General features: G+C 44.2%; 21 protein-coding genes across 44 annotated transcripts in view; 15 read left to right on the top strand and 6 right to left on the bottom strand.

The window, feature by feature from the left end:
• Positions 1-36,445, top strand: part of ncanb (neurocan b) — a 90,706-nt gene extending 54,261 nt beyond the window's left edge. The window contains exons 9-15 of the mRNA XM_029001414.1: positions 8,018-8,134; positions 19,412-19,525; positions 28,834-28,992; positions 30,139-30,221; positions 31,111-31,255; positions 35,194-35,376; positions 35,760-36,445. Of these exons, the coding sequence (XP_028857247.1) occupies positions 8,018-8,134; positions 19,412-19,525; positions 28,834-28,992; positions 30,139-30,221; positions 31,111-31,255; positions 35,194-35,376; positions 35,760-35,878 (920 nt within the window). The 3' untranslated portion in view covers positions 35,879-36,445. The remainder of the gene's footprint in view (positions 1-8,017; positions 8,135-19,411; positions 19,526-28,833; positions 28,993-30,138; positions 30,222-31,110; positions 31,256-35,193; positions 35,377-35,759) is intronic.
• Positions 36,446-43,238: 6,793 nt separating this feature from the next.
• hapln4 (hyaluronan and proteoglycan link protein 4) lies at positions 43,239-47,550 on the bottom strand. Its single transcript, XM_029001432.1, has 4 exons — positions 47,282-47,550; positions 45,640-46,002; positions 45,251-45,553; positions 43,239-44,422 (listed from the first exon to the last, which is right to left on the bottom strand). Exons 1-4 carry the CDS (start codon positions 47,418-47,420, stop codon positions 44,061-44,063), a joined length of 1,167 nt encoding a protein of 388 aa, XP_028857265.1. The 5' UTR covers positions 47,421-47,550; the 3' UTR covers positions 43,239-44,060.
• Positions 47,551-49,251: 1,701 nt separating this feature from the next.
• Positions 49,252-57,234, bottom strand: tm6sf2b (transmembrane 6 superfamily member 2b). The gene is made up of 11 exons (XM_029001433.1): positions 57,136-57,234; positions 56,844-56,948; positions 56,296-56,399; positions 54,146-54,243; positions 53,961-54,064; positions 53,765-53,847; positions 53,308-53,432; positions 53,121-53,222; positions 52,413-52,505; positions 51,103-51,222; positions 49,252-50,335 (listed from the first exon to the last, which is right to left on the bottom strand). The coding sequence occupies exons 2-11, from the start codon at positions 56,927-56,929 to the stop codon at positions 50,126-50,128; spliced, it is 1,125 nt and encodes a 374-aa protein (XP_028857266.1). The 5' UTR covers positions 56,930-56,948; positions 57,136-57,234; the 3' UTR covers positions 49,252-50,125.
• A 900-nt stretch (positions 57,235-58,134) lies between these two features.
• Positions 58,135-88,307, top strand: sbno2b (strawberry notch homolog 2b). Of its 9 annotated transcripts, none has more exons than XM_029001406.1 (33): positions 58,135-58,301; positions 62,530-62,598; positions 65,280-65,455; positions 66,152-66,234; positions 68,443-68,545; positions 76,553-76,708; positions 76,821-76,892; positions 76,993-77,092; positions 77,193-77,353; positions 77,536-77,669; positions 77,761-77,851; positions 77,940-78,083; positions 78,994-79,111; positions 79,186-79,291; positions 79,372-79,525; positions 79,612-79,788; positions 79,927-80,024; positions 80,258-80,340; positions 80,715-80,897; positions 81,049-81,170; positions 81,278-81,409; positions 81,499-81,634; positions 82,109-82,221; positions 82,416-82,487; positions 82,608-82,716; positions 82,804-82,875; positions 82,949-83,092; positions 83,195-83,289; positions 83,455-83,547; positions 83,706-83,837; positions 84,504-84,580; positions 84,678-84,868; positions 85,094-88,307. In XM_029001406.1, the coding sequence occupies exons 3-33, from the start codon at positions 65,348-65,350 to the stop codon at positions 85,855-85,857; spliced, it is 4,323 nt and encodes a 1,440-aa protein (XP_028857239.1). In that variant the 5' UTR covers positions 58,135-58,301; positions 62,530-62,598; positions 65,280-65,347; the 3' UTR covers positions 85,858-88,307. The 9 variants fall into 9 exon arrangements, with proteins under 9 accessions (XP_028857239.1, XP_028857236.1, XP_028857242.1 ...); XM_029001404.1 differs by lacking the exons at positions 58,135-58,301; positions 62,530-62,598 and adding exons at positions 58,716-58,851; positions 64,439-64,540; XM_029001405.1 differs by lacking the exons at positions 58,135-58,301; positions 62,530-62,598 and adding exons at positions 58,716-58,851; positions 64,439-64,540 and having other exon boundaries at positions 65,277-65,455.
• A 255-nt stretch (positions 88,308-88,562) lies between these two features.
• On the top strand, positions 88,563-100,952 carry tjp3 (tight junction protein 3). Of its 3 annotated transcripts, none has more exons than XM_029001416.1 (31): positions 88,563-88,690; positions 92,406-92,462; positions 92,710-92,834; positions 93,012-93,114; positions 93,195-93,468; positions 93,658-93,761; positions 93,847-94,036; positions 94,132-94,195; positions 94,278-94,354; positions 94,525-94,612; positions 94,738-94,832; positions 94,931-95,000; positions 95,086-95,159; positions 95,239-95,323; positions 95,935-96,014; positions 96,114-96,210; positions 96,496-96,584; positions 96,664-96,736; positions 96,829-96,896; positions 96,990-97,053; positions 97,143-97,299; positions 97,393-97,501; positions 97,592-97,811; positions 98,245-98,444; positions 98,544-98,639; positions 98,732-98,811; positions 99,130-99,340; positions 99,425-99,525; positions 99,630-100,214; positions 100,371-100,417; positions 100,513-100,952. In XM_029001416.1, exons 2-31 carry the CDS (start codon positions 92,415-92,417, stop codon positions 100,631-100,633), a joined length of 3,795 nt encoding a protein of 1,264 aa, XP_028857249.1. In that variant the 5' UTR covers positions 88,563-88,690; positions 92,406-92,414; the 3' UTR covers positions 100,634-100,952. The 3 variants fall into 3 exon arrangements, with proteins under 3 accessions (XP_028857249.1, XP_028857250.1, XP_028857248.1); XM_029001417.1 differs by lacking the exon at positions 88,563-88,690 and adding an exon at positions 89,930-90,164; XM_029001415.1 differs by lacking the exon at positions 88,563-88,690 and adding an exon at positions 92,119-92,293.
• A 2,743-nt stretch (positions 100,953-103,695) lies between these two features.
• On the top strand, positions 103,696-114,629 carry arhgap45b (Rho GTPase activating protein 45b). Of its 3 annotated transcripts, none has more exons than XM_029001418.1 (22): positions 103,696-104,060; positions 104,848-105,214; positions 106,147-106,290; positions 106,490-106,574; positions 107,464-107,536; positions 107,840-108,050; positions 108,145-108,206; positions 108,292-108,402; positions 109,519-109,599; positions 109,802-109,951; positions 110,029-110,166; positions 110,267-110,457; positions 110,537-110,649; positions 110,723-110,821; positions 110,898-110,984; positions 111,165-111,328; positions 111,565-111,753; positions 111,837-111,974; positions 112,096-112,334; positions 112,416-112,650; positions 112,816-112,918; positions 113,026-114,629. In XM_029001418.1, the coding sequence occupies exons 1-22, from the start codon at positions 103,800-103,802 to the stop codon at positions 113,292-113,294; spliced, it is 3,510 nt and encodes a 1,169-aa protein (XP_028857251.1). In that variant the 5' UTR covers positions 103,696-103,799; the 3' UTR covers positions 113,295-114,629. The 3 variants fall into 3 exon arrangements, with proteins under 3 accessions (XP_028857251.1, XP_028857253.1, XP_028857252.1); XM_029001420.1 differs by lacking the exon at positions 103,696-104,060 and adding an exon at positions 104,155-104,458 and having other exon boundaries at positions 104,854-105,214; XM_029001419.1 differs by lacking the exon at positions 103,696-104,060 and adding an exon at positions 104,155-104,458.
• On the top strand, positions 113,677-116,630 carry LOC114802483 (phospholipid hydroperoxide glutathione peroxidase). 2 transcript variants are annotated; one of them, XM_074933661.1, is made up of 7 exons: positions 113,677-113,839; positions 115,091-115,185; positions 115,277-115,421; positions 115,614-115,765; positions 116,039-116,063; positions 116,161-116,220; positions 116,352-116,630. In XM_074933661.1, the coding sequence occupies exons 1-7, from the start codon at positions 113,690-113,692 to the stop codon at positions 116,382-116,384; spliced, it is 660 nt and encodes a 219-aa protein (XP_074789762.1). In that variant the 5' UTR covers positions 113,677-113,689; the 3' UTR covers positions 116,385-116,630. The 2 variants fall into 2 exon arrangements, with proteins under 2 accessions (XP_074789762.1, XP_074789763.1); XM_074933662.1 differs by lacking the exon at positions 113,677-113,839 and adding an exon at positions 114,763-114,966.
• A 959-nt stretch (positions 116,631-117,589) lies between these two features.
• On the top strand, positions 117,590-140,792 carry pip5k1ca (phosphatidylinositol-4-phosphate 5-kinase, type I, gamma a). Of its 3 annotated transcripts, none has more exons than XM_029001424.1 (18): positions 117,590-118,107; positions 127,691-127,719; positions 127,948-128,040; positions 128,120-128,250; positions 128,380-128,497; positions 129,488-129,640; positions 130,516-130,815; positions 131,140-131,345; positions 131,486-131,569; positions 131,666-131,714; positions 132,712-132,796; positions 134,099-134,260; positions 134,438-134,576; positions 134,674-134,706; positions 134,969-135,067; positions 135,597-135,747; positions 138,227-138,316; positions 139,054-140,792. In XM_029001424.1, exons 1-18 carry the CDS (start codon positions 117,978-117,980, stop codon positions 139,057-139,059), a joined length of 2,058 nt encoding a protein of 685 aa, XP_028857257.1. In that variant the 5' UTR covers positions 117,590-117,977; the 3' UTR covers positions 139,060-140,792. The 3 variants fall into 3 exon arrangements, with proteins under 3 accessions (XP_028857257.1, XP_028857256.1, XP_028857258.1); XM_029001423.1 differs by having other exon boundaries at positions 138,224-138,316; XM_029001425.1 differs by lacking the exon at positions 138,227-138,316.
• A 664-nt stretch (positions 140,793-141,456) lies between these two features.
• Positions 141,457-147,906, top strand: LOC114802482 (ras-related protein Rab-11B-like). 2 transcript variants are annotated; one of them, XM_029001440.1, is made up of 5 exons: positions 141,457-141,758; positions 144,360-144,555; positions 146,294-146,487; positions 146,574-146,654; positions 146,741-147,906. In XM_029001440.1, the coding sequence occupies exons 1-5, from the start codon at positions 141,719-141,721 to the stop codon at positions 146,884-146,886; spliced, it is 657 nt and encodes a 218-aa protein (XP_028857273.1). In that variant the 5' UTR covers positions 141,457-141,718; the 3' UTR covers positions 146,887-147,906. The 2 variants fall into 2 exon arrangements, with proteins under 2 accessions (XP_028857273.1, XP_028857272.1); XM_029001439.1 differs by lacking the exon at positions 141,457-141,758 and adding an exon at positions 142,924-143,065.
• Positions 147,907-148,573: 667 nt separating this feature from the next.
• marchf2 (membrane-associated ring finger (C3HC4) 2) lies at positions 148,574-156,299 on the top strand. 4 transcript variants are annotated; one of them, XM_029001437.1, is made up of 5 exons: positions 148,574-149,110; positions 150,128-150,405; positions 150,583-150,787; positions 151,784-151,993; positions 152,620-156,299. In XM_029001437.1, exons 2-5 carry the CDS (start codon positions 150,230-150,232, stop codon positions 152,776-152,778), a joined length of 750 nt encoding a protein of 249 aa, XP_028857270.1. In that variant the 5' UTR covers positions 148,574-149,110; positions 150,128-150,229; the 3' UTR covers positions 152,779-156,299. The 4 variants fall into 4 exon arrangements, with proteins under 4 accessions (XP_028857270.1, XP_028857271.1, XP_028857268.1 ...); XM_029001438.1 differs by having other exon boundaries at positions 148,582-149,110; positions 150,583-150,778; XM_029001435.1 differs by having other exon boundaries at positions 148,584-149,110; positions 150,568-150,787.
• A 923-nt stretch (positions 156,300-157,222) lies between these two features.
• Positions 157,223-160,058, bottom strand: LOC114802485 (ras-related protein Rab-11B). 2 transcript variants are annotated; one of them, XM_029001441.1, is made up of 5 exons: positions 159,691-160,058; positions 158,862-159,057; positions 158,568-158,761; positions 158,409-158,489; positions 157,223-158,159 (listed from the first exon to the last, which is right to left on the bottom strand). In XM_029001441.1, exons 1-5 carry the CDS (start codon positions 159,728-159,730, stop codon positions 158,014-158,016), a joined length of 657 nt encoding a protein of 218 aa, XP_028857274.1. In that variant the 5' UTR covers positions 159,731-160,058; the 3' UTR covers positions 157,223-158,013. The 2 variants fall into 2 exon arrangements, with proteins under 2 accessions (XP_028857274.1, XP_028857275.1); XM_029001442.1 differs by lacking the exon at positions 158,409-158,489 and having other exon boundaries at positions 159,691-160,057.
• Positions 160,059-160,444: 386 nt separating this feature from the next.
• On the top strand, positions 160,445-166,874 carry hnrnpm (heterogeneous nuclear ribonucleoprotein M). Of its 2 annotated transcripts, XM_029001426.1 has the most exons (16): positions 160,445-160,694; positions 161,290-161,459; positions 162,892-162,944; positions 163,500-163,507; positions 163,690-163,783; positions 163,871-164,128; positions 164,227-164,380; positions 164,741-164,790; positions 164,872-164,932; positions 165,024-165,149; positions 165,233-165,274; positions 165,368-165,433; positions 165,504-165,602; positions 165,674-166,254; positions 166,338-166,389; positions 166,468-166,874. In XM_029001426.1, exons 1-16 carry the CDS (start codon positions 160,657-160,659, stop codon positions 166,629-166,631), a joined length of 2,016 nt encoding a protein of 671 aa, XP_028857259.1. In that variant the 5' UTR covers positions 160,445-160,656; the 3' UTR covers positions 166,632-166,874. The 2 variants fall into 2 exon arrangements, with proteins under 2 accessions (XP_028857259.1, XP_028857260.1); XM_029001427.1 differs by lacking the exons at positions 160,445-160,694; positions 162,892-162,944 and having other exon boundaries at positions 161,327-161,459.
• Positions 166,875-170,093: 3,219 nt separating this feature from the next.
• Positions 170,094-175,471, top strand: timm44 (translocase of inner mitochondrial membrane 44 homolog (yeast)). Of its 2 annotated transcripts, none has more exons than XM_029001429.1 (13): positions 170,094-170,152; positions 170,588-170,695; positions 170,957-171,133; positions 171,218-171,298; positions 171,415-171,564; positions 171,687-171,820; positions 171,929-172,014; positions 172,697-172,789; positions 172,998-173,122; positions 173,267-173,317; positions 173,407-173,496; positions 173,585-173,695; positions 174,489-175,471. In XM_029001429.1, the coding sequence occupies exons 1-13, from the start codon at positions 170,123-170,125 to the stop codon at positions 174,606-174,608; spliced, it is 1,356 nt and encodes a 451-aa protein (XP_028857262.1). In that variant the 5' UTR covers positions 170,094-170,122; the 3' UTR covers positions 174,609-175,471. The 2 variants fall into 2 exon arrangements, with proteins under 2 accessions (XP_028857262.1, XP_028857263.1); XM_029001430.1 differs by lacking the exon at positions 170,094-170,152 and adding an exon at positions 170,334-170,428.
• An 11,161-nt stretch (positions 175,472-186,632) lies between these two features.
• Positions 186,633-195,231, top strand: LOC114802488 (cortexin-1-like). The gene is made up of 2 exons (XM_029001446.1): positions 186,633-186,728; positions 192,610-195,231. The coding sequence occupies exon 2, from the start codon at positions 193,356-193,358 to the stop codon at positions 193,617-193,619; it is 264 nt and encodes an 87-aa protein (XP_028857279.1). The 5' UTR covers positions 186,633-186,728; positions 192,610-193,355; the 3' UTR covers positions 193,620-195,231.
• A 120-nt stretch (positions 195,232-195,351) lies between these two features.
• Positions 195,352-238,372, bottom strand: fbn2b (fibrillin 2b). Of its 2 annotated transcripts, XR_003751728.1 has the most exons (66): positions 238,270-238,372; positions 237,036-237,306; positions 233,536-233,618; positions 233,279-233,380; positions 230,869-230,964; positions 230,664-230,759; positions 224,963-225,160; positions 222,921-223,046; positions 219,785-219,910; positions 217,474-217,626; positions 216,106-216,300; positions 215,870-216,007; positions 214,867-214,986; positions 214,589-214,714; positions 214,331-214,453; positions 213,968-214,243; positions 213,750-213,803; positions 213,489-213,614; positions 212,829-212,954; positions 212,535-212,654; positions 211,788-211,925; positions 211,134-211,184; positions 210,920-211,045; positions 210,614-210,841; positions 209,781-209,906; positions 209,502-209,630; positions 209,057-209,182; positions 208,857-208,982; positions 208,596-208,718; positions 208,385-208,510; positions 208,171-208,296; positions 207,824-207,946; positions 207,609-207,731; positions 207,414-207,539; positions 207,214-207,336; positions 206,829-206,951; positions 206,567-206,728; positions 206,275-206,343; positions 205,882-206,007; positions 205,662-205,787; positions 205,417-205,566; positions 205,258-205,329; positions 204,964-205,089; positions 204,626-204,751; positions 204,329-204,454; positions 204,106-204,222; positions 203,756-203,884; positions 203,500-203,619; positions 203,092-203,217; positions 202,836-202,988; positions 202,667-202,729; positions 202,437-202,562; positions 202,121-202,240; positions 201,884-202,006; positions 201,619-201,750; positions 201,241-201,366; positions 200,502-200,708; positions 200,287-200,412; positions 200,070-200,192; positions 199,255-199,371; positions 199,031-199,159; positions 198,759-198,878; positions 198,436-198,667; positions 198,177-198,333; positions 195,745-197,890; positions 195,352-195,561 (listed from the first exon to the last, which is right to left on the bottom strand). XR_003751728.1 is itself a non-coding variant. In XM_029001402.1 (65 exons), the coding sequence occupies exons 2-65, from the start codon at positions 237,212-237,214 to the stop codon at positions 197,516-197,518; spliced, it is 8,610 nt and encodes a 2,869-aa protein (XP_028857235.1). In that variant the 5' UTR covers positions 237,215-237,306; positions 238,270-238,372; the 3' UTR covers positions 195,352-197,515. The 2 variants fall into 2 exon arrangements, 1 of the variants encoding a protein (XP_028857235.1); XM_029001402.1 differs by having other exon boundaries at positions 195,352-197,890.
• Positions 238,373-250,022: 11,650 nt separating this feature from the next.
• cers4a (ceramide synthase 4a) lies at positions 250,023-256,165 on the top strand. The gene is made up of 11 exons (XM_029001431.1): positions 250,023-250,281; positions 250,982-251,149; positions 252,491-252,608; positions 253,129-253,247; positions 253,328-253,385; positions 253,472-253,522; positions 254,006-254,098; positions 254,407-254,535; positions 254,942-255,048; positions 255,145-255,301; positions 255,392-256,165. Exons 1-11 carry the CDS (start codon positions 250,274-250,276, stop codon positions 255,569-255,571), a joined length of 1,188 nt encoding a protein of 395 aa, XP_028857264.1. The 5' UTR covers positions 250,023-250,273; the 3' UTR covers positions 255,572-256,165.
• A 147-nt stretch (positions 256,166-256,312) lies between these two features.
• Positions 256,313-258,916, bottom strand: LOC114802475 (kelch-like protein 24). Its single transcript, XM_029001428.1, has 3 exons — positions 257,939-258,916; positions 257,442-257,853; positions 256,313-256,821 (listed from the first exon to the last, which is right to left on the bottom strand). Exons 1-3 carry the CDS (start codon positions 258,894-258,896, stop codon positions 256,518-256,520), a joined length of 1,674 nt encoding a protein of 557 aa, XP_028857261.1. The 5' UTR covers positions 258,897-258,916; the 3' UTR covers positions 256,313-256,517.
• Positions 258,917-260,030: 1,114 nt separating this feature from the next.
• On the top strand, positions 260,031-261,719 carry lsm7 (LSM7 homolog, U6 small nuclear RNA and mRNA degradation associated). The gene is made up of 4 exons (XM_029001444.1): positions 260,031-260,086; positions 260,352-260,442; positions 260,537-260,608; positions 261,233-261,719. The coding sequence occupies exons 1-4, from the start codon at positions 260,081-260,083 to the stop codon at positions 261,373-261,375; spliced, it is 312 nt and encodes a 103-aa protein (XP_028857277.1). The 5' UTR covers positions 260,031-260,080; the 3' UTR covers positions 261,376-261,719.
• A 2,836-nt stretch (positions 261,720-264,555) lies between these two features.
• Positions 264,556-270,443, top strand: tmprss9 (transmembrane serine protease 9). Its single transcript, XM_029001421.1, has 15 exons — positions 264,556-265,127; positions 265,220-265,347; positions 265,454-265,521; positions 265,597-265,772; positions 265,861-265,902; positions 265,984-266,097; positions 266,183-266,348; positions 266,621-266,895; positions 267,004-267,146; positions 267,303-267,552; positions 267,625-267,741; positions 267,820-267,988; positions 268,345-268,616; positions 269,312-269,448; positions 269,832-270,443. The coding sequence occupies exons 1-15, from the start codon at positions 264,998-265,000 to the stop codon at positions 269,991-269,993; spliced, it is 2,349 nt and encodes a 782-aa protein (XP_028857254.1). The 5' UTR covers positions 264,556-264,997; the 3' UTR covers positions 269,994-270,443.
• On the bottom strand, positions 270,348-272,121 carry timm13 (translocase of inner mitochondrial membrane 13 homolog (yeast)). Its single transcript, XM_029001445.1, has 3 exons — positions 271,913-272,121; positions 271,417-271,485; positions 270,348-271,141 (listed from the first exon to the last, which is right to left on the bottom strand). Exons 1-3 carry the CDS (start codon positions 272,030-272,032, stop codon positions 271,043-271,045), a joined length of 288 nt encoding a protein of 95 aa, XP_028857278.1. The 5' UTR covers positions 272,033-272,121; the 3' UTR covers positions 270,348-271,042.
• Positions 272,122-273,334: 1,213 nt separating this feature from the next.
• Positions 273,335-279,257, top strand: enc3 (ectodermal-neural cortex 3). Its single transcript, XM_029000615.1, has 3 exons — positions 273,335-273,527; positions 274,044-275,828; positions 278,575-279,257. The coding sequence occupies exon 2, from the start codon at positions 274,052-274,054 to the stop codon at positions 275,819-275,821; it is 1,770 nt and encodes a 589-aa protein (XP_028856448.1). The 5' UTR covers positions 273,335-273,527; positions 274,044-274,051; the 3' UTR covers positions 275,822-275,828; positions 278,575-279,257.
• Positions 279,258-280,464: the final 1,207 nt, after the last annotated feature.

Raw genomic sequence — 280,464 nt, 5'->3', positions numbered from 1 at the left:
GCTCATGGACCATGAATTAAACACGATGTCTGAGCGAGGAGCAGGCGCCAGGACTTCCTGTTTATCTCCTGTCCTAACCAATCCTCGCTCTTCCTCGCAGTCACCTGACTCGCTCACCTGACAGGACCCCCCCCTCGACGACCGGCTCCTGACGGTCCCGGACGAGAAGGCTGGCGGCGATGGAAGGCCGAGATGAGGTCCGGGTCCAAGATGAACCGGGAGGGAACCCAGGACCGTTCCTCGGGGCCGTAGCCCTCCCAGTCCACAAGATACTGGAAGCCCCGGCCACGAGGACGAGAGTCCAGGATCCGGCGGACTGTGAAGGCGGGACCACCATCGATGATCCGAGGAGCAGGCGGAGGGGCTGAGGGGGGAACGAGTGGGGAGGAGACATATGGCTTGAGCTGGGAGATGTGGAACACGGGGTGGACCTTGAGAGATGAGGGGAGGCGCAGCCGATAGGCGACCGGGTTGATTTGAGCGGTCACGGGGTAGGGACCGACGAATCGAGGAGTCAGCTTCTTGGAATCGGTGTGCAGACGAAGGTGACGAGTGGAGAGCCAAACTTGATCGCCGGGCTGGAAGGAACGTCCCGGACGGTGCCGACGTCGGTGCTGACGGATGTAGTCAGAGTTGGCTCGAGTGATGGCAGTCCGGGCCTTGATCCAGGCTGAGCGGCACCGCCGAACCAGGTCCTGTGCCGCCGGAACATCGACCTCTGCTTCCTGGTGAGCAAAGAGGGGCGGTGAATAGCCGAAACAGACCTCAAAGGGAGACAAGCCCGTAGCAGAGGAAGAGTGCAGGTTGTGGGAGAGCTCGGCCCAGAGCAGGAACCGAGGCCAGAGACGGGGCTGCGAGGACACAAAGCAGCGCAGGAAGCGGCCGAGTTGCTGATTGGCCCGCTCAGCCTGACCATTGGACTGGGGATGGTATCCAGAAGAGAGACTGCGGGTGGCACCGATCAGACGGCAGAAGGCTTTCCAGAATCCGGCGACGAATTGGGGCCCCCTGTCTGAGACGACATCTGTCGGAAACCCATGCAGCCGGACCACGTGCTCCAGAAGCAACTCCGCAGTGGTTTTGGCGGAGGGGAGTCCGGACAAAGCCACCAGGTGCACTGCCTTGGAGAACCGGTCCACGATGGTGAGGATGGTGTCCTTCCCGTCCACGGGAGGGAGACCGGTGACAAAGTCCAATCCCACATGTGACCAGGGGCGCCGGGGAACCGGGAGAGGACGCAGATCACCGACCGGAGGAGAGGGAGAAGACTTCGACCGAGCACAGGTCTCACAAGCGGAGGTGAATTCTCGGACGTCTCGCCGCATGGAGGGCCACCACAAAGCGCGCTGGAGGAGGCGAAGGGTACGGGCCGGACCAGGATGCCCCGAGAGCGGAGAGGAGTGGGCCCAAAGCAGAGCCTCTTGGCGGCAGCAGGAGGGAACATAAAGACGACCAGGTGGCGTCTCCGGAGGAGCCGGCTCCCCAGGCAGCGCACGCCGGATGGAGTCCTCCAGAGGCCAACGAAGAGGCGCGACGATCCGCTCGGCAGGTATGATGGGGTCCGGATCCGGATCCGGGACAGACGAAGAAAATTGCCGAGAGAGGGCATCTGCCTTAGTGTTCTTGGATCCGGGACGGTAGGCCAGCTGGAAATCGAAAGATTCAAAAAACAATGCCCAACGAGCCTGCCGGGGGTTGAGCTGTTTGGCTGAGCGGATGTGGATCAGGTTCTGGTGGTCGGTCCAGATCAGGAATGGCTCAACAGCGCCCTGGAGCCAGTGCCGCCACTCCTCCAGAGCCCACTTGATGGCCAGCAGCTCACGGTCCCCAACCCCGTAACGCTGCTGAGTGGGAGAGAACTTACGGGAGAAGAAGCAACACGGATGGAGCTTCCTGTCTGGACCACGTTGTGAGAGAACAGCGCCCGCGCCCACATCGGACGCGTCCACCTCGACAACGAACTGCTCAGCCGGGTCCGGGTGGCGAAGAATAGGAGCAGAGGTGAAGAGACTGATGAGGTGATGGAAGGCCCGAAGTGCCTCTGGAGGTAGAAGAAACGGCCGGGGTTGATGAGCTGGTTTAGTGAGAGTCGTCAGCGGTGCTACAACTGAACTGAAACCCCGGATAAAACGCCGATAGAAATTGGCGAACCCCAGGAAGCTTTGCAGCTGCTTAAGACTAGTGGGTTGGGGCCACTTGGTCACAGCTTTGACCTTCTGGGGATCCATGGCCACGCCCTGGGAAGAGATGGTATACCCCAGAAACGCGGTGGAGCGCTGGTGGAAGGCGCACTTTTCCAGTTTACAGTACAGCTGGTGGGCAAGCAGACGTTTCAAGACGGCTCTCACATGAAGGACATGATCCTGTTCGTTCTGGGAGTACACTAGAATGTCGTCCAGGTACGCAAACACCCACCGACCCAGCATGTCCCGGAGGACATCGTTGATGAAATGCTGGAACACGGCGGGCGCATTGCACAACCCGAACGGCATCACTAGGTACTCCCAGTGTCCTGTTGGAGTAATGAAGGCGGTCTTCCACTCATCCCCCTCCCGGACGCGCACGAGGTTGTAGGCGCTGCGCAGATCCAGCTTGGTGAAGATGGAGGCCCGGGAGAGGGAATCCAATGCCGTGGAGAGGAGAGGAAGCGGGTGCCGGTTCTTGACGGTGGCCTTGTTCAGCCCCCGGTAGTCAATGCAGGGGCGGAGACCCCCCTCTTTCTTCTTAACGAAAAAAAAACCTGCGGCCGCTGGGGAGGTGGAGGGCCGGATGAAGCCCTGTTGGAGGGCCTCCGCGATGTAATCCTCCATCGCCCTGTTCTCTGCGGGGGACAGAGAGAACAGCCGACCACGAGGCAGCACTGCCCCAGGTAAGAGGTCGATGGCGACGTCATAAGGACGGTGCGGAGGCAGGGTGGAGGCTCGCTGTTTGCTGAAGACCTCAGCGAGGTCACGATAAGAAGCAGGGATGGATTCGATGTCGGCGGGCGGGGGGGCTGGGGATTCTCTGGAGCACGTGCTTGTCCTGGGAAGCAGACAGTGCTGGCGGCAGGCAGGACCCCAGTCCAGGATGCGGTTTTCAGACCAGAGGACGTGTGGATCGTGGAGCTGGAGCCATGGATAACCCAGGATGAGAGGTGATGAAGGTGCTGAGATGACCAGGAAGTGGATGTGTTCAGAGTGGAGGCCGATGGACATCAGAACTGGCTGGGTCTGAGACTGGACTGGATAAGGTTGGAGAGGGTGTCCATCGACAGAGGTGACGGGAATAAAACGGGTGACTGCCTCCAGGGATATTCCCAGCTGGGAGGCTAACCCTTGGTCGATAAAGTTGTCGGCTGCTCCTGAGTCCAGGAGAGCCTCCAACTCGACCCGCTTGTGTCCCAGCTGGAAAGTTACCCTGAGCGAGAAACGAGAACTAACGATATGAGTGGACGTGCCAGGCAGGGCTCCCCCGACACCTACCTGGCTGTGCCGTTTCCCGGACGGAGAGGGCACTGGGGACGGCGATGTTCCGAAGAGCCGCAGTATGCGCAGAGGCCCTCTCTCCAGCGGCGGTCTCGCTCCCCCTGCGGCAGTCGTCCAAGCTGCATGGGTTCCTCGGCCGCTGGGCTAGCGGCCGCGCCGGGAAATGAAAAACGAGGCGGAGACGGCATATGAGTGGAAGGTGGTCGGGACCAACGTTGAGCAGGTGGAGGCCGTGTCAGAATCCGCTGATCTATACGGAGAGCCAGATCCACCGCCGCATCGAGGGTTTGAGGAGCTTCCTTGCCAGTCATCTCGTCTCGTATGTGATCAGCCAGGCCCTCTATGAAGAGAGCGCGAAGAGCGTCGTCTCCCCAAGAGAGTTTGGCTGAGAGGGTTCGGAACTCTGAAGCGTAGTGGCAGACGGAGAAAGACCCCTGACGCAGATGGAGAAGCTGGGAATCCGGAGCCTTCTCGCCGCTGGCTGGGACGAAAGTCTTCCGGAGCTCCTCGGAGAAGAGAAAATAATCGTTGCAGATGGGTGATTTGGCGTTGTATAGGGCCGCCGCCCACTCCTGTGCACGCCCGGACAGGAGAGATGTTAAGAGAGCCACCTTGGCGCGAGACGTCTCATAATGGGAGGAGTAGCACTCGAAAATCATATCCAAGGTGGCTAATAACCCGTCCGGGCGGCCGTCCACCCCGTTCCATTTATCTGGCAGAGCGATACGAGGACCGGCGGTGGCGCCGGAGAGCTGCCGCTGTAACACTGTCATGGAGGTGGAGAGTTGCAAAATGGAGTCCTTGAGAGTATTAATGGTGGTGGCTTGTGCATCAATAATACCACGTAAATATGTGACTTCCGCCTTCACGCGCTCAAACTCCGCTGGGTCGACTACGGGCTCAGACATCCTGTCAGGCGTGTAACCACACAGACAATCGTGAGAGAGGTACGCCCTTGTAGCGTGCGGGATTGACCCAAACGCGGAGAGAACCGCGGGAGGTTGGAAGACACACGCGATTGTTGTTGTAACGCCCGAGCGCTAAAAGCGGAATCCCACCGGGGAAACGGCGTTACGATAAACCGGCCGATATAAGTAGCTCGCGAGCTGAAGAGATGGAGAAACTCACGGTACCGGAGATGGAGAGGACTGGATACTGGAAACAGGTGAGAGCTCATGGACCATGAATTAAACACGATGTCTGAGCGAGGAGCAGGCGCCAGGACTTCCTGTTTATCTCCTGTCCTAACCAATCCTCGCTCTTCCTCGCAGTCACCTGACTCGCTCACCTGACAATCATGCACGTACCCTAAACATTTCATAGCATTTATTTTTAGATTTTTATAACACCAGCAGATAATGTTTTATTAATAGTCTCAGCACAATAGAGACTTTTTGGTGTTTTTTGATTATGACTGTCAGCAGTCATAATTATGACTGTCAGCATAACTTTTATTGTCCATGCTGAAATGTGAACCTGTCAAGACTGTGTCTTCTTCGACTCCCTCAGAGACTGCCATGCTGTCCTGGTGGAGTTGTAAAAATAGCTTTCCACTGATGCCAGTGCAACAAGACTAATTGTGGAGGAAGGACACAGTTCGACAGGCACAAACAGCCAAATGTGCTTTTAAATAGTAATAATTTAACCCAACTACCCATCATTTTTTATAGTTCTCCCCCACCCTCTCTGTCATCTCCCCAATATGGCATTGGGTACAGAGCTAAAATCTTAAAAGTTCTTAACTCTTCACACTACATTGAGGACAAAAGAAATCTGGAACTCAATACGGAACCTTTATGACACATGGCTGATGGTTGATGTCTTCCCTGTATTTTAATGTAGTTGTACATTGTAACCGATTCTCTGTCAAATTGTTTCCTGGCCTAGATGCTTTGTTATATCATTATTATTCATATTTCTTTTTATTATTATTATTATTATTATTATTGTCTCCCAGTATTAGAGAAACCCAAAGCTGGTCTCCACTCCATGTCCTTGTAAAATCCTTGGCACTTTAAATTGGTCATAATTATGACTTAATCTGTAAAGTTTACCATTCATCTTCTAAAACATTTTTTCCCAAGAGCTCTGGCGTTCCTGCACTCTGGAATAAAATGTGTTTATTACCTTAAAACGACATAATGTGCCATAAAAATAGATTCCAGCGAGCAGCCAGGGTGGGTGATGATCGAATAATTTATGGGGGCCTGTGCTCATCAGTGGGACATGGAGGTTCACATTGTCCTTCCCCGGCAAGCATCTGTCATGATAAACGGGGGGGGTGGCGGCCCGCTCTGCAATCCATCACCGTGCTCAAAGTCAAGCCCGCGAATTTTCCTTTATCTTGCTCAGGGGTTCTGGGAAAGGCCTTCTTTCTGAATCCTTTTGTCAAATCACAGAGTTGAACTCCAGACCCTTGTCATGTGCAGTAACTACACTTAGCTGCACCTAGAATACAAGACATTTCCACAAAGTAGATTACACTAAGGTTGAATTCTTCCTCAGTTCTCTACTTCAGTGGTTCTTGACCCAGTCATCAGGGGCTCCCAGCCAGTCCACTGTTTTGTTCCAGCTACCAATACACATAGACCAAGTAATCAGTGTTCCACAGCCCTGGATTACTTGGCACAGGGGTGTGCAGACCTGGAAAATAACAAAAATGTGCACTTGTTCTGAGGACTAGGTTGGGAATATCAGCTCCTTATTTAACAAATGCTTATCAAATTTACCAAAGAAGTAAAGTGTATGTGTGAGTGTGTGTGTGTTTGTGAGTACTCACAGATGAAATAATATGAAATAATGAGGTCTGTAAAAATAATTGTGTTTATGTGCTAAACATTTATATTTAACATTTTGACTGCAAAATTCCCATAGAGCAAACCATACTGGGAAATAATTCATTTTCACTGTAGATAGTTGATCAAAGGTTTCCATTAGGAATTGTGAAAACTAACATATATATAATAGAATAATTCCAAATGTAGCGCCCCCATGCCACTGGAATAGGTATGCAATAGAATTAACATCACTATGGGGAGCCCTGAGTTCATATTATTATTAACGGTAATCCAGTATTTGTGTTTATCAATCAGATGCCGTGCTGTCTCACTGGACTGGATGTTTTTTAAATGAATTATCTTTATGCAGCACTGAATTAAAAACTGTTAAAAAAAACACAAAATAAAATAATTAGAAGCGAGGATGTGGGGCACACTAGCGGTTGGCGTGGAGGGCTCTCCATGGTATAAGGAAGTCGGGGGGGCTGCAGAGTGGAGGGGGAGTGGTGGAACAGGAAAGCAGCCAGCTATAATCAGGGTTGATGAGCGTGGGTGGTTTAGGGAGTCGTGGACAGAAAAGGCGGTTGGCAACATCGGCAACACCGGCTCAGGGTCGATGAGCATGGGTGGTTTCGGGAGTCATGGACAGAAAAGGGGCAAACAGAAGACAGAAGGGTAATCCAAAAGCATGGTTGGGTCAAAGGAAGTTGGCATGAGGTACATTCATGGCATTTATCAGTTGCCCATATCCAAAGCGAATCAGAAGTTACAGGGACAGTCCCCCGTTCAATCACGTTCAATCACGTTCAGTCACATTCAATGCGTTTTATACTGTCCGTTGCCCTGGGCGTGTAGTCCTTCCAGTTCGGCAAGGTGGAGGTTGCACTGGCAACCTCTGGTGGCCCGGCGGACAAATGAAACCCGGCGGAAAAATGCATCAAATAATATTTCTTTCTTTTACATGAGAATCAGTTATTCTTTGTAACTTCCAACTGAAAACAGGAGACAGAAGGTTAATCCAAAACCGAGGTTGGGGTCAGAAGGCAGTTGGCTTGTTGTAGGGTCAGGCTAGAAAATGGATTACAAGAAAGGTGATGTTAATCAACGAATGAGTTCGCACATGCTGTCTCTCACCTCCGCCCTTTTACACCGGTGGTGGTCCTAGGCGTGGTGGGCTTCTGTTTTAGCAAGGGCGGGGCTGTGGTCAACTTTTATCAGTTTTACTCCCCTTAGATCTAGATGCAGATAAAACATGTATGTTTCTCTTTCATGTTAGCCAGCTTAGATTAACCCATGTTTTTCTCTCTCTGTCTTGTTTTAACCAGTCTGGGTTCAAAACTCACTATACAAGTTCAGACAATAGAAAAACAGAAAGTAAGTCTTTGAAACTCAAATAAAATACAGGCCTTCAGAAAATAATACATGTCAGCATAGAATATTCAGAATTTATATTTCTTAATATTTCAAATGAGAAAAATATGAATATTTAATATATAAATATAGCACAGGGCTACATAAATGATGAAATTAAATGAAGTCAAATTCATAATTTACTTCAGACTTCTGATGATCCCATGTTATTCTTCATTAGTACAGAATGCCCAGCATTCTCCATCTGAGGAGATTAAAACATTGTGTATTGTTCAATGCTGCATCCATTGGTTAAAATAAAAGTCAACAAAATAGTAATGTTATGATTATGAATATGCAAACACTGTACAACACAATTGTAGAATATGAGTCAGTTCTCCTCTTCCTCATCTTTGCCTGCAGCTGAAGATGACCCCTGCCACACCAACCCCTGTCTACATGGAGGGAGCTGCCATTTGAATGGAGAGGGCTACATCTGCTATTGCCCACAAGGCTACACCGGCGAGAGCTGTGAGATCGGTGAGTGGGGTCAAAGGCCAAAGATCAGCAGTCCTTCAGCCACTGGAGAGCGTTGTGATGTCTGGGTGTGCATGACCTCGTACGAGCGTCTCTTTGAGCAGCTGATCCCGGCACTTATAAGAGAACGTGCGCAGCGCTGTGCACCTGAGCTGAATATCCCGGAGGTGTCCAGCTTTAAACTGGATTTTACCGTCGAGATGTAGCTGCACTGCATTTATTAGGGCTGTCACTGCATGACAGCAATATGTATATATAGATGCGTGTGACTGGTGTGATATGAGGGTGTGGGGACGGCTGAGTGACAGTACAGTAGCATGTGTGCCGTTTTGGGAGGCGGATCTGACAGGGAAAGGTGGCGGGTCTCTCTCTCCCTCCCTCTGTCAGTGGTGAAAAGGAGCTATGCAGCAGAATGTCAGGCTGTAGATTTTGCCACGTCTTCAGTGAGGCGGAGGGAGGAAATCACAAGATTACCTGCAAGAGATATGTGAGAAATGCACAGCCAAACTATCTATGCCTTAGTGTTTCAAGGCACATTCAGATCATAGCCCACTAGAAGAGCTCCTTTAGGGCCCTTTGTTGTTTTTTCCATCTTTCCCTTCTCATTCTGGTTAAACAATAGCCCGAACCGTTGAGTGGCCTGAGGGAACAGAAAAACGCATCAGGATTTTGATATGAGTGCCAGATGTGAATTAGGCAGCAGTTCTCACCGGCCGCATTAAGGAGACCATGAGTGCAGATGGAGCAGCAGATCTTTTTAACAGGGTGCACTCATTATGCGTGCACTTTAAGAAGGGAGGGGTGATGGCTGGTCACAAGCCACAGCTCTGTGGGGCTTCTGAGGTCACAGGTCACTGCTGAAGTATTATCACAGGCCTCGTTATCAATCATTCCCACTCACCGCCGGTGGCAGCCAGCGGGTCAATATGTAAATTATGACAGATTAATATGGGCTAATGCTACGGCCAATCAATCAGTATTACACTTCTGCCAATAACTGGCAATATGTGTATGTTAATTAGAAGACTGGGGATTCAGTTGTGGGGCCTTAGAATCTCATTGCCAAAAGGATCACAGTGGTTCCAGTGTTTGTGATACTCTGGTATGTGGCATAGAAATAAAATAATTTTCACCTTTTCATTTGTGCAATTAACATTTAATGAATTGCTGTTTAAAGCAGTCCAAATCAGTGGCAAAAAGAAAAATTAATTCATGTTTTTTTTTTTTATCGCAAAGCCTATTGCAGAGTACACTGTAGACATTTTTCTTTTCTTTCTTTCTTTTCATTCTGTCTTGTTGCTTTGAGATCATATTTTTTTACTGAATCAATAGATTTAGCTTTAAAGCTTTAACAGTACTACAGAGTATAATGCCACAAATGAAGGTCTGTGCAAATTGCTTGGAGGCGATCCACCAGATTTGTGTTCTATTTAGAATTATTTGGGAAGAGGCATTTAGGGCTGCTGCATAATGTATGGTGTGTGTGTGTGTGTGTGTGTGTGTGTGTGTGTGTGTGTGTCTGGATGGCAGCTGAAACATTCATGAGGGGGGGTGGAGGCCTTCCACGGAGGCAGATCCTGTTCTCTTAACCACAGCAGGGATTCCTGCCAATTGAGAGCATGTGGGCCAGTGGCACTGAGGGAGAGGGATGACATAAAGATTTTACGCCTGAAAGCGCATTTAATATTAGGGTGCTCTCATCAGCAGCCAGGCAGGGCTGTGCAACCGTGCAGGTCGCATTACAGTCATGACCACTGTAACAGAGTTACATTTAATAATGCATAAATCATAAAAATATGAGATTAAACCCACACAATCATAACATTTAAGTCAACAACAATGTTGCAATGCTTTTAGAATAAAATTATGAGCCATAACAGTAATAGAAAATTAACCAGTATAAAATAAATACTGGATATTGGGGAATAAACTCAAATGCCTTTATAAGCTCAAGCTTAGAAACTCAAATTTTATGTGCTGTATAATTTTTGTTGGTGGGTGCAGGAATGCAGTGGAGAAATTGTCCCTGGAAAAGTGTCCCATCTGCCCCGGGTCTGGGAATGGGATAATGAAGAAATGATTGGGACCTGAGTGGCGTGTGCTTCCCGAGCAAACTGCCAGCTCAGCGGCTAAATGAGAAAGGATAAAGTGCGCACTGCTGAGAGTCACTGCAGCCCTATCAGGCAGCCCAGCTCTCGGCTCGTTTATAGCTCCACACCAGAGCGGAGCCTTTCAGCCTGGACCCATGTTCCAGGCACAGCACAGGGAAGATGCAGCCCACTGTATCGTGCTGTCGGGACGTGACCCGGAGAACCGTGCAGAACAACTCGGTTTACTGAAGAGCACGTGCACAGAAGAAAAATAATTCAACCTATGTGTGCAGGTGCTCCCCTTATTACGGCATCCCATTTGTTCAGATTTTGATCAAAGCAATCATGTCTTCTGGCAAGCATGTGGTGGTTGTCCATGTTTTTTTAATATGACGTGCGAGCGTCTGTGATTTCATGTTTAATTTAATTCATGACATGACATGGAAATATGTGATACAGCTTCTGTTCTTCAACAACTGGGTTGGATTCACAGGGCTCTGTCCCCATTTCCAAAACTGGGCCAGTCCAATTTTTGACAATAGATAAAACATTATCAGAAATGTTTGTCACAGGTACAGCCACTCATCTGGATTAAAATGTACTGCTCATTTGCAACTCAAATCCAAATTGAATGTCCTTTACCATCATATGGACCTTTAGCAGAACTGAGAACACAGTGTGCTAATACATTAAAGACAAAACAGCATTATATTATATCTCGTTTTAGCCATTTGTCTCACTTACATTCGCTAATTGCAAGCTCAGTCCTGTAATTAGGGATAAGTATGTTATGGAGAAACGATGGAGGACTTGTGACATTCTTTTAGATGCAGAAACCAGCAAGTGAAAAGAAATTCATCACATTTGGTTTCAAAACATTATTCGTTTCAGAGTTGTCAGGTTGGTGAATAATACAAATAAAAAGTCCCATTCTCTTTTACTGTAATGCCTATAGTGGTTTTGTGTCATGGCTGTGCTTGTGTACAGTGTTTCATTTTTCATTTGTTCTGCGTCTCCATTCTCACACGATTGGGTCAGAGCTCTCGCTACCCTTCTGTTTTTTTTTTTTTTTTTGCTCTTGCGCTCTTACTGTACCTCCATCCACCTCTCCCCCTCCAGTTTACATTATTTGGCACAGAGGTTGTATGGAAATTGCAGTGCACTGGAGAGATGGGGATGAAAACAGCTCTGTAGCCCTCTAGCCCTCTGCTCCAGTAATAAATTTCATCTCATTTCTTCCTTCAGACTTCCTGCCCTCATCTCTCTTTTCTTTCTCTCTCTCTCTCTCTCTCTCTCTCTCTCTCACACACACACACACACACACATACATACATAGTCTTCCTGCAACATCCTTCATTATATATAACCGTACTGGTTTTATTATATGTACATTTTTATGTAGTGGTAGAGACCAGCTTCCTCATGCTTCCTATCATACTCTGTGCATGATCCACATCATACAAGTGTCACTGCGTCCTGAGAATTCTCGCTTACCTAAATTATATATGATTAGGTGCGCTAAAGGTGTGCAATCTGAAGAAATGTGTTTGAACTTAGCCGAACTGATCCAATACAGAACCAAATGTATCCTGCAGCATCCCTCTCTGCTAATGAATGCTGCAGCGACCTGCTTTGACTTCAAGGCACCTAATTGTGTTTGAAAGATTCATGAAGCTGAGACCAATAATATCTCTTGGTCGAGGCCTCTGCCTTCCGCTGATGTTGTCCGGGGGGAGCTTGCCTCGGTGTGGAGCAGCGGAAGGACCGCTCTCTGTGGGTTGCCAGTCACACTCGAGCATGCCTGGTGATTGATGGCCAGGTTTGCCGTGGCAATGTCGCTCTTTAAGGGGAATGATGGTCCCTACCTCCTTCCCATGCCTCATTAAGCCCTCCCCGCACTACCTCAACCGCATATGGAGATGTGATACGCCAGTTTGATCCTGATTACTCGCCGTCTTGACGTCTCCGGACACCATGATTGGAGTTTGGCCCGCAATGCCCCGAAACAAAAAAGATGGGACGTCCAAGCTCTCCATCAAAGCTGGACACACCTTCTGCTCTTTAAACCCCTGGCAGCAATGAGAGCGAAAGAACGGAGCACCGTACTGCTGCATGAGAATGAGCGCTGCACCGGTGTAGTAAACAAAGTGGCAGATTAATGAGATCTTACTGGCTCGACTCCCTCATCCCAACATACGTACGCGCTCACACATACACCGATTCCTCACACCTGCTGCCCACGGCGGCGGCTCTTTTACTGCTCCACTCCGTTATTTATCCAGCAACCCAAACTGCACAGACGGAGGTGGGGTAAATATTCGCGCTGGGTTGATATGAATCAGATTTAGGGACATGCCTGCCCGCTCGCCAGATTATTATTGGTGCCGAGAGGTGCAGCAGCACGAGGAAAATGAACTCAGTAAGCGGCTGCTGCATATACGAGGGCCAAATTTATTTCCTACGGAGTCGTGGCTTTGGTTTTTACAGCCACTTATCAGGAGGCCAGGTGTGTTTTTGAGGGGCTGGAGGGAAGTGGCTTTTACCTCCCAAATCACCACTCTTAGCCGGCTTCCAGAGATTTTTCTGTCAAGCGGAGCAATAAATATGTCTTGGTGGATAATCTACTGCAAAAAATTAATTAAAAATGGACACTGCATCTTATCTAAAAGGAAGGAGTACAGTACAAAATCCCTTGCTGTGTGCAGTACCATTTATTTTCTCCACCATTCTTCACAATTATCTGGACCATTGTCCATAGGGACCAGAAGCATCACAGACCAGTTTGATCACATTTTTTTCAGACTATCAAAACAGACAAAGGCAGATACATCCATTGGTATTCTGTGGACATTTTGGCCTTTTCTGTATTTAGAAGCATCTATTTAGAAAAAATAGATTTAAAAAAGAGAACATTGTCCCATGCAATGATTGGGTCCAGGACTGAACTGATATGTGGCTGATCCAAAGAAGTTGTGATAGTGGTTGTACTGAACCACTTTGATATAATTGTTGTCTGCATGTACTTGACAACATGTTATGTACTATGTAGTTGCATTATCCTTTTGATTCTCTTTCCTTTTTATTTATTTTTCCATTTTGTACAATTCTGTTTAAGCAAAAATGAAAATAAATAAAAACTAGACGGCATTGCTAGTTATCTATACCATCTATAATATTAAGGATTGATAGCTCTCAATACTCCCACAGAACCAAATACAAAGGATCACAAGATCCTGTCTCCTCAGGCCTCCTGTGTTTACCTCTGGCTACCGTCCTCGTTATAAAACTTGTCCATGGTGCTGTCACCGGCCATAAATAACATGTTATGATCATCTGAAGACCACGTTCACTACCAAACCAAACATGCAGATAGATCCTGAACCCATGCAATCCACTACATCTTTGATAACTCTTCAGAAATATACCCATAGATTCCGCTATGTTGATAACAACCGCGCATCCCAGAGGTTTTCAAATATTTCTTCACAATGCAGTGCAGTGTCGCTCATTTGACTACTTTGCAAATCTGGCTGCAGATTTGAGTTTGGTACTTAAATGACGAAAACAGCCTTTTTCCTTCATTTATTTATCTAACCTCCCACGCTCTCTTATCGACATGCAGATGATAGTGGAGAGGGGAATTAGGGACGTTGCCATCATAAGTGCATCATTATTAAAGCCGGAAGAGAGAGAGCTACAGGGAGGAAGAGCGACACAGAGGTAGTGAGTACTCCTCAGTCCCCCTCAGGGGATCTGTTCCACATTACCATCAGAGCAACGTCTGCACGCCATATGATCATTCATGAGGCACACCTCACACAGACCCACCATAGTTCAGCAGGTACCTCAGCTCTTTTTTATTTTTTAAGTAGAATTTCCATCATCCCAGTATTAGCAGGCATCGTGCTGTTTCACCATCAGAGTTTGATGACCCCTCCAGCCAACAGGGATTTGGAAAAAGCCCAGAGTTTGACATTGAACTGATGTGAGAGTGGAAGAGAGAAGGGGAGGGAGAGAAAGACATGAACCCCACTGTGGCCTGCCCACTGTCTCCCCACAGCCTCCGAATGGAAAGAGCCAGCTTGACCTCCCCACACCACACCAAGAACAGAAGCCCTGTCAGACGTGAGGGCCTGTGGTTTGAAATGTTGTGACACCTCTCCTCATTAGCTTCTGCAGTTGCTCTGGAGCTGAAGCGCTGGCCCTGTCAGCACCACGCTCAACCTGTCGGCCACACACTGCAGACTCGCAGCCAAACCGAGGCCACACACGCACACATTGAAAAGAAGGGCTTTCATCTTCTCTTGCTAGCCACTGTAAGAGCGGGAAGATGAGGATGAGGTAGACACCTGGTTCCCTTTTCTTTTCTCATGACTCAACTCTGACCACTGAGTCGCTGGACGGATGATAGACCTCCAGCCGGGCCTGTCTTTTGTTATTCTGCAGGGAAAGTTTGAGCCCCGTGGCAGCAGCACTACGGTTCAGAGTAACAAGGGGAACCTCCATCCTCATCTGTCCATCTCTCAAAAACTGCCTCACACAATTACAGAGCCGCGAGACAGAGGGAGCGCAAGAGTGCGAGAGAGGAGGGCTGCGGACCTGTGGTTGGAGGACTTCTAATCAGTCACTTGATCTTTTTTATCAAAAGAAATGTCACATACTATACAGTCATTTTTACATATGAATGGTCCGCACACCACCCACCTCTAGTCTTACCTACATGGCCTTTCTGAGGCTTTTTGATGTGACACACGATCGGGCTCTCATGTGGCGGGCAGTCACTACTGGACAGCCACCATGCCATTTTGGAGTTCACAGACTCTCTTTAATTGATCAGAACAGCATTTGATCTGAGAAGCGCTGGCATTTAGTTCCTGGTCCCAAGTCCTCTGAGCCCGGTGTTATGACATCTTGCTATGTGCGGTTCCTCGTGATGCTGGTAACAGGAGCTCAGTATGGATGCACGTATATCATACGACAGCCTCCTTTCTTCTGTTTTTTTCCTCTGCAATCCTGTTTTAATCGACATTTCCCATACAGAGCAGGGAAGAGCATTCTCCTTTCTGGTGATGTACAACATCCCATCCCATTCCTACAAATTGACACTTACGGAGTCAAGCAAGGCTGTGTGTAAAAAGCATACAGCAAAGACACTTTATCAGATGACAAAACAAGTTATCAGTTGTGTTCTGCTGATGACAGCAAATGGCACACAGAGGTTCCATCATAAATCTTACGAACACAGTGAAATGTTTCTTACTTTCTTACTATTTTAATAACCCACGGTTTATGGTTTCACTTTGACATTTTGAATACTGCCATTTGATTAGTTATCTAAAGTACACCAGTGTCCTTCAAAAAAATTGATAACGCTCAGAGTGACCAATGAAGGTTTTTAATTTAAAAACGGTTCTTAGAAATAATAATGCCCCCTATTGGGGGCAGTGGTGGCCTAGCAGGTAAGGAAGCGGCCCCGTAATCAGAAGGTTGCCGGTTCGAATCCCGATCCGCCAAGGTGCCACTGAGGTGCCACTGAGCAAAGCACCGTCCCCACACACTGCTCCCCGGGCGCCTGTCATGGCTGCCCACTGCTCACTCAGGGTGATGGGTTAAATGCAGAGGACAAATTTCACTGTGTGCACCGTGTGCTGTGCTGCTGTGTATCACACGTGACAATCACTTCACTTTCAAGTGAATGTTTGCAATGAAGTTGTCTGAGGTTAATCACATTAACGTGTCCAAATTGGCCTGTGAAATGATTTGTCTAACTTATAAATTTAGCAGGTAAAAAAAGAAACTATGCGGACACATTACACATATTGCCTTGCCATACCTACCTGACCACTGCCGTCACACTACACAGTACAGAACTGATTAATTTGCACTAATAACTCGGTAACTGTTTCCATTCTCTGCTTCCATTCAGTGCAGTCGCACTTTTTTACTGGCTGCACACCTCTCTTCAGTACATTTGCACATTCTTATAGTGAAGTATTTGTGAACTGATATATTTATAAATATTAACAATATTTACCCTTACTGTTCTTTTGTCTGAGTGCTGCTGCAGGAGGAGGATATATTGTCTCACTGTGTACTATGTATATGGATGGGCTGACAATAAAGCTGTACTTTACAGTATATTTTACAATAATGTTATGGCCAGGGATTATTCCATATAAAACCATGTTAAGGGTGCATGAGGAGAATGCTACATGTTTTTCCGGAGAAGGGAGGCATCACTGCTGTTGATTGAGTCTCTTGTGACATCTTGTGAGTATTGGTGGCTTTCAAAGAAAAAGTGAAGAAGTGTGGGAGATGAAAGGGGAGACGAAAACAATCTATGGAATCAGATTCAATAACAATCATGATGAACAAAAGGCAGAGAGAAAGAGTACCAAACCATTATAATATTTTTTGGTGTGGCACTAAGAAGACCTTCAAATGACATACAAGTACAACCATAATAAGAGCAAATGTCACTCTCATGAGAGCCCTAACTAGCTACATTTTGGCAGGTCTGTCCCAGACAATGATTTGAGTGACTGTCACTTTTTGGCTGAATGCACAGCGATATTACTGTAACTGTAAAGCTAGGGTGTCACGGTGGGGTGCAGCTGGAGATGCACCTGGCGCCAAACTGCCTGACAGCAGGGTGGTTATAAGGGACTTCTGAGCAGCCATTCGGGGCTGTGAGATTTTATGTGGACCCTGTTACTTACCTCATGTATGTTCTTCAGTTCCTGGCAATCGCCACAGACCTGCAGGTTTGTTTCTGTTAGTTCCTTTTGTTTCCCTGTTATTGGCCCTCGTGCCATTTTATTTGTGTTTGTAATTAATAAATCTCATTCCCAGTATATAAAATACCACAAAATACCAAGTGAAGTGCAGATTCTCATCAGCTCTTTGTAACTGCAGCACTCAAGTAATCCTACTTTGTTACTGTCCACCTCTGCAGATGGGAGGGGTAAACAGTTGGTATCAGGGGTGGTGGGGGTCCTCCACAATGCTGGTGGCCTTCAGGCCAGGAAGAGGGCTCATGATGATGCGCTTGGCGGTACACACAATACTAAGAAGTGCTCTGCAGTCAGAGCTGTGGCGTTTTCTATACCAGACTGTGATAGAACTGGTCAGGAAGCTCTCGGTTGTGCCTCTGTAGATGGTGGTGATGGATGGGTTGGGGGATGTGCACTTCCTTCAGCTGACAGAGAAAGTGCAGGTGCTGCTGGTCTTTTTTTTTTTGCTGGTGTTGTTGGTCCAGGTGATATCCTCTGTAATATGAAGGTCTTCCTGAAGTCAGTAATCAGTTCTTTTGTCTTATCAACATTACGAGACAGATGATAGCTCTTTTGTTGTTGTTGATAACGTTTGAGGTCTCATATATAGGAGAAAAAGCTGATTATTTTCCACCCAGAGTTTACAAATGCCCTGGCAGTGGTCTCGAATTCAACTTGTAAATATGAGGAATCTAAGAAGAATAATCTCATGTGGTCCTGCATGGAGAAGAAGAGGATGGCTTCTCCTGGAGCCAGGATTTTCCCCTCATCTGCAGAGTTTGAACAGACCTGGCCTTTTTTGTCTGGGCTGATGAATCATCTGTTGCTCAGGGATCCTGAGACTCCATGCAGTCGTCCTCTGCTGCTGTCCTCCCAAACAGCTGTCCAAACGGGGTTAAGAAGAAACCCGTTGCAGGTGTAGACTTCCCCTGTGTTTCAATATATATCTCTATACAGTATATCTAGATTATCAGCACATTCAGACAAAACCGCTGTCACTCACACCGCAGTCTCTGCATACATCACCTTTATGCAGTGGCAAAATGCCACTTAATGTCAAGTGTCTTTCTAGTCCTATTTAAATCAATTTACCTCTTCGTAGAGTTTAGATTTCCATACAAAATGTTCATTTATTCATTTATTCAGTGCCTGGGCCATAGGAGTATAGAGACTTGGTGCCGTGCACTTACTTCTTACATGGTGCAGCAGACAGGGTTTAAAAGTTCTGCAGCATAGAGAAAAATTGACAAGCTCAGAATGGAGTACAGCAAACAATGGTTTAATAGAAATGTGCATCGTACTCTTGTGTCTATGTTTATGCAACACCATGAAATATACATTAGACTCACTTGTTTTGTTATGCCTGCTGACATTTCACTTGCTTCCTGAGCGAGCATACAGAATACAACCTTATTGATTGAGGCCTTATATGAGGTCAAGAGAAATCCTTTACCCACTGCAAGTTTTACCACTGGGGTTTTGTTGTAGCTGTGAAGAAGATGCACCTTCACGCATCTTTGTGTCTGGTGCAGAACAAGGAGTAATAGAACAGTAGAAAAGCGGAAGTATTAGACAATGATGTAAGTGGTTGGGATATGTAAATTAAATTGAATCTACTGCTGTCTAGTGCAATATTGTAGTCAGAATTCATACCAGTTTACACAAGTTAGAAATTAGATTGAAATATATTCTATATTTGTCTTTCTTGTGATTAAACACAGTGTTGATGATAACATGTTGTAATCCTCCCAAGTAATCCATTGATTCGTTGTCTAGACACTCTAACCCCTTTCGAGGGTTGGAGCTGTTGCTTTTTTGACATCGCACACTTCCCATTCTTTATTCCATTCAAAATGGCTTTGATAAAACAAGGCCTTCTTTTATCTTCAGAGCACTTCTGCTCGCTGGTAAATCTCATTAAGCCAGTCGGGTGAGTTAACTTCCTCCTAACCAGGCAGGATCTGTCGGCGGTAACCTCGGCCCTCTCTCTCGCGCTGCCCCCCCTAGAGATAGTGAAGCGTTTTCTCGTGCACCGGAGGCGGGTGTTGCATTGTACGCCAGCTGGGATTTTAATTGATTTTGCCCTCGAGCCCAGATCAGCATACGAATCAGTAGCAGACAAGAGAAACCCGGTCATAAAGCCTTCACCTGAGTGTGTGTGTGTGTGTGTGTGTGTGTGTGTGTGTATGTGTGTGTCTGAATACATCAGACCCAGTTTTGTCTGTGTGTGGGAAGACATGGTGGGATGCTTTTTTTGCCTTAGAGCATGATGGGAGTTGTAAGTGTCTGTCTGGTGAAGATGGTCCTCTCAGACCCCCTCAATATGCAGACAAATCGGTTGATTGAATCAAACTGCCTTCAAAATGACTTAATCTGAAAATATATGGTGCTGATGATGGAATATTTTCTTTTTACAGATATTGATGACTGCCAGTCAAACCCGTGCCAAAACGGAGGCACTTGCATTGATGAGATCAACTCAATTGTGTGCTTGTGCCTGCCCAGCTACGGTGGAGCCACATGTGAGAAAGGTACGAGCAAAGGTTTCTCAGCGCCCTCCAGGAGGCCTGCTCACAGCTGGCATGTCGGAATGAGGAATCCCCCATGAAAGCAAATGAGTCTTACTGTGAGTCTAAAGGGCTCTGTTACGGCCGATCAAGGAGGAACGCTGCAGCTTTCCCATTGTAACCAGTTAACAGTGGCACAAATTTATGACGGATTTATGGATACTACTGAAAATAGAAGCTGGCCGTCCTACAGTGTTTGGCCCATCTTCTCACTCTCTGCCCGGGCAGAAATGAGCCATGAGCGATCGATAGCGTGCCCCCAGCAGGGACAGGGAGGAAGATGGATGCCCGAGCCCAATCAGATGTGGGCGGAGGCAGAGATCTGAGGGGTGGGGGCATTCCGCACTGGGCCCTGAGAACGCTCCGTTGGAGCATTACTCGAACCCTCCCCTCAAATCAGATATTCCCGCGGCCACAGGAAGCAAATATCGGAGGGGGGCTCTCACCGCTTGCCAGTGAGAAATGCATGGTGGGTAACTACCTTCCTACTTCAGTTGAGTCAGTAGGCCAGAGGCCATTAGTCCAGTAATCTCTGAATAGACAAAGAGGTCAATTAAAATGTGCTATTTCATATTTCCACCCTATGAAGCAGCTTCAGTATGCAACTCAACACTGATGTGTGTTTCTGTGTGCGTGTGTGTGGCAGGGACATATACATGTTGAACATAGTAGCAGATATTCATCTCTGATTGGCCTGATCAAAGAGGAGCTGTTTGGGGTGTCAGATGAATTTGTTTTCTGCTTCGGTGTCCTGGGTAATGTGACTCAAGAGCTGCCTGCGTTCCTTTGAAAGTCATCAGCCCTTTGAAGCCTTCTTCCCTAATCTAGACCTTCCAGTTTCCATGGAGACCAAAACTACAGTCAATAAGTTGCCCCAGCCTGCCAAACTTGTCAAATGACCTCATCACCCTGTTCCAACAATTCAGCTGCAGGGTGACTCCTAGAAAGCCATTTGGCGCGCCAGACATTGCGAGATGAAACAAAAATGTTGAATCAGCCAGCTAACCAGTTAGCACTATAGCAACAATGCTCCTTTTGTGTTCATGTCTTGGACAGCTAGGATTCATATTTTTTGATGCACTTGGCATCTCCCAGCTTCTGGACGTGTTGATTCTGATATTGCCAGTTGACACACTTCAGGAATGATGACTCTTTTACTGTCAGCTTTCTTTTTACCCCTGCTGCTAACTTCAGCACATCCATCCTTCAGCACTATGAAGAGCAGCTGGCAGGCTTGCTCTGGCAGGAATTTTTAAATGGTGCCAGGATGCTTTGGAGACAGACATGGTGCCAAAAACAGCACAACGAACCAAAAAGAAAAAGATCTGTCTCACTTCTCCTTGAACATATAGTTTCCCAATAGTATAAAATGGCAGATGTGGAGTTACGCGGTTAATCAGTGCAGAAGCTTGCAGATGCACAGTGATTATGTGAGAAGAGCGCATTTCATGCTCTTTACGCCACGGTGTGAGAAATGCCACGCCGCCGTTAATGTTTATTCTCGGCTCTCCCGCTCTCGCCGCCTGGCATAAATATTTATTTAGTGGAGAGGGGAAAGGGCCGTGTGATAAAGGTGCTAAATCCCCAGTGTGCTGTTACTCAGCGGGCGCGTGGGGTTATTAATGCAGGTCTTACTGCAGCTTACAGGGCGCAGGAACACTGGTGATGCCTGGGCTTACTGTCTGGCGTCCTCGCAATCCTCCTCTTCTCTCTCGCTCTCTCTCCTCTTTCTCCTTCGCTGTTCAGTACCAGTCAGGGCTGCTCTGTCTATTGGCAAGGGTGAGAAATATTTGTTTTGCCAAATCTGTAAAAGTGATACTTGGAAGCATTTGTCTGTGCTGATGTGCCCGCCGCGTATTGACACGCCAGCGTTTAGTTGATTGCTGGGGCGGCAGAATGAGGCGTTAGAGGGGACTGATGGGAAATGGAGCTTGTGCATCCAGCCAGAGCCATGCCATCTCACTTCGGCTGCACGCACTGTTTGTGTAATTGAGCCCGGTGCAAAATGTTGCTGGGACCTTGGCTTCCCTGAACTATTTGGCCTCAGATGTGGTTCAATAAAGGTCAAGCAAATGTCTAGTCCATCTGGCTTGAGCTGTGGTGACTGTCACTGCAGTGCTGCGTCAATAAGGCCCTTGTCTCTATAGATAGGTGGCTGTGTCAGGTGATTGAAAACAGTGACCCCCTATTTTTGTGCTATAATAGACATGGGCCTTGTTCGCTAGTCAAGTACATTGTCGGAATTTACACACTTCCTGCATATTCATTATGGGCATGTGAAAGTGAAAGTGAAGGGATTGTCATTGTGAAACACTGCAGCACAGCACACGAAATGTGTCCTCCATCAGCCTTAGTGAGCATTGGGCAACCATGATGTGTGGGGATGGTGTTTTGCTCAGTGGTACCTCAGTGGCACCTTGGTGGCTCGGGATTCCAACCGGCAACCTTCTGATTAACCGCTAGGCCACCACTGCAACGTGTCAATCCATCATATGTATGTTAATAGGTTATTTATTACCCAATTAACATACTTAGATGAGGTTTAGGTTAAATTGGGTGCCTATTATCAGCAAGCATTTGGCTTCCTGAGACTTCCTGAGCTATATTATGGATAATTTAGAGTTGCCAATCCACTTCACTTTAGATGCCCAAAAGAAACTGGAGACAAGAGTGCTTTCAAACCCATTACATACAACGCTGGAGCTAGAATTCAAACTTATGACCTTGGAGGCATGAGGTCAATTTGCAATCAATCTCTGTGGCACCAAAACTGTAATATATACTGGAATAGAATGTATCTGTGGCCTCTTCTAGCTACCAGTAAGTCCATTCCCATTGCCATCAGCCCTTAATTCATTTTTGAGCTCCTCTGGGCCTTTAAATGATATTAATCTTAATGAAGATTTATTTACTGTAATGACACATTAAGAGGGACGCTTGTGGAGAACCGGAACAGAAGGCGCAGGATTGAGCTGCGCCCTGGTGCCTGTCATCCTCCTCCCACGGCTGCTTGTGGCTACGTTTCTCCGAGACGGGCCATCATCTCCAGGGATTCCACATCTGCCACGTCTCGCTCCTTTCATGAGACACGCTAGCCGCTGCTTCAAAATAAACGAGTGAACGCTGTCAAAAAAACTGAAAATGCAACAGAGATCTCAGTCCGTATGCCATCGGGAAACAGTTGCCAATTCAAGCTGGCAAAGAAGGAACTTGCACGTCAGAAATCATTTTCTTCCTCCTTATTATTTCTGAAGTCGCTTAATTAGGGAAGTCATCCAGTGACAGTTGTTCTGTTTATTTGCATGATGGGATTGTACACTGGGTGGGCTTGGCTGGTGGAGCAGGGAAATTCATGGGAACCAACAGCGCATAAAAATCCGATCCCTTCTTCCAGCACCGCTAGAGCACATCCTCTCCTCCCACTGGCTCTCTGGGTGACCAGTAGGACCTGACCCCCCTTGTGGACAGCATGCTGAGGTTGGGCCCTGAGTCCAGGCAGGCTGAGATGGGCTCCCCGTGGATGGGCGGTGATTGCCCTTCCCTGTTGCCAACGCACTTCCTGCCAGTGCTGCTGGTGGAGTCCCGGCGACATGAATGGGGCCTAATCAACTACAGCTCATTTCAATCAAGGGTCGTAGCATCCATGGACTCCCTCTGCTCTCTCTCTCTCTCACACACACACACACACAGACATACTTTTTTCCAGAACTAAAACATCAGTCTTTTTTACTGATATTAGTGTGTCTAAAAAAATATGAATATATATATATATATATATGTGGTCAGCCATGACAGGCGTGTGTGTGGGGACGGTACATTGCTCAGTGGCGCCTCAGTGGCTCCTTGGCAGTTCGGGATTCAGGTCTGTTTCCTTACCCGCTAGGCCACCAATGCAACAACTGTTGTTGCAGGATTTAGGTGGTATGACTTGCCAAAATTGTGTAATAAAAAAACTAAATAAGACGGTCAAGATTGTTGATCAACCAGTAAGTGGTGCTTCAACCTGCAGTTGTTCATGGCCAGAGTTCAGTTCGGAGCCCAGTTCACGTTGGTGTGGCTCCTGACCACGTTTTGTGAGAGCTGGAATATGAACTGTATTGATAAAGCAGCTAAACTCACCAGCTCTCAACGTGTTTTCGTGTGTGGCATGTAAGGGTCTTGCTCATTTTACTTCTGTTTGCCCATGTGACGTTTATTTCTACCTTTCAGCCCTACAAATGTCACATCTGCTGATAATTACATGCAACAAGGCCGCCCTTTGCTATTTGCAATCTGCTCTAATGTACCTAGATTAGGCCTTTTTGTTTTCTTTCTTTTTAGAAGGTTCCTGAATACCCACACATCCCCCGCACACTTCCTCCTGTCACACACTGACTGGAGATGAGTCCAACACACAGCACAAGTGCACCTTCTCGCTCTGATGAAGAAAAAAGGAGCCCTGTCTCTGCAGCGGCACTGTCAGTAGCAGAGATGCGATGGAAATCAGCAGTGGATGTTTCATCACTCCTGCTCCCATAACCGCCTTGCAGAAATGTCACATTGTGATGCAGATACATGACCCAGTCGCTCATCTGGAGGCATTCGCCCTTTTTATTTTTAACTGCTGCTTATTCAGAACAAAAAATATTAATCATAGATGCTACACTAGCATCTATGACACAGAAAGGAAGACAAGTTGGCTTTGGTTGATTTTTCATGATCTGCATACTCCCTTTAGGCCTGTAGAAGTATGGGTTAGTTCTCTTTATATAAACTGTGTTTAGAAACTAACCACAACTTTGTTCACTTACTTTGGGGTTGATGTTTAATTTTGCCTGTATAGTTATAGTATCTGGAAAGTATTCACACTGCTATGTTACAGTCTTATTTCAAAACGGAGTAAATACAACAACAACAACAACATTTATTTGTTATATAGCCCAAAATCACATACAGTATATTTCGATGGGCTTTGACAGGCCCTACAGTTGACACCCCCCACACTTGACCCTTCTGCACACAAGGCTCCCCCTCTAGGGTAACCACAGGGGTTCCACAAGGCTCTGTCCTTGGCCCCCTTCTATTCTCAATATACACTCACTCACTAGGTCACATCATCCAATCACATGGCTTCTCCTATCACTCTTATGCTGATGACACCCAGCTCTATCTGTCATTCCCACCAGAAGATGCTACTATAGCAACAAAAATTTCAGCCTACCTCTCAGACATATCGGCATGGATGTCTGAGCGACACCTCCAACTCAACCTATCCAAAACCGAGATTCTGATCTTTCCGGGCAACAATTCCCCTCAGCAAAACCTTTCAATTAAAATTGGATCGCTACTGTTAACACCCACGGCATCTGCAAAAAGCCTTGGAGTTTGGATAGATGACAAACTGACTTTGAACCATCATGTTGCTGCGATCTCCAGATCCTGCAGGTTCACTCTCTACAACATTCGCAAGATTCGGCCTTTTCTCTCACAACAGGCTACGCAGCTCCTCGTCCAGGCAATGGTCATCTCCAAACTCGACGACTGTAACTCTCTCCTGGCTGGAGCCTCTGCAGTCACCATAAAACCACTCCAGATGATCCAAAATATGGCAGCCCGTCTCATTTTCAATCAGCCAAAATACACCCATGTTACACCTCTTCTTACCTCCCTCCACTGGCTCCCGGTAGCTGCTCGCATTGAGTTCAAATCCTTGATGCTTGCCTACAGGGCTGTAAATGGAACTGCACCCTCCTACATCAACACACTACTACCTAGCTACACTCCTACACGCTCTCTCAGATCGGCAAACGAAAGGAGACTAAAAATTCCTTCTTCACGGGGTCTCCGATTCCAATAATCTCTGTTCTCCGTTGTTGTCCCTGGCTGGTGGAACAACCTGCCCTCCTCCACACGACTAGCCGAGACTATCACCACTTTTAAGAAGCAGGTGAAAACCCTCTTGTTCAAAAAATATTACAGACAAATCTAACACTTACACACGCACATGCGTACACATTGCACAAACAATACAAAAATGTATAAATACATTATAATTTTTCTTCGTCTAGCACCTAACAATCTCTGAGCATGCTCTTCACTGACAAGTCTGAGCCTTATCAGGGCTCTTAGTTTGTAAACTCAATATTCTATAGAAATCGAACGAGAATTGCTGGTGTCTTCCTATTGTAAGTCGCTTTGGATAAAAGCGTCTGCTAAATAAAGTAAAGTAAAGTAAAGGAAAAACTCCACACAAAAAAGTCTAGGAGAGAGAAAAAAAGAAAGGAAGAAACGTTGGGAAGGAGTGATACAGCGAGGGACGCCATTCCAGGGTAGAGTGAGCCTGCAAATGGTGTCAGTGCAGGGTTTGTGATGATTTGTCCAAGTAGATGAAAGGTCCTACAGTTGTAGAGGTGGAGAAGTCCAGAGTATAGTCCAGTGTCATGGTGTACATTACGTGTCCATTATGATGTTACTGGTCCATTTGAAAATCCCTGAAGCTTTAGTTGTTATGATGATGGGGGCTGTGGTGACCCTCTGGATTGTTTAGCAGTTTTCAGGAACCAGGAATTATCTGCTGGTCTCTTCACTGGGGTCTGCCAGTAGTCTATGCGCTTGATTCGGTGTCTCAAAGAGAACAAACAGAAGCAGCGGCAGACGGTGGCGTTGTACGGCTGATACTGAAATATGTGGTTATAGTGGTATATTGGTGCTACAGTGGCCTGGTACCCTAACTAGGACACCCAAACTAAGGTGAATTTAACACTGTCTGGGGGACTGTGTGGGGGACTGGGGGGATAGAGTGGACTTAATAATTGACACTGTGTCTGGGACTTTAACAGAAGGCCAGAGAAAACAGATCAGTTCAGATTTAAACACTGAAATACTTGCACACAATACCTGATAATGACAAAGTGAAAAAGTTAGAAATTTGTTTAATTGTTATACACAATAACTAAATAAAACATGTACATGTGTATATATGGGAAACAATGGAAATTACAGATTTGTCATTTCCAAGTTTCAAACATCCCAGATGAAAACAAAAAAACATAGCTGAATGTGAGGATGTGTTTTTGGCTGGTGAGACGATCTAATGAAAATCATATGAAATATTCCAATACCAAACAAATAAACCATCATGGTCAATACCATCAAAAGAAGATGAACTCACCTTCTTATGTTTTACATTTGCAGCAGGCCAGCATGCTCACTGAGCATGCCTATGGTTGGCATAGGGGGGAAATTTTGACTAATTACTTTGAAGCGTCCTATAGTTGTCTGGTGCTTTTTGAGAAGATTGATCCTGTTCCCAAATATTCTCAGTGACAACCTTGACCTGACTATTCAGGCTCAGAGAAAGCACAGATATCTACAGGCATAGATATCTGAGGAATGTCAGATATGGGCATTGACATAGATGGCCTTGCAGACTGACATGTTCATGTGTCTTGCTTGGATTCCCTCTGGCCCTCCGTTCCAGATTTTTTAGAATTATCCCGACTTAATTGCCACTCAACAAATATGGGTGGTGTGACTGGTTTAATGAGGTGCAGATATTACCCCAGATCCTCCAGTGAATCATTCCTACCACTGTGTGCAGGAGTTACACACTCTCTTATTGTGCTATATTGCGATCTGATGTAACTTGGCTCTCTTACGGCTTTTCCTACGTGCCCAGGGGACAGGCGCTGACAGGTATAGTCCCAGCGATGTCCCACTGCTCCCCCATGGTGCCCAGGCACACTCTGCCCAGGCAGTGAGCCAAAGTGAGGCCCACAGGGCCACCAGCATCTCTATACTCTGTGTAACTGGAGATAACCACCCAGTCTGCGGCAGGGTGGGTGGCCAGCCTCCGCCATAACACAATGCAGACAAGTGGCACACGGGCACATCGCTTCCAAGCAAATAATGGAAGCGGCGGGACGTGCCATTACTTTCCTCCTTGTCTTTTTTATATACAGGAGACCGGCCAGTAAAATAGCCGGTCCCACTCTGGCTCTCGCACCACGCTGCATCGGTATGTTAACCAGCTTCCAGAGGTAAACATCTGCTCTGCAAATTTCAAGTCCTCTGCGGTGCCTGTGCGCAGGCCGCCCTCAATGCGCTGGTTTATGAAAGGCGAGTCGACACATCAGTGTCTGTGTTTGTCTTTCCACACTCATGAAGAGTGAAATTGTTGGTGTCGTTCATTGGCAGCAGGACATACTGCCCGTCCTCTTGCTTTCTCCTGGAAAAAAAAGGCACAGCTGTACGTGGTCATGCCGCTACCGTGAAAGCTGTCAATCCGACTGCCCCCCGTTCAGTGCGAGCGGATGTGGGAATTTGGCTAAGGGCAGTGTGGAGAGGGGGGCCTTCACACTGCGAAGGCTGCCGCACAGTGAATGACAGCTCGCCGGGAGTTCCGGTCCTCTCCAGGGGCCGATACCAGCGGGAGGAGGGCATTGTACGCCGCAGCGCAGGTGGGTGGCGATTGAGGCCGGTGGGAGTAATGGCTCGTGAAATGACTGGTACGGAGCGGCTGTATTTACTGGTCCCGTTCCAGTCTCTTCATCTGGACTGTGATGTGTCCTCGGTGGGAGAGCACCATCGCATCATGCACACATTACTCTTTTGAGGGTGGTCAGCGGCTCCATTGACCTGCCAGAAGGGCCGTTTAAGGGCATTTCCAGCATCTACTGGCTCTCTCTTCTTCTTCTTCCTCTTCCTCTTCCTCCTGTTCATACCGGCCTTGCAATTGTCTGAATGCTAAGCAGCCCGTGCTTTGTGCTGCCCAATTTGCTGGTGTCGCTTTAGATTTGTCGGAGAAAATGGGTGCCCCGCTCTGAGCCTCACCCACCGGCCTGGATGTTGAGCCGGGTAGAAAGAGATAAACCCTAACACCCCCCCCGCCCCTCAGTCTTAGAGCAGACTGGAGGGGTGCAGATTACCCCCGCATCTGAGCCCAGGCTCAACGAGCCCCCGAGGTCCCAGCAGGCGCTGCGCTGACAGCGATGTGACAGGGTTTAATTAGTCCGAGCTCTGGGTGCTGGAAGACATTTTCTCTGGACTGTTGTCATTTGAATAGATTAAAACGCTTTTCACGCGGGGCTAAGCCCTTCTCTCGTAATGTTCACTCATGTGGATTAGAGAAAGGCCGGGTGTCGCGGAGCGGTGATAGGAGAAATGAAGGCAGGGGTGTCAGACAAGTTGAGCTTTGCATAGAGCCAGGGTGAAAGATGACGATGCTGACAGTCAGAGAGAGCCGTGTGTGTGTGAGTGTGTCTGCAGCTCATCAATCTCTGTGTTCCCTTTAGACACCGAGGGATGTGACCACAACTGGCGGAAGTTCCATGGCCACTGCTACCGCTACTTCACCCACCGCCACACCTGGGAGGACGCAGAGAAGGACTGTCGCGAGCACAGCGGCCACCTGGCCAGCATCCACTCCCACGAGGAGCAGGAGTTTGTCAACGGTGGGTAACTGCAAAGCAGAGGCCACTCATGCTTGAGTCTTTCTCTGTAGCCGAGACGTATTTAACATCACAATAAATTACAAGAAGGCAACATTTACATAGGTCATTCTACAGCAATACGGTCCTCTAATCTAAATCCTTTTCAGTTTTCTGTCCTTCCACTGAAATCATTAGAAGTTTGAAATTATTTGTTGAAGTACAACCTTGTAAACTTTTGTGAATTTTCAGATAGATTGTATTGAACAATGTGTCCTGTGTCGTCTGTTGAATTACGCAGATGTATGACCTGAGAAGAAGAGCTGTGGGAAAACGTTCAGTTATCACATGTAGATGCCTGAATGGGCATAAGATAAACATTAGATAAAATAAGATTATCGTTTATTCATCCCACAAGTGGGAAATTTGCAACACATTGACTGGTTAATGGAGGGGGGTCAACAGCTTACTCCACAAGCAGCATCTATTAAAGGACACTGTGACTGATCAGAACTCATCACCGGGACTGTACAACACTTTACTTCTACATGGGGCATGTAATTGGTTGTGTCCGACTGTGCCATCAGTGCCGTATTAGTTCTGCAGACATGTTTTTCCATCTCAGAACAGATAAAAATATCAGCATTGCTCGAACCACACTGGGTCGCAGCTTAATCATTCTGTGTTGGAGTCTTAGAACTCCGAGACGTGGAGACAATCCGTCATGAAATCTTATTCATCTACACCACAGCTGCGCATTTACCAAAAAAAGAGTGTGTTTAATTGCCTTGAAAATGGACGTCTCCACCCCTGCAATAATCGGACCGCAGCCATTAGGAAGATTAATGGTGCCCATAATGATGTTAATCAGTAACATGATGATTGAAATTCCATTAAACCAGCACCTAAAATTGTGAATGCATTATGGGGACGATGTGGCAGCTTCTGCTGGGTATTACTATGATAACATCAGAAATGAGACTGCCGGTGGCAGACCTTCCCCACAACATGAGAGGGGCGAGTGGCAATTCAAACTGGCATCCTTTCACCATTTTTATATCTAGATTCATTTCTGGTTCAGTTTTGCTGGTTTTACCACAAACACAAGTAGCAGTGAAGTGAATGACCTTGAATTCTGTTTGTGTTTTCATGCTGCTACTGAATGATCAGCCCTGACTCATGACAACACTTGGATTGGGCTGAATGATCGGACAGTGGAGGATGACTTCCAGTGGACAGACAACATGGATTTGGTAAGGCCTGTTTTACTTGAAATAAACTAAAGTCAATACATACATAGTCATATTTGAGGGGGAGTCATTTTTAGGAAATAATTAGATTATATAGGGTTCTTGTGTTTATTTTAAATAAAAGGTATCATACTATTAGTTTTACAGATCGTAACTTGAAAAATAAGAGAATACCTATAGAATCTGTTTGCTAATATTTTATTCGTGTTGATGCTGATATGACAATTGCCAAATGCAGCATAATAGACGGGACAGTCATTGTTTTTGTCAAAATCAGATCTCATGCATGCCTTGACTGTGACGCTACATTAAGTCCTAAAACTCATGTGCATTAAGATGATGTTTAATTAAGAATTTCAACAATTGTTGCAAAATCAACAGATACCAGCACAGCTGACTTGCTGCATAATGGCAATGTATTTTTTATTCAAGTATTTTACGCAATCCTCTATGTAGTACGGTTTTTATTGGTCAAGTGTTTGCAGTCAAACAGATGGGTGGCAAATTATAGGAAAAACAATTATAGGAAAAAAGTGTCTCGGTAAGGTACTGACTACAATCTGCCAGAACAGCTTGTCACATTTTCTCCAGTCTTTTTTCATAATGATGACGGTGACAATCCTAATTCGTCTGGAATCTGGTTTACATGCACTCACCAGCCAATCAGTGACAGTGTAATAGTGTAATAGCCACTGTACTGAAACGACTCCAAAACCTGGGGGACAGCACGTTGATCAAGTTGGAAATGTTTAACCATATGATGACGAGGATGACCACATGATGAAGTGTAAGGGAATTAGTTGACCTGTAAGGAATACATGTGAAGGAGGCTGCCTATGTTTTTTTTTCCTTTAATGTGCTTGTGTTGATGTCCCTCGCCCAATCTGTGCAGCAATATAAGAACTGGCGGGAGAGGCAGCCGGATAATTTCTTTGCGGGGGGTGAGGACTGCGTGGTGATGATAGGCCACGAGAGCGGCAAGTGGAACGACGTGCCCTGCAACTACAATCTGCCCTACATCTGCAAGAAAGGCACAGGTAATCGTTGGGAGCTGGGCCACAGACTCGGCCGCGCTCCACTATCTACACCAAACACTTCAGCGCTACACACCGCGCGTTGCGTTTTCATTAGAGCTCACCCGGCCTCACCTGTTACGCAAAACCAAAGTGCATCAGGATCATGCTAGGGGAAGGGGAGGATGAAACAGCGCTCTTCCCTTCAACTTTACTTTCATCCTGCCTTATCTTCAAGTGTTTATGCAGGCAGGGGTCAGGGTTGTTGAAAGTGAAGGTTTTCGCATGGGAAGAAGATGGTTTTTCGTGTCTCCTTGATGGTACCTCTGGTCTGGTGGAGATCCCTGCTGCCACCGCCCCTAGAACACGCTCCTCTGTGGGCTCATTAGGCTGCTTTGTCTTCTCATTTGCATACCAAACTGACAGGTGGTGTAAAAATAGCTGGTGGGTTGCGTTGCATATCTGTAATCCGGATGTCACCGCTGACACCGGTGTGTCTTCTGGAAGTGGAAAGGGTGCCGACCACCTCCATAGGCAAACCCACTCAAGTGTTCTTAACAGTCGAGCAACTGCCCCTCGTTACTAACTTCTCTTGCATACTTTTCATTCAAGGCACTTTAACCTACAGTGACGCTGTGCTTGGCCACGCCCCTTTGCTCTCTTTGTCCCTGCAGACAACGTGGATGGTGCTGTTCTGCTGCTGGTCTCATCTGGCAGCAGATCACGACTGAAAGATGGGGGGGGGGGCTCCTGTTCAGAGCATCTGTTCAAATCAGGGAATCACGCCCTGATGAGCCATTCTGCCTCAGAGTACAAAAGACATACGCTGATCAAGGAGACCTGTGTGTGTGTGTGTGTGTGTGTGTGTGTGCCGTTTTCACCTTTTCATCTGTGTAGCATGACCACCTGAGCTGCCACATTCTGGTACATTGTGCAATTTAGTGCACATTACTAAGGGGTGATTGAGATGATGTGCACAAAACCGATATGAATGTGTCACATAATACTGTGATACTCTGATTTAGACTCTGTATGCAGCTGAACAATGTGTCCAGATGCAGATGCATCATGGATATACCACAGGCATGTTGCTCCAGTGTCTGAGTGGCTCGGCAGCCATTTGTCTTCATTCCAAAACCTGAATCAGCCCTAAAAGTCTATCCTCACTCTCTCTGGCTACAATGAATTTCGATTCCATGGCATGTCAGCTCTGTTAATTGTGTTCATTTATTTTAACTGTTTGCATGTGTTCATCGCTGTGATCTATAAGTATGTAATGTCATGCTGGAGTAAATGAAAGAGGCACAAATGCACAACACAGTGACGCTTAGTAAGGACTGGAAATCAAAACACAAGCAGTAAACTCTTACAGAGCAGAGAGACAAAAAATGAGGTATGGCAAGGCATATTTAGGGGGTAATCAGGGTAATCTAGACCATGTGTAGAGGGCTTGTGTGCAGCTGAGACCCCACTCACCTGATTCTTCAGACTATTCTGAAAGTGAACTTCCTTCGCAGGGGATGCTGGGCCCCCACTCTCAGCAGAACAAGCAACAAACTGAGAATGACACATAGAGCCCTGTTCTCAGCCCACCAAACCAAGCCTTGTGCTGTCAACACTGAATCAGCAAGTCAGCAAGCCCACATGGATTTAAATCTAACGTGGAAAAGATGCCACTGTATTACCAGTGATTTTTTTTTACATTTTGACCAAGAAGCATGGCAAGTTCTCAGGTCTCCATGTGGTCAGGTTGTAGTCTACATGCTAAGGAACAGGCCTAGTATTTAACTCTCTGGATGTGGACAGGGTCCCTGCCGGCCAGCCATCCTGGCTCATTTATGCTGTGCCTGCTGAGAGGCCCCGGGGCCCCTGTGGTCTTTGGACAAGAGCCCAGGTGGCTGCAGTGTATATGGGCTCAGTCCCACTTCCTCCACTGGTCCCAGGAGCATGTGTAGCTTTGTGTGTTTATGTTGTTGTGAGATTTGTATATTTTTCTTGTTCTTGTGTATTGTCCTTTTTGATTCAACTGGTTTTGTGCTTGTGAAATTGAAGTGAAAGTGATTAGATGTCATATGTGACAGCACGGCACACAGTGAAATGTGTCCTCTTCATTTTGGCACCTTGGCAACCTTCTGATTACAGATCCACTTCCTTACACCACCGCACTGTGTCATTTCTGTGTTTTTGTATTTCCTTATGTGTGTATTTGTGCTTTTGTGTAACACTGCCATTTTTACATGTGTGATTGTGTTACTACATGCTATGTTTTCTATTTATTTTGCTTTCGAGTGTATTTAATTTGTGTGCGTTGTGTAAAATTGTGTTTCTGTGTGTGAATGGGATCATTGGTACATGCATATCTGCATGTCTCTGAGTTAGAGCCCATCCCCAGGCCCCAGCCCTAACCTGCCCATGTCTCGGAGGGCCATGCGGGTCCAGCTGCCAGCTGTTTCCCAGAAGTCCCCTGGGGCTGCAGGCTCCTGCTCCACCTGCTCCTCCTTTTCACCTCCAGCAGCCCGATAGTCCCGCCTCTCCCCCAGCACTCCCTCTGACTGACGCGCCGCAGCCCTCACCGGGGACTGCGGCCCTGGCTTCGTGAAGGGGAACGCGTCTCCGCTGTGTTTGTGCGGTTTGTACTACCGCGTGTTTGACACGCCTCACCAATTCCGGGCCTAATCACAGATGCGGTTTAGCTGCAGAATACGAAGCAGGAGCCTGCAGGCCACGCAAAGCGCTGAGGCTGAACAGGATGGGGAGTTCTTTCATTGCGTCTCTGCCTCTAAATCACCTTGACTGTTGCCTGGCGGGCATTTACTGTACACACGGAAAATACCAGCCCCTCACACGGCATCATGCAGCATGCCACGAACCCACACAAAGTATAGAAGAATGGTTGCTTTTTCCTCCGTGGAGAATTTAGCGTAAAATTCCTGTGTTTTCATATAGATTCGCAATTACCACATTAGAAGCATAAAAACCAGCTCGTGTAATAAACGTGAGTCTGAATGGGTGTGGAATGTGGGCGGGGCTCTGCTCTCGCCAATATCGACCAAGCTCATTGTGCCTAGTCCAGCGACAGGATCGTTCAGGGTGACACTGGACAGAATTCCTCGCTGAAGGTCACTGAGTCCTCCGGTCACAGCCGTTGGAGCTCCTTGAGGTTGCAGGGCACCAGGGGAGGCTCAAGGGTGGCTAGAGGGGCTAGGCATTCTTGGATCAATTCACCGTCCCATAAATTCCATGATTAGTCCTCCGTGCGGATAACCCTGGGTGTTCTTGGCAGGATTAATTTGATTGCAAATGTGGTGTGAAATCCGTCTTCAGGACAAATGGCATCGGAACCTTGGCCAGACTGATAAAGACGTGCTAATGTGTGAGTGCGAGAGGTTAAGGGAAGGAAGACGGGGGTCTTGCCGACTCTTATCGCAGGCTGCCTGTGGAGACCGCTACAGGTCCTCAACTGGATACTCTCCCGCTGTTCCTGGTGAGTCTCGGATGTGCGCCATCTAAAGAAAGAGGGAGGAAGTGCAGCTTGATGCTTTCTTTTAGTGTAGGGGTCCTAATTCCAGAGCCCCCACCATCAAGAGTAGTTTAATTCCAACCATCTGTTTTTTTCACCTTTTACTCACGCACACACCCGCAAACAATTCACCTGGTCACCTACGTCTTTAGATGATGGGAGAAAACCACACCCCCAGTCCAAGCTTTGTCAGAGGCGCCTTCATGAACGGGATTGGGAGCCGCTGCCCGAGGGATTTTGTAAAGACTCTACTGAGAGTCGATGAGCGTTCATTGAGGTTCCTGTTTGGCCGTGTGCCTGGGGCTTTAAATATCGCTGAGTCCGTCCGTGCTGTGCTGACATTATGAGTGATGTTTTAAACGTGTCAGTGAAAAGCATCGTGAACACAAGGACGTGCTCTGTGAGCTGCATGATAAATATTTGTGTCTTGCCCCTTTGGCAGTGCTGTGTGGGAGCCCTCCTGCCGTGGACAACGCCTTCCAGATCGGCCGCAAGCGCTCCCACTACGACATCCACTCGGTTGCACGTTACCAGTGTGCAGATGGCTTCCTCCAGCGCCACGTGCCCACGGTGAAGTGCCGCGCCAACGGAAAGTGGGACCGACCCAAGATACTCTGCACAAAGTGTGAGTGTCAGAGCCCCATTTTTTCACTCTCTACACCCTCTGGAAAAATTAGGGGACCACTTGAAGAAAAAAAAAAAAGGTGTCTTTTGCCCATCATTTGTCGAATTTCAACACAAACATATCCTTTTCAACAACATCGACACAAACACTGCATTATCTGCGATGCTGATTAGGTGAGTAGCTCAACCAAATCTGACCAAACAATAAAGGTTTGAGAATCACTGGTGGGGTTTACTTAACGCTCGATTTTTCATCTTGTTGTGGCTGTTGAGACAATGAACAGCTTCTGGACAACATCCAAGTCATTAGGGAGGTCCCACACATTATTTACACCTGAAGTGGATTTGGCCTCAGTTTGTTTGTCTCCTCTTCCTCCCCTGCAGCTCGGCGGTCTCATCGCTATCGACGCCACCACCACAAATCCCACCACGAGCACAGGAAGCACAGAAAGCATGGAGGAGGCGGCCATCGGGTCGGGGATCAGGGCCACGGGCATTTCTAAACCAAATACCCTCAGCACCCTCACCGAATCTGCTCCTACCCCCACCTCCCTCCACTCCCTATTCCAGACCCCCCCCTACCAGGCTGTACCTGCTCAACTCTGAGCCCAGGGAGGGGCTAAACTGGACCTCACATGAACTATAACAATCCCTCTCTGAACTCTTTCATTTTGCTCCTCTTTTTGCGTATGAATTCACAGCCTTTGTGTTACTCCACCCACCCTCATACACCTGAAGTATGATGTTAATGTCTAATTTGTTAATTTCTTTATATAAAGGTAGTTCATTCAAACTGTAAATAATTTCCATTTTTCCATAATGTCCATGCCTTCTTCTCCCATGCATACATTGTTTTGAGAGATAGTACATTGCCTTCAAAGCATTTTTCAGCGATACTCAGCTGATTGAACTCAGAGCCACACTTCAGGTTACGCCGTTTGATTGGTCTTTAAAGGATTTAAATCAGGAGATCATCTGAAGACCAGGGCCTGCGTGGAAGTTCGAAACAAAGCCATTGATTACCACACACAGAAAAAGGCCAGGATTTGCACACCCTCTAGTGGCAGACAGCCCCCTGCTGAGGTTAATACTCCACTTTTCTGGTGTTTTTTTTTTTGGTTGTTGTTTCCTTTTTTCCGTGGGCAGTGTGCAGTCATGTATCCACACTCTGTGGTTTTACTGTGTAATTTATAGCCGCCCGTGGTTTTCCTCAATCTCGGAATCGATTGTCTGTACGTCCTGGCCTCTCCCCTCCCGCTCTCTGAGGAGGAGTATCCCTGACATCATTCGGCACTGGAGAGAAGCCGCTGATCTTAATTGCAGCTCGCTGCGTATGTGCCACATCAAGCGGCCCGATGACAAGCCTCTCTCGGCAGCCTGTGGTTACTGCCCTCTGCGCGTAATTAGCTTCCCCGAGCGGAGCGGATAGCTCACGAAGTAAGACGGAGGCACAGATCAGCTGGTATCACTGTAAGAAAATGTGCTGGACACTTGGATAAATATGGGGAAACAGGGGTGACAATGGCTTAACCCGCGCAGCTTATGGGACTGAGAAGGTGAAAGAGCCACCGAGGAGCGGCCCGCATTTTTTTGGGTGGATGTTCGTGCCTGTGCTCACCGTGAATCAGAACTCTGTGTCTGTGTTTTTTTTTTTTTTTTTTTTTTTGTACTAGGTGCGTGTCCTGTTTTACAAAGAGGACTGCGACAGCTGGCTCAAATAGGGTCTGCACCACCTTCCTTACTGGAAAAATAGAACCACGTCTCTCTCTCCCCGGAACATCTTTTTTCTAAAGCCTCACCGAACGCGCTTATCACCGTCCCCCGGTTCCCTCGAGATTACGCCCATCCCCCTTTCCTCTGCCCCCACAGCTCTTTGTTTCTTCCTTCCTTCACTTTGGCCACTTTGACAATGATAAAAACACAAACCAGAACAAGGAAAGAAGGCGACATGTTCCCTCTCTGTACAATTACTCTTCCCTAATGCATGCTTCATTAATTAGGAGGTTATTGCCGCCACCTTTATCCCTTGTTGAGATGGTCCGGACGCTGGAAATCCTTGCGTTCAGGCAAAAATAAAGTACAGATCCTGAGAAGGTTGTGAGACAGTGTGTGTGACATGCATGTGAACACCCCAACATCATAGGTTACTAAGTGTTCCCATTGGTACATGCTAATATGGTTCTGGACATCAGCTTGAGCAATCTAAAAGCCATATTAACATCCGGGGGGGGGGGATCCTTTCATCCTATCGGACACTGAGGTGTCTGGTCGCTATTTAATCCCAGCGGTCTGTTTAAACACACACACACACACACACACACACACACACATGGCATTGGTGTGCTCTAGCACTTTATCGATGCTTCGTTTGTGCACAGCCCCCCAATACCCACCTCAGCTGTGGCTAGCATTTAATTGGGAGGACGGGTTGCCAGATTGGAGGTTGGCGCCACAGCTGTCAGGTTTTCCATTGGCTGGAAAAGCCCTGGGAGACAGCTGTGGCTCCCAGGGGCAAGTTTTCTCACTAATTGCTGTGCGGTGATTGAGACCACAAAAGATTTGCATTATGGTGCGTGATCCGTAAATCTGAGGGAGTGGAACGTTCAGAACATCAGCGCTGAGTGGTGTCTGATTGGCTCCTTACAACGTATAATTACTATTTTCTTTTCTTGTAATGCAATGGCATACATAGCACAATCAAAACAAGGTGATTAAGGGTCTCTCCTTGGAGAACGTTAACCAGAGCTCAGAAGAGCACATTCACCTGTGTGAAGCACAAGTTCTAACAAGGAGTTAACCCTGCCCTTTTATATTTACAGTGCTGTACAAGTTTCAAAAGGAGGACAGCAGCTGACTGGAGCAGTGGGAACGAGGTGCCCTCTATTTAATCTAGGCACCTACGGTACTGCTAAGCATCCATCAATGCCGGCATATTCCACTTTGTATGAGCGCTGAGTGTCTGCATCTAATTTCTAAATGTATTATCTACACAGCCGTGAACGGACGGTGCAGGAGCGCAAGATTAGCATGACAGGGCAGTGAAACCCCCTGCATGGGCCGAGATGGTTGTTACCTTCCAGGCTCGTCCTGTCCTCCCGGTGTAAAATCACGCTGCATCGGTGTCGGCCCTTTACAGGCCGCATTCTGAGACACATGACATCTCTGTGAAGAGGACAGGGACGGGAGCTGCATTGGTTGCGTCCTGGCCTGCGCGGACTGAGAGCGTGTGTGAGCTTTCAGCCACCCAGTTCCCTTTCTGGGCGCCTGTCGCCTTCATCACAGCTCATGTGTGTGTATTAGTGCTAGCGAACCTGCTGTTTTCTCAAGTGTAAAACACACTTGTTTTTCTGTAGTAATTGTTCTAGGCCATTTCGTATATATCCTCCAAATGCGTGTATAGTACTTGCTTCAAAGGCTTGAAGCTGGTGGGTTTGAAGCTCTTCGCTTTTATCAGTGCTCTGGCTGCTCTGTGGGGGCTGGGTGTCGTTGTTATACTCATTGAGGGTTATTACCTTAATATGCACTCTACTTGACAAAGACATGTTTCTCTTTTTTCTTAAAAGGTTTTCACAAACTCTCTATCTGAACAGAGATCGAACCATGTGTCATAAATGTTTTTTGAGTCATGTTTTGACTACCAGAGCTCTCTGTGTGAGTTTAAATGAGACTGGGTGCTTCATAAAACCCCTTGAGTAAGATTAGATTTCACCCATAGGTGTAGTGGATTCATAGAGGAACTTTTCATCCCTGTCAAATGAAAACGACATTTCCATTCCCTAATTCTAGATGTGTTCGTTTCATTGTTGTGTTTTTGGAAAACATACAGTCACTACACCCCGCCTTGGTTCAGTAGGCAAGAAAAGTACATTTCATGTTGCAGCATCAAGGAGGCAACGTTCAGCACTGCCACTGTTTTTTTTTTTTTTTTTATTTCAGCCACAACAAGCACCATCCAATACTGCTGGGCCGAGGCAGGCTCTGTGACTTTAGTCTGTATGTATTAATCAGTATTTATTGATGTTCTTATGAATTATTGTCTTGTCGTTGTGTTACATTCTTTATGAAATGACTGATCATTCAAATTTTGATTGCATTTGTGATATCATTGTACGCCCATGACTTTTATTTACCTTTTAAATACAAATTTCCTACTCATAGCCTTCTTTGATTGATTTTGTAACCATCTTTTTAAATATTTAATGTTAATTTATGTTTTTTCTGCATGTGCATAGATTGTAGATCTTCAGGTTAGTAAAAAATATCTCCAGACACTGTTGCATTCTGCTGTGGGCTGTAATGTTCCTACAGTTTGTAGGCTATGTGTTTCACATTTCTGACTTTCATAATAAATCCATTTTGTTTTAGGGCATTTGGGATTTTTTTTAATCACAGTCTGTGATTATATATGTGTCATGGTTACCTGCAAAGGTGTCATCAGAGAGTATGCAGTTTAAATATATAAATACATATATATGACACACATCTAACAGAATGCAACATATTTATCACATATAGTATTTAAATCAAATGTCATTTACAAGTAAGATTTGAAAAACTGAATGCTCTCTTAGCAGCTTTATTGAATGGCTAGAGCCACACGTGTATAAGGTGTTTAGAAACTATTCTCTGAATTCTTCTCGGAACATTTTGATATAATTATATTTAAAAATGTAGTTATACAACACTGCACTAGGCACTGAATAATAACCTAGGAATCTGCTTATTTATTTTTCTTAACTTCAGCAGCAGAACTCAGAAGATGCCACAAAGACTTTGCATGAGTCAGACAAATCCAAAGGTTAATGCCCATTTTAAAACCATTTATCATTCCGGCCCATGCTCTGATGAAGAGGCTGAGTCCACTAAGCCTCACCAGCGAAGCGGCATGTGAATGGATAATGATGTTTGTGCAGATGGTGAGCCTCCAGTCACTAATAGTTTCTGAGAAAGAGCGAGAAGCATAGCCAGCACCGCGTCTCCCTGAAATGCCCTTTATTGGCTGGCATTTGAAGACGTATGTTCAACCAGCTGTACGTAGACGCTGTACCTTTTTCCTGAACTCGTGACAGATGATGCAGAAACCTGCTTCTATTAATTTGCATCTTTCCTTCAACCTCCTGCAACTTATTCTGTTCTTTTAAGTCTGTTATGGCACAGGGAAGAGATCTTCTGTGCTGTCCTCTGTGTGCATTTGGGATTTAAAATTGTAGACAGAATTTATTATGGAACCTATTATCTGTAGATTAGCTCCACACCCCGCCCCGTCGGCGACTGAAATGATGGCTGGAGCTCTCTCAAGTATTTGCATAAAATAATGACTATTTGTTCCTGCGGACTGAGATCTGAATGTAATAACTGTCAAAATCGCTTTGACCAGTCAGTTACTTTGCTGATCAGCAGCAGTGGTCCTCATCTTGAAGTGCTGCAAGCCTTGCCTTGAAGAGCCTGTAGGACAGGAGAGTGGGTCTTTTCAGGATGTGAGGAGCAGGTCCAGTGGGTCGGGACAATGATCATTGCCCTCTCGGTGCTCAATACTGAGAGGTACATGGCAGCTTATTCTCTTCGGAAAGACCTGGTGCCCCTGGGTCAGTCTGTGTCTGTCTCTGGTCTCCACCTTTGTGCGTTCCCTTCTCCATTCTTCATGTGCCATGTGTCTTATTTCCGAAGCCATATTCCTGGAGAAAAGCTTTAAATTGTTTCATTAACCTCTTGCTCTTCTTTGTTGCCTCACTTCGGGCTCCTAGAAACAGCTCAGTGAGCAGAAGCTATGTATTTACTCGCACCCATGACAGTCTGTGGCCATGGTCTGACCGCTGGACTCAGATTATAAGGAAAGATTCATTATTTTTACAATGCTCCATTAGGTATTTAACACTTGCAATTACATTGAAAGCGATGCTCATTGAAATTCTGGTGCTCTGGGTGATTTTTTTCCCCCACAGGATTCTCACCAATTAGTCTTTTGGACCAGCCAATAATATGAAGGATATTATGTGCACAGATGACCTTGCACAAAAATGGACTGAGCTACAAACTGTGATTAAGCTATAATGAACAATGCATTTCACTTTGTATCTTACTGTTAATATATCATATTATCTGGAATTATTTTCAACCCAGGCAGTGATATGGCGCTGTTTTAGGGATTGGCTTTGTGTTTGGCTTGGACCCAAAGACTGCTGGGCAAGCTTCCACCTACCCTGACATGGGAAAATGGGGTCTGGAAATGAATGGATGATTAGTGGCAAATGAAATTTCCCTTTCATTGTACAGTGAGCATGTAGCATGTTCGCAGATGTGGACAGTTTTGAATAAAAAAAGAGAGCTACATTTTCATAGATTGAATCAAATCTGCTAGATGAAACCTGTTATGCAAACATGTAATGGAAATGTCTTATATTACCTTTCTACCTTTCATTAAGCAGGACACTAACCACCACTATTTCTAAGGGCCTTGTCCATATAAAGATTGAATCCTTTCAGATTCAGAAAGGCCATGTTTTGTTTCTGGTTCAGCTCTGACCTCTGTAATCAGCTGATGAATATGAATTGTGAAAGCCTCTGCTTTTTCATCCAGCTCTTTCTACTCAAGAGGTCACTTGGTTGTTATGAGGTTCTCTCAGTTCATTTTAATCAAACACAAAAAAGCAACAGGCAAAATGAAAATCTGTTCAAGAGCAGGTGTCACATGACCTTACACTTACCTTGGAGGACAACTTTTTCTTCAGAACAACACTTGGATTATTGAAAATGCAGCATTGGTTCTCCCTTGTGGTCTGCTGAGCATGTTTAGAAGTCTTTTGATTGCCTTAAGATCCAACATTAGGGCCAAGTTTGTGAGACATTACTGTTTGCTTATTTATCCCCATTTGCTTTATATAACACTTTTAACAAGTCGTTAATGTATGTTTTTAATAACTTTTCTTATGTGATATAATGATATATAATCATATAATAATATATAATGATATATAACAAATGAACAGACAATTATAGGCTACATGTGAATGTATATAGATGAGATGAAGCAAAGGGCATGGGGGAACAGAGGTGTCACCATTGCCTCATACCCTTAAATTCTACAGTAATAACACCAAAATCAAATCCGGAGCAGGAAGCAATGTCTGAATTTGAACAATAGTTAATGAAATGTTCAGCATTTGGATAATTTCAGATTTATTTCACTAGCTGCCACCACCTCACTTTGAATCTTGGTATATTTCTGGGTGACATTTCATGGAGTCCTCAATTTGAGTGACTTGTCTCACCACTTTAATGCATTCTGTGTTCAAATTAAGCCTTCGTTGAGGCAAGAGTCTTTGCTGTAGAGACAAGAGTCAGTGTCAGCAATGTCTGTTCATTTGGTGGCTTCAGGGATGGCTGTCAGTCATGTAATAACAACCATGTATGATTTGATATATTGTCACTGAAACACAAAGGGATGGACATCACTAAAAACTGCATGAGTCTGCATCCATGTTGTTTACAGTTAGTGCCAGAAGTAAAAAGAACCAAGATCCAAACTGACTCCGACAAAAGGCCAGAACAGCAGGTGGTGGCCACCAGTGACAGGGGGGCAGGGCATGGAACGAACTTTAAGGAGTTCTATTTCTCACTTTGTCTGCTTTTTTAATGAACGTTGCTATGGAAATTGCATTCCAATGGCATAGCAGCTTTTTTTATTTCTGGTTTTGGCCTGAATAGTCTCGACAATCTAAGGTGTTCTTTAAACAGAAATTTGGCCAGATTTCACCTGCAATATAATAACTGGCAACACAACAAAGCCTCACTTTCATCCCTGAATATCAAATGAACTCCTGAAAGAATGAGAAATAAGAATGATTCTGACAATGTTTGGTTCATAAACATTTTAATCTGTCCAAATAGCATTATTTATTGACAAAATTTGTGCTATTCCACAATTCAATGACCAGTGCAATTGCTAACCACTAAGGCAGTGATGAGGTAGATAAGCAGCTACAGGGAAAAGCTGTTCTTCAAGCATTCAGCCTCATTAGGAGAGGGGCGTGGTTTTCAAAACATGCTAACCGTTCTGTTTGCAATTAGGATCGGTTTTGGTTACCATAATCCTTTCAAATCCACCATGAAACATAATTCTATAAGCAAGCTTTTTGTGCATAGTAATTCAGTTCCAAGTCAATCGGATGGAAATGAGTGCAGCAGGAGTGGAGAGCAGGACGTGCCTGGCAAAGCAGAGCCCTTGAAAACATCTACGCATCAGTTGTGCGCTTCAAAGCTTGTTGTTCTTTTAAATATCAGGCCTGAGAGACGAAAACGGAGCCATGCTCGACACGATGCATTCATTACGAGGGCACAAAATGATCTGTTTGTCTTTGTGGTAATTAACAATGCATGGGTCCTGCTTGGTGTCTCGCAAAACCTCCACCTGAGGAGACGAAGCACAAAACGTCAAAGCTAAAGAACAACCCTCTGCTGTTTCCCATGCAAAACTGGGCACGTAATTAATGGGTTTGTCATCTGTTGTGCTGATGCAATGCCGTGGTTTATGAACTTCCACTGAAGACGACTACGTTTTCTTATGTCGTAAGATGCCTGTAAAATTGCAGCCATAATCTAATGCTTTTGTATTTTTAGCTCTCAGCAGATCTAGGCTACCCAGCTCACATAACCTAAAGGAGTGTTTTCTGGGCTCAGCTGACCCCTCTAGATGACCCTGGTACCATTGGTGGCCTTACTGCTCATTTTGAAGGAAGCCTTCATTGGCCGTGTGTCGCCACTCTCGTTTTTGCGAAAGCAGTAGACCCCATATAGACGGAACTTCTTGTCTGGGAAGCCGAGGTTGCGCACGCCGGGGTCGGGACCGCCGCATCGTGCCCGAGGGTTGACGATGGGGTAGCGAATGCTGCCGTCCTCCAGCCAGCCAGCTTCACAGCGGTCCAGCAGCTGGATCTTCCAGGCTGCATAGACTTGACCCACCTTGGCCATCGCCGCTCCATCCCGTTGACACGCCTTCAGGGCCTCCAAGTAGTTCACCTTCTTGAAGCGTTTTAGGAAGTAAACACGCCCTGTTGCAAAAGAGACAATATGACAAGACACATTGCATTCACTCAAAACATGTAAGCAAGATAAATGCAAAGGCCTCAATTCCCATTTTCCCTTATGAATTGTAGTCAATACAACAAAATGATTGTTCAAAAAAGTATTGAAAAGCATGTTTAAGAAATTCTGCTTCTGAGAGGAGGCCACCTCTCTCTGTCTCTCTCTCTCTGCTCATCCATTGATTTTCTGTTTGTGTATGCGACTATTGCCTGCCTGTTAGTGAGAACACTGTACAATATCCCTCCTGGGATCCGCTGTAAATGTCTTCCAGCTGGTCAGTGCTGCATTATCATCCGCAATCCCTCCAGTTGTGCTCCATCCTGGACAGGATGTCATCTTTAATAACTCACCCAGGGAAGCGATGAAAAGCCTGTTAGTTCTCCTCACTGAAGTAGCTTTCTAGTGGGCAAGGGACACTATTTCCCCACCTTCTTAACGGCAAAGTCATCATATTTGCTGAACATTGTTCTTTAAGCCAAGAACATCCATTGAGACCAATTATATCCCACTGGTTTTCATTAATTGGCTGTTTATGACATGGTTGAGACCTTTATGGATGTGGATGTGGAGATCCTGGCTGTGTTTACAGAATGCATGTTGCCTATAAAAATGGAAGCTGTTCATAGTGGCACAATCTGCTCGATTGTGATCAAAGGAAATGAGATAAAAGGAGGAGCAGCAAGTCCTGTGATCCTTTCATGAAGCCCAAGTCAAGAAATACTAATCCAAATCCATGCCCTCAGGCCTGGAAGATCACAGATGGCAGGGAGAGAGCGAGTCGTGGCCATACTCACCATTGAGATTGGAAGTGAAGCAGAACGCGTCATAGCGCTCGTCTTCCTTGTGTCTGTATCCATAGTTCCGGACGCCAGCAGGGGTGTCTTTGCGGCCACACTGGTCCCGAGGGTGGGCAATGGGATACTGCACGGAACCGTCATCCAGCCAGCCGGCGTTGCACCAGTCTAATCCGTCAAGCCAAGCTTTATGCAGCTGGCCGTGAGAGGCCAAGATGGCATCCTGCTGTCGACAAGTCTCCTCAGCCTCGTGGTAGTTTAGCCTGTAGCGGCCTGTTGATGGATAATATGGGAAGACCACCCCTACAGACCAGAGTGCAGAGACTTCATTTAGCCAGACTACATTCATTAAAACACTTACCTTAGGCATACCTCAAACCTGCCCCAACCTTCAAGATCAAGGTTAACGAATCCAGTGTCATCCTCCATGTCGCTGGTGACCTCACACTCATAGCGGCCGTAGTCCTCCAGTGTGACGTTGTGAATGATGATGGAAGCGTCTCCCGGGCCGGCCAGCTCTAGGGACACTCGGCCCCGGTAGGAACCAAACACTCGCTCCTTTCGACCCAGGGCCACGAAGACGTCCTCAAACTGCAGTGTGTCCGAGACCTTGGTCCACTTGATGCGGATGCGGTCGGGGTCGGTGTTCTCAGGCTCGTGGTGATAGCGGCAAGGCAAGGTGATGGAGCCACCACGATGGGTGATCACCTTCCCCGGGGCGGTCTGCACTATCACAGCCCCACTCTCATCCTCTACAACAAGCAGCAGACAACAAAAATTCAAGATGCTGATAATCTTTACAAATTTCTTCAAAAACGTTTTCCCTCCTCTCATCATAAGTTGTTCCAAACTGTGAAGTGAAGTGATTGTCACTTGTGATACACAGCAGCACGGCACATGGTGCACACAGTGAAATTTGTCCTCTGCATTTAACCCATCACCCTGAGTGAGCAGTGGGCAGCCATGACAGGCGCCCGGGGAGCAGTGTGTGGGGACGGTGCTTTGCTCAGTGGCACCTAAGTGGCACCTTGGCGGATCGGGATTCGAACCGGCAACCTTCTGATTACGGGGCCGGTTCCTTACCCACTAGGTCGCCGCTGCCCCAAGAATGAAGGCAACGGGTCGTCAGGATCCTCTAGACTGTGAAAGATGTATTTCTAGTGCAACAGCTGCATGTGTTGTGCGAGCTCAAGCTCCTTATTCATAGGTGTGGCCATATGAGGATTTTTTTTTTTTTTGCTGTAATTTCTTTATAATTTTTACATTTAAGAAGACCTCAGGCGACACGTCGCCATGTGTTTTACACTGTCATGTTTTTGTCATACATCACATCACCTGTAAATAAAAAAAATTATTCAACTTGCAAAATCGCCACATAAGTCACATAAGCATTGTTTAAAATTTCAACTGAGTACAAATATTGAGTATATTTCTGTTGCACAAATGTACCTTTTTGGTGAAACGTGCTGCTAATGTCCTGTTACCAACTTTGTCAAGAGTCCCATCAGAAAGCATTAGAGGTTACACTACAATAAGATATAAGAATGACCATATCACAATGCCTGATGCTGTTTTTCAATCAGAATCTGTTCCAAAAAAAAGCTGGTATTTTCAACTGGGAAATCCCATCAGTCTTTCCAACCTCCAAACAGTGCTGGGTTTTTCTCTCACGCCTTGTCATGTTTAAGTGGGCATGCAGAACATCTTGCCCCAATTCAGTCGGCTCCAGAATGCATAACTGCATTCAAAAACCCATCAACTGATCCTGGTAATATTCCTCGGCCAATAAAGGCACGAGAAAGGTGTTCAGCACACAATTCAATTCCTAAAATGGGGTTGGTCACGATTTCTATAACTCTAATGTCCTTTCGTCGTTTCATCTGGTGTCACATCATAGGAATACTAAGCACTGTACATATGAATGAATGAATGAATGAATGAATGAATGAATGAATGAATGAATGAAGAGATAATTAAGACCCTTTTTGCCTGTTTTATTCTGGTTCGTTGTGTCACCAGAGCGATGCTTACCGAGCACATGCACCACGTTCTTCCTCCCCTTCGCGGGATCAGCCGGGAAGCCCAACACTGGCAGCGTGGAGGTGAGGACCGCATAGCTGATCAGCAGCGCCAAGCCCTGCATCTTCGCAGAGGTCACGGGCGAAATCATGATCGAACTTTTTCCAAACTACGCTGCGTCCTCGCGTGTCGCGTCTATGGCGTCACCGTCGCCCGCGGAGGGACGAGAGCGACCGCGGCGCCCGGGGATGCTGCAGGCTACCGCAGTACCGGCGCTGCGCAGCCACGGGACCCACCGTCATCGCCCGTGCGGTCCGGGTCGGGGGGGCTTTAACCGAGCTGCTCCTCGGACGCCGCGCTGCGGCGATGCTGCGCCTGCACGTCCCGTCCCGTCCCGCGTCCCTGTCCCGCGTCCCGCCAGGCCGATACGAACAAATCATTACAAATCACTGCAGACTTCTTTTCCTTCTGTGAGCTTTTGTCCTATTGCATGTCCTGAAAACGTTCTTGAAAATGCAGGCACCCTTGCAGATCCCGAGTCAGTCTAAATGCAGTCCGAATCCTGCTTTTCCGTGGAAAACCGAGGAACAATGCTGCAGGTTTACATTTACAGCATTTACCAGAGACCCTTATCCAGAGCGACTTACAATCAGTAGTTACAGGGACAGTCCCCCCCCATGGAGACACTCAGGGATAAGTGTCTTGCTCAGGGACACAATGGTAGTAAGCGGGGTTTGAACCTGGGTCTTCTGGTTTCATAGGCGAGGGTGTTACCACTAGGCTACTAACACCCAGTTTCTTCCTAGTTCCTTCCATGAAACCAAATTAGTCTATTCATTAAATGTCCTGGTTATAGACCTACTTGCATCAATATTGAAAACCTGAAAATTCAAAACTTGTTATACCTCTAACTTCCAATCGCAGCCAAGTTTAAGAGAAATTGTTGATAACAACCAAATGCACAAATTTTAATGAAGAATTGGATACATGATCTGTTTTTATGTTTAAATGCACTGTAAAAAATGAGGGACAGAAACAGAATAATACATAATCCACTCATACCTCGCCACCATGCTGGATGTGAAAGTGAAGTGATTGTCATTGTGAAACACTGCAGCACAGCACAAGGTGACACAATGAAATTGAACCTCAGTGGCACCTTGTTCATTTGTTTTATGGGAGACACTAGAAACACTCAGGGTTAAATGTCTTGCTCAGCCACACAATGATAGTAAGTAGGGTTTGAACCTTTCTACCATAATTCACATTAGAGGCTTGTGAATCTCCGAGAAATACAGAGCTGAGCAGACAGACTGGAAATTCCCAGTAGTCTCCATTATTGATGGAACAGGTATTTAAATGACTGGATCGGATTAAGAAAGAGTCACACAGAATGCAGGTTTTGCAGGAATGCAGGTTTTTACGCAAGTACTCCATGCACTGCTTCGGCATGAAAAAAAAACTGCTGAGAAGGTCCTGTGGAAATGTAGAGAATGACTCATTACTTTTTAAAATGTTTCCATGTTAGCAATTGACTTCAGTATCAGACAGTAAAGATAGATTGAGATACACACAAGGCTCCAGGTGTAAGTAAGATGGACAGCTCCTATTTTTTTTAATTCAGGAACTCATTAACACAGTAAATCCTATGAGTGTTTGCAGGTTAGAAGATGTGTTCATGACACACAATAATGGTAAAGGCATGGACCTTGGTTTTGCTGCCATTATTGGAAAAATCTGTAAACTAGGTCTGTCCCAGCCATGTAGGGTGGCTGACTGAATAATTTTGTAATGAAACCAAAGTGTGAATGGAGCGTACTTCATTCAGATGGTGGCCTTTAAAGCACAAGACCAGACACCATCGCACACACCCACACATCAGGTGCAATTTAGCTGGATCACCAACATGTGTCTGTCTTTGAATTGTGAAAAACACGTAGAGGAAACAGAAGATCCTGCTGCTTCCACACAGTGCCCACGGGACATGCTATGCTGTACATCGAGAAGTTCAGGGTCATTTAGAAATTTGACTAGAATAAAATGAATAATAAAAAAGTTAGAAATAATGACGTACCGTGACCAGTTTTATTGCTTCTTTAACCAGTGTTTACAGCTTTACTATCTTTGAAAATGGTTAAGACATGAAGCTTAAAAATGGACACACTTATCATTACGAACACCGCATTCCACTAGAATGATAAAGTTCCACTCTACATGTATGCAGATAGTCCATCATTATCAGACATTTCCAGCGACAGGAGTCATTAACAAGATGAACATTCGACCCACTTGATGTTGTTTTATTGCACCAAACAACTGTTCCCCACCAAAAACAATGTCATTTTAAATGACCCTAAATTTTGGAAAATTTGTGCATATGAGGAAAAATGCTGGGCCTGGTGTATGCTCTGGCTGAACTTATTTAACACCAGTGAGACTGGTCAGTAGCAGAGGAAGATGGTATGATTTGTGGATAATGATTTGTAATGGCAATCATTTGTGCATTGAGAAAGTTAATCTGTAACAATGATGTCTCTGGATTTCAATAGGCAGCTCATTAACCAGCTCATTTTAAACTTTCCTGTAGAAAAGCTTATTTGAAAGCTACCTTCCTTGAGTTCAGACAAAAGATTGCGTGGAATAAAAAATTACTGCCAGATGGCATTATAATTTGTTAACAAAATATGCAGAAGAATAGAAGTGTCCTTACAATTCGTTCATCTAAAACAATGATTTGACAGTTGAATGTTAAAATTGCATATGCAGTAGATTTACATGAAATGCTAATTACCATCTAGGATAACACTGTGGGCCAACTGCCTGAAATTCCACAGGGTCAGGTGTTTGTGCCACAGGCTAGTTGACCTTCTTTTCGTGGTTGGAGTGTCCCGGGGCAGCAGGAGACAGGAAGAAGGCTGGGTTGCGGGCGCAGCGCAGGCTGAGTGCCAGGGGCACCACCACATACATCATGTTTAACAGGAGTACAGCATGCCACGCTGCTGCGGGAATGTGGTAGGCCTGCTCGGTGCGTGGGTGCAGTGAAGCCCCGATGTGGCACCACTGGCACTGCAGAGCAGAAATATGTCTTGTTGACATTTTGAAAACATTTTTGAGACAGAGTTTCCCAGACAGTGCAGTAGAATATGTTTTTTTAGTATGATCTGGATTCGTAGCAATGGTACAGTACATAGACTAAATATATGGAACATATCAAATATAAATAGATGGCCTCTTCCGCTTTGAGTTTCTGCCAGAGTCATTAGAATTGGCAGAGAGTCATATGCTGTACCAGACATGGAAGAGATGTACTACGCTGTTCCTTTGATAAAGAAAGCCAGATCCCCAGCAGCTCAGCCCCCATGTGGGGAAGGGGGTGGTGGATACATTTACAGAGGGCTTTGATCAAGAACTTGTTTGATGGCTATACAGTGACATAAAAAAGGGACTTTTACTACATACCAGATACCAGTGAGCTGTTGGGTGAAGCGGTATATCTCTGTTAGCTAGAAGTGATTATTAATGTCTACGAAAATCCTTTCATGTAGCTGGTGTTAAAATAATGGCTTGAGATACTATACCGTTGCAACATCTACAACTGGCCACACAAAGGGTATGCAAACTGCAAGAATTATTTGGACATCAGGACTGACAAAATATGACAATAGTGACACCAGCAGTAACAGGCTATCAATAAAAATCCAGCCAACAAATGACTGCTGATGAAATATGCTGAACCAAAGTCCACATTAATACATTAAAGCTAACCTATAATGTCCAAATCTGCAAGTCGTGCACTGTGTAGTGCTCTACCAATTCAATTATAATTTTTGTACCTGAGACATGGCCCCAGCAAAGAACACGGTCCAGTCCAGCATCCAAGAGCAACCCGGTGTCCTCAGCCCATATATAAAGGCTCCCAGCAGAGGTGTAGCGTAGAACATCATGAACAGCATCTAAACAGACATAACATCACAAACATCCAATGGGAGACCAATGCAGCATATCCATCCTCAAGGGTATCAGCACCGACAACTGAATATAGAAAAGAGCCATCTGCAGCTCGCCACATTTACCAAAGCCATACTGATCACTGTCAAGCCTGCGAAAAACGAAACCATGGGCCGATGGTTTCTATAATGGAATCACTGTTTACCTTTGGAGAATAGCTTATATACTTGACATTTATTTCACAGGAGTACCTAGAGAACAGGATAGTGAATGGTCCGAGGCCTCACAGCAAGTGCCTTTAGTCTCAAGCGGTTGTCTACTGATGATCGCTTCCGATGGTTTAACATGTTGGTCATGGGCCAACAGAGAAGCCCTTAGTAAACACACATCAGCACACAATGCATTCTGCTTTTAAAGGCAGAAAGCCACGGCTCACATGTGCACACTAAGATGTTTTCCCTCTGTTTTAAGCTGACAGAGGGCTCAGTCAGGACTCAGGGGGGAGATTAGCTTATCTGGTTCCCACAGTGCCACTGCAGCTTGATCGATGTGCCACCATTGTAGATGGACTTGAGCAATAACAAGGACTTTTGATAACCTATTGATGAGAGTAGTAAGTTAAACAAAAACAGTGACCCCTTTCATACATTTGTGGTCACGATTTACATAGACTTACCACAGATGCAGTTCAATAATGTCAGGTTTCAATCAATAAATTCTGTCGATTTATTTGATATGGAGTCTTGACCTTAAACCTTGTTTAAAAGTCAGGTTCACTCTTTTAAAAAATAATAATTTGGCTAAGTGTACAATAAGTGTAATTTGCATGTATATGACATTTTTGGATTGACCAATGCTTAGTGTGCATGTAAGAGTTTGACCGGAACTGTATTCAGAAAGTCCACAGACTTGTTTCCGTCACAGCCATGTTTGCTCACTGTAAAATGAGAGCCACCCAGGGATCTGGGTGCACGGTAATGAAGAATAATGGCTTTCTAATCGCCACTGTAAAGGCTGTGGGACAGTGAAGACAGAGTGGGCTCACAGCCAGCCAGGGGCGATCTGTTGGAATGTGCTGGTGATGATGTGGTTATTTAAATCAGGGAGCTAGATTACTGCCATTGTCATTGTCAAGCCTAGGCGTGCACCGTCAATCATGCTGTTTTCCTTGTTTGCTCTGTGGAAAATCCCTCACCATGACCTTGGGATATCCAACAGGATCTTTTAAATACGGCTCATATTGGTCGATGTAGGTGGCGCAGACCTCCAGGGGACAACCCAGGGTCACCTAAAGAGACACAAGAAGAAAATATGCAGGAAATAATTTTCCAGCAGGATGCCTGTGGAAGAGGAACAGGGCTGACTTACAAACTTGCATTTTTTACATTATGGACCAAAACAATAGACACAGGACTATGAAATAACACATTATTATTAACAATTATGTAATTAACAAAAAAAAGCAGGGAGCTTTTGCTGTGATGGCAGCATTTCACATTCCTGGCTTCTCTCGACCACCTTACGTTAGACAACAGGAATGGTTTCCAGCAGTCCTGAAGGTTGATGTTGAACACTTTCTTATCATTCACTCATGTTAATGAGCATCTCATGAAGCGACTTTTGATGACGATAGTGAACAAAGCATACCAAAAAACGGGCGACTTTGAAAGAACAGATTCATCAAAGATACTTCACTTTCTCTTACAACAAAAAATACTAAATGTGTCTCTTGCATTAGATTCTTCAAAATGGCCTCAATCTTAGTCTGCATTACCACCACAGAGTAGGTGTGTCAAAACGTTTGGCTGGCGGTGTCAATGTAAAGAGAAATTTCAGCCCTGCCATACAGCACTAAACCCTTTTAAACAGAGACAGGCTCTTTCAGCACAGAATCACAACTCACAAAGCCCCTGAAGAGCGTGAACCCCATGGCGGCCAGCAGGCAGAGCACAAGCAGCAGGTCCAGGGGTCGCCAGATTAGAGATTGTTTCTGCGCACGCTCCACCTGACAGATTAAAGAACCAGTCATTATCCACAACTGCGACATGTGCAGAGTCACAGAACCCTTTTAGATGCTGGCCACTCCTCACTTTAAATGCGCCTACTGGAAGCAGCTCCTGCTGTCGCTTGAACAGAACCACCGCACCCCACACAGGCACCAGCAAAAAAGGCATGTTGAGCCAGAATGCCGGACGAATTTCTGAACCATATTTACCTGAGGGGGGTGAGGGTTTAAACAGAACATACACTGGTGTTTACTGTTGTCAGTGACAGGATGATCCACACATAAGCACCCTCATCTGGCTAAGATTATGTTTATTGTACATAGATAAATCCTTGGGCTAGACACACAAGCGTGCCGCACAGAGAAGATAGAGAACAGATGCTTGGTCTTGTTCGGCTGTTGCTCCGATTATGCAATCTCAGATGGTGGGTAGAATGTGACTGAAGCCTACACTGCCGCAACAGAGCTACATCCCTGCGCAGATGTTCCTTCTATTAAGAGCGTCATGCAGGGATGCACCGGGGTGCATGCTGGGGTCTCACCAATGACAATTCCTGTTACAAATACAGTCATGTTAGCAACCAAAGAGCCAGCCCAGAAGATGCCAAGGCTGCGATACGGCTTCCTGCGGGGAAAGAAGGGACAGGAGTAATTATCTCACCGCCTCGACCCACATGCAGCTCGGGAGTACAGTTTACCAAAGCGAAGAGGTCACTGAAGGAGGCGCGCATGATGTACCTCTGAGACATTCTCCTCACCATAGTGAGATACATAATGAAATGGGCGACCCCATCCCAGTAGCACATCATGATGGCGTATGGTGTGCCCAGGTACGGCTCCCCCTGGAACACCCCGGTAAACATCACACGAGTCGAGCACATGAGAGTGGCAGTATGGTAATAAGCTCGTGTTGTTCTGCATACCGTTTTCTGGTAGAACTCCATAAATCCAGAGACGAGGCCGTCATACTCTAGGGCACTTGTCAAGTCAATTATACAAGTGAAGCAAAACTCAGCAAAGACTGGAAAAAATAGATTATATGTTAGATTTATGCGCACTATCAATAATATTTAGCATAACTGTGAAAATATGTCAAATAAATAAATAAACACTCATTTGACATTCATTGATGCAAGTAACAGTTCATGAATAATAACAGTGAAGACCAGGCACACCTGAGAACAGTTCCCGGAAGCTCTGATGGGAAGCCACACCCCCTTGATTCTCGCCCCCCTGACGCCTTCCATATTTCAATGAGCCCACATCAGAGCTCCTGCAGGTTTGTTTGTCCAGCAAAATAAAGTGCTGGACAAACTCCGCACATGGGTCTTCCTCCTTTCTGTGTCGTTACAACTGTAAACCAGCTTCGGTTCAAGAACATTACGAGAGCTTTCAGCAGACAAACCCAAAGCAGAGAACGTCTACGGTATTTTTTTGATTGTCCAGGTTTAGAACAGTCTTTTATTACAGGACCTTAATTTACAAGATATGGGGATTGAGCAGACCTGTGATCCATTTGGCCACATGCTCCATGGTTACAAACCAAGAGTTGTCATAAAAGTCCAGTAATACAAAAAAAAAGACTTCTGCTAAAAACAGGTCTGGTGTGTATTAAGAGCATTAAGAATAACTGTTAAAAATGAAAAAAATCTGAATTTGTTACCGAGTTCCATGATAAATGTTTGTCTATTCTTGGTTTAATAAGGTGCATTCTTATTGCATTCTTTTCTTTTTTTCTTTTCTAATTTATTCGCCCTTTTCAGGATACTCTAGTATCCATCTGCACGTAAATCTTCAATTTAACAGTCCCACATTCTGAAGAAACAGCAATTACCACCACTCAATGCATTCAATTTCCACTCCAGCCCTCCCCGAGAAGGCATCCATCCTCTGTGTAATTACACAATCTGCTTTGTCTGTTCCCTGAGCTGGAGAATCAAAATCATTTTAGAGCTTCTGGATGGAGCAAATTATATTGTCAAAAAAGTGACTGAAGCATTTGCCTATACAGTACAATTTGCTTCACTTACCTCATAACATTTCCTCTTTAACTGCCTGTACGGAATTTCCTTCTTACCACATATTGATTTCTCTTGCTTGTGCGGGGCAAGAGATAATGATGTCTGCTAGCAGGCGGGTTCAGCAAGGATCCATCTGCAAATTTTGTTTTTTCTTGGGCACGGAGTGAGGACATGCCAAAGGGGCACTTTTACTGATAATACCCTGCAGTGCCACTGTCCCGAAGCCAAATACTGAGTGGCAGGGGACACAAGTCACGAGAAAACCTCGGGACAAAGGCACCAATAAATAATGTAGTGCTGGTAATAGCTATGTCCCCCCCAGGGACAAGTGCACTAATTACATTGAACTGATTATGTTTATGAATGTCAGATTACTTTTTTGGAATTTTAAAGTGTAATCTTCATAATGAAGAGGAGGGCACACATTTACTTAATTCAGGAATTAAATGTGTCCTCCGCATTTAACCCATCGCCTTAGTGAGCAGTGGCCCTTGCTCAGTGGCACCTTGGCGGTTCGGGATTCGAACAGGCAAACTTCTGGCTATGGGTACACTTCCTTACCCGCTAGGCCACCACACCGACAATCTCTTTCCCATTAGTCAAGCTTCTGGCCTAGCGGGTAAGTACGCAGACCCATAATTAGAAGGTGGTGGGTTTCTCTACTTCATCTGTGGCATGCATGAGATGGGGATAATAAAAACCCTCCATCACACAGGATGGAGTTTTCTGTTGCCTCTGTTGGCTAAGAAATGTTGCACTTGTGTCTTTCATGAGGAATAATGGGTTACATTTGATTTAATCACAATTTAATCATGAGTGTGAGTCATGTTGGCACTTATGCCAGGAAGTGATATTTTCTTTCCACATTTTCTTACCTGTCAGGGTAAAGGCTTTCAATTGACTGCACTCAACACAATCAACATTTGCTTAAGATTAAATAATATTAATCACGACATATTACCTGTTATGGTAACGTATTATGTGTTATTTAGAGTGAGGAGAACCGTATTGGCAGGCACACATTTTTACCTGCTTGATTCACTGTATCTTACCGTAGAACAGAGGATCTTTTGGTGGGTTCCAGCGGACAGCAATATAGACTAAGAGGAAGACTGCGATCAGGACTGCAATGCCTATTTCCAGGATGACCACTGGCCTGTGGATTTGAACATATAGTGTCAAGCTGATATTTGGGTAAAAAAAAAACAAAAAAAGTTTAAGCATTACTGCTCTTTAAATGAGTTATTTGTCTTAATCAACCTTACACATCATCTCTAATCTTAAATTAATGAGTACTGATGAAAGGCCGTTATGGAGAGTCACAGTCATTAAACCCAAACCCAGATCAACAGGACAAATGATCAACACCGTCAGCTTCACTGTCCTTCTTATTTAACATAATCCCCAACATATATTTACTACAGATTATAATAAGGTAATTTTGGTGTAATTCACGTTTTATAATAAAAGTATTAGCACAGACGCCGCTTAGTGGTTTTACATCAATCAATGAGCGCCATCGTGCGACAGAAGTTGTATTTTAGATGTATTTAAAGACCGAAACAACTTCTAATGCAAGTGGGACTTGAAAAAAACTCACTCCTGAAACGCGGGGACGTTGTTCATGGTATAAAGGACCACGAGGGCCGATAAAGAGAATAAAAAGATGCGCGTCTCCTGCCCCATTCTTCCGGCTGTTCCAATCCTGGCGAGCACAGATTTTTATTAATAATAATAATCATCATCATTATCTCTAAAAAGAATCATTCGGTAAAAACGCTGAACTGATTCATATGGAGACGTTATCACCATCGGCAACGTTCAAACATTATCTTGAAAATATACAATTCGATCACGATCGTATTTGTGTTGCAAAATGATTTTTTACTCACCAAGTTGCCTTTGACTGAGTCGCTCAGATTATTGCCGGTATGGAGTTCGGCTTCGTTTTGTCTACTGCTGCAGTAGACAAAACGAATCAGACAAGTGGCCCTTATTCCAAGTTGCATAAATCGGATTTACATAACTAACATTTCTCCGCGTATTTAACCAACGTGAACTTAGAAATATGTGTTAAGATGCTACAAATAGGCCAGAGCTGAGCTTTATGGATTAGATGTTGCAACTTAACATGTCTTATCCATCTAAATATTCATTTTTTTCGTGTTCGTTTTTTTTTATATATGAATATAAATATAGCGCTATTTTCATTCGTTAGACCCCCACGCAGAATGTGATGTGGGTGGCGTCGTCCATGCACGTCCAGCAGGGGGAGGCAGAGAGCTTCCCATAAATAACCGAGATGTACACGGATTATTACATTCAAGAGGTAAATGTTTATGTCCGCGCTGTTTGTGAGTGCTGGACTGTGGTTTATTTGAAAAGTGCGGTATTTTGAAGATTTATTCTTTTCTTTTTTTGCTGTTGAAGATGTTTTTTGAGTTAAGGTTTATTAAGGTTTATTCGAATCCAGCAGCCAGGGGATGCGGGTTACAGTGTATTTCTTGCTGCCGGTCCCCAGCCCGGGTAAATGGGGAGGGTTGCGTCAGGAAGAGCATCCGCCGTAAAACTTTTGCCAAGTTGATCATGCGGACAAGCAGACCGGTTGAGTTAAGGTTCATTCAGTCTATTGTAAAATATAATATAACATATAAAACAAATAAATTGTCGTTTTTACTTAAGATAATGTGCTTTCTAAACGAACGAGTCTTCTCCTTTCGGATGCTCTGGTTAGGAGACCGCACACCTGACCGGGCAAGGATTCCCTTCCGGCTGGAGACCAGCACCGTGCAGGAAAACACACACACACACACACACACACACACACACACACACACACACACACCGCCACGTGCATCGCCGGTGGAACGAACACGCGGCGGGACGTGAATAAACGTGCGCGAATAAAGCTTGCGCCCGGGCCGGATGGCGGCAGCGCAGAACTTTCAAAATGGCTCCCCATGAGGAAGCGAGTCGGGCGGGTCACGTGGCTCGGCGACGCCGCTCGGACCCCTCGCCCGTCCCGGGAGCGGCGTTTCATCCAGGGACGTTTTCGGCGGTAAGCGTCTGTGTTGTTGTTTTTTTTTATTATTACTTATTTGTATTAATTTGTCTGTAGTCTCCTGTGGTTCCGCGTTTAAAACGCGAATGTCGCCGGATGTCGTGAAGCCCGTCGCCCGGCGCGCTTTAACTTCGACGAGCCGGCAAAGCGTCGCCGCTCAACGTCACTGGACTTCGAAGGACAAACTCGGCAACTTTTTCTTTCTGAACTCGTCTGTCCGGCCACCGTAGCGAGTGTTTCTCGGCCGTAAAGTGGCTACGTGTCGGCGTGAAGTTTCAGTTTTGTTTCCCCGTCAGTCAGTAAATGGCAGACATTGCGCCACCTCATTAAACTGGAACGTTTCTTTCCTGTATTGTGTTAATTCACGGTATTATTATCCTGTAATTACACCTTCTCTCGTTGTTAGGTACACTCTGTGTATGGGTGTGTAAGAAGTGCGCTGTGTCCTGTAATGTCCTGCCATGCTGATGCAGTCTGTGGTTATGAGGCGGGTGACGACGACGCATTTTTGCCCTCAGAGCTCACCGTGACGTCCCGGCTTTTATCGGTACATAAATGCCTCCTGAAGTGAAATGTTATCAACCCATCGGCTGTGTTTAGTGTAGTTATGGGCGACCTGATGTGTTCGGTTTTGTTCGGGACGGTGGCGCCGGCCCTCCATCGCCTCTCGACAGCAGCCGCCTGGGCCCCGCGGGCGCGTCCAGGGGTGAAGCACAGAAAGTCTAACAAATGCCTAATGGTTCATCTATTGAACAAGAAGAGTCGCTTTGAAAGTGGCCCAGCGGTTAAGGAGGCGGCCCCGTAATCTGCCGGTTCGAATCCCGAGCCAGGGTTCGCTCAGCAAGGGCGATGGTTAAATTCAGAGGACCCATTTTGTTGTGTCACCGTGTGCTGTGCTGCAGTGTTTCTCACCGACAATCACTTCACTTTCACTTTGTGTAGATATATGTTGAAATCAGGAGTATCCACAATGACGCCCTTTCGAATCGCTTTCTATTCAGACCAGGGCTGAGACGGAACCTCCCAAAAATAGCCTGTTTAATGTCACAGGTCGGGAAAGGAAGCACAGAAACCAGACCAGACCCCGCAGCTGTAACGCTAAGTAAAATGTGGAGTAAAAGATGCTTTGCAGTCTCTCTGTCAGGCTGGAGACAGGACAGACGAGGAAACCCGGTTTTCTCATGGACCATCGCAGACACCCAGGCGAGTCATTTCCCAGCAACCCTTGGATGCTTCCGTCAAGCGAAAGCGCGTCAGCTTGACGCAAACAGACGGGCACTTACGAAGGAATGATATCAGCATTGCATCTCACAAGCCTGTGGGTCTGTCTTTCCTGGGAAAACAATTATCTTCCCGAGACCTTGGAACCACGAGCAACAGGTTGAGCTACGCACGTCCCAAGACGTCCTGCGTGGGGTCCAAGCGCTGTCACGTACACAGGCTCTTCCGGGAAGGTGGCCTGTGGTTGTTTGGTGCGGCTGCCACACCGGCATCGTCCCCCCTCCTGCCTCCGGGCGAGTGCCGGTGTTGGGAAGGTCGTCGGAGGAGCAAGCGTCGTACTTTACTCCCGAGCAAAAGCGCTTTTTAATCGCAGACATCCCTCTCGTCCGACCACACCGTTACGGCAGATACGCAAGCTGGTGGGCCGTGCTGCTTATATGATGTCTGGTGAGATGCACAGGCAATTTGCATAAATGACACGTGAGTCCCTTATTCACCGTTTCGATTCCGATTTCGCAGATTACGATAATGCCTGACAAGGAAACTTTAAAGTGTGTCACTGTTAAAAACCCTGTTTAATTAATATTTATATTTACATACTTCACAAAGAATCAACTAGTCCTTAAGGAATATGCGCACAATTTGTTGGATTATTTATTATTATTAACAATAATTTTATTGTTATTTTATTGTTATTAACAATAATTTTAAGGATGGTTTCTTTAGAATTTCTGTAAATATAGTAATATGGCATGCTGTAAAAGTTCAGTAAGGGTTCATGTACCAGGATATGGGGCTTTTGTTAAATATCCTTGAATTTCGTGATCTTCCAAACTAGTCTCTTCCGTACTAAATCCATAATTTAAAACAGAGCGATTGGGGATAGCGCTTCGGTGTAGACGACTCGAGCTTTGATCTCACCACACGGATCAGTCAGTCGCTACCAGTGAATTCCGTTTTGTTGTTTTTGAAAGTCAGGCGGCTTTGATCACCTCTGCAGGAGGTTTTGTGGATCCTGTGGAGTCATTAGGAGTGGTTCTCATCTCCGATTCCCTCTATGATAAAAGCAGTCTGTGACTCACCGTTCCATGTCTGAATATGGCGAGGGATTACGTTACATAAAACAGGTCCTTGTATTTTTACATATGGGGTAAGAACATATTTTCTCAAGAACAGCTGAAGTTCTTGTGAAAATATGTGCCAGGACCAGTACACTGTGAGAATCTTTATTGCTCAATTTGTATTTAAATATTACATTTATCTGTGTTTTTTATGAATATGGGATAAGCAAAATTATCAGTACTTTAACACAATTTAAAACAGGCAATACCAAATTACGTCCAATGTGCAGAAACAATAAAATGAGTACATACTGCAGAAAATTATTTTTGGACATAAAAAGAAATTGTGGATGTGTCTCACCTTATTTTTGTAATTTTTCTGGTTTTCTTTGTGGTATTCGAGGTCCCTATATATATTTGAGCGTGGAGTGGAGTGAACACACTCGGTCTCTCTTGCTCACAGATGCTAGCAGAGTTTGGCGCCTCATAGACAGCGCGGAGCAAAAATAAAAAAAAACGAGCGGAGGTAGAGGACAGATACATGGCGGAGGCAGAGAAATCTGCGCGAAAATATGCAAAAGCGATATGGCACGGCACGGGAGCACCACGGCAATGATCCTGCACCTGAAACGCAAACATGTTGGAGTGTTTGAGGAGGAAGAAGGGAGTTCAGCAGCAGGGAAAGTCACTACAGAATCCTACTTTTGTTCCGTTTTGAAGTCATTTACATAATGTCCCTGGTGCTGGTGTTTAACTCGCCGTGGAGGAGAATTGGACGGGGACTTACAGCGGCACCTACAGGTGTGGAGGGGGGATGAAACAGCGTTCGGACTTTTCTCGTTTTCTCTCTCGTTTTGTCTCGTTTCCAGTCCAAATATATAAAATCTTAAATCAAGATTACTAGACAAGAAAAATGGCATGAGAAAATTAAGTGATGCTTAAAACTTCTGTTTGAGATGATATCTCATTAAGATTAGTTTTCTTACCCCATTGGCAGATAATTTTGCTTGTTTTAAACAAACAAAATTTTGAGATGTTTTATCAGAAAACAAGACATAATTTCTTATGCTATTTCATGTGTCTAGTAAATTTTTAGAGATTTTTTAGAGATTTGGACTGAAATCAGGACAAAACTACTAAGTTAGAAAAGCATTTTTTGCAGTGTGTGTGTGTGTGTCAGTGTGAGAGTTTGTGAGTGTGTGCATCTGCGAATCTGCATCTGCAGTGTAGTGTAGAGAACAAGTTCTGACATTCAAACAAATCCTGTTAAATTTTCTGATTTGTATTGTTCTTTATTTTTTTATAAATTATTTATCGTTCTGGCAGCTCAGGTGGCACTTTATTTAAAAAAAAAAGTCTATATTTGGCAGATGTAAAGCATACATGTGTATGTTTTTTGTGTTAGTCAATTTTTATTTTATTTTATTATTATTATAACAGCTCAAGGAGCAACATGTTTGTGCACTTTCTAAAGATTTTGGTTCTGTTTTTGAATAAAGGGTTGGAAATTAATGCTTTTCTTGTTTTTTTTATTTTTTTATCTGATTCTACAATTAATAAAAAAAAAAAAATCGACAGATTAATCGATTATTAAAATAATCGTTAGTTGCAGCCCTACAATAAATAACAATTCATATTATTTTGCCTCCATTTTACGCCAATCATAATGACTGTATTTGAGGAGTTGTTGCAAAGTTTTTTGAGAATCACTATGTTACTAATTGGAAAGCATTTGTGCATAATTAAATACATAATTACATCTTGCTGAATGTTTTGAATTAGGACTGTGTTTGCAGCTTGTGCTCCATCCTTCATGAATATTTCATTTCTCCTTTCAACTGTCTTTCTTTATCAAGTGCGTTCAAGGTAATTCATCTTGGTTGCCTGTAATTAGCCTAACGTGAGCTCTGAACAGAGGCTTCCTAATAAAGATTTGTGCTCAGGTCTGCTGCGGCAGATGCATGCTGCTCACGTGCTTTCACATGCTGCTCATCAAAGGCCTCAGATGGCAGGTAGGACTTACACAGAAGTCGGCACTCATTTAGCCATAATTGTGTTGTATGTTGCTGAATAGAGCTGGACACCAATACGGTGCTGGCAATATTGTTATGTTATTACTGCATGAATTTTATTCTGTGCTAATTTCACGTGAAAATGAATAAGTGTTATGCTGTAAATATTATTATTTGTTTTAATGTGCACCAGAAAATGATGTAAATGAACCAACTACTTGAACGGTGTGGGCACAATCTAGTAAATATAGAAGTGTTTGTTTAAGCCTTGCTACATCCAGTGAACAGTTTATTAATTGCACCACATGGAATGATTTAGTGGGAAGCGAGTAGAAACAATAAATGGATTTTGCTGCCCCGTCTGCTGAGTGAATGAAACAGCGCCAGCGTGGGTGCTCCACCAGCAGATGGGCTTTTTTCAGTTTTCCAGTAATGATAATGGTGTTTTACGGGAAGAGGACATTTGGGAGGCCAATAATGATCAGTATTGATTGTCCTCAGAGACAAGGCGGACACCTCTGGTTGCTAGGATGCGCTGGCCGCAGGTTGTGTGGAAACAGGGGTGACGTAGTGGAGGACTCCCAGCTGCTGGGAACCCCAGAAAGAGCTGAAGTGAGCCCCGGAACATGTTTAATCTCTGAAAATCTACTGTACATGGCTCCAAAATTGTGTAAGCCAAATTTCCTGAGCCACCCTTCTGCTTCCCCAGAAGAAGCCATGGACAATAGTCCATCTAATTAAATTTAGAGCTGAAGAACGATATGAATCTTTCTGGCTGGTCTTTGGCTGCGTGTTCTCAGCAGCTCTCATTTAGATCTTGTGTTCCGCGGCCGTGGGACATCAGGGCTTCACAAGGACTCCATTCATGGCCCTGAGGGAGCCTGCTAACCGGAGATCTTAAGAGCATCGCCACACTTCCAGGCGACAGCAGAGAGCTGCCGGGGTCAGGCCATGGTACAAAGGACTGGTTGTGAGACTTTATGGTTGGAAACATTTTCTTTTAAGAAGAAGAAGAAAAGAAAGTGAATGTCATCGTGAAACACAGCACAGCACGCAGTGCACACAACCAAATGTGTCCTCTGCTTTTAACCCATCGCCAGTGTGAGCAGTGGGCAGCCACATCGCTCTCTGGCACTCTGCTCTCATTGTCCACTCTGCCCTTGCCTCTTTACTCATCTGCTTCACAGAGTCTGACGTAGTACAAGATAAGGACCATTGGTGAGCGGTGTGGGGACGCTACTTTTGCTCAGTGGCACGAACCGGCATCCTTCTGAATACGAGTCTGCAGTGGTGGCCTAGCGGCTAAGTTGAGAACCTTTTCTTGGTCCTTATTTTATACCATGTGCTACGTCAGAGTTCGTGACGCGAATGAGTAAAGGAAGCAAGTGAGTGGAGAGGCATGGCCGAGTGAATAATGAGAGCGCCGCCAGAGTGGGATGTTGCATCCAGTTCTGTTTATTTATTGCTGCAGCAGTCAGGGAATCTGCTGCAGATCTATTTCATAATGCCCATACTGCCTGAAATACATGAAGTGACTTGGGAAGTGACCTTGACAGAAATGTTCTGGAAATCCTTTTTTTGTTTGTTTGTTTGTTAGCTAGATGTGGAAGCGGAGGATAGCTACTATAACGTCTTGTATACAAGCTTTGACAGTCGGCCATCAATTCAGTTGAAGCCAAAGTGCGTAGCTCGCTATTAGGTCGGTAATTAAGCCAGAAGGTGTGTAACTTATTTTGACAAAGTAAACATTTCTTAAAATTATAAGGTGATTCACAGAATGTGGAAATCTGACAAGTGGATAATAATATTATAGTCTCCTTTACCCTCTATGAATATGCAGTGACCCAAGACAGAAATCCATTCTGTCCATGGATGATGGACGGATGATGATTTTCTTTGAGAAAACTAATCAGAATCAAATAATATCTATTGGTTTCGAAATGTAAGTGCAATGAAAGTACTCATATAAAGTAACGCCATGTTTACATATTATTCAGAAGTATAATGGATCGTCTTATGGAATGAGTGCACTATTCCAGCAACTGTCATTTAGACATGGCAAATTGATACCATTTACCCTGACTGAAAAAAGTTAATAATATTAATTTTCTTAAACTAAGATGTTTAATTTATGCTTATGGGTGCATTGTTTTTTTCTTTATTATAATGCTAAAATATTAGGTGTGGCAACTTTTTTAAGTTGAGCCAGTGTTTTTACCAGTGCTGGGTGAATATTTGTACTCAATGGATGACACACTAAAATCTACACCATAAAAATTTAAAAGTTGGAAACTAATAAAAATATTAGGCAACCAGCTGTTTTTAAGTTCTCTTAACTTCACGCTTGTGTAGTTGTGACATTGGCATTGAAGTTGAGAGAACATCACAGCTGGTTGCCTTCAATTTTTATTTATTTATTTATTTATTTTTACAGTGAATTGGAATGGTATTTCCAGTCAAGTTTGTCGTTATGCTTAAATTAACTTACTGAATGAGTAGGTCCCATTTTATTCTGTTAGCGATCAATGTTTTGGCTTGTTGATGGTGGGTTTGTGGGATGACCCACTCTCATGTAGGTTTAAAGGTTGTGTCTTATAGCCCACTCGATTTCAGTATCAGTACAGTATTCTCACACCCCCTCGCTAAACACTTCCCGTGTGCCTGTGTGTCTCTGCCAGCAGGTCATGGAGGGCACATGGTGCTGATCTGATTCACATTTTGAAGGCAGTCAACAACACCCTACCCCCTGATGCTCATCCTCCCCACACGCCCTGCCATGGACGGGGAGAACTACCTGCACCCGGAGGGACCGCAGCTGGACGCTGGAATGTACAGCCTGGTCACCACTACCTTGGGGGTAAGATGTCCTCTGCCTCCACATATCTAGCTGTGGAAAAAAATCCATCTAATCCTTCCATACAAGGGTTTTCCACCCAAGGAGTTCTGTATTCCTGTAACCCATTACCATTCTGTAGTGTTCTCAAAATGACACAGTAATTACAGCGTATGCTTTTTGAAGGAAGCCCCAGACTCTCTAATTCAGGCACAATGTGGACACTCACTTCCTCCCGATCATACCTACCCTTGCCATATGATTCGCTGCTTGTAAATTTGTTTCGGAGATTGGTGAAGTGTTTCACATGATTGTAATTTTGTTTTCACATTTGAACATTTTATTCAGTGTTTGGTAAAATAGTTGTAAATTTGTTTTATAAAATGTTAATTTGATTTGAACTTCTCGGCCACTCTACTATAAGGGCAAACAGCATATAATGTAAATGAGTCAGTGATGCCACTGACGTCTTTGTGGCGTGGTGACAACTGATTAGCTTCAGCTATTAGCAAATATAACATTCTCAGCTTTGAGGAGTAAACCACCAGGACATGCCTGGAAAATGTTTGACTTGATGTGGTTCAGCACTTTTCAGTCTTGTTTTATCAGTATGGTTAAATGGGTCATGGGTACGTGTGGTCACATTTATTTTTCACCCATGCTTCTGAAAATGTGTTTTATGTTCATAGATCCTTTTTTTTCCAATGTTCTCCTTTCTAGGGTCATGTATTTCCCTACGCACCATGGCAACTCCCACTACAGGCCTCATACAGCGCACACTATCCTATGCAGCCCAGCCACCAGTAAGAGGCTTGCCCCATTTCTTGACCTGCTTTCTTTTTCTTTTTGGCCCTCATTTTCATCCGGTTTTATGATTAGTTTATGATTAGTCAGATCGGTTGGGGGGAGGGGGGTGTTCTTGATTCAAGTTATCAAGATCTCCTCTATCAGTCTGACCGACAACTAGTGCCCATTGATGCTCTGAGTCAGGGGGCTGCAGACATAAAGCAGGCAGAACTAATATGAGAACGGTTACAGTTTATATTCAGTTGCTTGATTTAGATTTAGAGTTGCTGTGTAGGTATTTAAGAAGAATACTATATAATAATAATAATAATCAATTAACTTATGTAGTAACTACATATAATAAATACATAGACAATGGATCATTAAAGTGTTAAGGGTTGAAGTCCTCTTGTTTTCCTCCAAACATTCTCACAGACCCTGAATCAATTATTTTTTGTAAGGTTGGTACAATAATCTTTTTAGTTTTTTATTTACTGGTTGTATTTATAGGAGAGCAGGTGTGTTTTGCAACTTTTTACATTTTTCTCATTTCCTGCAGCTGCACCTCATAGTTCTTACACAGACATTCTGCATTTGAATAATTGTCTTATGTATCCAAAGTTTCTGTTTCTTATAAACGCAGAGGATGCTTAGCTGTTAAGAGCTTAGCCGTTGAAAGGCTGATCCTGTATATTGCTCTTAACTGGATTAGTCAGTTTTACACTCCTAAGATCTAACCTTATTTACCCCTTGGGGACAGTTTTCTTTCAAAGTTACAACAGTGTGTTTGTGTGTGTGTGTGTGTGTGTGTGTGTGTGTGTGTGTGTGTGTGTGTGTGTGTGTGTGTATATATATATATATATATATATATATAAATTAATGTGTGTGTATCTAGATAGACAGACAGACAAATTGATTGATAGTGTATATATGTGTAATGCTACAACAAAACAAGATCCACACTTTACATTACATATAAGTTCTAAACATCAGGATATTTAAATCCTCCTGTGCTATGTCGGTGACAGGAATGTAGAGCAGTTTTTTGTGGTTACACTGAACAGACAGGATGTTCCAGGACAAGCTCTATATTCCAGATATTTCTGTGTGTTTTTTTTTAAAGCTGCTCCTGCTTTGTGGCAAGTTTTTTATTAAAGTCACGTCGGACAAGAAGGGGCTTTCCACACCCCAGAGCATATAGAGGGACACGTGGCATGACATGCTCTCCAACCTGTCCCCTAATCCTGATGTGGGGCTGCTAGTGTCACCACAAGAGAAGTCGACTCAGTCACCATCCTCCTGATCTCCCTCTGCCATGTGTTGTTAAACATAGGCCTAAACCTATTAAAAGAGCCATGTACCGTGAGCAGGCCTTTAAAAAGCCTACTAATGTCACCACTGACTTTCCTTATGCATGTCAAATATGTGCATCCCCTTGCAGATTTTTCCTCCTGTGAAGGCAACAGTGACTGTCTTTCTGACTCTTGCCAGCTCATTTCCTTTTTTTCTTTTTTTTTGCACACTGTCCAGGAAGTCAAATAAAGTAAATAAGGTCTTTCATAGGCATCATAGTCACAGTGTAACGCTGAAACTGTGCCTGGAATATTTCCTATTAACAGTGTCCTTGCCTGCTGCTTTAGTTCCTAGTTCAATTGTCAGCTCCTGCACATGAGGCATATTAGTTACTCAAACAGAAAGAGAAACTCTTGTTTCTAAATATTTGAAGTCAGAGCTGCTTGGTTTAATCACAGCTAAACCCTGCTTACTCAAACCAGACCTGGCGATTCTGTGGAAGCAAGTTGTTCAGTTCTAAGGTAAAGAGAAGTGAAACGAAAGAACTGAGGCATTTGCAGAGTGTCACTGCTGCAGGTAGCAAGTGTGAGCACATTGTGTCTTATGGGAGATTCACAAGTGGTTTTAAAAGGGTGAAGATAAGAGAGAGGGTGAAGAAACGTGTTGCTCTTTTGGAATAATGATGTGACGTTTATTATGTGTGGTTTGATTTAGCTTTGATAATGAGTAATGGTGTAATTTACAGTCTCATTTGAGTGTTCCCTCATGTATTCTTGTACATTTGGTGTACATTTGCAGTTAACTTTTCTTTTCTTCCCTGATTTAAAACACTGTGTCTGTACTTTAGTTGAGATGTGTTGTAATTTTTTGGTGGAACTTCCCCTCTGACATCTAAATTCCTAGGTAACCCCTATCTCTCTGGTGTCTTTCAGGCCATACCAGTTGAACGGAGGTTTGGACATGAACATGGACATGTTCATTCTCAATCAGGATATCCCAGACCTTCCCATCCTGCATGAGGACGACTTTCCTCAGGTGACCTGCTATACTGCTTTCCACTTCTGGTTATCGCAGTTATTTCTAACCCTTGGTACACTCTAGACTACAGAATAATTATATATTATACACCCACGCCAAATTCATATGACTGACGATGTTCTTGGTCGACTTGCTGTTGTTCTTGTTACTTTCTGTACATCCAGAACCAGAAGTTGGATAATTTCCTTTTTATTTAACTTAACTGTGTACTCTGTATTTTATGTGATGCATTTTATTATCTTCTTGTATTATAATTTGTGGGACTTTTACTAACTGTGCGGCATTGTTCAGTACTCTTCACTGTGCGTTCTGGTTTAGCAACCTGCTCTGAACCTTGGCAATTTAGAGCCCCTGCTAATGGCAGATTTGTCCTCTTTGAACTCATTTGTTTTGTCTTCTTATTACAAGTAGCAGTAGAAACAGGAATGCCCTTCAGGATCTTGGCATCAGACAGCAGCTGTAGGTTGAGCTGGTCCTTTGCCATGTCACAGCGCCATCTTGCTCACTAGTACACACTATGCAGGCGTGTGAGAGATGCTGTGAAGTGAACAGAACAAAAAGCAGGTCATTAGCGAGCGTCTGCTCTTGCCCCATGAGCAGCTCCTCCCAGCTGGATGGATGCTCTGCAGAAATGGGGTTATGTTTCCTCTGCCCTGCAGACAGCGCCAAGCGCGTGAGCAAGCTTGCTCACGCCCGCCACAACAGTGGGCATTGCGCCTGCTGGGAAAATGGAGAGTGTGAGGCAGGCGGAGAAAACGCCAGTCATGGGGTTGCGACTCACGCAGTCCCACCAAGCTGACCAGCAGCACCATCACAGTGCTCCTCCACTTCCCCCATTCTGTGCTGCACCCGCCGTAATTACCACGAGGTTGCAGACGTTCAGTTATGTGACAAGGCTCTCCGTGTGACTAGCTCTTGACTTGTCATTTCAAGTTAATTATGAACACCAATCATTCAGTCGCTGCTTTCCGTCTGGCAGATAAAGAGTTAAGGAGTGACCTGTTTGCTGTTTGGTTTCCTGCACTGGTTACAAGAAAAAAATCGCTGCCTGTTTTCAGTTTCTCTGTGCCTGTTGATACAAAAGGCTATGGAGATTGTCAGATACAAAGCATCCTGTTGTGTGCAACTTGTTCAGGATATCCTCATTTTGTGATGAGGAGAATGATCTGAAAAGGAAAAATAATGAAAATCCATCCTTCATGCAAACGATCTTTAAACATTAAAAAAATTTATTTGTTACCATGCATTTTGTAGTGAAACTACTTACATCCTCCCACTAACCTAATAATTATTTCATAGATTTGACAGTGAATATGAATTTCAAATTATTTAATCTATTACATACAACCGCAGTAAAAGCAGATGCCATTGAGGCTTTCCTCTGCCACAGTCAGCCAGGTTTTTCATCTGGAAGAATCCAGACTTAGGAGACGCTGACACTCGGCTTTTTAAGATTTTGGGCTGCTTGCATGTGCAGGCTGTGTGGGAGCCAGTCAGATGTGGTTCTGCAGTGGTTCTGAAACCCTGAGTAAAGCCAGACTCTAGAGATCACCTCGGACCTCGAGTCAGGGCTCCGTGAGCGTGGTAATCCACTGGTGGTTTGTGTCCTCTCGGTTGCCAGCTGGTTTTGGTTGTGTTTCCATTCAACACTTTCTTGTCTTTAGCCATGACGTAGACCAGACAGTAGATGTCAACTGACAGAAAGAAAAAAAAAGGCCCTGATGCGAAGGAACGAGTTGGAGGATGCAACTACTATATAACCACAAAGCAACCGCAAGGCAGCTCAAGGTGCCGCTGCGAGAGATCAGCACAGTGTGTCCGCAATACGCCTGTGTGTGGACGCATCTTTTTTTATGGTGGGGAAATCAGGTGCGCCGAGAAGAGAATAATTAGAAACACACAAACACACACACACACACACACAGTACCATGTGACGTGGTTCTCAGCGTTATTGGTCCACCTGAATCTGCCCTGAATCATTTCTAGTTTATTTTACAGCCACATTTTTCATGGTCCTTTATTTATTTTTTTATTTATTTACCAAGTAATCTCCCCATCACTCCCCCTCTTTTTTTCTCACATTTGTGTCTGCCTTAGTATTAAACAGGCATTTAATCATTAGAACGAATTCTGATTAATCATGACTAATCATAACTGTGCGGCAGCCCTATTGTAGACACAATTGCTTTGATTTAAAGCATCAGAACCTTGTCTCACTACCCATACAGCCACCCACATCAATGAAAACAGAAGGATGTTTGGCCCTTTTCAATTTCCTGTTTAAGGGCGGATTTCATGGGGAGACATCTTCCGTTGGTGCATGGCCATTTAGCTTTGCACCTAGGCCCTATGACTATTTGTCAAACATTTTTAGGGATTGTTAAGAAGGGATTTTTCATAATATGAAAAGGAAGAAGATCTAGTTGCACATTTCCATGCATTTCCTGTTCTATTTCCATGAACCCCATTCTTCAACCCCATGCATTCCGTGACAGGCAGAGTAGCATCAAGAATGAAGTGAAGTATCTCCAAGGTAACTGCTGCAGAAAAAGGTCGTGTGTAGAGAATGACCTGAAGGAACATGATATGGTTCGTTACATGAGTGATGTGCAGAATTGTTGGATAAATAATTAGTGAATTGCTGTGTGTATTATTAGAATTCCCACCAGCACATCCCACATAGTTTGATAGAGTGGGTGGGTGAATCCAGTCAAGAAAACATCTATATTAAGGCTGAACGTTGCCCACAGTGCATACTGCTGCAATTCCCACCCCCGGGTGCTTTGGTGAGAACTACCACTGCATACAGCAACATTCCTGCTGTTCTGGAGATTTGTACTTTTCCCCACTATCAACATGACAGGTGCCATGGTAGCAAGATATTCAGTGGTTTTAATGTTCTGGCAGATGTTGCCAGTGAAGGTAGTGGAATGTTTAGTATAAATGTATAGCGGAATGGCTGCAGTGTTTTTTGGTAACGTTTTAAATATGCCGAAGTGAATAGGATAATCTTTATGATGTATGTGCCTGTGTTTTGAGTAAAATTGATATGTTTTTGAATTCCTTGAATAGCTCCTTTTTTCCCCGTGAAAATAAGAGTGAATTTATGGCACGGCTATACAGGACCACACAGACAGCAGTCAGGGGAGTTTTACGGGGTCACATTTAATGTGACTTGAGTAATGAATCAGTATGTGAAATGTAGATATGCCATCTGATTACTGTTTAACCAAGACATTTACCAATTAATTTGCTTTGACACGGCAGCTTCTCGGATGTAATCACAAAGATCGTTTTCAGGTCGTAAGAAGCGCAGTCTGAAAGCGAATACTCGCTTGTCTGGAAGGCAAAGGGCAGGGGCTGAAATAATGTGAGCAGTTCATTAAATAACGCTCCTGGTGCATTACACGGGGCTGCGGCGGCGGCGGCCCGGACAGACTGAACGAGAACCGGCACGCTGCACTGTTTACACTACAAATGCGGTTGAGTTACACCATGTACAGTAAAAAGGGCTTGACTGCCAGTAACTCTAGTCACTTACCAACAAAAGCATCATTTCCTGAAAGCTCCTCCCCTCCCCTCCTCCTCTCCCCTGCCCTCCCCGCGGCTCCCCTCCCCACCACCTTTAGCACTGAGGAACTAACCACAATCAATATGACTAAACCTCCATGCAAATACCTGTCACTCTCGTAGCAGGAAGCCAGCGGGGTCTTTGCTTGGTAGAGTTGGTCTGACCTGTTGTTTGAATGTAGCATGTGTGTCAGGGCGCGTGTGTGTGTGTGTGTGTGTGTGTGAGCGTGAGCTGAGCTCCGGGACCACTGTGTGTTTGAGAATGCCACAGCTGTGAGCTCGCCCGGCTCAGGCACCGGCACATGGGAGGACCCGTCATTCCGTGGAGGTGAACCGCCGCGCGTCTCCGGGAGATTCTGGACTCATGTCTCTCGTGCAGTTTTGGACTAAGTATTACGCACAGCTGGGACAGCCACTTCCCAAGGTAGCACCCATTTTCATTCTTCACTTCTTCTTTATTTTTAGTTTGAAATCAGCCTGGGTTGTGAATTGTGAGGTTTATGGTCGTCGTGGGTTTTTTTTTTTATTCTTTTATTGCTTTCATGCTGTTTCCTCTGTTTCCAGAGTGCAGATATGGCTCATTATATTGTACTTCCAGTAACCTGGCCTCACCTATAGACTTTGATAAGCTTGTGTTACTCCGGCCGTGGTGCGTCTCTGTTGATTTTGTGTGCAGAGCTTTTTTGACAAGTTGTTGCACAAACGTCTCATACTGTCATTTCTTAACAGTAAACAGCGAATGACCTGATCCGTATTCTGCTGGGCTTCCCAAAGTAGCATAGCAGAGCAAAGCCAAGAAGTCATATTATAATTAGAACTCTTTTAACATGGCCAATGCGCTTCGTCCCAGCCCGTTTGTCATTGTGTCACTGGCGATTGTGACACATTGCAGTGATTACTGGAGGCTTCCAGTAAGAGCTGCAGGGGCAATGAGGAATCGAGCATCATGTGCCAGTAAAATGCACACGCACTCTGCAGTTGCTTCACTTACTTCTTCTTAATCTTGCTAGATATCTTTATAATAAACCCTTCTTTTGCATGACATTAGCAACATGCGGGTGCACAACTGCATGCGCTCCTGTTTAATAGACCGTCAGCTCCAGTCAATTACGGCACATGAGAGTTCATAATGGCTTCATTTATCTCCCTAGTAGCCTTAATATAAACCTCTGGTACATGAAGAAGGACTGTGCATTGTCCCCTCCTGCCCATGAACTTGTGGTCTATCTGTCACACAGCAGATGTCAAGGAGTCAGCACTATTTCAGGCCTCAGGCGTAGACAAGGCGTGCGCTTTACTGGAAACGGGTGGTGCAACGGCAGCACTTCAGGGCCAGCCATCGCTTGCATGTATTTGTTTACGGCTCCCGCGTCTGCGGATTTGGCCTAGATTTGGTCCTCGCGCCGGACTGTCAAGGGATTCAGGGAAGACGTAGGGCATTTGTTGCCCTCCAAAACGTCCCCAGCTCCAGCCAGATTTCATTGTTCATGCTCCAAAAGCAGTGTTCCACACTGCCCTGGGGTTCAGTTCAGGTGTGTCATTTGTCCCTCTCGCTGTGTTGACGCGCGGAGTTACGGTAAGATAAGCCCCCCCCGTGTCGTCGGCGCACAGCTGCTTCATGCCCACCTCCCCTCCACCACGCTTCACTTCCCCCCTCACAGCGCCCAGAGCGAGATGGGTCAAAAAGCAGGCAGCCTGCGGTTATTTTGCCCTTTTGCCGTCCCCGTTGTCATCTTCTCCGACGGCGTTTCCATGTTTGCGTAGATGGAAGAGAGTCTCCCTTTCTACTGTCCAAGACAAGCAAAAGCCGCCACGTTCCGTTTCAACGTGAGCATTATGTTCCAGAGGATCTCGTCCAGAAAAAAAAAACGTCTAACCCAGAAAACAAATGTGTATTTGTGCTGGGAGGAAAGTTCCCCCTCTTTCGAGTGGTAGACCAGAAGACAGAGCAGAGAGGGCCCTGTGTTTGGGGGAGGTGGGCAGCTCTCTACTTGACCACATCACAGTGTGAGCAACGTGGCGCTTCCTTCCCTCAGAAGTCTTCAGGGAGGTCCATGATGTTTCCCGGTGTCTTTGACTTGACTATAAGGACTCTAATGTTCCTCAAAACTGCATCCAGCCCTGGCCGTACCAGCCAATTTTTACATGATTTAAACTAAATTCGAATGGGTTGTTGTTTGTCAGAACTGCTCGTCCCCGGACGCTGGAGTGAAGAGTGGTTTCCCGTCAGCCCCGCGTCAGGTGGAAAAAAAATATTCCTGCCTTTCCTGTCGTCATCACAAATTTCTGCTTCTTATGGCTAAGTATGTCGGGTTTTTGTCATGACGCTACAAAAAAATCTACAAAACGCCCTGCCCAAAATGGCAAATAACAAGGCCTTGTGATTCAGCCGTTGTTTTTTGTCAGACGATGATAAATGGCTCCTGGATCCCGTCCTGTTTTAGGAATACTAGGGGAATCCCTGCCTGCTGGCTGAGCCTGTGAGGGGGAAGGAGCAGCAGCTCGTCTTCCAGGAAGCTCTGCGGTCGCCAAGGCCACTGATTCCGAAGGGTTAAAAACTGAAGATAGTCCTTCCTCCTGCTGAACTATAGCCACCCTCATTTTCTTATCACATGTCTAGCCAGGACTATTATCTTTCACTGTATTCGTTTGGGAGAACAAGCTGGGCTTTTATGCAGACTTCTCTACCCCCTCGAAGCTATTTTTTGGCCTGGTTTATCATAGGGTTTGCAGTTAAAATTATTTCTACGTAGCATTTTGTATTCTTGTATAGCCAGCATAATTAATAATCAAATGAATCATGTGTGATACTTTGTGCACAACCCTTTCTGCTTTTCTACTGCATTCCTGCACTGTCAGATGCAGTGGAGGCACAGTGTGTGATGTGGAGACTGTGGAAGTTCATATACAGATTGCATCATGCCACCGATGGATTGTGAAAAAAATCTCTATATATGGGCACGAGCGTGGTTTTCATCAGTGAGCTGGGAAGGAAAAGGTGCTTGTTTAAGCAGTAAATGAGTGGAGAAGATGAATAGAAAGAGGAACACGGGGTGTGAGTGAATGTGTGTGGAGGACAGCAGGTGAGTTAGGGGTCTGGCAAAGCCCAAGCTGAAACAAGAGAAACACACACAAGACACCCACACACAATAAATTCTGTTAGCTCCTATGAGCTGTTGCATTGTAATCCAGAGTTGAATTGAGTCATTAATTACTTATTAGAATTGTGATTTGGAATCAGACACTATAATTAACCGTGAAGTAAATAATGTTTTGCATGACACAATCTGTACATGCTATGGTCTGAAATGTTTGATTGAGATTAGCATCAGTGTTGTTGGAATTCACATCTTATCACTGCTTGCCAGAACATCAATCTAGCTGCAGAACAAGATGCACAGAGAGAGCTCCCTGCTCAGGAGTGCCTCATACCAGCATCTTTACCTCACATCACATCTGCCTCTTCATTTTTTTTGCTATTTAGATACCTAATTTCCAAGTATTTTTCATGTAGTTTAAATGTGTTTTATTTAAATAGTTAAACTCATTTAAGAAAGTTCATTTAAGCTTCCCTTAATCGATTGGAATGGTTTCTGTGGAGGTGTTTATGGGATTGATGTTTTGAAAGTGAACTGATTCTTACTGTGAGACAACGCAGCACACCACGCGGTGACACAACTAAAGGTGTCCTCTGCTTGGTGAGCAGTGGGCAGCCATGACAGCAGTGTGTGGGGATGGTACTTTGCTCAGTGGCACCTCAGTGGTACCTTGGCAACCGGCAACCTTCTGATTAATAGGCCACTTTCCTTAACCACCAGGCCACCACTGGCCCAGTATAATAATCCAGAATAAAAAAATGTATATATATTTTCATGAAAACCACAGGAGTTCAAAATCATTGAATTTGAACACAGTACAAGTCTGTGTGCCAAAGTTTTGGTGCCTACATGTGAAAACACTAGTTTGGGAGTCTTTAAGTAACCCCCATGAGTGGACGCTTCTGATCAGTGCAGTGGAGAGTTTGGTCTGTACTACACCCCAACAGACCCTGATCAGAGCAGACATGTGACTGTGATTCTCCAAAAAATGTTCTGACAGCACAATTCCTGAGGTGGACCTAACTATGTTCAAAAGGCTTAGCAATCATGTAAAAATGCCGGCAGGGTCAAGGGTGAAGCAACAGTGGTGAACAGGTGAAAGGCCAAGCCCAGCTGAGGTGTGTGTTGCAGCGTTTCTGTCAAGAGACTAACATCCTCATGTGCCTCTATTGAGTTTTTGTCAGATCTCATTTATTTTAAAGATAAATGCTATTAAAATAGTGCTTCTTGGCTTAGTTACAATGCCTCTCTGTTATTGATGTTTCTTATTGTGCTTCAAAGCTTCTTCAAGCCCAAGTTTTTACCCAATGTTAAATTGAACATACATTTCCTCAGGACCTCTGCATAGAGGACTTGGCCAACACCTCGCTCTTCTCCTCTCCTGCCGACTCCCTGTCGGAGTACACAGACTCACAGACTCTCTTGAACCCTGGCAGCCTGACAAACGGTCCCACGCTATGGGACGTCACATCAACACAGAACCGGGTGGAGGTGAGGGCTCAGACTCGGTAACACAAAGCAGGAAATTGGAGATGCGATGGAAAAGCCTCAATTTATAAACCATTTTATTTAATCTATTATCGTGTTTCCATTTCTTTCTCAGCCAACTCCCAACAGGTTTAAGGATTTGAGGAGTTTGGATGATTTAAGTGCCATTATCACCACCTCAGCACAGGTAGCTTCCACATTTTTACACGTCTTCTGCCTCTTTCCATGTAAATATTATTGTCATTAGACATTAACGATGTTGGTATCTGCCCACCTTTCTCCTTTAGCCCTTACAGACACAACCAGAGGATGACCTGGAGGCTGAGGACGAAGAGCCAGAGGAGCTGGGACATGTGGACACCTACGCTGACTACAAACCTTTGAAATGTAAGTCCTACATTTAGGCCAAGACACTGACTGTAGAGACAGGCTGAATCATGCTGTCGTTTCTGTTTGTCCACACCTCCTCACCCACTCCTTTATTCAGCCACCATCGGAACAACTCACCCAGACCGAGTGGTCGAGACCAACACCCTGTCCAGCGTCCCACTCCCCGACATCACTTACACCCTGTCCATCCCAGAGTCCACCATTAACAACGGGCTGCTCTCAGCTCTGCAACTGGAGGCTGTTATTTATGCCTGCCAGGTAGGGTCATGCTCATATGAGCACCACCTGTCAGCATAATTCACTAGTTATTGCTGAGTTGCTGGATATAGAATGATCAATCATGAATCTGGGATTTTGATTGACCAAAAACCTCTTAAACACTTGTTTTATTAAGGCTTAATAACTTATTTTGAGATTGTCTCTCTGTTTTTATCGCGCAGCAACATGAGGTGATCCTGCAGAACAACCAGAGAGCCGGCTTCCTGATTGGAGATGGAGCTGGCGTCGGAAAGGGACGCACCGTGGCTGGCATCATTTGCGAGAATTACTTAAAGGGAAAAAGGAAAGCACTGTGGTAAGTCTGCTCTGATTATCACAAACCACCCTGTCACTTGTGTCATAGCTCACATATGACATGTTGAGCAACCTGTTTCTTCTTTCTTTAGGTTTAGTGTTTCAAATGACCTGAAATATGATGCTGAGCGAGATCTCAGAGACATTCAGGCTGCAAATATTCCTGTACACGCCTTAAATAAGGTAAGAACATTGAAAACCAGTGTCAGCGCAACAATGTGTGCCTGGAACCAGTGAGGGAAGATAGAAATCTTTCTGTCTTGATGTGCAGATTAAGTATGGAGACACAGCTACCTCAGAAGGAGTCCTGTTTGCAACATACTCAGCATTGATCGGCGAGAGCCAAGCAGGAGGTCAGCGTCGCACACGACTGAAGCAGATCCTTGACTGGTGCCAGCCTGGCTTTGATGGAGTCGTATCCTTAATTCTCTGTACATCTTTTTTTTTTTGTACAGAAAAAAACACACCAGTCCTTACATCACATTGTAAGAACAGCACACTCATGTTGTGTCATGCCGCATGCCTCAGTCTGAATCTCATATGACTACTGCTTAAAAAGGAAAGCGAGTCCCCTTCCCCTTATTCATTGTGACCAATAACCACAGGCACCGTGGCAATCATATTACCTACAAGCAAGTAATAAAGAAAAAGAATGAAGAGGCAGTTGCTGACAAAATATCTATGAAACTAAATATATAAATGCTTTGCATGTATATAGTGATGTTGGTACTAAAACCTTTAGCTTCAGGTAAAACAGTATTAGTGGAGTGCAGTACTAAACATTAATAAAAACCTAATAAAAAATATTTGTGTAAAATGACCTTTTGTTATCTTTTTCCGTTCTTTTTAAAGTCATATTCTGTTATCATTAAAGACATGGGGCATTTTGTTGTGCTATAGAAGATGTAGAATAAAATTGCTGATAATCTGTCTTCATGTTTGGTTTGGATATAGACATGTCAGACATTTTTGATTAACAAAGGTTAACAGCGGAGGAAGGAAGAACCCAGGACCTTGCGGTCCATGTTGAAAGATTGGATATTGATATTTAGGGGGAAACAAATTCTTGTTGAGGACAGATAGTGAGGAACTATCCATTATATTCTTGTATCTACTACATTCTTATGTAAATATGTTAAGTAGTCTCTAGTTAAATGATTATCGGATTTTGTGTGTGTTTTGACTGTGTATTGACGTAGTTGTGTATCTGACAACAGTGCCTGTGCTATTTTGCGCGTGTGCATGGGTTGAAGGAGGAAGGGTGCGTAACTGATTTTTCTGTCTCTGTATAACAATATTGTGGCCTTGACATGAGCCTTCTTGAGATTATATTTGATGAATGCCACAAAGCCAAAAATGCCACATCTACCAAGATGGGGAAGGCCGTGCTGGACCTGCAGAGCAAGCTGCCAATGGCCAGGGTGGTGTACGCCAGTGCCACAGGTGAGCACTGTTCCCCAGTAGCATCTATACAGAGAGTGTGATGTCCAAAAAAAAAATGTTCCTGTGGCCTTTAGGTGCATCTGAGCCAAAGAACATGATCTACATGAGTCGTCTGGGCATCTGGGGAGACGGCGCCGCCTTCAGGACATTTGATGACTTTCTCCATGCCATAGAGAAGAGGTCGGTGGTTTTTTTTCAAGCAATGTTGAGATTTTAATATGAATATTTAGGATTTAAATTAATTGTCTATTTATTGACAGGGGTGTTGGTGCGATGGAGATTGTTGCTATGGATATGAAGGTCAGTGGGATGTACATTGCCCGGCAGCTGAGCTTTTCTGGAGTCTCTTTCCGCATTGTGGAAACTGGCTTGGAGGAGGACTTTAGACTTGTCTACAACAAATCTGCCAAACTGGTTAGGAACTTCGCTTCCCCTCACTGATATGTGCTTTGTTTTGATCAACCAAATTACAATCTGACTGTTGATTTTTGACCTGCCAGTGGGCAGAAGCACTGGCTGTGTTTTCTCAGGCAGCAGATGAGCTGGGCATCAGCTCCAGGAAGTCATTGTGGGGTCAGTTCTGGTCCTCACACCAGCGCTTCTTCAAGTACCTCTGCATCACTGCCAAGGTGACCAGTCTGGTTGAGTTGGCCAAGAAAGAGCTGGATGCAGGCAAGGTGAGTCTCTACCACATGATTAGGTCCTCAGCAAGAAGGGCCTTGACTTTTTGTCATTCCTTTTATCACCAAATGGAGTGTAGACTGCCCTAGACTGCTCTCACACACAGCTGTGCCATTTCTGTGTCCTCCTCGCAGTGCATTGTGATTGGGCTGCAGTCCACCGGCGAAGCCCGAACCAGAGAGGTCTTGGACGAGAATGACGGACACCTAGACAGATTTGTTTCTGCAGCAGAGTGAGTGGAGAGATCAGTGTATTATTTTTCAGGACTTCATGGCTCCTGCTGCTTAAAAATGGAACATACCTGTCTTCAATGCTGTTTGCTGGCAGATGAAAGAGATTTCCAGACATAATGACCATAATGGGTTGGGTCTCTTCCCAGCAGCCTCTGTTGAGTGGATTTATAATGCTCTTTTGTGTCACTGCCTGTCTGTCTGAATGAAAACAATGGTCTGTATGTCTCCTCAGGGGTGTCTTTCAGTCTCTGGTCCTGAGACATTTTCCTTCTGAGAAGCAGGGGAAGGAGAAGGTGACAGGACTCAAGAGAAAACGTAAGTATTATTTTCTGGAAACAACAACTAATATTATTCCAGAATAGGGCTGGGACCAAAAAAAATTTATGGCAATATAATGATATTTCCTCTGGTGATACATTATCAATGCACAGGTATCTATCAACAATGCATTTGTTTAAATTGAAGACTTAGTTTTCGCCAGATACTGATGTTTAAACACCTGTAAACACTTTATTTTATTTTCTTCTACAGTATTCCTTGATCATATAAATCATGAGTGTTTTGGAGACAGTTGTTCTGTAAAAGATAACATGTGTTGCATTAACAAGTTAAAAAATTAGCATCAATAAAGTTTTTTTCCTTTGTAGAATTACTATTTTAATTACCCCCCCAATTGTCTGGCATTGTAGGAAAGACTAGGGGACGGCAGGCCAAAATTTCAAAGATCACTACAGACACCGGGGTAGTTATCAACATCAGTGATGACAGCAGCATGGACTCAGATGGCCTGGACAGTGACTCCAATTCCTCCCCCGACTCTCTGGACAACAATGATGACGTGATCTTCATCAACCACACCAGCTGCCACACTGGTGCGTCAACAGTGCCACTTCCTATTGTGCTTACGCTAGGCTGCATTGGCTCTTCACTGCCATAACTTATTCTTAAATACCTTCTTTGAATGGAATTGCTTTATGGCATATGTTGGTTCACTTAAATGGACTATTATATTGTTAACAACAGCAAGAATAGAAGAAATGAAGCAAGGCCTCTTGAACAAGATTGCAGAACTGGGGAAGGAACTACCTCTGAATACTCTGGATGAGCTCATAGACAAATTTGGAGGCCCAGAGAAAGTATCTGAGGTACTTAGAATATCCCATCAGCTGCTGCTGTACGTAAGAAGAAAGGCCTGAAGGCCCATAGATCCTGAAGCTCTCCCCTGTGACTTGTCTTCTTTGTTTGTCTGCAGATGACCGGGCGGAAGGGCAGAGTGGTGCGCCGTCCTGATGGCAGCGTGAGGTACGAGTCCCGTGCTGAGCAAGGCCACACTATTGACCACATCAACATCAAGGAGAAAGACCGATTCATGAGTGGAGAGAAGGTCTGTGGAGTGTAAGACCATGACGTACACATCTTTATTCAGAAATACTTGTCACTGACTCATCTCTCTCTCTCCCCTGCTGCCCTCAGCTGGTGGCCATCATCTCCGAAGCAGCCAGCTCCGGTATCTCTCTGCAGGCCGATAAGCGAGTGAGTAATCAGAGGCGGAGGGTCCACATGACCCTGGAGCTGCCATGGAGTGCTGACCGTGCCATTCAGCAGTTTGGTAAGACAATATAACATTAAAGTTTGGCCACTTGTGTCTTTTTTCAATCATTGCTTGGTTCAAACCATATAATGTCTAGGATTGCATTCATTTATTTTATGAAAGACATGAGATAATAAATAAAAAGGCAGTGGTTGTGGTGCCTCTATTAGCACCAACATTGTCATGAATTTTACAGTATTTAAATGTTTTCAGTTTTTTCAGTTATGTTGTGTCTATAGCAAAGGCAAATGGTTCAAAACCAAATGCAACCTGCATGAGCTGTTGGAATTTTTTAGTCACACCACGTTGATGTCATGTCACTTTCTTTTTGGCTCTCACTGCTGAAATATGATACCACTGTGCAGGTTTAAACACATATCTTTAAACAGAAATAAATAATAATCTTTTCATGCTAGAACTAGAATAACAAGGTGCACTTTTCCATCACCACCACACTCACTTCCTGCTCGTCGCTGTGGCTGTGTACAACAGGTCGCACTCATCGCTCAAATCAGGTCACTGCCCCTGAGTACGTCTTCCTCATCTCAGAGCTGGCCGGAGAGAGACGCTTTGCTTCCATTGTGGCCAAGAGGCTGGAAAGCCTGGTATGTTAATACCTCCCGCAGTCTGCACACAGAATGAGGATGGCAGCCCTGTCCAAGTGCTCACACAGCTGTCCCTTGTTCTATTTTCTATGTTTTTTTATGCTTGCAACTGAGCTACAAAATGTATTTTAGGAAATTATTTGTATTTTTTCCTGTTTGCATATGTCTTAGCTTTTTTTATGTACATATTGCAGGGAGCTTTAACCCATGGGGACAGAAGGGCCACAGAATCGAGGGACCTCAGCAAATATAACTTTGAAAACAAGGTGAGCAGCCTAGTTGCTTCAAACTGCATTTCACTTTCACTGAAACTGTGGTTTGTTTGAAGAATTAAACATAAATGGGTGTGAAATGGTCCACTGAGTAACCCCTTCCTGTTTCTTCAGTATGGTACCAAGGCCCTGGATAAGATCACTAAAGCCATCATGGGGCACATAGAAAGCAAAGTGCCCCCTCCCAAAGACTATCCTGGTGGAGATGCCATGTTCTTTAGAGGTGTGTAGTTGTATGTGTATGTTTTATTGTATACTATATATCTTTATTGACGCATATTTTATGATAAACTGTATATTTCAATCACAGATATGAAACAGGGTATGATGGATGTTGGTATCTTATGTAAGGAGCCACGATTTGGTCTTAGCACTGACAAAGGTGAGATTTAATATAATAAAATTTAATTTAATATAATATAATATAACATGTCTGTAAATTCCCTTCATCTCAGATTGCAGCATTTCCAAGTTCCTTAACCGCATCCTGGGTCTGGAGGTGCACAAGCAGAACTCCCTGTTCCAGTATTTCTCAGACAATTTTGACTACTTAATAGAAAAGGACAAGAAAGAGGGAAATTACGACATGGGAATTTTAGGTAGGCAAGGCTTGTTGTCTCTTTTCTTTATGTTGTTTTAGATGAAATCCCCTGCTCCTTCAAGTGTATTAATTCATGAAATGAGTGTTTTGTTTTCGTCAGACCTGGCCCCAGGCAACGATGAGATCTATGAGGAGAAAAAGGAGACATACCTGACTGCTGGAAATCCTCAGGATGGTCAAGTTGTGCTCTATAAGGTAGGAATTATGGAGCTTTCCCAGTACCGGTTAGAGGCAGTATTTGTTGGTTGAACATTTTCATCAAGTAACTCTTATCCTGAGGCAGAATGATCTTACATTATAGTTAAAATCCCAATTTTGGCTTCAAATATTAACAGTAACTAGTGTTGGTTCTCTTTGTAGATCAGTGTGGACAGGGGCATGCCGTGGATCGAAGCTCAAGCCAAAGCCCAAACCCTTAGTGGTCCTGATGAAGGCTTCTACTTCTCAAACAAGGTGAGACAGATATCCAATGCACACTCCACAAAATCAATATATGTAAGGCATTAAACATTTTTGTGTTTTTTGGATCACAGTGACCTTTTTTCAGAGAATTTTCCAGCAAATAAATAACTAGCTACAGAATCATAGTGAAAACATGCTTTTCCGTCTAGCTGATGGGCGGTCAGCCCTGCGTGCTCCTAGCTGAGCAGGGCAGAGGACACAACCTTGTCATCTACAAGCCCAACATTGGTAGGCAGACACAGCCTGAGAGCCTGGACAGCATGAGACTCCGCTACCATAAGGTGAGTCCTAAGCATAGCAGATACAGGGGTGATGTAATTTGTAAAAAGTAGTTAACTCACAGGTACAGCTGATCTGATCACTCATTTTATGCAGCCTTTATAGTAATTAAAAGTAAATGCAGCCTCTCTGTGTGTCCCCTGCCACCAACGTTGTCCCCAGATGAAGCAAACATTTCCTTTTTTACATCTGGCATGTTGCAGACCAGTAGTTTTGAGACCATGGACCCCTTGGGGGAAGAAAATGTTTTAAGGACGCCAATTAAGAGCAATCTTAATTACCGAACCCTTTAAGCCCATGTTCAATCAGAACTGCACACCACAAATATAATATATTACTTTAATAATATAATAGTAATTTTTATTATAATTATTATTATATGTATAAAAATGTGGCTTATCTGCCTTTATGGCCTCAATGGTATGTTGTAAACGATTTTAAAAAAAGATTTTTTTTAATGATAAATTGAATCTCACAAATAGAGTAAGAAATAATAACACTTTTTCTAATATATTATAGTTAGATTATTAGATATACAGTGGATGTTTTTAATCGTTCATATTTTACCTAAGGTTGTACTGACCCCTAGTGGTTATGCATCGTATTGTTCTTCTGACACCTGTTTTACATGCAAACAGGACATACTAATACCATGTTTCTGATCAAAGGTAACACCAGAAGAGGCACAGAAAATCTGGGAAAACAAGTTTGACTTCTCCCTTCACAAATGTAGTCACACAAACTGGTGAGTTTGGTTTGTAAAGTTTGGCCTGGGACACATGTATGTTACTGGAGCAGATGTGTGATGAGCGTCCTGTGTGTGTGTGTTTGTTTGGCAACAGGAATGGTAAGTGTAAGAAAGTGGAGGAGGGCCAGGAGTGCATGCAGGGCATGCGCCGACGGCAGTACCACATGCTGTGTGGAGCGCTGCTGCGTGTGTGGAAGCGCATGGCTGACATTGTGTCTGACATCACCAACTCCAGCATCCTGCAGATTGTCCGTCTCAAAACTAAAGACCTCAACAAACAAGTTGGTGAGTGGCTGCCCTGTACAGCGATGACTTTTATTAATATATTACATATTCATACTGTAATTATGCTATTCTAAAAACTGGCCACTTTAATAGAAATAATTCCTTTTAACTGAAATTAAAACTGTGGTTTCCCGACTCTGCTCCCCAGCCACAGCCCTGCTGTCAAATCTGGAGTATTGGATATTAATTGAGTGATGACTCTTGTTTGTGTGTTTTGTGTCATAGGGATTAAGATCCCTGAGTCGTGTGTTATGCGTGTGCGGGAGGAGCTCCAACATATGGATAAGGAGGTGAAGCAAAGACGGCAGGAGCACGAGCAGCAGCAGGAGCTGGAAAAGAAATGGCAGCAGCAGCAGAACGAAGACTCCCTGCAGCTCTATTGTCAGCCAGAGCTGCCCAGCCTGGCCTCGCTCTTTCAACTACAGTCACAGCTCCTAATGCTGCCCAGCTTCAGTCCCCAAACCAACAACTGTGCGGACCAGATCCTGGACCTGACCAGGCCGACCTCGTCCTCAGACGGCCCCGAGATCAGCCTGGGTCTGGACGGCCTCTCGAGGTCAGCTGGGCATCTGGTTGAAGACCTGAACCTAGATTCTCTAATTAGCCAGACTTCACTGCCCACTCAGTCATCAGGACACCAGCAAGAGCAGCAGGACAAGGTGCCAGCACAGGACTGCACTTCTGCACAAGACTTTTTAAACTGTATAAATTCTCTTGACTTCCGATCCTGCAAACCTTTTAAACCTTTCTCCTCCTCTTCCAACACCTCCAGCTCATCTGTCATAGCCTCCAACAGCTTTTTCTGCTCACCCACCACCACAACCTCCTCAGTCTCCTCTTCCTCGTCTTCTTCTTCCTCCTCAATCTACTCAGAAATACCCACTCTGGACTACCCCAGTCCCCAGTGTGACACAATTGATCAAATTAATGCCCGAGAGGTTCTCAGCAGTATGTTCCACTTTCGTCTGCCAGGCGGCGACAGCACCTAACCCAGCAGCCTTGCAGCCATTCCACTTCCCCAGCCTCTCACTGCACAGGGCCCAGCCTCATCAGCGCCTGCAACGAGCTCAGTCCCACACAATGGGTCCAGAGGTGCAGCAATTACATCCAGCTGCATTCTGGCTGTGCAGTTGGCGCCAAAGGATTAGGCCTAACTGGAAAAACTGGGGCTGTTTCTAAAAGGAGTTCATCGAATTTTCCACCCTCTTGAAAAGATATGTTTGTGGAAACATGTACACGTGACATGCTGCAGATCAGCCAGCATGGCTAGTCTTGCTAATGGCTATAGATACCCAGGTGTCATCATATCTTTTTTTTTTTTTCAGATAATGTTGAACCTGGCCAAAAAAAAGACGAAAAGAATAGATCCGTATTGAGCTTTCGTGCGTACCAGTCTCACGTCTCCCACTCTGACACGCTAGTTTTTGCATCGTTCCACAAAAAAGACGGGAGCCTGCTGTTGAAACAGTGCCTTCAGAGTGCGCTAGGGAATGTAGTATCTTAAGTATAAATTCAGACTAATGTGTATATTTGTATTAAAAAGAGTTTATTTATTATTTTTCTGTCTTTTAAATGTATCAGTCAAAGGGATGGCCGAATGTTCCAGTCAGTCCGACTCCCCAAAATAATCGATTTATTATACTTAATACTTAGCCTTAATCAGATAATGTGAGTCATTTTCTGTATTTACTCTGACCGTGGGCATGACTGCTTTGCCACATAAGCCCTGACATTACAAACATCTTACATACAATTTAGTGCTGAAACCCAACATATGTGGCTATATTCTTTTATTAAGGCACTGTGGTTTTTACCATGAGTCATTTCAGCCAGTCAAAAGCAATAAAGTCTGTATCTTAAACCTGTATGTCAAACTCATATACAGCTCACTTATCAAGATCTGGAATCTGCCTTTGTCAATTCGTTTAGTACTTTTTCTGTTTTCTCTCACTTTTGAAATCAACTTTTAGTACTCATTTTATAGAAATATTGTGAGGGCCAAAGACATTGTTTTCTTGATAATAATATAATTACATCTTTGTTAAATTATTGTTATTTATATTTAAGGGATACAGTTTGGAGCAGTCATCCTAGTGATAAACAAGTTGCGTTTTTTTGTCAGGGACATTTCCGTAAATCAGAACGAAACCAAAAGAATCTGGGATAACCTGCTTACAAATAATATTGCACTGTCCTGTACTGCTGTACAGAGGTTGAACGTTGTTGATGTTCCTTATTGTTTGCTTTAATATGTTGCCTAAGTAGGATTATTCACTGCTGCTTTAAGACATCAAGAGTCCAAAATAAAACCAAAGATGTTACTAGCTATGCCTGACCTATGCGCAATCTCAGGAAAGAAAAATCTCTTTGTGGCATGAAGGCAGTTTCTACTTAAAGCAAAGAAAGTTTTTACCTGTATGTTTTATATGCGATAGCTTTTTATGTTTTGCTATGTTCATTGCTGAAACAATGGAGTCTGTGTTCTGAAAATAAGGGCCGGTTTCCCAAACACACATGAACTCTTGTGTTGTCCACAGTGATATGCAAAGCTATTTTATACATTGCACTCCTCTCACCTTTAAGTCTCTGAAAATTCACTACAATGGAAAATTCGTAACGTGGGTTCCCTTCTCAGTCTGGCAGGTACATGGGTTTAACCCACACTAAACAAGTGAATCTAGTTAATTCTCAGTTCATAGTCATGTCCTAGATTTAAATGGCAAACAAAAATGTTGCATTTCTGTCTTTTTTCATTTGGACTTTCTCCACATCTCCACAATGTTGCATAAATCTATGCAACATTGTTTTATTTGTGCATTTTTGTCCTACGTGTTGTAATGTATGTACACTACATTGCATCATCATGTGTGAATTATTCTGTCTGCCTCTCCTAATCCTGGACATTGGACATTTTACACCATTTGAGGGTACATCAAATGCATAGGCGTGTTGCATCTGAAGAATGTCCACTGCAAAGAAATCATGTAAACATCTCATTTAAACATGTAGTTATTAAAATCACTTTTTACTTTCTTGATACTGATGAAAAGTGCTGAATATACTTGAGACAAGGAGAAGACATTTTTCCTCCTTTAATTTGCACTAAGAAAGTCAGAGATCAGTTACTGTCAGAGATGTGTGTTGTATACCTTTTTTTCTCACCTTTCTTCCATAAATATAATACATTTAAAAAGCAGTAAGATGGAAATGTGCTACTGATTGTATCTTGTTTGACGCAAATGCTGTTTTTACATAAAACATTGGCACTTTTATTCTGGAATTTAGCTTTTGTTCAATATATTTATAATTTAGATCAAATGTATATATTGTACAAATTGTGCCTTTTGACTAATTGTTTCATATTTTGTACTCATAACAGAAAGAACATCACAATGCAATCTTAACTTTGTTAACAAATAAAATTGTGACTTCCCTGTTATTGATTCATTATTTATTATTAACAATTATTAATACTTGTAGAAATAGTAGCATTAAACAACTTTTTATATGTACATTTGTGTCATATCACTACAATTTTTATGTTAAATTTGACAGGAATTCCACTATGTGAACTTTTTACGTCTATACGAATAAAAAAGTCACAAAGAGTGAACGGAATGAATCGCTGAAACCGGAGCTGGGAGTGAAACTCGTGCCGGAAGTGACGTCGGCGCGGAGCGGCGGTCTCACCTGGATACCTTCATAACCCGCGCCGCCGCGTCCTCAGGTGAGACACCTGTCCCAGATCCCCGGACCCACGCCGGGCGCGGGCGACGCCTGACAGCGCCGCGATTCCGCCTCGGACCTGTGCGTGTCGCGCAGGTAGGCTGCTGCTTATCGTGGGCCGGTCGCGGGGACTCGGGGTCGCCACGCTCGGTGACATTTACATTTACGGCATATATCAGACGCCCTTATCCAGAGCGACTTACAATCAGTAGTTACAGTAGTTAGTCAGGGTTAAGTGTCTTGCTCAGGGACACAATGGTAGTAAGTGTGGTTTGAACCTGGGTCGAGTGTATTACCCACTAGGCTACTACCACCCTGATGGCTACTACCGCGTTTAAATGGCCACTAAAGCGCACATATGCTGTTGGAGAGAGCGAACCTGTGGGTTTTAGGTGGTTTTAGTACGTTTGAACTGGTCCTACAGGTCGGTCCACCCTCGCAGGTCTGCACCCGTCGAGCAGCTTCGCCGCGGTTTCGAGCCCACATTCCCGAGCCGGTGGGTCATGGTTCCTTCTCCCTGAAGTGGTCCCTCTACACCAGTACACCTGCGTTACGCCAGTAAAAGTCGCTGCCGTGTTCTGTGGTTCTGGATGAAATCTGGACTGGAAATGGTTTTGGACCGCGAGCTGAGCTCGGTTCTCTGGTTCCGTGGTTCAGAGACGCCGCGGGGAGGCGAGGCGCCGTTTAGTTGCCGGAAGCACATCCTCAAGTGGTGTTTGCTGCTGAGAGAAAGTCAAACTGAAGATCTGAATAAACAAACAAGGGAGGGTTTACGTCGCTGGTATTTAAAAAGTCAGAACTCCGAACCGGACGTTGTAACGGCCCAACGTTGGCACGAGGTCGTGTGCCCGTGGCCGCCCTGACCTCTGCTGTCCGGACGGCGTAGCCCAACCGTACGCCGCCTGCACCCTGTGGCACCCGGCGAGGTGTTAACAGGCCGAAGGAAGTCAGGCCGAGGCGTTTTTATTACGCCGTCCGGTGAACTGGAGGTGCTGAAAGACCCATTGGTTCGGCGCTCCGGCCCGAAGTTCAACCACTTCAGTCGGGTCCAGTGTTCGAACGACAGTATTACAAATGCACTAAAATGTGAGGCCATTGACATTTAAATCAATTGTCTATTGAATAGTTGTGAATTTTTACTACGTTTTTTTTTTTTCCTTTGTAATGAATTCTGTTTATACAGGAATTGAATAACCTATGATGGAATATTAGAAGTTTTAGGACATTTTACATTTAATTTTGTTTACACAGATAAGAATTGGCCACTCCCACTGAAAGCGGGCGTGGTGTATAGCAACCTTGGCCCCTGCCGCAGTGAACTCGGGATTAATTATTAACCAGCCCGTGTAATGATTCCCTCCGTAACCTAGGAGATGAACATTATTTATTCTTTTCTTTGCTGAGTAGACGTTTGGGGGATTTCTTGGTCGGCTCGCCCTCTCGGCAACGATAATTTGATGCTTGGTGAGGTTTGCTGGTGTGCGGGATTCTGGTTCCTGGCCCAGCGATACCGCCGCACTCTTATTATGAAACCGTGGCAGAAACTGAACTAGTCACCCTCCCTAAACTGGTGAGTAGTTAATCGTGGGCTTTAAGTGGATTGACTGGCCATGTTTACTATGCAAATATATTTTCAACATGGAATGTTTTCTGAAATATATGGTTCACTCTTTAACGTCATATTATGAATAATCATTTTTTTGTTTAATTAAGACTTTGTGGTCCTGGTAAGAGGAACCCAGTTACTATATTGTAGTTTGTGTTTAAACGTTAATTTTCTGAGAAGTGGGCGTTTCTTTTCTTCTTTTTTTTTTTTTTTCTCCATTGTATGCGGGTTCTTAAATCCTTGGCAACAATGGGCAATAGAAAGTCCTGAGAGCTGAGATGGCCCACGAGGGTGGAGCTCTGGGGTTTTTTTTTTTTTTTTGTTTTGTTTCTTTTTCTCCAATTTCCACCTGTTGCCTCACCCACACTGGAATACTAAGGACTTTTTACCCCTGTTTGTTGACCAGAATTACAGTTTTTATTTGAATGGGAGGAGCTTGTATGTGTGTGTGTGTGTGTGTGTTTGGCCACAGGTGTGGTTACTAATGGAAGCCAGGTTTTAAAAAACAGGTTAGGGTCTCTTGTGTGTACTGTATCCTGCAAAATGCCATATTTTATTTTTATATTCCGTGTCAGTTTTCAAATTAGACCAGTTGTACAAAAATGACAATGAAAACAATTGCAGACAATAGCTATAAAGTATACAATTTACTGTTATTTTCCTGGTCTCGCTGATGTGCGGGTTTCATATCAGTCGCAGTAGCTTGTGTTTGCGGCGTGAGCCCTGGTGATGATTAATGAAGAAAGGCTGATAAGGTCATCCCGATCTGTGTTCCGTGCAGGTATTTGTTGTATGTTATATGCTCCTGTAAGTTGTAACCCATGTGCGTTGGTCAACTGGAAAAGCCACCGCCAGATTTATGGAGGTTAGAGCAGGAACTGCACATTTGTTTAGTGCTGCTCTTCCTCGTAGGCAGGTGTTCAGGTGTGGCACTGTGTGTGTGTGTGTGTGTGTGTGTGTGTGTGTGTGCACGCACACTAAGGAAGTGTACAGTATGTAAATAACTTCACCTGGGTAGATATTCCTAAAAGCCATTCGCCTTTCCACGATTTCCATGATGTTGCTACACCGCTGTGTCGCTGCATTTTATGCCTGATAGTACAATGCTATATTAAAACATGTATCATAGCTTATAATGGCGTCTGGTTTTATTGCTCAGTTAAGGATGGTTTGAGATTTACTCAGTTATGTAATGCCATTTTACTGTTAATGGGCAAATTTAATGCTTATTCAAAGCTGACTCCAAAATGTGCTGATAATAAGCCATAAAAGGCATCAAATGGGAATTAAGTCATTGTTATGAGATGAGCATGTAATTGTGACCCTTTGACCCTCTTGTCCAACATGACTTCTCCTGAAGCTACATTGGATGTTATCCATTGCGAAACGTGTAATTATAAGTAAGATAAAAGCTGGTTTGACATGCTGCGACCAAACCTTTTGTTTGTGACCATCCTCACCAGTGTCAATGATATTTTTTTCACGTTGTAAGAAAATGAACACTGCTCCATCTGTTCAAAATGTTTCTTGCTTATCAGTGTCCGCAACGATCAGGCAAATCCATTCCATGGTTTAAGAGCATTGTAAAGTTTTAAAGATGTGAACGATTGTTCAGGCGTTGTGGGGGATGCAGTGTTCTGTAGTATTCGTGCAAAGATGATCATGCACTCTGTTACTGACACGGGGTGGTAATGAGTATCTGTTATGATATTAATCTTACGGGGAAAACTACGAACCAAATTGGTGCTGGATATGAACACTAAGTACAGTCCTGACATGCAGAATTTCATATGCTGTTATAAAGGTATTAAGTCGACTTTTTGTTATTTCTTTTTTTTTTTTTTTCTGGTATGCACACAATGCAGAATGACTATTGGCGTCACAGTGTTTTGGTTGGGAGCGCTGGTAGCTTTGCCGGTATCGGGTGTCCGTGCTCTCGCTGCTAGTCTAGCAGCTGTTGCGATGTGACCCGCACGCTCCTCCCCCATTACCTGTCCCGCAGGAATGTCACAGGTGAGGGCACGCTCATGTTGAGTCACTCTTCCTGTTTCTCCTCAGACGGGAACACAGAGGATCGGCGTTTTGAGAAAAATGTGAGGCCTGCGAAATGCGGTTGCTGGTGTGCTGTCCGGTTTGGCTCATCGCGTTTCCTCCTTCCTCACGGCATTTTTTCAAACTCTTCTTTTTCTTGCTCTTTTCTTCCAGAAAACAAACATGGAGGATATGACCATTTGGGAGCAGCACACTATAACACTAAACAAAGTAAGTCTGCTCTTATCGTAGCAAAGCTGTTGGTTAATGTGTAATTTGTTTAAGCAAACAAACTTTGTAAAGTCACCGTGAAATACTACATTAGTCTGCAGATTCAATAGTCGTGGGGACACAGTTTACCCACCAGGATTTCACAGCCTGCCTGCCACACCCTTTTCTCGGTCGTGGGCCATATGATCTAGCTGAATGGTGATGGAATGTTCTTTCACCCTCCCCACTCTCCCATTGCCTCTGGCAGGACCCCAAGATGGGCTTTGGTTTTGCCCTGTCAGGCGGACGAGACAAGCCAAACCCCGACACAGGAGACGTGGCGGTGGTGGTCTCTGACGTGATAAGGAACGGGCCTGCCATGGGGAGGCTACAGTAAGTTCGCTCTCTTTATTGGGGAAGGAAAAAAAAAAAAAAACCCACGTTCCTTTCTCCTTGGTCCTCCCACAAGATTTCAAGTTTAACCTGTCACGTGTTTACTTAGTGATGAAATTGCACGACTGCGAGTGTAACTTGGAGCTGTTTCTCCCCTTTGCCCCTGTTCGGAAACAGGACCAAAGATCTGATTGTTATGGTCAATGGCGTCTCCATGGAAAATGTCACTTCTAACTACACCATCCAACACCTAAAGAGCTGTGGCAAAACAGCCAACGTTGTAAGTTCTGGGTTCCAGTGTTTCCAAAAGTCTTATCGTATTCAAATCGTATTCAATAAAACTGACTTTGTCTCCTACAGACCGTGAAGCGGCCCCGCGTGATCCAGATACCTGTTAGCAACAGGCCAGCGCGCTCTGGCTCCCAGTCCAACTTGCTGTCCGACGAGCCCAACTACCGCAGGCCGCGGCAAGGCTCCGACACCGGCAGCTACGACAGGCTGAATCGCCGAGACCAAACGCCGGATCGCAATGGTCACGACCTGCCCCTCATGTCCGGCTACAAGCGGCTTCCAAACCAGGAGGTTCCATCCAAGCCCATGAAAGCCACGCTGGTCAAAAAGAAGCCTACAGATGGTAGGAGGGGCTGCATCTCTGACACCAAGATAATGAAAATAATCTGTTTTTATTTCAAAAGAATCGTGCAAATTTTATTGCATAAAATTTCAATCAATTATATGTGCATCAGCAGTGAATATTATTAATTTGTCGTTTCTTTCTTGTCTTTATATTGATGATCACGTTGCTGATACGGTTTTCTTGCAGAGTATGGAATGAAATTAGGCAGCCAGATTTTCATCAAACACATGACGGCAACTGGTCTAGCTGCGAAAGAGGGGACACTTCAGGAAGGAGATCTTGTCCTTAAGGTAAAACCACAGCTTCTGCCTCTACTTTGGAGAACACATGTTGGTTTAAGTGTTGCAATTCATAACCATTGAATCTGCTGCCCAGATCAATGGGATGACCACAGAGAACCTGTCACTGCTGGAAACCAAGCACCTTGTGGAGAAGTCCAAAGGCAAATTGACTATGGTGGTGCTAAGGGATGACCGTAAGTTCCTGGTGACCATCCCTGAAGTGGCCGACAGCCCACAGAACAGTGAGGATGAGGGGCGCGAAGACAGCAGCTCGGAACTGGAAGGTCAGGGAGGCTCCATTAGCTCCTAATGCATTCATGGGTTGACTTGTTGTACCCAAAGATGACCGTAACCTGCTTGTTGTCATATGTGTTGTCAGACATTTCAGACCTGGAAGCAGAATTACCAAAGAGAGATCGACAGTCTCGCCGGCGCACCCGCAGGCAAGTATACTTTCAACTCGTATCAGCAGATCAACTTTCACAGGATCTATGGGTTGGCCTTAATGTCTCCTTTGTCTTGTAGAAGTCAAGCTGATGCTCCTATGAAGGCCAAACCTCAAGAATCACCCCCAATCCGTTCAACAGGTACCCCACGCCGAGGTGAGTCTACAACCGTCAGTTCAAGGCCAACTGAACTAGTAGTTACAAAAAAAATCGAAATCCTGTATGCTGTTCATTTTTTACATCTATACCATATAGTGCTACTAGCAGCATGAGCCATTTCCCATTTTTGCAGTTGAGTTAAATTTAGAGTTCTTGTTTTGTCTCAGTCCCGTCAGAGTCTGAATCAGATCACAGCAACTCTCCTCCACCTGCTAGACGACACAGCCCCAGTCCAAGAGACTCCGACAGATACAGGCAAGATGCACCTTGTTTTATATCGAAGCACTGATTTCTTATCTAGTCTTCTGAACATATATCCTTTGAACATTGTAGTTGGCAACCATGGCATTGGTAGGATGACTAGATTTTTCAACTTGCAGAATTCTTACTGGGATTTCCACACTGCCAAATCCTCGAGCTTCCCCCATCCCGCACAAAGTCGCCTACCCCTCTTCATCCTCACAGCCAAGGAAACGTATGTTTTGTAAATTTCACTCAGATTTAATATTTGAAATTAGTCTTCAGTACCACTGCATAGTGAATCCGGTAACACTTACTACTTGTCTTCTCCAGCGGTGTCAGAGTCAGACTCTGACCGAAGCGCATCGCCTCCACCCAGGCGGGACAACCACATGAGATACAAGTATGACCTGTTCCCCAGGACTTTTCCGTTACTGTGACGAACCGCTGCAGAGATCTGACCAGCTTCTCCCTCTGTCTGCTTTCAGAGTTCTCCCTGATCTAACCCCCAATCTCCGCGCCTCCCCCAGAGGCCCCTCCCCATACAGACCTCCAGCTCAAGGTGAGCAACAGCTCCTGTGCTAAAATGAACTATAAACTCATGTTCTATTGAGCAATTAACAGCAATTATTTTTCTTCAGATTCTGAATCTGAGTCAGACAGCAGCTCTGGACCCACCAAACGACAGGTTGTCCCTGCCAACCAGGACTCCGTCAGCAGATACAGGTATTGATGAGGGGAAGCCTAGCCATCAGTCACACCATGCTGGCCACCAGCAAGAGCCCCTGTGGGGGGAACTGGTCAACACATTACCTGGTTTTATTTTTTATTTTTGGCTCATATATTCTGTTTTTATTTGTTTCACGACCCATATTCATATTAAGTTGTTATATCTAATTTTGTTGTATTTTTGTTTTTATTTTTGTATTTTTGATGTTACATGTGAAAACTGTTCTAATAAAAACAAGAAAAAAAATTACCAATCATGTGCTTGTATCATACTTTACCTAATCTTTCATTTAAATACCTGAAGACCAGTTTCACTCTCATTATAATATTACTGCTAATCACTTCCCCTCAAAGATACCCCAAAAGATACTTAAACATAATGGACATTCATGCAATTTTAATCCAGAGCTCGCATAATTTATGAGCACATCAAACATTAAATTTCTTCATTGAGTTCTTATTGATATTTTAAATCTGTCTAAAGCTTCCCTATAACCTTGAGGAGACTATTCCACCCTTATTATATATATAGTTCCAGTGTCTGAGTACTGCACTACTTCTCTATGTGTACTCCCTCATCTGGTACTCACTCCCTCTGTCTCTTCCAGAATGACCCCCGAGGTCACAAAAGCACCACCACTAGAGTCCCCACGACGGATCCCACCTTTACCCCACCCTACAAGTAAGGGTGAGTGTGACTTGATCTTACATCTAGAACAGGCCTGGTGAAAGATAACGGAATTGAATTTGCATTCGGTTTAATTAAAATGTATGTGTATTTTGCCAGTTCACTCAGATTCTGAGTCAGAAGCAAGTTACAAGTCTGATCCGAAACCAGAGTCACCAGTCATCATGGAATTCAAAAACTCCAAGAAAATATATGGGTGAGCTTGATCAAATAATTAGAGGTAGTCAATAGATTCAAAATATTTTTCATTAAAAATCATATAGAAAAACAAATCTCTTCATTTGTTTTAATGTGTAATTATTTATTATTAAATGACTGTCAGTATTAGAAATTGTCTTAGTAGCAAAATAGATTATACATCCTTCCAAAATATGAATCAGTAAATGCAGTTTAAAGCAATTACTTGTTTATTAATATTTGTAATACTTTAACAACAAATAATAAGTGTCAGCCTTAACTGAACTGATTTGCTTGCTGACAGGGCTCCTCCAGAGAAGCCATCTTCCTCACTCGTCTTCACACAGGAATCCTCCCCGAAATTCTCTCCTGCCCAGCCGCCTCCACCAGAAGGTCTGTCCGCACACAAAACCATTTTTAACAATGTTTTCATATAATATCACAAATGTTGTGGTGCTTTTGTGACCCTTAGACTCTTCTGGGTCTGAGCGAGCATTGTCCTCCCCCCGGCGCCATGACAGCATTGATCACGAGAGCGATTACAGGTACAGTGGAGTCTGTTCAGTTTACACCTCATTTATTGACACCAGAGAGACGAGCTATTTGTCCTGGAGCAATGTTTTTTACAATCCTGCAGTTTTCCTCGTGCAGCCAATGGGACTCTTCGATCGGATGTTTCCAGGTCAACCAACGCTAATATACCCTGTGAGTTTAAGTGGATCTTCTTTAAACCCCTCATCCCGTCATTAGTCACTAATGTGACTAATGACCAATTTACCTGATGTTCCATTTCCTCAGTTAAGAATGTAGAAGAGCCTCTTTACTCCATTCCACCTGATGCAGTGCCATCAAACAATGATGGGTGAGATTGTCTTTCTCTTTTAATTTGCCGTTAGTGTTGTGTTAAATTACAGGATTGCTTTACTTTATTCTATTATTCTTTCCTTTCAGCTACAGCTCAGACCAGAACGTGGTGCAGTTTGTGAAGGACGGAAGTGTAGGGTTACGGCTTGTGGGAGGAAATGATGTTGGGATCTTTGTTGGAGGGGTTCAACCCAACAGCCCCGCCCAGAAACAAGGGATGAGGGAGGGAGATCAGATTATAAATGTGAGCTCCTCAAGCTTTTCTTTTTTGAGTGTTCCATCTTTTTTTTTTTTTTTTTTTGAACTACATTTTGGTGACCTTGTTTTGTGTTGGTAGGTGAACGGGAAAGATTTTAATCAGTTCACTCGTGAAGAAGCGGCAATGTTTATGCTGAACGTCCGCAGTGGAGAGACAATAAAGATCTGTACACAGAACAAAATGGACAGTGAGTGTAATCTACTATGCTGGAATATTCATTGAGGATATTTGAGATGTAAACATGTTTTAGTAACCCACTATATTATGATATTGTTAGTTTACAAGAAGATCCTCAAGTCCAGCATCGGCGACGCGTTCTACATCCGCACGCACTTCGACCGTGAAGCCGAAGTTGCTCCTGAACTTGCCTTTACTCGCGGGGAGGTGTTTAGAGTTCTGGACACAATGCACCGTGGGAAGCTGGGTAACTGGCTTGCTGTCCGCATGGGAAATGACCTTCATGAGCTTGACAAGGGCACCATCCCCAATCAGGCCAGGTACAATGAAGCACAGTTTACTCAAGAGATCTTTCATGATGTACTGGTCACTTTATTTGAGAAACATATGTTGAATATACGTAAAGATTGGATAATTTGTTTTAAGTTGGCGGTAGCCTAGTGGGTAAGACACTCGCCTGTGAACCAGGAGACCCAGGTTCAAATCCCACTTACTACCACTGGGTCCCTGAGCAAGACACTTAACCTTAAGTTGCTCCAGGGAAACAGTCCCTGTAACTGATTGTAAGTCGCTCTGGATAAGGGTGTCTGATAAATAATGTAAATGTAAAATGTTAGTAAGTGATCAGTCAATTAATGCATTGTCTTCCTATTTTATTAACATTATAACACCATCATTCCATTACCACATGAGTGTAGCTGCTGTTCTACAGTGCTGCTAAAGTTTTACGAGCTCTCTTTTTTTATGTTACAGAGCAGAGACCATGGCCAGCATTGAGCAGGCCCAGAGAGCAACAACAGGGGAGCGTCAGGGCACTGGCCCTAGGGCAGAGTTTTGGAAGCTAAGGGGTCTGAGAGGGGCCAAGAAAAACACACGGCGAACTCGAGATGACCTTCTTCAGCTGACAATCCAGGGCAAGTTCCCAGCGTACGAGAAGGTCCTATTGAGAGAAGGTGAGGAGATTTTCAGGCACTTGGCTACAGTAATGTTCACTGTCAAAGTTTGTTGGGTTACAGCATGACTGAAATAAATGCCATTCTCTGTTACTTCAGCAAACTTTAAACGGCCAATTGTGATCCTGGGTCCACTAAATGATATTGCCATGGAAAAACTGGCTAGAGAGATGCCAGATGAATTTGAAGTAGCAGGTAAGTTATTATTATTGCTGTTGTAGTTGTTTTTGTCATTATTGTCATACTTTCCTTCTTTTGAATGCACACTCATTTGATTGGTCTTACAGAGATGGTCCCTCGGAGTGGTGGGGACAGCAGCTCTTCTACAGTCATTAAACTGGACACAGTGAGAACGATTGCTGAGCAGGTGAGAGGACAGCAACTATGAAGGGAATCAGCCACCCATGGGAATTTATTTATTTATTTATTAAATATGAAAAATATACATATGTAACATACATGTATAATTAAAAATGCATAATATGTATAAATATGTAAGTATGTATAAAAAAAAAAGCAATTCTAAATGTTTGTAAATATTTTAGTCTCATGTCTCACTACATTATTCCAAAAATAAGGGCTCTCATTTAATTTGTAGCTTAACATCTTTTGTTTAATGTGTATGAAAGGCTGGAACCAGAATGGAGTGCAAGTTTTGCTCAGCATCTGTTGTTGAAATTGTTAGGACAAGCACCCTCTACTGGACATTACACCCACTGCAGTCGAGAGGCTGAACTACATCCAGTACCACCCCATCGTGCTGTTCCTTGACCCGCACAGCCGCAAGGACGTGAAAGTCATGAGGCAGCGGCAAGCTCCCGACTCCAACAAGAGTTCCCGTCGCCTCTATGCTCAAGCCTTAAAAATCAGGAAGCACTACAGCCATCTGTTCTCAGGTATGCAGGCCACCTTTTGATAGTTTAGATTTCCGAGGTTGTGAGGTCTTTTGGTTTCATTTCAATCTTTGTTTATCTACTCAGCACGCATTGATCTGCAACCCAATTCCAACGTGTGGTATGAACTCTTGAAGGAAAGGATCCGACATCAGCAGTCCAAGCCTGTCTGGGTGTCCGAAGTTAACGTAAGGAGTTCAGGCCATGTGTTTATGCTGTAAACGGTGTCCGTGTTCTTTTGTGTGTGTTTTTGATGGTACAAGAAGGTGTGTGTTTCTGTGTGTGTTGACAGCTGGAGAGAGGAGGAGAGGAAGAGCTGGACGCTTTAAGCCGTGACAACGTCTCCGACTACCTGAGCTGTGACAGCCGTGCAGCCAGTGACTATGAGGACACCGATGGCGAGCCTTACACAGATGCAGAGCTTTACACCGACAACGAGGACTTGGAGGAGCCCCTCGGCAACCAGGAAGCAGGCCTGCGCTCCAGGCACAGGGGGAGCGCCTTAGCCCGCTCATCTGAGCCCGCCACTGGGCATGGGAGCCCCGAGCCCCTGTATCATCCGGAGCCACTTCCCGAAGAGGAACCCACTTACAACCTCCCTCCGGAAGTGGAGGCTACCCCTGTCCTTCACCCCGTATACCACTCCGCACGGCCAGCCCCCAAAAGCCCTCCACAGTTTAGGAAGGCACCCTCCACACACAGCTTTAGCGATTCAGACTTCAGCCTCTCCGACCTTCCACCCCCGGACCCCCCCACAGAGGAACCCCCTGATTTCAGGGCTCCAGATCCTAGCTCCCTGGGTACTGGTTCTGCAACCCCACCTCCTGAAAGCCCACCACCAGTAACACTATCGACAATCGAAAAAAAACTGCAGCAGGTGTGTGTTTGCTATCAATCATCAGCAGCTTTTTTAAATTTAGTTTCTTCATTCTTCATGCTACCGTTAAATAAAGAAGCAGTAATTTAACACAATATACACTGTTATGCATTTATAGGTGTATATTTAAATATATTTACAAATCATCTTCTACAGGCACGACAGGCTGGACCACAAGAGAAGCGTAATCCTACATTTCTTGTGTAAGTATATTAATGGAAACTAAACATTTAAAACACGTATAATTCAATTCAACACAAAAGCAGCACCCTGAACACTTCAATGCTGTCGCTGACAGGTTGGCACATCACGAGGCTGTGCAGTGCCGGCGCACTCACATCCAAGGCAGCGATAGCTCTGAAAATAATAATGATGATGAGAATGAAGACATTGAATGGGGTCCAGCCACAGAACTGTAGACGGACCACAGTCCACCATGCGGACCGCCACCCCAAGCAGCTTCTGCAAATCTGCATAGAATTCACTTTTTTTCCAGTGGACACTTCTTTTGCCATGTCTGTTTCTACCTGGACTACTATTTTTTTTTTTTGATTGGGTTTTTATGACTCTGGGATATTTTCATTGGATACTTCACATTAGAACAATATTTTACTTACATTACATTGTATTGTGGTCTGGCATGTTTTAATGGAAATCTGTATATTGTAAGTATAATAAGCTCTGGACTTAACCAAAGTTTATTTGTATATTTTTAATAAAGTTTTGACATGAAAATAATAGTGGTTTCACTTTTGTATAATTGAAATGTATAAAATAAAAACAGTTGTTTGATCTGAAGCTGTAAAATGTTCCAACAAAAAATACAATCACAGAAGAGGGAGCTACTGTACCATCTACTGAGAAGCTGAATAGCTGTTTCTTCTGTGCTCTACTGCTGAATAATAATAATAAAACTAATTCAGACTAGTTACTGAAAACCTGAGAGGCTAATGGACTCCAGATACCTCAAATAACAAAGGAGGCAAAACTTTACCTCACTCATTCACTACCCTTCCCTATTCAGTCCTGTTACTCAGGGTCACAGCTGCTGGAGCCCATCCTGGGCACGGAGCGGGCACCAGATCATCACAATATATCTATATAAAGTGATCTCACAGGATGTGTTTAGCACCCCTTTTTTGACACCCCTGAAACTACTATTACTCATTTGCATGAGTTTTGCCATGCTTCCAGTAGTCTACTATTAGCCGACAAGGCTGCCCTGGAAGGGACAAATCAAAATCATCCATATTTTGAGATGTCCCGGACAATACGGGGCGGTTGGCAGCCCAACATACAAGCACACAGACAAGGTCCGAGGTAAGAACCCAGCTGACTATGTTGGAGGTGTGAGGCCTGGGTCATCCTGTTTAATAAAAACATTTACATTTACATTTACGGCATTTGGCAGACGCCCTTATCCAGAGCGACTTACAACGTGCTTTCAAGTTACCATCGATGAAGAGATCAATTCCGGAAAAAACCTCTGCTCTCACATGTTCATCCCTGATTAATACAAATACCTTAAGGAATTATAGGCACACTTACATATACTATTATATAAGTCTACTTACAACTCACTATTTTATCTTAAGAGACCTTACAGCGTGCTTATGAATATTTAGGTGCAATTGGAGTTAAAATGGATAATGAGAAAATATATATTAAGCACAACTCATACAAAAACATAAAGGATGTTCAAAATTTTATATTAACATATTTTTTGTAGAATCTGTTGTTAGAACCATGCTGAAATTAACCAGATAACATATATAGGGCTTTGACCTTTTCTTGTCCATCTTCCATCTGTGATCATTTTGGACTCCTGTATCAACACTCATCTTCCAACCAGAGAATAACCCCAAAGTAAACAAATAGAGCACCTGTCATTGTCTGATGCACCTTAAATACTCCAGGCTGCAATACTATTTATTTGACATGGAAATGTCCTTATTCAACAAAATGAGCAAAGTTCCCAGGTCATTTTTACAGTAGAAAATGTTTTGGGCCAGAAAAGTGTTAGTTGATACTATTTCTACACATCCAATTTTACCCTTAACAAGTACGTTTTCAGTGACTCAGAGCTTCTAGTCAAGTCAAGCCAACTTTATTTCAGGGGCACTTTAACAGCAGTTCCACTGCACCAAAGTGCAGGACAGGCATAAAAGGACACATGGATGTACATAAGAAGAACACAGTAATATACATGGATGGTAGAAGCAACAAATAGGGATGGATAAATAAAGAGTACAGAGGAGTATTAAGCCTGGATTTAAAAGTAGAGGTTGTAGGGGCAAATATAATGTCAACTGGTAGCTGGTTCCACAGGCGGGGCCCAGCAATTGTGAAGGCTCTGTCACCTTTCTGATTAAGGTGAGATCGGAGGATGTGGAGGAGGGCCTTGAGCCCCATTTTAAGGATCTAGGACTTGGCTAAAAATTAACAAGATCTATTATGTAAGGTGGGGCCATAACCATCAATAAGATTTTCAATAGAATTTGAAAATGAACTGGCAACCAGTGAAGTGACACAAGAACTGCAGTAATGTATCTCTCTGTTTAGTGCCTGCCAGCAAGCGCACTGAAGCATTCGGGACCAGCTGAATCTGTGATAACAGTAAAATAGAGAGCGTTGCAATAGTCAAGCCGCAATGTAATAAAAGCATGTGTGGCCTTCTCAGAACCATTAAAATGTAAAAAGGGCTTAACTTTAGCTAGAAGTCTCAGATAATAAAAACTTGACTTGACTACACACTTCAAAAACCACCATCCATGATTACAACCAGGTTCTGTCCTGAGGACTTAATGTAGGATCCTTTAAACTGTAGTTATTTTTAGAAGAAAATGCCGTTCATCAATCCAATGCACAATTCCCGTGTAAAAAAAACAGTTCAGGGTGTTGAGTGGGCACAGAGATCATCACCATATACACATTTTTTTACTTTATTTAAAACGTTCTTTATTTCTGAAGCTCATTTCCTGGCTGTCAGCCTCGCTGAAGTCCCCCTACCGGCGCAATACGGGTACTGCAGCCTGCTGCTTTAATGTGGAACTGATCATTCGAATAAAGTTCAGCGTCGTGTTTTTGCCGCTCCAGCCAGTCAGAGAATCTCCTGCCCCTCCCAGAAGCAGAAGGGGAATAGAAAATCGATTGGTGGCCATGCAGTCATGATGACAGGACAAGCCAAAAAAAATAAATAAAAATGCCGTGATGCCGTCAAAAACCGCCACAAATGAAACTTGCACAAATGTTAAATCCTTCCTCCTTTTTTTTTTTTTTTCTTATTTCATAACTAATTTCAATGAAAGTCAGCAGTCACTGATACGCTGTTCTGCTAATCCATCACTGGTCTTCCCCGCTACTGAAACATGTGAGGATGATTGTGAGTGGAACGCTCGGTGATTGGCTGAGCCCGTTCTCCTCAGGTGTCGCCCGCGGCTAATTGCGCGCGTCCGTGGATCTGAGCGCTGCCCTGCCAAGCGACAGGAGGGTCACGGCCGTGGACCGCGCAGCCCCCCGACCCGCACGCCCCAATCGCGTGGACGGCAGCGCGTCACATGCGCTCCCCTGCGAGCGGATGCCGCGATGACGGGCGCCCGCGTCGATCAGTCGGAAGGCGCGCCGCGCAGGTGCGACATCCGGGAGGGACCGCGGCGACTCACGTGGCAGAAGCCGACGGCCGGAGCCGGGCTGAACGTGAGGGGCTGGGTGGGGGGGCTGTGTTACAAGTTCCGGGAACTCGGGGGAGGATCGAGGACCAGGCTGAAGATGTTCTCCAAAAAGAAACGGGAACTGATGAAGGCGCCGTCAATCTCAAAGAAAAGTCGAACAGGAAGCCCATCATCAGTAAGTTGCACACCACCATCACCATCATCATCATCATCATCATCATCACCACTGCTCCCTCCCTCCCTCCTGTCACTTCACTCCGCGGACTGTCCCTCGTGGCGTTGTATCTCTGTGAGGACGAGGCGTAGCGTTGTCGATTTTTAATTTAAAAAAGAAAAAAAAGAATTATTATTCTCATCCGGTGACCGCGGCCGACCGACGCGCAGCCGCATGGAAGGTCGCGACTGCGCAGAATCCCCGCCTGCCGATCACGTCGAGACGCAGACATGCTGAGGCGCGGGGCGAGCGCGAAGTCCAGCTACAGCCCCTACTCCACCGGTCACCGCGTAAAGAAAGCGGAGTCCAGGAGCAGGCTGGACATTCTGCCCAACAGGCCGAACATCTGGCAGAAGCAGGTGATCCACATCTGGTTAAAATGGCTTCGTTCTGCGAGGTGTGGCAGTGGTGTGAAGTTTACCGTGATCGTCGGTGTGGGGTCACTCCACCAAATTACCACCAAAGTACATTTATATTCTGTCAAAATGAATGTGGCCACGATTCTTTTTTTGGGCTGCTTTTGCTCGGACTTTTACCGAATTGTCAGTTTAGGGTGTGACTGGCAGGCAGGAAATAGATCTGTTACTCAAGAGACGCGTGTGTAAGAAGTTGTGTGTTGGAGCTGCAGTTTTTCTTTTTTTATTATCCTGGCTCCTCTCCTTTTTATTATCCTGGCTCCTCTCCTTTTTTTGGGGGGGGGGGGTCTTTTTGTCTCCGTGTCTGTGTAACCGAGCTGTCTGTTCTCCAGGAGCAGATTAAAAAAGACGTCCCTGACGGCAGCCCGTCAAATGCTCGGACCTGCGCGTCAGGCCACGACGCCCCGGTCTCCTGCCCAGGGACCCCCACTGCTCAGCACGGGAAGACGGGGTGCCCCTCGCCGGCGGCGACCTTGAAGCGCCCGTCGACGCTGAGTCGCCACGCCAGCGCCGCGGGGTTCCCTCTGCAGTCGTGGGTCTTCAGCAAAGGCTACGCCAAAGGGACGGTGGCCCAGAGTCCCACAACGGAAAGTCCAGAGACTGTGTCCATAGACGTGGAGGACATCCCATTACTGCTGCGGGACGTGGCACGTTTTGCTGATGCTGTTGAGAAGCTGAAGGACGTTGTCCTCGGTGAAGGTGAGATTGAGGATGCTGAGACCTTTCCTCTTGGGTTGCCAGTTTGGAGTTCTTCAGATTTTTTTGGACGATGAATGAAAGCACGACACGTCTTTTTAATGCAAATATAATTACAGCACGTAAACCGACCCGGCGCCGAGCCAGGTCACCGCGTGGCTTCCTGTGGGAGGGGCGAGATGGGACTCGGGTTTGCGCAAGCGTCCTGCTGCTTCCTCTAGTTGTGAACAGCTCGGCTTCTGTGGCTCACCACACTCCAGCAGGAAACGGGCCTGTTGTTTCACAGCAGCTTCCTTGTTCAGTTACTGCGCTCTGTTGCATGGCGGTGAAGTTCACGCGTGGAGGCTGAGGAGCGATGTGAGAGCATCCTGTGTGCACCTTTTTTTCAAGCCATCTGGTTTTATCTCCACGTAGCGCCTCTCTCCATGTTTTAATTTTTTTTTTTGGTATTTTTTTATTTCCGCTCTGTGATTGGTACGTTTTAGCAGGTGCGCGAGAAGCACCGCCACCTGAAAGCCACTTCCTCTGCAGCCACTCTGGTTCGCGCCGGTGCGCTTCCTCGTGCGCACGGTTCTTCAACCTCTGCTCTCCGCATGATTTCTGTACTTTGTATGTCACGGATGGGCCATCTTGTCTTTATTTACACACGAGCCTAAATACATCCGACACCAAAATATGTTAATAAATGGAGCTCAATGTCCAGAGAGGATTTTGTTGCTAAAGGTATTAAAATGAATATTAAAGCCATGACCCTCGCGTACAGGCCTAGAAGGTAAATCAGTTCATGGTGTACGTCGGACTGTGAGGCTAAAGTTTACAGGAAGTGGCTTGTGGTGGTGTCACTGCAGGCTTCATAGATGTGCAGCAAACTTGCTGTGAACGTTTAAACATGCCGACTGAACTAACGTTTTTGGTCCGGCTGTCTGTGCGCTCAGGGAAGGTGGAGAACCGCAGGCCGCTGGCCCATGAGTGCCTGGGGGAGGTGCTGCGAGTCTTTCGGCAGGTCATCAGCATGTACCCTTTACTCAACACCGTGGAGACCCTCACTGCAGCTGGGAAGCTGATCTCCAGAGTCAAAGGTGAACCTAGTTCAGGCGTTCGGCCCTGGTCTGCCTCAAAAGCGTCTTGTGCTGAACAGGCATGTTAAAGCGAAGCTGCGCCAGATGCAAGAGCTTCGAGTCAATGTAGATACACCCAGTTACACCAGATGACACCAAAATGTCTGTAATTCTGCATGTTTTGAGTGCAATGTGGTTAACGTCCAGCCTGCGTTTTAAGGATTTCATTACGAAAGCCCCAGTGAGGTCGAAAAAAAGGACTTTGAGAAGGCCATCGAGACCATCGCAGTGGCTTTCAGCAGCAAGTGAGTCTTTAAAGCTTGTCCTCCAAGATACGTTGACTGCGGCCTACATGTAATTGTCTGTTTATACTGTGTTAGTAAGTAATCATTTTGCACAAATCTGTATGTACTATGTCTGTAGTCTTTTAGGGGGAAAAAAGTCTTGAAAAGTAATTTTGACTGGTGCATATTTAATAAATGCTATTGAATTTATTTAAATTCACACAGACATTCGTGAATTGAAGTTCTTGTACAATAACAGGAAGTGGAGTAGTGCTTTCATCTTTTTCTTTTGAATAAACCCGAAACCGTAAGTCAGCCGTTTGTTTTTGATTCAGCGCATATCACTTTCATGATAATGAAGAGCGTCTAACGCACTAAATATGAAGTTGCTCTGGTTAGACGCAGCTTCTTGAGGGGACGGTCAAATCAATTTGTGTTTGCAACAAAACTGGAGACTTTGTGAAAAGGAAATAGAGTACCTCAGCATGCACGGCCAGTATGGAGGCTTCCTGATGCCACTACCTCGCTTCTTCAGAGCTTTCCAGTCTGGGGACATGAAGCGGCCCCGTAATCAGAAGGCTCGAATCCTGAGCCGCCATGGTGCCACTGAGGTGCGCCTGTCATGGCTGCCCACTGCTCACTAAGAATGATGGTTAAAAGCAGAGGACACATTTCATTGTGTCACCGTGTGCTGTGCTTTCACAGATCTATATGCGGAATATTAAACATAGCTTATCACACCCTTCATTTCACTTTATTCAATATCTAAGAATAAAATTGCAGGAGCAGCTACAGGTAATTTATAAAGATGAACTGTAATTATTTAATGAAATGTTTAAGTTTCTGTTTCATTGGAGTGTACTTGTCTTTGGTTCTTTGTCATATTTTTTTTTCTTGTGTGTGTTCTTAGTGTGTCGGAGCTGCTAATGGGCGAGCTGGACAGTAGCTCACTTTTGTCCGTGCTGCCTACTGAGAAAAGCAGGGTAAGTCTCAGTCTGTCTGTCGAGGTGAACAGTAACCTTGTCTGTCAGAGGACGTTTGAAGAACCAAGCAGACTGCTTCCTATTCTAGATGTACTCAGCGCTTAGTCTAGACTGGATTGTTCCTTCCTATTCTAAATACAGTGTAGCATGTGTGTGAGAGCAAGAAAATACTTGTGCAATATCCATAGACTGAATATGGACACCTGTTAATGTAAAAAAAAAATAATAATAATTTTGTCCTGTTATGAAAATGTGACAGATTCTAGTGGGTTAAACATGTAGGCCTGTAATCTGCTTCCTCAGTCTATGGAGAATCTTTATGGAGCCTCGCCTCACAGCCTGGAAGGATCCCAGATGAGGAGCGATCTGTGTGATAGCGGGATAAGTGCTGAAGAGGTGGACATTATCCTGCAGCGCAGTGAGGGAGGAGTGGACTCTGCCCTCACCTACGCCAAGGCCATCTCTAAGTACATGAAAGACCTGATCAGCTATGTGGAGAAGAGAATGGCTCTGGGTGGGTAAAATCTGATCAGCGGTGAACTGTTGATCTGTGCCCTTAGGCTATTAAAACTTTTTTTTTTTTTTTTTTTTTTTCCTCATCCTCGTAGAACTGGAATTTTCCAAAGGCCTGCATCGCCTCTACCAATCTTCTAAGCAGAGCATCGCTCAGGTAAGCGGTGATGAGCCCCTGGTCCATGTAACCTTCCTGCCGAATCTCGATTCCCACCGTAACTCTCCTCTCACCCTCTCCACAGCCACACATGCCCTTCTTCTGCATCTACTCTCAGGCCCTGGAGCAGGACCTGGAGCAGAGCACCGGTATCCAGCAGTCGACAGGCACCCTCCACAACCAGACCTTCATCCAGGTGACTTTACGGCGCCCACAATCAAATCATAATGATTCGCGCATGCAAATGTGAACTGCCTTGTTGAGAGAGTACTACAGGCGGTTAAAGGGCTGAACTGACTGTGTACTTCACACTTGCTAATAAACCTCTGGTCGGTTATTTCATATTTTCATTTAATTACGAGCATTGTCAAAATATCACAATGAATGTATAAAAAGTATTTTACTTTCTGGCATTTTACTTTCTGACCAAACATTTACATTTTACTTTGTACTTTCTAGAAAGTTACATTTTAAACATTTTTTCAAATCAAAAGCATATTGTGAGTAGTAAGATCACTACTTTTTAATGTATACTGTGTTTTGAGAACATGCAGAAAAGTGTACTCCAATTATGCACATTTTCACTAGCAGCTAATAGATCTGTTCGATAAACCTCTCTTCCACGGCTTCATTGGCAACAGAGTCCCGGTCCTTTTGTGATTGGACACTTTTATTGCAATCACACGCTCTTCTGTGGCCCCATTGTATCTTGAATCACAGCGGTGAATGCAGGAAACCTGGACTGTCACTGCCACCATTTTAATCCGCTATTCCCAAATGATTCTTCTTCTTTTTTTCTTTTTCTTGATCTGCTGCTCTACTATTTTAACACTGTTGTCTGTCAAGATACAAGGAAGTCAAGTTTAATTTTGCGTTGAAAGCAAATATAATAAACCAGTGCCGCTTTAATGCACATGGATTCCAAAGCTACAGGCAAGATGTATATGGATGTATACCCTGACTCGCTTGTTTGGATGGTGAGATGAATGATAACGCTAAAAAAAATATACTTAAAGTGAGAGTAACATGAAGCTAAGCACCCAATCAGTCAGGATGGTTTCAAACCATCATCCTGAATCATCCTTTCACGCTTTCACATGCTTACTTGCAGACACGCAACAGCCTCCCTTGCTTTCCTGGCTTCTGCCATACATATAATCAAATTGCATAACAGCTCATCCCCTCGCATGTATGTACATTTTATTTTGGTTCCATGCTTTGTACCTGTTTATTTTGAATAGATTTGTGGTGAAGGGGTTTGTGACACATCGCTGCATGTAAATGTTGAATTTTTTGCTTTTTTGGTATTTAGCCCCTGATGCAGCGCAAACTTGAGCATGAAAAGAAATGCAAAGAGATCAAGGAGCAGTGGAACAGAGCCAAGAGGAAACTGGTAAATGAGCTGCTTCTGGTTATTTAAGTCATTTATTCTCCAACGGCACTCTTAATACATTGCAGGTGATCATCCATAATACAGTGAATGTGCATGTTGAATGCGATATTAGATTCTGCCGGTGGGGTTCGAATGAAATTATCAATAAATATATTAATATATTTCTTATGAGGAAATTTAAGAAGCATGTGTGTCTTGACAGATGGAATGCGAGACAAACCTGCATAGAGCCAAACAGACGTACATCACCCGCTGTGCAGAATACGACAAGGCAAAAACCGCTGCAAGCAAAGAGGAAGGAAGCAAGTCGCTGGACAAGAAGAAACGGCTGGAGGAGGAGGCCCGGAACAAAGTGCTGCTAATAATTCAGAGATGTCTCATGACTTTTTGTTTATTTCTGTATTTTTAACTCTTTGTTCCCTTAATTAGGCTGAGGAAGCAGAGGCTACCTACAGGACCTGTATTGCAGATGCTACCACTCATCACCAGGAGCTGGAGGACATGAAGGTCACCGTGCTGAGGCACATCCAGGAGATCATTCGACAGAGTGACCAGACCTTACGATCTGTGAGTGTCCTCAGCACCAGCAGCACATGATTAAACAATACCACCAAATAATGGCCCTCTGATAGAAATGTATTTATTTATTTTAAAAACCCGCTGTCAGGCAACTATTTCGTACTACCAGAACATGCACATGCAGACGGTGGCACTGCCTGTGCACTACCAGACGCTGTGTGAGAACAGCAAACTGTACGAGCCGGGTCAGCAGTACGCCACACACGTCAAAGAACTGCAGATGCCAGCAGAGCCTGAAACCAGCTACGAGTTTGAGCTGTACTCTGACTCAATCAGCCAGTGAGTGGCACTCATATCAGGTCACTGAAATGAGTGTGAAAGAAACGTAGTTGTAAATTTTTTTTTCTTTCTTTTAAAGACCGCCCACTAGACCACGCAATGACAGTTCCAGCACGGCCGCTCAAAGCGGAACCGAGGTCGGCGTTGCAGAGAGCGGAGAGATGACATCCAGTCAGAGGGATGGAAAGAAAGGTACATTTACCCTTACCAACCGCCCCCAACTGTGTCCTGTATTGGGGATTGATCAATTAAGCGTTCTTTACAGCGCATGGCCATCGTACCCACAAATCCTGGGGGTCTACCGTGAGTGATACGGACAGTGTGGGAGGGGGGAGTGGTCCAGAATCGCTCCCCACCAGTACAGGTACTGCAATACTTGAATTTAGCAGAGTGACCACAGTGTGGCAAATGTATGATTTTTTTAATTTATTTTTTTAAAGGGGATATCAGTAAAATTTCGAGAACCTCCTCAACAGGAACCATGTCCTCAACTGATGATCCAGAAGAAACCACATTTGAAACCGCAAGTGAGGGTTTTTTTTCACCACATGTATCTTTATTGGTAATGCTCAACTAATATTAGCAGAATTACAATAAAATCCAATTTTCATCTTCTTAAACAGCATTTTCACACCTCAGTGCTTTGGTGTATGTGTCAATGGAAGAGAAATTTGCCAAAACATAATAGCCCCAACATTCTCTTCCAGATGTGAATGGAGTTGAGCCTGAGATTGTTGTACCGACTGGGCCCTTCCGGAATGTGGGCCTTTCTAAAGCGGCACAGACACACAAACTGCGAAAACTTCGATCTCCAGCCAAGTGCCGGGAGTGTGACAGCTATGTGTATTTCCAGGGCGCAGAGTGTGAAGAGGTGAGCTTCTGAAAGGCTCCGCTTTAGATCCTGGTTTCATAGATCCAATAAAACCAATGCACATTGGGTCATAATTAAAAAAAATTACCTTCAAACTTGGGCCTGAATTCAAATTTTAGACCCATAAGGAGCATTTCAGAAAGCCATATAGCTCCTCTTGTAACACAACTAATTTGAATGATCAGAAATGGAGCATATTTATAACCATCTCTGTGATTGATTCCTCTTGTCTTCAGTGCTTCTTAGCTTGCCATAAGAGATGTTTGGAGACCATGACCATTCAGTGTGGGCACAAGAAGCTTCAGGGTCGTCTCCAGCTTTTTGGGAGAGACTTCTCTCAGGTGGTGGGCAAAGGCTCAGATGTAATTCCCTTCATCATTAAGAAGTGCATCTGTGAAATTGAAAGGAGGGCATTACGAATGAAGGTAAAGCAGCAGTTTAGGGTGATTTAAGCAGGGTAGTTATAATCTCTGTTGTACTATAATCTTAACCTCTCTTCCTTTTTTAGGGAATTTACAGGGTGAATGGAGTGAAGACCCGGGTTGAAAAGCTGTGCCAGGCCTTTGAGAATGGAAAAGAGCTGGTGGAGTTGTCTCAGTCTTCCCCTCACGACATCAGCAACGTCCTGAAGCTTTACCTGCGGCAGGTACAACGCTCATGTGTACCTCCTGCCAGAAAGTTTTTATTTCAACCCTCACCTCACGAATACATAACTGGAGTGGGGTCTTGCTGGACCTCTCCTCTCTGACTCATTTAATTTCCCTCAGCTGCCAGAGCCCATCATGCCCTTTCGCCTGTACAACAGCCTGATGGGATTGGCTAAAGAGAGCCTCCACTCTGAGGGCTCAGAGGGAGGAGAGGCAGGGAAGGGAGCAGAACTGGTGGACAGTGGGGCAGATACAGATGCTGAGGTTTTGGCTCAGGTGCAGAGACTCAAAGAACACCTGGTGGACCTTCCCAAAGCGAACATTACCACCTTACGTTACATTGTTCGTCATTTGCACCGGTGAGTCCTTTTTAATGTGTGTTGTTTAGGGGTCATTGATTGATCTTTGATTTAATCAAGATCCTCCCTCCATCCTTGTAGGGTAGCAGATTTTGAGCAGGACAACAAAATGAGCCCCAGTAATCTGGGCATAGTCTTCGGGCCATCACTGATGCGGCCCCGACCCTCTGGAGCTACAGTGTCCCTGTCATCACTGGTGGATTACCCATACCAAGCCCGGATAGTGGAGATGCTTGTTGTCTTCTACATGACCATCTTCCCCTCTGATTCCAGCCAGTTCTGTGCCAGTCAGCCGGTCCTATCTTCATTGCAGCAGGTGAGTTGTTTGTTTAAGATGAAACAATGTTAACATAGTTCAATAAGCATGAAATATAATGCATCAATCATATCTTCAAAAACTAAATATACAGAAACTATACAAAAACTAAAAATTTCCATTTTGTTCATACACAGTTCACAATTTAATTCCTATGCTCTTCAGGACTGCATGGTGTATAGAGAAGAAGAAAACAGGACTGAGGGAGACAGTGAACACAGTGATGAACCAGGAAAATGTGATCTGTATAAGGTCCAGGAGTGCCAAGGTAATTTTCATGCTTTGTATATTAATTTCAAAGTTTTAAATTAATGTATTTTAAGTGTTGTTTTTTTTTTTTTTTGTTTTTGTTTTTTTTAAAACAAATTATTTCAGAATCGGATGACCAAGATCTGGACTCTGATTTAGAGCTTGAAGAGGCTCCTGAGGAGAATCCCTTCCAGCACGACCGCCTTACTAAGCAGGAGAGTGAGTGCAGCACAGATGAAGAGCTGCTGAGTAGTGGGGCTGAATTTGACCCACACTGCCAGTCAAGTCGCCAGACAGAACTGGACACTGTGTTGGATGGCGAGCCACCAGCTCTGCCTGACAGTGAGCCTCCGCACCTTGATGACCCAAATCACGCCACCACTCAAACCGTGTGACTATCATTCCAGCATTGCCTTCACACAGCTTAGTGGTCATACAGTGACCAGTGAAAATGTATTGCTTTACAGCAACATATTCCAGTTTTTACTTACTACCGTTTTGAACTTTTTTTTTTTTTTTTTTCCCCTCTCTCAATATTATTTCATTTTAAAAAGTTGACCATGTTGAAATGTGAAGCAGATTCGGACGTTCCAAAAAGCCTCCAAAGGCTACACTTTTTTTTTTTTTTTTTTTTTTTAATACTAATATAAGTGTTGCATTTTTTAAAAATGCTTATGCATGTGTTTTTTGTTTTTTTTTTAAATATAATAAAGTGTATAAACTATTAATTATTCTAAAACATATGTTGTGTTTTTGATATTGTCTTGTCCAAGGAAAATGCCGGAAATATATGGAAATAAGTATGCAAATTCCAGAACATATTTTTGTTTCCGTACAGCTGTTCGTTATGATTGTCACCCAACTTGCTGTGCATATGCCTAATTTTTTTTGTTCCTGCTTCTGGACTGACATGGCATTCTCTAAAAAGAAGAATAAGAAGGTACTGGGCATTTCAAATGAAGGTTATTGTTTCTGATTTCAATGTTTTAAATGTTTAACAGTAAGGGCTTCCGAGTTAACCTCAGGTAGACCTAGTTCTGTTGTGTATCTGCAACAGGTGGCTTTTACAGTGAATACCTGGATCAGGGCCACTTTGAACATTGGTGGTTTTTGGTTTTGAAACCTCAGGAAAACAAGGATCATTAGAATTAGCCGTACAGTGGTTAGTAAATCCTTCTTGGTATGGATTTATGCATGCTTACTCCTACCCAGTTACTGCCCACTGAATTTTAGTGCAGCGCTGTGTGGGCTTGCAATGGCAGTTTATTCCGTTTAAAGGAAGTGTTTTAATAGGTCATGGATTTGCTTTGGAACAAAGTGCAATTGTCATTAAAAAATGCTGTGCCAATATATTTATGCCACTGTATGTATTCTGGATGTTTTATTCTTCTCTCAGAGATGTCTGTGGTAATAGAACATTTGTGAATCTACAGATGTGTATGCATTTTCCCCCCCTCAAATTGTGGAAGAATCATGTTAAAATTAATGCATATTAAAAAATGGGCAAATCAAAGTTATAAATACAATGTTTCTGCTACACAGCACAGGTCTGGTAATATTGAGGTACTTGGGTAATCTTTCAAGATCAAGACTTCTTACACAAATGTTTTTATATTCTGCCCCACCCATCCAATTTTGGAAACTGATGTTTTACTGTATCATGTTGCACCATGTTTAATATCATTTTAAACTCTGCATTATATAAAATAAAGTCAACAGGGTTGAGTGTATTGTGTAAGGGTGTCACCTATGCCCTAAGTTCATAGTTTTTGTTGTTGCTCAGCAAGAGATAAGCAAATATCCCCTGAAGAATGCAAATGCAGTCTTTTGGTAATCAGCGTATGAACAGCCTATCAGAGGAGAGTAGCTTAACAGGCTGGGTAATGATTAGAGATGTGTTCCAGTTTATGAGGAATCCAGGTCTTTAAAAAGGTCTTGGGCCGAGGACGTTTCTGAGAAGTTGACGGGAAATACACTGTCTGCCATTTCAGTGGATTCCACTGAAAGGCAGCCATGAATTTCTTAGGCTCCACGGTCATTTTCTCACTCCTTCTGCAGCCTCTTCTGGTAAGCTTCTCATGCCATAGTGGGCGTAATCTTTTACAGAACGTACAGCATGTCATATGACATCTAAGTAATTACGTGTTAGTCAACTTTTAGTCGCACTCACATTGTTCTGTGTTTTTTGTAGTCATCTCCTGTAGAAGACTGGCAGAAGGCCACATCAATTTATGATTTTTCAGCCATAGACATCGATGGCAAAGAGGTCTCCCTCGAGAAATACAGGTGGGTTGTAAATGATGGTGCGACTTGGAAAATGTCAGCGTTGCATTTCAGGGTTGTCTTGTAACCAAGTCTGTTTTGCCGGCACACACAGAGGCACGGTTGTCGTCATTACTAACGTGGCCTCCAAATGATCCAAAACCAACGTAAACTACTCACAGTTTGCTGAGATGCACCTCAAGTATGCTGAAAGGGGTTTACGCATCCTGGCTTTCCCGTCCAACCAGTTTGGAAGACAGGTATACCACCAGGATCCTCATTATATGAAAAATAGAAGTTAACAACAATGTATGTGCCAAATGTGAACAATTTAAGATTATTGTTAATATTCACAGCTATGTGTTTAAATGCAATGTAGTTATTATTTTAACATCACTCACTGTGAAAAGTTTGAGAACCATTGATAAAAGAGGTTTCTAATGTTTTAATAGGAGCCTGGGACAAACAGTGTCATCAAAGAATTTGCCAGGTCCTACAATGCCAGGTTTGACATGTTCAGTAAGATTGAAGTGAATGGAGACAATGCACACCCTCTGTGGAAGTGGCTGAAGCAGCAGCCCAATGGCAAAGGATTCCTTGGAAAGTGAGTTGACACCAGAAACCAGCTTGGACTGAAATGGATGTGCATGTGACTGCCTGGTCGCTATGCATGGAAGCAGGTCTCTGGGTCACAGTCCTAGACTAATCAAATAACTCCATGCAAAGACATTAGTCTGGGACTAATCTTAATCCTTGAGCGGGATATGTGCTCAGTATTACAAAAAATAAATACTGTCTGGCAAGCAATTAGCCTTCAATGTAAACTTATGTCACCTGTCTATCACCCATAACTAATAATAATTTTTTCTTTATCTAGTTCCATTAAGTGGAACTTCACCAAGGTAAATGCACTTTTTATTGAATGGATTTTGAATGAATTCTAAACTGTTCGTTTTCTTTTAGTAATAGAAACTCATTAGATTTTTTATTTTTTTTTAGTTCCTCATTAACAGAGAAGGACAAGTTGTAAAGAGGTATTCTCCAATGGACGATCCCCAAGTAAGTTGCTAAAGCTAAACTATATCCATTGCTATCTGCAAGTACATATTCCAGCAAGCTTTGTAAATTGTGGGTATGTATTTTTATTCTTAAAATAGTGGATGAACATATTGATTGCCTTTGTTTTTCAGGTGCTGGAGAAGGATCTCCCACTGTACCTTTAATATACTCCTGACCATTTAAGCCCAACCTCTTTGGCTTGACTTTGGTCCACAGAGTTTCTCATCCAAATTAGTGATGGTCTGTCTGAAAATCCACTTGGTGGGCAAGACAGACCTGATAAAATAAGCGTGCATACTTTATTTTTTTTGGGTGAGAGCATTCATTGTGCCCAGTCTGCTAGAGAGAATCTATGCTGTCATCCATTAACAGTACATTTCAGATCTGTAATAAAATAATTATTTTATAAATACTGTGTGTCATTCTGATGGTGTGAACTTATAGGGGTTTTGGCAGAAAATTTACCAAAGGGTTAAATAATTAAGAATATACATTTAATAATGATTTGTTTAGTGTATAGATATAAATATACTGGATCTCTGAGAAAGATACAAGTAATGTATGTTTCAAAACTCCTTAACCCTATAAAGTACAAATAACACAACACTTTTACAACTGCTCAGAACTAAAAAGACAAACATTGTTAGTGTGGAAAATGACTCTGGTAGCTGGAAATGCCTGTTCATATCTGCATATAGGAGGCCCTGTAATCAGAAGGTTTCTGGTTCGAATCCCGATCCACTGAGGTGCCACTGAGCGAAGCACCGTCCCCACACGCTGCTCCCCGGCTGCCCACTGCTCACTAAGGGTGATGGTTAAAAGCAGAGGACACATTTCGTTGTTTCACTGTGTGCTGGGCTGCAGTGTTTCACAATGACACTTCACTTTCATACATGCAGGAAGGAACTTTATCAACAAACAGTCTTGAATGCTGTGCTTGTTAATCCACATTTGTCATTTTGATTGAGAATAATAAAACTTTTCAATGATTTTAGCTGAAAATGCAAGTCTGACTACATCACTATTTTAAATTATGTCAATGACTATGTGTCACCTTTTGGTGATTTTTTTTCATGTAAAAACAAGGACCTTAAACTGAAGCAAGGTGTACGTTCTTTACCAGACAGGAACTGTAGAAAGTAGAATTTCTCTCGTTTTTGGTTGTTTGATGAAACAGCGTCCTCTGTTGGCCATCGCCGGCAAGCGTTTCGCCATCAGCTGAGAGGCGGAAGAGTCGTTTCCTCACGCGTTCACTTGTTTAAGATCTCCTGCCCTGGGATAATAAACGTGGGCGCATTTCCAGCGCGGCCGTGAGACTGCTGCTCTCGCGAGATTTGCTGTCAGCCAATGACCGCGCCAGGTTCTTTAAGAATAATCCCGACTGGGGTATCGGATGGGACTCAGTGCTGCTGATTGAACACGTTTACACCGAATTACTATAAGAGACCTTAGATATCAAATTGTCCGATTTGATTGAACGATTGATTGGTTAAACAGGTAAAAGTTGCGCGTTTGTGTGAAAAGTCCCAGGTGACCCGTAGGGAGCAGTCGTCAGTCAGCGCAGCCCGCCGCTCTCCTCGGCAGCGGATGGAGGGATGCTGGCGGAGTGGAAGGGCGGGAGCGCGCTTCTCGTGTCCCTAGTCCCCGGAGGAGCAGACCGCGACGCGCACGGCCGGAGTTCGTGACTTCGCGTCGGCGAACGCGCTCGTTTTGGGGGACCGCCGTCGTGTCGCTCTCGTCTGGAGCCGGGAGCGTGGATGGAGGCGGCGGCTGAGGGAGCGGCCAGCCCGGCTGAGCTCGGGGATGTCAGTCCGCTGTCCGGTGCTGCGGCGTCCGACGAGGAAGCAGCCGTCATTGTCGGCTACGGGGCGGACACATGCGACATGGGTAATGTGACGTTTTTGTGCCGTTATTGCTACATTTAAAGCGGGCTAGCTGCGCTCTGGCTAGCGCGGTTGTCGTGTGAATGAAAGTGCTCCGCTGCGTCCAGGATGTCGGGCGGACTGTGTTTACCGAAACGTTCATGCTGGTGCAAAATTCTGCCTAATTTTAGCCCTAAAAAAGGTTCCACTGACACGACCCAGACGCATTACTCGGCTGAACGAACCGAATGAGCGACCATTGGATGAGGGGCATACGCGTCAGCTAGCAAGAAAGCTAACGGTGTTGTTTTAGCTCCGTTTACGGTGTTTTAAAGGAACAGTCCGGATAATCTTTCACCAACTCGCGCACTGTAATGTTTATAACAATCTTCTTTACTGCGCGCCAGCCAGGGCACCCAAAATGATCCAAGTTGCTCAACATAAAACATTATGTGTTCAACATAAAGCATTATGATAAAAAAAAGACTCTGGGCCATCATCAGCATCCTCGTGTCCGCGGATTGGTGCACTGGTGAGTTAAGCATGCATCACGGGTGTCCACATAGCTTCACGTATCTGTTTGAAAGTGAAAAAAGTGAAGTGATTGTCATTGTGATACACTGCAGAACAGCACACGGTGACACAACGAAATGTGTCCTCTGCTTTTAACCATCACCCTTGGTGAGCAGTGGGCAGCCATGACAGGCGACCGGGGAGCAGTGTGTGGGGATGGTGCTTTGCACCTTGGCGTATTGGGATTCAAACTGGCAACCTTCTGATTACGGGGCTGCTTCCTTAACCGATAGGCCACCACTATCCCTGTCCCATCCCTGTCCCATCCCTGTCCCATCCCTGTCCCATCCCTGCCCCATCCCTGTCCCATCACTGTATGCTGTCTATGTCAATTCATGAATCTATAGCCAGGTGGGACAGGCCCATGCAGCAGGACAGTCACTTTTGAGCAGTGCTGAAAAGAGCGCCAGACACAGATTTATATGAATTCTCTGCTATAAAACAGTCAAAGTCTGAGTCCTTAATAAGGTCTCCAGTGGCTGAGTCCTTTTTTGATGATCTGATGCAAAAAGTCGAAAACCGATATGGATGTGTCTAAGTGCATTTTTCTATTTTGATAGCAGAGAAATGTTGCCCTGGCTCTCTTATTTATTCAGAGATTCATTTGTAATAAACCAGTCAAAGAGGCTATGGAGATATATGATTGCTATTACAATAGCCTGTTACTAGGGATGTGCAGATCAATCCTGAATATCGATACTAACGATACCAAGTTGGTATCAGTATTGGATCGATAAAAGCACAATGGTATCAATATTTTTTTTGCTCTTCTATTTCTGTACTACGACCTAACTGAAAGTGCTTTTTGTATATAGTATCAGTATCATCGATACCAATCTGAAATTTGGTGGTGGTTTCACACAACCCTACTGTTTACTGTTTACCAGGCAATATCCATTACCACTGATCCACAGTGAACCATATATGTAATTCTTGTATATTAGGGGATTTTTTTTATTAATATTTGGAACAGAATATTATATATATAGGACAAATTCACCACTTAAATAATGTTTAATTATGCTACCACTGACTGAAGCACATTTGTCATTTTGCTCTATTAAAATAGCAACATGCTGACTGCACCCAGCCACACCTCAGTACAAAAATCAAGGCGTTCAATATGAAATGTGCACAACCTTGTGGGCATACAGTGAACAGTGCACCTCCAGAAATTTGTGCAAGGCGATGTGGGGAAACACCACCTTAGATCGAAATTTGACTATTTTGAAGATGGTTTTCTCCTGTTCTGCTACAACAGGATACAGATGGGTACGTGGCCATCTGCTAGGCAGACTAAGTCTTCCCCCCAGCACAATTTGAGGTCATCTGAGGTCTAAAGTGGGTCAACCATGTAATGAGGACACTGGATTTTTTTTATTTTTTTTATTGAACAACATATTTTTGGTATTGTACGCAATTAAGACTGGTTCATGTAATCTGCTGGAATTGACCAACATAAAATATGACTTTAAGAATAATCCCGACTGGGGTATCGGATGGGATTCAGTGCTGCTGATTGAACACGTTTACACCGAATTACTAAAAGAAACCTTTTTCAGAGACCTTAGATATCAAATTGTAATTTTGTGGTGCTGTACAGTTACGTTGACTTGTTTGTATTTCCTTTTCCGCCTGGAGCAGGTCTGGCCTTTCCCCCCCTGTATCCTTAAACTGCTGAACAGTTCTTTTCTGTTGAAACCGTGGATGTCCACAGGGAAAGTGCATTAACAGTCCTGCACTGTGCGTCGATGTTAGGGCACTTAACGAACACGTGCCTTTTTCAGCTAATTAATTAGTTGTACAGGTCCTGATAATAACTGCACTTTCAAGCTGAAATTTCCATAACGCTGACACTGACTGCAACCAAACACAGAAGGTTAAATGACCGATCCTTGTCGCTGTGTTTGACTATTGCAGCGCTGGCCAGTATTGAAATGCAGTCTTCTTTTCTTCTAAGCAGCGGTTTGTCTGTACACTCCCGCTCTGATGGGTGAAGGGGGAGGACACAGTTGTCAGTGTTCTCAGCGATCACGTGTCCACTCACCTCAGTCTAGCGGCGTATTTTGGAAGGGACAGGAAAAGCGACATGGTTCTATCGCCGCCACGTGAGGGAAGCAGTGCGGTGAGCCATGCAGGTGGGGCACCTTGGTGCATACGCTATTTCCTGATTGTCCTGACACACCTCAAGAGACCCGAGAGGCTGGGGGTTTCAGCGTGTCCGACGGTCAAGGAGAAGGGAGGCTGGCCTCCTGTGCTGCCGACATCTTGTGCAAAGCAGTTTTTAATTTATTTTTCTTTCTCAAAGGTATTTTTATTGGAATTGAACTAGTGCTGCGCGATTAATCTAATCGCAATCGTAATCGCGATGTCGGTCTGTGCGATTACATGAACGCAAAAAGCTGCGATTTAAATGATTAGTACATGGATTGGATCGGCAACATATCCGATCCATTCTCTCATTCTCTCAAAGTTTGCGAGTCTCACTTCAGTCGGATGTGACGTATTTGGTCACATGACTTTCGATTCTGAGACATATGGTTAGACGCGGCATGACGCGCTGCATCGTACGTCAACGTCGCCGCCATATTGCGATAGGCTCTGCTGTGGCGTGAAGCATATACATGTCTATGGAGAGAAGTGCATAAAAATGCCTCACTCTTGTGCTGCTTGGGGCTGTACAAACCGCTGTATGCTCCAAACCAGGGATTACATTTCATAGGTAAGGCTGGACAATTGTTTTGAATATATTTGGCCATTATAAAATCCCTATTTTATAAGTCTTAACCTTAGCTAAAATAGGCTAAGATAGCGAAGCTATGCATTCCTGTGTTCAAGTCAGCCTCCAAACAACATTTTGGCTAAACGTAGGCATTAACTATTTAGACTGTTCTTAGCTGTTTAGTTAACGTTTCTCAAACTTTGAAGGTTTCCTAAAGAAATTCACCTCTGTTTACAAATCTTAACCTTAGCTAAGCTAGTAAAGCTATGCATCCCTGTGTCAGCCTCCAAACAACGTTTTGGTTAAACGTAAGAACTATAATACGGGATTTTATAATGGCCAAATATAATCAAAACAGTTGTTTAGTCTTACCAGGGTTTGTCGTTCGACAGAATGTAAAAGAGTTTTTTGTGATTTTATTTAGTTTTGTAGAATATTGTATTTTGAAAGCACTGGGCATTTCAGGTTATAAGTAGTTTGTATGTTTATCATATCGCTATCGCAATATTGATCTCAATAATCGCAATATGTCTTTTTCCCCAAATCGTGCAGCCCTAAATTGAACTAATTGAAAAAAGTACACACAGAAACATTATAATTATTTATAAATACAATTATTGAACAAATTAATTCCTAAATAAGCTTACAATGAAATGTGGCTGAATAAAGTGTATATTTTTACCAAAACCCCACATATTACCTAACACCCCACCCATAATAAAAACCCAGCCATGATTTGTAACAGTGACTTTACAGCTTTAAGGTGTGTCTGTAAGCTAAATTTACCTAATAAAGTAGACTTCAGAACAATAGCATCTGTCCTTGAAGTTAGAAATAAAGTTCACCCAATAGGATTAAAATGTTAACATTTTTGTTTTATGTTTACTACAATATTATTCTATAATTTATTCAATTCAAATAAAGTTTTACACCATGATAATGAGCACACAAACATATACATACATTGAGATAGGCAGTATATTCAACCCAACTGTGTTACTTAAATAACAATTTTTTTTTTAAATTTAGCGAAGCTTAATATTTTGCAACACATAAATGCACACATAGGCATTAGTTGAACCACAAGTACAAATCGAGTATTCGATAAACAAATCAAAAATTCATCCTGGCAAAAAAATAAATTATAAGCATGCTTTATTCTTTTATTCTTGTCAAAGCATTGCAAAACTTAGTTGTTGTATTTATGGAATCACAGAATATTGTAGAGAGAAAAACGCTCTGAACATCACGACATAAGGGATGGGAACAGGGCAAATTTGTGAAGATCCTTGATTCTGTGATTCTGAGTTTACTCTGATTGCATCAAGTCATGTCAGCAAGACCAGTTTTTTCACAATATCAAGTTGTACTGGGTATTCTTATCCATTGAGGGCAACCAGTTTTAATCATTGCAGCAAATCCCAAAAGAGAATATTCTTGAGGCAGACTGCTTCCTTAATTTATCAATTTAATTAATTTGAAAAATTAATCAGAATACTCTTATCTCTAACCACGCCATCATGAGCTCTTCCAGTCTCAGACCATTGGTGAGGAAATGTCACCTTCTTACCTTCAGTTGGGTAACGACTAATTACTAATATTAACAGACCTACTCTGCATTAGCTGTACTCTGGGGTGCCAGAATCTGTAACATCTACAGACGTGTTTTGCTTAAACAGCTTGGCTTTAATGCATTAATGCCTTTCTTAATTATAGATGTGGACAGACTCTCTGGTTGAGCAGGATTGTGTGAAATCTGACAGCTAACCGCACTGTAGCAGACAGAGGTACTTTCCACTCTGAGCTGGGAGACAGGCCAAAAGTGGAGACAAGCAGCAAGACTAAGACTTGTGGTGATGGAAAAACATTTCATCCGTTCTCTCTGTGGTCCATCTCATGCCTCCATCTCTATGTTTCCAGAATATGAGACATACAACAGCACAGAAGGCACCTTCCTATGAGGCGTATTTATGCAGAAGTGATGTAGCTCATCATCTTTGTCGACCAATGGGAAACAGGAGGTGCATTTTGAAAACTTTGTTGGTCTTCAACTTCCTATTGTGTGTCATACTGCATACCAGCAGTTCTGTATCTGTACTAGACCAGTGTAGTGACTGTATGTACTTGTTATTGGAAAGCTTCGTTGATGCAGGAAGCGTGGTATTGATAATTGTTGGAGGACTGTCTGCTGAGACAAGGGACAATGAACATCATTAATCATCTAGCAGAACACTGGTAGATGAATACTTGGCAAAGAAAGAAGCACACATTGCAGCATTACCTTGACCCAACTGTCCAGCCAGCTGGCGTCTCTTTGTAATGGAAAAAGTGTTAAAAAACGAAACATGGCAACATCTACCGTCCTAATGTTTCCCAATGCAAATGTGCGAATAAATATAGCAAACAGGTGTTGGTAATAATGCTGTTTGACTCGTGTCAGTAGTTCTGCAGGAGGTGGACACATGGCAAGCCCCCCCACGGCAGGCTCCTGTGATGTCGAGCTCTTCCTGCTGCGAGCTTGTGATTTAGTAACTGCTACCTGCGCTGCGGAGAGATCACGTTTGTGTGTCTCTCAAATCGGGGGCTGTGCACGTCTCACCAGAATATTAAAAACCTGACCTACGCTCCTCTATACAAGCACAAGATTTGGTGTGGCTATTTCTTACTGTAACAAGTGAACATGCGGGTGCTCGTCTTGGTATTGTGGTATTGGCATTGGTGAAGTGTTTTACATTTCAGCAAACCCCAGCAGTGTGGTGGAAGCTTTTGAATACGTAATGTGGAACAGCTTGCCTTCTCAACGTGGGGTTGTGCCAGGTTGAAAATGTCTGCGCTTTCTGTCTTCTGTTTTAAATAGGATCACAGGTTAGTTTGGATGCATAAACAGGCATTAATTAGCAACAAAATATTACCAGGACCAATATTAGTGTCTTTCAGTATACATTTTTCTGTCTCGGTGGGGTTTATCAGTGCTGTTTTGGCAGCTCTGTCAATTTGATATGTCACAATAAAGCATAAAATGTGTTTTAAAATGTTTGCATGTTCTCCCGCTGTATTGGTTTCTTCCGGTTCCTCTGTTTTCCACCAACAGTCCATGCAGGTTATGTGAATTCTCTCTGTGATGGACTGGCAGCCTGTGCACTTGATGCTGGGAAAGGCTCCAGTTCCTCAATAAGGGATGAAGAAGAGTGATTGGTGGGTGGCTAAAAGATTTATGACAAAAAAAAAAAAAAAAACATTGCACACAGCATCATGAGAGAGGGTAATACCCCTTAAAATGTGGACGTTTGTCATCAACATATCATTTTATTGCAGAGCCTAATACCAGTGCACCCAATATAGATGTGTGTTGAGCACAGTGCCATTGTTTTGTCTCCTTTTGTTTAGTCCGTGCATCACTCAGATTGCTTCCACGCAGCAGATGCCCCGTTTAGAATGTGGAAGGCAGCATGTGTCTGTTGATTCCGTGCACGTGCAGACTGAGAAAGTCAGCTGACCAGGGAACCATGGAAACCAGGGAAGGGGAAGTGAATGAGAGCAACTGCAGATGCAGCTGGGATGATTATGGTTTGCTTTTAAGGGACTTTGTCTACTCTTCACTGATTATTAGTATTGAAGGTCCCCTGACATGAATATTCTTTTTTGCTTTTATATCTTGGTGGACCCCTAATGCTAATGTCTTTTTTCGAAATACACTCTTGGTTCAGAATTACAGCCACTTCGAGCCAGTCCCACAATGACATGTCCCCAGGACGTGCCGCTTTGGTACATGTAGCTTTAAATGCTAATGAGGAAGAGAGAGGTGGGATGAGGAGGAGAGCGGCCTATAGAAGTTGATTATATCTAGGGACAAATTCCAGATTCAGCCGTCTGAGCTGCTGCACCGTGAACGGCGTTACAGAATGGCCAAAGCACCACTCTTTACACTTATTGCAATTTCTAGCCACTGCAAGACCATAGACAGGGTGGGGGAACTCATATTAATGTTTAAAAAAAATCTCACAAAGGGAAATTTTCATGTCAGGGGACCTTTAAGGATTTAAAGGTAATAATATGTATATATATTTTTTCCATTACTGAGTTTGTTAACTTATTTATGGTCTTGAAGCAGGGTCTCCTGCTCTTATAGGAGGTTAACAGCAGAAAGGTGCTATTGGGGCATAAAGTGCTGTGCCCGCTCACTTTTATTGTAGAAGGGGTACTGCTATATAACATAATGAGGCAATGAAAACGACTAGGAAGAGCTATGTGAACCAAAGGAACTGCACTGCAGGCAAACTGAAGGTGAGAGTGATTTTGTGTGTGTGTGTGTGTGTGTGTGTTTTGTTGCTGGCAGAGGGATTTAACCGACATGATGTGGCTGGTTAATCCTTCTGCGTATCTGAGAGACAGAGCGAGAGTCCTGGTGGTTGGGGCTGTAGGGGAATAAATGGCTTTTTACTTTCTGGGTCACATGGGCCTGCTGAGCAGACAGGTTCCATTGCAGCTCTTTACTGTACTGTGTGGATGGTTGTTTCCGCAAACTGAACTGTCACATTGACTTTCATTTGGGTCATGTCACTGAAACACAAATTCTCTTGAATAATTAACAGTTGCACGTCCCCCCCCCCAGATGACAAAATGTGTTATCATATCAGCAGTTTGCAAAACAATGCACTGACCATCATATTAATTATAACATCTATACCTAGAACAGTGGATATTATTATTAAATATGTACACTTCCACTCAAAAGAATGGACGCACCTGCTCTGTGCCGCTTATAGAGACTGGAGAAGGAGGACATTTTGAAGAATCCACTATTGTCATAATCAACCGGAATCAAATTCCTTTTATGTGTTCACTCACATACTTGGCCAATAAATGCGATTCTGATTCTGAAAAGCGTCTTCATGAGATGCTGATTAACATGAGTGAACACTCCCTGCTTTGAAGAGACACAAGTGTTCAAGCGATTGCTATATTTTTAATTGTCATAACCTCATGTGTTGTTTCATAGTCTTGTTAGTTTTCATAGTTTTGTTCTAGAATTAAACAAATGCAAGACCCATAAATGAGCAGCTGCGTAGAAACATTTTTGTTATTTTAGGTACAGTTCACACCCAGCCATGTTTCAGCCTCTTTGCATATTGTGCCTGGTTAACCAAGTGTGAGGATTGGGACACACACTACTGTGCCTACATCTTCAAGAGTCAAATGTTTATTATAACCTGCAGTCTCCATGAATGAAATGCCCTCTTGTTCTTGTTTGGGAAGATTTTTGGTATGTTTAGTGTTCAGGCATTTAGCTACAGCCATCCTTCAGCCATCCTTCATCCTCAAAGAATGAGTAATTGCCTGTTATTATCCGTTTCTGTTGCAGCATCAGCCGCCATTTATCTCAACGGTTGAGCAAACGCATGTCATTGAATGGCTGGGTCATTGGATTCTACCAACCCCCATGGCCTTTCATATTGACTGTCCTAGCATTCTATTGCATTCTATTACTTCTTCTTATCCATTCACACTGCACTTGTGCAAAATTTATAATTACTAAGTATCTGCTTTCAGCTTTGGAGATATGGGTGTTGGTGACTGTCGTGGTTTTAGATGTCACACTGATATTGTGTTAAAGGTACAAAGTGTACAAACACTTGCAACTCAGGCAATAGTGACACCTGTCTTCAGTCGTGCTTGAGAGAAAGTGACATTTGTTTAGCGATATCTGTTTACGATGAGTAAGATGTTTGTGCGTTGTTCGTATTCCCCGTGCCTGAATACAAAGCAATGCATGCTCACTCAGCATTTGTGGTCCGGTTTAATGTTGTATATTGCAAATAGTGGTCCCTGGTGTTTTTGACATGAGGGTGGTGGTATTTTACCATGCCTTCTGGATCCCCTCGCAACGACTTATGCATAAAGAATAATAAGTTTATTTAATCATTTTTAATTGTTTTAGTTTTTTAAGCAGCTTTGTTCCTATCTTACAAACTATGGACTATAGGGAGATGTTTTGAAATATTGCCCATTTTGGGCTAATTGAATTTGTTGAATAGAATTACATTAGAATAGAATAGAATTACAAAAACAAATATTTTTCACATACTTCTTTCTTAGCTGGAGGAACCCACCTTACACACACACACACACACACACACACACACACACACACACACACATCTTCTTTCCTCAAATCAATCTAAATTTGGAAGAAAAAAAAGTAAATTTTTTAAATAAATGTAAAAATCTGAAAAAATGGTTAAATACTGGATGAATTCTTACCCTTATAATCATAACAATCACATCCCTTTTTTCTTTGCTTTCTGTGTTTTAGATGCTGCCTCTAAAAAGGCCTTCACAGAGGTATGTAGCATCATATACCTGAGTCTTGTCTTCACAGGTTCACAGATGTATGACATATAAGTCTATCTACACATTGAGCTCTATATCCGTTTATTTCATCAGATACTACAGGCATTTCATGCACATTCCTGTTTGGAAGCTTAATGAAGTGATGAATGGAACATACTGGATCATTTTATATCTTAATCTCTGGACAGCATCTAGGGTTCACTTTCCCTTTTTCATCAGATGCCCTCATACTCGGGGCAGACAGCCTATGCACAGGGGAAGAAAATTGGGCACAGGGGAGTGGATGCATCTGGCGAAACCACGTATAAGAAGGTACTCTGTCATCTATGAATTTGACTTCACTGAATCATAAGATATTATCTATATTTTATTCCTCACTTTCTACCCGCAGACCACATCCTCAGCGCTGAAGGATGCCATTCAGCTGGGCATCGGTTACACCGTGGGCAACCTGAGTTCGAAGCCAGAGAGAGATGTGCTCATGCAGGACTTTTATGTGGTGGAAAGCATCTTCTTTCCAAGGTACCTCAGCAGCAAGCAAAGCCTGGAACTGGAATAAACTAAATGATCCTTGCAGCAGGGCAGTGTTTGTCTTTTTACTAGTTAATTCAAGGACATACTTCCAGTTTTTCCTCTATTTTCTTTTTCCAGTGAAGGCAGCAATCTGACGCCAGCCCACCACTTCCCGGACTTTCGATTTAAGACCTATGCACCAGTTGCATTCCGCTATTTCCGAGAGCTCTTTGGGATAAGACCAGATGACTATTTGGTAAGCATCTAGATGCAGCTAACCAGATCCACGGTGTATTCTCTAAACCTGAAGTTTTGCTGAGTGAGAAGATTTCACACGTGTTAACTGAAGCCCTGCAGGGCTCCCACCTGCTCCCTCTGCCAGTCTGCTTACCTCCCACCCCAACCTGTTACCAGCACTGGCTGCCATGTGTTGGCATAATCTAGGGGAAGGGATCCCTCATGGCAAAAATGGGCACTGAATCAGAACTCGAGGGATGTGTCTGTTATGCTGCCGTCTGTTAGCATGAAGATGAAGGGAAAGTCAGAGTCATTGGCCTCAAGATTAAATTTGAAGTGTTTGCCCCTGTTGCTAATCAACACTTTCACTTTGCACATCTCTACACACTTGTGCAGATAGTAAATTAGGGCTAACTAAGTAAATTACCAATTTATTCTTAAAACAAAGTTTTCCAGGACATATTAGAGCCTTGGAATCAGTAACCATTGCATTTTTGTTCAGATATCACATTCGTAAAACGAGACTGCAACTGGTGCTGTTAAGAAATACTAAATACTAGAACTACTAAAAGACCTAAGAGATCCAGAATCCCAAGTCTGTCATTTACCATTTGCACATATAGCTTTAAAAACTTGTCCCGTGAGACACTGTACCGTGTTTTATGAACAGATACTGTTTCTGATTTATAGTACTATAATCATAACACCACCTAAATGATTGTCATGATAATGCAAAATACATTTTAATTTTAACACATGTTCCACAAAAATACAAACCTGATTGTGTATAATAAATCACTTATTCAGTAGGAGTCATCTCATCTGTCCATTCTAACGATAGCAGGAATGTACCCTGTACAGTCTCCGGCTAGCATGTGTAGTTTTTGTTGAATATAATGTATTCTGGTATGCCTGTATTCTCCAAGTTTACAGAATATGTGTGTGAATAGATAATCATTGTGAAAGGAGCAGCAATGTCTAACTGCATGCGCGATATGATTGCGTCCAGTACTCTCTGTGCAACGAGCCGCTGATTGAGCTGTCCAACCCCGGGGCCAGCGGCTCAGTCTTCTATGTTACCAAGGACGATGAGTTCATCATCAAAACCGTGATGCACAAGGAAGCAGAATTTCTACAGAAACTGCTGCCAGGATACTACATGGTGGGTACAGAAGTACAACAACCACTTCCACTAAGGTCATAAAATGCTTTCTTGCCATTGGTACTATTTTTATTTATTTATTTATTTTTATTTTTTTTGAAAACACTTTTTCACTAGGAAAAGACAATAACAGCTATGTTTGAATTGACTTGTTAAACACCATTTATGCTGACCACAACATTTAATTACAGTGGCATTTTGCAATGAGTGGCAGCTCATATCCCTTTTGATGACATCTGCAGTTCTGCCATTCACTCCAAAGCTTAGTATGTTGCTGTGGGAGACTGTTGCCACGTGCTACACTATTTTCTGATTGTTCAATGTCAGTTGACACTTACTGGACCGCCAGCTTGAAAACCTTTTCCTTCAGCAGTATGTCTTTTGGTTCAGTGAAGCAGCTTGGTTTGAGTGCTCTGTAATTATACAAATTGGATTCTGATTGCAAGGGTCAATAACTTAAATGTACAGTAAATGGATGGATGATTAGATTTGCTTTACCATGAAACAAAAAAAGATCAGACGTCACTGAGGATTGTGTGAGCTTTACTGTTCAGTTTTTGTTTCTGTTGAATCAACATCCACTCTATACAAATTGTGACATTGCAAGACTGCAAGAAACATCAATTTCAGGCAAACAACTGTGTCTTATCAACAGATACTATTAATGATTTATAGTACTATGATCATATTTAGTAATGCTAAATACATTTTATTTTAACACCAGGTCATTGAAGACATGAAAAGCCGGATTGAGTTATAATGAGTTATTTATTTAATATATAATAATACCGTGTCATTTATAATTCTGCAAATTTTAGGTCTGTTTTGATTAATCTGTGTATCACAATCCTGCCTGTTGTTCTCCACCTCTGCAGAATCTGAATCAGAACCCTCGCACTCTGCTTCCCAAATTCTTTGGGCTCTACTGCGTGCAGTCAGGGGGGAAGAACATCCGAGTGGTGGTCATGAATAACATCCTGCCCCGTGTGGTTCACATGCATCTGAAGTTCGATTTGAAAGGTTCCACATACAAACGGCGAGCTTCCAAGAAGGAGCGAGAGAAGGCAAAACCCACCTTCAAAGACCTGGACTTCATGCAAGATGTTTCAGAAGGTCTTATGCTGGATGCCGACACATATAATGCCCTGTTGAAGACCCTACAGAGAGACTGTCTGGTAAATAGCACGTCATTGATTTCTATTCAATTTCTGTTCAGAAACTCACTGTTTATTTCTATATTGTACTACCTTACTTTCTACTTTATAACATAGAGTCCTCTTTACTATCTAAACCATAACTATAACACTGGCTGATGACAAACACCATCTATCAGCCAACCATACCAAGAGCAGCATTACAGTATGTAAATCAAGTACAGGTTAGATGTCTAATGACCAATGTACGTGTTATTTAGTTAATCTCAAAACCTTTTAACTGATTACTTTAGCCATGCAGTGACACCCTCAGGGCTGTGTGTCTGATGTGGCTGTGGACGGCAGGTGCTGGAGAGCTTTAAGATCATGGACTACAGTCTGCTGCTGGGGGTCCACAACCTTGACCAGGCGGAGCGTGAGCAACAGATGGAGGGGTCTCAAGGCAGCAGCGATGAGAAGAGACCCCTCCCACAGAAGGCCCTCTACTCTACAGCCATGGAGTCCATCCAGGGAGCGGCTGCCTGCGGGGGGTCCATCGACACAGACGACACGTGAGCAGGAGCTGATTTCTCACAATGTTCTCACATGCGTTGTCACTCTAATCACACACATTTGCACAATCATATGCTTCTAATGCAGTGGTGTGCATTATAAATGTTTTTAACAAGATAGTGCATGTGCCTTTATTTAGAATGGGGGGTATTCCAGCAGTTAATGGAAAAGGAGAACGTATTTTGTTGTACATCGGTATAATTGACATCCTGCAGTCCTACAGGTAAGTGTGTCTGAAGTTTCCCTCAATGCAGCGAGGAATTCCTTACCAATCAGCTGTGTGTTCAAAACATATCTTCTTATTCTTTTTGTTTTATAGGCTAATAAAAAAATTGGAACATACATGGAAAGCCCTTGTTCATGATGGAGTAAGTGAATATATTAATATTTACATTTATAACATGCAACAAACACCCTTATCCAGAGCGATTTACAATTAGTTACAGGGACAGTCCCCCTGGAGACACTCAGGATTAAGAGTCTTGCTTATTGACAAACAGTAAGTGGGGTTTGAACAAGGCTACTACCACAAATTTTACATGGACTGTTAAGAAAGGATAGTAATAATGCTAATATATGGTTGTGTATAACATTACCTAGATATTAGGTATTATGTGACTGTCTTTCACCAGACTTCCTTGTGTGTGTATCAAATATCATAATGGAATTTTTGTGAAAATGTGAGAAGAAGTTTTGCCTAAAAAGAAAAGTAAATATTGTACACATTAGTTAAAAGATGTGGTTATGGTTTGTTTAAAGGGTATAGCTCTCTCTCTTTGTTCAGGACCATCATCTAACCCTTGTGTAAACCCATTCTTCCCCTCTATACATTGATTTATTTATAAAGCAGTAGGAGATGATGGAATAGGAGCAGTCTCAGGACTATGTCTGCGGTGTGCATGTCGATGCAGCTCTTTGGGGATGCTGGAAGAGCTCCTTGTCCTTCGTGGCTCCAGTAAAGCCCATCTAGGACTCTGACCTGTACCTCTTAAGTGCTCCTCCCACAGCAGCAGCCTTCTGCTCTTATTATAGAAACAATGCTGCTTTCTCAGCCCTGAGCACAGCAGCTCTTGTCACTGTCTCTGGCAGAGGCATCTCACACTCAGTTGCTGACGCACTTGGCTGTTTGAAAACCAGGTGGAGCCAGGGCAGCTCACTGAATGGGAAATGAATGAGTGGGTGTTTATTCTGTGTGTGTGTGTGTGTGTGTGTGTGTGTGTGTGTGTGTGTGTGTGTGTGTGTGTGTGTGTGTGTGTTTGACTTCTCACATGTCTCTCTAGGGTGTACGTAAACATGTGCATTTTCTAACATGTTAATGGGAGTGTAATGCATTGTTTCAAATTCTGATTCTGTTTCTTTCTCCAGGACACAGTATCAGTCCACCGACCTTGTTTCTATGCAGATAGGTTCTTCAAGTTTATGAGCTCTACTGTCTTCAAAAAGAGTTCTTGTGAGTAAAAAGACAGAGCATTTGGCAACCTTGCAGTAAAACACCCAATAATGTCCAATGATAAACAGAAGACACCTGGTATTTACAAGAGGCTAAAACAAATGCTTTAATTTATATATACACATTCTATTAGTGCCGTGTATCAAGCTATTATATGTGAAAAATTAATGAGTAGCCAACTATTCTCACTGACTTGATTTATTTTATTGACATCATGGAACTTAACCAGTTAAAAATGAAGGCTCCTGTGCCCAGGGGCAGCACAGTGTGCACAATATTAACACCTGTAAAAACTAAAAGCACACAAAAATGAAAACTGTCTGAATAAAACACAATTTCAAAGCCACACACATAAACAAACATCACCAAAAAACTCTACAGGACCATGTCCAACAGTAAATAAATAAAAAATAAATCAGCAGCTCAACACGCAATGTAAGGGTTGATGGGTTAAAAGCAGAAGACACATTTTGTTGTGTGCACTGTGTGCTATGTGACAATCACTTCACTTTCACTAAAAAAACGCACCCTTGCACGCCGAGTCCCCCAAAAAGGGCAAAGACATCATCGTAATACAAATGTTGCAGTTTCTGTAGATTCCGAAAGTGAAAGTGAATTGACATTGTGATACACTGCAGCACAGCACACGGTGCACACAAAAAAAAAGTGTCCTCTGCTTTTTACCATGACCCTTGCTGAGCAGTGGGCAGCCATGACAGGGTACTTTGTGTGTGGGTACTTTGCTCAGTGGCACCTTGGTGGCTTGGGATTCAAACTTTCTGATTACCCGCTAGGCCAGCACTACCCACTGAAAGATGATCGAACTATGATCTTGTGAATGGAAAACAAATATTTATGAGGAATACACATATGATTTGATATTGAACTGTCTAAAAACAAGTTTAAGTAGTTGGAATGAATAACTATAGTCACAAGTAAGTAAAAATATTGTTTTATTGTTGGGTTCCTGAGAAATTCCAAATGGCACATATGGTGTCCAAAACGTCACCAATGTGCCCAAATTGATAGGTTGGGAATTTCTTTACTAATCCTCCCTGATCTCTTGTATAGCAATATTATTAAGATTTAGTACTATTGGTTACTTGAGGAATATTGCTTCTACAGCATATATATTCTCTGTTCAATTTAGGGTATGTCCATTTAAAAAAGGGCTCAGGCCTGAACAGGTTAAATAAACAAATGTAATTTATTAAATTAACTGAATGATGTACTGTCCAGGTATTACTAGCAGTTTATTAGAATTTTACTGATGTGTGTAATTTGTTGGTCTTCTTTCTTCAGCTTTAAAGTCCTCACCATCCAAGAAATGTCGTGTGGGCTTGACAGTACCCAAGTACTCAGGCCCTGGAGCAGCCTGGTCAGCCAGCCAGCTTCCCTCAGAGAGGGATGAAAACATCTATGACCTACGAGGTGTTCGTAGTTTCCCCACATTGGAAGATGAGGGTAACCATCTTTCAGTCTAATTCAAATATAGTCTGTGATGTAAGTACATACCAAGCCTAATGTGTGCTTTATTATGTTGTGAACTTTTTTTATGTCATCCATGGAACACACAGAAGAGTTACACTTGAGTCAGTTTGGTCTGAAGAATATAAAAACAATTTATTTATGTATTATCAGGCCGAACAGACCTTCCCTGCACACCGCCATCATTTGAGGAAGCCACCACAGCCTCAATTGCCACAACCCTGTCGTCCACCACTTCTCTCTCCATCCCTGAGCGTTCCCCTTCAGACACCTCAGAGCACCCTCGTTACAGGTTACTGTCTGTTACTCCATCCATCCATCCATCCATCCATCCATCCATCCATCTTTCACCATGTCTTTCTCTCAATACCATCTGTTTTTATCTACAGGAGGCACACACAGTCCCTGAGTCATGACTGTAGGTAAGAGGAAGAAAGCAAACAGTCCCTTGCATTCTATAAATCCTAGGATACTATTAATCATATTAATCATATGTTGCTCTTGGAGCAGCCTATATACTACAACAAAAGAACCCGATTAAAATTCTGTTTATGCCATTTTATTGTGTACTGATCCACATTGACACATTTCTTACTGTATTGCTCTGCTGTCCCTCAATGAACACTATTATTTCAGACATGTGACCCATATGTTTGACCCTGTCCTCTTTCTCATTACACACAGAGCTCAGGATGAGGACCATCAGACCATTGTCGTGGAGGTGGAAGTGAAGAGGCACGACAGTGAGCCCACCATCACAGCACCACAGCCCTCCCCGGAGAGGTATGGCAACTAAGGCAGTGGAGCACACACCAGCTCCCAGATAGTAATGCATACTGGATCACTGGGACAGTGCTGACACTCTGTTACACCCTGTTATACTTCCGTGTCCAGATTATATAAATGATTGTTCATACTTATTTAATTCACACTGTGGAGATGAGTTTAATTTGGCAATTGAATTTGTAGAGCCATTGTCTGAGCTGAAGAGCAAGTGCAGCTCTAAAAGAGCGAAAAGTAATTAGGTTAAGCATGACCTGATGAGATGAGGCTGCTGGTTGTAAAATATGGAGTGCAGAATTAGGTCAGTGTGACTGAGGGCCAGTGAGAATGCCTCATTGTGAGTCCCCCCCAACCAACTGCTGCATTTACTGCAAAAGTCAAATCGAGCCAAATAGTGATGTTTAAAACTGGGACAGGTTTTGGGCATGTTCCTGGGATGTAGATATTACTACCTACCAATGATAACTGGTTACCGAGACTGAGGAGCTATTTTAAGGATGTTTTATACTAGTCTTTTTTTTCTCTACAGTGATGTGCTGGAAGCTGCAGCCTCATTCTCCTCTGTTCCTCAAAGCCCCAATGTGGTGACTGAGCCAGATGGGACCAGCCAGACATCTGGGTGCCCCAGTCGGGCTTCCGTGGATGAAGACGAAGATGTGTCAATCTCAGATATTTGCTTTGTAAGTTTTAACCACTTACACTCTTGAACTAAGGGCCTATAGCCAGGTTGAGATCTTCATCCAATGTTGCCATCAGCGGACAGTCCTTTGATCAAGGATGGTGCTGGCCTCTAAAGTATAGGAGGATAGGGTGTCTATGAATGCTATTTAAGCATTTTCACATGCAACTAGGCACAGTGAACATAATGTTCATATTTATCTTCACTCATTGGTTACATGTTCATTCATGATCAGAGCAGCACTTATTTTGCCGCCAGACCACTGCTATTGCTGAAGTGGAGGGGAACTGTGAAACCTGCTGTGAGTGTTTCAAGGTTTTATAAAATCTTGATAGCAGCTCAACTTAATTGTTATACTTCAAAATGTGTAATGGGTACTTGCCAGGCATTTTAAGCACTACTCTAATCTGCACCCTCCAAACCCCCCATCCCATATGCACCCACCCAGGAGCATAGAGCTATCTGAAAGGATTGTCGGAATGCAGTTGAAGCCACCGGTTTGGAATGCTAGTCAGTCTTTATCTGTGCTCATCCTGTCCAGGTCTGGAGCCACCAGATCTCAGTGAGATGAGAGCAGAGCCAACACCCATCTTTTTCAGAACATGCGTGGGTGTTGCTTTTTCTCTACTGTGGAGGCTAGGTAGTATGTGTGTGTGCGTATGTGTGAGAGTGTGATGTCATACTCACGGTCTAATCTGCATGTAAATGCAGACAGTGCTGACGGCAGACTGAAGGCTTCATTCTCACTTGTTGCTGCTGTTCAGGATGCGCCACACCCCACGGCATGCTGCTGGGAGAAAGATTAGAAAGGACCTTGAAGAAAAATGGATGAAAATCACGCTCTGTATTTGTCCTTTTATTTTGTATTCCATGGTTCTTTATGGCTCTTGGTAGACTGTGAGAGTCGTGAGAGTGCAGCTGGAGAGACTGTTGAGGTGTGATGGCAATAAGGGAAAGCAGCAGAATCCCAGACACGGCCACCCAGCTCTACACGCCCTCCTCCACTCTCCAACACGCTGTCTGATTGAAGCTTCTTGCCTCAGCACACCCTGAGCGCTCCTCTGGTGGGGCTAGCGGCTGCTGCCCCTCCTTCACATCCTGGCATATTTAGCAGGGCATGCTGCTAAATGGAGATTTGCCTTTCAGACACCTTTCAAACTTCTGTTTTTTGCCTATAATTTTCATCTTCATTTGTCCTTATGCCCACTCATTTTCCACTCTCAGGACCACTTTCAGTTACAAGGTGAGGTTTCCTTTCTGTGGTCCATCAATCTAAACTTTCATGGTGCAAGGACCCCTACCTATCTGGTATTCCAGAAAAAATCTTCAATGAGTGTCTGGTGCACATTCAGTTTTACTTCACCTTTGTGCACCCATACATTGCTTGTATGAAAAATCAACTTTTATGCATTAATTGAAATGATATATTAAAAAGTATGTTTGTAGAGTCAAACAATTTATATATATTTTTTATATATATTTATATATTTTTTTATATATTATAAAAAGACTCAAGAGACCATGTGTTTTGGGCAGTAATTTAAAGGGGACCCTGGGACTAATGGTGCCCATAAGCAGTAAATTACTGTAATGTAAGGTTGCTTTCATAAAACAAGTGTAAAATAATAACCAGTTCAAACAATTGCTCTGCCAAGTGAAGTTGATTAACCAGTCACAGTTTCCTAGCAACAATATTAGCAAAAGCCACATGAACACATTGGAACACAAATATAGAATTTAAGTAAAAGATGTAAAAGATTGAGCCATATGAAATGAAAAATAATGAATACTGTATATAAAGTATTATTATTATTATTATTATTTTAATCAAGGATCAAATGTTTAGAAAGTAAAAAAAAAAAGTATGACTGAAAATAGAAACAGGCAGCATTCTCATACAAGTAAGCGACTTCTCTGTAGGTGGAGTTTTTCTACAAGTGCCATCTATAGCAAAGCCATTTGTCTCACATGCCCATCAGGTTAGTAAGCTTCTGAGGGTTTAGGGGACAGGTGGTATTATTCTCCACTGCTGTAGAATGAAAAACCGTTTATTCTCCTAAAATGTAATCTCTGTTACCTCCAAGCATGCTGCCCTGGCTTCCACTCAACCCTATTTCCTGTCCCCTGGCAGAAGCAGTGTGATGGCTTAGACACATGTGGTTCTCTCTGTCCCTGCCTGCATACAGACAGGAAGGGAAGAACAAATCTAACTGCAGGGACAAACCACAGTCGATTTGAATAATTAATTTCTTTCCAAAAAAAAAAAAATCACTAGATGACTGACTGCATCGAACATGCATTCAGCAATAGCTGCATGCCTATCAATCACCTTCTCTTCAGTCCTTTCTGCCCCTTTTGTGCATATCTAATTGTTTCCTCCTGCCTTGTCTTGTTTCTCTCCTACCTGCCCTTGTTGCTTTGTGCACCGACTGGCTTGCTTTTCTCTGGCACCCTCTGCTGTCCCTGTCATGTCACAGCAGCCTCCAGAGGACAGGAGCTGGGTTTACTCTCCGCTGCACTATGCCACAGAGGCTAAGAGCCTGTTGGATGGGGATGGGGAGAGCCAGAGCGTAAGTGAGAGACGCACATTTATGGGCAACATCAAACTCCTTAGTTGACCTATATGTTCTGAAGGTTGAATTTTTATGAACTACGTCTGTGTTCTCGCACATGTCGGGGAAACTGGAATTTAAAAGCACTAATATACACATGAAAAAGTATCTGTTTCAGAGGTTGGAACCTGGTTATCCTCATCACTGTGCAGCACATTTGTCTAAACCAGAGATAAATATGTTGTTGTTTTTTTCCTGCATTTACTATTGTAAAGACTTTGGGTAGTGCTTTAGTGTTGTAAACTCATGGCCACTCTGAGCATGAACTGTCATTTTTCCATTGTGGTCTTCAGCTCCAGACATGATCCCTATCATTTTCACAGCCAGCATCACATTTCCAGTATTTTGGCAGATTTAATCTTGGTCCCATCTTGGGCAGTGGTGGCCTAGCAGTTAAGGAGGTGGCCGCGTAATCAGAAGGTTGCCGGTTCGAATCCCGATCTGCCAAGGTACCACTGAGTAAAGCACCGTCCCCACACACTGCTCCCCGGGCGCCTGTCATGACTGCCCACTGCTTACCTAGGGTGATGGAGTGTTACACATTTCACACTTTATACATGGTTTTACATAAAAGTTGCATCTACAATAAACAGAAAGAGTAGCATATTTCAGCACATTTCATGTAATGGAATTGAGGTGTATTTTTATTCTGCTTGCTTTATCACTTTTGCTTTGTATCTGCTTTTTATTTGCAGCAATGAGACCATTGGTGAAGAACTAAAGGCAGGACATTCCATTGGTTCACCGCTACCCAGCCAATGGCAAAGAGCCATCGCTCAATTAACACTGTACAAAATCAGAAGAAAAGATGACTTCATGGCATCAATTGTTCTTCTCTGTTGAAGCAATCTGCTATAATCTGAGTGGCATGTGGGTTCATCCTGTGGCTACTCTTCTCTCATAGTTGCATATGAATGCATTTGTGTGTTCATGTGATCATTTTTTTCTCCCATTGTTGGAGTTGTTTGTCTCCTACCATTATTTTGTTTGAATTTGTTCCACACACAGTGATACATTTCAAGAGAAATACTGTGAATATAGTTCAATAATGCAATTCTGTGTGTGCTATTATGTCAAAGAATCAAGGAAAGATGAAAAGGTTTCTAACCATATGGGTAACTTCTACGTTCCCCTACATTTTTGACACTAACAATACTAATGCAATAGACTAATGCTTCAAAATCTTTGATATCTTAAGCTTTCCTTTTTTTGCTTTCCTTGCCATATTATTATATTTTCTTATTTTTCATTCTGATTTTCCACATTTCATGTTTTCAGCACATTTATTCATACCGAGCATATTTATACAAACAGTCAGTGTATTGTAGATGGACGTAGGAGAGATTGCAGACGGGACCAAGAACGCAGAACCTCCTAGAATTTTTAATAATCTGAAAGATTTTATGTCAAAAAATGGACTTTACAATTATTTTAAAAAGATTCTATATTAATGCTCTAAATCTATGAATTGCTTAATTGCCCTGTCTCACTTGTAACTGTTTCTTGTGTGTGCAAATATGTGTGTGGGTGGGTGTTCAGGTTGTTAATCTTGGAGGACTTCAGTGTCAAAAGTTACATAAAATACAGATAGTTGTTGATGTGCAGTGGCCAGTTAATTGCTGTTATTAACGATCTCAAGGAACTAGCAGCAATATGTTAAAGCGTTTTTTTGTTTGTTTTGTTTGTTTGTTTTTTTTTCTTCATTGCCTTACTGATTGTTTATTTAAATGTTTTTTTTTTTTTGTAGTGATATTTTTTTAATCTTCCAATTCAGTAATAGTTCTCCTGAGAATTTGTACATAGGTATATAAATACATATATAAAGATGTATAAATATATTTTCCATTTGAATGGGAGAATTATTTTTATTTGAGTTACTTTTTTTGCAACGTGCTTGCAAGAAATGCTTTTGACGTACATTATGTACTGTACCATATACTGTACTTCCAGAGGTTAATGAGATGCAGCTATATTTATTGTGTACAAATAAGAGCTGTTTCTTTGTATGATGTGTCACACAGCAGTTGTTGGAGAGTTTTATTGTACATGGAAATGTATCAATACATTTCATTATCTTCCAGCAGTTAAGATGTATTGTGGATGTGTGGATGTGTCCTCTCATAGTGGGAGTCATTTGGGCAAACAAGCGTTGCATGATTTACTAGACATTATATGCATATCATAAGTGTATGTGTACAGGACATCCATGTGCTTATTAGTAAAGAAAACCAATGGGTGTGGGTTTGAAAATGGGAATAAATGCAAATCAGTCCCATTCTGTATGTATGATTTTTTTTTAAATAACTGTGCTGTTTTACTTTTTCCATGCTGGCATTTCTATATTACAGTATTGCATACTCTAGCTTACTAATGAACCATTATGTGAGATCGTTATTATTCAGCTTTTTTTCATTCCATTAAACATTCACTTGTATGTACTGGTGGTGGGCATTAATAAAACTGTAAACACATTACATCAGTTTAATTAAATAATTATGGTTAATAGGTGGCAGGATTAAGCTGTGTACCCTGAGCTTTTTTTTACTTTCTTAACCAACATTTAGTTTTTTCCCAAAAAACAAATTAAATATCAATCCAAGGGCGAGTTGTTCGTTTAAAAGCAAAATTATAGTGGTGAAGAGTTTTATTTGATAGGCTGTAGATTTTTATATATCAGAAAACCATGATTGCAGTACATGGGTCGTGAACGAATCACGAGTGTCCATTAAATGCAGGGCGTCTGCGGGGACTGAGGTAATCACTTTAGGGGTCAAACTCCAGCCTCTAGCGGCGGACTGTCCGGTTCCTATGCGCAGTCGGCTGACAGACGGTCCAGGCACCATGTACAAAGTCAAAGGCGCAACTCGATACGTAGACGACGCTAAAACTAGAGGGGAACAGAAGTCAACTTAATGGTTTTTGTTGTTTGTTTCAAGAAAAATGTTCTTTAAAATCAGGCAATTCGTCCAAAGGAAATTGTGTTAATTACACAAATGGAGACCCACATGTGTGGATAATTTTGGTGGCACTTTGCTGTGAAACTATCGCATCCATGTTGCACATTGTTGACGGTCCCTGGACTCTCGCCTGACAGTCGGCTGTACATAGGAACCAGTGTTATTTATGGGTCTGTGAAGGCGGCTGGTTGTAGTTCGTTGTCTGCCGGAATTTTTTGGATGGAGCTGTCGCTTGTGTTACAACGTCTGTTATATTGAACCGCGAACTTCGAATCTGTGTTTCCAACTTTATCGAAGTGGAGGAGTCCTTCCCTTCCGAGGACGTTCGTGTTTCCTGCCGGTCGGATTCGGCCGAGTGTCGGTATTCTTCAGCTAGGCTCTGAGCGTGCAGAGAGCGTCCAGGATGGGAACCCGGGATGACGAATACGATTATCTGTTTAAAGGTACGTGAAATCGATGCTTTATAACTTGATACAGGGACTCGGGGGGGAAGAGGAAGTCAGTAGTACAACGTACTAACACCGTCTAAAATATTCACCAATTCATTCCTGCGTAAAGAACGTAATCCTTTGCTACTTTTTAAAATTTGCCAACAAACAACAGTCCTCTCGCGTTTGAGCGTCGCTGCTATCTTGGGTAACGTGGTGGCTAACCGAGACAGGGAAATCAGAAGGCGTCATAAATATATTGTCATATACATACAGTTGTTTTGCCGAGACCATTTCCCCGAGTCAGCATTTAATAACACAAAAGCCTCAGACCTTCAAGCATCCACGGCGTGAAGTGGCACCCTTTAGCTTTCTAGCAGCTAGCTTAGCATCCTGTCCTGTTCCGTTAATCATTCTTTAGGTCACAAGGCTTCCCTCGGACTCACACACACACACACACACACACACACGCAGCATGATCTCGACGCTGACGTCTGACGTGTTTCACAGATATATTAAACACGCGTTCAAATTATTTACGTGTTATTAGGCCTTCGTACCTCGGGTAGACTGAAGCACGATGCTAACTAGGTCGATTCGTGATATCGCGACAGCTCCGTGTTTGAACTATTCGTGCAGGACAGTAAAATTGACGACAAATAAAAAAAAAAAAACATTAGCGCAGTAAAACAGTTCCGTGTGCGCGTTTATTTTATTTATCGTGGTTTGGTTCTGTAATTAACCACGTACTTCAGTGCTGTAATACTTTTCCCTGCAAACCATCTTCATACTTCAGTGTTTTAAGGCATCTCACTGATGCATAACCTATAATAACGCATTCACCTTTTTCGGTGTAGTTTGACATGAACGTATCTGCACCGATGACCGGAGTGTGTGTGTGTGTGTGTGTGTGTGTGTGATATATTACACGCTGCCATCAGTTTATTGAAACTAATTTAGTGTTACTAAACGTTACAGATGGATTGGCAACCTTTTTACTTGTTCTCTTTCTATTCCTCACGTAGGCCGCTCTTTGCGTTTTGCGCAAAAAAACATAACTAAAAGCGTGAATTGAGTGAGATTTGGATATGCCAGATGATTGTTCGGGCGGTACAACACGTGTTGTGGGGTAATCGCGTTACGGGCCGAAGTCCCCCCTCTAGCGGTCGGTTCCGTCTGCCCGTCCCGGTTTCCAGCTCAGGAGGAGCCCTGCCCCGCCTAGTCCTAGTGCGGGCCCGGTTCGGTCGGGTGTCCGTGTTCTTCGCCGATGTTTCCCGTCAGGATGGGGACCCGGGATGACGAGTTTGATTACCTGTTTAAAGGTACGAGATTTTGGTGGGGGTTTTTTTACAGCTTGGAGCGGCGAGGCGGGGTATGGAAAGAGGAAGTAAAGCTCTGCCCTGTGAGCCAGTTCACAGCCAGGCACGATCCCCGCACTGATTAATCTACTCCGCCGCGAAGAACGCTCTCTGTATTATTGCTCTCTGTTTATTCTTCTACCGTGAATCACACACCACTAACTGCGAGCCCGCCCAGAACTTTTGACTTTGCTGCTGTCTTGTGGCGAAGCGTCGCAGGGAAATCACAACTATAACAAATAAATACGATGATTTAAATACAGTAAATGCATGCAAATGTGTACCGCTTTTTCCCGAACTTCACTTCAGACCAGCAAGGGTCTGTGGGGCGAAACGAGGTTCCTTTAGCATTATAGCAGCTAGCTTAGCAGCTTTTCCCCATCCACTTTAACGACTGTTTAAAGTCGCAACGGGAGACCCCGGGAACCAACACGCACACTTTAACCTTACTGCTGAGAACTTTCACGTACCGGTCTTCTAACAAACCCGGGGAAATGAAGCGCGGAGCTAACGTTTAAAGTACTTTGGTGCGCAGCACGACGCGTGTTTCAAGCCACGGACAGTCTTATATTCCCTCAGAGTTACTTGCCGTCCGTGGGCAAGAGCAAGCTAACCTAATAGCCCCCCACCAGGGAAATTGGTCTGATAACCCAAGCTTTTTATGGTGATAAATACTGTAGAGACCCCCTTTCCCCCTATTTTAGGGTGAGAGTAGCATAGTTGGTAACCCATGAACCAGAAGACCCAGGTTCAAATCCAACTTACTACCATTGTGTACCTGAGCAAGACACTTAACCCTGAGTGTCTCCAGGGGGGGGACTGTCCCTGTAAATACTGATTGTAAGTCGCTCTGGATAAGGGCATCTGGTAAATGCCGTAAATGTAAAATGTATTTTCTTCACTTGATGCCTTAATTAGGAATGGGTGGTTCAAATGTGAATTTTATTTTGCCATTTTTGATCAGGTGGTCCCCACACTTCTATTCTCACTTTTCTGTGCTTCGTAGCTTAGCATTGACACTTTAATAGTTACCCCACTGTATTGAGGAATGGCTAAATGTTTTAAACATTTGTGTTTGTTTGGTGAAGTAGCTATAAATGGGGAGCAGCCTCATCTGTTGGAGGTCATCATAGTTCTTAGCCCTGTTGGGAGGCTAAGAATACCAGATTTTGTTTTGTTTTTGTTTATTCACAAAAGTACTACTGATGTACTGCTTTAGAATACTTTCATTAATGCTTTTCCTTCTGGATTTTGACAGTGGTGCTGATCGGAGACTCCGGCGTGGGAAAAAGTAACCTCCTCTCTCGCTTCACACGGAATGAGTTCAACCTGGAGAGCAAAAGCACCATTGGGGTGGAATTTGCCACCCGCAGCATCCAAGTAGATGGCAAGACCATTAAGGCTCAGATCTGGGATACAGCTGGACAGGAGCGCTACAGAGCCATCACATCGGCGTAAGTATGGGAAACCGCCTTTATGAGTACAGGTGGTAATTTTGTCTGTTACTATTCCAGCACATGGAGTTATATAGGCAATTAGCACTTAATAACACTGGTCTGATTCTACATTAAACCACTGACAGTAGAAGTGAAGCTTATTCATTACCACTAAAATGACTCTTAATTAACTGTCATGGGGTTGGATATTTTTGGCCAATTGGTGAAAATGTGCAAACCAAAATTGGAGACTGTCTCACAAGAAACCTTAATTGAACAGAATTGTCATTGTGATGCACAGCACAGTGACGCACAAATAACACAGTGCGGACAGTACACAGTGCACACAAATGAAAGTGTCTCCTGCATTTAATCCTATGCATGGAACCCATTGTGAGTAGTGGAGTATGAAGCAATGTGTGGGTACCTCAGCAATCCGCAACCTTCAGGTTTACAACTGTGCTTCCTTAACCGGTAGGCCACTACTTTGGGTCAGTTTGGGTTAGAGTGGTTTTGACTGCACAGAGGGTACTTGTGCATCACTAGCAGTATATTAAAACTGGCATCTTTTCTGCCAGTGAGACATGCATTCACATCTTTTTGTCAACATTAGCCCGTAATATAGGTGGTGCTGTGCGTACAAGCTGAGCATTTTTACCACAATCTTGTAACTGTACCCTGTAATTATACTGTGTTGAAAGTACAGCTGCTCTACTTATTTAAATAACCATTTATCAAGCATTAGTGAAGTTTGACTTTAAACTGTTATGTCATTATTTTGACAGTTCTTCTGCTCTGAAGGGGAAACATGAGTGAATTCATTGCATCATTGACTTCCATCATTATCCACTGCATAATTTATTTAGCTTTTCTTACGCAAATAAGATGTCTGGGAAGGTTAACATATCTGATATGATCACTGAATATGCTTGGCCAATGGCCATTGTTAAGAATGAATGTTTTATAGCAGGTTGCTGTTCTGACATTGGATTATGGAAGACAGATTTGCTTCAAAGCAACCACTAATTCAGCTGGAGGATGTACCATAATTAAAGGATGGGTTCACCATAAATTTTTAAGATAACAGCAACTTCCATCTGAAGCCACTCACTTGTTCTCCATAACTGCTTAGTCCTGGTTAGGGTTGTGGCTGCCGAAGCCCATCCTGGGATACTGGGCGGGGCATCAGCAAACTCTAGAGCATATGCACATATGCCTATGGACTATTGAGGCAAGCCATTTGGACTGCTGGAGGAAACTAAAGAACCTGGAGGAAACCCATGCTAGACAGCATAAGTTATCCAAGAGACTGAAGACCAAGTATTGATATCAGGATTGTTTTTTTTATGTGCTGGTGTCTTGTGTATTCTGATCTAGACTGAATAATTTTAAATCGAGACTAAGCAGAATCACACACATCAGTCTATTCAGTGCAGATCCGCTAAAATATACAGGACTATTTACAGACAAATTGGCAAGAAATAAATTACTTGTTTCTTGTTACCAAAGGGAATGGTGTGTGCGCATGCATGCATGCATGCATGTGTGCGCTTGTGCATGCTTGAGTATGAGGTATAGCAGGTTGACAGTGGACCTATAAGGAATGTGAACTTCTCTTTTTCAAAGCTTAGTTTTTTGTGTGATTTATTTTTTGTTTAACATTTTTAAATATTACCTTTTAATGTGTGATTAAATTTTCTCTAATAGGTTTGGGCTTTTTTTTTTTTTTTTTTTTTTTATATAAAAAATCTTCTAGCTATTATAGAGGTGCTGTCGGGGCTCTGCTGGTGTACGACATTGCCAAACACTTGACCTACGAGAACGTGGAGCGCTGGCTGAAAGAGCTGCGGGATCACGCCGACAACAACATAGTCATCATGCTAGTGGGGAACAAGAGCGACCTGCGGCACCTGAGGGCCGTACCGACAGATGAGGCCCGAGCCTTCGCAGGTAAACCCACTTCATCCTTTAGGGAGAATCTTGTCTATCTTATGCGTGAAGAAGAGTCAAACTGTGATTGAATTTGCTCTGTTTAGAGAAAAACACCCTTGCGTTCATCGAAACATCAGCCTTGGACTCGACAAATGTAGAGGAGGCTTTCAAAAGTATCCTCACAGGTAATGGTTCCAGATTTTCTTTTAAATACTTGTCTTGCTCTGTGCCTTACGGAGTAGCCAGTTTAATCCATTTTTTTCCCTTCCAGAAATCTATCGGATTGTGTCACAAAAGCAGATTGCCGACAGATCCTCTCATGATGAGTCTCCAGGCAACAATGTAGTGGACATCAATGTACCACCCACCAGTGATGGGCAGAAAGGCAACAAACTGCAGTGCTGCCAGAACCTGTGATATCCTCAGTTCAAGTGCCCCCTTTTTATCTTCTGTTCACACTGTTCTTGTTTGCCTTGTTCCCATGAGTTATTGCTGGTGTCCTTAAATTTACATGTGACCTCCATGGAAATACTGTCAAGAAATACAGAACATCTAGATCACTGGTTCTCAACTGTAGACTACAGTGTAGTCTTTCTCCCTGGTCTAATATACTTGATTCAGTTATGATGGGCTTTTCCATCAGGGTTGTCAGAATAGGGAAATGCTGAACTGTATTATTATGGGTCCTGGGAGTGGACTTGAGAACCACTGTTCTAGATTACATTCCTTCTGTTTTAGTTATTCCTTTACTTTTCTAGAACCTCAAATGTACATCTTGAAGATGTTTATCATAGGCAATTGGTACTGGCCATTTGATCGTTTGACCCACTCCTTTAGAAGGGATGGTGAGGGATCATTTTGTCCTGAACTCCCAGCCGTTTGGTGGCTTTACTGAGCACCATAAACAGAATCTGACTGTCAGATGTATACATTTGCTTCAGGTAATGTGCATAGTTATGCTCGTAGAGGTATCAAAGCAAGACTGCTATCACTGTTTGCATCACAATGGCAGCATTTCAAAGTGAAGGGCGGTTTAATGGCTACTGGATGTTTACTGTATATTAATTAATGACATGAATTGATCATGCAGACTGGTTGCCATGAAAAGCAGCCCGGACGCACAGCTGTAGGGTCAGTTGTTTCCAAAGATAGTCAATGAGCTATTAATTCAGAACTCTAATATGAACTGCACAGCTTACCGTGTTGATATAGCTGTTTACTGAGGGAAACATGGTAATGGCATGTAGTGTCCTTGCTACCGGTCATAAGGATAGCTTGAAAATGCCTTATCCCCCTCATCAAAAAAAAAAAATGTTATAAACTTGCCTTCATGAAAAATGTATATGTAATGCTTTGTTATACATCCAAATGTCCATAAATCATTTCTGTTCATTTTTCTTTTTATCATGTGATAAAATAAACATGTATGGAAAAATTTATTTTGTCACATGTTTGCTCTAGGCAAAAATTAATCCCATCATGAAAACCAGGATGGGAAAGGCATTGGAGAACTTGTGTGGCATCACTTTAGATTGATGTGACTCCACCTTCTGAGGTCCTGACTGCAGTGTGCGCCGTAACCATTTAAAATGAGTGAAAAAGACTGACGTGAGCGTCAGCACCTCAAAAGTTTATCTAGAATTTCTGAAGTTACCATTCATCACTCTGATATCTGGACAAGCTCAAGGAAGAACTGCTGCTCATCTAGAATCAAAAAAGGTCAACTGAGGTGGCACAGGCCCCGATCGGGTGTTCTAAGCACGTCACGCTCGGTGGAGCCCTTGAGACATCCAAAGGTCGCGCTGGGACAGCAGCCAATGCGTCAGAAAGACCTGAAGAGTGTCACTGACCTGATGGGGAAAAAACCCCATCAGGTTTTAGTTTGGAGCCCGCTCTGCTTCCAGCCTGCACAATGTTGAGCTATTCGTCATCCGAGCCTAATTGCGTTACGGTTACACTGAAATATTTTGTCTGGGGCTGCTTCAAGAATAACGTGCTGCTCTTTTAGCAAAACAATGTCCCCTTGCCAGGTCCATGTCGGGGTGGAGTCCCAGTGTCCCCAGGTTCCTACATCTGACTAAATGACTTGTTGCCGAAACTACACCTTAGTAGAGATGTTATTATTTTCCTCTCGCCTTCATGCGTGGTCGATCTGGGTAGTTAGTAGTTAGTTAGTTAGTTAGTTAGTTAGTGTAGTGGCAGTGTTTTCTGTATTTAACGTTTAGTATGCCGTGACATTGAAAGCCTCGGCCGAAGACCGTACAACCCTCGGGTCATTACTCGCAGAAGTGCAGGAACGCGTATATATATATATATTTACACACGGCCGGCCCAGGGAACACCGACACAAGCCACGAGAGAGAAAAAAAACCCCACCGACGTGTTTGTAATTGTAAACGTACGGCGTGCGTGCGTGCGTGCGTGCGTGCGAGCGAGCGAGCGGGCGTGTAAACGACGCTCGGCTCCGTCTGGCTGCTCTGCCCTCGCTGGCAGCTGAAGGCGAGCTGGGATGCGAGCGGGCGACGCACAAAAGGCGCCCGTGGACGATGCCCGCACCGCCGAACGCGCACCCGTTTTTGGACGCAGGGCCCCGTCTTTTAACCCGGACGACGCGCGGGATGAAAGCGGCCGCCACGTACACGTGAGTAGCGGCCGCCTCGGCTTTGATCTCGGAAGGCGCGGCGAAATCTGTCGCTTTGTGCGGCTAACCTTTAGCATATTAGCGCGGCGCTAGCCTGCTAGTGGACTGGCGCTGGCTTCCCACCTTTCTCCGCCGTCCAACCTTTCTTTTTCTCGGAGGGGGTGTGGGTTTATAACACCGTCTGCCGGGAGGCAGATTAACACCACGAACGTTCCACGCGTCGTGTGTCTGGGTGGGTTTTGTCACGTCGTTGAACAGCTAGTGTTAGCCGACGTCGGCTAGCAGGTGAAAATGGAATTGTGGCGTTCTGTGTTCTGCCTGCTTCTAGCCGAGGGAATAGCACTTCCAGGCATTGCGATCGACACCTGCGACAAACACCCCGAGTTCTGCGACTTTGGGTCCGTGGGTCTGAGCGCGTCCTCCTGTGTACACATGGCCCTTTTTTTACGCCAAGTCGGTAAAGTTATCCGACGACGGATACCTCGAATCGCTGGCATAGCTGACTCGGTGCTAGTCGTGTCGACCAGATAAGTAGTTTTATCTGCGGCGCGCAGCCTGCCGACACCGCCGCGATGACGCCAGCTGCGTTTTTAAACGTCCGGCAGGTAATGACAGCTGCTCTTCGTGCTCCTGCTCGTTTGGAGTTACATTTACATTTACAGCATTTATCAGACGCCCTTATCCAGAGCGACTTACAATCAGTAGTTACAGGGACAGTCTCCCTGGAGCAACTTAGGGTTAAGTGTCTTGCTCAGGGACACAATGGTAGTAAGTGGGATTCGAACCCGGGTCTTCTGGTTCATAGGCGAGTGTGTTACCCACTAGGCTACTACCACCCTGTTGTTGATTTTATGACTTGATTTTCGGCTCCTTGTTGGGTTGACCAGCACGCTGACGTGTGTTTTTAGTGTAGAAAATGTGCTAATATCTGCTAATCTATGTTAATTGACTTACATCTGGTTTTATTACTTTTTTTAAAAAAATATTATTTGTGTATAAATTAAAATGCTCTCTCAGTAGGTACAGGGCATAAGGGACCAGCGCCGTGGGAGCAGAGCCTGTTCCCCGTTTTTCCTCCTGTGCTCGGCCCCTGTCTCCTGCCCCCTGGACGGCCCAGACATGACAACAGGGGAGTGTTGCCACCTCCCTGGGTCACTGTGTGATTGCACCGGCAATGCTGCCCTGTCCAAAACGGTGGAGGAGTCCGACAATCAGCGAGCGCAGTACGTCACCCAGGTCACAGCCAAAGACGGCCGGCTGCTTTCTACAGTCATCAAAGCTCTGGGGACCCAAAGGTCAGTTCCTTTTCATCGCTGATACGGTCCAAGTAGGGAAATTATTATTATTGCTGTTCTGGGCAATTTTTTTCTTCATGTATTGAAATGCAGTTGTAAATGCATTTTTTTTGTTTCAGACTGTGTTGCACATGACAACTTATATTCTTTTATTGTCTGAAGTTCTATGTCTCTTAGCGACGGCCCGATCTGTCGAATTTGCCACGAGGGCGGCAATGGTGAGGGACTTCTGTCACCATGTGACTGCACCGGGACTTTAGGCACTGTGCACAAGAGCTGCTTGGAGAAGTGGCTTTCCTCCTCCAACACCAGCTACTGTGAGCTGTGCCACACAGAGTTCACCATCGAACGCCGGCCCAGACCCCTCACAGAGGTAACAAAGGTCAATTGCCCTTGCCTCGTTCATATTTCTCCTATTGTTTCTACTATTGTGAAAATTTTAAGGGAAATCAGAAGTGTCTTGATGTGCTGATTTTATTATAGCTTCCTTTCGCCTCTGATATTAACAGATCAGCCTTAACGTTAAAGCCATCTGCATAAAATCTTGTAGGTCCCTCTCATTGCACTAAAACAGAGATGATTCCTTTGAGGCATGGACTCCTCAAGACTTCTGAAGGTCTGTTATCTGGTGCCAAGACAAGGCGGGGCCCCCATAGATTAGACTTTCTAGCACGCCCTACAGATGATCGATTAGATTCAGATCCAGTGAATTTGGAGGTCAAGACAATACCGTGGCCTTTGAACTGTGTTCTGCAGACAATTTTTGCAGTTTGGTATGGTAAATTGTCATCCTGAAAGGGACCCCTGTTACCCAGAAATACTGTTGCTTTGGTGGATGTACATGGCCTACAAGTAACACTAGGTTTCCTAGCAGAACGTTGCCCTGAGAATCGCAAAAAGTGCATCCTGCTACCATCTCTTCCCCAGATAAACAACACACACTCATTTGACTCCACGTCAAAGGCCGGCTTTGTCCTGGCCTCAGTGGTCTTATACTCAGGTTACTGACCAGAGCTGACCTGTCTGCAGATACACGGCACAGTGTGTTCTGACAGCATCCTTTCAGTAATTTGTATTTCTTTTGTGGACGAAGGGTGCACTCTGCAATAATATAAAAGTTTAACTGGTTGACCACAGCCTGCTTCCACAAAATATGTGATAATTAATTGTAGTTACGAGATCTTTTACTTTGTTGTTGTATATACTGACTTTAGCTGTAATGGGGAGAATCATGAATGTTGTCAATCTTTGGTGCTAGTGAGCCAAATTAAAGTGTCAATTATAATGATCTTTGGATCATTCTGATCATATTTTGCTCTCTGGTATAAGTGGGGTGGTGCACTTTGTGATTGTGCCTGTATGTGCTTCTTCTCCACAGTGGCTGCGAGACCCTGGGCCCCGCAATGAGAAGCGCACTCTTTTCTGCGATATGGTCTGTTTCCTGTTTATAACGCCCTTGGCTGCCATCTCTGGTTGGCTGTGTCTTCGCGGTGCCCAGGATCACCTGCACTTCAACAGTCGACTGGAGGCAGTGGGTCTCATTGCCCTCACCATCGCACTCTTCACCATTTACATCCTCTGGACTTTGGTAATGACTACTTCAATTTTAGTTATTGTGATTTCATTTTTATTTAATTATTTATTTTCAACAATGTCTTTTTTTCTTGTTTAATGGTTTTTGTACTTTCAATGCACTGTATAAGTAATGAATAGAAGTTCACGTTCAAGACAATGGATGTTCTGCAGATTCATGCACAAGTGTTCATTTTATGCTAGTTGCTTAATGCTGAAATATTATTTGATTGACTGAGTATATCTCTTGGCTCTGGGCCTAACTCCACCAGCTGCACACGGATAAGGGTCTGACCGTATACAGTGGCAATGAGCAGGGGTGTGTGGCTGTGAATTTTCATTTAAATGTAACATTCTTTTTTTTTCCCCCATGATGTGGACAAATCATTACAAATCATCTGTTCTGTTCGCATCATGATTGGATTTCGCCCCTAAAGCTTCTGCAAGTGATTTTTACTAACCTCACCAACCTTTTAAGGCACCTAACCTTGCTCCGTAATTCAGCATTGTATTCATCCAGACCTCTGGTATATAGTTTTAGAGTTTTTTTTTTTTATTCATTTATTTAAGCTTTTTTTTCTGTACATTTTAGCAGGTCTGTTTTCCTATTGCTAACATAAATGGTTTCTGTCTGTTCTGCAGGTTTCATTCCGTTACCACTGTCAACTATACTCTGAGTGGAGGCGAACCAATCAGAAAGTCCGCTTGCTCATTCCTGATGTCAAGGGGGCGCAATCAACCCAGCATTCCTTGCTCTCTACAAAGCTGCTCAAAAAGACAGCGGATGAGACCGTAGTATGAGGTCCAGGATGGATGCGATTTAAAAGCCGTGTTATTAGTGCAAAATGGGTTCTTGACTTACCGTGTTGCCACCTAGAACCAAAGCACTTGTGGCTGCATTTTTTTCTATTGAATCCTTTATATCTAAGGTTGTGAGCACTTCAATCTCCATTCTTTTTTTTTATTTTACACCAATCCTAAAAAATTCGATATTTCTAAAACATAATTGGAGCTTGGAGGTGAATGCGTACTAATTGTAAAAGTGAGATGGAGCATCAAGTATAGCTGCTCAAGTGAGACCAAACTCTCTTGGACGTTACATATACTAAATCTAGTTTTAAGTTATTGACCCTTCTGTATGTCTATATCTATAGGTTATGATGGCTGTTCATGAACCTAAATAAATTTTCATTATAAAGGGAAGCAGTATGCAACCAGAGGCTTCAGAGACAAAGGAGGCTTCAGTCTACATGATTTCCTGATCATTAGCAACCTGCTTTTTTTCCAGAACGTTCCTCTCTGTGTGCTAAGAAGCGGTGGTGTTAATCGTACAGTATTGTGCAATAAACACTAAACTCTAATTCAGAATGCATGACCGTAAGGGTCTGTTTGTCGTGCTCACCATGTCGCCCAAGGAAAGGAAGTTTAAAAAAAAAAAAAAAAGTCAAACTATTCGGGTAGTTGCTGTAGTGTATACATGTGGCAAGGACAAGTGCAAATCAACTGGGCAGATGTTTCAGTGATGAAACATGCTGTTACACTGGCAATGGACTCATGCCCTGAAGAAAGCACGCTATTTGCCTTTGAAATTCAAAAGATGATGAAAGGAATCGAACCTGCTTGTGGATTTAGACGACCATGTTTGTTTGATTGATTCTCCAAAGAGAACTTTGGTCAACTGTCACTGTTTCAGTTCCGCTTCTTGAACTGATCTTTTGTCATCGGACATCTTACTGGAACCATGATCGACCCCTTTTCCACTTTCCACAGTTGGGACCTCAGTGCACACGTGCCCTGTTTACGCTTTCTTTGCATTCGTTTACATGCTGACAAGCCGACATGAGCTGTTCATGTTGGGGAAAAATGTAGAGTTCAGTCTTTTCTGATCATGTATGGTGACATAGACTCCAAGCTGGTAATGGTAGCATTATGAAATGTCGGGGACAAATAGACAAAATATTGACTGTACGGCCCACAATGTGTTCTGGCTATATACAGAGGAAGAACTGCATCCACAATAACTGAATTGCATGCATGTAAAACCACAACCCCCATCCCACCCCAACAAGACAGCAGGTCTTCAGTACCGTTAAAAGTCCAGGGTCAACAAATTCATATGTTTAGGAAGGTCCTGTAGTAGTAGCACTTACATTTTTTTTTTAAGCCAAATGGAATCTACCTTGTAACAGGTTTCTGTGGTGTACACAGTTTTATGTTTACCTCTGGAGGAGTATACTACATTTAAAGTACAATGATTTTCAGGCAAGGTAGTCACAGTTGCTTTGCTACTCTTCTTCTTCCTGTTCCCTTATTTCTCTTGAGTGAATGTGTGTGTGTGTTGGTTTTGTGGAAAGGTCTAATTGTTTGTGCTGTTTCATAAGACTGGAGATTACACCAAAACGTGAAGGTTTGCATAGTTAAGGAATGGTTCTGTAGCAGTAAGGCCCACTTTGATGTGCAGTATGCAAGGGTTTAAGAGGACTAATGATGACCATCCGGGATCTGAAACTGTAATGCAGCATTAAAGGAGGGCATAGTTTGAAAATGGATATGCAAAATCACCAGCAATGACCTCAAAAGCAGTCCATGGATGAATCAGATTCTGTTGCCAGTACATTGCGAGTACTGCTGGAAATGTTACATTAGGATGTTAACCTTTTAAAGTATTTCGTTTAAGACCGGCTACCTTTTTTTTTAAACAAGGCTTTAAACTTTTACTAATGATGTAGCTTCACCAGTTGTTTATATACATAAATCTGTCCCGTATCACTTATGTTCGTCTTAAAGGCTTTGTCTTTTGCTTTATTCAATCACTGCTCTGTTCGTATCTATGCTACAGGCCACACACACAAAAGTTATGGTGGTGGTGGTGTTTTTTTCAGGAAAGACTCTTTAACCAGAATTTGGTGCTACTCCAGAACAGCATTTATTTTTTCTTTTTAATAGATGAGGTTATTTCTTGCCAAGAGGTCTTTGCTATGCGGTGGGCCAAGGTTGAGGCGTATTTTGTCAGTTTAATATTTGGAGGCCAGGCTCTTGGGAATTAGCAGTTCACCACAGATAAATTACTTAATCTCTTCATATTCTCAAAGGTGCTGTTACTGTTGGAGAATCTAGAATGTGGAGTGAAGTTTATGTAGATGCTCATAACTTAAGCCTTTTGGAGTTTTTCATGGGGATTATGTCTTTTCCTGGTTTCGGATGTCACCCTAAATATTCTCCATTTATTAACAAAAACATTATGGCTGTATGGATAGTTTAAAAGTGCAATAGGAACATTTGTCGGTATTGAGAGAAGGAATGTCACAGAGGACCATTGGGAATAGAATTATAACTTGTCTGTTATCTCTCAAAAATCTGTATCCCACTGGTGTGCTTCCACCTGAAAAGTTGGTTGCTTTTGGTACACTCTGGGCCAATTTCTGAAGACATTGCAATGTAGGGTTTAGCAGCAGTGCAATTTTAATAACATTACAATGCAATTCTTATCTATAACCTTAACCTATATGAGTATATGTAACCGTAGCTGTAGATGTAGATGATACTGCTTATGGAGGATCATAGGAACAAACTCACACAGGTTGAGAAGGACTGGCCAGGCTGTTGTGGTGTGTGTGTGTGTGTGTGTGTGTGTGTGTGTGTGTGTGCGTGTGTGTGTGTGTGTGTGTGTGTGCGCGCGCGCGTGTGTGCCTGTGAGTTGTCTACAATATGCAACAATGCTTCTATAGTAGGCAGCAGCAAGGCTGAACCCATAGTGAAGTGTTAAAACCACCAACTGAAGGCAGTTCCCACTCTCCAAAGAAGCATGCATGGCTCTCTCTTTCCTTTATTTTCGTCCCTGTTTTTTTAATCATATGGCACTTTCAAAATGAAATACACTTTTATTAATCATATACAATCCATGTTTGAAAAGGGATTTTAAATACTGACGTATGGTTTTTCTCCACTGATGAAGTTCCAGTTTTGTAATATTAAACATTAATGTCCCATTGTCTTGCTCTTCTTAAAGAGGAACATTGCAAATAGTGAACCTGTTTCTTACTTGTATTTGTTTTAAGAATTTTGCCATTGTGTTTTAATGTGTACATCTGAACATTTGAAATTTAAGTTATCCATTAAGCACAGGATTATCACTCTTGACTTGTTTTCAAATGCTTTGTTTGATGTGCAGTGGAAAAAGAACGGTGTCTATAATATTGTCACCAAAATTTGTTGGTGCTTGCAATCAGCCAAGAAACGTGTGCAAAGCAAATTAAAAATGATGCTATGGATCCGTGGAAAAAAAAAAAAAAGTTTACTGTATTCTTGCAGTAGTATCTTGAGCCACCTGAATTCTATGACATATACACTGCTAAAAAATGTAAAGGGAACACATCAATTAATGATCAATGGAAACAAAAATTATCAATGGAAATCAAATTCCCATGGAGTTCAACATTCAAAATTAAAGTGGAAAAACATGACCGGCTGATCCAACTTAACACAAGTCAAAATGAGGCTCAGCATTCAAAAGTGACCAAAACATCAGCCAGAAAGCACAGGAACTGGGAAGTGGTGTGGTCACCACCTGCAGGACCACGCCTTTATTAGGGACGTCGTGTTAATTGCCTGTAATTTCCACCTGTTGTCTGTTCCATTTGCACAACCGCATGTGAAATTGATTGTCAATCAGTTTTGCTTCCTCAGTGGACAGGTTGATTTCACAGAAGTGTGTTTGACTTGGAGTTACATTGTGTTGTTTAAGTGTTCCCTTTTTTTAGCGTTGTATATGTAGGTACAGTGGAAGAAATCGATTTTTTTACAAGTTATTCAGAACTGCTTGAGGGAAAAAAACTGGAATACAATTTAGCAAAGTATGAGCTTTATGTTTTTTTGTTCTCTTAATTACCATTTTGACTGATACTTTTTAGTGCAGTCAACATCACATTAAAACCAAGACTGAGTGGCAGAACAGAATGTGACTTCCTGAACTTGAAATTCCATGTTGAACAAGGATGTCTGCAAGGCCATGAACATTTACAGCATTTATCAGATGCCCTTATCCAGTGAGACTTACAATCAGTAGTTACAGGGACAGTCCCCCCCTGGAGACACTCAGGGTTAAGTGTCTTGCTCAGGGACACAATGGTAGTAAGTGGAATTTGAACCTGGGTCTTCATAGGCAAGTGTGTTACCCACTATAAGAATAAAGGAAAACAACATGGAGGTTTCCAGTCAAGTTTACAAGTGAATGTCAAAGGGCAGATTATTTCAGAGCTTTATTGCAAATTATTACAGTTTCTATTTACAGTTACAGACAAAAGTGAGTCAAATGCATACATTACGTACATTTAAGTAATCCCCACACAAAAACTCTCTACAGCACATACCATGGTCAGCCTAGCATCACCCCGGGCTCAACTGCACCACTGCGGGTGGTGGTTATATACAAAGCACCATCTAGTGGTAAATATTCCAATTTAATGCCCACCACAGGATATTACAATGTGTTCTAAATCCGAAGCGTTCGGGTGGGGTGCGTCTGTATGCCCTTTAGTAGCCTCTGTGGAATACAATGGTGACAAAGTAAGATGGTACAGTGAGAGATTATTTGCTTCGGAGAAGGCAATTGCACTCGACGTCGGCAAGTATGTGCTAGCAAGTGCTGGTACAGTAGCAGCAATGGTTTGACATGGAACATTAAGAGAAACCGCTAATGACTTTCCTTTTTATTACCAGTAAAAGGACTCACGTGCAACCAGTGCATTCAGCTGAGTCTGTCAGGTACTTTAATGAAGTCATTTTGATCCAAATCAGGGTATTTTGTCTCCAGCAGCAAATATGACAAGAATCACATTGTCCCCAAACATATGGTCATTTATGAGATATCCATGAACAGCTTGGAGAAAATGCTTTACGACATCATCCTTCCTGATTGCGTAGGTTCTACACATATATCCAACGACACAGCTAAGCAACTGAAGACTGTAGCTGAAATGTGTGAAATTAAAAATGAAGGCGAGTGGTTATGATGACGGTGCGATTGTGTTGCTAACATCACAGGTTCTGGCAGCACTGCAGTTTGTTGCCTTTCTGCCCATCACTGGTGGGTGGAACATTGATATCCACTACATTGTTGCCTGGAGACTCATCGTGCGCAGATCTGTCTGCAATTTGCTTTTGTGACACAATCCGATAGATTTCTGCAAAAGGGAACAGGCCAATTAGGAATGAAATGTTATCCAAATCCTCCACAATTTCACCTAAACCTCATCAAAAGCTGAAACAACACTGATAATGATTTTCAATCCTGGTATAAAGACATGCCACTGAGTGGAACGTAGTACGTGCATAATCCAATCATTTTAATTTATTTTTACACATCACCAGAATAGTCATTAACATATAACCATGGCACTCGGTTGCCTGAGTGAGGTATGGTCATTTCGTACCTGTGAGGATATTTTTGAAAGCCTCCTCTACATTTGTGGAATCCAAGGCTGACGTTTCAATGAAAGAGAGATTGTTTTTTTCTATGGAGAGAACATTGTGATGAACTCCTTTTCAATTATAGAAAAGGTTGTTGATATCAGAAAAAATCGACTTGATACCTGCGAAGGCTCGGGCCTCATCTGTCGGTACGGCCCTCAGGTGCCGCAGGTCGCTCTTGTTCCCCACTAGCATGATGACTATGTTGTTGTCGGCGTGATCCCGCAGCTCTTTCAGCCAGCGCTCCACGTTCTCGTAGGTCAAGTGTTTGGCAATGTCGTACACCAGCAGAGCCCCGACAGCACCTCTATAATAGCTGATGGTCATCGCAAAATAGATGAGGCACCAGCATGATGGGGTTTCTCCTTCCTACTACCACTTTTGTTGAGATCTATGGTCCAATTGCGCATACTTACGCCGATGTGATGGCTCTGTAGCGCTCCTGTCCAGCCGTATCCCAGATCTGAGCCTTAATGGTCTTGCCATCTACTTGGATGCTGCGGGTGGCAAATTCCACCCCAATGGTGCTTTTGCTCTCCAGGTTGAACTCATTCCGTGTGAAGCGAGAGAGGAGGTTACTTTTTCCCACGCCGGAGTCTCCGATCAGCACCACTGTCAGCAAAATGAGCACAAAAGATCATCCCTCAACTTCATGCATCCCTTGTTCAGCACTTTCTTTGTAATCGTGAATGAAGTGCTATTTCAGATCTTATTTTAGCACCTGCACGACTGAAATGAAGTCAGAGCCCTTACATTTTAAAATGACACTTTCTTTTCCCAGAGTAAACTTCAGGACGTTTACCTGAGCCCTAGTTCAGTGTCTTTTGATGGAGACGTTGGAGAAAAGCTTCTTGTTATCATCAAGGTGCTCTTTGTTGTAGTGATGACAACGTTTACTTTCAGGTTTCTTTTTCCTCTCAAACTGACTTTCTATTCATCCAGCGCACCCCAATATTTGTACTCACAGCACGGAACCCCATTAAGCATTTATTCAGCACATTTTAATTCAAAATAACATCCTTCTGCATAAAATAAATGAAGCTACATAGCCTAAAAAAATATTTTGTTTGTCACTTGACTACATATCTCGTCGTGGCCTAATTAATGAACCTCACGTGGCGGAACCCGATATTTATATTCCGTTATCAATGCGACACACGTTCAGTACAAAGGCCATTCTACACGCATTTACAATACACACGTTGGAAAAAAATTATATCGGAATTGAACTTAGCTGTAAATTACCTTTGAACAAGAAATCATATTCATCATCCCTGGTGCCCATGTCTGGATTTTAGAAAAGACGCTTCAGTGGCAGTAATAAAAACGTCTTTTGATCAGACGCCTTGTCCGGTTAATTTCGCTATATTGTCCGTGTCCCCTGTCCGGGTGGTCCTTATAATTAAGGATCTATGGACGGAGCCCCCACCGTCCCTGCGCGCTAGACAAAGCACTGGCTGTCACATAGCCCCAGCCGCAGGAAGCAGGGATCTTCCTGACACTGCAAAGGGGGAGGAGTCCTCGCCTCAAACGGTCTATTAATCTCCACAATTCGACGGAAACGCGACGGTTCCTGGATTTTCCCGTATATTCGGCCGTCACCCATGTGGTGAATGAACCTTGTATTTCCGCCTGAGGCCGAACCTTATACTAATCCGAAAACATGTAAAACATACCAACAATCTCATCAGCTAATCTTGTAATAGTTTTATTAGATAGCTGTTATAAACTTTCCCTTGACTACTATTAAGAATTATATATTTAATGTAATTTTGTCATTGTAAATTAGACTACAATAACAGCTTTTGCTCAATATTACTACAATGAAACATTCCTGTCATTCCCAACTGACCCGGGACCAGGTTTCACCACCAAACCGTCATAAAAAAACATTATCGGTCATGTCAGAGAAAACTGATCTCGGGTCAGCAGCTCCGCTCACCGTACCACGCTTTCCCAACATGCACTGCGTTTTTATAAACTCTTGCAGCGCTGCAGCTCCTCCGCCATTTCGACCCGATTTCTCGTGCGTCGGACGCGGCATTTCACTGCTGTTCCAAACCCGCATCGTTTGGTGGCGAATACAAAAAAAAAAAAAATCAACTCGCAGAGCCGACCTGCCTTCTACACAAATTCTCTATTTGTGACCGAGTTTGCACGTCGGTAGTTTTGCCAACAGGAATCGGGTAAAAAGAAAACAGCAGCGCCAGAATGTCGAACGAGGCCGCACCTGAGAAACCAGTCCAGAGGTAACGTCAGCGCTCGACTTTATTATTCTTTTAACTAAGAGCGCCACTCCTTTCACTTATTTAAAGTTTATTATCGTTTGTTCCACTACGTAAGTAATAATTTCGGAAGCCGATCGTCGATGATCTCTTATGCTAGCACAATAGCTAGCACGCGTTAGCCAACCTGAAACAATGAAGCTAACCGTATTAGCTGCACGGTTTTATTACCATTTTGAACGACCTGTTGAATTTATGCATTTTCCCCCGTGGGAATTATTTAGCGTCGTAGACATCGCAGGTTCTTCTGAATGAGCAGGAACCGCCTATTGTTTTATTTTTGCAAGAGTGTCCGATGTGAGGAGTGTAATTTCCCAAGATGGCTGAGGCCTGGCGATTTGTGCGCAGTGTTGCCTGCGAGCGGCCTTCGCCGACGAATAACGAAACAAGCTTCGTGATTCTTTTTAAGAAGATTTACTTTAGTTTATTGTATTTCTGTAATTAACATATATATATTTGCTTTGTGTGGAAATATATATATTTATATTTATTTATTTTTTGCTCGGTGTGGTGGGTTATGATGAACAAGTGAAAATTTTCTTTTTTTCCGTCTTTCAAGTGAGGTGAACGGCAAGGCCACCCATGAAACCAGGAAGGAGAGGTCCCAGAAGCGTGGTGGCGGTCGCTTTGAGCCCTACGGAAACCCTTCCAAGAGATACCGTGTGTTTGTTAGTAATATACCTTATGACGTAAAATGGCAGGCACTGAAGGACCTGATGAAGGAGAAAGGTAATTTTTTTTGCTTTGCTCATTCGTTTTCAACTTAAATAGCTCTTCAATCACTTAAAAAAAAAAAAAAAAAAAAGAAGACTTCTGAAGGTGGTTTCTTGGTTTCGGAGATTGTAGCCTTTATCCTAGTCGCAATGGTTGATTCTGCCAGACAGGGCTGCCAATGCTGTGTTCAGGTTCTTCTTGCTTTTGTGGGGAAGTTGGCTTGTGTTAAAGTCATAGTTTGGTCAAATCTGGTGACCGTAGGCTCACCTCTGGTGGTTAGCTGGCGAGGAATATTCCGCATGAGCGTCTCAGGTGTTTGCTGAGACCTCAGAATATACGGTGTGCCACGTCTTGCACACAAACACTCTTCTGGGAGTTAACTGACCTGTAAAGTGCTAATTTAAATACAGCCTAAATGAAGCGCTTTTAAATACACTTCAAATGTTAAGCTGTGGCGAACGGTTTCAGCCTTTGGCAAAGATTTAATAGGTTAAAAAAAAAAAAAACCTAGTTTTGTAGCTATTTGTTTGCCTGATGGTCAAGCTTAGGTTCCGGTAGATGTTATTTGTAGAATGTTCTGGATGCTCCTTTCCTCCTGGTGCTCTTTACAAATGTAATATGTAGTCATGTTGGTAATGACTGAATGCAGCATTAAATTGCCATTTTCTTTTTTAGGTGTGCCACAGCGAAATGTTGTCAGCCGATCTTCACGTTGTACATTTTCTCGATGTGTGTTGGAGTATTCTTGGTGTACAGGTCTACAAAGTAAAGCAGCTTCTTACGTTTGTCCTTGCTTAAAGAGAAAGGTAGTTAACATCCAGTAATTGTGGAGTTTGCTGGAGGGATATGGTGTGTCCGTTAAAAATTGAAAGTGGGTGTAGTTTTGTTTTGGACCTGGTCTTTTCTTTGTAAATCTCCAAAATTTTGCAGTTGAATTATGCATCTCCATAACTGTGTGTACCTTTTGTTTTATTATCTTTATCATTATAATCAAATGTCATTTTGATCAATGGACTAAGGTGGTTAGTGAGTATTAGGAGTGGTTGGAACTCTTAATTACGTGTCCTAAGGTCTTCAGCACTGGTGTGTTGTTGTGGACTTAGCAAACGACTTTGCAGACTTTTGGGCAACTTATTCATGGCAAAAAAAAAAAAAAAAATAATGGCCATCGTTTGGACCTACTTAATTGGAAGGTTGAGCGTGTTTATTCCACATGTTGTTCATGGTTTGGGGTGGATTCAGCAAGGACAGCCTAAGAAGTCATTTTGAGACACGAGCTTGCTTTTTGTAGACCTGTACCACAATTGTGCAGATGAGGTGCTGGGGGAGGCTCTGGACTTGCAGGCCGAGCTCACTGTCACCGCCTTGGTTGTGTGTCTGCTCTAAACCCCCATTGTTCTCTCGGCTTCTCTCCCTTGGTGTGTGTCGTCTGGAATCTGATTTGTAGTGGGTGAGGTTACATACGTGGAACACTTAATGGACGCTGAAGGCAAATCAAGGGTAAGTGCAAGAGACAAACCTGTGTTTGTCAGCTTGAGTTTCATTTTCTTTAAGACTGGGTATATTCAGGCCCGACATTCTTGAACGTGTCATTGGGGACACTGGATGAAAACCGATGCAGACTATGGCTCTGGAGGGGGGCCATAGGGATTGGTTGATTTTTATTTTTTGGAAAATGCAGCAGGTGGCTCCGCCTCTCTCTGTTGGAATTGCTCATCTGGGACTAATGGGGCTTAGACTAAAGCAAGGTTGTAACAGTTTTGATTATCTTAGAGAATGATGCACAAGCATGCTAACATTTTTTTTGTGCAGTCTCTGTTTGTGCTGCTTGGTTGCTTTTACCTTTGTAGCAAGTATGTCCAATTTGCATTATGCAAAGTAAATATGCAAGTCTATTATCTTAGCTTTAAGTGTTGTGTATGCTTTGAGATTTAAGGTCTTTATATTTTTTTAGATCTGTTTTAAAACTATACTCAAGCTACTACAATGTACTAATTTTTCTCCCTTTTTATCTTCCCTGTTATTTCTGCAACCTGATGGCATCAATGAACAAAGGGTTGTGCGTAAGTATCCCGCCTTGTAGGAAACCCAAGCGGTTGGAGTAATCAACAGAACCAAGTCATGTTCATGATTTTGATGCACTGGCCCAACATCTGCAAAGTTAATCACCTTTTTAAGTTGAAAGTGTGCACTGCTGTTTCTTTTGGCTCATGAATGCATTTTTTTTTTTTTTTTTTTTTAACAGCGTGGTTGAGTTCAGGACTGAAGAGCTGATGAAGAAAGCTGTGGAGAAGGTGAACAAGCATGTAATGAATGGCCGTCCTCTGAAAGTGAAGGAAGTAAGTACAGGAGAATTTGTTTTGTGACATTATCATTGGTTTTGTTCATTTTATGTTATTTATTTTCTCATACCTGTCCCTTTGCAGGACCCAGATGGCCTGTTTGCGCAGCGAGATGCCCAGAGGGCGCAGGGTGGAGGTGGTGGTGGCCCACCTGGTGGCATGGGTGGTGGCATGGGTGGAGGAATGGGTGGTGGTGGTATGGGAATGGGTATGGGACCAGGTCCAGGCGCTCCATCCATGCTCAACATTCCCCCCAGTCTCCTAAACAACCCCAACATTCCCAACGAAATCATTCATGGGCTCCAGGCTGGCAAGATTGGGAGTACTGTGTTTGTGGCAAATGTAAGTTAACCTGTTTCTTAATAACAATTTATAAGAATAAGGCAATTTATCACAATTATTTTTGACTTCATGACCTAACTGATTTCTTTGTCTTTCAGCTTGACTACAAGGTTGGCTGGAAGAAGCTGAAAGAAGTGTTTGGCATGGCCGGGGTTGTCGTCCGTGCCGACATTCTGGAGGACAAGGATGGGAAAAGTAGGGGCATGGGCACAGTAACCTTTGAGATGCCCATTGAAGCAGTCCAAGCAGTCTGTATCCTTCATGGAGTATTAAAAAAAAAAAAAAAAAAACACTGTCCCAGCTAAATTTCTCAATGAATATGTGGATTATGGTATTATTATATGCAATTGTTGTTGTAAACCTCTAGAAGTTCTTTAGTTTTTGGAAGTGTCACTCATCATAAAGGTTGTAGTGGTAGTGTAAAAATATTGCCTTATGATGCACTGATCTAGATTTCTCAGTTTGATACCAATACCTGGAGCTTTGAAATCAGAATACCATTATTCTGTTCCCATAAACTGTTTTAGTGTGAGGAGGGTGATTGCATCTTTTATGGGCATTTAGCCTGTAAATTGAAGAATTATTAAAAACTTTCCTTTACCCTTATGAAAGCTATGTTCAATGGACAGTTACTTTTCAACCGAGTGATGCATGTCAAACTGGTGAGTTGAGCTTGCTTTATTACTTATCAAAATAATGTTAATTGAGGTGTAACAAGTTAACATTTTTCTGTTTAATTGTAGGATGAAAAATCTTTGCCAAAAGGTGACTTTGCTCCCCCAGAGAGACCACCTGCTCTTCCACGTAAGTGGCTTGATTTGTGGCTTAATTTTTCTAAATGTGAGGTTTTTTCTTTTATCTTCATTTGTAATCTAATACATTTGTGACACTTTAGGGGGTTTAAGTGGAATTGGTCTTGGACTCGGACCTGGTGGCCAACCAATTGATGCTGCTCAGCTTAACAGAGGTGGTGGTGGTGGTGGTGGTGGAGGAGGAGGAATGGGCAACATGGGTCCTGGAGGTAAGAACTTGATTAGTCTTTACTACAGGTAGAGTTTTCATTTATTTGTGTGCAACAACTGTTAATGAGTCTCTTTTGCATAGGAATGGAGGGAATGGGCTTTGGTGGTATGGGCAGAATGGGAGGTAAGAACCCGTTTGAATACACTTCTGCCTCTGTTCATATTACCATAGCTTTGTATTTTGGCTGGACATTAAATATATTTTTTATTATCTCAGGGATGGATAACTTTGGGATGAACAATATGGATCGTTTTGGGCCATCTGGAATGGGCAGAATGAATGGTAAGGGACCCTCTTTTATGTGGAGGCATTGTGTGTCTAACAGTATGACTAAGTCAATGCATGTTCTTAGATATGGACCGGATTGGTGGATCTTTTGATCGGGAGTTTGGTCGAAATGACATGGGAATGTCTCGAAACAGTTTTGGAGATTCTTTTGACAGAGGAATGGGTAAGTCTTCCACCTCACTCTCATGGTTTTATAAGTTTGGTTAGTCTGACCCTTGCATCATTTGTCTCTAGGTGGTTCAATGGGCATGGACAGGATGAGCTCTAGTATGGATAGAATGGGTTCTGGCATGGACCGAATGTCTGAAATGGACCGAATGGGATTGGATCGTATGGATCGTGTGTCTGACCTGGGCAGGCTGGGTTCTGGCTTTGACCGGATGGGATCTGGGCTGGACAGACTGGGGCCCAGTATGGACAGGCTGGGATCTGGCCTGGACCGTATGAGCTCCAGTGTTGACCGCCTAGGCCCCGCTGGGTTTGACCGCCTTGGTCCGTCCAGTTTAGATCGCATGAGTGCTGGTATGGACTTCACCTCTCCTATGGGCATGGATAGGATGAACACAAGCCTAGACAGGATGGCTTCCAACTTCGACCGAATGGGATCTGCAGGCATTGACCGCTTCCCAGCCTCTGGCCTTGACCGTATGGGCACTAGCATGGATCGCATGGGCTCAGGAGGTGTGGGAGGCCAGTTTGACAGAGCTGGAGACATGGATCGTGGCAACTTCAACAACCTCTTCGGTGGAAGTGGATCTACCGGCCCTGGAGCAGGAGGCAATATCAGGAAGGGTTGTCAGATATTTGTGAGGAATGTGAGTACCTCAGATGGTTTATATTTATGATTTTTATAACCCATGGTAGTGATTTTATCAATTAACATTTTCTCCTTTTATAGCTGCCCTTTGACTGCACTTGGAAAATGCTAAAAGATACTTTCAATTCATGTGGTAAGACCAATAATCTAATTTGTTCATTTGTACATTACGCAGTTGCCTCCTCCCTAACAAATTAATTTAAAACCACAGGTATTGTGCAGTATGCTGACATCAAGATGGAAAATGGAAAGTCAAAGGGCTGTGGTGTGGTGCGTTTTGACAACCCCGAGACTGCTGAGCGGGCTTGTCGCACAATGAATGGCTTTCGGCTGAACGGGAGAGAGATTGATGTGCGGATCGACAGAAATGCATAAACACATGTGATAACATTTTTTTTTTTTTGCTTTACATAGTTCACACATTTCCTGCCCCAATCTAACCCAGTTCCAGTTGTTTCTTGTTTTGTTAGATATGTCATAGTGCAAAGTGTCTGCACTTTTAGTTTTACCTGCATCAGACATTTTAGTGACCAAATTTTAATTTTCCTTTCCCCCCCTTTTTATCATGTTTCTTTGCTGTTAAGCTGTAAGGTTTGTTAATAAACATCAAAACCTGAACCTTTTTGCTTTTTGTGGTCATTAAGCTCTTCATTTTTAGTATTTGTATGGGCTCACACATATAACACCATGAAAGTGTAACTTAAAAATAGTCTGCAAATGAGCTTAGCCCTCGTGAAAATATAATCCACGACTGTTTATATGCCCCTCCAGCCCCTCATGTGAAACGTCGGCATGGTTTGAAGTCAGAGTTGCTCCAGTGAGACTGAACTCTGAAGGGCAGTAGTGGCCTAGTTGGGAACACACTCTCCTATGAACCAGAAGATCCAGGTTAAGTGTCTTGCTCAGGGACACAGTGGTAGTAAGTGGGATCTTACTACCACTGTGTCCCTGAGCAAGACACTTATCCCTGAATATCTCCAGGGGGACTGTCTGCTGTAACTACTGATTGTAAGTCACTCTGGATAAGGGCGTCTGACAAATGCTGTAAATATAAATTACAGTTTTTCTCAGTCGCTTTATTGCGTTTCTTAGAACACTTTAACATTTGCGCAGCAGTTAGTGCATTTCTCAAAACAATTAGTGCAAACTGCAAAACCTAGTGGATAGCCTGCAAAAGCATGTCACATGCTCAAAATTGATAATCCATTCCTCAAAAGCAAGTATTCATGTCAATGAAACTGTCAGTGCCATCAAAATGAAAAGTCTTGACACCATCTTTATGAACAAGATAGTCAAATGGCTTTGTCATGTTTTCTCTATGACAGTTTATAATTTCAGTGTTTTCCATTGCAAAAATATTTGGTGACACCTGAAAATGCTCAAGACAGTACTATGCCCTACTTGTACAGCCATTTGAAATGTGCAGTAAAGTTACTGTAGATGTTTTGGGAGTAACTGAGACACTGAATACGTACGTTTTACATTTTTACTGTATAGAAGTGTTTGTAATTCTACAGCATTGTGCAAAAGAAAAATATGCTACAGTCACTTGTTTACATCCAGACGTTCCTGTCTGTCTGGCCACATTTACATTTCATTTTACATTTACAGCATTTATCAGACGCCCTAATCCAGAGCGACTTACAATCAGTAGTTACAGGGGACAGTCCCCCCTGGAGCAACTTAGGGTTAAGTGTCTTGCTCAGGGACACAATGGTAGTAAGTGGGATTCGAACTCGGGTCTTCTGGTTCATAGGCGAGTGTGTTACCCACTGGGCTACACCCACCCATATTTTCATCTGCATCACAACGGATGTTATCCCTCGCAATGCAGCGAGGAAAGTATCTCCTGGAGTGGCGAATCCATCCTCTGCAGGACTCTGCTGTGATGTTGTCACGTGCTGCATCAATGGCTGCTAGCATCATGTGGATGCCGGTCATAAACTTTCCACCTCCAGGCAGAGAAAAACTCCTCTATTGGATTAAGGAATGAGGAATATGGAGGGAGATATTCAACCAGCATTCTTTCATGTGCTGCAAACCACTCTCTGACCAGATGGGAGTGGTGAAAACGGACATTATCTAAGACCCCTCTCATTCTCAGGGACTAGGTCCCTGTAAAGAGTGTCTAAAAAGGTCAGGAGATGTTGGGTATTGTATGGACCAAGAAGGGGGATATGGGTGAGGACGGCGTTGTCTGAGATTGCTGCACACATGGTAATATTCCCTCCGTGCTGACCAGGGACTTCAGTGGTTGCTCTCTGTCCAATGCGATTTCTTCCACGCCTTCTGCCTTTGGCCTGATTGAAACCTGCCTCATCAACATATATGAATGTGTGCAGTGGTTCCCTGGCTTCCAGCTCCAGTACACTTTAGAGAGAGACAGAAATGCAATTTCACAATTGTCCTGTGTACAGTAACAAACAGTAATGCATGCATTTGGTAAAACACATTGTAGAGTATGTTTTGTAGAATTGCTAGTGTACTGCATAAAGCTCTTCCACCTCTGCGAGGTTGTCTTTCAGAGTAAAATTACAGTAAAATTACAAATACAGTACAGTAACATGAGATATGTATGAGATGGTACAGTACAGTAAATTACTGTATGCATACCTGTTTTCCCTACGGAATGTTTGAATGATTGAACTGACAGTAGTTCTTCCAATATTGGGTTGCATCCTTCAACCAGCCTCCTCCATGGTAAGGCTGTGATTGACAACATGGTCCACAATTGTAGCCTTAATTTCATTTGCCAATATCTGCCTCTTCTCCCTCTTCCCCCCACCCCTCTTCCACGATGCTGACCTTCCATTTTGTGTCACAGAAGTGTAGAAATGGTACACACTAGCTCCTGCTCAGTTCATATATGCTTGCCAATTGAGGATTCACAGGATTCATCCATGATTGACAGTGAACAAGTTGTTTGTCATTACAATTTCACACACCTCCTCATGAGTGACAGCTGAAATTCACCTGAGCTCAATTGTTCAATTTAGGAGACATTTCCAGGAAAAAATGATAAAGAAAGGTATAGAATTTTCTTGACAGATGACTAATATTTGACATTTGATAACTAGTTCAACAATTTTGTGTGTAATGACTCAAGCACTGAAAGTAAGACTATTAGTTTTATTGAGAACGACTATTCAGCATCCATAAGTATAATGAATTTTGACTGACATGACATAAGCAAATGGAAATGTCAAAAAACAGCAGAGAAATGTATGAAAGCAACTGATACATGTCCAAAATCATTTGCAGTTTGTTCAGAGAAAGGAGAAATTGCTACGATGATGTGCACAAATGACAAAATGTTGTGGAGGTTGAACTAATAGTTATGAGAATTTTAATTCTGATCTGAGAAACGCACCAACGCGACTGAGAAAAACTGTAGTTGCTGATGGTGAAGGCTTGGATAAGGGCTTGTCTTAAAGTGACACGCCCACCGAGGCTCGGGGTACTGATGACGTAAGCCGAAACTGCATTTTGGGAATAGTCGCCATTTTGAAAGGCGGCCTATGCCTTTGTTTTGTATGAAAGCCACTCCTCAATAATGAGAAATTCGCGTGGCTACATGAATGTATTTATTTGAGTGAAGCGCAGAATTATATTCATTGTTTTGGATAGATAAATCTAATGTAATAAGCAAATTACCACAACACTGATACATTTATACAGTGTTTTGTTTCATTGTAGAGAGACTTGTTTACACTGTAAATCGAACTATGATTAGAATGCAGGACATTCTTCTGTACAAGACAGAAGTTTACGCTGGAAGCACCGGAAGTGCGCGCTCTGCTTGCGCCCTTAAGCCAGTAGCTCCACCCCCTTCCATACGTCACAAGGTCAACTGTAGACCAGCCAAGATGGCAGCCTCCCTATGTCGGTGTTACCAGGTGAGGCTTTACTTAATAAAGAGCATTTACTTTTATTTTGCAGTCGGTGACTCGGCTCATAATATGACGTGAGTTCACGCTAGGTTTGTCAATTTTAAAATGACGTCTTTGATGTCTCACGTGACATTACGGTGGCTTTTATTTGGACGGAGAGGCTCGTCGCGCTGTCAGAAGCTCATGCCGGTGTCGACTGCTAGGCCTGGAGTTAAAGTGGTGGAACAGAACTGATGTCGTGTTGCTTTGACGTATTTTAATCATTCGCATGAAACATTCTATGTGAGAGTAGCCCCACGCTGTATGCAGATACGTAGTTAAAACACGTTTCTGTAGACGTGTCCCCGTTAAATGGTGGTCTCTGGCGCTATTCAGAGATTTGTAATCGCTGCCTTTCAAGGCCGAATTTTGACACGAATTTTGTATTTTCTCTCGTTTCAGCTCTGTGCCTCGAGTCTCTGCGTGGTTTTGCCAAGTAGTTCGTGTGTCTCCTCACACAGCAGAGTTTATGTGCACAGAATATGTGCATCTGCAACACGTTCCTCACAGGTATTATTATTCTGGCTTTTATGCTTTGTTTTAACGGGACAGGACATTAATTACATTAACATTTACACCCTTATCCAGAGCAACTTACAATCAGTAGTTACAGGGACAGTCACCCCCCCCAGGAGACACTCAGGGTTAAGTGTCTTGCTCAGGGACACAATGGTAGTAAGCGGTATTTGAACCTGGGTCTTCTGGTTCATAGGTGAGTGTGTTACCCACTAGGCTACCACCAATTAGTTCTGTTGTGCATACTTTGTCCAGGTACGGTATGCCTCTGGAGGTGGAGGAGGGAAGAAGGGCTTTTTGGGGGAGTTTTTGGAATCTTTGAAGCAGGAACTGAGTAAGAACAAAGAAATGAAAGAAAACATAAAGAAATTCCGTGAAGAAGCCAAAAGGCTGGAGGAGTCAGAAGCCCTTCAGCAGGCCAGACGGAAATATGTAAGATATGTCTGCCACTTTTAATTGGAAGTTATCATAAGGCATGGCCTATTTTATCTTATTACATCATTACTATATTTTTAGAAAACCATTGAGTCCGAAACTGTTAAAACCTCTGAAGTACTGAAGAAGACGCTTGGGTCGATTTCAGAGACTGTGAAGGAGGTACACATCTATGAAAATTTTATTATCTAAGTATTTTGATACTTGGGCAATAATATGGTCATTTTTATTAATAGAATCCATGCATTCATATGTTCACTCATTATATTTCGTTGTAGGGGTTAGAAGAAGTGGGTCGCTCTGGTATGGGGAAAAAGATAAAAGAGGGGGTTGAGGAAGCAGCCAAGACGGCAAAGACCTCTGCAGAGACAGTGTCAAAGAGTGGAGAGAAACTAGGAAAGACTGGAGCTTTCAAAGCGATTTCACAGGTACGTGTTATGTGCCTAGGACCCAATTAATAGTAAATTTATAGTAAAATAAGATTTTCATTTTTCTTGATTAATATTATGCTTCAATGATGCATGTCCACATTTTGCTTTTTGCAACACAGGGTATGGAATCTGTGAAAAAAGAAATAGAGATGGGGCAGGGTGGACCTTACAAACCCCCAACTCGTTTACGAAAAAGAAGCGATTTTTCCTCAAAGGCAGGGGGAAGTGAATCCAAGGTTTTTGAGGCCAATGAGTAAGACACATTAATTTTAGAGTTAGCACCAAGACTGTAAATTAAGTAAATATTCCAGACATACTTTATGTTAACTGTATTAAAATTTGTAATGGATTGTGTCCACAGAGAGGCAATGGGAGTTGTGTTACATAAGGACTCCAAATGGTACCAGCAGTGGAAGGACTTCAAGGACAACAATGTGGTTTTCAACAGTAAGGGAGCTCTCTCAATCATAATACATAATTTCCTATATGTATTCAATATTTCATGAAACTGTTGCCATTGTGGTTTGATGTGGGGAAAATAGTTTACTATTATTGTGGACTGTTGGCCACTAGATGGCGCTGAATATTCTCAAATCTGCATTTTAGCAGCAGCTCCATGTGTTGTGTACTCAAAAGGCTGTGGTGTTTCATCATTCTTATCAAGCTGATTAGGTCTCCAGCAGATAATGAACCTTCTGGAGGTTCTTTGGACAACATGAAAACATTGCTGATAGGCAGCTGAGTGCCACTTTCACGGTTAAGGTGAAGGGAACCCTGCCAAGTGGCTGGAGGGAGGAAGCGGTTGAGCGTGGCATACAGACTTAACATGAGCAATAAATCACTGTAGTTTTGACGTTACCCTGTCACTCATGAGGAGTTAAGATGCTTGAGTATTCACGTAGCGTAAGTTTACATATTCTTATTTGCACCTAGGAAATGCATCAGGACAGGGACTTGTCCGTTGTGCTCGACGGCGTGGAGCGTCGGGCACAGTAGGCCAGCTTGGTTTACTCTTACGCTCCTTCTACCAATCTGAGCAGTAAAATGGCTTTGCAAGGAAGCTGCATATTGCACACCTATATTAGGTTTTTTTATTCTCTCTCTCTCTCTCTCTCTCTGTTTTCTTCAGGGTTTTTTGAAATGAAGATGAAGTATGATGAAAGCGATAACGCCTTTATCAGGGCCTCCCGCAGCATCACAGATAAAGTAACAGACCTGATTGGTACGCTTTGCACTATTCACTTTTCTGCATTTTGGTCAAGATCTCTTTAATTAGCATTGAACCTTTTTTTTCTCATTTGGCCTGTCGTGGCAGAGGACTCATAACTCTTGGCTGAGACTGCTGAGATTGTCGAGAACTCCGAGTCCAATCTGTGAACCTCAGGCATATGGGTAATGAATGGCGATGAAAAGACTGTTTGTCCCGGTAGGTGGGCTCTTCTCCAAGACCGAGATGTCTGAAGTGCTGACAGAGATTCTGAGGGTGGACCCTTCCTTCGACAAGGACCTGTTTCTTAAGCAGTGTGAGCGAGACATCATCCCCAACATTTTAGAGGTCAGTGTGCATGCCACAGCTTGTGTACCTAGTCAGGTTCTCGATACTAATTCTATAATATAAATATAAATGATTTCCTCTTATGTTTTGGACATTCAGTGGTCTCATAGGCTTTTTAATTTACTTTTCATCTTTTGTTTGCAGTCCATGATCCGTGGGGAGTTAGAAGTGCTGAAGGATTGGTGTTATGAGGCTGTAAGTTAAAAAAAAAAAAAAAAAGTCAAACTCTTAGTCTGAGAGAGTAAATAAACCAATCATTTGTCAACGCTCTTTTCTTTTTGCAGACATACAGTCAGCTAGCCCATCCCATACAACAAGCCAAGGCTTTGGGGCTTCAGTTTCACTCCAGGATTCTGGATATAGACAACATTGATGTGAGTCACCTCAGATTATAACTTTGTGATGTTTCGTTCTTAGACATTGTTCACTAGAGAAAAAGATAAATATTGGCATTTTTTTCAGCTGGCCATGGGGAAGATGATGGAGCAAGGTCCTGTACTCATCATCACCTTTCAGGCTCAGATGGTGATGGTGATCCGCAACACCAAAGGGGAAGTGGTGGAGGGGGACCCAGTGAGTCTTTGTTTAATGGATAGTAGAAGTCTGTGTGAGAAGCTGCTGGACACAGAGAATGTGGTGATAGGAATTTATGGCAGTTGAAGATTGGATGCCTCTTCTCACACTGATGTAGCCATGGGCCAAATACAGGAAAATGACCTCTGACTTCACCTCATGCCGTGGCTTGCTCTATAATTGATATTTCAGTGTCAAAGCTCTGATATACCACATAATGCAATGCTTATTAATATGTAAGTGCTGCACAATCATCGTTTAACTGTGAGTTACAAATTTACAATTTACTTTTAATTTATGAGTTACAAATAAATAAGTGCCATTCACACTCCCACAGTCATTTTATAGTTCAAATTGGGCATGCATTGCATATAAATATTTTCTTGCATATCATTTTGGCTGAAAGGTCACATGTCATGACAATTATCCCTTATTTAACATTAATCCGAGTTCCCCCAGCCTGTCTATGGTCCTGCAGTTGCTAGAAATGGCGAAAGGTGTAAAGAGTGCTTTGGCCATTCTGCCTCACCGTTCAGAGGGCAGTAGCTTACGGTCTGATATGGAATTTGTTACCTCCCATTTTCACCCAGAGAAAACGCATGAGGTGGGAGGTTTTTCATGGCTTCCAAATGTGTGCAGCATTGCAGTTGCTCGGTGATTGGATGTAAAAATGAGCAGAAATTTATTTTCTTTTATTTCTGTCATGCAAGACTCTGTAGAAAGAGTCGCTATGAGATAATCAATCTGGGGTATACCAAATGCTAAAAGATGCTGCGTCTGTTCTGATCCTCAGGAGAAGGTTCTGCGGATGATGTATGTGTGGGCACTGTGCCGAGACCAGGAGGAGTTCAACCCCCACGCTGCATGGCGACTCCTGGACATCTCCGCCTCCAGCACAGAGCAGATCCTTTGATAACCTGTCCAGTACAGTCACAGAGACTCTCCTAACCTTGATACAGGCACACACACTCACGGCAGGCCCTGACAGCCACCAGCCATTGGTCCGCTCAGTCTGCGCTTCCTCCAAGCACTGGATCCATTCAGTCTCCAGCCTCAGAGGAGGGTGACAAGAACGCGCAGTACAGATTACGTACACCTCACATGGTGAGGTCCATGTGATGAGTTATGAAACGGATGCGAGCTGCAGCTTTTTACCGGACTGCTACAGTAACAGAGAACTTTTGGCTCAACTGACCCTTCATTCTACACTGAGGGGACAATTGAGTTTGGGATGCCAAAGGGTTAACCTGTGCCATTGGCCCTTTTAAATTACCCTAGAACATGAAGATCGTTTAATTTGAAAATAAATTATTTATGGGTTTCAGAATAGACAGAGTTTTAAAATGGATGCAACTCTGTTCCACATTTGGGATTTTGCCTTAAATTCAGGATGTGGGGTGTATGATGGTGTCTGTCTGTAATTACTGCACCTTCTGTCAGTTTGTTGGTTAAAGGCCGCTGAATTGAAAAGGGACAATCTTCTGACAGCTAGTTTTTGCACATTAAGAGTGCTCATTACATAGCCTTTGGTGTGATTGCCATTCAACATTTGGTGAAAACGTATTGAAATGCATGAGTGGGGGTTTAAAAAAGTTTAGTCATCTGAGGCATGATGAGGCAGTATTTTACATGGGAATTTTTTTTTTTTGTATTAAATACTCTGTACTGTGTTCAGATATTACACTTCATCACAGTTGGCCTTGAACCCCCCACCTTGCATTGTTGGAAATATCTTGAGGATATAAAGTGAATAAAAAGGCATTTTTTAAAAACGAAGTGGCTTTCATAAGCACTGTGCTGCACAAAAAAACAGAATTCTTTCTGAAGATGTTATCCCACACTGCCTGACTGCTACGGTGCAACTTTGGCGTGCAGAATAATGTGAAAGCTGCAGTTATATAATCGTTTGCGTCCACCTCCACCCTTTACAGCGTGTGTAGGTGGCAGTGTTGGGGTTGTGGTGGCCGAGGACGAATGTGGATCGTGGCTCCTGGTTAGATTGATTACTCCAGCCTTGGGAATGTTGAGGGGGGGCTTGCCTTATAAACAAGCTGAACGCTTGCCTATCGATTCATGCATCCTCGTAACTAGCTGGGCTACTGCAGCACCATCCTGCATGATGGATTTCCTGAGCTGGGGTACGATGCTGAGGTTGCAGCTCTACCCCGTGCCCCCTCATTGTTCAGGCCGCCCCTCCGGACTGACCCATGACTGCAACCAGATGTTCCTCCTCAGCAAAATGCCAGGCAATCTTTTTTTTTTTTCTTGCCATAGAATATCTTACACTCCATGGGCAAAGTTTGCACAAGGCAGGCAAATGTGTGTCATGGCAGTATTTCAGAGACACGTGTGACTGGATTTTAACACAGACAGCTACAGACGAAGGGATAAAAAATGTCATTTTATACAACCAGAGGAAAACCTCCTATTCTGCAAACGTTCCAATTACCAATCAAATAACGTTATGAACAAATGTTATTTTATTTCCAAAAGAGCCAACTCTTTCTAGCAGCATTCTGCAGCACAGCACTGTTTCATAGGTTATAACCAGCAGTCAATGGGGAACGCATTCCCAAAATATTAAAAACATACCGTTTTTTTCACTGCAACTATAATATCAGCAAATATCGGTTATTGACCTTCTTGCCAATATTAATCTGACCATAGAAAACCGAGTGGTCAACCTCTGATACGTCATCGATTCGTGGAAGTTGGCTGTAGGCATTCTGCACCTTTTTCACTTGCTCACATTACGGGGAACAAACTGAAGAACAGTACGATTAAAGTTCTAGTTCGGGTTTGCATTGAGTTCCTTAATAAAACATTTTGAATGTCGATTAATATCTAATTAACCTGATCATGAGATCCTGATCTTTAACAGTGATAACAAACCGCTGTTTCTAGAATCTGCCTGGTCTCGTGTGTCCATTGCAGCATTGCAGAATCCATGCTGGATTTGTTCCATGAAATATCAATGATCATCCCCGTGAAAATGCAATTTGGAGAATTTTTTTTTGTTGCGTAAAAAAAAAAGAAATTGAAATGATTGATTTTTCTCCCCTAGTAAACGAATGTAGACATGGTAAACAGTACAGAAAACCTTTTCCCTGTACAAAATAAGAAAGAACTAGCAGAGTACAGCAGTTTAACATCTGTATGAAGTATCTGGCAAGAATATTAGAGAAATTACAGGGCGGAGTAAATTCTATAAATAGCATGTGGACTGAGATTCATCACTCATAAGTGAAGCCTTTATTTATTGAAAACTCCTCATTTTGCATTTCTTCACACATGATCTCATGCACATTTGTATGCGTCACTCTTCTGCTGCGTATGTTTCTCCTTTCTGATGCTCTATTAACTTTGCTGCCCTTGAGTTTCCATGGATGCATCGCTCCGCCTTATTTCCATGCAGTTGTCACTGGGGACAGCTGTACTCACACCAGCCATCAGGGCTGAAGAGTTTCTATACCACAAACCAGAAAGAAAGTACAGCCGAAAATGGGTAAATATAATGCATGCATGTTCTCTGGAAGACAGAAACTAACAACAACAACATTTATTTCTTATATAGCCCAAAATCACATACAGTATGTCTCAATGGGCTTTGACAGACCCTACAATTGACACCCCCCACACTTGACCCTTCTGCACACAAGGAAAAATTCCACTAAAAAAATTCAAGGAGAGAGAAAATAAGAAAGGAAGAAACCTTGGCTGTGTATGTGGTTATAGTGGTATATCGGTGCAACAGTGACCCGGTACCCTAAATAAGGTGAACTTAACACTGTCTGTGCTTGACTAGGTGACTGTGTGATAGAGTCGACTTAATAATTGACACTGTGTCTGGGACTGTTTTCATTTTAGATTTAAACACTGGGACTGTGTGTCATCCGCAATTCGGTGCTGGGTGTGTAGGTAAAAACAGACAAGAATAATTGCACCACACACACACACACACACACACACACACACACACACACACACACACACACACACACATATATATATATATATATATATATAAAATAAAATGAATACATTAGGATGGCCAACACTCCCTAGGCCAACACTGTTGTTGGTTTCTGTCTCACACTACTTTGTTTTTCGGTTGTGGTCTTCTTGTGCAGCAGGTCAGCCACGTCTGGCAGATTCTTTCTGAAATTGAATATAAAAAGGCCGTCTGAGATCCGCTGTGATGTCTGGACAGTAGATAAATGCTAATGACATTGTACTGCCGAATGAATCACACACACACGGATGTAATTAGCTGAAAATTTGCCCTGACCAGCGTCCATAGATTCCACCATGAGCCTGGGGAGGAGAAGGACGTGCCATTCCTCCAGCTCGGATAATTAGATGCGCGGCGTTGGCCATTTGGCCGGTCGCGCCGGTGACAGTGGAGCTGTGCACCTGCATACAGCGGCCTTATGATGGAGGACACTTGAGGCCGCGTAAACTGGGGGGGTAGGAGCGGCAGCACAACCTTTGGCTAAACGAAATCACCCACCCAACAGCAGGCACACAGACCTCTGTCTGATTCTAATGGCAGATTCTGGAAAATAGGACAATGCAGCCAAATTCTGTTACTATTGATCAGGGTTCTATGTTATGCCATAACCCATGGCCATCGCTATTAGACACATCTGATTTTGTTACAATCCAGACAGAAGCCATATCTTTCCTCCCACACAGATATCTTGCCTGACACTGCAGATCTCCATGGCAACATCTATTTGGAGTTTTAGCTACTTTGATTCATGAGGGCAGGGCACAACCTTGAGAATAGCCCGATGGCAGCGTTGTGTCTTTATTTTCTGTAGGTTCCTTCCAGTTTTTTTTTCTGCGTGACAAGAAACAGACAAGAGACAGAGAAATATATTCTTAATAGAGCGTGTACACGTTCAGGCTTTCAAAGGCACGTTTCGCAGCTCCCTGACAGCTGTCAGGACGGCCAGACTCACATTTTCCTCGGGGAGAGCTACTTATGCCTCCCTCAAGAGTGTGTTTGCTTGCTGAAAATGGCAGCTAATCCATAAGTGTAAATCAGAGCAGAGAGCCTGAGCGCTGTTGGCAACCACGCTCTTCCCACCGCGCCGTAATATTGATGGTATTAATGATGCGTTAGGTCCCATTAAATTCACTCCTTGGACCACGGGCCTCTCAGCAAGGCTCATGGGTGGACGTGGACGCCACGCTAATTCTCATTAGTGTGAAGGAAAAGGAGATGTTGAATTAAAACACGGCAAATTGGATCGGTGCCACACGGTGCCCACAGAGAGAACTTTCACTCCTCCGGAGTAACAGTCGTGATGAAAGATGTTAAATAAGCAGGGTGGTGAAACGTACTGTAGGAACACAGCCGATTACACGAGGCGCAGTAGATGCAGCCATCGGTGGCTTATTGTGTGGGCAGAGAATTCCTACAAAATAGAGACACAATTAATTCCTTCTGTAGTGGCTGCAAGGAGGCAGCATGAAACATGCAATACAAAAAACGGCAAGTACCTGAGAAATGCAGAATGCAAAACAATATTTATATTAACATGGAAATATTGGGATAATGACTGAATTGCGGTCATCGTTTTTATTAGTTGTACTTAAAATGTATTGATTATTCTATGAATTATTACACAGTCAGGTATTTCAATAATCATGTTCAGTAATATGAAAACTTTGTATATAACTATGTCAGTTAATTTGCTGTGATTGTCGCAATCAGTAATGGCCACTATATTTAAATGCAGCTGCAAAAAGCTTGAAAGGATAATTATATGATAGAGGGGTGATAAGGCTGCTGATGGCCTGTTATTTCAGTCTTCATTGTGAAAATGCCATCAGCCTTGTTTAATTCTTGTTTAAGGATCATTTTTCCTCAGTCTGAGTTATGAAAATGTTCTACCTCTTTATTCCCATCTGAATAATTAAACAGAGCTCTGACTATAATTAAAGTCATTAAGTACCCAGGAGGAAAAAATAAATCGTGTTTTCTGGCCTTTATACATCTTAGTCCGCTTCCATTTATGCTTCGGGGCAATTTGCAAAGCGGATTTTCTTTGCTCAAGGCAAGGTGTACTGTCCTTGGGACGAATAAAGGCTGCACACTGTCACTTGTTTTGTTGTTAGGCTCTGAATTTATGTCTCATTTCATTCAATACATTTTCCCCCCTCTTGTTTAGAGCAGCCTTCTCTCACACTTTCACACACGAGGTGTTCAATCACACGTCTAATTTCACCGTAACACTCACTGGAGGAGCACTGTGGGCTCCCAGGATATTTCTCAGGAATATCATTCAGAAATGGCTAATTAAAGGCCAGAATAATGTTTAGTGGAGAGGCCGGCGCATCCCGGGTTTATGAAAGCATGGTGAGAGACGTCTCATTAGACGGCCTGGCTGAATAAATAGAGGCATTAGTGGCGCTGCAGCTGGACGCAGCGTCGCTTACTGGCCTATGAAATTTGTCACACGCAGGAACCCTGGTACTGCACCATGATGAATGTGTTTTATTCCACCGTAAAGCATATTAGACCAATCGCATGATGGATAGCAGATGGAGCATAGGAGGGGGAGATTTAGGTTTTGATAAAAAATGAAAGGGGAGGAAATTAAATCTTCAGACAAAAATATGAAATTTTCCTACTTTTCCTAATGACTGATGAAAATCACACTATTTGAATTTTTAATGTTTTTTCTCAGGTCCCCATCTCGATGAGCAGACTGAAATTTATTTTGAAGATGCTGCACTTATTGCCTTGGTTAATATAGATGTCTTCCGTGAAGTTGTACTTCACAATTGTGGACCTTTATTCATACATACTGCAGCTTGTTTGAATTATGGCACTGCTGTAAGATGACAGATTTATGACTTATGGGTACTTGGTGTTTACTTTAAATACCTAAGTAATACAAATATGATATATGCTCTCCTTAGGAAGTGCATGTAAAGTCATTCTCAAATTAATTTTCTCTTAAAAAATGTGTTTAAATTTGAAGCACTGAGTGAAAGGCTGCATGCGAACGTTACCATTGCTAACTGCTAAATGAGTAAACCAATTAAACACGAGAAGAGCCAAAACCCTGGTCGAGAGCCTTACAGTTGTGAAATGTGTTTGGAGGCTTAAACATGTAAATTCTCCCCCTGATGTGGATTCAGGGGTAGCTATCCTATTGAAATCCTATGAACGTTGCCTTTGTCGCTGTATGTGACGTATGGCATGGCTTGTGAAGTGACAGGTGAGATGCATTCTTTGTTGCCAGTTTTTTCCAGGTTGGTAATGCTCCATTTCACCGTGATCGTAATTGCTAAGAAAATGTCATTTAATTAGTAAACTGTCACCAGAAGCACTGTTAAATTGATGCGTGCTGTTAAAGGCTTGGAGGTAGGGACAGCCATCCATACTGAATGATTTCACTAAAGATATGTGAGATGGTGTAGAGATCATCTCATCATACTTAATACACATGAAAACAAAATTAAACATTAAACAGAAACCAATGATATTGTCGAATAACTTTCATGGCCCCAGTGACTTTAAAATGTTCATCAGCAGTACAGCAGCATATCAGGGGTGACTTGACTTTTCACTAGACTCATGGACAACTCTCCAAGCTGAATTCATCACTAACAAAACATTACTGGGGTCGATTTACCAGCGGCCAATTACCATAGACCATCAGCATTGACCGATTACAGTGGACGTGGTGTGAGGTGGCAGCAACTGCATTCTAACTGTGCCCCTGAGCAGGACACTTCTCCAGGGGGACTGTCCCTATAACTACTTATCACTCTGGATAAGGCCGTTTGATAAATGGCATCAATATAAAAATGTACTTCATTCTACCTTTACAGAAAATGAATAAAAGTTTATCTATTGCTATAACTGTGTTGCCTTCCAGTAGTTCATAACTTTTTTTCTACTGGCATTATTGCTAATTCGGTGACTCCTTTTTTTTCCTCAAAAGAAAGGTGGACAGAAATGTCACATTTATCGTCCACAAGACAAATGCATAGCAGGAGATCGACAGTGAATTAGGCCATTAAAACAGACCGCTTCATTTTCTGAAACCAATTTTTCCATCTATTCCATTCTGTCAGCTGAATTTGGAAAGAAATCTGGCCAACTGAGTTGGCTGCTGTTGGGGGACAGGGAATTGGTTGCTGGGCAACACTTGGAATAGATGAAGAACTGTATTTAGCCAAATAAATAAAACGAAGAGGCCAATTGTCTGAATTCCACTTTTCTTTGTAAAAAATGTAATACGAGTGGAGCCTTGCAGCTCTAACTGAATTTGAAATTCATAATCAATGTGCTCTGTGTCCTATGATTTTGCACAAAAGAAAGATCCTTTGTGTTGCCCTGTCAGTCCTCATGACAGAATTCGGAATCGATGATTTGATCGGTCTGGTTTAGACTGCTCTGTTTAAAGATGAATCAAAGTAAAAGTGCCAAAATGAGTATAAGTGTGATAGATTAAAGTCATGCAGCGGACTGTATTTTTTTGCCAACTTTCTAGCTCGTTCCTTATGAATATATTTATTATTTGTTTCATTAATTTATGAAAATGATCAATCTCCTTAAACATCTTTGGCTGCTGCTAATAGGGGGAGAAATGCAAATCGGGGATCGTTAGTCAACTGACCCAGCGCTGCGATCGGGGTAAACCGTCTGCGTTCGCTTCGGCCCGCTCCACGCCCTGCTGCTCTGCTGCGCATGCAGATGTGTCCGAGTCAAATTATCTTCTGTCAATTAAACAAAGTACCAATGAATTCCTCTGCACAGTCATCCAAAAACGCATACGTATAAGGACAAATTGTAAGCATTCTAATTGTTTCATAAATTGTGTGAATATGTTCTATGGAACAATACAATATGCAAGTTTGATGATGACCTGTTTACCGCCAGACAAAACTCCTTCAGTATGAATGACTTGTAAATATTGAAATAAATAAAGTAGCAAAAGCATCCAATTTTTTCATCAAATCCAGGAGGCGAATTTCAGTCCCATGAGGTATTGAGTAGATGCCCTTGCCCATCGTGATTTTTTCATTTGAATATGTATAAGGAGGAAAACCCACACACATTCAAATGTACACATACGCACAGCCTAGGGCTGTGGAACAGGAACATGAAACAAACTGCCAATCCTTTCCACGGACACTGGACCTACTGTAATGTACCTCTACTGTAGAAGACGCATGCTTTCTATTTATAGCAGTACTTAACCATCCCTGGAGGGAAAGAGCCTCACTCCACCACAGGACAGCGGTGTTCACCATAAAGGATGACAGAGCCCAGATGAGGGTGAGGGCAGAACGCTGTCCAACCACTCTAGGGTAATTACATAAAAATAGAAATCCTAATGGCCCATAAAGTATGGGTCATCCTAAGGGGGCCGGGGGATGTGGGCTGGTCGTGGCACAGTTGTTGATAGATGAGTCCTCAAACAACGGAATTAATTAAAGCATTTTGCCATGTCACCCACACCCTCAGTCATACCTCAGAGCCCCGCCCCTTTTTAAAAAATCGAACCCATTTTTGTGAAGCTCGGTGTGGTGTTTTTTTTTCCTTGTGGTAATCCACTGCTTCATGTTTCTAAGGAAGGGGATTTACTTTATGCGAGATGACTTTCAACTTAGACTTTTTATGGAGGGAAGAAAAAAAAGTTCTTTTGATCTGTGGTCTGAATTTATATTACATAACATTTAATCCATTCTACGTGGCCAGTAATAAATTGAATGAGCATTAGGTTGACAGCAATAAATGCCGCGCCTTTACAGATAATCTTCAGGAAGCAATTTTCATTCAAGTCTATATACAGTACATCCATGCGTATGCACACACAGTGACTTCCCAACTCTGAGACTTCCGGACAGTGGGCAGAAAAAGGGAATGTTTTCCCAGACGGACAGCATTTTTAACTAATGCAATGGTAACCCCTTCGAAAGGGAGGTAATCCGTTTTCTTTTTCACTCTTAACAAAACAACCTATCAGCAGAGGTCTGGAAGATGAAGTGGAGTCTTTTGAAACTCTAAAGGTTAATGAGGTGTGTTTGGCACTTGGAGAGGAAGACAGCGCTCTTTACGGAAGAGGAGGCATGTGCCGCCCGAGGGGGGTGGTAATGACACCCCTCAGATCCCATTATCAAGGTTATTGATTCGATCGGGCCACCTGCTTTCCCCCGGCCGCTCTAGCTCTGTCCTCTCAGCCTGGTTATCAGCCGCTGGGCTGCCAGCTTGACCCCACACAAAAAACACCACTGCCAACGTGACGTGACAGCAGCCGCTACACACACACACACACACACACTTTCTCTCTCTCACTAATTTCCAGCAGTGGCCGAGCACACACAAACATAAATGTCACAGGGACAATCACACAACCTGACAGCCCAAATGCTAAGGGACATGTTTAGAATGGCAGGGTTATTGTGACTTATTTGTTCCAAGAGATAATTGTATTAATTACAATTGACACTATCAGCCACAGTAGGGTCTGAAATTCTGAGCCAATAACAGGGACATTTTTTCAATCATTTATTACATATATTAACATTTGCTGAACATACAAATATGTACGATGCTAAAAAATGTGTTTTTTTAATTTTATGAAATAGCACATCTGTAGCTATTAAAAAACTGGCAAATTTTCACAGTCTGGGCAGAAGGCTGTGCACTAACATGATCATGAACATTCAGAAGTTTAACAAAATGAACACAATATTTTTATGCAATTTTATAGTGCAAAATGCATATTCTACAAGTGCAGGGTATAATAATTGTATTGATATTGTGAGAACCTCGTAACATTTAATGTTTAGTGAATACTGGACAGCCATACAAGCTAAAAAAAAAAAGTACCAAAGCAACAGAGCTGGCTGTGCGACATAATCATCAAAACTGCAAACGTATTCACCATGTTCCTCTGCAATATCTTCAGCCTTATTGTGTATGATAATCAAATGCAATATATGTCAACACCACTGCTGCGTGAGAAGCCTTGCAAATGAGAATGTCACTCATATGCACTGTACCTGCAATATGTGCAGTGATTAGTTGGGGCAGACACTTCTTTTGCTGGGTTGTGTAACTTTTGGGTTGTGTAACTTTTGTCTGCTGCACACATTTGATGTACAGGTGGCCGAATTTGGAAAGAAAAAGTGTTGGCCTGAGTTTTGAAGCTATTTCATGGCCACTATCTGAATTCAAACTTTAAAAGCATGGTCAAGCATTCCAAAATAAATATCAAATAGTTTGGCAAACCAAATGATGAACAGACCATTATACAAATCTAATTATCAGATCGCTGCATGCAAACACAGTGTGTAATGAGAGGAGCTCGGTCCAGGCCCTGTGCTCTGACCCGGCATCCAAGCAACTGGCCCAGCTGAGGCTTGGCAACCTAAAGAGCTGCTGGCAGCAGGGGGCACAGATGGCCCTGCTGCCAGCTTCCCTCGACCGCTCAGGTGTTGGAGCAGGTCACAAGATAAGACCGGCGCTGAACCACGGCAAGGTGAGGAGTGAAGCCCGGTCTACAGACCTTCGACACAGCCAGTTAAGCTCTGTCTGACTGGCTACAGAACTACTGGACAGACCCAGGGTTGTAGACCCATCAACCCGTTGACCCACAACATCTTAATGGGTGCAGTGAAGGAAGCGGCGCCATAATCAGAAGGTTGCCGGTTCGAATCCCAATCCGCCAAGCAAAGCACCGTCCCCACACACTTCTCCATGGGTGGCCGTCATGGCTGCCCACTGTTCACCAAGGGTGATGGTTCAAAGCAGAGGACGCATTTTGTTGTGTCACCATGTGCTGCGCTGCCGTGTTTCATAATGACCTTCACTTTCACTTAATGTCCAGCCCCAATAAAATCACATAGCCCGGGAAAAGGGTGCTGCATCCAGCATAAAACTTTTGCTATGTCAGTTGAGCGAGATCCTCCACTGTTACAACACGTGACGGGATTCTGGATAAAGCACACAGGTGAGAACTCTGTAGAGAAGACTTTACATTTGTGGTGCTAATCTAGTCGTCTAGGTGTTTAGATTCCTATGTGTGTGGTCATTACTATATCTATACCATGTATGTTTCATTTTTCTTTTTTTCTGCACATTGTGCCATTATTCATATATTTGATTTCTAAAAAAAAAAAACATACAAAAAGAAACAGTCTTGTCCTTCAATCTGCACAAACATCCATCCTTTTTAAACCAATAGTGCCAAAACAAATCACTTTTATAGGCACACTGCACAGGTACAGTACAATATGAGTAAGTTGATTGTGAGCAAAGTCTCTCAGAGCAGCAAAGAACGTATGATATGAATCATAAATAGATGGAAAACCTTTAATTCAGCATACATGCAGTAGTGTGTGACTGGTCTGAAAATTATATATTTCAAGCCATTGTGACCCCAGGGATGCGGTTTTCAGTGTATTTTATTTTAAAATAATTTCTCCGTCTTATTTCTAGCTGGAAAGTTATGGTGGTCGGTAAAAAAGCTTGACGTATAAATATATTGTCAGAAAGTAACGCGTTACAGTTGGCAGATTCATTGCGAGTGTTAACGCGTTAAAATATACATTTGTATATGTCTGTAAATGAGCAAAGCACCGGATGACGCTCATAAGGTGGTAGTCCCAGGTTCAAACCCCACTTACTACCATTGTGTCCCTGAGCAAGACACTTAACCCTGAGTGTCTCCAGGGGGGGACTGTCCCCGTAACTACTAACTGTAAGTTGCTCTGGATAAGGGCGTCTGGTAAATGCCGTAAATGTAAAATAAGCGCGGTGCGCCCTGGTGCACGCGAACTGGCTCTGACCAAATCAACGAAACAGCGCCCCCTGTGGGCCACAATATACGACGGGCACAGAATATGGCGCAACAGCTGTGCTGCGCCGCTTTAAGAAGCCGACGCGCGCTCCCGCCGCCTGGCGCGCACTTCCACACCGCCGACAGGAGCCGCTCCCGCTGTCGCACCCGGCTCCGGAACTTCCAGAGACTGGGACCGAGGGACCGACGTTCCGCCACAGGTACTGCAGCATCTTCTCTTCTCTTCTCTTCTCTTCTCTTCTCTTCTCTTCTCTTCTCTTCTCTTCTCTTCTCTTCTCTTCTCTTCTCTTCTCTTCTCTTCTCTTCTCTCAGTTTAACAGCTGAAACAGCTTCTCCAAAGTGATACTAGAGATGGGTTTTTCCAGCATTGATAATACGCGGTATAGTTTATGCAGAATGACATCACTTTCATGGTAGTTAACAGATGAGGTATGTTTTCTCCGTCAGAGGTGTATGTAGATCAGGAACAGGGATGGAGGTTCAGCATCTCTGTTCGAACCGACACACGGCGCTGAACTAATGCGGAGTGTGGGGACTGTTGGAATCTGTGCCTGGCTGTGCATTGGATTACAACCTTGTCATGAATCATGCATGCATCCTGTTGACTAGCATGAGTAATCTGAGTTTTTCATGTCTTTAATCTGATGTAGGCGTAATCAGAGACGGGTCGTTGTTGACAGACGTCTCCGTCTGCAAGTAATTAATGAACTCACTCACTTTTCCAGAATGTCATGATGAGCTGAGTGCTTCAAAATTATTGAATTATTAATAAAATAAACGTTCAAATGTATTCATTTATTCTATTGGGAGTCGGCGCTTTTGATGCACACCTGACATGTCTGCCTTTATGAATTAATCAGATGGCTACTCCGTAAACGTCCCAAGCCGGCAGCCCCGGCAGCTGTTAATGTCATTGTTTGCTGAGAAATATTCCCAGCATTCCGGAGAGCAGATCATTCATAATGGCACTCGAGTACGAAATTCGATTTTTTTTCCACTGAAGACTGCTCTTCAAATATTCATCATGTCCATAATGTGTGGTCATTTTTGCTCATAATCTGTGTTTACGAAGTTCTGGGCTGTTAACATGAGGCAGGCCTGATAAATATATACACACGTACACACATACACTGTTCAAAGGTTTAGGGCCATTTAGATTTTTTATTTTGCATAATAATAATGATGCTGAACTATTTTTATTCGTATTCATCGCGGGTCTACAGTACAAATGAAGCATGATGTACACTCAACAGTTCCTGTTTCTGCACCGTCCCTGTCCAAAGTTACAGTAAGCCCCCCGCAGTGTGTGTAAAATATATACGTTAATATCCCCCCCGCTGGCACGCGACCCGGTCCGGCCGGACGGAGAAAGTGCTGCCTTTTGACTTTGTGAGTGCTGACTTGTCCGTATTCAGCTCCCCCGCCGGGCACCCCGGATTGAGGTCGTGAGGATCTGCCCCCCCCGGAATGGGGCTTTGATTTTGAGGGATTCGAGCGATTCACTCCGCCGGCCCGGCCCACGTGTCCTCGTTGTCACCTCCGCTCAACTCCGGCGGCCGCCGGTGGGTCACCGATGAGTCCCCCCGGCATCAGCTGGCCCTGATGCAGCTGAATATTTCATGTCGTTATTTGGGATGTGAATTAAAGATGCCAAGAGGTCGGCTGTGACTGGCAACATCCTTATTCTGTTTGGCTGCTGGCGGCCGCCCTTTACCCTCGAATACGGGGCGCATGGCGAGTGAAAGCGCGAAAGTGGCCGTGTAGCCACACAGAGATGCAGCTGCGGTGCTTTTGGCCAAGATGCCGAAGGGACGCGTTCGCTGAAGGGCCTGATGCGGACTGTCCTTTTCGTGCGGCCTGTCATGCATCATCATGATGAATGTGTTTCGCTGAGCTGACAGACAATTTATAATCTTTAAAGGGCATCGTTTTGCCACAATAAAAGTGCGGAAGGCTTATTCCTCACGCTCGAAGGAAAGCCCATTTCTGGACGTACGTTGTCGTGCCGCTGTCACACCGCTCATCCGTTCTCGTCTGGCCGGGGTGTCGTTTCAGGGCGCCAGCAGTCCAGGGACACGTCTGAAGTAGTTGGACTATGCGAGCTGCAAACACGGCCAGGATCACCGCGAAGATTAATGGGGCGCATCAGGCTGCTCCAGGATCCAGTTATGGTCGAAGCGGAATCCAACGCGGAAAAGGGGGCGCTTTTAATTCATTAAATTAGTCTCCATTAGCTTGCGCTGCCAGTCAGCAGTAATCTGCGACGAGGCTGAGAACAGAAGCTCGTTCTCTGCCGCTCGGCCTGAAAACGCGTTCCATATACGTACGAAACGGGGTGTGGTCCATTCGCAATTTGGCGGGATCTGCGCTCAGCTCAAGGTGACCCAGTCAGGCTCCTCATTATAAACCTGTGCTCTGTCAGCGGGCCACGCCAACGTGATGAATTAAAATCCTCAAAAAAATCAGAGTGACGCGTCGATACCGCAGCGACTGTAGGAGGAGTCGTGCGGGTTCCGGCATGTTCACACTTTTACATTTCAGGCATTTGGCAGACGCCCTTATCTTTTTTTTTTTTTCCTTTATAAAGTGAAGTGATTGGGGTGGTAATGGCTAAGTGGGTAAGACCCTCGTCTATGAACCAGAAGACACGGGTTCAGACCCCACTTACTACCATTGTGTCCCTGAGCAAGACACTTAACCCTGAGTGTCTCCAGGGGGGGACTGTCCCTGTAACTACTGATTGTAAGTCGCTCTGGATAAGGGCGTCTGATAAATGCCTTTAATGTAAATGTAAATGTCACATGTGATACACAGCAGCATAGCACACGGTGCACACAGTGAAATTTGTCCTCTGCATTTAACCCATCAGCCTGAGTGAGCCATGACAGGGCAGAATTCTACCACTGAACCATAATGCATTATCCAGAGCGACTTACAACGTGATTTCATGTTCCTATCGATGAAGTGATCAGGTCTGGTTCACTGGGACCCCCAACTATGGACACAACCTTTTTATTCACTCTGTTGCAGTTTCTATACATAAGTAAAAAAAGAAGAAGGTTACAAGTTAATCTAAATATTCTCTAAAGAGGAAGGTCTTGAGCTGCCTAGGTGAGCTGTTCTGACCTCAAGGGGAAGTTCATTCCACCAACGAGGGGCCAAGACAGAGAAGAGTCCAGATGAGCGTCCGCCTTGTACCTTCAGAGATGGAGGGACCAGGCTGGACTCATCTAGACTCATCTCTGTCTTGGCCCCTCGAAACCACAAGCACACATAATCTCATTTCCAGCTTCCCTGGCTAACATGCCATTTCCTCCTCGTATCAATTTAATCATGCTGGACATTTACCTTCCTCAGATGGGACAGGAATTTTCCTTTGATTGCGGCCTCTAATTAGTTTTGGGAAAAGGTTTAAGACGTGCCTCGGAGAATGACAAATTGTGGCCATTCTTGGGCTGACCGTCGAGCGGAGCCTTTTGGGTAATGAATGGTGCCGCTGGTGCTCGTAATGAGGAGGCTCTGTCTGCCCGGGTGGCTGCGGGAGGGCTGGGGCAGAGCAGGTCAGGGGCTTGTTAGCGAAATGGTATGTATTTCTTCATTTGCTGTGATGAGCCCTCGCTCTCATCATTTGACAGGTCTCCGTCTCGAAGTGGCCCGGGGCTGCCGGCTTTTATTGAGAGTAATCTCTCGGGCCCATCACTCCACACCGGGCAGGGCCGGGCAGGGCTGGGCTGGCTGGAAGAGGAGCCCTTAATGGAGGAGCAGAGTGGGCGAGGCTGCCTGCTTGATGATGGAAGTGGGAGCTAACAAGGAGGAAAATAAGTTGAGCTGTCGGCGTGTTACAAGATTCACATCCCTCGGCGAGCCACTGAGCCACACGTACACTTTCAACTGATTTCATCACCACTGCTGAATATACACTCATATGAGCTAATATATTCATATACGATATCTACTTTAACATCTCCACTAATATTTAACATTCTAAGTAATTTAACGTTCTAACTAGTGACTAAGTAAAAAAGTAAATTCCTTAAAACACAAATAAATATGAACTTAATATGGGGGGGGGGGGGTAAATAAAAACAAAAACAAATGTTATATGAAAAAAATTATATAAAGTGAATACATTAAAAGTATATTCAGTATTTTTTTTTTTATATAAATTGAACACCTTATATATTCAGTGAATCCTTTTATATTTGAATACATAATTATCATGACATTGGTATTACTTTAGTTTTAAAAATACTTAAAGAGTCAAAAACCCTCATAATACCCTAAATGGATTGTAACTGAATAAAATTTAAAAGGTAATAAATGTCATCTTGGTTGAAGTGATCATTAATCACTAAGCTACTACGACTACATGTAAGTATCACTTTGCGCATTGGGTGATGAATTTAAATTTCCATGAAACACTAGATGTGTTTTCAGAACCTGTACAGACCTTTCCAGCATCATCGACATGCTGCTACTGTAACGACTTTCACCATGACGACTTGCATTATGCATTTCTGAATCTAAGCCTATCCGCCCTTACGTTTGATTGATTAATTGTCTCTGACTGGTGTCCGTTCTCTTGGTGAATTCTTTAGGCAACACTATGTCACTGTCACTTTGGACAGAAGCAGCATGGACACTGTTTGTCATTAAAGTAATCCTCCTTTCTTTAATGAATAAGATCCGGCTTCTGTTCGATCGACTTGTGAAGATTCCTCCTTCTTCTACACTTGTTGGTGTAGTGGATTAATGTTTTGCATGTGAGAGGCATACCTGGCTCCACTTGAAGGACATAAATGGCCTTTGAGCAGCCGGGTTCATGGGCGTGATGCAATAATTTTGGGCCACGTGCTGGGTTACCATCTGGTATCTTAGCAGTGCTGGCACTACCCTGTATGGCGTGTAAGGTCAGAGTGCCTTGCTGGACCCTTGCTGAACTCCTTTTTTCCATCCTGCCCGTGCAGTCCCCTTCTAAACCTGCCACGCTGTCACTCTCCATCTGTGGGTTTCACACCCCGCAAGGCCTGTCCCCTGCTGCCTGTTAGACAGAGTGGGCTGTAGGCCTTCACTTTGTACGGCTGCTGACACCCGAATGATTGAGGCCGATTGATTAAGTGGCCCGGCTCACGCCGGCCCGGAGAGATACAGCGTGGTAGAGGGTGAGCTGGCATGAACTGCGTCACTCCACTGTGTCGAGCCGCGGGGGCTTCTGCTCTCTCCATTTACCTTCCTTTCTCCATTTCCTTTATGATGCACTCAGAGCACTTATTGTCTTTCCGTAACACGGTTATGGCATCTTTGTTCCCGAGATTTTGAGAATGGACCGGTGTCATGTTATACCCTTAATTTGCAATGCAATTTGGTGTTGAATTTGTGATTTATATTATTCATGAGCCGCTATTTGATTCCAGATGACTTCTCTCTCCAGGCAGGAAGTGTGCTGCAGCCTTTTAGGTCAGTCAGGTATAATAATATCCCAGAGCTCATGTTGTATGTGCTTATGAGCAAACGTCAGAGCCTGCACAGACCCCAACCAAAGATCCTCATTCTTTACTCCATTACATTACACTTAGCTGATGCCCATATCTAGCCCTATCATGGGGTTATCCATATCTAGAGACTAGTTTCATTGACAGACCCCCTGAAGGGCTTGTGTGTGCTGTTCAGGGACTCATCGGGGGAATTGGGTGGAGAGTTTAAATGAAAAATGAGCCAATCATTTGAGCGTCTTACAGTAACTGTGACCGGCACCACCAGGGCAGCACTAAAACAATGCCGTGATGAATGAAAGTGACATTTACAGTATCAGGGCTTATATGTTCGCTGTCATTACCTTTAATGTCCTTATGATGCTGTAGTAATCATCTTCAAAATAACTGTAATTAAGCTGAATGTCAGGGCAATGCTTTAACGCTCCGCTGTGAAATGTCAGAACGTCGTTTTAATACATCAAAAGGCGGGTTTAGCTAATCCCGTCTGAGCGACCGGGCTGGGCTCCACGTTCTCTTTCATCCGCGGAACCGGCAAAGGAGCACATAGGCCTGTTGTGCCACTGACTAACTTTCTTTTCCTCCGCAGGGTGTGAGAGAGAGGGAAGCAGAGACCTAGATCTCCACAGTCTGGACTGGCGCCAAGGCCGGACGCCCCCTCCGATCCCACCCCGGCGCCCGTGGCTCGGGGAGCAACCGGTCACTTCGCTCCGGGCGGGGCTGCACATCAGCACCGTGCTGACAAGCCCACACACTCTCACAGCTTTTAGCTGAGTCTTGACAGCTCGTTGCTCTTTGCGTTCGGTGTCTATTGATCTGGCGACCCCCTTGAACCGATTAGCTCTCGCTCTGTCCCGCTTCTACAATAAATTCCACCCCACTCAGCCTGGCGCTTTAAATAGTCAACAAACTGTCAGTTCGCTTTCCTGCGCCCCCCCTCTCATAAATTTACTATCATGCTCAGGTAACACATGGCGCCGAGTGTCCCATCTGTTGCCAATTAGACCCCACTGAGTGATTGCGAGTGCTCAGCAACCTCGTGCACCGCAGGTATATTTAGATATCTCAGCAGCTTGTTGTGTCATGTCTCATACTCTCACACCGCACTTTTCAAGATGAATATTTGAAATGGCAGCGCTAAAATAGACAGAGCTGTCACCTTCTTCGTCCGTTATTGTGACAGCGCGTGCGTGTGTCTGTCACGCTGTCAGAAAGCATCGCACAGCGTCAGCTGTGTTAGAGCCCCCCTCCGAGACATTTCCCAACCTGGCCAACATCTCAGCCCACCCCACCATCCAGACGGTGTGTAAATTCTGCCACTGGCCCCCTTGGAGAATGAGCGATGTCCCCACTCTGGACTATGAGTTTTTCTCCCCGGGGCCCTCGCTCCACGGCGCCCCCAGCAGCCCGCCTCTGGTGGGGAACACAGAACAGAAAACTGCTTTTGCATTCGTGGGCCTCCTGATGCTTTTCCTCGTCTTTCTGCTGGTCCGCTGCTTCCGCATCCTACTGGACCCGTACAGCCGCATGCCCGCGTCCTCCTGGACCGACCACAAGGAGGGGCTGGAGAGGGGGCAGTTCGATTACGCTCTGGTGTAGCCATGGAAACAGGAGTCTGAGGAGCAATGCAGCGCAGCTGCCTTAATCTGTGTTGTGGCCACGTTAGGCCGGTCCCTGCTGCCAACCCTTTAACTGTCCTCTGCCTGGATCTGTCTTCATGTTGTAATGTACAGGGTCAGGGCTGTCATGGATGAAGCACGGTTTTGCTCTTCAGGTTCTTTACTTGCATAGTTAGGACACACTGTTGTACATTTTGTAAAGGATTGTTAATCCCAGACGTTTCTCTGTGTTTGTAGTAGACTGAGATTTCTTCGCTTTAAAAGAGTACCGAACATTTGAACTATTATGTGATTTAAAAAGGGCATAGACATTTATTGATTCTAGTTAATGGTTCTATTGAAACAGAACTGTCCTTTTAGAAACAATTTCTATACTTGATGTATTCTGACTACACTGGAAATGCTTCACCATTAGACAGTATTTCACTCAATGAACGGTTGAGCCATTTTCAGTAAAACCAATTAAAATGATCTTTTCTTTTATCTGATTGTACATAAAGTTCCTGATGGCCTCATATTTTAGCATCCTTTTAACTCATCAAATGGATTAAACTGAGAGGAATGTGTACTCAGTTCATCCTAACATGACAGTGAATAGTCAGTTATTGGAGTTGTGTAGGAGAAGAGTAAAGATCTCAGTCATGTTGTTGTAGTGGAGCACTGGGTCAGTGGGCCATCTATAAAAAGGCAGTTCTTACAACAACTGGTCCATAGAATGACATCCGATGAACAAATGCCTGGGTCATGGGCACTTCTGAAAATTCAAATGCTGGTCATAAAAGAAAGCAGAGGCCATTAGAAGATGGTCTGATGATTCAGAATGTACTTCCCATTAAGCACCGAGGTCCAATTTAGGTCAGTATGGATCAACATACAAGTTGATGTTGTGGTATAGCTGTATCAGTGTGAAATTGCATCTGTTGATTCTCAAGTACATTTTGAGGGAATGATAATCCACCAATTAATGCAATTTTAACCACTCTCTTTCTTCCAAGCACCCGAAGACACCCGAGTACTTGTTCCATGTTGAAGTCAGATCAGAATACATATTAATACAATTAATATGGCATTTTAATGGGTAAGAGTTGAACCGTTTCAGGGTGGAGACCGTGAAGTTGGGCAGTGTTTACATGAGCAACTGTCCCTTTAATCATTCTGAAGCGTTTTGTCTGTAAAGTTGTAATCTTGCCTTTTCTTATCAGTTAGACTAAAAGCCATACAGCACAGTCCTCTCTGTAATGCTGCTCTTGTTGCGTTGTTGTTGTTTTTTAGACTTGGCTTTTTGCTAATCTTGATGTAATTCTGCAAGTCTGAATTTTTCTATTCAGAATGGGTCCACTTTGCTAAAGTTCCCATTGTCATGTATCAAGCCGACAACAGCCTAAAGGAAATGGAGGAGACTGTCTTGCTATCTGTTTCCATGTTTCCAAGATTTCTAAGTACTTTGGATATTTTCTTAATAATCTTGGTTTTTTTGTTGTTGTTAAGATTCTTGTGAAATTCTGTGAAAATAAAAAAGGAGGTTTCTTTTACTTCGGTTATTTTTTCGAATTTTCTGAACCCTGCAAAAATCAATAAACTATTTCAGAGTGGATTTGCACCATTTTAATAACATTTACCAGAGTTCACTTTCACTTATGCAAACACAGACACGGGGTGAAAAATATAACCCACAATTTTATTGTCAATGATGTTTTGTGAAGAGGAAACAGGCAGGTTTCCGAGTTGCTGATGGATGGACGTGCCCATACTGTTGTGTGTATTTGCCACAGCAGACTATAATGCAGGTTCTACTAAGCACAGATGATGTTCTGTGGCTTGGAAGTTGTCATGGTAACCTTCGGAGGGCCTGGATGCAGGGCCTGTGGGTGCCATCCTTAGCACAGAAACGCTAACAGTATGTTTCAAGTTCGATGCTGAAGCTGAAATACAGTACGCACACACACATTCGCTCCTTTACATGAAGTGGCAAATAAAATAAGAATTATTATAAAAAAAAACAAAAAAAAAACAAGGACAATACAGAGATTTATACAAAGTTTCCCATGTTAGAAAAAAAATGGTTATGCATAAATATAGCTCGGGCTCTGGAGCAGTGCAGTTACCTTGATGTTCGGAGAGCAGAATCAGAGCTGTCTAGCATTAGAGATGGACCCATAGGTTCTCACTGATCTTCTAAGAAGGCTTTGTTTCAGTGTAAAAATTCCAGGCATCGTGAGATAAGGATGTGTCTGACAGCGCCGCTCCCTGAAACTCACATTTGTCGCTGATTATTCCTGTTATGAGCTCAGAGCCTTACGGGAGGAAAATGTTACGTGAGCACTTTTTCCACGTAAATGGTTTCTTTTTGGACAAGACAACAAAGCCATCGACACGCCTTCACTTTAGTGTTTACAGAAAAGCATCGGATTTGCATTCTTAAAACTAAAAAAAATCTACATTTCACTTTAAAATATACAATTTAATTTTCAAGAAGCGAGTTTCATAATATAGGTTTTCAGCATTAAGACAATACAAACTCGACACACACACACACACACACACACACACACACACACACACACACACACACACACATACTCACGCACTCACTAAAAAAGTTAAAATTGTCACTTTTGCAATCGAGGATCCAGACTGCATTTTCACTACAGCGTCAGAGTTGAAAGCTCCATTTAGCACCAATTTGTCCATGAGAAAAACTGCGTTGACCTGATGGATAATTCATATTCAGTGAGGTTCAGTGTTTGCCTGTGTGTGCCCACGCCTGGATTACGTCATAAAGCTGTCTGAACATATGCTTATGAAGTACCACTGAGGTCGCTTTGGTAAGCCTCTAGCTGCATGTAGAATTAAAGGGTTTACTATGACAACCTGCTTCATTGACAGGGGTTCAAACTGCTCTCATTTCTTTTGACAGATTAGTGAGACATTCAAGTCTCCGGTGGGATTGCTGGCAGCAGTTCTGTGGAAGGTCTCCCTGATGAATACGAACAGCCGACTCATGATAAAACTGTAGCACCATGAAAAAACTGACATCCGTCGCCCTTTGGGAGCAGATGGCAGGGCATGACCCCACAGTGGTCAAAGGGCCGTATAGCAGAGCTGCAACGGAGCTCATCGAGGGGCAAGGGCAAGTGATGAGGTAAAAACAAAATGGAAAACTGGGCAGCACATGCAAACACTTGAGAAGGCCCCATAAACTGGCATATGAGGTGACCTGTCCAAAACAGTACATGCTAATGATTTCATGAAATCCCAACTCTCAGTAGAAACCTGAAGTGATTGTGCTAATGTTGCAGTCCTTTGAACACTTTTGTGTGTGAACATCTTTCTTTAACAGTACAATACATAAAATAGAGAGAATACTGGACAGAAGAGAGGATAAGCCTTGACCCCAGTGTTAAGGTAGGTTACAGAAAGGTGGGTGGCTCTTTGGACTTTCTCTGACTGACATCTTTACTGTATTTCACATGGACTGAGATTTTTGCTTGAGGATGGACAATAGCTGTCATCACCAGACTTTAAGAAATCCTAATTTGGCCAAACCTCCACATAATAATACTCCTTCTATTAAAATATGGCCCTTATGTACCATTGTGCATAGTTTTTTGAACTGAGGGTTTTCGTGGTTGTCAGAAAAAGGAATTGTGCACAAATGCCACATCCTTACTATAATCTTTTGATTTGGTATTAATAGGGTTTTGAGGTGTAGTGAGGACTTTAGGGTAAAAACAAACAGAACCACAAAAAAAGGAACAACAAAAGAAAGAGTGGTGGTTGGTAGGTTCAGTTCTTGGGCGCCTCTGCCCTGTTGATGTGATCGGGGTGCGGGGTTAAGGGTCGGCTGGGGGAGGATGGGGCAGTCCAGGCTGGCGCTCAGTGGAGGTGGATGTGCAGCTTGATCCGCAAGGCGTCTCCGATCTCCCCCAGCAGGTAGTCGTTGTCATGCTGGTCTTCCAGCTGCCGGAGCTGCCGTGGGCCAAACAACGGCAGGCTGGCAATCTCTAGGCGGTAAGTGCCAGGCGAGGGGTTCTTGCGCCCCAGCCTCAGGACGCTCTTGCCGTCGCGGCGCTCCTGCAGCCGAAAGTGGTCGCCGGGGTTGCCATGGGTGATGACATAGCGTACGTGGTGCTCCAAAGGCTCAAGGGCAGGAAGCAGCTCCAGCAGTGGCTCTCTGTTCTGCAGGGCCGACAGGCTCAGGTTCATGAGAATGGCTTCCTGGGTGTCCACACTGGCGAGGCTCACCGACTCCTGTACACACATTTGAAGAGGGTCTTTTTTACGTAACCGAGCTCAGAGAGACCAGCCTCTCAAGCTTTTAGTGCACGATAACGGAAATAACAGAAAAAGTCATGCTGAAAAGGCAATTAATTAGTACCAAGTCATCCATTTTCAATGAATATAACTGAAAAATAATAATGACTTAGGGCAACAACAGGGAAAAAGTATTTTTAAATTTAATTTTAAACTTGAACAAAAAGAAGATTAATCCAATGTATAATGCACTCACTCACTATTCATAATTATATGTGTGTACCTGTTCATTGTTTTCTGCGTTTCTCCGGTGCCGGCCATTTTTGGCCCCTTCTCCATTGATCTTGCACTCATAGCAGGCCTCTGGAGAAAGTGAGCTGTCATCATCCTCTCCCTCTGGACTGAACTGGCCCTGGAAGCCCACCCCTGTGATGCAGTGACTACAGAGAGCATAAGTTAAGTCGCAGCCCATCCCATTCTGTCCCCAAAATAGCTCACTGTGACCTGGGTCTAAGCCAGCCCACCCCAGGTGGCTGACTCACCCCTGTCCTGCTCGGTAGTAGCCCCCAGGGCAGCCGCACAGGTAACCCCCATCAGTGTTGGAGCAGCCGAAGCTGCATGGATTGTTTCCTGAGGCACATTCATTGACGTCCTGGCAGCCGCCAGCACCCTGTTCAAAGTCAAAACCTGATGGGCACACACACTTAAAGCTGCCCAAAGTGTTGTAGCAGGAGGCTGAGCCACACATTTGATTGCTTGCGCACTCATTTTCATCTAGAAAAAAGAGAGAGAGAGAGGTTCATCATTAGCCCCCAGTCAGTTTCTGTTGTGGCTTCAGGTGAACATTGTTCCTGAACAAACTCACCCACACACTGGTTCCACTGGTAGTGTTGGACATATCCCTGAGGACAGCCACAGCGGAAGCCTCCCAGCATGTTCTGGCAACCATGTTGGCATCGATGGTTCCCTGTACATTCATCCACATCTGAGGCAGACAGGGATTGAATTAAAAATGTATAGACAACAGGTCACAAATTTTGAGAATCCAAAAGCATAAAAGTGTAGACATCATACAACAAAATTCATTTGAATTCATAATGATTTAGAGAGAAAATTGCAATTCGTCTACTGACTCACCTTCACACTCTATCCCGGTGGTGTCCAGTGAGAAGCCCTTCTGACATTCACAGTTGAAGCTGCCTGGGGTGTTGAGGCAGGAGGCACGTGAGCCGCACACACTGGACTGGCCGTTGCACTCATTATTGTCTGCAGGATGGATCAAAAGTTACGGAGAGGCAACCACACTACAGCAGCGCCCAGTCAAATCCTGAACAACATGTCTCTGCAGTTTTCTCACTCACCTATACATGCACTCTGGTGCTGGGTGAAGCCAGAGGGACACTTGCAGGTGAAGCCACCAATGGTGTTGACACAGAGGAACTGGCAGTTGTGTTGCTTGGTGGAACACTCGTCCAAGTCTGTTTATAATGAAAATGAGTCAAATTAAGTAAATTACAGTTCTAGCAAAGGATCATGCATTTATACATATACAGTACAGGCCAAAAGTTTGGACAAACCTTCTCTTTTAATTTGTTTTCTTTATTTTCATGACCATTTACATTGGTAGATTCTCACTGAAGGCATCAAAACTATGAATGAACACATGTGGAGTAATGTACTTAACAAAAAGTGGAGACCTGGCCTCCACAGTCACTGGACCTGAACCCAATCCAGATGGTTTAGGGTGAGCTGGACCGCAGAGTGAAGTCAAAGGGGCCAACAAGTGATAAACACCTCTGGGAACTCATTTCAGGTGACGACCTCTTGAAGCTCATCGAGAGAATGCCAAGAGTGTGCAAAGCAGTAATCAGAGCAAAGGGTGGATATTTTAAACAAATAGTTATTTCACCTTTTTTTGTTAAGTGCATAACTCCACATGTGTTCATTCATAGTTTTGATGCCTTCAGTGAGAATCTACCAACGTAAATGGTCATGAAAATAAAGAAAACACATTGAATAAGAAGGTGTGTACAAACTTTTGGCCTGTACTGTAATTATAATATATGATATGATGTTAACTAATTAATTTCCAATTTGCTAATTTCTGGTGTTTATCTCAAAAACAATAAGCAAACATTTGAATAACTTAACACATTATTTTTTACCAGTTACTGACCTTTACAGGTCTTGCCATCAGGCTGCAGGATGTAGCCCCTAGGACAGGAACACAGATAGCTGCCCTCTGTGTTCTTGCACAGGAAGTTGCACGGTTTAGGTGACTGGGAGCATTCGTCCATATCTGTAATATAATGGAAGACACAGCAGGCCAATGAGAGTGGTGCGTTTGCCCCCAGTGTTTGTGCTATGGGAAAGGAGAGAAGGGCTACACATACCAACACAGGAAGTGCCGCTGAAGTCAGTGGTGTAACCAATATTACAGTGGCAACGGAAAGATCCAATTGTGTTGATGCACTGCCCATTCTTACACAGATTGGGCATAACCTCACACTCGTTAATATCTAAAAAAGACAAAATAAAAGGCAATTGCACAGCACACATAATGGCACACCCTGGTGAGTGATAAACACCACCTGAACACGCCTCTCACCTCGTCCATCAGTGGTGTACCCTGGTCCCAGCGGACACATTTTCTTGTACTGAACGGTGCCAGGCAGCGGGCAGAGTTCACATTGAGGGCCCCAGCCCCGCCCACCATTGCAACAGCACTCAGACTTGGTGACGCTGTTACGGTTGGTGGAGGACTGCTGGCACATGGTCTGTAGCACCTCGGTGAAGCAGAAGCCCTGCCTATTATCTGTGCAGATAACAGAACAGATTAGTCACAAAATTATTAATTATTATTAATTAATTATTAATCTTAATATACACACTTAAACAAGAAATACAATGCACACACATAGATGAAATAATTTACTCTTCTGTTTACTCTTCATGTCTGTAAATGTTTGTTTTCCATGATGGCAATGCGGGATATTTTGGACTTGCTGTTAACATCAGTGCTTGCAAATGATCACTCAAAAATTCATTAATTACATTTTAATATACACACTATATACACCTAGCGGTTATGGAAGAGATCCCATGGCCAAAGAAATGCAGGTTCAAGTCAAGTAAAGGAACTTGAGCAAGTTACTGTCCCCAACACTGTTCCACATGTAAATGATTTAAATCAAGTGGCTGCGTGTCAGAAACTAAAAAATAATTCTCTCCAAGAAATAATTATTTCACGTTTGCATATTTCATTAGCAAACACTCCCCATGTGCTGTATCTTATTGCCATGAACGTGTTTGCAATGTGGGTCCTGTATGTATTGGTTTTGACTTACCAATGCACTCTGTGCCAGTGGAGCTGGGCTGGAATCCTTCGTTACACTCACAGCGGTAGCTGCCCACGGTGTTCACACAGCGTCCATTCTTACAGATGCCAGGCTTGGTGCGACACTCGTTCAGATCTGCCAGCAAACGGCCAGGAGTAGCGTAATGAGATCAGGTGATTTAGAGGGGCAGCATATGCCACAACATATGGCTTGCAACCCACCATTACATGCATTCACAAGCTCTCCTTCATATATATCTACAGTATAGTCGTTTCTATAGTTTGACAATCAAATACTTATCAAATACATATGATACTAGTAGTATCATGTGTAGTATGAACTAGTACTTCTGACAAAGTTATAGCCATCAACATCATAGAAACCTACCCATGCAGCCCTCGCCATCAGGGCGCCGTGTCATGCCAGGTGGGCAGATGCACATGAAAGTGCCAATCAGGTTCTTGCAGGCCATGCCACGCGATTCACAGTCATCCAGGCCTTCTGAGCACTCATCCTGGTCTAGAAAGACAACGAAGGGGCAAGTGTACTTTACCATAAAAATGCTATGTATATACTGATAGTGTAACAATATGAAATGGGCAATATTTAAAAGTGGAGAAGTCCTGCTGGGCATCTGATGGGTTCTCCTCACCTCTACACATCCGATGGTCTTCACGGAGAACGTACCCAGCGGGGCACATGCACTCGTAGGAGCCGAAGGTGTTGACACATCGGAAGGCACACAGCAGCGGGTTCAGAGTGCATTCATTGATGTCTGGAGTTGGACGGGCACAGAAATCCGCAAAAATGAACAAATAAAATAAACATTCACGAAATACACAATACACTATTCGCTTTTATATTGTGATGTTCCAATTTCACTTCCGACCTTCACATGTCATCATAGGTCCAGGCTCAAAACCCTCCTGACAGGAGCATTCAAAGCCTCCCACCACATTTGTGCAGGTGCCATTTCCACAGGGGTTCCCAATGGAGCACTCGTCAGTATCTGAGCCAGGCAAAAGAGGGAAATGTTCAGACCCCCGATGAAAGCAACCTGTCACAGCGCCTACAAGCTTTGAAACATGACTCTCTCATTTTTGGGCGCCTGCTCTGCTGGGAATTGTTTACTATTAATACCGTAGCTATTTGATGTGCGACAAATTTAACTTTTGTAATACTGATGTTCTTAAAAGCCCGCTCACCCACGCAGTTGACACCGGTGTAGTCCAGATTGTAACCGAAGGGGCATTCGCAGCGGAAAGAGCCATCTGTGTTGATGCACATGCCGTTCACACAGATGCCAGGGTTGTCCAAACATTCATTCATGTCTGTGGTCAGGAGAACAGAGGATTAGACAAGCTGTTGTGAAGCCATCCAGTGCTAGAGAGCAGGAAGGCACCCCTCTGTCTCCCTCTGTCTCTTATTGTCTCACCTTCTCGTCCATCTGGACCTGGCAATGCTCCATGACCATAAGGACACAAAGTGTCAAACCCAGCTGTGGACAAATCAGATCTCCATTTTACTTCACAAAACAGAGCACAATTTGCTCATTTAAGGCCATCTACGGGCTGTTGCCTCTGTGAATGAAGTGAAAGACTCACCCTCGGACTCCCGTGGACACAGCTCACATGGGTCCCCCCAGCCCTCGCCAGGCATTTTGCTGCAACAGCACATGGCTTTGGTGGTGTTGGAGGCTTTAGGTACAGTGCATTTTCCCGCCTCAAAGCGTGTGAAGCAGAAACTCTCACGTTTGTCTAAGGATGAGCAGATGAATTTGGTTTCGTGTGTCGGCCAAACACCCTGATGAAGATAATCATGCACAACTAACCAGGAAATGTATGATGTTGGACAACTTACCAAAGCAGCGGCGGCCATTGTCTGACAGCACAAAGCCTGGAGGACAGACACACTGGAAGCTGCCAGCTGTGTTTGTGCATGTACCAAATTGGCAGAGGTTGGGCTCCGCCTCACACTCATTGATGTCTATGAGCAAACAAGAAGGACCTGGTTGAGCAGTGGACAGGGAGGAAGTAGAGACCCACAGTGCCTGATGGCTGGAGGTCACCTTATGGCTCAAACAGTCAGACATGGGTGTCTGCTGAGAGGCAGCGCTTGTCAAAAGACATTCTGCATGAGAGCGGTGGCACAGATCTGTCACTGTGTGTCTGCTCTAATCATATTGCCTGGAAATCGTATTGTGTTTCGGTTTTCCTCGTCCGCATTAATGTTTGATGGACTGAGTGCAAATACGTGTGGGAATCTCACCGATGCACTGGTCATTGTGCACAGAGTATCCTGGTGGACAGATGCAGCGGAAGGTGCCTTCCATGTTCTGACAGGTGCCAGGCGAACAGGTCCCAGGGAAGCTCACACACTCATTAATGTCTAAGCAAATTAAGAGTTGACCACATTAAATTGTTGAAAAAAGTTAACAGATTACGCAAATAAAGTTGGAAAATATGATCTAGCAATTTTGCTCTACATGCATAGTAATGTATTCACTAAGGTTGTTCAAACTCACCAATGCAGTTCTTGCCATCAGGTGTACTCTCATAGCCATCCGAACACAGGCACTGGAAGGAGCCCAGGCTGTTGAAACACTGGCCGTTCCTGCAGACCTGGCCGACCTGGGTTATGCACTCATCAATGTCTGCATCGCAGCGGCAAAGAGAGTCCCAGGCACAGAGAGAAATCAGCTTCAATCAGAACAATCAGCTTCACTCCAGCACCCAATTCATCTCTCTACGCAGTGGCTACATGCTAAATAAAATGACTAATGACTGTGCGTGCAAGCACAAACCCTCACCAGGCCTTTTCTCCTACCCACCGAGTTGCCATGCTAGTTCAGTTTTTTTCATAAAGCACCCTCACCCATGCAGTCATTGTTGTGCGTCAGCTCAAATCCAGGGAAACACAGGCAGTTGTAGGAGCCCACGGTGTTCTTACAAGTCCCATTTCCACAGGGCTGCCTGTCGCATTCATCAATGTCTGAGAAACAGAGCAGCAGAGGTGAGATCGATTTGGACCTGGAGGCTTCGCTCACATCTGTCATCCTTGCGAGCGCTTTTCAGCCACTGACAAGTGAGCTACTCACCCATACACATGGTCTGGTCAGCGGTGGCCTTGAAGCCGTTGTGGCAGAGGCAGCGGTAGCTTCCCTGCGTGTCGATGCACTCGCCGTGACTGCAGACGTTGGGGATCTCCTGACATTCATTGCGGTCTAAGGACAGAAATGGTCTGAGGATCAGTATGAGAAGCAGCGCACAAGAAAAATAAAAGGGGGACTATTTTCAACTCATTATTAGCATAAATAAGATGTTTGACAGTAAAATCTGCCAGTGAAGTGCACTGGGGCTTTAATTTACAACTTTTATTAAACTGTGTAACTCACCCACACAAGCTCCACTGGGGGAAAGCTTAAATCCGGGCGAGCATTCACAGCGGTAGTTCCCAGGAATGTTGATGCAGTTGGCATTGCGCTGGCACAAGTTGTCTCCGCTATTGCACTCGTCAATATCTGGAGAAAGCGAGTGAGCAATCAGTGAAATGAACCTCAGACGCCTTGAGAAGAATCACTGTAGGGCAACGCAGGAGCAGCTGGCCCCCGTCCCAAAAGCACGACGGAGACTCCTGGCAGCTGGTACAGGCTCCCGGGAGAACAGCCTCCTTCTGTTTTTACCAGCGGACGGAGGGTAAAAGGCCAGGGAGTTCGGCTGGGTGCTACTGTACCTTCACAGATCAGCAGGATGTTGTTGTAGCTGAAGCCCATGGGACATTCACATCGGAAGCTTCCAATCTGGTTGATGCACACTCCATTTGCACAGATACCAGGGATCTCACGACACTCATCAATATCTGGCAAACAAGGAAAACATTCCAGAATTTTTAAACAGGAACAGGAAGACAGGAAAAGTGCTCAAGAATCAGTCTTAACTCTATATCCTCTCTATAACATATTCATTATATTCCAACATATTCATCAAATTCACTCATCATTGATAACAGCCGTTTTGCATTGTTTACCAATTGGTTTTCCTGTGTGGATGTCGATTATGAATCCTGGAGCCTGATAGCCACATAACAACTGGTACTCGGCTGCGGAAAGAAAGGCACAGCATGATGAGCTCCTGGTACAGACGGGTTTTCCGAGAGCTGAGCAGGTGCCAGCGGTCCTTCACTCACAGGTAGCCGGGGTGGGACAAGCCTCGCAGGGCTTGTTCCAGGCCTTCCCAACATTGTAGGCACAGCAGCACATTTTCTTGGTCATGTTGAAGGAGAGCTCATTCTCACAGGTGTCATTAAAGTTGCGATAGCACACGCTCTTCCTCATGTCTGCACCACAAAGAGAGACGGCGAACAAATAGGTCTTTATTGAGCTCGTAATTAAACAAAGATCAAACTTTTTTTCTTAAGGCATATTTTCTTACCCATGCAGTTGTTGCCGCCATTAACCTGCATGTATTCAGGTGGACAGACACAAGTGTAGTTGCCCAGAGTGTTGTAGCAAGTACCAGGACCGCAGATACCAATATGCGCTGTGCACTCATCAATGTCTAAAGGTAAGAAAGAACAGTTCTGTACATTGGTCTGATCTGAAAGCAATACATTCAGTCACACAAGCGCGCCTTTTTAAAAACACGTCCTCACCTTCGCAGATGCGTGTCTCCTCATTCAGGTAGTATCCAGCAGGACATTCACACTGGAAGCTCCCGAAAGTGTTGACGCAGTTGCCCCCTTGGCACAGTCCTGGCAGCTCCTGGCATTCGTCTATATCTGTGTACCAGACATCGGCCTTAATTCATTTTCTCCACAGCCCAGACCTTTGAGTGCCTTCATGAGATTAATGCTGAAAAAGCCGGTCGTAGTGTGCCCTGGCAGTAGCAGGCAGACTCCTGCTATTCATCTACATCAGTGTCCGATGCAGAGAGGAAAACATGGGTCTACATTGCTTTTATGCCAGGGTAAACTACACAAGCGAATGTGGAGGAAAATACCCCCCGTGTTGCCCTGGCTAAGTAAAATTGAGCCTGGTCTCCTTACCCTCCAGAATAACAGTAATGGGGTTTGGCCGGAAGCCTTCACCTCCTGGGCAAAGAGTTTTATACTCAGCTAAAAAGGAGAAAACATGGTAGTCGGTTAGTCTGGATCCCATAATTAAGTAATCATATGGTAATATGATGAAATGGCGTCATATATCAATTTCATTTATGAGCAATCAGTTGCCTTAATGGTGCATTAATATGAAATTCAGAGTGAAGTGTCAACAACTTTGAATGCCGATCAACTAATCAGACGTCATAACTGAAACTACTGCTTCAAAAGCATAACGTACTTGAATTGACTGGTGGGCACAGTTCACAGGGGTTGCCCCACGCCCCTCCCAGTGAGCAGCAGCAGGAAGCCCTGGTAACACCCACGCCGATCTCGGCACTGCAGGATATGCCTCCGTCCCCTCGGGCCAGTGTGTCCAGGAAGCAGTTGCCAACTCGAATGTCTGTGGTTGAACACAAATTCAGGGATTCATCCAGCACTTGAATTTCCCTTTTAAGAGAAGATGTTGAGTGAGAACTGAATTGCAGCAGAACAATACTGACCCACACAGCCCACTCCGGTTGGGTTCAGCTCAAAATCGGGAGGACAGTTGCAGAGGTAGCTGCCAGGCATGTTGACACAAAGGCCATTGATGCAGTTCACGGGATCAGCACATTCGTTCACATCTGTGATGCAGAAGAGGAGAAATGAAAACAGGCAGGTGGGCAAGGTGGTCCTGACATCATATTGCTCTACACGCTGTGGGGATGAGGCGATAATGGGATGCTAGTGTATGTTGTTTAGTCTCACTGGGACCATGTTCATTTCCTCCCAAACACATCCACTGTGCAGTTCTGTGCGTGTGGTCCCATCTTAACTGAAAGCTGACTAAAAATCCGACTGTTTCACGGGTCAAGAGTGCAGACAAGATAGGTCACTGTTTCTCACCAGTGCAGTTGCCTCCCCTGTGGTCCAGCTCGTACCCATCATCACAGACACAGCGGAACATCCCTGGTAAATTCTGGCACGTTCCAAATATGCAGATATTCTGGAAATTGCACTCATCGATATCTGAGGGAAGAGAGTCAAGGTATGTCGATGAACGAGCCTCTGAAGTTTGAGGGACGCAGGAAGTCCAGCAGCTGTACCTTGGCAAGCCCTGCTGTCCTCTGTTGGGGTGAAGCCCATGTCGCACTCGCAGCGGTAGCCTCCTGGTGCATTCAGGCACTGGCCGTTCTCGCAGAGGTTCACGTTGTCGGCGCACTCATCCATGTCTGCACACGACCATTAAACGTCACGGAGGCCCGGACACCACCACGTCCACTCCCTAGACAACCTCTCACCTGAGCAGGAGAAGCCGTCCCCGTTGAAGCCCTCCTTGCAGGTGCAGCGGTACGATCCTGGTGTGTTCACACAGTTAGCGTTGGGGTTGCAGTTGTGCTCTTCAGTCGCACACTCGTCCAAATCTGAGGAGACAAGTTTAAAATGCGAGCCCTTGCTTAGCCTCTGAATGCCGTGTAAAGATAAAATATGTGAGGCTGCGCACGTGTCCACTCACCAACGCACTTGATACCATCGCCCACCCAACCATCGCGACAGCGGCACTTGAAGCTTCCAGGAACGTTTACGCAGGCGGCATGCATATCACAGATGTGGGCGTCAATCTCACACTCATCAATATCTAGAGAATGACAGAATGCAGGTGAAACATTAATCAGCTGTTGCTATCCTTTTCATCCAAAACATGCTGTCAAAACTGAGACTTTCATCTTTCATAACATGACGCACACAACTAAATTTGCCCACTATGTTTGATCCATTATCCTTTTTTTGAGGCGTGGGCAGCCAGTAAAGTCCACTTCCTTACCCGCCAGGCCACCGCTGCCCCAGCGCTGAGCCCTGTACCTGTGCATCCTGTAGAGCCCTTCTTCACAAAGTATCCCAGCTGGCAGTGGCAGATGAACGAGCCCTTGGTGTTCTCACAGTCCCCGTGTAGACAGATGTTAGGGTTCAAACTGCACTCGTCAACATCTGCACACACACACACACACACACACGGTCTGGGTCAGTCATAGTAAAGACTGGCCGGTACAGCAATGCCTGGGCAGGGTTAACGCACCGATACAGGTTCTCATGTCCACAGAGGCCATGAAGCCGTCAAAGCACAGGCAGCGGTACTCTCCCGGGATGTTGGAACACTGGCCACCATCGCAGATGTCAGGCGTGTCTTCACACTCGTCGATATCTAGCGCGGGACAGCGAGGGACAGAGCGTCGAGGGTTTGTACGAGAACGCGTGTTTGCGTGTGTGCTCGTGTGTGTTCTCGTTACCTGCACAGGTCCTCAGGTCCGGCATCAGAGCGTAGCCCTCACTGCAGCTGCACTCGTAGCTGCCCTCAGAGTTTGTGCAGTGCGTGTCACAGCCTCCGTTCATGATGGTGCACTCATCAACGTCTGCAACAGCGTGCATGAGAAATGAACAAAATGTCCACACCCGGGCCTTGCCACCAAGTGATCGATGATCCGCTCTAAATGGAAATGAATGTACATGCGATGTACAGCAGCGTAATGGGGCACCGTCAACGTACTCACCCACACAGCCCTGTCTGTCAGGGGTAACCTGGTATCCGGTATCACAGGAGCACTGGTAGGTGCCCACCATGTTCACACAGTGCCCATTCTTACACAGGTTATCGCTCAGCTGGCACTCGTTCACATCTGCGGAATACGAAAAGCATGAATCACGCCGAGCTTCATCCGGGAGAAACGAGCTTCTAGGAACGTGTAAGTACCTTCACAGGCAGAGTCCTCTGGACTGAGCTGGTGGCCGGGGGGGCATTCACATTCGTAGCTGCCCTCGGTGTTGAGACAGGCGCCACCCCGGCACAACAGCGGGTCTCTTTCACACTCATCCACGTCTGTAACAAGCACAAAAAAACTGTTTTATAAAGATGTTTAGTTATTTATGATTTAAGAAAAAAAAACAAAAGAATCATGTGACAAAGACATGCACATCTACCTTACTTCAGGAAAGCAGAAGAACAACCAAAACAAGCGAAGGAGCATTTATCAGACACCCTTATCCAGAGTGACTTACAATCAGACATTACAGGGACAGTCACCCTGTGTCTTGCTCAGGGACACAATGGTAGTAGGTGGGGTTTGAACCTGGGACTTCATAGGCCACTCCCACCCAGTGATTATAAGAGGAGAACAGTGATGTGACATCTCACTCACCCATGCAGTTCTTCATCATCATGAAGCCGCTCTCGTAGCCCTCAAAGCACTCACAGTCGAAGCTGCCCGGTGTGTTCACGCAGGTGCCATGACCGCACAGGTCCGGGGAGATGTGGCACTCATCAATGTCTGTTGTCCCCCCCCAAAATGAAGTCAAGTCATTGCAGTCAGCACAAAGGAAGGTTATTGTGAGGACAATGCACTTCATCACTCAGGCGTGTTTACTGAGATTTACGAGGCCGGTTGGGAAAGCACTCGGGAATGGTCCCAGCCACTCACCTGTGCAGTTCCTCTCCTCCATGGTGAGGGCAAAGCCACTGTTGCAGCGACACTTGAAGCTGCCGATGGTGTTTCTGCAGGTGCCGTAGGTGCACAGGCCCTTGAAGACCTTACATTCGTTCACATCTGGACGACCAGACAGATGTAGTCAATGATGACATCAGCTACATTACTGTACTTACTATGTATATCATACATGTGTATAGCTCAACTTTTAAACTTATTATAGTGCAATGGTGTGTACATTATGATGGAGAAATTCCCAGAAATCACTGAAAAAACCATATCGCCTAGCGGTTAAGGAACCGGCCCTGTAATCAGAAGGTTGCCGGTTCGAATCCCGATCCGCCAAGGTGCCACTGAGGTGCCACTGAGGAAAGCACTGCTCCCCGGGCACCTGTCATGGCCGCCCACTGCTCACTCAGGGTGATGGGTTAAATGCAGAGGGCAAAATTTTACTTTGCACAAAACCACTTTGCACAAAATGACTCTGCGCTTTTTAGGTCCTTACTGCTCTTTCTTTATGGCTCTTTCTCTCTTTCTTTAAACATTGTAAAAACTGTAACTCATTTGCACACCTTCACCCTACCAGTTACACATATTTTATGTTAAAGACGTAAAAGTGTAATACTTGGTTATGTTTGCAATATTTGCATATTGGTTAATTGTTTACTTGCAACATTTGCAATACTGTGGTCTGTAGCAGTTGCAGAAAGCATTTCACTGCACATCATACCGTGTATGACTGTGTATGTGACAAATAAAATTTGAATTTGATATCGGTATGTAGCCGATGTTTGTTTTCGTGTGCCATGAAGGTTTTGCATTTGCACCTTTGTAGAAGGGTCTCCCGGTCAAAATGTCTCCACGGTTGGCGAAACCAGGTCCTCGTGGGCAGATGGCTTTGTACTCCTCTGTGCCAGGTTTGGGACACGCCTCACAGTCCACGCCCCAGGCCGCGCCCACTGAGCAGCAGCACATGTCCACGCGGTATTTCCCTGGTAACGGCTCACCACACTCGTCCTCGTCCCACTTCATGTAGCACTGCTCGCTACGTACGTCTGCAGGCGGTGGTGACACGTACTTTACACACGTTATCCTTTAAATAACGCCTGTCTTTATGCTTAAAGACCTCTTACCAACGCATGTGCGTCCACCGCCGTCCAGTGTCAGACCCTGGGGACACTCGCAACGGAAGGACCCCTGAGTGTTCACACACAGCCCATTGGTGCACACGCCAGGGAACACCTCACACTCGTTCACGTCTGAAAAAAGGAGTGAATGCCATTGTTAACTGGGTTTGAGGGGGCTGTTGAAGTCCGGGAGAAGTAGATGAAGCGAGTGCGGCTGTACCTTCACACACCAGTCCCTTCATACGAGCAAAACCCTTGGGGCAGGCAGTGTCTGCAGAGAGAAGGACAAGTGTCCATGTTACCACACTCTGTAAAGGCTCTGTAAAGTAGCCCCTGTGAAATGTAACGCAAAATATTCAACCACTACTTTCATTTTAATGCTGACAGGAATGGTCTGATCTGCGGAAACCCTGCCGTGCGTCCTGTGCTCTCGCAGAAAAACTAATGTCCCGTGCTGCAAGTAGGCATGGTTTCATGCAGGTGATGCGACTTTGTCCTTTTCACGAGGAACAGATATTTCTGCGGCAGGCCGGTATAACCAAAAAATCTCCCCCGTTGGCCACATTTACATCGCATACAGATTTTTTCACAGTTTACCTTGGTAAACATCAATTCTTACTTAAAGGACTTGCTGGAGTGTATATATGTATACAGTAATATAATGCAAGATTAATCTGTTGTATAACATGTGTGAAGAATACAGCAGAAAACATCAACAGAATACCTCTGAAATGCCTATTAACCCAAAAAGCCTCATCCATCATGGACTGAATCCCGCATTAATGTGCATGGAGTGTTTGGAAAGTGTGTGCATGTGTGTGGGCATGCACTGGTTTGTATAAGAGAGTGCGTCTGCTTGCATTTAAACACTGACCTATCTCACAGCGTTCGCAAGGGCTGCCCCATGCGGCTCCTAGGGTGGAGCAGCACTCAGACTTCAGCGTGGCTCCGTTGATGTTGACCTCACAGCGGCCGTCCTGAATGTTCAGCCAACACGTCCCCTTCATGCTGTCTGCGGAGACAAGCAGGCAGACACACTCACTCACTCACTCACGCTTACACAAACACAAGGAAGCCCCACTGGGCTCATTACATTAAGGCAAATGACAAATGACTCCAGCACATATAAAAATCCCATCCTGAGTACACACTCTCCACAAAATGGAAAAGAGAAGCTGTTTATTCAGAAGCAGCAGGAGATGATATGTGCCACTACATGTAGGCGGGATGCATGCGCCATCAATTTTAATCACAGTGCTATGAATTCCTTGTGGACTTATTGCTTGGCAGTAAAAAAACAGTCAGGAGAACAGGAAAACAATGATGGCGTCTACGAGCCAAATGAATGGTGGAACCAAAATGAAATGTACATTAATGTCACGGCGTGGTTGCCTGAAACTGGTGGACCCACGTGGTGTTTATCTAATGACTCATCAGACAGTGTGGAGATTCCATCTGCAGATGAATGGCGAGACGTCTCTGGGTGAGCTGCCAAGCCTCCCATCAGCCCGTGTTTATATAGCGTAAACCTCTGTGAACTTACAATGTCTGGCAGGCGGCCGACTTTCCCAACTTTGCTGCGCTAAAATGGTAAAAAAAACGTTGGGCGACCATCTCTTACCCACGCAGATGGTGTTGGTCGAGTCCAGCTTGCTGCCGTGGGAACACTCGCAGTCAAAAGATCCGATCAAATTGCGACAGATACCATTGACACAAGGGCTGGATTCGCACTCATTAATATCTGCAATGCAGAATCAAGTGTGACGGTCAAACATCTGGTTCCTGAATTTCAGTCATCATAAATTTCAGGATGAGGGGAGTACAAATTTAGAAATGCAAATGGACAGTAAAAGAGCAAGGCGGTTCATGCTCCGTTAACGAATCGCAGTTAAGAGTGAATCTACTTGAAAGTCACCTTCGCAGGTCTCAGAGTCGGACTTAAAGACGAAGCCCTTGGGACAGGAGCATGTGTAGCTGCCAGGGGTGTTTCTGCACAGCCCGTTATCACACAGCAGCCGGTTGACCTGGCATTCATTAATATCTGTGGGTAAAACGTTCCTTTATTAGTGTGAAAGTAACTTGACGGCCTTAACAATTTTTCACAAGCTGTGTCTTAGATGGAAATTGCTTCATTTACATTAAATGTATGCCATTTACCAGACGCCCTTATCCAGAGCAACTTACAATCAGTAGTTACAGGGACAGTCCCCCCCTGGAGAGATTCAAGTTAGGAATCTCAAACAGTATTTAATTGGAACTCTACAGATGTCTTATGAGGCATCTGTCCAAAATGTATAAAAAATACTAGGAAAGCACTAGAAGTGCAAAATATCTAGAAATACCTAAGAATAACAAGCATGGAAAACTGCAGATGGCAGAAGGCTCCTCTTTATGAGTAACCACTCCTTTATGAAGCTAAAACAAACGATTGTGGTACCAAACATGAAACTAGGCTGCAAATTATGTGGTCAAGTTCAACCAAATCCACCCAAAATGTGTGCTTAATGTCCAAAAGGGCAGTTTTTAGAATAGCTGCTTCAGTCCCACACGCCTGCAGATGGTGGAGGATACTCACCCACACAGTTTTTACCGGTGGTGTCTGACTCGTAGCCAATGTTGCAGATGCAGCGATAGCTTCCACGCAGGTTCTCACACATGCCATTAGGACAGATGTCAGGATCTAGGGCACACTCGTTGATATCTGAAGCACAATTGCATGGTATTAATCATGGTATCATGTTTTCGGATCATTTCTCACTTAATTCAGATTTCCATTTTTTTTAGAGGTTGGAAGTGGAGATAGTGCAAGGAGATGTAGAGATACAGCAGTGCTCACCTCGGCCATCGGTTGTGATCCCAATCCCACTGCTGCACACTGCCTGGAACTCCGCTAAAGAAAATCATCAGTGATGAAAAGGCAAAAAAAAAACGCAACAGTTCAGCTTTCGAATGTATTAACTAATACCTGAGAATTTATAAATGCATATGTACCATCACATCAATGCAATATATTTGGAAAATTTTTTTATTGGAAATTCAGAAGTCTGAAAGTACCAGAGTTACGAGCAGGGCAAGGCTTGCAGGGTTCCCCAAATCCAAATTCAGCATTGGCACAACAGCACTCAGACTTCGTGACGGCTCCGGGGAAGGGGCGGGAGCAGGTGCCCATCTTGATGGCGCCATAGCAGGTGCTGCGCATGTGGGTGTCCACGCAGACGCGGCCGTCCACACCGATGGCCAGACCCGGTGGGCATTCGCAGCGGAAGGACCCTTCTGAGTTAATGCAGCGGCCGTTCATACAGATGCCCGATGTCTGGCACTCATCAATGTCTGTGGGTTTGGTACATTTAGGGTTTGGTATGGTACATGTTTTCCCATAGTCTCATAAAGAGAAATATTTATTACACAATAACATACCAGTACAGTAACGTCCATTTGGTGCCAGTGCAAAACCTGGTTTACAGATACACTTAAAGCTGCCGTCTTCATTAATGCACATTCCATTGAGACACATGTTTGTTGTTGCACATTCATCATGGTCTGAAAAAACGAGAAAACATTTTTCAATGAGAAATCAATTTTTTTCAAACTACCCAGATTATAAACTACCCAGATTATAGTTTTTCAAACTACCCAGATTCAAACTACCCAGATTGCTTAGGGCTGTCAACTCACCTATGCAGTTTTTACCATCTGGAGTGGTTTCAAAGCCAGCATTACAGATGCACTGGAAGCTGCCATCAGTATTAACACAGCGTCCGTTTCGGCACATAAGTCCGTTATGGATACACTCATCAATGTCTGCGCAAGGTCAGGAGGGGCAAAGAAAAATATAAATGCATGTCAGAACTGTCAGTCTTACACAACACCTATATTATATATGAAAAGCTTCAGCGTTTCATCACTATAGTCACTGGAAACTGGAAAATTCCAATAGCTTGAAAATAACATACCAATGCAGGTCTGCTTGGTGGGGGTGCTCTGGTAGCCTTCATGACAGGCACAGTAGTATGATCCGGGTGTGTTAACACAGTCCCCGTTCACACATGGGCTGCTGTTACATTCATCCACATCTGAAGGAAAGCAAGTTAAATACAGTTAAAACAGGAAGTGGACTGGACATGTTCGGGATCTGCCGACTTGATGAAGAACCTGCTGTTATCAGTCTTCAGGTGGCAGCAGAGGCCTTAGAATTTTCTAAAGCCGCATGCTAGAAGAAGGCCTTTTCCTTGCATGGCAGCAGATGACTGCACTTGTACTGTTTTTCGATCGGACAAAACATGCTGAGAAACCATAATACTGAGATACTGGTCTGAGATCATCGTCAATGTAAAAATGCCTAATTGATTCCTAATTTAGAGATATACAGGACAAAAATGAACTGGAAGACTTTAAAACAGGGAAAAATAGCTTACTAATTAACTATATATATTTATCCATGTGTGTTCATTCATAGTTTTGATGCCTTCAGTGAGAATCTATCAATGTAAATGGTCATGAATGTAAAGAAAACACATTGAATGAGAAGGTGTGTCCAAACTTTTGGTCTGTACTGTATATATATATATAGGTATCATTTTAAAGACTGCTTGTAGTCATGGAGAAAACACAATAGTGAACACAATACTTTACCCTCCTCATTAGTGTACAATGCTGCTTTCAGCCAATCTCTATGATGCAGGCTTCCGTTATGGGAACCCAGACGTGTGAAAAGGGCCCATTGTTTCCTTCGTGCGTTCTCGAGTTTTACATTATTACATTTCCTGTTCCCAGAGCATTCACTCCAGCACTCGAGCACTTAATGCAGTTAATGCTTGATATGCCATAACATGAATATGTTCCTTTCGAATCTGTTCTCCCCTGATGGCTTGAGCAGTTTGTTGTCTTTGATCAGGTAAAGGTAGACATCAGAAATATGAATAAGTGGCTCATGTGTTGTGAATGGCAGGGTCTTACCTATGCACTCCCCACGGACGTCTTGTTTGAAGCCCATGTTGCACTCACAGCGGTAGCTTGCATGTGTAGGGATGCATCGCCCATTCAGGCACAGGTTGGTGAAGTGCTTGCACACATCGATGGTCTCATTCAGGGTTTCTAGCCCCAAGGAAAGACACGTCAAGGCACACTTTTCTTCACAGACCCGTAATTCAGCAGCATCAGGATGAGCACGAGATTCTAACACAAAAACTCACCTATGTTTGTTTTAGGAACACCGTTCCCTCCTATTCCACCTCCAAATATCCCATTGCCTCCATTACCATAACTGCCGCCGCCATTTCCATTGGGGTTGAGTTTGTAACCATAGCTGAAGCCCCCGCCTCCCCCAGGGAATCCGCCGTTGCCTGTTCCATGTGGAACCCCCTCAATGCACAGCCGCCTGTACTCATCTGTTGAGAAGGAGGGAGCGTTACTACACTGAAAAAATTGAAATCTAAAACTAAAACCTTTAAAATTAAAAGTAATCTGTCACACATAATAACAAACCTGCTGTATTTAGCACTATAGTTCAATAATTTTTTTTTTTTTTTACTCATAAGCCTACATTAGAAACTACTGTAATGAGAAAAGACACATTAAATAAACAACAGCTACGGTTTACTTTTTTTTCTGTGTATCCAAACGCTGTAAAAAGTGAAGACGGGCTAAACCTAAAAAAACCAAGTAATCTGTTACACCAAATATTTTAGCATTGCCATAATGTAAATAAACCAACCAAACCTGCTATAATCTGTTTATTACCATAAACATAAAATGCTATATTACGTATTAAATATATATATTATATATGAAATATTAGGTGTGGCAGATTACTTTATTTTTTTAAGCTTTTTCAGTGTACACACCTCAACAGGGAAAGCACTTCCATCTTGGCTCAGCAGTGCATTTTCTCATTGTGTGCAGACGTATTAGAATCTATATAATAGCAGTAACTGATCTCTGGCACGCACACACATGCACGTGTGTGTGAGTGTGTGTGTGTGTGTGTGTGTGTGTGAGAATCTCGAGGCTTTACTGAAGAGACTAAAGCTGTAATGTTTGTTCCTCCTGGCATCTTTCTTAAACGCCTCCAGGGAGGTCAATGGTGATTGTTAAAAGGTATGACATCACTTCTTCTGAGCGTGACCTTTGCCCCCCCATAGTCGGTGGTCCAACGGGACTGGGCAGGCGCACAGGCTACAATGACACAGCCATCAGAAATTCCTCACCACCTCACTGACCTGTGACGTCATTACGCTGTGCACAATTCCTTTACTTACGTCTCTGGGCTCATTAAACATTAAATAACTGTCATAAATTCACCACCATTAAGGTACTTTTGGCAGGAGATTTTCAGATGGAATTGCTGATACTCCTTTGTAGTTTTGGATAAACATCTATGGTAATCAGGCATTTTAAATGAAGAGATTGTCAGTGATTGTTTTATTTGTGTTATGACTACAGAGCCACCATTTCTTATCCAAACCCTTCCTGTAGTTCATCTTGCCGTTATGTATTTATTTATTGATGTATTCATTCGGACTGCAGTGTGGGACTGTGTTGACATATGCAGAAATTCTCACCGGATCCCCTGACGGGGCACATCTCGGGGATGTGGCCGGAGGCCCAGCAGCGGCCCGCGTCGCAGCAGCACTGCATTTTAGTGTACTGTGCACTCAGCTCGCCAGCACAGCGGCCGTTCGACAGCGCTGAGAAGCACGTGCCCACCCGCTGGTCTGTTAGTGGAAGGCAGAGAAAGCGAGTGAGAGAGGTCAGGTCAATAACATGACACGGGTCCTATACACACAAAAAGAATTCCATGCAGCCGTGGCTCAAATATGAACTCAAACATTCACGAGCACTGGTGTGTTTTAGAGAGGATGAGGGAGACGTCGGAAAACGTTCTTCTGTCTCAGTGTCTGTGGCCTGCAGAGCCACGCAGGGCCTTTTGAGGGTAGCCGAAAAGGAAGTGTATTTATGAGGTGGGAGCTGTAAAGGTTGTAAGGGCCTCTGAATAACGATAGGGATCCAAAGGGCCCTCTAAAAAGCGACTTGTTCGCTACAGTTCCCCCTGGCCAAGGTCAACGATCTGGGGAGGTTTTTTAAGAAAGAGAGTGCAGGAGTTTAGGAAAAGGAGGAGGGAGGGAGGGCGGGAACATACATACATACCGTATTTATAAAAGAGTCTAGGGATGGGGGAGCAAGTCGATTAACTTCGCTAATGAGCCGGCAGTCTGGAATTAATCAGCTCCATGTGGAGCAATCCTGGCCAATTATACAGCGCATGAGGAGCTGTGAGTCTGGATCTACCACCACTCACTCCGAATAGAGCCATACCCCCCCTCCTGCGGCCCAACTCGGGCAAAATGGGGGTGGGGTGGCTCGGGGTGGGAAAGGGAGAGTGGGAAGGGGGTTGAATAGGCGGTGACGGGGATGATGACTTAAATTAGAAACAGACCCTCGTGCACAAAATGCACGCTTTCTTTCTGAGGGCACTGGGGGATTTTTTTCTTCATGGAGCGACGGGGCATTAGGGCTGATTAGTGTCGGGCGCGACAGCTCCCTCCGGTACGTTTCTCCACGCTCTACAACATGGAGCCAGCACGGGGAGAAACCAGGCAAAAAAAAAAAAAAAACAGCTCTATCCACATTCCAAGGCCCCCTCCTGCTCACCTCTTCGCTTCCCAAACGGAGACATTTGGGGGGTGGGAGGCTGAAAAGGGGAGAATTTAATCAAGAAATCTGGGTCAGGTCAGAGGGAACGGGGGCTCCAACTCTATCGGCCAAAAGAAAAAAAAAACGATCCTTGTGTACAGTGAGTGGTTCCCACAAGCTGCGAGTGCAGGATATATGGTGGAAGTGTCCGTCTGTAAATAGGGCCGATATCCGCACTTACTTTTATTTGTTCCTGGGGACACAGCAGTTCACAGGGGTCACAGAAGACAGATGCGAGACCTCAATGAGAAATTAACACACGGGCAGTAGAGCGGGGGGCCAGATGAGGGTAGGTTGGGAATGCGAGGGTATTAATCTGTCCCTGAGAGTTGGGGGGTATCAGTATCAACAGTGCGCATCTCTGCCCTGGGTGAAGGAGGAGGGCCAAATGGCGTTGGCATGGGCTGCTGTTCCACGACAAAGGAGTCCACACTGGGGCTGAATCTCCCATCAATCACTGCTGCCCTGCCTGCAAATCGTGTCCTACATGCCTGTCCCCAATAAGCAGACAACCGCGCTCCCCCACCTAACCCTAAACAGCACAGGGGGATGTTTTTCTCTCTTCGCATTTGCACCCGGAGATGGAACACGGGCTCTTCCCTCGACCCCGTTTCTGGGTTGTCACGACAGTGTCAGGGTATTTTTCCCCTCCCAGTCTCTAAAAGGCTCCAGATGTGGTTATTCGCAAGCGTTTACCTTCTCACTAAACAATCTGCCAAGAGGCAACCCCAGCCCCGCTGTAAGACTGACAGAAGGCGTTATTTCATCACTCAATTTCAACCAAGAGCCAACAAACAAGCACAACCATGGAACAATGTAAGATACATGCTGTGCCAGAGCCAGCGACAAGGCGAATAAAAAACTTCAGCGCACAACTTTTCAATTAAAGTAATCAAGCTCACTGCCAGGAAATCTTTGAGCACACTTTCAGGATTCAGATCAGGCTGAAGGCCCCTTTCCAGAGTGGTCATAGAAGATCATTGGCATTAACATTAACACCTGGTTGTGTTTGGAGGCAGATGTCTTTGCTTAAGTGGTGAGTCACAGCTGTGGCTAAATGGTCGCACCCCTCTCGGCCAGGCCAGGCCAGGCCAGGCCACTGCCTGGGCATGCTCAGAATGCCCCAATGCCCTGCCTGGACAGGTGGACAGAGGAGGTGGTGGGCAGAGATGAACTTACCTACACATCTGGAACCGTCTGTGCTGGTGATGTAGCCACGGGGACAGGTGCAGACGTAGCTGCCTACAGTGTTTTTACATTCGCCTCCATCACACACGCCTGGAATTGTGCTGCACTCGTCAATGTCTAAAAGACATAAAAACAGACACACTAAATGAATTCACTCAAACCACTTAAACGCAAAAAAACTAAAAAAAAACAACTTTTCGTTATGTGCACAGTGCGCTTTGCTGTGTTTCACAATGATAGACAGATAAACCTTACAAGCAAATGGAAAGGAATTGTACCAGAGGATCATACCACTAGGGGGTGCTCCACAAGATTTGCACTAATTAAGAGGACAGTCATTAAATAATAAAAGCCTTTGTCAATAGTAGAGACTTAGTTCAAACTAATGAAAGATTTGCAAAATAATAGGGTTCAGAGATATTTTTCATTATAATAAGATTACATTTAGTATGTATTACATATATTATCTTCGCCCTGTCTGCAAATCAACAGAATAAACATTATAAAATAACATCAAATTCAATAACATTCTTAAAATATTTTTGTCGGAATATAATCCCTTTTGTGATTTTAACCCATCTGGTGATTTTTGACCAATATGTGAGTTGAGGACCGGTATTTGAGTGATGACATATCGTTCGGTGCGACAAAGCGTGTTGGGACAGACAAATTTTGTTCCTTTCAAACAAAGCTGTGCAGATGTGCTCAGCACACAAATGTACAATTAGTGTGATGTTAGCAGGCGGCTGGACCGTTTACACTGAGCAAGCGGCGTTGGGTTATTTAAGAGGTCCTGGTGGAATGTGTTTCCTCTCTGCACACCATGGTAGCACTTCATTAAATTGCAGCGCTGCACCAGACAGCCTGATCTAGACACCAGTGTCAGCAGTAAAAAGCCGAGCTTTTTACAGTACAACTCGTAAGGTTGCACCGCACTGACATCCTATATGATGTTGCGCTCAAATCGATGTTCCAGAGATGGAGCGCTTCTATGTGTATTTATACACATGAGCAATTTTTTTTTAGTAAAATTATAGCATGGTTAGAGTCGGCGTGCGTAAATCTTGGTATAAGGGTGTGGCTGGCCTGCAGCCCCTGGTGGGTCAGCGGTGGGAGCGGCTGCTTTAGTCCTGATGCACTCAGTGGGAAGTTAAGATTGTTCAACGGCGCTGCCGAGGTAAAAAAAAAAAAAAAAAGAAAGTCTAAGTCATAAAATTACAGCAAAATAAACCTTGTGTCAGCGTTGCCAGTGAGCAGCTCCAGACGTATTTAAAGGGAAATGCCTGCCACCTGGATAAATGGCTGCTCTGTGAGCTTATGACGGGTCCGCGCCTTGTGACGAGTGTGTTATGTGTTAACATTAGTGGAGGTCCTCGTACATGACAAGAGAGGCGTCCCGACTCCCAACGCCAAACGTTCCTTTGTTGGATGCTGACAGCTGCTCCAAGGCCAGACCACTGTATTTATGCAGAGAGGACCAGTACGGTTTTAACAAGAATCCAGCGGGATCAAGCCAGGCGGTTCAAGAGCCCTGACACTGGCCAGGTGGCGCCGTTCGTTTCTCATTGTTCCCCACTGGGCCACAATGAGGTGCAAACAGGCTGCATGTTCTTGCAGACTTTGACGGCACTTTTTTTCAGATGATGTAAAGATGGAGCTGGTGGTTTCTCTGGGTCATAAAACAGCCTACGATAACCCCCTCCCACCACCACTCAAAGCACAAGGTGTAGCCTCTTGCCCGAGGGCTGCTACAATTCGCCATTGTCCTTTAATTAGCCAACCTCTACCCCCCACTTCTCTGCACTCTCGTCATCCCACCGAGCTTCAAAGAGCTCAGAACGCCTTCCCAGCCCGGCTTCACCAGCTTCTCAGCCTGGTCTTTTACTGTGGAACAAGCGGTGCGAGAGGCAGCATTAAAAGGCCCGTATAATAAGAGGATCCACCCTCACCCCGCTGTGACCTCACGGGGACACAGGCGCCATTTAATGCCCATAACCGCGACTCACTCAACGGCTCATCACCGCTGCTTATGAGTTAATAATGTCAGGGGATGGAGGGGGACACCTTGGGCTTTGTTGGCAGAATTAAGATAGGCTGTGTCTGTAATTCACCTCTCCAGTGGCCAGCACTGTATCTTGTCGGAGAAGCTTGATTGGAAAAACACGATAAATGTGATTATCTCATCTAAAATGGGTGATTAGGAGAAGATCAGCTTGTTCACTCTCCTTTCATCTCCAAAAAAGTTTACCTAATGTCTGTCGTTTCAGCCAAAAGTGCTTGGAGACTATTTCCCTGGGCTGTACACACATAAACACAGCATTGGACAAGCTCCTTTAGATGGTTTAAATTCCACCGAATTATCACAAAATAAGGTGACACAGTGTGAAGACAGGAGCAGGATCAGCTCTGACTGAAGGTCTTTTCACAAGTGACCTTTCACCAGGCCAGCAAATAAGGGCAAATGACCAATCAGCCAATGAAAACATACGGAGTGCTCATACTCAGCATTGTACTGAACAATTCTACTGCTTCAGTACTGTCTGGCAAGCTTCCTATCAGACGATTATATAAAGGCGTGTATCTTAGAAAGTTGTCATTTCATTAAACGCAAACAAATCGAACTTAATTACACTTTGTAATCTAATACTGGGTATGTAGTGTGCACTAAAAGTCCAGTTCCGTCCTAGTGTGCTCTAAAAAAACAGCAGGGCTGTCACATGAAAAAAAACAAGCACGCACGGGATTCGGAGAATGCAAGATTTGCAAGCACAGAATCTGACATTTGCGAGCAGCTGAAGTACAGGCCATTTTTGCACGCATCTGGATGCAGACAGTTTTGCACAAATGCATAGTGAATGCGAAGGGCCTGTTGGAGATAGAGGGCAGGTTCTAAGTGATATCAAAATAAAAATGAATTTTTACCATTCTGAACTAGCATGCTACCCCTATTGCATGAAAATAAATTGATCACATTTTATTAATGTTTGTGTCTAAATATACCATTACAAAAGAATACAAATATCTTTCATTTATTGTCTGTTTCATAAATTGTAAATGGATCCTATGCCAGAAAGGGTGTGTCTGCCTTTGCCAGTACATGGAGTCACTGCGTACGAGAGTCACTTACCCTCACACTTCTGATTCGTTTCGCTCTGCCGGTGGCCCGCGGGACAGTTGCACTCGTAGGATCCTACGGTGTTAACGCACGTCCCCCCAGCACACAGGCCTGGCACCGCCTGGCACTCGTCCACATCTAATGAAAGACGTGGACACAGCGTTAGATCGATGCAATAAACTTTATTCAAACGTTTTGGGGAGGAAATGAATTAAACTCTTCTGTTTATTAAGCAGAAGGAGGAGGAGGGGGCTCGGACAAAAATGAAGAAATATTAGCTTTTCATTAGGACAGGGGTCTGTTGAGAGCTTGAACTAAATGCATGTTTATCTGAGATGAGAAAGAAAAACTTCCAGAGTTAGGAAAGCATTCCACTGTTCAAACGAAGCCAGGAAAACTGAGAAAACTTGGCCTACATTCGCAGACCCTCTACAAAGAGAAAACCGCCCATGTGCAGTCCTGCCTGAATGAGATGAATCACTGCACGTGTAATGACAGATTTTAAAGAGCGACCGCAGGGTCTCCACCAGACGAAGATGTATCACGGTGCATTTACACCTCTTTACTACTGCAGTCAGACATGCAAAGCCAGATCCTGGACTGAAGCTCTCCGTGTCAGGCTGCCTGAGGATGGTGTGGCTTGGTAGATATGGACACATTAAGTGTCTCAATGACGTTAAGCATCTAGAACAGCATTCCTTTTTACAGTTCCTCCAGTCTCCTTTCATTCTACTTCACTATTCTTCCCATAGAAATTGACCCATTTGCTATAGGTGGACATGCTGTTTTTCCCAGGGATATCCAGGCTGAGATCTGGAGATCTAGAGGTAATATCATGTGAATTGTACAGCATCAATTTTATGTATTGTGGTCCTGATCCTAGGAGGCAACGCTCACATTAGAGCAGAAATGCTTCATTTTAATGTTGTGATCATTCACTTTGACTCACCCTTCACTCTCAAGGATACAAATGATGTAAATCAGGATGCAAAGTAGCAGTGCTCTGTAAGTCATGTTTTTCCTTTGATTGAGCACCCTGCACCATGAACTTCAACACCATACTGTTTTCTAATTAACATTTATGGGAATTTATCAGATGCCCTTATCCAGAGCAACTTACAGTCATTAGTTACAGGGCAGTCTTGTTCGGGGACACAATGGAAGGAGGTGGGGTTTGAACCTGGGTCTTCTGGTTCATTGGCGAGTGTGTTACCCACCAGGCCATTACCAGCCCTAATGAAGTGCTTTCACCTTCACTTTTACCATTCCAGCCAAATCGTGTCTTTCAAGTTATACCCTAAGCAGATGGACTTTGAGTTTTTCCCACTTGGACAAGATGTTTGTACTCACTGTCTGTACTCAATCACACGAGGACTCTGGGAATTGCAGAAAACAGAAATTGTATGTACTGGCACTTGGGGTAATGGTCATGTTCGGCAATTTGTTGACTGTTATTGTGCATTTTTTAGAAACCTAAACCTTCCTTTAATGATGTGTGTGTGGTCAGTAAATTGGTGGGGATTTTGGCAGGGCGCTGCCGCAGACAGAAACACGCTCCGAGGGCCGGGAGAGGGGCAGAGTTATAAGCCAGGGCGGTGTACTAAACATCTCCCTCAATTGTTCCATTCTTATCTAAATCCATCGAATTACCCACAATGATTCCCCCTTTTGTTTGGCTTTTTTTTCTGTCAGGTCACCGTTGAAGCTGACGTCTCTCAGGGAGAACATGAGAAGAAAAGCCCAGAGGACGGGAATTTGGCATGCCTGCACAACTCCTGGTAGGAAGCCTAATGGGCCTGGCGCTGAATGGGGCTCGTTCAGTCAGCAAGGATGAGCTGCATGCGGGAGAACGATTCGAATTTCACATTACTGAGTGGTGAGCTGTCAGACTGGCCTGAGGTAGGACATGACCCGTCCCTGTCACACAATGCTCATCATTCAGGGTCTCTAGACAAACGCAGGGGATTGCTGTTGTTTGAACAGGCTCTGTTTTGGGAGTGGTGATACGCAGTTCACACAGACTGCAGATGGGGGGTCAGGTTGGGAGGGTTCACCTTGGCAAGCCCCGCTGCGGATGTTGGGGATGAAGCCTCGGCGGCAGGGGTGAGGCTGGGCGGGGCACATCTCACACGGATGGCCCCAGGCTCGTCCGATGGTGGCACAGCACAGAGTCTTGGTGCACACAATCCCGCTCAGCTGACCCTGGCACATCTGGTTGCTGACTTGTGTAAAGCAGGGGCCGGTCCGATAGTCTGTCAGAGAGGATGGAAAAAATGCAGATACAAATATGAATCATGGTTTGCTATATTTTTCTTTCCTTTTCGGGGCTTATCTTCTGTGACATATTTTGTAATAAATTAACAGTGATATTTGCAATGCAATCCCTGGATGAGGTTTATTATGATTTACATGGTACAGAGAGTACCGAGCACAGAGGGCCCCAGCGATAGGCCTGGTTTTTTTGTACACCACATTCCTTTTCTGTTTGTTGCATTCCAGCCTTGAACCCTGGTCTGGAAACAGTCTTGCAGTGGGCCTCCATCTACTGTAATAGGATAACTGTATAATAGTGCAACAAATGCAGGCCTATGAGCCCTGACCTTTCCCATGATTAACTCTCTCATTTCCAGCATGAACTGCACAACCTTTACTCCTGGTAGCATCATCTCGAAAGTCATGAGTTCATGAAACTTCACTCCTCTTCCCACTATGCTATTTACTCACAAATGTGGCTTTAATCTTGTTAAATGCACTTCACGAGTCAAACGGAAAGGCCTCATGCTGAAATAATCTGAGCGAGACAATATCCAGTCAATCGTATCTAACCAAAAATGACCTCTGGTCTGGCTTAAGTCTCATTAAAATCATATTAAATTTAATGTCCATAAGCCTGGGTCTCTGAGAAAAAGTTGCATTTGATTTTGTAGAAATAAAAAAGGTTTCATTTTATATCAGTGAAAAGTGTGACAGAAAACAGGTCAGGTGAAGAGGAACAGGAAAAAAGAATAGTCCCTCCTGCCGCCCCCTCCGCACTCCTGCATGCACCCATGACCTGATAGTCCTCCATGCATAATTTGAGTAAAGGAATGCAATTCCCTTCCTAGCCGCAGCGACCCACAGCGTGCATCCTATACACATCTGGAATTGATAAATCATGCCTGGCTGGGCCTAGGAAGAAACAACCTGTCCAGATGTGTCCACCCAATGTCCCAAATGCCTTGGTCGTCGTATCTCTGCTGATCCTTCACGAGGAAAGACCAATGAAAATCAGAAGGCATGTACAGCATGCCAAAGCAATTGGCTGTACGGCAACTGCGCAATTAAGACAACAAAGTGAAGATAGTAAGCCCATTTTCCTCGTCTTCCTTTAGAACGGACATCAGTTTTTCTGAAGACCGATCCATTAATGCTAAAGGAATCAGTGTGAAAAGACGGCGGCTGCAGAGCACTCAGGCTTTTTCTCCGGTCCGCAAGCTCTCCTTTGATCTGCCGAGGAGCCGTGCAGTCCTGAAGTCTGAGGAAAGCGGCCAAATCATTCAGGAGCTGCAGACCACTCCGCCAGAATGAGCCAAGGCCAGCGTCTATGTGTGCACATGCCTGAAGGAAAACACACGTCTGCGGAGCAGCGCCAAACAAAAGACTGCAGTCATCAGAGCACACTTTTAAAAAGACGGTCCGAGCAACCAGTCTGCGAGGTGAAGGCCAGCAATGGTCCACAGTGTGAGAACATTGACATTCCACACCACGATCCAGACTGTTTCGCCATAAAACAGTCCTAGCATTGGAAAGGTAATGGGCAATGTTTGGAAACTACTTCAGCTGATTATGGTTCGAAACTCCCGTAGAGACCACCATTTGCTGAATCTTGCATGTGAGCCGCGTTCAGATACCCATTGTCCTCTGTAATGCATGATTAAATATCTGTAGGGTGGCCATTCATCTAATTCACAACGTCATGCGTTCGAAATCCAGACATCAGTTAAAGCACTACGCTTCAGCTACATCCTGATGCATAGCCTAGATTTCTTAAAAGGGGAAAAAAAAACCTTCCCTGGACTTCCCTGGACCGTTTAGCCCCGACGGCTGAGCAGATTTAGTCTGAAGTCATTTTCTGGCCTTTGACGCAAACTATGGGCCATACATCATCACACTGTAAAGAGAATTCAGTGAGCATGTTACCATAGTGAAGACTGACTGTTCCAAAAAAAACAATGGAAAACACGAGCCTAACCTTTCCTGGACATTCACAGAGCCTGAATAATTGAATTACAGTAAACCTAAGCAGCTCCTCACAATGACTGCTTGGTCTTCCGGATGTGCCAGCAGGACTTGCTCATGTTCAGCGTCCAGTAAATCATGGGTTGACCAACTGCCTTCACTAGCACCTCAAATCTTTTTGTCGCATTTAGAAACATGGGAAAGCTCCTGAAGTCGAATAATCTCAAGTTGTTTGAAATCGTTCTGGCACCGAAAGCCTAGCCTGCTAAATGAATAAGCAATTTTCTGAGCCATAAACCACCAAGGACAATTATGCAGAGCGTACGTCTGGGAAGGAAATGAACTTAACAGCGCTTTTGGCATATTTTCTGCATAACCCATTATGATCACTCCGTACCGTGCAGTGGATGTTAACAGTTTTCAATTTAAAGCAGTCCTGCCCTAGTCCCAGTCTGATGAATAAAAATGTTCTTTTTACATTTAAACTGCATTTCTGACCTCATTATTATGACATCCTCAGCCAGTTAGTTCTTTTACTTCCAGTGTGACTGTCTTTCATCCGTTTCACCCACACATGAATTACAGATGACTACTTATTCTCAAGAAATCTCAAGGATGTACTTCTTAATTTAGCAAACTGTTCCCAATAAACCCATCTAAACACCCAGTTTTCACAGCAGGAGACAGGAATAGAAGCATTTCACTCTTTCCATCACCTCAAACCAAATGTTCCATTGCCAAAGCTATCCCATGAGCTTTGTTCCCAAAAACCCCGAAAATTTGCTCGGTGCTGTGTTTGACAGCTGGAACGGGGCCATAGTAAATGAGCTGAGACAATGGGCTCATGGATCAAAATGATGGTTTCTTTGTTGTACAGCGGAGAGAGAGTGAGCGGATTACATGGCGCACACATTGTGAACTTTAATTCACTCTCACTGTCCAACTTCAAGCAGCTCATGGACAAGGAGACACGCATCCAAACAAAGCCAGGACATTCATACAGAGACCAGAGAGCCCATGTCAGGGAGGACACTTTGAGCAACTTCAGGTTTTACAAGCTACTCAACAGTTGTTGGGCTCCTCTGCTTTGGGTAAATATTCCAATTCTTCTTGTGCTTTGGCTGCTGTTTCGTTGAAAGATTCATGCAGCTGCTTCAGATTAAGGTATGTGACATATGCAGAACTGACCAATCAGCACACAGCAAGTAAAATCCATGGTGATTTTACTTGAATTTGTAGCTTCCGATTCCTTTCTATCCTGACGTGGGCTATCTGGTCATATTGCTCAAGTGCAGCTACATGGACAGAGACTAAACATGCTACAACCAGGATAAGGGTATCAGTAACTATCCCACTCACACACAGGAACTGTCATGAACTGGGAACTGTGTTTTGTCGATGGTGCAATTGTAATATGCAATAAATAGTGTTATTAGACAAAACACACAATTTAACTTTGGGACAGCTTTTTTTGCAGGTACTAAAAGAACCAGAATGGAAATCGCTGATCCAGTTTCCCAAAGCTGTTGGTCTATTGTTCATTCAAAAACTTAACACTTTCAGATTCATCGGAATTAGAATGAACATAGTAACCATACTTGGATACAAACAATAAGAACTACACTGAGATCTCCCTGTCAGAAGATATTCTCAGTCCCACAAGAACACTGTTTGTGGTGGAAATGTGATCCAACCAAGTCACCCACAGTTGTGAGTAAACTAAAACATTAATGATGCTTTGGGTCATTTGCATGTGAATCAATTAAAAGCAACATTAATAACATTTATTTTACAAAGTGGGCCCATTTTGCCATTGATAATTAAACTAGAGTAGGATATATTTGTCATATTACTTAAGGTTGGGTTCATATACAGTGTTCCAAGGCAATAATTTTCCAATTATTCCAATACTTCATGACTGAGCTATAAACACAACAGTACACGTTTATCCAAGTTGGATGGTGGCTTGTAATCATTTCAGCTTCCACCAAGTTTCTTCCATGTCGATAAAATTCTGTGGAACTAATTAAGGAAGCTTTAGACGGACAGTTTAATGTTTCTCTCCAAACAAGCAGTAAGAGCAGCACCAGTGCTGGCACCCGTGAGGGGGGGCAGGGACCAGGATCTGAAGGGGGCTCCAGGCATTGGAGACCAGACTGTTTGTCCTAGCCTGGGCCTGGCTCTGTGTACACAGCTGGGGAGTCCATTTTTACCGTGGCCCCTCCCTCCAGACTTCGCTCCACTCCTCATCAGGAAATGTCCATGGCTCCACAAAGAAACGCTTTTTTGTCATCCATTTATTTATTGCCAGATGTCTCCAAGTCTCTCCCCCCACTGTTGTGTTTTCCAAGAAAACAAGTCAAGGGTTGGGGGGGGGCGCGAGAAAGGAGGGTTAGGTAAGGAAAAGGGGTCAGACCTTCGGTTCTTTCGTTCAGTGTGCCAGTCATTGGCTATGGTTTATATGATGGGATATATTACAGTCAGACCGATTTCATTCCAAAAATGTTGTGTAAAATAAAAATAAAAACAGAATGCAATGAATTGCAAATCTCATAAGACCCCGTTTTATTAAACACAGAAAACAGACCAAGTGTTGAAAGTGAGACGTTTTACAATTTTTTGAAAAATATTACCTCATTTTGTATTTGATGGCAGCAACACTTCCCCAAAATATTGGGAAAGGACCATGTTCACCATTGTGTAGCACCTCCTCTTCTTGTAACAACACCACGTAAATGTCTGGAAACTGGAATTTCGTCCCATTCTTGTCTGATTCTAGATGCTCAACAGTCCTGGGACTTTTCTGTCATATATTTCACGTCTCGATGGGCCAAAATTTTTCAACCAATTAAAGGTCTGGGCACCAGGCAGGCCAGTTCAGTGCACAAACTCTTCATTATTTTGGAGTCGTTCCACCACTTGGTTGGAAAATGTTCCTCCAGCTGGTTCTTTTCAGTACCACTTATTTTTCCAGCCTTTTTATGAGATGTGTTGCTGACATCAAATTAAAAATGAGCTAATATTTACTTAGTAAAATGTCTCACATTCAACCTCTTAAATTTGCAAATCATTGTATTCTGGTTTTATTTCCATTTTACATAGCTTCCCAACCTTTTGGAAGCATTTCAATGCTCATGGGAAAACAACTAGTTAATGCTTCTAATTCCATTAGATGTTGTTTTATGACTATTGGAAGATGATATCCTTCTTCTTAACAGATATTTCAGGCTTGGATGAGAATAATCAGAATGATCTGACTCTTTTGCCCTATATTAACATGGTTATTCCAAGGGATCCATCCAATTTTTCATGGGATATTAGGGCGTTTGGAAAGAAAGCCACTAGACACACTCATGCAGTTCAGCCCCGTTGGCCGGTTTCTCACATTCTTAAAAAGCCACTACATTCACTATAGGTCCTAGTGTTCAGCAGCAGGGAATGCCGTCGAGGGTCCGGTGGCGATGTGGCCTCATTGTCTCCCTGAGTGGCTGCACACGTGGCCAGACGGTGGCCCATCAACAGAGACAAGGCACTTACCTCTCTCACACTGCGGCCCGGTGAATCCATAGACACAGGCACATCTGTTGGGCCCAATGCAGCGGCCTCCGTTCTGACAGCCACTCTCACACACAGCTGTGGACGGGGCACGGGCAGAGTGTTAGTCACATTTCCCTCGCATTACGGCCAGCATCGGCTCTGAGCATGCGGTGGCCGGCCCCGGCGAACGGCCGTGAGCACTCACGTTGTCCGCAGTGCAGGCCGGTGTAGCCCTTCTGACAAGCGCACGAATCTTCTTGGCAGCTGCCGCCGTTCATACACCTGACGTTGCAGGACTGCACTGTGTGGGAGAGACAGCAAGTTCAGCGCCGGCTCAGCGCCGGCTGGGAGAATGCCCTCTGATACCAGTGCCGGCTGCTTAATACCCCGTGCAAATGTGGAGGAAGCGGTTTCTGTTCTTAAGTGCGCACTTCATGCATGATATAATTGTGCCTGGCAGACGCCATCATTTCCGTCCAATCTGGATGGACGCTGAAGACATTGGGACTCCCTCTACACACAGTTGTCTTAAGCGTATTGAGTCTGTTTAGTGTGAATTACAGACTCTCTGGCAGACGGGAGAGTCTCCCTCCAGTCCGACTGTGAGGCTCAGCCATCAATTTACACCACATTTGCTGCTTCCCAAAGCCAGAAAACAATCCTCTGAGGAGTTCCCTTCCACTTCCTGGCCTCGCGTATAAATCTACACAGTACAGCACAGCTAAGAGGGCGTGTGGGAAAATTATGGAGAAGTTGTTCTGCTAATTTCACACCCTGCATATTTTTGGTGTGAGCGTAAATCATGGAAAGCGAGAGAAAGAAGGCGGCAACTGCCCATGTGTGTCTTTAGTTTTGTATTACAAGCAGCTATGGTGAGTGTTTTCCCTTAAACTGGGAGAGGGATGATCTCACTGGCTAGACCTGCTGTCAGCTCCCCGCAGGTGGGCAGGAGGGTCGACTCCTTGACCCGGGCTGGTCACACGTGCTTAAAATGCACCGGAGAGCCTGTCCTGCACACCCCGGGAGCCACAATGCGCCTCTGTGTGCACCGGTCACATCTGTCGGCTTTTATAGAGGACAGAGAGCGCAGGAAACATAACGTGCGAGTCCCTGAGACACAAAGGCTCTTTATGGTGACAGCATTCTTACTTAAAGCCTTCTCATGGGACTTATGACATGCCAGCAGCAGCTCGGTAATGACGATGTAATGTTCTGGTAAACCATGACTCACATCATTCAACTGTAATCGAAAACCAAAAGGGGGTCAGTCTGCTTTACTATATCAACTCACAGGCCACTTTATTAGAAATCATGACCTTTCACCTACACCCCTTGAGTGCTTTATTAGGCACATCTGCCTTGCATAAATACAGGGGGGGGGTAAAAGACCACTTCTAAAAGCGGCATGTCTGTTTCTGTGGCAGCCATTCCTTGTCCATAATTTGTTCAATTTCAACACCAACACACCTTCCTGGAAAGGGTTGAGAACCACTGGTGTGAACGTAACCATCTTTTAACTTCCTATGTTATTACTAGTATATTATTTAATGTATATTATTTAATAATAGGCATATTAGTTTAGTTAGTTGTTCAACATTATTGTAAAATTTAAGAAATAGGTGAAAAAGAGAATATTTTGTCCAGAGCTCCACAATTACTGTTGCTGTACACAGTCTTTCAGAATCCACTGCTTCATTCCTCCCCAGCAAGTTAAGGGCCACTGCTAATCAGAACAGATTTAGGACAATTATCAACATAGTAGTCCTTCAGTGGTGAAGATCTCAAGGACCAACTCAACAGATGCAAGTTATCTCTATAAAGCAGAGGTCGGTATTATGAAAAGCCATGCCAATATTGTCTGCTGAAGTCCCCAGCCAGCTACAGCCTCAATTTCCCTGCAAAATGTCTCAGTCTGATAAGGCGAGGTTACGATCTCTATCTGTGGCTGTCTGCCCTGGAGCAGCTCAGTCTGGACGCTGCTGGCCAACAGCTGTTTCTGGGATGGGAGTGAATGCACGCAGCACTTGGGGTGTAATTATGGTGAAGCAGGAGGCAATGGGGAATTGAGTTTTTCCCTCAGGTTAACAGTGCTGTCTTTTTTTTTTTTTTTGAGGGTGGCTTATGTTGGCCATTGAGTGGCTTGTGATTTATGGGGTAATTACAGATTCATAGCAAAGACCTAATCTTTGGAGTGCTGCATCTAACCACGGCAGTTGACGTGGTGAACATAAACGTTACATTAACAGTATTTAAAACCAGCACACATTACATGCATCACAGATTTTAACATTCAGCTGTAAAACTGTGATGGGTTTGTATTGTGCAGTCTCTGAATGGGACTGTTGCTCATCCTTCCGTTCTTTACAGCTGTACTTATATCTGAATTCATATTTGCAAGAAGACATTTGGTATATCCTTGGTGCCCATAGTGTGGATGCAGTTGGAATTCTCTAACAATGTAGAATAATGTATGGAATCAAAAAACAAACCCGAAATACAAAAATAATGTAATGAGAATGGATGTACAGGTTCTATGTTTTATCTATGAAGGATTAGTTTAAAGTGTGACTTCACAAGATTGTTTCAATTCCTAAATGTTGTGAACGGGGACTCACCTCCTGTGGCTGCCCCACAGCTGGGGGCAAGATGCCCACTCGTACAGGTACACATGTTGGGCCTGGAGCAGAAGCCATCTCCACAGGAGTTCCTGCAGATCGCTGGGGGGAAGAGTTCAAGACAGGCATTTCAGTTGTGTCCGATATTATTTGAATGTAACTCTATTAATAGCTTACATTCTTTAGCTCTAATTCTTTAATAATGGTGACTGTGATGTCAAATTTGCCATAAGACAATAGTGTTTCCATTTACTTACGGACAATGCACTGATTTCCTGCGGGAAGAGTCTTCCACCCTGGGCAGCAGTACGAGTGAAAACGAGAGCCACACACATTGGGCCTGATGCAGGAAGACCACCAATAAGAAAACAGTCTTAGTGTTTACAGAGCCTCAATGTCATTTCTAGAGAGCCCTTTAAAAATACACACGGCCTATGAATGCATAAAGCCACATTCCGCACTTTTGATATAAAAATGGATCATGTTTGTGTGAGGACTCCAAGAACAATATACATGTGCATAAATGAGGGGGTTAAAGCTTTTACCGGTTTGTTTTGCTTGATCTTTATGTCTCAGGAGAGATAGATTTATAATACAGGCCAAAGACTTATATTTCAGATATTTCTTGGGAGGTGGCTTGGTTAAACAGAGGTGAACAGAGGACAGCCAGTCACAGCAGGGCTACTGTCATGAAAATGGTTTAATGGGAAAGGTTTTGAGCAGGAAAGAATCTATTAAAGGCCCAAAAATGCAAAAAAATCCATATCAGAGCCAAACAAATAATATCATATCTGATATCAATAATATCAGTGCTTCAAACCATCGAACCGCAAATGCTTCTGCACAGCATATATATTTTTTATACTGTGGACACATTACTGCTGATACAGGACTATTATAAGATCACATTTTAAGAATGGATTGTTTTTACATAGTTGACCTTGTTGAAAATACATTTGACAATTAAAAGCATCCTAATAACTTGATAGCATTTCTGCAGATGTTTTTTTGAAATGTAAGTCATACTGATTTATGTTTCAGAATTCACCCGAACAGCACACACACTCCCCAGTGCCCACAGAACCAGGTCAGTGGTCCGGTCTCCTCGATCAGCCAATCACGTCTGGAGTCCAACAACCAGGAGAAAGAGTGCATATATCTAATCTTCTACAAAGATGGACTGTTTAATGGCTGAGAACCGCAACAGAGTCCAGCTGTGGGTCTGCAGATTGTGACAGACTTTAAACCACATTACCAGATGACAGGAGCCTCGGAGGCAGACAAGGTGGGGAGGTGGGGGAGCGAGGGAGCGAAAAGATACAGGAGAAGGTTAGCAGGAGGAAAGACAAAATGGTGGGAAAGGGCACAGGAACCAGTGGGAGGGAAAGAAAACAAGTTGAAGTCAAAGGAAGTGAGAGGAAGAAAGAACAGGCAACGGTGGTGGAAAATGGCCCCGATTATGATGGAGTTGCGGCGCTGAGCGTTGAAAACTCCAGGGCCTTTGTTTTTGGTTGCAAGCGGAGCAGGAATGATCTTGAAAAATGACGTTTGAAACGAGAGAAAGAGTGGAGCGCAGCTTCTTAACATCTCTTGCTGGGAAATAAAATGAGATAAATGGATATCTGACAGCAGCTCTTCACAAAAGTCCTCCCTTGTTGAAAACTGGATAAATGAATTTTTAGGTTAAATCAGCTGCTCTTTTTGCCTGGAAGCGCAGGTTTCAACACTATTAGTTTAGCATTTAGCGCTTAGCAAGAGAATTCCCACAAACTTCCCAGCAAAAAACATTTCATTGATTCACAAAAAGAGATTACGGGACTTCCATTCCTGAAGGTCAGAGATCAATCCACTGGCATCTGACCCTAGTTAGTAGCTTTTTACCGAATTCCACCCCCGAGCAAATGAGCCTGTGGCTCATGTCAAGCCTGACATTAATGGGATAAGGTGCTTTAAGTCTCTCAAAGCCATTATGCCGTCCATGTTGGCCTGTTGTTGTCCCTTGACTGGCCTGAACTCGGGGATCACTGCGGTCTAGACGAGGTTCGGTGAATTTGGTGGAGGTGGGAGGAGGCTGCTCGTGTTCCCTGCCACATAAGATACCAACTTCTAAATACCGGTGACTAACCAGCAGGCACTGTTGCCATCAGAAAGTTCAAATGGCTGAACGGGGGTTTCTTTCCATCCTGCGAGAACCGGGACAGCGACTGGTAGAAAAAGTGACATCGAGATTGAAACCATATTACTTTCACCAGATGCTCCATAAATTATCTGGTCTGCTTTGTCCAGAATATACATTCCAGCGGAGCAGACGTATAAAAAGCCGAGAGCTGGCGGTCCTTCATACATTTCAGAAATGCCTTTAAGATATTGCAGTCACGCTCCTTCCTGCTTAGAGTACCAGCTCATGTATATTTTAGTCAAAGGAGAGTCAGCGTCGAGATTTCTTCAACAGGTCTGACAAAAGAGGACACTTCAGGGAAGACTGAGTGCCCCGCTCTGAATTCATGAGATGAGGTGACGTCGCCCTGGACTGATGAATACTGTTCTCCACGGAGGACCGATGCCAACAGAGAACATCCAGAACGTCTCCCCTGAGCTCCCCACGGCCAACACTAGCTCCAATCTGGACAACTTTCATATGCTATTGCTCTAAGAAAAGCTTCATTATGTCCATCACTCTTACTCTCACACAAAGGCCTCGACTTCTCTGGGGTCTCTTGGGTGATGTCATCATTTAGGGCGTCCAAAACCGCAGAGTGATCAGAGTTCTCACAACGTCTCGGTCATATTATACGTTGCATTGAAAGCCAATACATTTGACAGGCTCCGTCCTACTGAAAAAAACATGCCTGAGAACATATATTCAGCCAGCAAACTGGTCCAAGTGTAGCGAAATCCTTGATTTACTGTGGTAATACAACATGAGAAGGGCGACGGCTTGATGAAAACAGTGTGCTGGTTCTGCGAGCTTCAGGTCCCCGTTTTTTTGGAACCCGCACAAAACGGCAAGTTTGTAAACTGTGAATTTGTGGCATCGTCGTTCCGCTTTTCAACTTGACCAAAACACGCGGCACACACTGCAACAGTTGCTGGCCCTGTTCTGTCCTATAATTAACCGGAGTCAAGTGTGGTACCCTGCATCACCGCGTTCTAGAACAGCCGCATGATCCACCACATGACCCCGTGTAGCAGCGGTCCACACGTGATCTTACGAAGGTCTCCATCGGGTCAGCTTTTGAAAAAATCCATTTCATTTAGTGAGTGCAGTTTTGTGCAGCCAGCCTTGGAAATATAACACGGATTATTTTACCTGCCGGAGCAGCAGGTCCGTTTTTTCCCATGAAAACTAACGTTCCTTGTCACCTTCCTCCCGGTGATCAGAGTCCCTCATTTGCTCTTGAGGAATTAACATGTACAGATGAGGAGCTGATTGGGAAAAAGTGCTTCCAACATTTGAAACCTGTTTGTTTTTCAGGGGAAATATACGGTGAGCCCCTGACGTCCATCTGCTGCTCAAGAACAATGGCGCATTCACAACGCCTTTCCATGATGCACCTAAAGCGCTGCCAAACATTCCGTTTAACGCGAAAAAACTTCACAAATTGTGCAACGTTTTATTAGATTTCACTGGTTGATCAGGTCGATAGGTTCAGCCTGAAGGCCGCTCTCCTGCCAGAGGAACGTGCAGCACAGCTGACGGAACGTTTGCAGATGTGCCATCAGAATGTTTATTGGACGGCAGGCGAAAAAATCTTACCCCCTTAGCGTTTCCTGGCCCCTCCTGCGTACTCTTTGCTGGACTTCCCTCTCATCAGCTTTTCCAGTGAAGCGGCTGGCTTGGTAGCTTCCATCTCCCTGGCACTGCACCGCCTGGAGCGCGGCCCAGAAAAAAGTGGCCCATCCCAGCACCGCTCTGGCCAGCTTCCACGCTCCCATTGGCCCGCGCTGCGTGACACTCTATGCCCTGTGCAGACGTGCGCTCTCTGGTCACCTTGACCGGTCCGTCCCACTCCGCTCCTGACCGGGGGCTGGCATCGGGGGGAGAAAGGGGAAAGGGGTCATGAGCAGATGGAATCGGCGTGGTCGCCACATGCCATTCAGCTCTGGAGCTTCGGGGAGGTCAGCTCACGAGCATAATTTACATTTACGGCATTTATCAGGCGGCCTTATCCAGAGCGGCTTTCGGTCGGTAGTTACAGGGGACGGTCCCCCCCCCTCCCCGGAGACCCTCGGAGTTAAATGTCTGGCTCGGGGACAAAATGGTAGTAAGTGGTGTTCGAACCTGGGACTTTGTTGTCCTCTGGTTCACTAGGCTACTACCACGGTAATGAACAATGCTGGATAAGCTATTTATAACCGTGCAGAGTTCACCAAGTTTGTGCAGAACCCCTTCCTGGCACCTCGCTACCCATTAAAACGAACCCCGACTTTTAAAAACAGGGGGGGAAGGTTTAAGTTTGAGATAAACCAGAGCCAGAGTCCATGCAGAATACACACACACACACACACACATATATATATTATTCCCTTTTTTTTATTCCCTTTGTCTGGTTTCATCCAGAAACAGTCGAGTGTGCAGCAGCTGCGAATGCCGACGCCGCAATAAAAGTTCAGATCGCAGAAGTCCCGAGAAAAAAGCCGCTTAAGATGTACTGTCACGTGTTTTTTTTTAATAAGAGGACACCCACAGCCGACGTGTCCCTAATGTGCGGGCTGAATAATAAAATCATTTAATTTTTTTTATGTATTAGCATATACAGAAAGGACACGGCAGAAAAGCATCGTGACGATCGTCATCCAGGTCGTAACCATTAAAAGTCGAAGAAATTAAAAGTCGCGGCGCGTGGAATAAACTCGTCCGAACAATTTCCTAGATTACGACCCCCCCTCGTCCCGGGTTCCGCGCACTCGGCCAATCGGCGGAATCTCGCATCCTTTTTGCGCCCTTTTTCAGTGGATAAAACCGGCCGGAGTGGAGAGCAGCACAGTACCTTACAACCGCAGACGAGCCCCGAGTCCGCGCTCCACGGCGCAGAAAGTCTCCAGGAAGGCAGGAAAGTGGCCGAATTGGCGTGATTGGGAGAGGGGAGGCGCTTTTTTTTTTTTTTTTTTTAAGACACGGGGGTGGGGGGTGGAGTGGGGGGCTCCGGCGGACTGCAGGACAAACCCACTACATTCCACACGCCTCGTCTACTGTGGGACGGGACATCTAGCCAACCTGAGATCTTTCAGGAGGCAGAATGCAAACTTTCCACACGTCGGGTCGTCTGTTCACGAAGGTGGATTCAGGGTGTGGGGTGGACCAACTTCCTGCAAAAAAAAACAATAAAACAAATCACATTCATTTACAGCATTTTACCAGACGCCCTTATCCAGAGCGACTTACAATCAGAAGTTACAGGGACAGTCCCCCCCCCTGGAGACACTCAGGGTTAAGTGTCTTGCTCAGGGACTCAATGGTAGTAAGTGGGATTTGAACCTGGGTCTTCTGGTTCATGGTGGTGAGTGTGTTACACACTAGGCTCCTACCACCCCGTTACTTTACTTTACTTTACTTGGCAGATGCTCTTATCCAAAGCGACTTACAAGAGGAAGACCCCCGTTCCTCAGACCCCCCGTTCCTTAATTGATGGTTGAGCAGGTAATTAAACGTTGTTTAACTTTATTTACTCGCCCCCGTGTGCTGATGCGTTGGACGTTGTCGCTGAGGTACGGTGTGGGTCGAGTGCGAACTTGGCAAAATATTATTATTCCCGGGGCTTCCAAGTTCTCTGCCCCCTGCTTGAGGAGACAGGCCATCTGGGCCGACAATTGACTCAAGCAGCTGAGCACATCCCAAATGGTGGTACCTACATGGTTGAACGATAAGAGCTTAAAGGCCGCGTGACAGGTTTAGAAAACACCGCGGACGGGTATGACGGCCGCGTGTTGGTTTTAGACTGCGCCAGGCGTAGCGCTCGGGACGTTCTGTCTACTGTCCTGGCTCTTGGTTGGAGGAACACGTCCAGAATGAGACTGGTGCACGTCGGGGGGTTTCGCGGGAGATTTGTGATCCGTTTCACCTGCAGGGACGCGCGGCGCGAGTTACAGAAAGCAGGGTGGGAGCGGTGTTGTTGGACGTCCCCGCGCGCCTCCCCCCACCCCTTCATGCTCCATTCCTAAGGAGAACCACATTTTTCTACAGAATGCGCTTCTTCCCCTCTTTCATCTCCCACCCCCTACTTCTCACTGTCGTAACAGCAGTAAGTAACAGTATGGGTGACCCGACAGAAAGTAACGTTTCCATTCCCCCACCCCAAAGCACCCTGGGAAAACACGGATGCTGTCCATGGCGGGCACTACTCCCCTTGCTTAACAAGGCGAGGCTTCTTTCATGTATTCATATTTTCGAATGTTCATCAACATATTAAACCCCCTGAATTATGCCTCTGCGTTTAAAGTGCTGCTGCTGGTGTGTAATGGCCTCGCGCCGGGTGTTACACATTAATAGAAGATGTTATCTTTGCCGAACCGCTGTGCGTTCCTCGGACTAAAACATCACATGTGCGTCCCCTGCAAAGAACTTAAAAGGAAAACTTGGGCACTGAGTTGCGTGGATCCCATCCCAGCATATGTATATGAGGGGATAACAAGTCGTACAGAAACCAGATGAAAGTGCAGTTGGCGGCCATATGGGCCCTGGTCCTCTTTTATACCTCGTAGCCGCCGTCTCATGAGAAGCTCTCCACCAGAGAGTCGCTCTTGATTCTCAGCGGTATGAGCTGAGCGGCTGGTTCTTGGTCACATGCCCAGTCCTGTGAGAGCATCTCTGGCCTGAGCCATGCGCTCACTGCATCCTCACTGATGGGGACAGAGGGGGCAGGGACCATGCATGGGGGGGGCACAGTCCGTCTTGGAGTCTTGACTGGACTACCTTCCATGTGATTGCATGGCAAGTTGCCACAAGTGTGTCACATTCCCCTTGACATGATTTAAAGTTAATAATTCTTCATGAATGACAGAAAAGATTTGACCTGCTGTAGGTATCGTACTGTAAAAAAAAAAGACTTGTAAGAAGTTTGGGATTTACATTTACATTTACAGCATTTATCAGACGCCCTTATCCAGAGCGACTTATAATCAGTAGTTACAGGGACAGTCCCCCTGGAGCAATTTAGGGTTAAGTGTCTTGCTCAGGGACACAATGGTAGTAAGTGGGATTCGAACCTGGGTCTTCTGGTTCATAGGCGAGTGTGTTACCCACTAGGCCACTACCACCCCACTTTAGCCATCTTTCATTTGCTCTAGACATGGACTGCCACTGAAATCGAGGCAAACAGATCATCTTTCCTGCTGCTCAACCTTTGCCCGTTGGATGCACTCTGTATTTTCATTCATTACACATAAAAAGAAGACTGTGTTGGTAAGAATGGACGGCTTGTGGCGAGGCGTGGCCGCGTGGAGGTTTGGAAATGTCCTCCTGAAGGCTGCGGGGTCTGGGTGGAGCATGGCTAGAAACGCTGTGGTTTTATGAGTGAGATGATAAAATGAACGTGTCCCGTGCGAGGGAACCCAAAATGAAACTAGATCATCCATTTTAATGGCCGCCACCCCCCACGTTCCTGTCAGTGGGGGGCCGATGTCTTTTAAACCATTGTAGACATGCAATGCGGCTCTACTTTGCGGAGTAAACAGATGCTGAAACCCGTCGTGAGAGCAGCGCCAGCCGCGGGGGGACGTTATTTTGGGGTGGCACCCGCGCCGTGGCGGTACTTAAAAGCTCCACACCTCAGTCATGTTTCCTCCCCCAGACATAAAACCCCTCGTCTCTCCCCTTCCCCAGCTGCAGTGATGCAGCAATGAAAGAATCCGCCGCTTCAAACGGCGGCGAGGGACAAAAGACGGTCTCGTAAAAACCTCCCGGAGCGCCTGGTACAGCGCCCGTCCCCGGATGTTTGCCTCATGCCCCGAACCCCGCTTCATGGGAAGGCTTGCGTACGTGCGAGGCGTTGTTTCCTTGACGACGAAAGTATGCATTAATGGTGGAGCCGGAACGCGTGCTGTAAGAGTTCCTGGAAGTGAGCTGAGGAATTCCAAGGCCAAGGTGTCACTGAGACATGATGAAAGGAGATGGGAGAGAAGGACAGTAACGTCAAACGAAATCCCGGAAAGCCGAAAGAATCGTTGGCCTGAGAGCAGCTCCGCGGACTAATGGTTTTCAGATGTATGGAGTCTTCCATTTTCAAAAGCACATAAAACATTCTGTCTCTGGGGAGTCTGTATAATGGGAGGAATTCTCAAGCACATATTCGCAATCTTTATTTGTGTGTAGAATGGTCTTTTTCTAAAAAGCTAGAAGCATCATGTGTCGCGCCCTCTGTTTGCCCTCGTGCCGGCTAATCTACTTCTGCCCTGTCCTGTTTTCACCCGGAGGAAGATAAAGCGTGGAAGGAGTGAGCTCATCCATCCTGACACTTAATCTTCAGCAGCTCCCAAAGGTGTCAAGAGTCTCCTGAGAAAATCGAACGTCTGCCCCATGACCGCTTCCTGCTCTCTCGTACAGAGAATATATTCATGCAACTTATTTTTTTTTTTTACAAAAAAACACACATGGCTCCACTCAGCTTTAATTACAACCTTATTTCCTCCCTCGATTTATATTCCTATCTAATACCAACGTACATGAGATTATTCAGCCGTTTTTCATTTGCTCTAGACACGTGGGCGGGTCCAAAAAGTACCTAATCCATAGCACCATAAAACAAGTGAGAGGGACTGTATCTCAGTTACCAGTCTTATGCAAAAAAAAAATAAAAAAAGGATTTCAGCCGCAAACATTGCATGTTTCAGGATATGGTACCATAAACATGTCACATCTGTATTATGAGCAGCTACCACTGTTGTTCATTCAAACCCACACTTTGTGAGCCGTTTAGGCCCCATGGCTTCATTCGCTGAAAGATCTTATCACTGACCACACCAGTGGGTTCCCCCTCCCCCAGCTGAAAAAGCGCAACACACAAGCCACTGGATGAAGCAGGGGCAGCGCGATTTTGGGGGGAATGTGCAAGAGCGAATCTCGGGTTACGCCCGATCCGAGTGGTATGGAGAGGATTCTTTGCACCCTCTGGAAGGAGAGAGAATAACGCGCTTTGACTTTCTGGGGTCCTAAGGACCATGACTTTGACAGTGTACCCTGGCTTTCACTTCTTTGGAAACTTAAATTATCAGCTATTGAGTTATTATACAGTACAGGCCACCCACCTTCTCATTCAACGTGTTGTCTTTATTTTCAAGACCATTTACATTGATAGATTCTCACTGAAGGCATCAAAACTATATTAAACATGTTTTCAGTTATTTCACCTTTTTTAGTTAAGTACATAACTCCACATGAGTTCATTCATAGTTTTGAGGCCTTCAGTGAGAATCTACCAACGTAAATGGTCATGAAAATAAAGAAAACACATTGAATGAGAAGGTGTGTCCAAACGTTTGGCCTGTACTGTATATTACCTGAACAATAACCCAGTTATTATCCCTTTAACTTATTTCAGCCTGTGAAAAAAAGTATAATTTATCTTTGACTCATAAGATATTTGACTCCTGTTTAAAATAAGAAAAATTTGATGTTTTAATGATGTCATGCCAATATCTAATATAAAAACAAAAGTGAGTGAAGACAGAAAGCTTGCACCCAGTGAGTGTATTTTGGAAAAGCATGTGAGATCCCTGCGGTTCTTGTGGTTCTGAGAGAGATGCCTGATTATTTGCACAACAGGGATTCGTCTCTCCCGCTCTACCTCTAATTATTTACCTTGAAACTGTCTCAGTCGAGGTCATCTTGCACGTGGACAGTAACCAGGCTCCTGCTGGGTGTAGATGACACTCCAGCAAGGAACACAAAGACGTAAGGATAGGATGTCTTGCTGAAAAGGTGGTAGTAGCCTAGTGGGTAAATGTAAATGTAAATGAAAACACAGAAACGGAATATAATGAGAGTGAATAAACAGCTATTTTGATACCATAATGTCTGCAAAAATATTATAATAAAGAGTTCAAATTCACAATATTTATTGGAAAAGTTGCAGTAGAACTATTTATAATATAAAGAGCAATGAAAACCTTATATATATATATATAACATTGTAGGGCAATACATTACTTTGTATTGGTTAGTATAACAACTTTGCCATCAAATACAATGAGTCAATTCTGTCATTTCACAACTAAACTACACAACTAAAATATATTACCAATACAACTCTAACAGCTTCACTTTAATAACATGTAAAATCCATTGGAAAATGGACTGCTCGCCAAGGTTTATGGGATAAAAGCATATGACACATTTCATTGTGTGCGCTGTGTGCTGTGCTGTAGTGTTTCACCATGACAATCACTTCACTTTCACTTGTATAATAATAGTATTATTATATCGTATAGTATATACGATAGCCAATTTTAAAGCGAAATCTACTCAGGTGCTTCTTATCAGAACAACTTACCTGTATGCAGCAGGTATCAAAGGCAAGGAAAAGTAATCTTCTGAAATAATATCAAACATTTATTAGTTGTTCATTGATTTGGACAAAATACATAGTCAGGGCTAAATACCTTACAAATTCCAATAATTGTTTTCAATTATTGCAATTATCATATTGTAATGTATAGTTGTTTATAGTACATATGAATTAATGTATTCAGAGAATACGTTACTGCAGCACTGCAGCACTGTAGCATGCAGCATGAAATGTGCCCTCTGCTTGTAACCATCACCCTTGGTGAGCAGTGGGCAGCCATGACAGGCGCCCGGGGAGCAGTGTGTGGGGATTATTTGTTTATTTTGGGTGGATTTGTCAGCTACTTTGTTCATATTAGCATCAACATGAATACAATATCAGCATGGGCATTGATTTTTACTGAATCCGTGTTTGAGTATGTGAAGCCGATTTCAGCAGATGTAGTCTAAAACTAGAATCTTGTTAACTTCTTTTCAGTTAAAAATAAATATTCTATTTGGTTAAAAATGTGTTTACTGATAATTTGTGATGTCCAGTGCACCAATCTTAGCTGAGGCACAAAACAATAGCCCCAAAAAAAAAATTTGGCCGGCTACTGAGCAGTCACTATGAGTCGAAATGAATGTGCCAGGATGTGTGAAAATCTTAATGACATCAGTTTAATTAGCCAAACGTAATTAGACAACAGTGACTGAGCGAAACCCAACGCTTTCACGCCAAGTATTCAATCGCACTCGCTGACGCACACCCCCTCCTGTGTGGTCAAAGTCACCGAGCTGTTTAAAGTGGTCAGTTCGGGGGCTGAGGGCTTCAGGCCAGCTGTGTTTACACGTGTCCTGGCTGTGGGGCAGGAAGTGCATCATCACCGAGTGGAACCGACACTGACAAGCCTTCATCTACTAGGCAAGGTAACTTTATAGAAAGTAAACAATTGTGATCATCATCATTGTGTAAAAATGTACGTAATGCACTGGGTTTGACATTCGTGTAGGACGCAAAGCCCCTTGGTCAGGGACTCCAGGTGGCCTCGTGGTCCAGGTGGTGCGTTCACACACAAACTCCAAGCGCCTGTTTGCCGTGCATTAACAAGTGTGATCCTGTCAGCCTCTTCTGCACTGGGTTGTCACCTCTCAGGAACTCCCACATGGCTGCTTTGAAGTGTCTGCTGGGATGAATTGGGGAAGGGGGGGGTGAGAGAGAACAGGCAGGAGGGCTCGATGGGCAGAGTCTACCCAGCTGTCTGCTCCTCAAGCCCACCGACCGAGTGAGAACCGGACCCGCGCGAGTCGGGGTTTGACCAGGGACTGTACTTTCACGTGTGCAAATGGTCAACTGAGAATGGTCACATAGAGTGAAAAAAATGATGCAAACTTGATGTGTGTGGTCCCTCTGGGATATGCGTGTGCGTCTTGAAGCATCTGTTGCTTGTTGAGGCTCTGCGTTTTGATGACTCTCAAACGACGGTGGCTCACATCACACGCAGCAGTCATTACGCGTGTGTGTGCCAGTTGGGTCCCTGCTTGAGTGATGGCCATTTTCCACCAGCTCGTCTGGGAGAGACTCCTTTACACGAATGTATGTGTTGACACGGAGCCTCTGGTCATCTATCAGCACGTCAGCGTGCCTTGTGGTTTAATGATGGTTTACACCCTGACTGCACTGCTGCCATGGAGGAATGCAACTGCCACAACTTCATCAAAGTCTTATTTTGCATTTTTTTTTTTTTTTATTTGCAATTGGATTTTTAAGTTTAGATTAATGTTACTGTGCCTGATTTATACCAAAACCTTGCTTAATGACTGGTGAAGTGCAGAGGTGTCCTAGTGAGGTAAGGAAGTGGACTCTTAAGCAGAGGTTTGAGGGTTCAAGCCCACACTGCTCACCAAGGGTGACGGGCTAAATGCAGAGGACACATTTTGTTGTGTGCACCATGCACTGTGCTTGCTATGTATCACAACGACAAAAACAATCCATTTGACTTTTTTTTTACTTTCACCGTGTAATGATGCAGATGTTTTGCAAGAACACTTGCATCATAATGCACATCTAAATGCCCAATGCCTATAGATTTGGTATTTTCTACACAATGTAATCATATTGTCAAGGTTAGCTAGGCTAGACATCCAAATGAAGGCACAGTACAATATTTAAGCTCAGTGTGTGTTATTCCAACTGTAAACAATCAAAATCGTAATTTACAACATGGTAGGTCATGTAGGTAAAGCCCTTATAGTGCCCATAATTTAATAAAAGTATGTGGATAAGATTAAAAATTGGCAGAGTGGTGACAAAAGAAGCTCACAACCACAACACTTTCACATTTATTGCAGAGCAGCATTGGTTTTTGATCTGTGAGTCGGCAATATGCTCATTACCAACATGTGTTTCCACTCATCCTAGGGTTTCTTTTCCTGGTTGTTGCCTGGTTACAGGAAATTAGTAAAATATGATACAGTGGGAAGAGGATTGATAGCCTTCAACAATCTTAACTAACACGATGACGTCAGTGAATGGCTGGCAAATCTGTCAGCTGTTTGAATTTCTTTTTCATGTTTTGTGACTTTTTCATGTTTAAATTACTGATCTTAGATCTGTGGAAAGTAAAGAAGGTGAGTCAGCAACACCACACACACGCAAACGACCCCCCTTCAAAGCCTTTCTCCCATACAGATTCAGATTATTTCACTAATAACACCGTAACAAGAATTTGTGTAACACATTGTTCATTGTGACAAGACCAGGTCTGATTCCAGATGATTCACACTGATGCACACAAATTCCACCAGTCATTATCTGTGTCTTCCTGTTACCTCACTGGCTTCATCTGCGTTCCAAATGTGATCCCAGCATGTAGGCAAGACAATCCCATCATTTCTATGTTGAGGTAAGGTATTCTTGATAATTAAGCCTATTGTATCATACAATTACGTATTATGTGTCCGCTTTCTTTCCTGTTTGGCCACCACTCCCCCTGATATGGGGTATTTGCAGTGTAATTAAATTTTTTTACCATCAACCAGCAATATTGAGGTCACTTGGGATTTCATTTCTGCACTAAACTTCACTGAGGAAACTCTGATGGTCAGAAAGCTCAACTCATTTGCTTCTTCAAGCACAACTGTCACCATAGAAAGGGACCTCTCCCTTTATATGGCAGTCTATGGCAGACTGTCTAAAAGTCAGGACCTTTTCTATTGAATCCAGGTTTGTTTATACATATAAATCAGAAAAAAAAACTCAATTGTCATTTTTCAAAGTTTGTGTTTTGATTGTCAATTACATGTAATATCTCTGTTGTCTTTTGGTTTGGTCTTAATATAGTCTACATTGTTTAAGATGACATCACTGTGGGTGTTGTGTGTATTATCCAGATCACCGTATTCACACTGAGAATAGATAGATTAGATTAGATTCGATTTCAATTTGATATGAAAACTCCCTTCCTTATTTTATGACTGCCAGGCTTTCTCTGTTCTGCTGCCCCCCCTGTTGGAAGACGTCTGACAGTGCACCTAAGACTTTAATCACTGAGCGGCTTTTTCAGTAATCCCAGAACAATATTTACAGTGAGTAGTGATGTTATCATTGCTGGTGACTATGCCGGGCTTTTTGGAATGAGCACTATTTTCTTTTTGAGCTTGGAGTCTGTGAACATGCACTTGAGGTCCAGCAGTGCGAGCCAAAAACAACAGGATGAAGAACAGAGGGTGGAGGGGGGTAGTAGAGACAGCACCAGTTAAAATATAATAGATTTTCTCTTCTGTTTTTGTTCTCTGTAGGTAAGACATTTCACCAAAAATGCTAAAACTGCCTATTGTGTGGCCTTGCAGTGAGCAGGCCAGGCCCAAACTGCTGTGGGCTCCCCAGGGATTTGTAGTAAAGAAGTGACCTTGGGCCTCTTGAGTCATTTACCCTTCAGCTTGGACTGAGCTGGGCACAAGAAGATCTTGGTTTTAAAGCTCAGGGAACGTCCCGTGGGAAAGCGCTGTGTTTCCTGGCGGACCCCCACCACAAAACACGTCTGCTCATTGGCCAGGTCTGCAACAGTTTGGTTTCCTGAGCACATTCCCCACCTCCCTGCCTGTGTTATTGCTGGAAGAGGTACTAGGCATGGAGACTGGAGATCTTCTGGTAAACCTGAGAGAGAGCCAAGCTGGCTGTGATATAGGTCAGTGTTATACATCAACTTTCCTTATGATCTCATGCCCTCCTCACAGCTTTCATCGTCCACAGTGTGAAGCCATGAAGTCAAAGAACTCCTACTCCTTATTCTTATTCTTGGAAAAGTACTCCAATAAAAAATACATTAACGTTAAATCTACTTTTAACGGTTTTTTTAATTGTGTTTCCATTATTGTATGCTTCAGGCATAAGAACTAGAATCTTCTAGAGCGTTCTTGGATTAAAGTTGAGTCTGGAGAATGGCTTCTGCTTCTTTTTTTTCCATTCTTGCCCATTGTTTAGCCCATAATCCAGAATGGATGGTTGAATAATTGTTCCATTCATAGTGCTACTTTATAATTGAGCCTTTTTGTCCTTCTTTGGCAGCACACAAAGGCCAATCCTGTGTGTCCACAGGAGCAAAGCAGATCAAGTGAATAAAGTTTCCCATTCACTTCTGTGGAGCCAGATGGCAGACCGGTGAGGAGGAATTTCAAAGCACGAATTTCAAATATCGAAATTTAATGCAAATCAACAGTGACATCCCCAGGTAGCAGCCAATCGGAAGGTGATCTGGCCCGGAACATGAGTCAAATTAGCTCTGCACTGGCCTGACATACATTATAACCGAATTACAGAAACAAATACGGCGTGATCATTATGCAAACACATTTAAAGCCAAATAAGGCACGTGCTGATTCACTAGATCTATCCTAGCACAGTTGTCTGCAAGGTGGACAGTAAGAGCATCAGCCATCAGACGACACCTTAGACGCCCTGTGGAGTGTAGAGGTTAGACCTGATATCAGTTCTGATTTTCATATTCATTTACATTCATTTGCCAGTGCTCACCATCCCAACCAGCATTTCTCACTGGGAGCCGAGCTTGTGGGTCAGATACCGTGTCTGACGCCATGAAAATCTTGCGAATGTCCTAAACGATAAATGTCCTAAACAATGCCTTAACTCAGATATGGATAATAAGATGCTGAAATTGTACGAAATAAGCAGACAGTAATGACTGACATTTCACACTAATAGTTTGTGGGTTGTACCCTGTAGACAAGACTGCATTGAAGACTATATTGAATTGCAAATATTTGTGGTTTTAATGTGCACAACGACTTTTGGTAAATCAGCTGGTTTGTCATATGAAAATTATTTTTTTTGGCTTTGAGAGAAAGTTCACATCCATGCCTTCTGAGAATCTCATTACACACTTCCAACTGTGCAGCAAAAATATCCCGCTTGTTGAGTTGCATTCCACCACCAGGCTAATTAGCTCAATGTTTATCTGATGAGGGTGGTAGTAGCCTAGTGGGTAACACACTCGCCTATGAACCAGAAGACCCGGGTTCGAATCCCACTTACTACCATTGTGTCCCTGAGCAAGACACTTAACCCTAAGTTGCTCCAGGGAGACTGTCCCTGTAACTACTGATTGTAAGTCGCTCTGGATAAGGGCATCTGATAAATGCTGTAAATGTAAATGTAAATGATGAAGAACAGATCGTGACAGATGATGAGAACATCACCTAATATGTCAGAGGTCAGTCTGTGGTGCAGCATTTCAATGCAATTTACATACATCAAATCTACAGCACGTCTTAATCTATATAGTAGTGTGGAAATGGGTTGATAGGCTCATCATGCAACATATCTTCTGACTGTCACAGTAAGAAATGTCTGGATGCCAAGATAACAGATCGGAAATTTAAATTCTTCACCTATTTGTTTACGGAGATGAAAATGAATTCTCCCACCAAGGTCAGAGATTTTCATGAAGTGCAGTCGAGTGGGGACAACATGATCCAGCCATGAGGAAAGTGTCACACGAGGGACTTCCCACACACAAACTGCACAGATTACACACAGACATGACTGGTTTGGCAACTTTGCTCAGTGATTATTTAAAAAAAAATTTCTTTAAAAAGTCCTTCACTTCATTTTACTGTCTATATGTGTACATGGTTGTTTTAAGTATTTTAAGTTTTATGTTGTAATTCGCGTCAGTAATGTGCATGGCTTTATTTTGGACATTGACGCATAATGTAATTCCTGCAAATGTCCAGCAGATGGAGCTTTAAAGCGTCGCGAGTGAACACGGGCGCCTTGCAGAATAGTGAAGCCTAGTGTAAATCGAATCGTGCTTTATTGTGAATTTAAAGAAGCGTTTGAAACGCCTCGAACTGGCCCTGAGAGGTCGCCACGACACGTGTCGTTTGACTGAAACGCCATCAGTTTGCATCGTCGTCTGGCGGTGTAGGGGCTGGGCCCGATTTGAACGGGGACAGCGCCTCCTCGTTTCTTTTTTGCCTCCCATCATTTCAGGATGGACAGGTACGTTCGGCCGTGCGTCCCTCATCCAGCCGCAAATTAATATAGAAATATTTTGCAGTAATTCGCGCTTCTGCTTCTGTGTGAAAGGGACGATCTCGTGGTTCTCGGCCACCGGAGCGGCTCTTATGTAAATGCTGGCGCGCCGCGATCCGGTGGATGATGCGTGAAAATGCGTTTTTGTGGAACGACTGCAGGGATGCGCGGCATGTGGATCGCTGTGGCGTTCGGGACAGGAACGTGATCTCCCTGTTCTCTTCGAATCGAACATTCATTGATGTTCATGTCGACATACGTGTCAAGTATTAAACGATTTTATTGCACTCGGCGCTGTAGAGATTAACGCGGCCAGTAACGTTCACACGTTGACGCAGTTTAGATGCCTCAGCGAGATATTTTGAACAACCGTATACTTGCCACACAATTATTATCTATACAATGCCATTGAAAATACGGTTTTCGGCTTAATCGAATCGCTTGGTTTGCTTATCGTCCTGCTTTGGTCGCGTAGATCGGACAGCAACACACGTGCCCATCGCCCAAAGTGACTTGATCGGTTATTAATCGGTTATTAATCGGTTATTAATGCGGCACGCGGGCTCACACGGTCCCCCGAAACTGCGGTTGCTAAGTGACAAATGTCGACCTCCCCTCCTCTCGCGAGAAGTGGCGAGTGAACGCAACGCGACGTTTCTTTCCGCAGGATGGAGGCCGCGCTGGACCGGTGGCTGTGGCAGCAGGAGTACTGGCTGCCCCCGGGCGTCACCTGGGCGGACGTGGAGCGGGGCGCGGGGTACCCGCTGCCCCGGGACCTGCTGTGCACCCTGCCGCTGGCGCTGGGCTTCATCGCCCTGCGTTACGTCTTTGAAAGGTCGTTCATTACATATGTTTCAGATCTCAACAACCAAAGCATTTTACTGAAGATTTGTCATTTTATTCTTGTTTTGTCCAATTGAAGAAGGACAAAAGGAAAAGTAACACAGATGTTTGGACACTCCGATACAATTGAGGGGTGCTGATACATTTGCCGTATTTGTGTGCTGATCTGATCAGATCCAGACGTCCAAGCTGTATAAATCCTCAGAGCTGGAAAGAAGAGCCACTCTAACAGAGTCAGATGCCCAAATAATACGCTTCGGGCTCTTTTCATTACAAATGCAACTCTGTTTCCTGAACTGTTCGCAGTAACAGTTTTTAAAGCAGGACTGCTTAAGTAGTGGACTTAGAATAAATGCACCCTTACATATTATTTCTGGTTTACTTCGGGTTAACCATCTTTGGGATGGCAGCTGTTTTGAAAGCATCACTCATCTAGGTCTTGCTCACATCTATAGAATATTATATTATATTATATACATATATATTATAACATACAATGGTATACGGCCATCCAGTTTAGATTCAAGTTTCAAGGCATTCTTCCATATGTACAGTAGATATGAGCATTCCTCTGGTAGTAGCCTAGTGGGTAACACACTCACCTATGAACCGGAAGACCCAGGTTCAAATCCCACTTACTACCATTGTGTCCCTGAGCAAGACACTTAACCCTAAATTGCTCCAGGGGGGGACTGTCCCTGTAACTACTGATTGTAAGTCGCTCTGGGCGTCTGATAAATGCTGTAAATGTAAATGTGCAATTCTTGATTTGCTGTTGTCACGATGCTGAACGTTTAAATACAGAAAATGAGCTTAATGTATGGTTTAGTTGCTTAAATTACGTTTACCTCTCCAGCGCGACCCTGACACTCAGCCTTGGCCTAGAAAGAAAGAGTAACTTTCATTGGTGTCAGTGATATGATGTCACCGGGTATCAGATGGGTGTCTGGGTATTGTTCCCTGGTTATATGATAGTTCTAGCTGATGCGACAGAATGTTGGCGGCAGGCGCAAGGCGTGGTCTGAGAGGAGCGCCTCTTTGCGTTGGAGCGCCTCTGGCCGGTGTCAGCGGCTGTTTCCTGTGTAGTTTCTGTATCCTGAGCTGACCTTTTCCTGCGGTCTTGATGTTCTTCTCCGCTCACTCCAGGTTGACCCCCGCTCAACTGCTACATGCATCCTCGAGTTGTAAATGGCAGAAACCTCCTGACGGTATATGTTTTTATGCTCTGGTTGGCCGGCCTAGTCTCCTGATGTACCTGAGTGTCCAAATTTCACGTATGGAAGCAAAAGAGTTGTCAAGTTGATTAAATATGAAACCAGTTGTTGTTCTGCAGGTTTGTAGCTCGTCCCCTCAGCAAGCATCTTGGTGTGCGTGATCGAGTATGGGTCCAACCTACTCCAGTCCCAAAGTTGGAGGCTCTGTATCTGCAGAGGAAGCAGCTGCCTTCACAGGTCAGTCCCCCACTGCTCAGCTGATGGGGTGACCAGTTGAAATACGCGGAGGAACGCAAGGGGATTCTTTGCTTTTTATGATTGGTATGTTTACATGGATAGATATAGCTACACTTGAATTTAATTAAGCCAGTTAATCGGTTATTAAGTCCTGTGAAAACTGTGTTTCTGAGTAGTTTCACGCATTGAGGAAACATGAATGCCTGACTGTTGTTTGAAGGCTTTTCTGTTTTTTCCTACATCATTTGCAAGCCACAATTTTCCATAAACCTTTTTATGTATTTCCTTCAGAGCTATATATTTAGTACATTTGAATTGTCCACATTAATTATTAGAATGAATTGAAATCCAGATATTGGATTGGATATCCAGGATTGTCACGTCTGACAGGCAAACCTCAGTTTGCTAAGAGTACGTTTCCACAAGCCCACAGATTTCTTCCTACCTTCACATGTCGGGGTGATGGAGATTGCCCTTGACCTTTGGAGAGTTCTAATGGCCTCCTGTGGTGTGTGTACAGACTGAGATGGTCGTCCTGGAGAAGCAGTGTGGTCTGACTCACCGGCAGATCGAGACCTGGTTCCGCCACAGACGCAACCAGGATCGTCCAAGTACTACAAAGAAGTTTTGTGAAGCCTCGTAAGTGTGTCCTAGAGAACATATTGTGTGTTTTTTTCCAAACATTATGAATAACTAGCATTTTTGTTCACTCTGTGTAGCTGGAGGTTTGTTTTCTACCTCGTTGCGTTTTTGGGTGGCCTTGCCTCACTGATTGGTGTGAGTATTCATGCTCACAGATGTCCTCTTCACTGTAACTCTATATACTGGATCCACTTTCTAATTCGCTTTTTGTTGTCTTGTAGAAACCCTGGTTTTGGGACCACAGGGAATGCTGGCAAGGGTACCCCCAACAAGTGAGTTACACAAACGTTACACCTGACTTAGGTCTTAAATAAAACCCCACAATACCTTGCATTAGCTCAAATAAACTGAAACCCAGAGCATTCCGTTCTACAGGGAAATGATTTGTGTCCTTACAGGCATGTGCACGTGTGTGTGTGTGTGTGTGTGTGTGTTTGCCTCAAAGATGAAAAACAGGCTTTATTTCCACTGTCTGGACACCTCTCTTGTTTTTATATATCAGTTCCAGGGTTTATAATGAAATGGTTTCTGAATTAAATGTAAATTAATTTATTTATTTATGAAAACAAATTGTTTGTGAATTGTGCCTCATGTCCCAGCAAAAGTTACACTTTTGGCATTCAAGGCATGTATTTATTAAGGGGACAGGTAAGGGGACAGCATGTCACCCAGGTGGGGCGGGGGGTGAAGTAAGTCTTGTACACGGACTGCACTGTCACACACCGATGAGCCCTGGAATGTCTTTGTCTCCACAGTCTGTCTCTGAAGCACAATACTGCTACTATATCGCAGAGCTGGCTTTCTACTGGTCGCTCCTGCTCTGCGTCTCCGTGGATGTCAAGCGGAAAGTAAGGATTGGTAATCACTGCTTGATCATGATTATTGATAATTCCTCATCGTGCGTCTTGCTGTGGTGAACATGCTACACTTTGTACAACTGGATTTCTGTTATTCAACCTAAAGCCTGGTATTGTGTGCATATAACCTCCAGATGATTATGATTATATATTTTTTTTTCTGTGTAGCCCTAGTGGATTTGTTATATTAGCATTTTAATAAAAAAAAAAACAAGAATGCCTTATCTTTTTACGTCAATCAATTTTGCCTCAAGGTAATTTTGCGGCTTCTCTCTGTTCCTTTTGTCCCTGGCACCTAGGATTTTAAAGAACAGATAGTTCACCACATAGCCACCATTTTTCTCATTGGCTTCTCGTACTGTGCCAACTATGTGCGGGTTGGGACTTTAGTGATGCTGGTTCACGATTCGTCAGACTTCCTGTTGGAGGTAAGCCAATCCCTGGCAGACGTACAGAAGGAATATAGTTTTTTATTCCAACAAACAATAATTGTGAATGTTAAGAGCTAGACGAGGAAACCTCATCACTGTGCAAAATTATGTTTCTCACACTGTTTTCACATACGGGGTAGTGTGACACTGACGTTATCAAATGATAATGTTAGCCTGAGGGTTGCTGAAATATGCAAGAGCTTGCGCTCATTTTGATGGTGCTGCCTTCTTCACCCTGGTTACACCTTTCAAGGCTAAGAGATGTAGGTGTAACCGAGAACCTAACTCAGACCGTAGACTGTGGTCAAAAACTAAAATCACAAATCATTTCATGTTTCTTCACCGTTGAAGTCATATCATCGAGTAATGATGATTAACGAATATGATCATTTTGTATTTACAGTCTGCCAAGATGTTCAATTATGCTGGATGGAGAAAGACTTGTGATGCTCTGTTTGTCCTGTTTGCTCTTGCCTTCCTGGTCACCCGTCTTGTTCTGTTTCCCAGCAGGTGAATTTATCTTCATCCAACACAGAAATAGAAATACTTCTAAAATTCTAAAATCATTCAGTGTTCACCTTTTCCACTCCATCTCGTTTTTTTCAGAATTGTTCACACGACAGTCATTGTGTCCATGGAATTCTTCAAGCCATTTTTTGGATACTATTTCTTCAATGCCCTCCTGCTGGTTTTACAAGCACTGCACGTCTTCTGGGCCTGGCTGATTCTGCGCATGGTCTACAAGTTCATCTTCCTGGGCAAGGTTAGCACAGGCCGCCACGCAGGCAGTGCCGGTATCCCACATTACATTTTTTTTGTGGCATGTCAACAAACGTTTACGTTTCTTTTTAAGGTGGAGCGGGACGAACGTAGTGATGAAGAAAGTGAGACAGAGGAAGAGGAGGAGTGCAGCTGGGAGCAGAGGAAAGATGCACTGAACTCCAAACTGGCCTCACTGGCCAACAACTGCGTCCTGAACAACTTAACCCACCAAAGACAAAATATAAACAGCTGGATGCTGAAGACCAGATAGTACTTTTATTTAAAATCGCCAATGTTGTAGTCGTGTTGTTTTTTTCTTGTTTATAGTATGACGACTGACCTAATGGTCTGTTTATTGATTCAAGTTACTTTACTGATCTGCTGGGCAGCAATACTCGAAGTAATTGATTACCATAACAGTCTTATTATAAATCACTTTAATCTGTGACACAGTCAGAATATTACTGATCAACCATCATTTGACTACTTAGCAAGGCCACTCAGGCACCAACTGTTCATAACTGTTCGTTATTATAGATATTATTTACACAGGGCAATATTCAACATATTGTAGGTCATTGCTTTCCTTACTGAAAATATTTACTGAACAGTTATGGATTTACACATTATAAATGTACATTATGGTGCAAACCTGCATGCAATGCCAACAAATTCCATATTTTCATTAAAAAAGAAAAAAATCTATAAACAGTTCTACTTATGTAATGTTATGTTTGCGTGCTGAAATGTAGTTTTCCTCTGATTTTAGTCAAATCAGTGGGTGATCTATTTTGATACAAACTCTGCATTGAAATATGAAAGTCACTCCAGTCTTTTTTTCCACAAGAGGTTATTCCTCCCCCTAGTGATGACTGCAAATATCGTTCAAGTTTTCCAGAGATCTGATCCTCGGAACGTTAACACACAACACAAGGTTCGGGAGATACAGATACTTCAAAAGGATGTTTCATATTCATAAAAGTATGTGAAATTACTGACCTTGACCGTTTTTTATTTGCATAAATAACAAACCAATAATTATTTGTTTAATATCAGATCACCATAGTTACAGAAATTAATATTTAAGCACAATATTATCCAAAAAAATATCCACAACACTTCATGTTTTGTTGTTAAACGGAAAAAACTCAAATTTTAACCAACGGTAAATACACATCAAGGTGTAGCACAGAATAATCTAGAATCTCACTTCATCATTAGATTGTCATTCGGATTGTGACACAGCCATGTATTGGGACAGGGCATGGAATTGCATCGTCAACTTCCATACATGTGTCAATATATGGGTCGAACAGCAACATGTTTGGAATCGCCTTGTTGATCTTTCGCTCGCTTAACAAGTAAATCTGTCCATTAACAGTGGCACACCCTGTGAAGAATTTTCTTGCCAGACACTCCTCCTCCAGCAGTGTCCACTCATCGGTCTCTATGTCCAGCCGCAGTGCTTGACCTCCCAGGAGATACAGAGCACCGTTCAGCTCTGTTGCAAGGAGATCGTATCTGTGAGAATAAATTTAGAGTAGATTAGATGCCATACCGGCGTTGGCAGAGATGATTTGTACTCTCCAAATTATAATGACAGTGCAGTCTTAAAGTGGATATGAATAAATGGTTTTCATTCACAACATGCGGTGATTTACCTACCAACTTTACGAGTCAACGTCACAGAAAGCTATGCATCTCAAAGCAGGCATCCATGTGTGTAGTTTGGAAATTACAAATTATTAAAATTATAAATTATCTTTTTCATTTTAAATGGGGAATTATTTCACATGGAAGGCAAATCCAATGTAATTTTACTGAAAAACTTTCCTTCCACAGAAATATCATAAAATAAGTAACTTACAGTCTTGTCACATATATTGTGTATACTTAGTAAAGAGTAGAAATGGTTGTAGGGTAAGACACTCGCCTGTAAACCAGAATATCAGGTTCAAACCCCAAACATTGTGTCCCTGAGCAAGAGACCTGAGCTGTTTTAGTCTTACTAAAGCAACTACATACAATTACAAGTATAGTAGTAAGTAGTTCTGGATTAGGGCATCTGCTAAATGCCAGAAATGTAAATGTAGAAATGCATGTTCAGGGTTCAAAAAGTCAGATGACACACTTGTACATACCGTGGGACTGGAGAATATGAAACAACATCCCATTGGTTCCTCTCCACTTGATAACGCTGAATCCCACCATACACTTCCCCGTTCTCATCTAATCCACAGGCCACATAGATGCAGGAACCTATGCTGACAGCAGCGGCCCTCTCCACTGCCCGCACCATGGGACTGACGTCTTCCCAATCATCTGCTCCAAGCAAAAGCATCTCCACGTCAGTCACAAGTCCCTCATCCATGCTGCCTCCCAGGACAAACAGCTTGCTCCCTACTCCAGCAGAGCAGTGGCTGTGCCTTGACTTCAGAAGTGAGGGTCCTGCCGCCCAGCGTTCGTTTCCGCACTGGAATATTTGCACCCAGTCCACACTGTACCACACCACCTCGTCACGAAAATAGCCCCCCGTAACCACCACATTGTCCCCTGCAAAGGAGAATGCTATTAGATTCATGCAAACGAAAGGTTAATACAGATAAGGTGAACTGGCAGAGCGCAGCAGATCATTTACCTGCGGCTGCCACAGAATACTGCGTGAGACATTTCTTCCGGAGCGGTGCGCAGCACTGCCACCTTCCACTACGTGGGTGGAACTGAAACAGTGACTGCTGCTCCAGATCATGCGGCCCCCCCAGCACGAAGAGTGTCTCCCTCACGCAAGACCGAGGCATGGACCTGCCTGCACCCCAGCTAGCAGGAAAGCAATCGTTGAGTTTGCATATGAGCCGAGCACGTGGGTCAGAACCTTTCAGTCTGGTTAGAAGTTCTGTAATGTACGTCAGAGTTAAGGACTCTGGTCGTACCAGGCCAATTAATTCCAGGAAGTCATCTTCACGGCTGGGATCGAAGGTTGCCCAGTGCAAGGTCACTTCGAACACCAGATCCTCGTTGGGTACAAAGAGGTTATCACTCGCCAGAAGATCTGCCACAGTCTCCTTGGAAAGATACATAAAGTCTTCTTCAGAGGCTAATGCTGGCAGATGTGTCAGGGCCACCGCCCGGGCTGCTGTGTACAGCTGCAGACAGCCCAGCTGCCAGGCATAGGCCATCATGCCTAAACAGTTGCTCAGGTGCAGCTCCCTTTCCAGAAACTTGCAGCACAGGAGTCTGGCTTTTTCAAGCTGGAGGAAATCCGCAGTCTCCAGAATGCCTAAAACATTTTGTCTGTTCAGAGGCAGCCTGGAAGTCTTGGTGTGCTCCATCAGTATGCGAAAGTTCTCCAGGCTCACTGCTTTAATCTCGATGTTTCTCTTTTTGCTCTCTTTGCCGCCGCCATAGAAGAGAGCATGGAAGTATGGACTGAGACGTGCCAGCCTCTGTCGGTTCACGAAGAAGGCTTCTGTCTCCACGTGAAGTACTGTGTCGGGTACCACATCGTCTTCTGCTAGTTTCTCATCGTTGCTGTGTGTCTCAGAGAAGACTTCTGTACAAAGGCTGCACCTCCCTTCCATGTTCTCTCTGTTAGTCATAGCAGGTCCACATACGCTCTGGCTTTAGCTCAGCAGGGGTATTTATAACTGTGGTGCCACATGGCAGCAACGGGGGTCAGTGTGGCTTTGAAAACAAGTACTGTATAAATAGCCCTGTGGTCCTCCTAGTGCAGTTTCAGTGCAGTTTCTAGAAAATTGTTTATGGAGCAATTCTTCCATACTTCCATAGCACATTATTTTATCATATACAGGCCAAAGGTTGGACACATCTGGGTGCAGGCCAAAGGTTTGGACACATCTTCTCATTCAATGTGTCATGACCATTTACATTGGTAGATTTTCACTGAAGGCATCAAAATTATGAATGAACACATGTGGAGTTATGTACTTAACAAAAAGTGGAGACTTGGCCTCCACAGTCACCGGACCTGAACCCAATCCAGATGGTTTGTGGTGAGCTGGACTGCAGAGTGAAGGCAAAGGGGCCAACAAGTGCTAAACACCTCTGGGAACTCCTTCAAGACTGTTGGAAAAGTATTTCAGGTGACGACCTCTTGAAGCTCATCGAGAGAATGCCAAGAGTGTGCAAAGCAGTAACCAGAGCAAAGGGCGGCTATTTTGAAGAAACTAGAATATAAAACATATTTCACCTTTTTTTTTTTGTTAAGTACATAACTCCTCATTCATAGTTTTGATGCCTTCAGTGAGAATCTACCAATGTAAATGGTCATGAAAATAAAGAAAACACATTGAATAAGGTGTGTCCAAACGTTTGGCCTGTACTGTATAAATACTATTCACTCATCCCATGCTATAAATGTAAAAATGTAATGAAAAATGTATTATTATCCTTTTGCTCATATTTGCACATTCTGTTTTGCTCATGTTGCTACTTTTCAGAGTGCTTGCACACAAGGTTGTCTCGTTTCACTGTATATACTAGGTAGAAATGACAATAACACCCGACTGATTGATTATGCTGATTTTTATGCAGATATTTAACCAAACAGTCAAATATCAGTTAAATAAAAATTTTATTAAAAACTAAACAAATGTTCTCATGTTTAGGTCAGATTTACGCCTATTTATGTTACGCGCGTAGAACCGACGCATCGTGACCTCTTCCTGAACCCGCCCACCTCACACACCATCTGACGCCACGATTGGCGGTTTGATGAGGTCAAAGTTGAACCCGTCGGGAGGCGGTCCTTAAGAATTTGAACATGGCGGTGAGTTGCACGTTCGGACTTTTGTTGAATGAGAGAATGGAGCGAATGGGATTAAAACGGCACGTCGTTGTCACACATGGACAATCTGACGCCGTATAAACCCTAAACCGTAACGTGCGAGTCGTTAATCGTCGGCCTGCGTGTCAGCACGGCTCAGTATTACATTCATTTCACGTTGCTATTAGCTAATGTGGCTAATCGTTGTGTGAAACCGGGAAAAGGGCCTGAATCCACGCAATTCCATAAATGTCTGTATCCCCTACAGGACAAAGAGAAGAAGAAGAAGGAGAGTATATTCGACTTATCGAAATACATCGATAAGCCCATCCGAGTGAAATTTCAAGGCGGCCGAGAAGGTACTTTTAACTGTTAATGAGCATGTGATCTGCTCTGCCTGTTCTGGTTTGACTTTACTCTTAATCATGCCCCCCCTTTTTTTATGTAATCCAGCGAGTGGAGTTTTGAAAGGTTTTGATCCTCTGCTGAATCTGGTGTTGGATGGCACGATTGAATACATGCGCGGTAAGACTCTTTCCCAAGGTGTCTAAAGCTGGTGGTGTCCACGGGTGTAGTGTTGAGAGTGTAGATGCCTGAGGGCTGGGACAGTGGTGGCCTAGTGGGTAAGGAAGCGCCCCCCGTAGTCAGAAGGTTGCCGCTTTGGTAACCTCAATCCAACGAGGTGCCACTGAGAAGTCCCCACACACTGCTCCCCGGGTGCCTGTCATGGCTGCCCACTGCTCACCAAGGCTGATGGTTAAAAGCAGAGGACACATTTCGTTGTCACCGTATGATGTGATGCAGTATTTCACAATGAAAATAAATTCACTTTTTCCAGCTGTCAGTCATTCTTTTGAGCTCCTCCCATTTTTAACCTTGTTTATATAAACAGAGTTCAAGTTCAGTCAGAAATACTTACTTACACGCCAACAAAGGGCTGAGTGGGGGTTGTATTCACCTCTCCAATATACAGCTAATTAGCAAGTGGCTCTTTGTTTCTGTAAAAGAAATACCTGACACAAGCGACCACTCCCCTTGCGTTCTCATGTATAGCTCCCATGAAAACCGCTCCCTAAGCATTACTAAATTAGATGATATTACATTTATATATGGCATCAGAGGTTGCATCCACATTTTTTTTTTGTACAGACCCTGATGATCAGTACAAGCTGACGGAGGATACCCGGCAACTTGGCCTGGTGGTTTGTCGGGGCACTTCGGTCGTGCTCATCTGTCCCCAGGATGGCATGGAAGCCATACCAAACCCTTTCATCCAGCAGCAGGAGGGGTAGCGAGCAGATTGAACGACTGTTTGCTCTTACTCTTGTACATTGTTCTGTTTTCCTATAAACCTCTTTGAGTTTTGTTTTCATGTAAACCCACTTTTTCCACTTTGGCTCTAGGTAAAGCTGAACCTGTTCTTTCAGGCCTTTATTTCCTACATAAACAATCACTTTGTGTTTGTTTCTAGACTCTTCATTTAAACAATGGGGTATTTTAGTTTCAGCCTTTGTGTGATTAAATGGGGTTTAAAACTGTTTTTGTTCTCCTTTTACACAATATTTGGACATTGTGAAATGTCTGCACTTTTCTGTAATGATTGTTTTAATTGATTAAATGTGACTTTAATAAGCTGCCCACTTTGAGTGTTTATTTATATTTACAGCATTTATCAGACGCCCTTATCCAGACCAACTTACATCAGTAGTTACAGGGACAGTCCCACTGGAGCAATTTAGGATTAAGTGTCTTGCTCAGGGACACAGTGGTAGTAAGTGGGATTTGAACCTGGGTCTTCTGGTTCATATGTAAGTGTGTTACTCACTTGGCTACTACCACCCACAGTATTTACTTACATAATGTATATGTCCTTTGATATCTGAAAGTGTCCGTTGGTATCTGGCTCTAAGGCTTTGTTGGAACAATCTGGGACATTACTGGATTACATTTTTTTTTTTTTTTTTTTTCATAATTGACTTGCTTGAAATCCAGACAGTCTGCCAGGGAATATGGGTTGGAGGCTTCAATCAATGCTCAAAGTAATACCTGCGTGATACCCGCTGGTATTCATTTCCCTGTAACTGTCTCAATGTGTGTCCTTCCTCATGCCATCCTTATTACATCATCTAGCCAACACATCCTGGCATGTGCCACCGTAGCAGGATAGTCAGTATTGTGCACCTCACCAGTCAGTAGCTGATCCTTGATATTGTAGTTCCACTTCTCATCGCTTGGTGGTGGAAATTAGATAATTATTTTTTTTTATTTGTCTAGGATGACATGTTTTACACAATTCTTCGAATTCTATTAAATTTACTTAATCAGCCTGTTATTATAGTTATCTGACACCAAAATAAGCTTTTTGCTTATGCAATCCTGTATTAAGATATCACGACAAAGTCCGTTTAGAATTCCCTCCTGCATTGTCCTCTGATTGCTGCTGATGGGAGAGTAGAAGCCATTCTAAAAAGGCAGTGGAGCTAAATAGACAAGCGGGCTGGAGATTGGGATCTAATTCACTGCCTGTGTTAAGAGCGTGAGACCGGCCATTCATCAGTTCCCGAGCAGCCACAAAGGCACTTTTGTGACTGAATAGAAAAAGAATGGCTCCAAGAGCATAACTTTCTTCAAAACCTTTGATGTTAACGTTGGACAAGGCCAATGGATTCTTTATCAAAAGGTTATAAACGTTTTTTTCAGATGTACTAAATCTTTAGAATCAGTTCACTAAAAGATTCATTCACCGAATCACCGGATCTTTCCGTGAGGAGCCGCGACTCCGACTTGCCGAACCGAGGGCAGTGTGTTATGTCTGCGTTCCTTTATCAAACACATTTGTAAAAATTTAACTTGTTTAAAAATAATGATATTTTAAGTGTGCTGTCCTATGGTATGATATTTAACAACTCAGTGAGTGATTCCACACAGTACATTCAGTAAAGATGATATTATTAGTCCCACAAGTGGGTAATTCACATGGCAGAAAGCGGACAGTACAAGATATATAAAAAGAAAAATATCTTTTGTGGATGCCTGTATATGTAGAAAATTAGTAAGTGTACACATGAACAGAGTGGGTTATATATACAGTACAGGTCAAACGTTTGGACACACCTTCTCATTCAATGTGTTTTCTTTATTTTCATGACCATTTACGTTGGTAGATTCTCACTGAAGGCATCAAAACTATGAATGAACACATGTGGAGTTATGTACTTAACAAAATGTGGAGACCTGACCTCCACAGTCACCGGACCTGAACCCAGTCGAGATGGTTTGGGGTGAGCTGGACTGCAGAGTGAAGTCAAAGAGGCCAACAAGTGCTAAACACCTCTGGGAACTCCTTCAAGACTGTTGGAAAAGCATTTCAGGTGACGACCTCTTGAAGCTCATCGAGAGAATGCCAAGAGTGTGTAAAGCAGTAATCAGAGCAAAGAAACTAGAATATAAAACGTGTTTTCACTTATCTCACCTTTTTGTTAAGTACATAACTCCACATTCTTAGTTTTGATGCCTTCAGTGAGAATCAACCAACGTAAATGGTCATGAAAATAAAGAAAACACATTGAATGAGAAGATGTGTCCAAACTTTTGGCCTGTACTGTGTGTGTATACACACACACACACACACATATTGCACATAAGAAGATGGAGATGGTGCACTGGATGTGTGTGTATGTGTGGTCAGCTGTTGTAAAGCCTGACAGTTGTTGGCAGGAAAGACCTTCTAAATCTCTCAGTCTGTCCCTGAAGGAGCTGCTGAGTGCTGTCAGGGTCTCCTGCATGGGGTGGGAGATGTTGTCCAGCAGGGATGACAGCTTAGCCCCCATTCCACTGGGTCCAGAGGGCATCCTAGAACAGAGCCGGCCCTCCGGATCAGCCTGTCCAGTCCCTTCCTGTCAACACTGGAAGGAGTCCCACTGAACATTTTCCATTCCCTCGCGAATTGTCACAATGAGAGTCAAACTGCGGGTTTTCATACACGACATGTTACATGCTGGGTCTTATGTACCTGAGTACAGCACCTCCAAGGTACACTTGAACACAACACACCCCGACCATCCGAATGTTCACCGCTGTTGACAGCTCGTTCAGTCACCGCCCTGCAAGAAGCACTTTAGCACAATCCAGAGCCACTGCTGCATTATAGCCTGCTTACTTTTTTTTACTACTGTTTTTCTCCCCTTTATTCCATTTAATTTATTTGATATAAATTTAAGTATGCACCGTCTAAACAGAGCGCTACTGAACACGTGTCATAAAAGCCTTGAATCTCGAACCCCGATCTCCTGCCTAGTGCCCGCTACTGTCTCACGTTGTAGGTTTTAGGTTCGTTTATCCGGAAACTAAATCTGTTAGAACAACAAACTGATTCGGGAGAATCTCTGGGTGACTCGTTCATTCCGGCCGACCGCTCAACTGCACTGAGAAACGAACGAGTCACTTGAGGATTCGATTCGGCTCCGCGAACGACTCGACGCGGCGTACCGTGGCGCTGCGCTGCGCTGCGCGCCAGGTGTTTCGTGGGTAAATATGTTCATGGCGCAGCAGTTGTTCCAGCGCGGCGTAAATCCACTCCGCGCACGCACAACGCAAACAGCGGCCCATTCCCGAGGATTACCACTAAACTGTTAATGGGGCGGCGGCGGGGGCTGAAGAAACCCGAGAGCTCACCTGCACGCCCATGGGTGCGCCGCGGGAGCGCTGCTCAGGTGAGCGGGACGCGGCTTCACGCCCGTTTACACCGCGTCGCGCCGGGGACCGAGCTGGCAGATAACACAGGGGCGTAGAAAGGAGATCTGGAGGGGGGAAGAAGTAGTAGGACGAACCCCAACCCCCTCGAATGGAAGACGTCGGGATTCGGGGCTCCGCGGATCTCTTGTGCGCACTCTCCGACTGTCCTTGTGTGTTCTGATGAAGAAAGGTCTGGACGAGATGGCCGTGACCTGTCCTGCCCTCTCCTGCTCCCCGTACTGCAGGTGCATCGTCCTCAGCTGCCTCGGGGTTTTTCTGGTCGTCGGGGCCATCGTGGGACTCGTGATTGGTTCGTGTGTTCGCACTCGTGGCTCTTGCCATGACGATTCATTGCTTGTTGATTTGCAGCCTGCATGAAGCTGAACTTCTGGAGTGTTTCAGGGTTCCTGGTGAGTGCGGAACATTACTTTGTGGAAACCGCAGAACTGAAAGGACTCAATTATGATGCAGCTCTTCAAAACGAAACAAGTCCCTTTTCTAATGCCTTGTCCTCCATCCTGACTCAAAAGGTGGGCTTTTGACACAGTTTTAGCCATAATACATTTTTTTAAACTTCATTTTAGATAATTCACTATAAAAGTTCCCGGTACTGCTTACTGACATTTTCAATTTCAGATCAAGGCTGTGTTCAAGGCTTCATCCATAGCACGGCATTTTCGAGATTGCAACGTTCTGGGTTATGGGTAAGCAGGAATGATTGAACGTGAAAATGTGACATTCAGACAGCATTTCAAACGTAACATCTCAATCTGGCGCAGGGACATCAACGGAAATGTGCTGGTTACACTGCGGCTGGACATCAATGTAGCTAACGTCCGGGGATATTCCAGTAATGAAATTCAGGACCTTCTCCGGTCTGGGTTGACCACTTTGCTGTATGGGAAGCCTCTGAAAGTACCACCGTTTGGAGTGATCGCTTCCATCAATTTACTTGGTTAAAAAATTATTTTCCGTATTTGTTTTACAAGAATATTTTCATGGGTGATCGCAGCCAAACTTTTATTGCTTTTATTTCTCCTCAGGCCTCACTGAGAAGTCATTCTATTCCATTGGAGCTGAGACAAGTAAGAATAATTTGGCCCCATTTTGGAGACAGCAGAGTAGATGAGTCTTTTAATCACAAACAGTACATTGTTCTTTCCAAGGCGGCTGCACAGATTATGATTTTACCTGTGCCAATGGCGAGTGTGTAACCAAATGGAACCCAGAGTGTGACCAGATCCCAGACTGTGCCGACGGATCGGATGAAGCACATTGCTGTGAGGCCCGTCCATTCGTACCTGAATTCTGCCTTGTCCTTCAAAAGTAAAATAAAAAAACAGCTTTTCTCCTCACAACTCTTAGCTTGTGGGACTCGTCCGGCCATGAATAGTCGTGTGGTAGGGGGCGAGGCGTCTCGCCGTGGGGAGCTTCCCTGGCAGGTCAGCCTTCGGTTACATGGCCGTCACACCTGTGGCGCCTCCATTCTCGGCAGCCGCTGGCTTGTCAGTGCCGCTCACTGTTTTGAAAGGTTAGTAAGTCTTCAAATCGTTTTCTTTTTGTTTGATTCAATGACCAGACCTTTGGGGCAGTGGTGGCCTAGCGGTTAAGGTCCCGTAATCAGAATGAGGTGCCACCGCTCCCCGGGCGCCTGTCATGGCTGCCCACTGCTCACCAAGGGCGATGGTTGAAAGCAGAGGACACATTTCGCTGTGTCACCGTGTGCTGTGCTGCAGTATCTCACATTGACAATCACTTCACTTTCACTTAAAATGATTGCAGCCTCCTTCCTCTATTCTGCAGAGACAATGATCCAAAGGACTGGACGGCCTTAGTTGGGGCCACTCTGGTGAGCGGTGAAGAAGCAGGAGCTACAACAATTGGCATAAAGTCTCTGATTGTGTCCCCGGATTACAATCCGGTGACAACAGACAATGATGTGACCGTGCTGGAGCTGCAGACCCCACTGACCTTCAGTAGCTACGTTCAGCCGGTGTGCTTACCTTCTGCCTCCCATGTCTTCAACCCCGGAAAAAACTGTGTGGTGTCTGGCTGGGGTGCCATTGACCAGTCCAGCTGTAAGTGATGCCATTTAGATCTGAAGTGTGCAGTGTGGTCTAGCGAATCGTTTTGAGCAGTAATTAACATGTAATGTTGTTTTTTATTATTATTAAATAACCGCGAAGACGACATGACTCCTTCCCTACTGAAGGCTGTGGTAAAGATCATTGATACCAACGTCTGCAACAAGCCAGCAATTTATCATGGCAGTATCACTCAAAATATGATGTGTGCTGGTTTCCTGGAGGGAAAAGTGGACTCTTGTCAAGTACGTTGGAGAAGGTTGTAGAGAATCGTTCATGTAGATAATCTTACTATTAGTGTGTTTAAAATGTTATGTTAGAAGCTACCACAACCCTCATGGAAAAGCAGAAGGTAGCTGTCTTGACCAAACCATGACTTATTTCACTTCATGCCAACGTAGGGCGACTCTGGAGGACCTCTTGTGTGTGAAGAGTCTCCTGGCCAGTTCTTCCTGGCTGGTGTGGTCAGCTGGGGCATTGGCTGTGCTCAGGTCAACAAACCAGGCGTCTACTCTCGTGTCACCAAGCTGCGCAACTGGATCCTCAGCCATACCAGCTATGACTTAGTTAACAGCGTTAGCCGTTTGCCAAGCACAGCCGCTGCTGTAGATGTCCTCCCAGACGCCGTGGCCTCCTCAGCTCCCATGCAAGGTACTGCTTAGTGTTATATCTTTTTACACATATTTACTGGGAGTTAATGGCATTTTAAACATCCATTTTCAGCTTCTGCAACCTCAAATAATAGCTTTGACTGTGGGGCTGGTATGTGCATAAGTAAAACCAACCCTGAATGTGATGGAATATCCGACTGTCCCAACGAATCTGATGAAAAGAACTGTGGTGAGCTAAGCAAATGTGCAATCATGATTTCGAAGGAACATTTGAAGTATTTGATTACTAAGACAATGACCTCTCCAGAGTGTGGCCTGCGCCCTGGTATAAGCCAGGAGAGGATTGTGGGGGGAGTAACGTCCAGGAGGGGTGAGTGGCCATGGATTGGCAGTCTGCGGCACCACCGCACCCACCACTGTGGGGCCACTCTCATCCACAGCAAATGGCTCCTGACGGCAGCGCACTGCTTCACCGGGTACAGTTCCTCCGTGAAATCATATCTGCATTTTATTTCCGCATTCAAAAGTGAACGTTTCTACAAATCTTGAAAACAAAAAAACACTTAAATAGTGATGCATGACACACACACACACACACTGCACATACACACAAAAGGTGTCAGGCGGTAATGACGTTTCATGTGCAAAAAATCGTTTTGACCCCTTTTTGAACCTGTATTTGATTACCTGACCTATAGAGCCAGACCTAACAGAACAAAAACATGGGTTGTCTGGGGCAAGGCTTGAGGTCTTTGGTGAATTACAGAAATGAAAGCAATAATAGGATATTATCTTACCTGAGCTTCAGCTGAAATTACAACTGTGTGTGCAGTAACACCGATTCTGGGCCTGGCGCCTGGACAGTGAGCCTGGGCTCTGTGATTCGATCGGGATTGAGCGCACTGGTGATTCCTGTGCAGAGGATCATCCTCCACCCCGACTTCAACAGCAAACACATGGACTTTGACATTGCCCTCATCGAACTGTCCATCCCAGCGCCCAGATCTTACACCATACAGTCGGTGTGCCTGCCCTCGCCAACCCATAGCTTTACTAAAGATGCAGAGTGCTACATCACTGGATGGGGATCTTTGAGTGAGGAAGGTAAGGCATGAATAACCCCTCAATAACCACTTTTATTTAGAAAATGTGTATGATAAATATGTTGAGTAACATGGCACCTGGCAAATTTACAGAAAAGAGGAGGCAGTATTCCACCAGAAAGCAGGTGTAACTACTGGGGTGGTAGTATCCTAGTGGGTAAGACACTCGCTTATGAACCAGAAGACCCCCACTTGAACCCCACTTACTACCATTGTGTCACTGAGCAAGACACTTAACCCCGAGTATCTCCAGATTGTAATTCGCCCTGGGTGTCTAATAAATGTCGTAAATGTAAATGTACTGCTGTTAAAAGAAACACGGAAATGCCCAGATACTTTCCTGTCTGCAATAATTGCTGTCAAGGCAGGGACAGGGAATATACAGTGGTGAAGAGTAGAGGACATGGACTGGAATGGGATCTTATGTGATCTTAGCTTAATTTGTCTTGATGTTCCAGTATGTGCAGAATTCAGGGACTGGCTGTATTATAAGTTGTGTTTATTGACTATCTGGGCCACACATGATGCTTGTGATTTCTAACTTCACATTTACTTAACACATGTATTTGACGTAACACCATTACAGTTCCTACTCTAAAATGGAATACACTTTAACACAATTTATCTGGAAACCGGTATTGTACCCTGGTGTCTTCGAACATTAGGTGCCATTTAACCTGTTTTTCTGGAACTCAGGCAAACTAGCCAACATGTTGCAAAAGGCACAAGTCAGTATCATTGATCAGCGGGAGTGCCAGAGTTCTTACAGCGATGTTCTCACCACAAGGATGATATGTGCAGGGTCCATGGAGGGTGGTACCGACACATGCCTGGTGAGTTCTGAGCTTAGTTGTATAGGCTTCTTTATTCTTCTGACCTGGTGAGTGAGACAGGATTTCTCATCTAACTGGGCTCATCTAGTTGTTGGATTTACCAGCTAATGTTCAGAAGGGAAGTCTGAATTATGATGGTTACGGAATTGTCAGAGGAAGTGGACCCAGCTCTTTCAGCTGCTACTCCAGAAGGCTAAAATGCTTATGCAGCTTGATTTTAAGCTCTAAGCTTTATTTGTGTCACTGTTAAAATCACATTTCAATACGTTTTTTCTTACAGCAACAACAATTTATTTTTGCACATCCCAAAATCACAAGCATGTCTCAATGGGCTTTGCAGCCACTACAGATGATGCCCCTCATACCATTTTTCCTTATTGCAGGGAGACTCAGGAGGGCCCCTGACCTGTCGGGAACCCCACGGCCGGTGGTTTGTTGCTGGCATAACCAGCTGGGGTCATGGCTGTGGTCGAAGTGGCTTCCCGGGTGTTTATGTGCGAGTGACAGCAATCAGGGGCTGGATATCGAGTTTTCTCCCTTTTTAAGGGTATGGCTGTACTGTAACAGGCCTACTTATGGTTTCAGTTAGCCACCTCCATAAAACATTTAAATCAGGTATTTGTTAATGTACATCTGCCATTAGCCACACAGGCTAAAAGTTTTAAAATACCTTTCACATTCTGATGTATTTATCTGAAATATTTATTAATGATTACATGTTGTAACTGGTCAATTTATTGTCCAGAAAATAAATATTTAAATAACCTGGTTAATGTGTACTTTTTAATTGTAATGTAGATTTCGTTCTGTCCAGCAACATTGGTTATGCCATTATTAACAAACTACAAATGTTTTCACAGGTTTGGGAAAATAATCTTGAAAGTTTTCAACAAAACAAATCACAAGTGTATTGTATTTATTGGACTAACACAATTCATTTATATACACAATTGTAGTGTATATACTGTTACACCACAGTAAAATTTAATCCTAAATGTGTGTGTGTGTGTTTTTTTTTTTAACCTAAGCAGTATTCCTGAATGTACAATTGTGTTAAAATTAGAGCAGTCCTCTAAAGCTCTATTATTATTCAGAGGGCTCCTCCTCCCCTCGAGACAAAGGAGGGAGAGACGTTCCCAGAAATCTCACATGCTGAGCACACAAAGAAGACCAAAATCTGTGCCCATACTCTGCCTTGTTCAAAAACAGGTGACTAAAACAAATCTGGGCACAGGCCTCGGGTCACATTCATGAACAACTTCATGAATCGTTCTTGTAAGATGATCCTGCTGCTCTGGGACGAACAATGACAATCAATGGCAAACTAAAGAATGAATCACATTTAAATAGGGGGTAAAGAGGAAAAACTGCACCAGTCTACTTAGCGCCAATGTGAATAAACTGTATATGGTTTACAATATGAATTACATGTCCAGAATATAAAGCTATGCCTCCATCACCCTGTAGGCCTGTCTGAGGGATTTTGAAACTGGCTTGCAGGTGGTTGCCAGGAATTGTGATCCTGGCCTCGTGTTTTTCTTCAGCTCTGGCATGCGGAGGAATGGCTGGCCGGTTGATGCTGAGTGGACAGCATTCATATATGTGCTCTCTCCCTCTGTAGCCTGGAATTATACGCCCGGGATACCGTATTCCATGCATCCATGTACCGGTCCATGCACATGGCGATGCACTTCTACAAAACATTTATAAAGCAGCCAGTCAAGGTCAGAACTGTTTGATCAATATGAGTCACTTCTCATGATTTTCTTACTTACTGTAGTAAAATAAAAAAAATTAACACATCAAACAGTAGTACTTGCTATGCTACTTGCAATCAATAGCACCGCAATACATGTTGATCTAAAAGTATCAGTGGTGTTAAAGTACTATTAATTAGTAATAATTAGTATGGACTTTTCGTGGGACTCTCCTCTACTGCCACCAGACTGCTATCTCAACACACACTACCTGCTCAGAATTGTCCAACGTTCCTCCAGGTTTACCGATGCATTTCTTGAAGCACTTGTCTGTCATTCTCTGTAAAACAGAGGATGAAGATACTTAAAGATACTTAAATGGCAACTGGAACATGAATTACAATTAAACCAAAATACAGCACATGATTAATTGTAAATTAAAGTGGTTAATGACTACTAAAGCCTGACGTTGCACGCACACAATTGTGACTACTAAAAGCCACGAGAGATAAGACTAATTAGGTGACCATATATCACATTCATTGTCTCCAGCCAAGCAAAATTTACAGAAGTTGACAGAACGGCTAACAAGCTAAAGCTAGTATAAATCAGTGGGTGGTTTTATTTCACAGCTTTATTATGACTGGGTTACTGGTTCGGCTACCTGGAACGTACATTACCCAACTGAGGAAAAAACTTCTGCGCTATGTCAGATACCATTAGCAAGGCACATTCGTATTGACACCAGCTTCGCACCGAACACTAACCTGCAGCAGCTCTTGCGCATTAGCCACCGCGATTTGAACTTTTACTTGCTCCATAATGGTGCCGGTATCCATTTTCCCGGAGCCCGCACCTGAAGAAAAATCTGATCCGAAGCTGTCCATGTTTAGGTGTTGGTTAAGCTACTGGTCCGAACCCTCCACCACACGTGTGTTAAATTTTGGTATGTATGCCCTTGACGGCAGCAGGAAGCCAGAATCCGAGCATCCGGCAGCAGAGCGTCTTGGGAAATGTAGTTTCTAATTGTGAATTTTTTCTGTCTGGCACGTGGCATGAGATCCATATACGAAGGATCCAGCTACATAAAATCAAGAGATCTGAAAACGCCATGCGCGTTCACAGTTATTAAAAATATTTTAAAAAGACCCCGTGCTATCATTTAAATATCGCACTGACTTTACAGTTCTATAGACTTCAGGTTGAATTATAACACAATATGTGGTGTGTGGGTTAATAGTTTCATTTTTGCATCAATTTGAACGTATATTCCCCATGAACAAAAATATTAAATGTTAAAATAATAGTTTTTTCCTTTTCGTTAAAAATTGTAATGACAATGTTCTGTGTATACAATTTGTCCACTGCTAGGGGGCAGTAAATATTTCGTGTAATTTGTTAAGATTTTAAATTAAACAAAACAAAATAAAACCATATCAATACTGACATTTAACTTTCAGCAGCATGTGTATAGTAATTCTTTGTAATAGAATTTTCTTGCAGTAATTTCAAATTGCAGTAGGCTTTGTTACAACAATTACTTTAAATAAAAAAAATCTGCATGCAAAATATGTTAACTGTGCTCGTGTGTTTGATGATATAAATTTACACAGAAAAATATTTCCGTGTCTCTGTTGTTACATAAAAAATAACTTTTTAAACCTTTATTAATGAAATACTGTCTACAGAGGGCGCTTGAGTAACGTACTTTCTTTAAAAAATGTATGGTCATGAGGCTATCAAAATGTTATTATTTATTTAGAATGATTTAATGAGTTCTTGTAAGTCTCCTTTACATGTGTCTTCTATTCCTCATTTCTGATTCTAGTTTTATCATTGATCTTATGCATATATTTTTCAGTTTGAAGCTGCCCAGTGATGGCTGTTGTACACAGAGAGCTGTTTTCTATTTTTAAGAAAAAAAGAAAGATTACTCGAACATGTGGTGTCATTGAAGTATTGGCACAAGATTATCTATGAACATACACATTTATTACTGATTTTGTATCTTGCGCCCTGTTCCAGTGATCTTGCGAATTTGCTGACGGCGAGGCATCCTTGCCTTCAGCATGTTCGCCCCGCCCACTCTTCTATCCAGAGGGCGGGGCGAATGTGTGCCGGCGAGGCCCCGCCCTCTGTGCGCGTTTTACGGATACGCGAGTAGGCGGGGCGAATCCAGCCTGGGCTTCTTCTGGGAAGAATCGTAAGTTACTTTCTGGGTTGTTGTGGGCGACTGCGGTCGGGGGGCCGTGGAACTGGAGCGGATGCCGACAAGACTCTTACTATCGATGGGTTTCACTGGTTTCGGAAGCTCGTTTCAATCACGACCTCGTTCTTTTCATCTCATTTGAGAGATTCGACGTAGGAAGATTTCGCTGCTCGGTAAGTAGCAGAATGTCACGATGCTCCACTCGGTACATTCAAGACTGTCCTGATCTAGTTTCACGTTCAAACGTGCTGAGAATTTCGGTGGAAAACGACCCCCAGATAAGTCGAAAAAGTAAACCGGAATACATAAAAATACATACCGATTTATTAAAACTGTGTGGGCCGAAACGTTGACGTATGTATCCGTCATTTTATTTGAATTGAAGTTATGATTGCCCTCCTCGTGGTTCGGAGATTTACCTCAGAAATGGAATATGATCGAATAAAGAGCCGACATTAAATGAACAGGAGCGTGCGAGTGATGAGTGAATAATTAAACTCGGCGAGGAAACACCCGGCCGCCGCTTTGTTTGATCTCAGTCTGCTGGACTATGGAGCTTTAACTCTCTTATCTTTTTTTTTAAATTCTTCTCATTTTCAGGTTTTATTATCTGATTGCTTTCAGTCGGGAAGCTGATGGATGTATTTAGATGGCATATTAAGGCTGCGCTGTTTTGGATTTGTTGTCAGGATCAAAGATGTCAGTGAGCAACCATGAGAACAGGAAGTCCAGGTCGAGCTCTGGGTCCATGAACATCCAGCTGTTCCACAAGACGTCCCATGCCGACAGCCTGCTGACCCACCTCAACCTCCTCCGCAAGCGGCGGATCTTCACCGACGTGGTGCTGCGGGCGGGGAACCGGGCGTTCCACTGCCACCGGGCCGTGCTGGCCTCGTGCAGTCGCTACTTCGAGGCCATGTTCAGCGGCGGCATGAGGGAGAGCCAGGACCAGGAGGTCAACTTCCATGACTCTTTGCATCCAGAGGTGCTGGAGCTGCTGCTGGACTACGCCTACTCTGCCCGGGTCATCATCAACGAGGAGAACGCCGAATCCCTGCTGGAAGCTGGAGACATGCTGCAGTTCCACGACATCCGCGATGCCTCGGCCGAGTTCCTGGAGAAGAACCTACACCCATCCAACTGCCTGGGCATGATGCTGCTCTCCGATGCCCACCAGTGCCAGCGGCTGTATGAGCTCTCATGGAGAATGTGCCTTGCAAACTTTGCATCCTTGTACAGGACCGAGGACTTTCTCCATCTCCCTAAAGACAAGCTCCAGGAACTCATCTTCAGCGAGGAGCTGGAGGTAGAAGATGAGAGTCTGGTCTATGAGGCAGTCATTGACTGGGTGAAGTCCGACGTAGAGAGGAAGCTCGGCGACCTGCCCGAGCTCCTGCGCTGTGTGCGCCTTGCCCTCCTGCCAGAGTCATACCTCCTGAAGAACGTGGCGTCTGAAGAGCTGGTCATGGGACACAAGGTGGGCCGAGAGATCGTAGAAGACGCCGTCCGCTGCAAGATGAAGATCCTTCAGAACGATGGGGTGGTCACTGGCTTTTGTGCCCGACCACGGAAGGTCAGCCAAGCACTTCTGCTCCTGGGGGGCCAAACCTTCATGTGTGACAAAGTGTACATGATTGACCACAAGACCAAGGAGATCACCCCCAAGACGGACATCCCCAGTCCCCGAAAGGAGTGCAGCGCGTGCGCCATCGGCTGCAAAGTGTACGTGACTGGTGGGAAAGGCTCCGAGAACGGAGCGTCCAAGGACGTGTGGGTGTACGACACGCTGCACGACGAGTGGTCCAAAGCTGCGCCGATGCTGGTTGCCAGGTTCGGACACGGGTCTGCCGAACTTGACCACATGCTGTACGTTGTTGGCGGCCACACCTCCCTGTCGGGCTCCTTCCCGGCCTCGCCCTCCGTCTCCCTCAAACAGGTGGAGCAGTACGACCCCCAGTCCAACAAGTGGGCGCTGGTGGCCCCTCTCCGGGAGGGAGTCAGCAACGCGGCCGTGGTGGGTGCCAAGAACAAACTCTTTGCTTTTGGTGGCACCAGCGTCAACCGGGACAAATATCCCAAAGTCCAGTGCTTCGATCCGTGCCAGAACCGGTGGACGGTGCCTGCCGCGTGCCCGCAGCTCTGGCGCTACACCGCCGCGGCCGTGGTGGGCAACCAGGTAGTCGTGATCGGCGGCGACACGGAGTTCTCCGCCAGCTCCGCCTATCGCTTCAACAGCGAGACGTACCAGTGGACCAAGTTCGGGGACGTCACGGCTAAGAGGATCAGCTGCCACGCGGTGGCTTCGGGAAACCGACTCTACGTGGTGGGGGGCTACTTCGGGGCTCAGAGGTGTAAAACGCTGGACTGCTACGACCCTTCAACAGACTCGTGGAACAGCGTGACCAGCGTGCCGTACGCTCTCATCCCCACGGCGTTCGTCAGCACCTGGAAGTACCTGTCGGCGTAACGCGGCGGTGAGTCGGATCTAGGGGCCGAACTGGCTCCGTTTTATTTAGAACTGGGTGAAATGGGGTAAGTGGCAGAGTGCAGGAGGACCTCCAAAAACAACCCGATGCTTCGGCACTGCGGTTCAGGCACGGTACGAAGTTTCAAAAGTTGGAAATTGTGGAAAGTTACAGCTGCTGGGTGTCAAATCAGGTGCTGGAGGAACGCCGGCGCCGTAATTACAAAGCGTACGGGCGACTCAGCTGGCCATGAAGCGGCATTCCGCGTTTCTCCGATTGCTGAGAGGCCTGCCGGTGTAAAAAAACGGCGATCGCTGCGCCATCCGTCACGGAGAAGGTGCTGAACGCCAGCCGGCGAAGTGAAACTAGCGGCCTGAAAGACCCCCGGGGGGCCTGCAGCGCAGCATTCCTTCACAAGCTATTACAAGAGGAAGCCCTCAGCCAACAGTACACAGGCGGGCGGGGCTCCTGATTACAGTTGCTCCTCGCGTCCGTGTCACATTAGAAATGAGCCCGTGACCGAGGCTTGAGAGGGATCGGACATGGAGACGGAGAAGCTATATTTTGCACAGTTTGGCAGCCAAGAGCTCAAAACTAAAAATATCTGCTGGCTTCCAACGGCGCCCAGAGAAACAAAACGGACCTGGTCACTGCGCTCAAGTGGCAGTCGAATCTGTTCCTTTTTATAAATTGCGCCTGGTTTCATGTTGTTCGTTAAGAATTATTTATCCCATTGCGAGTCTGACGCTTACATCAATATGAATAAGAGTGAAGTCCATGATCCTGAGTTGTTTCAGGGTTTTAAATCAAAAACTGTGATGAACTATAGTAAAAGCCCAGTATGTTTTTGCACACCTGGGCAGGGTCAGAGGTCACAGACTTGTCTTCAGTCTGCACCTCCCCCCCCGCAGATGCTACTGCCATTGACTGGGTGGCAGGGCGGCGACCCGCTTGTTTCAATACTAATGTTTTATTAATGCGCGTAAAGGCCACCAGGACGGCGCGGTGAAAGAGGCATTATGCTGACATCTGCGCGCAGCTCCTTTCAGACCCGGACCCGCCGGCAGAGCATGCGCCCCCCCCCACACACACACGGCGCCATTTGCATAAACCTAATAGGGGTTTGATTGCTCTTTTCTGTTCGCTGTGAAGGAAGCGGCGCTGAGTGAAAAGAGAGGGAGGAAAAATAGCCCGAAGAGACTGGAACTCGGCTAAGCTGTCATTTGATTACTGGATATTAACAGATCAGCTGTCAGGCCGCCCTGTTCAACAGCGCACTCATAACTCCCATAATTACATAATAGCATGGGTGCAAGTAACGGTTCGGTATGAAAGCGTTACACTAATACAGCGAATAGCAAGTGTCTGTTTATTACTTTTTTAATAGGCCTGGGAAACATAAAACTGCCACGCGATTATTGGCATTTTAGTCAATATCTGCACATTAGCAGGCAGCGGCCAGCAGGGCCAGATAAACCAGAGGATGGCCTCGGTCCGATGTCTTGTGGGATATTCGGAAAGATGAAGGCCCAGGAAAAATAGACTGCAGGTGAGTCAAAAAACAGAAAAAGGGGAATTACCGTAACTGCGAGCGGCGGAACTGAGTGCTGACCAGCCTGAAAAACTGGTTCTGTCCCAGGAAAACCGGGTAAAAGGTCGGACGTGCTGCCGAATTTTCCTGCTGACAATGTGTGCAAGGACTCGTGTCCAGAATTTTCCTGAATCGTGGCTTGAGGACACTGTGGCGCCGCCGCTTATCATGACCCCGCCCCTAATACTTCATCACTACAATATTGATCACGGTGGTTCTCCCTCTTCATCATGAGTTATTACACCAGCCCTGGCGCTATGAATATACAGGCAAATCTGGCAAAGTAACAACTTTTCATAGTTCGCAGCTCTTTTTGAGACTTGGAAAGACACTGGCGGACACGCCCCCAGCATTTCATGGCATGAGTATTTCAAGTCATTGAGTTTTTTTTTTTTTTTTTATATATATAGAATTGTTCACATTTGCCTGAAGGGTTTCGTAAGTTCATTTCATTACGGTGTTATAAACACTTTGCTTCTGTAACGGGGGATGAGTTTAGGCGTGCAGATGTCCTGACGGTCCAGATTGTCCTGACAGCACGTCGAGGCATTTATGAATGACACAAAGGAGTTGCAGCTATTCAAGTCAACATGGATTTACAGAGAAACGGGGTGGGGGTGGAAGATAAGAGTAAAAGGGCTAAAAATGGCCTCAGTGACTGTTATGTAATCGTTTCTACGCCGGCGTTCTGGGACTCAGGCTGCCACAGTCTGGGCGGTCGGGGTTCAGTGAGCGTTGCCCCTGGGGAAGGAGGATTACGCTACATAAACCCCCCCTCTGCAGTTGTGAAACAGTGATTTGTGGGGGGCAGTCTTTTAATCATCAGAGGGGTACAAACGGCAGAGTAGCCATCAGGGCGGCGTGTAAATAAGCGCAGTGACACAAAATCCAGAGTAAATAGGGTCCTAGACACAAATGGCATTAAGGGTGACCCTGGAGGGTGGCATCCAGAGCAGCTCTGTGCCGCGCTGTGTAATTATCCGCGCGACGTATGCAAATGAATGAGTATTGCTGATGACTTGGGGGCAGGGGGTGTGTATAATTTTGGATTTAATGCAGATGAATGAGGGCTGGTATGTGGCTGGTTCACGAAGAAATGCGAATGTGACGAAGAGTTCATGGGATGTCTGACCCCTCCTTTCTCTCTCTTGTCTGTGTCTTCAGACCGCCAGTCTGGACCGGAATGCTCGCGCCCGTCTCCCCTCGCCGGCTGTGGAATGCTGCGATGGAGGCCGAAATCCCTCTCACGTGGACGGGAGGGTCAGAGGTTACAGAAACAGACACGGCGGCACTACCTGTCCTCCTGGACCGTTCTCCTGAACCGCACATGTACGCTGACCTTTGTACAGGAGGGTGGGGCTCTGATCGGGGTGCCTGGCTGAACGCACCCCCCCTTCACACTGAAGACTGTGGTTTTGTTCACTGGGACATTCGGTGTTGTTGGAGAGGGAGATTTGTATGAATGACCCATGCCTCGTACAAGAAAAAAAACTAAACTGTCCAATTTTTGTGGCCTGTTCTATTTAAATGTGTTAATTATTGTTCAACCTTCTGTCCTGGAACTGCTTTTTACAAAATGTGACTCATAATTGGAAGATTTAGAAATGTAGCTTTTTACATCTCAGGATTTCATTTTTGTATGTTGCCGTGTACATTTGTAAATGCATAGATTTATCATGATGTGGTTATGTGTGTGTGTTTGTGTGTCGTCCAGGAAATGCTGGTGACTTTTTAACTGATAATTGTGAATGTAAAACAAGCTGGCCGAGTGGGTGGAAGAGGCGTTTCCAGCAAAGACTGAATGCCAAAATGAGTTGTGTTAAAACTAATAAACTATTTCATTATAATGAATTGTTCCCGTCATTTTTCATATGAATGCAGCCTGTGTTTGCACCTAGAACGTTTTAAGATTTGTCATGTCCTTTATATGTTTTTTCTTCTCCGCTTATAATTTGCACTTTTTTGGAGTTTTAGAAGGTCTTGCATCTCTATCTATCTACTATGAGTAACCACAGCTAATCTACTACTCAGTCATTGTACATTTTCTATTTGCAATATCAGAGAGTAATACTTTTAGTGTGTAATGTGTTTTATATGTTTTTTTTTCCTTTTTATCAATAAAACATTGATTTATTGAAAAATTCAGTCTAGTTGAATTTCATGAACAAATGGTATTACCACTGGATTAACGTTAATGCAGATTACTTCTACAAAGGCTACAGGAATATTTTTAAATATTAAAATCACCCTTTGTCCTGTGTGTTATGCAGATTGCAGTGATGAAACAAGGAACATTTAATGTACCTGTTTTTTTTATAAAATTAATAAGCATGTCTCACCATTGAAATTTCTCCTGCCTCAACAGAAATTTCCTCACAAATGAAAAGCTGCAGTCATCTGATCTCAAATAAAATGCTCATGTAATGCCTGCACAGGCTCAGCTTCGTTTTATGTCCCCGGCACCGTGGAGCCAGTGGTTTCCTGACAAGAGGCGGCATTCCTGAGAAACGCTCGGCTCAGCAGGTACAGGGCACCATCCTCATACCTTTCATGCCCATGCAGGGCTTGTTCGTGCACACGGCGAGTGCACGGCGCACCACACTGAAGGCACGAGAGACGCGGTGTACCTCGCCCCTCCGTGCCCAGGCCGCGAGGAAGGAACACACCTCGGGGGGGTTGTGGCTGGAGAAGGGAGGTTGAAGGGTGTGGCCCAAGTCAGGCAGAAAGGTGCTCGTTCACGGCCTGGTTAACCATCAGCAGACGCCGTCTGAGCTGAACACCAACGAGTCAGCAAAACCTCGAAAAAGGACGAGGGCAAGAACTGAGTCTGCTGAAAAAGACCCATTTTACTCACACACAGAAAAGCTGCAGAAAACACTTTACAATAGTGTAGAATATTATTCTTGGAGATATGCGACATTGTGAACGACGTGGCCTCACACTTTCAAAGATGTGAGTTTGAATCCTGACGTGACCCCTTGTTGGCAGGGGTTTCCTCCGGGTTCTCCAGTTTCTGTAGGTGTGTGTGTGTGAGCCAGCATCCGTGAGTAGGAA

Source organism: Denticeps clupeoides, chromosome 13 (assembly GCF_900700375.1).
Source record: "Denticeps clupeoides chromosome 13, fDenClu1.1, whole genome shotgun sequence".
In the NCBI taxonomy this organism is placed as follows: domain Eukaryota; kingdom Metazoa; phylum Chordata; class Actinopteri; order Clupeiformes; family Denticipitidae; genus Denticeps; species Denticeps clupeoides.
Note: the sequence above shows the minus strand (reverse complement) of the source record. Positions and strands in the feature narration are given on the sequence as shown.

Coding starts and splice junctions, on each gene's coding strand:
- hapln4 (XM_029001432.1), bottom strand. CDS start 47,420: ATGATTTCGCCCGTGACCTCTGCGAAGATGCAGGGCTTGGCGCTGCTG. Junction 46,003..47,281: donor GAACGTGGTGCATGTGCTCG/GTAAGCATCGCT, acceptor TGCTTGTTGTAG/AGGATGAGAGTGGGGCTGTG. Junction 44,423..45,250: donor CTTCACTTCCAATCTCAATG/GTGAGTATGGCC, acceptor CTTTTGCAACAG/GGCGTGTTTACTTCCTAAAA.
- tm6sf2b (XM_029001433.1), bottom strand. CDS start 56,929: ATGGGGCAGGAGACGCGCATCTTTTTATTCTCTTTATCGGCCCTCGTG. Junction 54,065..54,145: donor TGGAGTTCTACCAGAAAACG/GTATGCAGAACA, acceptor GGGGTGTTCCAG/GGGGAGCCGTACCTGGGCAC. Junction 53,433..53,764: donor TGTAACAGGAATTGTCATTG/GTGAGACCCCAG, acceptor CACCCCCCTCAG/GTAAATATGGTTCAGAAATT.
- sbno2b (XM_029001403.1), top strand. CDS start 65,348: ATGCTCATCCTCCCCACACGCCCTGCCATGGACGGGGAGAACTACCTG. Junction 79,789..79,926: donor AAGAGCTGGATGCAGGCAAG/GTGAGTCTCTAC, acceptor TCCTCCTCGCAG/TGCATTGTGATTGGGCTGCA. Junction 82,222..82,415: donor CCAAGAGGCTGGAAAGCCTG/GTATGTTAATAC, acceptor TACATATTGCAG/GGAGCTTTAACCCATGGGGA.
- tjp3 (XM_029001415.1), top strand. CDS start 92,228: ATGTTGAGTCACTCTTCCTGTTTCTCCTCAGACGGGAACACAGAGGAT. Junction 93,762..93,846: donor AAGGAGATCTTGTCCTTAAG/GTAAAACCACAG, acceptor TCTGCTGCCCAG/ATCAATGGGATGACCACAGA. Junction 98,640..98,731: donor AGATGAATTTGAAGTAGCAG/GTAAGTTATTAT, acceptor TTGGTCTTACAG/AGATGGTCCCTCGGAGTGGT.
- arhgap45b (XM_029001418.1), top strand. CDS start 103,800: ATGACGGGCGCCCGCGTCGATCAGTCGGAAGGCGCGCCGCGCAGGTGC. Junction 110,458..110,536: donor TACTCTGACTCAATCAGCCA/GTGAGTGGCACT, acceptor TTTCTTTTAAAG/ACCGCCCACTAGACCACGCA. Junction 111,754..111,836: donor GGAGGGCATTACGAATGAAG/GTAAAGCAGCAG, acceptor TTCCTTTTTTAG/GGAATTTACAGGGTGAATGG.
- pip5k1ca (XM_029001423.1), top strand. CDS start 117,978: ATGGAGGCGGCGGCTGAGGGAGCGGCCAGCCCGGCTGAGCTCGGGGAT. Junction 128,041..128,119: donor GCGAAACCACGTATAAGAAG/GTACTCTGTCAT, acceptor TTCTACCCGCAG/ACCACATCCTCAGCGCTGAA. Junction 135,068..135,596: donor CCACAGCCCTCCCCGGAGAG/GTATGGCAACTA, acceptor TTTTCTCTACAG/TGATGTGCTGGAAGCTGCAG.
- LOC114802482 (XM_029001439.1), top strand. CDS start 143,011: ATGTTTCCCGTCAGGATGGGGACCCGGGATGACGAGTTTGATTACCTG. Junction 143,066..144,359: donor GTTTGATTACCTGTTTAAAG/GTACGAGATTTT, acceptor GGATTTTGACAG/TGGTGCTGATCGGAGACTCC. Junction 146,655..146,740: donor TTTCAAAAGTATCCTCACAG/GTAATGGTTCCA, acceptor TTTCCCTTCCAG/AAATCTATCGGATTGTGTCA.
- marchf2 (XM_029001435.1), top strand. CDS start 150,230: ATGACAACAGGGGAGTGTTGCCACCTCCCTGGGTCACTGTGTGATTGC. Junction 150,406..150,567: donor AAAGCTCTGGGGACCCAAAG/GTCAGTTCCTTT, acceptor TATTGTCTGAAG/TTCTATGTCTCTTAGCGACG. Junction 151,994..152,619: donor TTTACATCCTCTGGACTTTG/GTAATGACTACT, acceptor TCTGTTCTGCAG/GTTTCATTCCGTTACCACTG.
- LOC114802485 (XM_029001441.1), bottom strand. CDS start 159,730: ATGGGCACCAGGGATGATGAATATGATTTCTTGTTCAAAG. Junction 159,058..159,690: donor ATATGATTTCTTGTTCAAAG/GTAATTTACAGC, acceptor TTTTGCTGACAG/TGGTGCTGATCGGAGACTCC. Junction 158,490..158,567: donor TGAGGCCCGAGCCTTCGCAG/GTATCAAGTCGA, acceptor TTCTCTCCATAG/AAAAAAACAATCTCTCTTTC.
- hnrnpm (XM_029001426.1), top strand. CDS start 160,657: ATGTCGAACGAGGCCGCACCTGAGAAACCAGTCCAGAG. Junction 164,791..164,871: donor GAGTGATGCATGTCAAACTG/GTGAGTTGAGCT, acceptor GTTTAATTGTAG/GATGAAAAATCTTTGCCAAA. Junction 165,150..165,232: donor GGGCAACATGGGTCCTGGAG/GTAAGAACTTGA, acceptor TCTTTTGCATAG/GAATGGAGGGAATGGGCTTT.
- timm44 (XM_029001429.1), top strand. CDS start 170,123: ATGGCAGCCTCCCTATGTCGGTGTTACCAG. Junction 170,153..170,587: donor CCCTATGTCGGTGTTACCAG/GTGAGGCTTTAC, acceptor CTCTCGTTTCAG/CTCTGTGCCTCGAGTCTCTG. Junction 173,123..173,266: donor TCATCCCCAACATTTTAGAG/GTCAGTGTGCAT, acceptor TTTTGTTTGCAG/TCCATGATCCGTGGGGAGTT.
- LOC114802488 (XM_029001446.1), top strand. CDS start 193,356: ATGAGCGATGTCCCCACTCTGGACTATGAGTTTTTCTCCCCGGGGCCC.
- fbn2b (XM_029001402.1), bottom strand. CDS start 237,214: ATGGGAGCGTGGAAGCTGGCCAGAGCGGTGCTGGGATGGGCCACTTTT. Junction 205,788..205,881: donor GGAGACACGCATCTGCGAAG/GTGAGGACGTGT, acceptor TCTTACCTTTAG/ACATTGATGAGTGCACAGCG. Junction 205,330..205,416: donor TTGTCCCACCCCGGCTACCT/GTGAGTGAAGGA, acceptor TTCTTTCCGCAG/CCGAGTACCAGTTGTTATGT.
- cers4a (XM_029001431.1), top strand. Junction 254,099..254,406: donor CCGTGGATGTCAAGCGGAAA/GTAAGGATTGGT, acceptor CCTGGCACCTAG/GATTTTAAAGAACAGATAGT. Junction 255,049..255,144: donor CTTGTTCTGTTTCCCAGCAG/GTGAATTTATCT, acceptor CGTTTTTTTCAG/AATTGTTCACACGACAGTCA.
- LOC114802475 (XM_029001428.1), bottom strand. CDS start 258,896: ATGACTAACAGAGAGAACATGGAAGGGAGGTGCAGCCTTTGTACAGAA. Junction 257,854..257,938: donor GTATTCTGTGGCAGCCGCAG/GTAAATGATCTG, acceptor TCTCCTTTGCAG/GGGACAATGTGGTGGTTACG. Junction 256,822..257,441: donor TCATATTCTCCAGTCCCACG/GTATGTACAAGT, acceptor TTATTCTCACAG/ATACGATCTCCTTGCAACAG.
- lsm7 (XM_029001444.1), top strand. Junction 260,443..260,536: donor ATTTCAAGGCGGCCGAGAAG/GTACTTTTAACT, acceptor TATGTAATCCAG/CGAGTGGAGTTTTGAAAGGT. Junction 260,609..261,232: donor CACGATTGAATACATGCGCG/GTAAGACTCTTT, acceptor TTTTTTGTACAG/ACCCTGATGATCAGTACAAG.
- tmprss9 (XM_029001421.1), top strand. CDS start 264,998: ATGAAGAAAGGTCTGGACGAGATGGCCGTGACCTGTCCTGCCCTCTCC. Junction 265,522..265,596: donor TGCAACGTTCTGGGTTATGG/GTAAGCAGGAAT, acceptor AATCTGGCGCAG/GGACATCAACGGAAATGTGC. Junction 267,553..267,624: donor CTCCTCAGCTCCCATGCAAG/GTACTGCTTAGT, acceptor ATCCATTTTCAG/CTTCTGCAACCTCAAATAAT.
- timm13 (XM_029001445.1), bottom strand. CDS start 272,032: ATGGACAGCTTCGGATCAGATTTTTCTTCAGGTGCGGGCTCCGGGAAA. Junction 271,486..271,912: donor ATGCGCAAGAGCTGCTGCAG/GTTAGTGTTCGG, acceptor TCTGTTTTACAG/AGAATGACAGACAAGTGCTT. Junction 271,142..271,416: donor CGTTGGACAATTCTGAGCAG/GTAGTGTGTGTT, acceptor AATGTTTTGTAG/AAGTGCATCGCCATGTGCAT.
- enc3 (XM_029000615.1), top strand. CDS start 274,052: ATGTCAGTGAGCAACCATGAGAACAGGAAGTCCAGGTCGAGCTCTGGG.